At 40.4% G+C, this 241,860-nt stretch overlaps 3 protein-coding genes across 11 annotated transcripts; 1 reads left to right on the forward strand and 2 right to left on the reverse strand.

Annotated features, from left to right (window-relative positions):
• Positions 1 to 7,394: 7,394 nt before the first annotated feature.
• On the forward strand, positions 7,395 to 121,449 carry LOC133617246 (integrin alpha-L). Of its 3 annotated transcripts, XM_061977113.2 has the most exons (30): positions 7,395 to 7,463; positions 14,826 to 14,943; positions 15,082 to 15,176; positions 26,107 to 26,189; positions 26,279 to 26,393; positions 43,086 to 43,216; positions 43,291 to 43,433; positions 45,840 to 45,990; positions 46,060 to 46,272; positions 57,954 to 58,071; positions 58,186 to 58,328; positions 59,567 to 59,713; positions 59,790 to 59,990; positions 60,278 to 60,408; positions 63,352 to 63,509; positions 74,843 to 75,003; positions 89,456 to 89,572; positions 91,516 to 91,586; positions 91,658 to 91,805; positions 95,512 to 95,610; positions 98,047 to 98,126; positions 98,202 to 98,282; positions 104,327 to 104,402; positions 111,275 to 111,382; positions 111,455 to 111,496; positions 111,567 to 111,692; positions 111,758 to 111,871; positions 117,540 to 117,602; positions 117,680 to 117,790; positions 117,853 to 121,449. In XM_061977113.2, the coding sequence occupies exons 1-30, from the start codon at positions 7,421 to 7,423 to the stop codon at positions 118,045 to 118,047; spliced, it is 3,582 nt and encodes a 1,193-aa protein (XP_061833097.1). In that variant the 5' UTR covers positions 7,395 to 7,420; the 3' UTR covers positions 118,048 to 121,449. The 3 variants fall into 3 exon arrangements, with proteins under 3 accessions (XP_061833097.1, XP_061833098.1, XP_061833099.1); XM_061977114.2 differs by lacking the exons at positions 7,395 to 7,463; positions 14,826 to 14,943 and having other exon boundaries at positions 15,123 to 15,176; positions 43,093 to 43,216; XM_061977115.2 differs by lacking the exons at positions 7,395 to 7,463; positions 14,826 to 14,943; positions 43,086 to 43,216; positions 43,291 to 43,433 and having other exon boundaries at positions 15,123 to 15,176.
• LOC133617249 (sodium channel and clathrin linker 1-like) lies at positions 88,187 to 218,062 on the reverse strand. 7 transcript variants are annotated; one of them, XM_072914925.1, is made up of 18 exons: positions 218,040 to 218,062; positions 217,609 to 217,741; positions 207,967 to 208,088; positions 205,750 to 205,794; positions 202,449 to 202,497; positions 195,442 to 195,556; positions 194,000 to 194,122; positions 192,847 to 192,912; positions 173,623 to 173,705; positions 173,377 to 173,551; positions 173,190 to 173,282; positions 168,892 to 168,963; positions 168,685 to 168,759; positions 164,102 to 164,241; positions 155,446 to 155,638; positions 146,173 to 146,369; positions 144,025 to 144,172; positions 143,485 to 143,877 (listed from the first exon to the last, which is right to left on the reverse strand). In XM_072914925.1, the coding sequence occupies exons 5-18, from the start codon at positions 202,475 to 202,477 to the stop codon at positions 143,842 to 143,844; spliced, it is 1,545 nt and encodes a 514-aa protein (XP_072771026.1). In that variant the 5' UTR covers positions 202,478 to 202,497; positions 205,750 to 205,794; positions 207,967 to 208,088; positions 217,609 to 217,741; positions 218,040 to 218,062; the 3' UTR covers positions 143,485 to 143,841. The 7 variants fall into 7 exon arrangements, with proteins under 7 accessions (XP_061833108.2, XP_072771026.1, XP_072771028.1 ...); XM_072914927.1 differs by lacking the exon at positions 205,750 to 205,794 and having other exon boundaries at positions 155,446 to 155,635; XM_072914922.1 differs by lacking the exon at positions 205,750 to 205,794.
• Positions 217,815 to 234,115, reverse strand: LOC133617247 (uncharacterized). The gene is made up of 9 exons (XM_061977116.2): positions 233,720 to 234,115; positions 233,558 to 233,630; positions 227,422 to 227,709; positions 227,240 to 227,344; positions 227,056 to 227,171; positions 224,088 to 224,190; positions 223,813 to 223,997; positions 218,221 to 219,608; positions 217,815 to 218,150 (listed from the first exon to the last, which is right to left on the reverse strand). The coding sequence occupies exons 1-9, from the start codon at positions 233,794 to 233,796 to the stop codon at positions 218,068 to 218,070; spliced, it is 2,418 nt and encodes an 805-aa protein (XP_061833100.2). The 5' UTR covers positions 233,797 to 234,115; the 3' UTR covers positions 217,815 to 218,067.
• Between the last annotated feature and the right edge of the window lie 7,745 nt (positions 234,116 to 241,860).

The raw sequence follows: 241,860 nt of genomic DNA on the forward strand, positions 1-241,860 counted from the left end.
CTAAAGAGCAAAGAGCGAGTCAACCAGTGAAGATGTCGGTCGGAGTTGAGAACATGTTTTGAAGTAAAGATACGGCATGAAAACAGTTGGACTTTTACAGTGTTTTAAATATACAACAAAAGTTGGTCTCAAACACATGAGATTGTTTGTTGCGGCACTCCATTCCGAGGAGTGATAGCTGCGCAAACAGACCAGTTTGTGAGGCGCAATGCTTGACATACAAAAACCAGATCTAAACAAAAGTGGGCTGCACGAAAGCCGAGGCACAACTGTGTTATATATTTTCATAACAACACAACACAACAAAATACACGTAGAAATAGTATACTAATTTTAAATCCCATCCCCTTGCAACCTTGGTATCGATTTTAAGATCAAGGTTTTGAAAGGTGATAGGGTGGGGGAAGGAGAAAAAGAACAAATTGACTGAAGTGTGAGAAAGGTTACTGCTAAAGAGGAAGAGCATTTCACAAGCTGTCACTCTCCCACACAGAACTTAGACACGCCAAGTAAAGTGAAAGTTACACCCACTAACTGGAAATGTAGAATCATTAGGTTGATTTTAAGTTACATTTTTCTTGCTGTCCAGCATACTTTTTCTTTTTCTTTGCTTGAATGTTGTGCTTTTTGTAACAAAACATGGAATATAGTTTCAAATGTTGTTACAAACCTTTATAGTTCAAAAAGGACGTGAGATGTCATTCTCAGATAGACTGTAATGTCATCACATCCTGTTGATTTCATAAACTGGATGAATATCATTATTATATTTAAATAAAATAATTTTAATGACAAGATTTGAGTGTGAAATACAGATGCTTTGGGTCTAAAGCAGGGTTGCTCAAAGTTTGTTCTTTGTTCCGCTGGCCATTTTTGGCTTCTTGGCGTACAGTGTGACTAAAAATACAATTAATTAATTATTGATTAATATATTATTAGAAACGGATTTATAACAAATAACATGGAGAATGTCACACCACCAAAGGAATGGTGTTTTTTCTGTAATTGTAAATGTCACTTCTATTAGTTCTAATCAATTAAAACTAGAGCTGTCCGATAATATCGGACTGCCTATATTATCGGCCGATAAATGCTTTAAAATGTAATATCGGAAATTATCGGTATTGGTTTGAAAAAGTAAAATTTATGACTTTTTAAAGCGCCGCTGTACGGAGTGGGACACGGACGTAGGGAGAAGTACAGAGCAGTTGCGTCTCCCAGTCATACTTGGCAACCCTCCCGGTTTTCCCAGGAGACTCCCGAATTTCAGTGCCCCTCCCGAAAATCTCCCGGGGCAACCATTCTCCCGAATTTCTCCCGATTTCCACCCAGACAACAATATTGGGGGCGTGCCTTTAAGGCACTGCCTTTGCGTGCCGGCCCAATCACATAATATCTACGGCTTTTCACACACACAAGTGAATGCATGCATACTTGGTCAACAGCCATACCGGTCACACTGAGGGTGGCAGTATAAACAACTTTAACACTGTTACAAATATGCGCCACACTGTGAACCCACACCAAACAAGAATGACAAACATATTTCGGGAGAACATCCGCACCGTAAAACAACATAAACACAACAGAACAAATACCCAGAACCCCTTGCAGCACTAACTCTTCCAGGATGCTACAATATACACCCCCCCGCAGCCCCCCCACCTCAACCCCGCCCACCGCAACCTCCTCATGCTCTCTCACGGAGAGCAGGTCCCAAATTCCAAGTTGCTGTTTTGAGGCATTTAAAAAAAAAAGAAGCACTTTGTGACTTCAATAATAAATATGGCAGTGCCATGTTGGCATTTTGTTTCCATAACTTGAGTTGATTTATTTTGGAAAACCTTGTTACATTGTTTAATGCATCCAGCAGGGCATCACAACAAAATTAGGCATAATAATGTGTTAATTCCACGACTGTATATATTGGTATCGGTAATTAAGAGTTGGACAATATCGGAATATCGGATATCGGCAAAAAGCCATTATCGGACATCTCTAATTAAAACAGTACAGTAATTTGACAATGAGCTCTGAGTGTGCTTTTACTGTCATGTAGTGTAAGGAGTAAAACAATGCAGTTTTTTTTTCTATTTTTGTTGAAATTTTGTGTTTCTTTTAGGTTCAGGTTACAAGTAACACTTAAAAACATTGATAACAAATTCATTAAATCACAAGTGGATTCAATACTATTGGGGAAAATAAAAAGTTTCAAAACTTTGTGAAAAAGCTGCAGCAAATTCAGGAATTTTAACAATCACAAAAAAAACAAAAAACAAAACGCCTGCCAAACCCTGGAGGGACTGGCCAAGCAGGCCCATAATAAGCAGGCGAACATCATGAAATGCGCTTTTCAGGATTTTGTACAGATTGTCACACTCACTGCTTAAAGAAGCACACAGAAAAGACAGCCCCCAAAATTAGCTGCTCTGAACAGGGCTGTTTATGGATGTGTTCTCTAATTTTGGATGCTTGGGATTAGAGATGTCCGATAATATCGGCCTGTCGATATTATCGGCCGATAAATGCTTTAAAATGTAATATCGGAAATTATCGGTATCGGTTTTTTATTATCGGTATGTTTTTTTTTTGTGTTTTTTTTTTTAATTAAATCAACATAAAAAACACAAGATACACTTACAATTAGTGCACCAACCCAAAAAACCTCCCTCCCCCATTTACACTCATTCACACTTATTCACACAAAAGGGTTGTTTCTTTCTGTTATTAATATTCTGGTTCCTACATTATATATCAATATATATCAATACAGTCTGCAAGGGATACAGTCCGTAAGCACACATGATTGTGCGTGCTGCTGGTCCACTAATAGTACCGGTACTAACCTTTAATAGTTAATTTTACTAATTTTCATTAATTACTAGTTTCTATGTAACTGTTTTTATATTGTTTTATTTTATTTTGTATTCAAGAAAATGTTTTTAATTTATTTATCTTATTTTATCTTTTTTTTTTTTTTTAAAAAGGACCTTATCTTAACCATACCTGGTTGTCCAAATTAGGCATAATAATGTGTTAATTCCACGACTGTATATATTGGTATCGGTAATTAAAGAGTTGAACGATATCTGAATATCGGATATCGGCAAAAAGCCATTATCGGACATCCCTACTTGGGATATTTTGACATAGGCAGGACGCAGGTGGATACCACACCGAAGAACTGTTTTAGTCCGTGAAGAGACTAGTGACACCATAGTGATTTCTTTTATACTAAACCCCTTTTTTTTTAAATTGCACAATAGTTTACTTGGAAACAGTATGATCTTGTCACATTATATTTTCAGTTTCAGATTAGAATATTTACAACTTTATCGATCCCCAGGTCGTGTACCAATGTACAGTGGAGACTGCAAAGTATATAATATCATGATTTATTTTGTTTAACAATAAAAGTGGCCCTCAGAGGGCCCCCATAATTGCAAACAAGTTTGACGCTCCTGCCTCGAAGGGGCACAACACAGAATTTCAAGGGGAACTGCACATTTTTGGAGTGTTGTCTATCATTCACAATCCTTATGTAAGGCACACGTCTTTTTTTATTATAATGCATTCTAACTGGTAAATAAATGCGAGCAAAAGTCTGCTTAGAATGAAGCCTATGGGTGTTGCTCTATTCTGCCTATATGAACCACTTACAAAAACATCCAAACACCTCCATCAACGTGTTATATACACACTGTAAGTATATATGTATTGTACCGTATTTTCCGGGCACATCGGAAAGGCACACTGCCGATGAATGGCCTATTTTCGATCTTTTTTCGTATATAAGGCGATTATAGGGCGCATTAAAGGAGTCATATTATTATTATTTTTTCTAAATTGAAAACACTTTGTTGTGGTCTACATAACATGTAATGGTGGTTCTTTGGTCAAAATGTTGCAAAGATTATGTTTTACAGATCATCTCCAAGCTGCTTTCTGACAGTCGCTTCAGGATGCGCCATTTTGTGAGCGGTCTTATTTACGTGGCTCTCTTTCGGCAGCGTCTTCTCCACGTCATCTTTGTTGTAGCGGTGTAGCGTGCAAGGACGGGTGTGGAAGAAGTGTCAAAAGAAGGAGCTAACTGTTTTAATGACATTCAGACTTTGCTTAAATCAATAACCGAGAAGCATCTCCTCATCTGGAAACAACAACAACGCTGATGTGTCCCATGAAAAAACGTCCGACAGGAACTCTCCAATAACTAAAGTTCCTCGGGTGAATAATGTTAACTCACTACACCGGTATGTTTTAGCGCTTTCATGGCGAGTTTACTGACAGATATAAGTAAGAACTTTACACTACTTTATATTATAAATGACAACAGCGGAGGATGAATGTCCCATAACAAGAAGATAGAGAAAAAAAGAAGCTTATTGACTACGGTGTCGGCACGGACTACAAAGGCGAATGCGCGCAAATTTTCAGGACTTGTGCAGATCCTAAATACAGATCAGCAGGTACCAGAAGGTAAGAAAAGTTGCTTTTGCATAATATTACAAAACAAAACGCCAGATAATATGTCTTACTTAATTTAATACTCTCATGTTGAAGCACAGTACAATCCATCAAGTGGTGCGGCTTCATAGCTTACCAAAGTCGTACTAAAACATTTTGATAGATTTTTGAGCGCCGTGTGTAATGTTCTATATTTTCAATGGGACATACAGTATATAATGTTGGTGTTTATTTGAATCATATTGCCATCATATTGCCATCATATTGCACTATACACGTACCTCTTATGTTTGACTGCCATCTACTGGTCACACTTATCATTACACCATGGACCAAATAAAATTGCCTCAAGGTCGGAAAGCAAAACCAGAATTATTCCGTACCTTAGGCACACCAATTTATAAAGTGCACTGTCGAGTTTTGAGAAAAAAAATGATTTTAAGTGTGCCTTACAGTCCGGAAAATATGGTAGTAACACATTCATAATAACATGAAATATTTACCTATTTTGCTTATTTTAATTATAGGGCGGCGCATTAATTTCACAAATGTTGCTTTTTCCTTCGACAACATCACTACTCACTACCATGAGAGCCAACAAACATAAACAAACATCACTTACTGTACAATGTCTGCTCTGGGATGCCATGCTGACTGTTAGGATGTTGATATATTCCCATTTGGTTGAAGAATGACTGATAATCCTCGCCAAGAAAAAAGGGGAATGGAACGAAACATCTTTTCTGGTATATTTTTTTGTTGCTATTTCCGGGTCTAATTTTGGCTGTCATTGTGTACCAACTTCTCAGTTTGTGTCCACATCTAAGGCTGCCTTAATGCATGGGCTTACCTGGGCTGAAGCTCAGGAGACCCCGCTTTTGATGGCGTAATGCAATGATTGGTGTTCCTGGCTGTCAATTACAGACAGCTCTGCTTTGTGTTGCGAATGTGTACTCTCGCTCTCCGCTGCAATGGTTTTTCCTACTGCACAAACCCAGAGGCGAGTCTTTTGACGTCTGAACTCTCGCACAGACATACTACTCAGACAACCTACTCAGTGGCCTAGTGGTTAGAGTGTCTGCCCTGAGATTGGTAAATTGTGAGTTCAAACCCCGACCGAGTCATACCAAAGACTATAAAAATGGGACCCATTACCTCCCTGCTTGGCACTCAGCATTAAGGGTTGGAATTGGGGGTTAAATCACCAAAAATGAACAAGGCGATGGGTCAAATGCAGAGGGCAATTTTCACCACACCTAGTGTGTGTGTGACAATCATTGGTGCTTTAACTTAACTTAACTTGAACTTGAACTTTAACATTAACATGCATGTGCCCGTCTGAAAGAGATGTGTTTATGAACAAAGTTATTTTTAAAATGGATTATATTTTTGTGTTGTTGATGTTTTGTTGAGTAAAATCCTGTGTTTTTTTTTTTTTTTCAAACTATGCTTTTTTGGGGGGGGGGGCGGGACCCTAAAACCCCTTCAGGCCCGGATGAGGCCCCCCTTTAGGTTAAGGCGGCCCTGTCCACATCCTTTTACTATTCAGGTGGGAGACATGATTTATAATCTGGAATAAACTTTCAAGAGCCCCGTGGCAACAAAGCAACTCACCAGCTCATGATGCCAATACAGCAGCATAAGGAAATTACCTCTCGCTGATCAATGCGCCGTTAAATGTAGGTCTTTAACATTAGCGCTTATAAAAATAGTATTGCTAATACTTGTTGAATAGTCAGGTCACGAAATGGAGTCTTGTTGGAGCTTTTTGGATGGTAATTCATTGGGTTTTAATGGTCGAAATTAGAGATGTCCGATAATGGCTTTTTTGCAGCTATCCGATATTCCGATATTGTCCAACTCTTAATTACCGATTCCGATATCAACTGACACCGATATATACAGTCGTGGAATTAACACATTATTATGCCTAATTTTGTTGTGATGCCCCGCTGGATGCATTAAACAATGTAACAAGGTTTTCCAAAATAAATCAACTCAAGTTATGGAAAAAAATGCCAACATGGCACTGCCATATTTATTATTGAAGTCACAAAGTGTATTATTTTTTTTAACATGCCTCAAAACAGCAGCTTGGAATTTGGGAAATGCTCTCTCAGGAGGTTGAGGTGGGAGGGGGGGGGGGGGGTGTTGAGTTGCGGGGGGTGTATATTGTAGCGTCCCGGAAGAGTTAGTGCTGCAAGGGGTACTGGGTATTTGTTCTGTTGTGTTTATGTTGTGTTACGGTGCAGATGTTCTCCCGAAATGTGTTTGTCATTCTTGTTTGGTGTGGGTTCACAGTGTGGCGCATATTTGTAACAGTGTTAAAGTTGTTTATACGGCCACCCTCAGTGTGACCTGTATGGCTGTTGACCAAGTATGCATTCACTTGTGTGTGTGTGAAAAGCCGTAGATATTATGTGATTGGGCCGGCACGCAAAGGCAGTGCCTTTAAGGTTTATTGGCGCTCTGTACTTCTCCCTACGTCCGTGTAAACAGCGGCATTTTAAAAAGTCATACATTTTACTTTTTGAAACTGATACCGATAATTTCCGATATTACATTTTAGAGCATTTATCGGCCGATAATATAGAAATAGACTTCGTGCTCTCATTGGTGCTGTTGTAAGCAAAACTTTTATTTACATTTATTTACTAGTTACAATGCATTAAAAAAGTATGTGCTTGTCTCTCATAAGGATTGTAAATTATAGGCAAAATTCCCTCCAAAAAGTGTAGTTTCCCTTTAATTTTTTTCATGTAAATGCATGGCCTTTATATAGTAGCCACATCCTTAGGTTGAAGAGTTTAGGGTTAACAAAAAAAGGGAACAATCGTGCAAAGTGTCACAACCACCTGTTACAGAAACGCCCTATGGCCGGAAGCATTGCATAGACTCGTTCTTCAAGCAGCAACAGCATCACTCGCCTCTCCGCTTGTCAAGTGCCATGTGAAAAATGTGTGCTCAGCTTGCTCTCTTCCTGTTTATGCTGGCTTCTGGTAAGTTCCAAAACCTACTTTTTCCCCCCAACATTTTTCAAGATCAGCAAAAAAATCATGTCCTCATTGGAAAGAAACAACACAAACATTTTTATTGGTACTACAGATAATTTTGATTTCTAACAGTTTTTGAATGGATTTAATTGTGTACCAATTGTTAGGTTAGTTACTAAAAAAAAAACAATCAGAGACACCACGAGAAAACCATCCAGAATGCATTGGTGGCTAAGAATTGTAGAGACTAGAAGGATGTGGACATGTTTTTGTATTTGTTGTTGTTATTTGGTATCCAGCGGTCTTGTTGGAGGACAAAGACAGCCAATCAATGTTTCCATGCACTTTCTTTTTCAATAACATGACTCCTGTGTCTGAACATTTAACTGCTATTAATTAGTCGCAGATCAACATACTTATCTTATATTGATAGCAGTCAGTGAGCAGATGTTACGTGCATGTTGGTTACTTTATTAGGTGTATGTTTTGACTGTTAAACATTTGATTTTTTTTAACTAGATCAGGGGTCGGCAAGCTAAAATGTTGAAAGAGCCATATTGGACCAAAAATACAAAAACAAATCTGTCTGGAGCCGCAAAAAATTAAAAGCCATATTACATACAGATAGTGTGTCATGAGATATACATTGAATTAAGAGGACTTAAAGGAAACTAAATGACCTCAAATATACCTACAAATGAGGCATAATGATGCAATATGTACATATAGCTAGCCTAAATAGCATGTTAGCAACGATTAGCTTGCAGTGACCAAATATGTCTGATTAGCACTCCACACAAGTCAATAACATCAACAAAACTCACCTTTGTGCATTCATGCACAACGTTAAAAGTTTGGTGGACAAAATGAGACAGAAAAAGATTTGGCATAAAACACGCCCTAGAAAGTCGGATAAAGTTACACATGTAAACAAACTATGGTGAGTTCAAGGACCGCCAAAATTAGTAGGACAAAACGGCGCTCGCCAAATACTCGAATCAGCAGAGGTGTGGACTCGAGTCACATGACTTGGACTCGAGTCAGACTCGAGTCATGAATTTGATGACTTTAGACTCGACTTGACAAAATGTAAAAAGACTTGCAACTCGACTTAGACTTTAACATCAATGACTTGTGACTTCACTTGGACTTGAGCCTTTTGAATTGACATGACTTGACATGACTTGCTACTTTCCCCAAAACCCAAAGATGAAAAAGTTATTCGGGAGCGCTCCGTATTTTTCATTGTGTACTTGTCTATCAGCGTTGCATGTGTCAGCTGGTGTGGTCTCAGTACAACAGCCAATCAAATTAGATCTACTTTGTTTTCATCACACAGCATTCATCCAATCAAATTGCAGGACAATCAACGAAGAAGACATGTCCAAACCACACACCAGTGAACAAAAAATGATACCTAAAATAATTTTGTTTGGGTATAAAAATTACGAGGTGGTCAACACAAAACGGTTTGCAGTATGCAACACATGCGGTTCAAAAATTACTGATGGAGAGGCAACAACTTCCAACTTCGTCCGGCATTTGAAGTTGCACAAAGAACGGTAAGTTTTGAATGTAAGATAACGTTTATTGGCTAAGTAACGTGACTTTTATTTGCTGTGTAGTTAAATCAGTGAGGCTGTAAACTCACTGCTAACGTTATAACGTTATTGCAAACATGGGAATCTGTTGCAGTTCACTACCATATTCATACTTTTTGTTCAGTGATTTTTTTTAAGCAGGGTTACGTTAGTCAATATATCACACGTAACGTTAGACGGCGGTCAGCAGCACCGCGTATTTTAGCCACCTAAAAAAAGACAAAAATAGTAAAATAAAGGTCAGTTAAAATGTATACTATATTATGAATATGTGTACCGTTTTAGCTAACTTTCTGACATACTGTTGGTTGTTTACCTCAGTGGTCCCCAACCACCGGGCCGCGGCCCGGTACTGGTCCGTGGATCGATTGGTATCGGGCCGCACAAGAAATACATTTTTTTTTCTCTTTTTTTAATTAAATCAACATAAAAAACACAAGATACACTTACAAGTAGTGCACCAACCCAAAACAACTCTATCCCCCCTTTTGTTCTGGGCATTGAACATGAAGACTCTTCCTTCACTGTTCCGAGTGGCCATGAGAGTCTTGGCAGTGCCTGCCTCCAGTGCTCCAGTGGAGCGAGTTTTCAGCCATGGTGGCATCATACTACGCCCCCATCGTGCACAAATGACTGACAGACTCTTGGCTAATTTGGTCTTTTGCAAATGCAATGCAGCATAGGGCCCTGACATATAAAAAGTACAACTTTTTTGTTATGTTCACGTATATGTCATGTTTTTTCAATGTTAACACTTTTGTACAAATAAGTACATTTGCACTTTATTTTTCAATGTGTTTGTTCTGTAAAGGAATGAGTTAATGTTTAAAATGACTGGTTAATAGTGCTATTATAAAGTGCAATGTCAGCACAATTTTCTTTCCTGCAATTTAAAATGCACTTGTTTTAATAAATAAATACAGCGTTTGAAAAGCATACACAATCTGTGTTAATATATTAGTCTGTGGTTAAAAGGACTTGAAAGGACTCGAAACTCAAAATGCAGGACTTAGGACTTGACTTGAGACTTTCCAGTCTTGACTTTGGACTTGACTCGGGGCTTGCCTGTCTTGACTCGGGACTTGACTCGGACTTGAGGGCAAAGACTTGAGACTTACTTGTGACTTGCAAAACAATGACTTGGTCCCACCTCTGCGAATCAGTGAAGCATGTTTAATATAAACAGTGTGCTTTATAACAATTAGGGAGGTTTGTGTCATGTTTGTCCTCCTACAGAAACCATATTAAAACAAAAAATAATTTTTTTCCATTTTTCATACATTTTTTAAAAAGCTCCAGAGAGCCACTAGGGCGGCGCTAAAGAGCCGCATGCGGCTCTAGAGCCGCGGGTTGCCGACCCCTGAACTAGATCAATCACATTGTTGGTGTGGATTAATTTTTATTAATCATCATTTAGTGACATTCATTTTTAATAGTTTATTTGAACTGTCATGTTTCTTTTGTACTCAATTTTCCTATCAATAATCAAATCAAACTTTTATTTCTATAGCATTTGTCTTGCACAGGCAAGTGGCAAACACAAAGTGCTGTGCAAAACAAAACAAAAAAATAATAGAATAAGAGAAAAAAACGCTTTCACACACACACACACACACACACACACACACACACACACACACACACACACACACACACACACACACACACACACACACACACACACACACACACACACACACACACACACACACACACACAGCACTGTTGACAATAACGGAGCAAAAACAAAACATGTCATGGCACTGAGGATATGAGGTAAAACGCCACCTTTGAGGGTTCCCCACTCATGAAACACAAAAATGAATGCCATTTAAAAAATGATTAGCAATATAAAACATGATAAAATATATGTAAAAAGTAAAATAAATATTACATTGATAAGTTAATAAAAACATTGAGAGAATACTAGTAGAAATATAAATGATTAAGTAGTAATGGGGCGGTATAGCTCGGTTGGTAGGCTGTGTCAGCAACTTGAGGGTTCCAGGTTCGATCCCTGCTTCCGCCATCCTAGTCACTGCCGTTGTGTCCTTGGGCAATACACTTTACCCACCTGCTCCCAGTGCCACCCACACTGGTTTAAATGTAACTTAGATATTGGGTTTCACTATGTAAAAACGCTTTGAGTCACTAGAGAAAAGCGCTATATAAAAACACACTTTAATTGAACATTTTGGCAACGTATGCAAATTTGTCTCCAACGCCGCCGAGCTCATTTGGATAAACGACCAAGATAACTGAAACGTTAGGGAATGATCGTACACACACAGTTTAAGGTCAGCACATTTTCTTAAAATCTTTGTAAGGTTTAATAGAGATTTTTTGGGTTCTGTTTTTTTTTTTGGGTCATCTTGTACTTAAACTAGGACAATAACGTGCGCTGCAGAGTGCATGATAACTGTCAACATGAAAAGTGGGATGTTGTGAATTGGGCTCTTTACAATGGAAATGCAGTAGAGCGTAACCACCAGTGTTGGGTTAGTTACTGAAAACCAGTAACTAGTCACAGTTACTAGTTACTTTATTTCAAAAGTAATTTAGTTACTAACTCAGTTACTTACACCAAAAAGTAATGCGTTACTGTGAAAAGTAACTATTTAGTTATTTAAAAAAAAAAATGTTTTAAGGGCCCCTTTAATGCCCTTTTAGCCTTCATTTCAGTACTGTTATTGCACTGGAGAATAATACAATCTGTTGATCAACTTAACATGCATTTGCATCACTGAACTCTGCTAAGCAATGTGGTCTACATACAACACACAAAGACAAAGATATGTTTCAAAAGGCCAATTTATTTCAGGCCAGAACAAATTGACAAAACTATTTTTAATAGCTTTAACATAACATACATAAGCAGAGGTGTGGACTCGAGTCACATGACTTGGACTCGAGTCAGACTCGAGTCATGAATTTGATGACTTTAGACTCGACTTGACAAAATGTAAAAAGACTTGCAACTCGACTTAGACTTTAACATCAATGACTTGTGACTTCACTTGGACTTGAGCCTTTTGAATTGACATGACTTGACATGACTTGCTACTTTCCCCAAAACCCAAAGATGAAAAAGTTATTCGGGAGCGCTCCGTATTTTTCATTGTGTACTTGTCTATCAGCGTTGCGTGTGTCAGCTGGTGTACAACAGTACAACAGCCAATCAAATTAGATCTACTTTGTTTTCATCACACAGCATTCATCCAATCAAATTGCAGGACAAACAACGAAGAAGACATGTCCAAACCACACGCCAGTGAACAAAAAATGATACCTAAAATAATTTTGTTTGGGTATAAAAATTACGAGGTGGTCAACACAAAACGGTTTGCAGTATGCAACACATGCGGTTCGAAAATTACTGATGGAGAGGCAACAACTTCCAACTTCGTCCGGCATTTGAAGTTGCACAAAGAACGGTAAGTTTTGAATGTAAGATAACGTTTATTGGCTAAGTAACGTGACTTTTATTTGCTGTGTAGTTAAATCAGTGAGGCTGTAAACTCACTGCTAACGTTATAACGTTATTGCAAACACGGGAATCTGTTGCAGTTCACTACCTTATTCATACTTTTTGTTCAGTGATTTTTTTAAAGCAGGGTTACGTTAGTCAATATATCACACGTAACGTTAGACGGCGGTCAGCAGCACCGCGTATTTTAGCCACCTAAAAAAAGACAAAAATAGTAAAATAAAGGTCAGTTAAAATGTATACTATATTATGAATATGTGTACCGTTTTAGCTAGCTTTCTGACAGACTGTTGGTTGTTTACCTCAGTGGTCCCCAACCACCGTGGATCGATTGGTATCGGGCCGCACAATAAATAATTTTTTTCTTTTTTCTTTTTTTAATTAAATCAACATAAAAAACACAAGATACACTTACAAGTAGTGCACCAACCCAAAACAACTCTCTCCCCCCTTTTGTTCTGGGCATTGAACATGAAGACTCTTCCTTCACTGTTCCGAGTGGCCATGAGAGTCTTGGCAGTGCCTGCCTCCAGTGCTCCAGTGGAGCGAGTTTTCAGCCATGGTGGCATCATACTACGCCCCCATCGTGCACAAATGACTGACAGACTCTTGGCTAATTTGGTCTTTTGCAAATGCAATGCAGCATAGGGCCCTGACATATAAAAAGTACAACTTTTTTGTTATGTTCACGTATATGTCATGTTTTTTCAATGTTAACACTTTTGTACAAATAAGTACATTTGCACTTTATTTTTCAATGTGTTTGTTCTGTAAAGGAATGAGTTAATGTTTAAAATGACTGGTTAATAGTGCTATATAAAGTGCAATGTCAGCACAATTTTCTTTCCTGCAATTTAAAATACACTTGTTTTAATAAATAAATACAGCGTTTGAAAAGCATACACAATCTGTGTTAATATATTAGTCTGTGGTTAAAAGGACTTGAAAGGACTCGAAACTCAAAATGCAGGACTTAGGACTTGACTTGAGACTTTCCAGTCTTGACTTTGGACTTGACTCGGGGCTTGCCTGTCTTGACTCGGGACTTGACTCGGACTTGAGGGCAAAGACTTGAGACTTACTTGTGACTTGCAAAACAATGACTTGGTCCCACCTCTGTACATAAGTAACAAACAGCATAATAACAACATAGCTGTAAACCAAGGAAGGCACACACTACATACACAAAGCCTAACCAGGTGTTTTTTTCTCTCAAGGAATTCTGAAATAAAATCATGTCTGAAGCCCAGAACACTCTACACATTTTCCCAGTTTTAGTTTAGAGACAAGGAACGATTGGCCTGGCCCCCTGGGATGCCTCTTTATGTTTGTGAACATTTAGAGTGATGTGATAATCAAACACTCGAGAAGTCTAGAATGAAAGAGCAACAGTATATAAGAGAATTGACAGAGTGTGTGTACCTTCAGTGCTGAATGTAGAGCAGAGGCAGAGTTTGGAGTGTTTTCTTTAGCTCGCTTTCCATTTTTATGTACTCACTGTCCAGGTGCCATTTTACGCCCGGTATCATGTTAATTAGCTGCCTAAAAGCGGGTGACTCCACTGTAGAAATAGCCTGCATGTCTTCTAGCACACACGCTGCCCTGGCTCTATCAATGTTGTCCTGGCTCGCAGTGCCTCGTTAAAATCCAGCCGCTGTTGCTTAGGAGGTGAAGTGTGTCTCTTTTTACTAGCTTTGTCGAAGCATGTTGCTTTTGTAGCTGTTTCAGCAGATTTGAATTGCTAGGATAGGATCTTTGATCCAAGACACGACTTACATTTAACTAAAGTGTTATTTTCTTTGTGGTCGACAAAAGAAAAGCAGTGAGAATATCTCCATGTTAAGAAACTCGGCTTCGGCTTTGCCATGTCTTGTTAGTAAACACAAACCCCCCCCCCCCCCCCCCCCCACACACACACACAGAGCGCGCCTCTTCTTCATCGCCTGTTCTGCAGCGCTCCAATAAAACACACTCAGATCTTCTCAGTTTCTAGCCGATACTACATAAAAAATAACGTAAAAAAACGCAGTAACGCATCATGTAGTAACGGTAACTGAGTTACTGAATACAGAAAATAACGCGTTAGATTACTATTTACAGCCGAAAGTAACTTTGTAACGCTTTAGTCCCAACACTGGTAACCACACAGTCTGATGTCACAGTCTTTAAGTAACTGTTACAAAATGAATACTGTTCATTACAATATGTCCTGTTTATGTCGACCAACTTATCAATTTTTGTACCAGATGTTGATGATATTGTTTTTATCACAAATCGCAGTACTCCCTGCTTCTTTGGCATTCAACATTGACACCACGAATCCTGACGTCTACAATGGCGAGCAAAACGATTTCTTTGGATACAAAGTGCTTCAGTTTGTGTCTGGTTCCGAGAAGGGGTAGGCTCGGGTTTCTATTTACTTGAATGTTTATCTGTGGTTCATTTACCGGTATTTTGTGTTTGCAACTTTTATTATTAGCTTCACATAATTATGTTTCAGCTTTAACGCAAACTCTATGGTTGCTCTCATTCTCAGGATCCTTGTCACTGCACCGCTGCAGAATAACGGGTCAGGGGGAGTTTGCAAACCAGATCCCAGCAAGCAAATCACAAAGTGCTTCCACCCGAAAGGTATATTGATAGTAGTAATATGTAGCACCAAAAAAGGGGGTCAGCGGGGTATAATTGAATCATTACCAGGCAGTGGGGTTTATTAAGCCCCAGGAAGTGGCGTCACACGCATAGGGGTGGGGGCCTAAACCGGAAACAGGTATACGCCATTTTAATTTTGTAATTTTTACTAATAAACCCACCATCTTGGTTGTAGTCCATACTCATAATGATTTTATGATTCTTACAGGCAGAGAGGGGTATTACAACTTGTAGTTTTTTAAGCTGTCCGCCATTTTAGTTACAGTAGTTATACTGTGTTTAAGGCTTTAATCCACCCTATCAAATGTATTATTTCATTTGATTACAGTGATTTATCATTTTCAATTAACTTTATTAATTTTGTTTAAGGTAATTAGTGCATTTAAGTCACTATTTCACAGCATTTTAACCCAATTACAAAAGTTTATTTCTATGCCAAACTAAACCCATGTATCATTTTATGTTTGCTGTCTCCTACTACCAAGGCTGTTTTTGTAACGGATTTGAGTTATAACAGATATGTATAATTTAATAAAACTTTAATAAAACGTTTACTTATTATAATTTTTTATTTTAAAAGTACAATGTTGTATAATTTTGTCTTAAATAAAAGTGAACTGTTTTCCTCATATTAAAAGTATTATATTGTCTACTTTTTATCTTAAATAAGTTTATTTACTATGTGTGAAATAAAAGTTTCTAAACTTTTTTATTTCTTAAAAAGTATTATATTGTATAGAGGCTGTTTTGTCTTAAATGCAAGTTTATGAGCTATTTTTCTATTTTGAAATATTATTTCTGTTTACTCGTGTCTTAAATAAAAATTAATGAAACAATTGTTCTTATTTTAAATCTATAATTATGTATAGTTTTGTCATAAATAAAAGTGTCTAAACTGTAAACTGTAAACTGTAACAATGTAACACACACACACACACACACACCCTGTTTTTAAGTAATTTTTTTTTTTCTGTATTTTTATCAAGTCAGTCCCATTTTTTTTTATCCACGGTAGAGAAAGGTATTTTTTTAAAGCATTTTTTAAGTTAGCTTTAACCACTTCGTATTACCAAAAGTTGTTTTCTAACAGTTTCAGTAACATAGAATAAAAATACCCTATGTTAGGGTTTTAGGGCGTATTAACAAAAATATGTAAAATTAATGAGTGAGTTGGATTGTCCAGTATCAAAAGTAGCTTGAATATTCAAATCACTAATTTATGAATTAAGGAAGGGTTATGATTATGAACAAAGATTCACATTACTACTTTATGAAATAAAAATGAGTTAGGGTTAGCATTTAAGAATATGCATAAAGGGGAGTGACTAAGAAAAAGAGAGGTTAGCATTTCAGAATGTGCATAAAGATGAGCGATTAAGAAAAAAAGTTTGGGTTAAGTGTTAATGATTTTATTTGTTTTAGTACAAAAATAAATATTTTTTCCATGTTAAGTTAATGGAATTTGGAAAAAAGTTAGCGCTTTTAGAATTTTTTTTGGAAGTTTGGAAAAACAAAACATGCAAAGACTGAAAAATAATACAAAACAAAAAATGTTAGGTTTAAGAAAGTGTACAACGATGAGAAAATTGGAAACTAATACCGGTAGGTTAAAAAAATATTTCCAACCTATGAAGTAAAAATGTTAGCATTTAGGAAAAGGTATACAAAGACGGAGAAGTAAAAAAGAAGTTGGTTAGCAAAAATATTTACAACTTATGAAGGGGAAAAAAAATTATGGTTAGCATAACATTTTTTTTTACAATTTGTTAAGGTTAGCAGAATTTATTTAAACATTGTAATCTGATTAATTAAATAAATAGAATATTAAAACTATTAAAAACATATAATTAAAAAGGGTTGGGATTAATGGATGTATTTATTTGAGTACATCATAAAAAATATTTAAGGTTAGGGTTAGCATTTTAAATTTATTTCCAACATATTTGCCAAGTGAAAACAAAATGTTCAGACTTTCCATATAAAGTGAATGGATTTTAGACAAAAATGGCACTTTTGAGAAATTGTTGTATGTTTGGAAAATAAAAACGAAAAAAAAAAAACACAATGACTGGAAAAAAATACAAAACAAAATGGTTAGGTTGAAGAAAGTATACAACAATGAAAAATTCAAAACTAATAGGTAAGAAAAAATATTTCCAACTTATGGAGGACAAAATGTTAGCAATTAAGAAAGTTTACAGAGATGTCGTACTACAACAAATTGGTTAGAAAAAAATATTTACTACTTGTGAAAGGGGGAAAAAATATGGTTAGCATTTAGAAAAGGGTTGAGGTTAGCATATTTCAAACAATGATCTAATGAATGAAATAAATTAAATAATAAAGACTATAAAAATAATAAGTTCAGATTAGGAGCTGTATTTAGTACATCATAAAATGTATTTGACGTTAGCATACTTAAAAAATATTTCCAACTTATGAAGGACAACATGTTATGGCTAGCAATTAAAAACATTTTACAAAGGGTCAGAGTTAGGGTTATCATTTAATTTATTTAAACATAATGAAATAAATAAATAACAGTGTTTAAATGTAAAGAAAAGCTTATTTTTTGTTAATGACACATTTAAAAGGCAATTCTGATGCATTCAGGTAAGGGAGATACCGTAGATAGTTTGGAGCAGTTAAAAGAGGAACCTTTCCCATAACGAATAGTTGTACAATCGCCTTAAAATTATTAATTTATTCAATATGGAAAATGAGTATGACACTCAGCTCTTATGCATATAGCAGAATTCTACCAAAGAATAATACACATTTGATATTTTGCACAGAGTATTGCCTTCTAACTAGCAATGTTGACCTTTACACTGACCAATGGTTGGAACAAAGACATGTCACGGCATGAAATCAGAGACGTCATAACTACAAACCCCATTTCCGTATGAGTTGGGAAATTGTGTTAGATGTAAATATAAATAGAATACAATGATTTGCAAATAATTTTCAACCCGTATTCAATTGAATATGCTACAAAGACAACATATTTGATGTTCAAACTGATAAACATTTTTTTTTTTTTTTTACAAATAATCATTAACTTTAGAATTTGATGCCAACAACACGTGACAAAGAAGTTGGGAAAGGTGGCAATAAATATTGATAAAGTTGAGGAATACTCATAAAACACTTATTTGGAACATCCCACAGATGAACAGGCAAATTGGGAACAGGTGGGTGCCATGATTGGGTATAAAAGTAGATTCCATGAAATGCTCAGTCATTCACAAACAAGGATGGGGCGAGGGTCACCACTTTGTCAACAAATGCGTGAGCAAATTGTTGAACAGTTTAAGAAAAACCTTTCTCAACCAGCTATTGCAAGGAATTCAGGGATTTCACCATCTACGGCCCGTAATATCATCAAAAGGTTCAGAGAATCTGGAGAAATCACTGCACGTAAGCAGCAAAGCCCATGACTTTCGATCCCTCAGGCTGTACTGCATCAACAAGCGACATCAGTGTGTAAAGGATATCACCACATGGGCTCAGTAACACTTCAGAAACCCACTGTCAGTAATTACAGTTGGTTGCTACATCTGTAAGTGCAAGTTAAAACTCTCCTATGCAAGGCGAAAACTGTTTATCAACAACACCCAGAAACGCCGTAGGCTTCGCTGGGCCTGAGCTCATCTAATATGGACTGATACAAAGTGGAAAAGTGTTCTGTGGTCTGACGAGTCCACATTTCAAATTGTTTTTGGAAACTGTGGATGTTGTGTCCTCCGGACCAAAGAGGAAAAGAACCATCCGGATTGTTATAGGCGCAAAGTTGAAAAGCTAGCATCTGTGATTGTATGGGGGTGTATTAGTGCCCAAGACATGGGTAACTTACACATCTGTGAAGGCGCCATTAATACTGAAAGGTACATACAGGCTTTGGAGCAACATATGTTGCCATCCAAGCAACGTTACCATGGACGCCCCTGCTTATTTCAGCAAGACAATGCCAAGCCACGTGTTACATCAACGTGGCTTCATAGTAAAAGAGTGCGGGTACTAGACTGGCCTGCCTGTAGTCCAGACCTGTCTCCCATTGAAAATGTGTGGTGCATTATGACGCCTAAAATACCACAACGGAGACCTCCGGACTGTTGAACAATTTAAGCTGTACATCAAGCAAGAATGGGAAAGAATTCCACCTGAGAAGCTTAAAAAATGTGTCTCCTCAGTTCCCAAACGTTTACTGAGTGTTGTTAAAAGGAAAGGCCATGTAACACAGTGGTGAACATGCCCTTTACCAACTACTTTGGCACGTGTTGCAGCCATGAAATTCTAAGTTAATTATTATTTGCAAAAAAAAAGTAACATTTATGAGTTTGAACATCAAATATGTTGTCTTTGTAGTGCATTCAATTGAATATGGGTTGAAAAGGATTTGCAAATCATTGTATTCCGTTTATATTTACATCTAACACAATTTCCCAACTCATATGGAAACGGGGTTTGTAAAACAAAGGGTAATATCGCCATTTGGCCCTCGATTCCTTCTGGTGGCAACTCTCTTTGAAGCTGGGATAAGATACATGTGACAGTACCACTTGGATCGGAAACTGGACACTATTGTGTCAACTTGATTCAGTATGCGTGTGTGTGTGAATGTGTGTGTGTGTGTGTGTGTGTGTGTGTGTGTGTGTGAAGTTATGTGTATTTGCAGAAAGAGTTTATTTTTTTTTTGAGTAAAATAATGTTTATAAAATGAGAAGAGTGTGTAAACTCATTTTAAGTTAAAGCACATTAAATAATATTTCCTTAAACTATAGAGTATGTGTATTCTGATCTGTGTCAATGGGGAACAAGAAAACATGTAAAACAGCAATTAACCCAAATATGTACCGTGTGTTAATAAGCTTATAGCAAAATAATGTTTATAAATTAAGAAAAGTAGTATATAAACTATGATTTAAGTTAAAGCACATTAAATAATACACCCAAAAGCCCTAAAATAAGGGATTTTTATTCTCTGTTACTGAAACTGTTCCAAAACAATCTTTGGTAATACAAAGTGGTTAGCTACCTTGAGAAACGCTTAAAAATAATGCCTGTCTCTACCGTAGACTAACAAAATGGGACTGACTTGATAAAAATACAGAAAAAAAAAGAAAATGCCTTAAAAACAAGGTGTGTGTGTGTGTGTGTGTGTGTGTGTGTGTGTGTGTGTGTGTGTGTGTGTGTGTGTGTGTGTGTGTGTGTGTGTGTGTGTGTGTGTGTGTGTGTGTGCGCGTGTGTGTAGAGAAAGGAGTAGTGGGCTATTCTTGGTGAGGGTTGTGTGTGGGTTTTCCTGATGGGCCCGTTGAGGGGAAGCGAAGAGAGCTGACTCATAATTAAATTTTGAACAAAATACACCAACCAAATTTAAGTATGTATTTATATTTTTGCATGTTCTCTGACTGCATGTCATTAAAGTTAATGGCTAATAGTGGACAAATACAAATAGTCTTTAAAATGTTTCATTAGTCTTCCTTTTGTGCACCACCTGTACTGCAAACACCCGGTACACCCGCCAGTCACTCTTGGATATCGGTAACTCGCACCAGATATCTGTTTCGAGCGACTTTCACCACGAGCACAACATCCCAGATGACATAGCGAGAGCACAGGGCTCTCCGTGGTTTGTTGTCGGGTCTGGGAGACGGCGTAGACGGAGGAGGGAGAGGAAGCAGAAGCGTGGCCGCAGGTCCGGCGTCTTGCTCAGGCTTAGGAAACAACCCCACAAGCCACCTCTACCGAGCCTGTTCCTCTCTAATGCCAGATCCCTTGTACAGAAGATGGACGACCTGGAGTTACAACTTGCTGGAAACCGCTATGTTCGGGACTGTTGTGCTATGATTATCACCGAAACCTGGCTTCACCCGGAAATACCCGATGCTAGCATGCAGCTAGCCGGACGCACTCTGCTCCGCCGGGACAGAACTAAGGACTCCGGTAAGAGCAGAGGAGGGGGGCTCTGTATCTACGTGCATGAGAACTGGTGCAACAACGGGACAATCACTGAACAGCACTGTTGCCCGGACGTGGAGTACATGTCTGTTAGATGTCGGCCTTTTTTTCTCCCGAGAGAGCTGTCTGTTGTTATCATCACGGCTGTGTATATTCCACCGGACGCCAAAGTAAACACAGCGCTCTCTCTTCTGCTGAACACCGTCAACGAACAGCAGCGGGCCCACCCCGACGGTGTTCATATCATAGCAGGGGATTTTAATAAAGCCAATCTGAAGACTGTACTCTCTAAGTTCTACCAGCACGTGAAGTGTTCTACAAGGGGCAAGAAGACCCTGGACCACGTGTATACCAACATAAAGCACGCGTACAGAGCTACACCCCTCCCCCAGCTTGGACAGTCAGACCATCTTTCCCTCCTGCTCTCTCCTACCTACACCCCCATCAGACGCCAGGCCAGGCCTATCACAAAGACTGTTATGACCTGGCCTGACGATGCACTCCCCAAACTTCAGGACTGCTTCCAACACACAGACTGGGACCTCTTCCAACAACAGGAGCTGGAGACAGCCACAGGAACGGTGCTGGACTACATAAAGTTCTGCATCGGGAATGTGACTGTGGAAAAAAACATCCGGGTTTACCCCAACAAGAAACCCTGGATGACCAGCCAGGTCCGCACACTCCTCAGGGCCCGCGACGCAGCCTTCAGGTCAGGGGACAGGGCACTGTACAGTGTTGCTAGAGCCGACCTGAAGAGAGGGATTAAAAAAGCAAAGGCGGACCACAGGAGGTGCATAGAGTCCCATCTGTCCAGTAAAAACTCACGGGAGGTGTGGCGGGGCATTCATGACATCACGAACTTCAGAGGCTGCAATATGACAACTGCGGATCAGAGTGCGACACTGGCAGAGGAGCTTAACTGTTTCTTTGCCCGTTTCGAAACCCCCCAGCGACACTCATCTGCTCCAGCCCTGCCCCCGCCCCCACCGGGCTCCGGCGCCACTCCACTCACTGTACAGGAGCACAGTGTCAGACGAGTGCTCCTGGCTGTGAACCCCAGGAAGGCTACCGGACCAGACGGAGTACCTGGAAAGGTGCTCAGGACGTGCGCCCACCAGCTCGCTCCCCCCCTCACCAGGATCTTCAACCTCTCCCTGGCTCAGGCAGTCATCCCATCCTGCCTGAAGTCATCTACAATAATCCCGGTGCCGAAGAAGTCTCCCATCACCAGCCTGAATGATTACCGACCAGTGGCCCTCACTCCGGTAATCATGAAGTGCTTCGAGCGACTTGTTCTCCAGCACATCAAGGACCATATCCCTCCAGACTTTGACCCCCACCAGTTCGCATACCGGGCGAACAGGTCCACAGAGGACGCCATCGCTGTTGCTCTTCACTCTGCTCTGAACCACCTGGAGCAGCAGCAGAGCTACGTCCGGATGCTCTCTGTGGACTATAGCTCTGCCTTCAATACAATAATCCCGGACAGACTGTGCAATAAACTGGACACTCTTGGCCTCCCCCCTCTCACAAACGCCTGGATAAGGGACTTCCTAACGGACCGACCCCAGAATGTGAGACTTGGCCCGCACCTCTCATCCTCCCGCACGCTGAGCATCGGCTCCCCACAGGGCTGTGTGCTGAGCCCCCTCCTCTACTGCCTTTACACCCATGACTGCAGTCCGGCCCACAGTGACAACCTTACCGTCAAGTTCGCCGACGATACCACAGTGGTTGGGCTCATCTCCAGGGGTGACGAGGCTGCCTACAGAGAGGAGGTCCTGAAGCTGACGGCCTGGTCTTCGGAGAACAACCTCGCTCTCAACACCAGCAAGACCAGAGAGATCATCGTCGACTTCAGGAGGAGCAGCACCGACCCTGCCCCCCTCTACATCAACGGCGAGCGTGTAGAGAGGGTCCACACCTTCAGGTACCTTGGAGTCCACATCTCTAATGACTTCTCCTGGACAGTCAACACCACATCAATCATCAAGAAGGCTCAGCAGCGGCTACACTTCCTTAGAGTCCTCGGGAAGTACAACCTGAAGCCTGACCTGCTGCTGACCTTCTACCGCTCGTCCATCGAGAGCCTGCTGACCTACTGTATTACGGTATGGTACGGCAGCTGCACTGCAGCAGACAGGGAGAGGCTGCAAAGAGTGGTCAAGACGGCTCAGAAGATCATCGGCCGCCCTCTCCCCTCTCTGACGGACATCTACACCTCCCGCTGCCTCAACAGAGCCAGTGCCATCATCAAGGACAGCACCCACCCTGGCTCTGACCTGTTCCACCTGCTGCCCTCTGGGAAGCGCTACAGGTGCATTAAAACCAAAACAAACAGGCTAAAGAACAGCTTCTTCCCCAGGGCCATAACCATCCTGAACGGACTGCCCCATTGTCCCTCATAACTGCCTTCTCTTCGGTGCAATAACCCATTCCACCAACCACCCTGTTTTTGTTTTGTTTTTTCATGTATATATTCATTTCACACCATATTCATTGCAGTTCTACATTTTTTTATATTTCTATATATTTGCACATTGTTTTTCTAGCATGCACACATCGCACTGTATGGAATGGCCTCAATCTCGTTACCTTGCGTAATGACAATAAAGCTGATTCTGATTCTGATTCTGATTCTGACAACTAGTAACACACAGATACAGAATAGTGTGTTGATTGTTTCATTAGTCTTTTAGCTGATAGTGTACCTTGAAAATAGCGTGTCAACTTTTGAGTTAAATTAACTAAAAAATAGACATCATGTTGCATTAGTCTTACAGATAAAAGTTTAGAAAAGTTTATTTAAGACATGAGTAAACACAAATATTCTTTTAAAATTGAAAAATAGCTCATACACTTGTATTTAAGACAAAACAGCCTTTATACAATATAATATGTTAGCGCCATATACTCTTTCTGTCTGTCAAGTTCATGACGTCACTTAGGGGTCGGCTCAAGGCCAAGTGCAAGTCTACTTGCTCGGGTGTTGCTGACTGTGCTGAGCTATTATTTGTATGCTCCCGTTTTTTTTTTCTCAGTTTTATTACAAAGTGAGTTTTATTTACGTGACTGTATGATAATAAACATTTTTGTTAAACATGGACATAATTCTGGATTATTATTAGCTGGCTGCACACGTCGAAACGAGCTTCATTTATAATCGGCAACCAGTAGCAGTTAGAGTTCAGGACTTTACCGCTACATAATACTTTTTAAGAAAGAAAAAGTTTAGAAACTTTTATTTAAGACATTGTAAATACACTTTTATTTAAAATAAAAAGTAGACAATATAATACTTTTAATATGAGGAAAACAGTTCACTTTTATTTAAGATAAAAACAGCCTAGATACAAAGTTCAACTTTTAAAATAAGGGAAACAGTTCACTTTTATTTAAGACAAAACTATACAACATTGTACTTTTAGAATAAGAAATTACAATAAATAAACTTTTTATTAAAGTTATATTAAGTTATACATATCTATTATAACTCAAATCCGTTACAAAAACATCTAACATAAGATAATACATGGGTTTAGCTTGGCATAGAAATAAACTTTTGTAATTGGGTTAAAATGCTGTGAAATAGTGGCGTAAATGCACTAATTACCTTAAATAAAATTAATAAAGTGGCTGTCAGGCTTGTCACTGACAGTTTGTTTATGTTTTACTTTTCCCTCTGTTTGTGTGTTATTTCCTGTCAGCGCTCTTATTTTTGTTCAGTTTCCTGCTTGCCTCCCTAAGCGCTGTTTCCCCTCAGCTGCGGCTGATTGGCACCTGGCCACACCTGGTGTCAATCAGTCGGCTGCTATTTATACATGCCTTGCCCTCCAGTCAGTGCTGGAGTATTGTTTGCTGTATGCTGTGGACTGCTTGCTGTCTCCAGTTCTCCCTGTTTCTTGTATGCTGTGAGCTAGTCCCTGGTTCCTGATTCCTGTTCCTGTTCCTGTTTGCTGTTTCCTGCCTACTGGTTCGTGTTTTACCTGCTTTTTTTGGACATTAAAACCATGTTTTCCTGCACCAAGCCTGCCATCTCTGCATCTTGGGGTTTGTCACCACCACTTCCTGACAGTGGCGCAGTTGGCAGAGGGGCTGTGCCAGCAACCTGAGGGTTCCTGGTTCGAAACCCACCTTCTACCAACCTCGTCACATCCGTTGTGTCCTTGAGCAATTCACCCTTGCTCCTGATGGGTCGTGGTTAGGGCCTTGCATGGCAGCTACTGCCATCAGTGTGTGAATGTCGAAATAGTGTCAACGCGCTTTGAGTACCTTGAAGGTAGAAAAGCGCTATACAAGTATAACCCATTTACCATTTAAAAATGATAAATCACTGTAATCAAATTAAATAATACATTTGATAGGGTGGATTAAAGCCTTAAAAACAGTATAACTGCTGTAGATACTACAACTAAAATGGTGGACAGCCTTTAAAACTACAGGTTGTAAAACGCCTTTCCGCCTGTAGGAATCATAAACCATGACTATTGACTACAACCAAGATGGCGGGTTTATTAGTAAAAACTACAAAATTTAAATGGCGGACGGATATGATGTATACTTCCTGTTTCCAGTTTAGGACACCCCCCCCATGAGTGTGACGCCACTTCCTGGGGGGCTCATAAACCCGACCTCGCCCACTACCACAAATTATTTAGCCCCCGCTCTATGCCCACTTCTGTGGGGGATCATAACCACCTACTTCTGGGTCATAAGTCAATTAACCAAAGCCGACCCCCTTTCTTGGTGCGACATTCTACTACTATTGGTATAAACTTACAATATACAGAGTTATAAGCTCGGTTTTTCCACTGTCATTCTTATCTGTGTATGTCATTAATAATTAATGATTAGTCCTTATTGTACTGAGCTGCTTGACTCACGTCACAACAAATTCCAATTTGTTGCAAACCTTGGTAACTCTCGCCTTCACACTGTTGCACAGAACTGTCCCTCAAAGACCAAAGTGTACAAGTCAAGCACTTTGGCCTGTCCATTGCTGAAGACGCCACACAATCCCAATTCACCGTAAGCATACCCCCGCATAATTACTATATTGTTGTTTTTTTCCCCCTTTTCCCACTACTTACTTCCCTGTATTGCTTGTTTTCATTAAGGTTTGCAGCCCTTATATAGCTCATGAATGTTACGACAACTCCTACCTGAACGGTGTGTGCTACAAGGTGACACAGGATCTTCAGGAGGTCTCCTATATCAAACCGATTTTCCAAGGTAAAAGATGTTTTAAGTAATATTTTTAACTAGGGATGTCCGATATTGGCTTTTTGCCGATATCCGATATTCCGGTATTGTCCAACTCTTCACGGTGGCAGAGGGGTTAGTGCATCTGCCTCACAATACGAAGGTCCTGAGTAGTCTTGGTGTTCAATCCCGGGCTCGGGATCTTTCTGTGTGGAGTTTGCATGTTCTCCCCGTGACTGCGTGGGTTCCCTCCGGGTACTCCGGCTTCCTCCCACCTCCAAAGACATGCACCTGGGGATAAGTTGATTGGCAACACTAAATTGGCCCTAGTGTGTGGATGTGAGTGTGAATGTTGTCTGTCTATCTGTGTTGGCCCTGCGATGAGGTGGCGACTTGTCCAGGGTGTACCCCGCTTTCCGCCCGATTGTAGCTGAGATAGGCTCCAGCGCCCCCCGCGACCCCAAAAGGAATAAGCGGTAGAAAATGGATGGATGGATGGATGTCCAACTCTTTAATTACCGATATCAACCGATATATACAGTCGTGGAATTAACACATTATTATGCCTAATTTGGACAACCAGGTATGGTGAAGATAAGGTAGTTTAAAAAAAAAAATTGATAAAATAAAATAAGATAAACGAATTTAAAAACATTTTCTTGAATAAAAAAAGAAAGTAAAACAATATAAAAACAGTTACATTGAAACTAGTAATTAATGAAAATGAGTAAAATTAACTGTTAAAGGTTAGTACTATTAGTGGACCAGCAACACGCACAATCATGTGTGCTTACGGACTGTATCCCTTGCAGACTGTATTGATATATATTGTCATATAATGTAGGAACCAGAATATTAATAACAGAAAGAAACAACCCTTTTGTGTGAATGAGTGTAAATGGGGGAGGAAGGTTTTTTGGGTTGGTGCACTAATTGTAAGTGTATCTTGTGTTTTTTATGTTGATTTAATAAAATAAAAAATAAAAAAACAGATACCGATAATAATAAAAAATGATACCAATAATTTCCGATATTACATTTTAACGCATTTATCGGCCGATAATATCGGCAGGCCGATATTATCGGACATCTCTATTTTTAACTTAGATCATCTTGTCTAGGGAGTGGTCAGATCAGTTGAAGTATAATAGTTTCCAGAGCAGGCTTGTGCAAAATCACAAATTTGGAACTTCAATTCAATGCACTTGAAGAATTTGAATTGATTTGGCTCCACCCCACATGATTGTGTATTGGACTTACTGGAAGTACAATTAAATTAATTGCAAGTCAGACAAACCCCTTATGGCCAAGTAACATAAAAATGTTGTCAATCAATCAATCAAGGTTTATTTGTATAGCACCTTACAACATCACAATGGTGCACAAAGTGCTTTATAGGACAAATAAGTTAAAAGCTAGTAAAACATATTGAAACAGTTAAAAAACCTTCATATCTAAAAACACCTATGGCAATTATTAAAAAACAGTTTAACCAAGTATGTTTTAGTTGAGATTTACAAAACCCAAAACAAGGGAAGTTGGCACGTTGTGTAAGTCTTAAATAAAAACAGAATACAATGATTAGCAAAACCTTTTCAACCTATATTCAATTGAATGCACTGCAAAGACAAGATACTTAACGTTTGAACTAGGAAACGTTGTTATTGTTTGCAAATATTAGCTAATTTGGAATTTGATGCCTGCAACATGTTTCAAAAAAGCTGGCACGAGTGGCAAAAAAGACTGAATAAGAACAAATAAGAAGTTGAATAATGCTCATCAAACACTTATTTGGAACATCCCACAGCTGAACAGGCTAATTGGGAACAGGTGGGTGCCATGATTGGGTATAAAAGCCACTTCCATGAAATGCTCAGTCATTCACAAACAAGGATGGGGCGAGGGTCACCACTTTGTGAACAAATGCGTGAGCAAATTGTCCAACAGTTTAAGAACAACATTTCTCAACCAGCTATTGCAAGGAATTTAGGGATTTCACCATCTACGGTCCGTAATATCATCAAAAGGTTCAGAGAATCTGGAGAAAACACTGCACGTAACATGGAATGCCCATGATCTTCAATCCCTCAGGCGGTACTGCATCAAAAAGTGACATCAGTGTGTAAAGGATATCACCACATGGGCTCAGGAACACTTCAGAAACCCACTGTCAGTAACTACAGTTTGTCGCTACATCTGTAAGTGCAAGTTAAAACTCTACTATGCAAAGCGAAATCCATTTACATTTGTAAAAACAACACCAAGAAATGCAGCCGGCTTCGCTGAGCCCGAGCTAATCCAAGATGGACTGATGCAAAGTGGAAAAGTCCACGAGTCCATATTTCAAATAGTTTTTGGAAACTGTGGACGTCAAGTCCTACGGACCAAAGAGGAAAATAACCATCCGGACTGTTATAGGCGCAAAGTTCAAAAGCCAGCATCTGTGATGGTATAGGGGTATATTAGTGCCCAAGGCATGGGTAACTTACTTGTCTTTGCAGTGTATTCAATTGAATATAAGTTGAAAAGGATTTGCAAATCATTGTTTTTATTTATGATTTACACAAAGTGCCAACTTTACTGGTTTTGGGTTTTGTAAAATCTTTTATCGTCGCAATAGCTTGCAACTCATGAGGGAGTGAGTTCCATAACATCGGTGCGGATTCGGCAGAAGAACCATCACCCCATTTTTTAGTTCTAGTCCTTGGTACTTCCAAAGATGTGTGCAAAGATGAGCACATATTTCTGGGTGGGTGGTGAACAGTTAAAATTTCAGTCAAGTATGCTGGGGCTAGACCAGGGGTCGGCAACCCACGGCTCTAGAGCCGCATGCGGCGCTCTAGAGCCGCATGCGGCTCTTTAGCGCCGCCCTAGTGGCTCTCTGGAGCTTTTTCAAAAATGTATGAAAAATGGAAAAAGATGAGGGGAAAAATATATATTTTTTGTTTTAATATGGTTTCTGTAGGAGGACAAACATGACACAAACCTCCCTAATTGTTCTAAAGCACACTGTTTATATTAAACATGCTTCACTGAATCGAGTATTTGGCGAGCGCCGTTTTGTCCTATTGATTTTGGCGGTCCTTGAACTCACCGTAGTTTGTTTACATGTATAACCTTCTCCGACTTTCTAGGACATGTTTTATGCCACATCTTTTTCTGTCTCATTTTGTCCACCAAGCTTTTAACGTTGTGCATGAATCCACAAAGGTGAGTTTTGTTGATGTTATTGACTTGTGTGGAGTGCTAATCAGGCATATTTGGTCACTGCATGACTGCAAGCTAATCGATGCTAACATGCTATTTAGGCTAGCTATATGTACATATTGCATCATTATGCCTCATCTGTAGCTATATTTGAGCTCATTTAGTTTCCTTTAAGTCATCTCAATTCAATTTATATCTCATGACACACATCTGTATGTAATATGGCTTTTATTTTTTTGCGGCTCCAGACAGATGTGTTTTTGTATTTTTGGTCCAATATGGCTCTTTAAACATTTTGGGTTGCCGACCCCTGGGCTAGACCATTGCTGACCTTAAAAACAAAAAGAAGGATTTTAAAATGTATTCTAAAACATACAGGGAGCCAATGGAGGGCAAAGAGAACTGGGGTAACACCCAATACTGGTGGGCATGTTTTGGAGTATAAGTGAGGTGAGCAGCTGCATTTTGTACTAACTGGAGCTTGTGGGGCAGTGACTGATTTAGTCCATTATAAAGGGCATTACAGATGTCCAGTCTTGAGCTGATAAAAGCATGAATGGCGTTTTTAAGGTCTGCCCTGTGCAGAAAAGGCTTCACTTTTGTCAAAACCCTCAGCTGGAAAAACCTGCTCTAACCACAAAGTTTATTTGTTTGTCAAATTCAAGGTCGCTGTCAAATATCACACCCAGGTTCTTCACAGCAGGAGCGAGGGTGGGGGTGCTAAAACTGGGTGCACTATGACGTGCATCATGGCTAAAAACAACTTACTCTGTTTTGCTCTCATTTTAATGCAGAAAGTCCTGCGACAGCCATAGTTTAATGTCATTGAGACAGCTATGGAGGGATTCAAGTGCATTATTGTCACTTAGCATAACGGGCAAATAGAGCTGTACATCATCAGCATAAAAGTGGAAGTTAACATTGCATTTGGATTTGATTGAACCTAATGGGAGCATATAAAATGAAATTAGAATAGAACCCTGGGGTATGCCAGAAAAAAAGTGATGTATTTGTAGAGGAAATATCCTGAATCATTACTGAAAAGGACCTATTGATGAGATATGAGGAACACCATCTTAGCACAGATCCACACAGGCCAAAGCAGTATTCCCGGCGGGAGATAAGGTCTACATGGTTCACGGTGTCAAAAGCATCTGTGAGATCCAAAATAACAAGCACAACAGCGTTTTTTTGTGTCAAGGGCAGTGTTGGGACTAACGCGTTACAAAGTAACGCGTTACTGTAACGCCGTTACTATCGGCGGTAACTAGTAATCTAACGCGTTATTTTTTTATATTCAGTAACTCTGTTACCGTTACTACATGATGCGTTACTGCGTTATTTTGCGTTATTTTTTATGTACCGTATTTTCCGCACTATAAGGCGCACCTAAAAACCACAAATGTTCTCAAAAGCTGACAGTGCGCCTTATAACCCGGTGCGCTTTATATATGGATAAATATTAAGATTCATTTTCATAAAGTTTAGGTCTCGCAACTACGGTAAACAGCCGCCATCTTTTTTCCCCGTAGAAGAAGCGCGCGGTGCATGCTGGGATATGTGACGTTTCATTTCCATTTGTGTGTTTATGTAAAGACCCCAAAATGGCTCCTATTAAGTGTGTTGTCTGTCTAATTATAAATAATGCAGACGAGGCGTGTTAACTGAGTTCTCAACGTTTACTCACAGCGTGCTCATAACCACATTCTAACTCCCAGCATACAACAACGCTTCTCAGGGCTACCGCGCATGCTCGTAACTATCGTTGCATGCTGGGTAGTGTAGTTGTTATATTTGCTAGCTCATAACAGCACATTGAGAGACACGCTTACGCGCTTAATTCAATACTCGCCGTCATTCCGGGTGGATTGACAAAAGACCTCCAGCCGCTAGATATTGGTGTCAACAGGGCATTCGAAGCTAGACTGCTAACTGCGTGGGAACAGTGGAGGACGAAGAAGCGCGCGGTGCATGCTGGGATATGTGACGTTTCATTTCCATTTGTGTGTTTATGTAAAGACCCCAAAATGGCTCCTATTAAGTGTGTTGTCTGTCTAATTATAAATAATGCAGACGAGGCGTGTTAACTGAGTTCTTAACGTTTACTTACAGCGTGCTCATAACCACATTCTAACTCCCAGCATACAACAACGCTTCTCAGGGCTACCGCGCATGCTCGTAACTATCGTTGCATGCTGGGTAGTGTAGTTGTTATATTTGCTAGCTCATAACAGCACATTAAGAGACACGCTTACGCGCTTAATTCAATACTCGCCGTCATTCCGGGTGGATTGACAAAAGACCTCCAGCCGCTAGATATTGGTGTCAACAGGGCATTCGAAGCTAGACTGCTAACTGCGTGGGAACAGTGGAGGACGAAGAAGCGCGCGGTGCATGCTGGGATATGTGACGTTTCATTTCCATTTGTGTGTTTATGTAAAGACCCCAAAATGGCTCCTATTAAGTGTGTTGTCTGTCTAATTATAAATAATGCAGACGAGGCGTGTTAACTGAGTTCTCAACGTTTACTTACAGCGTGCTCATAACCACATTCTAACTCCCAGCATACAACAACGCTTCTCAGGGCTACCGCGCATGCTCGTAACTATCGTTGCATGCTGGGTAGTGTAGTTGTTATATTTGCTAGCTCATAACAGCACATTAAGAGACACGCTTACGCGCTTAATTCAATACTCGCCGTCATTCCGGGTGGATTGACAAAAGACCTCCAGCCGCTAGATATTGGTGTCAACAGGGCATTCGAAGCTAGACTGCTAACTGCGTGGGAACAGTGGAGGACGAAGAAGCGCGCGGTGCATGCTGGGATATGTGACGTTTCATTTCCATTTGTGTGTTTATGTAAAGACCCCAAAATGGCTCCTATTGAGTGTGTTGTCTGTCTAATTATAAATAATGCAGACGAGGCGTGTTAACTGAGTTCTCAACGTTTACTTACAGCGTGCTCATAACCACATTCTAACTCCCAGCATACAACGCTTCTCAGGGCTACTGCGCATGCTCGTAACTATCGTTGCATGCTGGGTAGTGTAGTTGTTATATTTGCTAGCTCATAACAGCACATTGAGAGACACGCTTACGCGCTTAATTCAATACTCGCCGTCATTCCGGGTGGATTGACAAAAGACCTCCAGCCGCTAGATATTGGTGTCAACAGGGCATTCGAAGCTAGACTGCTAACTGCGTGGGAACAATGGCTGACAGAAGGCGAACACACCTTCACTAAGACGAGGAGGCAGCGCCAGACGACGCCAACATCTGCCAGTGGATCGTAAATTTGCCCAACTTTTCACTTCGGACACCGAAGACGAAGGATTTACGAATGAAGAATAACTTCAGAAAGTGAGCGCTATGTTTATTTTGTGTGTTGTGACATTAACGTTCGAGCAACATTATGTTGCTATTGCTCTGCACTATTTTGAATTTTACTATGTTTGTGATTGCACATTTGCGTACATTTTGGGAGTGAACAGAGTTGTTAGAACGCTGGTTTTTAATATATTATTAAAGTTTGACTGACCTATCTGACTGTTTTTTTGACATTCCCTTTAGCGCAGCGTAGGCGCGGCTTATAGTCCGGGGCGGCTTATTGGTGGACAAAGTTATGAAATATGCCATTCATTGAAGGTGCGGCTAATAATCCGGTGCGCCTTATAGTGCGGAAAATACGGTAGTATCGGCTAGAAACTGAGAAGATCTGAGTGTTGCAGCGCTGCTGAAGAGGCGACAAAAAAGAGGCGCGCCGCGCGCTGTCTGTGTGTATGTGTGTGTGTGTGTGTGTGTGAGTGTGTGTGTGTGGGAGGGGGCGTGTCTGTGTCTACTATCAAGACGTCATGGCGAACCCCGAAGCCGAGTTTCTTAAAATGGAGATATTTTCAGTACGTTTCTTTTATCGACCACAAAGAAAAGAACATTTTAGTTGAATGTAAGTTTCAAATATGCTGAAACAGCGACAAAAACAACATGCTTCGACGAAGCTAGTAAAGAGACACACACTTCACCTCCACGTCCAACAGCGGCTGGATTTTAATGAGGCACTGCACACTGAAGGTACACACACTCTGTCAATTTTCTTATATAGTCTTTCATTTTAAACTTTTAGAGTGTTTGATTATCACATCACTCTAAATGTTTAGACTATAAAGTTCACAAACCCAAAGAGGGATACTAGTGGGCCAGGCTAATATTTCCTTTTCTCTAAACTAAGTGGGGAAATGTGTAGAGTGTTCTGGGCTTCAGACATGATTTTATTTCAGAATTCCTTGAGAAAACGCCTGGTTAGGCTTTATGTATGTAGTGTGTGCCTTTCTTGTTTTACAGCTATGTTGTTATTATGCTGTTTGTTACTTATGTATGTTAAGTTGCAGCTATTTAAAATAGTTTTGTCAATTTGTTCTGGTCTGAAACAAATTGGCCCTTTAAAACATATCTTTGTCTTTGTGTGTTGTATGTAGAGCACATTGCTTAGCAGAGTTCAGTGATGCAAATGTATGTCAACTTGATCAACAGATTGTATTATTCTCCAGTGCAATAACAGTACTAAAATGAAGGCTAAAAGGGCATTAAATGGGGCCTTAAAAAAATAAAAATAAAATATATAAGTAACTAAATAGTTACTTTTCACAGTAACGCATTACTTTTTGGTTTAAGTAACTGAGTTAGTAACTGAGTTACTTTTGAAATAAAGTAACTAGTAACTGTAACTAGTTACTGGTTTTCAGTAACTAACCCAACACTGGTCAAGGGCCGTTAGAATGTCTTTTTGAACTTTTAGTAATGCTGATTCTGTGCTGTGGAGAGTCCTAAGTCCTAATTGAAATGTGTCAGCAATATCATTGAGGGACAGAAATGGCAATTTATTCCATGATCTTGGACAGCAAAGGGACATATGATATTGGATGGAATATGGGCTGAATGGACGGGTCTGGGTTATGCTTTTTAAGGAGTGGTCTGACTACATTTCGCTTTAGGGCAGTGGGGACAATATAGTTTATAGTTTATTATGTTTCGGTCAATCGTCAACAAAATAAACAAACAGTTGTACATTCATAGATTGAAAATGAAAATGTTGCAGACCGAAAGGGTTGAAGTTGAACACTTATTGCGCCTAATCCTATTTATAGGGTTATTTATTATTATTATTATTTTTTATTATTATTATTATTTTTTTAATTATTAATATTATTTATTATTATTTATTATTATTTATTATTATTTATTATTATTTATTTATTTATAGGGTACTTGACATTGTTTACAATGTCAAGTACAAGATGAACTTCCGAAAATTATGAAATGTCTTTTGTACAACATATTATAAATACACATTATACACAACATAAACACAGTTCAATTATATACACAGTAAAGGCATGTGAAATATCCTTGTACACGTGTTAAACCTTTGTACCAATTTATATACTATATACAAACAATTATACTTCCATTATTATTTATATCCCACATTTAGTATTTTAATTAACATTGATCATAATATTAACTACTGTGTTGATTCAAGAGTGATATATTTTTTCAAGACATTGGTCTTAAAGTGTTTTTTAAATGTGTGAATGGAACTGGAACATTTTAAGGAATCATCGAAGCTGTTCCACAGTTGAACCCCCCTGACAGAAACACATCTACTTTTTAAGCTCGTTCTTATCTTAGCTTTCTGGAAGACAGCTCAACCTCTGAGGTCATAGGGATTCTCTCTGGGTTTAAACCTCTCCTGTAGACACCCAGGCAGCATGTGGTTATGAGCTTTGTACGTCACAATAGCAACTGTTAATAAGGAGAACACGGCTGGGACCAATGATGTCCTCCTTAGTTATTCTGCTGGCAGGTATAATGTCTAAAGGACGGCTGGAAGTGTTTAATTGCTGAGCTGATTTTTTTTCGAAGACCTCGATGAAGAACACAAACCAAGGACCCAGATTTCCCTCGCCCGGACGCGGGTCACCGGGGCCCCCCTCTGGAGCCAGGCCCGGAGGTGGGGCACGATGGCGAGCGCCTGTCCCCATGGGGCCCGGCCGGGCACAGCCCGAAGAGGCAACGTGGGTCCCCCCTCCAATGGGCTCACCACTCATAGCAGGGGCCATAGAGGTCGGGTGCAGTGTGAGCTGGGCGGCAGCCGAGGGCAGGGCACTTGGCGGTCCGATCCTCGGCTACATAAGCTGGCTCTTGGAACGTCACTTCGCTGGGGGTGAAGGAGCCTGAGCTAGTGCGTGAGGTGGAGAAGTTCCGGCTAGATATAGTCGGACTCACTTCGACGCACAGCAAGGGCTCTGGAACCACTTCTCTTGAGAGGGGATGGACTCTCTTCCACTCTGGCGTTGCCGGCAGTGAGAGGCGACGGGCTGGGGTGGCAATTCTTGTTGCCCCTCGGCTCAAAGCCTGCACGTTGGAGTTCAACCCGGTGGACGAGAGGGTAGCTTCCCTCCGCCTTCGGGTGGGGAGACGGGTCCTGACTGTTGTTTGCGTTTACGCGCCAAACGGCAGCTCAGAGTACCCACCCTTTTTGGATTCACTCGAGGGAGTACTGGAGAGTGCTCCCCCGGGTGATTCCCTCGTTCTACTGGGGGACTTCAATGCTCATGTTGGCAGCGACAGTGAAACCTGGAGAGGTGTGATTGGGAAGAATGGCCGCCCGGATCTGAACCCGAGTGGTGTTCTGTTATTGGACTTTTGTGCTCGTCACAGATTGTCGATAACAAACACCATGTTCAAACATAAGGGTGTCCATATGTGCACTTGGCACCAGGACACCCTAGGCCACAGTTCCATGATCGACTTTGTAGTTGTGTCATCGGATTTGCGGCCTCATGTTTTGGACACTCGGGTGAAGAGAGGGGCGGAGCTTTCTACCGATCACCACCTGGTGGTGAGTTGGCTGCGATGGTGGGGGAGGATGCCGGACAGACCTGGCAGGCCCAAACGCATTGTGAGGGTTTGCTGGGAACGCCTGGCAGAGTCTCCTGTCAGAGAGAGTTTCAATTCCCACCTCCGGAAGAACTTTGAACATGTCACGAGGGAGGTGCTGGACATTGAGTCCGAGTGGACAATGTTCCGTACCTCTATTGTCGAGGCGGCCGATTGGAGCTGTGGCCGCAAGGTGGTTGGTGCCTGTCGTGGCGGTAATCCTAGAACCCGTTGGTGGACGCCGGCGGTGAGAGATGCCGTCAGGCTGAAGAAGGAGTCCTATCGGGTTCTTTTGGCTCATGGGACTCCTGAGGCAGCAGACAGGTACCGACAGGCCAAGCGGTGTGCAGCTTCAGCGGTCGCGGAGGCAAAAACTCGGACATGGGAGGAGTTCGGGGAGGCCATGGAAAAAGACTTCCGGACGGCTTCGAAGCAATTCTGGACCACCATCCGCCGCCTCAGGAAGGGGAAGCAGTGCAGTGTCAACACCGTGTATGGTGGGGATGGTGCTCTGCTGACCTCGACTGCGGATGTTGTGGATCGGTGGAGGGAATACTTCGAAGACCTCCTCAATCCTACCAGCACGTCTTCCTATAAGGAAGCAGGGTCTGGGGAATCTGTGGTGGGCTCTCCTATTTCTGGGGCTGAGGTTGCCGAGGTAGTTAAAAAGCTCCTCGGTGGCAAGGCCCCGGGGGTGGATGAGATCCGCCCGGAGTTCCTTAAGGCTCTGGATGTTGTGGGGCTGTCTTGGTTGACAAGACTCTGCAACATCGCGTGGACATCGGGGGAGGTACCTCTGATTGGCAGACCGGGGTGGTGGTTCCTCTCTTTAAGAAGGGGAACCGGAGGGTGTGTTCCAACTATCGTGGGATCACACTCCTCAGCCTTTCCGGTAAGGTCTATTCGGGTGTACTGGAGAGGAGGCTACGCCGGATAGTCGAACCTCGGATTCAGGAGGAACAGTGTGGTTTTCGTCCTGGTCGTGGAACTGTGGACCAGCTCTATACTCTCGGCAGGGTCCTTGAGGGTGCATGGGAGTTTGCCCAACCAGTCTACATGTGCTTTGTGGACTTGGAGAAGGCATTCGACCGTGTACCCCGGGAAGTCCTGTGGGGAGTGCTCAGAGAGTATGGGGTAACGGACTGTCTTATTGTGGCAGTTCGCTCCCTGTATAATCAGTGTCAGAGCTTGGTCCGCATTGCCGGCAGTAAGTCGGACACGTTTCCAGTGAGGGTTGGACTCCGCCAAGGCTGCCCTTTGTCACCGATTCTGTTCATAACCTTTATGGACAGAATTTCTAGGCGCAGTCAGGGCGTTGAGGGGATCTGGTTTGGTGGCTGCAGGATTAGGTCACTGCTATTTGCAGATGATGTGGTCCTGATGGCTTCTTCCGGCCAAGATCTTCAGCTCTCACTGGATCGGTTCGCAGCCGAGTGTGAAGCGACTGGGATGGGAATCAGCACCTCCAAGTCCGAGTCCATGGTTCTCTCCCGGAAAAGGGTGGATGGAGTGCCATCTCCGGGTTGGGGAGGAGATCTTGCCCCAAGTGGAGGAGTTCAAGTACCTCGGAGTCTTGTTCACGAGTGGGGGAAGAGTGGATCGTGAGATCGACAGGCGGATCGGTGCGGCGTCTTCAGTAATGGGGACGCTGTATCGATCCGTTGTGGTGAAGAAGGAGCTGAGCCGGAAGGCAAAGCTCTCGATTTACCGGTCGATCTACGTTCCCATCCTCACCTATGGTCATGAGCTTTGGGTCATGACCGAAAGGACAAGATCACGGGTACAAGCGGCCGAAATGAGTTTCCTCCGCCGAGTGGCGGGACTCTCCCTTAGAGATAGGGTGAGAAGCTCTGTCATTCGGGGGGAGCTCAAAGTAAAGCCGCTGCTCCTCCACATCGAGAGGAGCCAAATGAGGTGGTTCGGGCATCTGGTCAGGATGCCACCCGAACGCCTCCCTAGGAAGGTGTTTCGGGCACGTCCGACCGGTAGGAGGCCACGGGGAAGACCCAGGACACGCTGGGAAGACTATCTCTCCCGGCTGGCCTGGGAACGCCTCGGGATCCCCCGGGAGGAACTGGACGAAGTGGCTGGGGAGAGGGAAGTCTGGGCTTCCCTGCTTAAGCTGCTGCCCCCGCGACCCGACCTCGGATAAGCGGAAGAAGATGGATGGATTTTTTTTAAGATGGGAAATGGAAATTGATTAAAAGTTCTAAAAAAATGTGCTGTACAGGATGACCACGCAGGGCAGTAATTGGAACCTTTGGGATGGATTGCCTGACAGACTGGACCTTGTTAATGAAGAACTGTTAAAATGCATCACATGTGTGCTCAGATGCATAATTAATACAGCAGTGGTAGGATCAATGACAGAGTTAATAGTGTTAAATAGAAGTCTGGGCGATGACTATTGCTGGTGAACATGTTAAATACATGTTTAGTTTTTTGCTTTGTTCAAAGTTTTGTGATAAGTGGCAAGACTGTCCCCTTATAGGCCTCAAATTTGAACTTTTCAAGGTCAAGGCAAGTCTTGCCTTAAAGGAGGGCTCATATTTTAGGGCACCAAGGCAAACATTATTTTCTTTCGAGGCAGGGGCTCCAAAGCATGCATGTAGGGTAAGATAAATGCGTTAAAATGTAATATCGCAAATGATCGGTATAGTTTTTTTAATTATCGGTATCGTTTTTTTTATCTTTTATTTTTTTATTAAATCAACATAAACACAATTAGTGCACCAACCCAAAAAAAATTCCCTCCCCCATTTACACTCATTCACATTCATTCACCCAAAAGGGTTGTTTCTTTCTGTTATTAATATTCTGGTTCCTACATCCATCCATCCATCCATCTTCTTCCGCTTATCCGAGGTCGGGTCGCGGGGGCAGCAGCCTAAGCAGGGAAGCCCAGACTTCCCTCTCCCCAGCCACTTCGTCCAGCTCTTCCTGTGGGACCCCGAGGCGTTCCCAGGCCAGCCGGGAGACATAGTCTTCCCAACGTGTCCTGGGTCTTCCCCGCGGCCTCCTACCGGTCGGACGTGCCCTAAACACCTCCCTAGGGAGGCGTTCGGGTGGCATCCTGACCAGATGCCCGAACCACCTCATCTGGCTCCTCTCGATGTGGAGGAGCAGCGGCTTTACTTTATATACAGGTATATATATATATTTATATATATATATATATATATATATTTACTATATATATCAATATATATCAATACAGTCTGCAAGGAATACAGTCTGTAAGCACACATGATTGTGCGTGCTGCTGGTCCACTAATAGTACTAACCTTTAACAGTTAATTTTACTCATTTTCATTAATTACTAGTTTCTATGTAACTGTTTTTATATTGTTTTACTTTCTTTTTTTATTCAAGAAAATGTTTTTAATTTATTTATCTTATTTTATTATTTAAAAAAAAAGTACCTTATCTTCACCATACCTGGTTGTCCAAATTAGGCATAATAATGTGTTAATTCCACAACTGTATATATCGGTTGATATCGGTATCGGTTGATATCGGTATCGGTAATTAAAGAGTTGGACAATATCGGAATATCGGATATCGGCAAAAAGCCATTATCGGACATCCCTACATGCATGCATACATATGATATATAAATATCTATCTATCTATCTATCTATAATGTACATTAACAAGTAAAAAGTCAAGGGCCGTCACGGCATGTTCTTGCCGCGGATGTTGGTAAATTTTTAGGGCATTACGGCAAATGACGAGGGCGGTCGTGGCTTTTGCCGCAGTTGCTGGGGTTAAATTTGAGCCCTGCCCTTAACATGCCCAATGACACATGAAGTCCATCTTTCTTCCATTTGCACTCAGCCTGCCTGCACTGATGTCTCAGGGCATGCGTGGATTCACTTAGTCACGGGTCAGGTTAAAATTTGGTGACTTTGTCCCTGAATGAGCAACATAGTCCGAGCATGTAGAGTGGAAGGAGGAGAGAGAGCTTACAGGGCATTTGGCAGATCTTGGGTCAGTTTCTCGGAAAGTACCAGTAATATCAGTGGCTGTAGAGGAGGTGATAATCCGGCGGCGGCAGAAGGCAACAGGCTTGGGTGGAGGTGGAGGTGCTAGAACCTCAAAGCAAATGAGTGCGTGATCAGAAATGGGACTATTACGAACATCAATAACAGGCATGATAAGATCAAGGGTGTGCCCAAGCATGATGGTCGGACAGGCTATGGACTGAGGGAAAACCATTAGTAGTTTAACATAACATATATATTGTTGAAATGTATATATTATATATATGTAAAGGACATTAAATGAACTCAAATATACATACAAACGAGGCATAATGATGCAATATGTACCTACAGCTAGCCTAAATAGCATATTAGCATCGATTAGCTTGCAGTCATGGATTCACCTAATATGCCTGGTAAGCACTCCAGAAAATTAATAAAATCAATCAAGCTCACCTTTGTGCATTCACACACAGCATAAAACGTTTGGTGGACAAAATGAGACAAAGGAGTGGCATAAAACACGTCTTTCTGCGGCGGCATCGGAGAAAGTTGTACATGTAAAACAATCTACGGTGAGTTCAAGGATCGCTGAAATTAGTAGGACAAAACGGCGCTTGCCAAATACTCTCATCAGTGAAGGATGTTTAATACAAACAGTGATATTTCTAACAATTAGGAAGGTTTGTGTCATGTTTTTTCTCCTGCAAAAAATACATTAAAACAAAATATATATTTTTCTTCTTCATCTTTTTCCATTTTCACACATCTCTGAAAGAGGTCCGGGGAGCCACTCGGTCTGCGCTAAAGAGCCGCGGGTTGTTGACTCCCGTATTATACCAAATAATACATTGCGGGAATTGGTTTGAATCCAGACTGGTGTTGAATTGAGAATTGATTTTGAATTGAATCGTCACCCCATCCATCCATCCATCCATCCATCTTCTTCCGCTTATCCGAGGTCGGGTCGCGGGGGCAGCAGCCTAAGCAGGGAAGCCCAGACTTCCCTCTCCCCAGCCACTTCGTCCAGCTTCTCCCGGGGGATCCTGAGGCATTCCCAGGCCAGCCGGGAGACATAGTCTTCCCAACGTGTCCTGGGTCTTCCCCGTGGCCTCCTAGCGGTCGGACGTGCCCTAAACACCTCCCTAGGGAGGCGCTCGGGTGGCATCCTGACCAGATGCCCGAACCACCTCATCTGGCTCCTCTCGATGTGGAGGAGCAGCGGCTTTACTTTGAGCTCCCCCCGGATGACAGAGCTTCTCACCCTATCTCTAAGGGAGAGCCCCGCTACCCGGCGGAGGAAACTCATTTTGGCCGCTTGTACCCGTGATCTTGTCCTTTCGGTCATAACCCAAAGCTCATGACCATAGGTGAGGATGGGAACGTAGATCGACCGGTAAATTGAGAGCTTTGCCTTTCGGCTCAGCTCCTTCTTCACCACAACGGATCGATACAGCGTCCGCATTACTGAAGACGCCGCACCGATCCGCCTGTCAATCTCACGATCCACTCTTCCCTCACTCGTGAACAAGACTCCGAGGTACTTGAACTCCTCCACTTGGGGCAAGATCTCCTCCCCAACCCGGAGATGGCACTCCACCCTTTTCCGGGCGAGAACCATGGACTCGGACTTGGAGGTGCTGATTCTCATCCCAGTCGCTTCACACTCGGCTGCGAACCGATCCAGTGAGAGCTGAAGATCCTGGCCAGATAAAGCCATCAGGACCACATCATCTGCAAAAAGTAGAGACCTAATCCTGCTGCCACCAAACCGGATCCCCTCAACGCCTTGACTGCGCCTAGAAATTCTGTCCATAAAAGTTATGAACAGAATCGGTGACATAGGGCAGCCTTGGCGGAGTCCAACCCTCACCGGAAACGTGTCCGACTTACTGCCGGCAATGCGAACCATGCTCTGACACTGATCATACAGGGAGCGGACCGCCACAATCAGACAGTCCGAAACCCCATACTCTCTGGGCACTCCCCACAGGACTTCCCGAGGGACACGGTCGAATGCCTTCTCCAAGTCCACAAAGCACATGTAGACTGGTTGGGCAAACTCCCATGCACCCTCAAGGACCCTGCCGAGAGTATAGAGCGGGTCCACAGTTCCACGACCAGGACGAAAACCACACTGTTCCTCCTGAATCCGAGGTTCGACTATCCGGCGTAGCCTTTTCTCCAGTACACCTGAATAGACCTTACCGGGGAGGCTGAGGAGTGTGATCCCACGATAGTTAGAACTGTTGAATCGTCAAAATTAGATCGAATCGTGAGGTGCCCAAAGATTCCCACCTCTACTGGGCAGTGTGGGTAAGCGCCAGTATCCAGACTGTAGAGGACGTCCAAGTGACACACAAATCCTTACATGATGAGCATGCAAATATTAATCTTTTTTTCCCCTACTGGAAGTTGTGGCCATAGCTCGAACCTTATCATGGGTGTCATTATTCGGTAAAGGCAATACTGGTCCTGTATTTACTTGGTTTCGTACAGTTTTCAGTATTAACCCAATCCTACCATGAAGTGCGTCTTATAAAAAATGTTGCATCTAATGTAATCATTTTCATCAATGAATACATTCTTGATTTAGAATGCAGGAAGAAGACGGTAGAACTGGTCTTTCTTTTTGATGGATCCTTGAGTATGACTGAGGATGAGTTTACAAAAAATAAAGATTTTATTATGGACATAATGGACAACCTCAAAAACACATCAATCAAGGTCAGTGCCCCATGGATGTGAGAGATTGACAGTGTTTATTTGACATGCACGTGTTCATGGTGTGTGTTTTTCAGTTTGCAGCCGTTCAGTTCGCCTCAGATTACAGGACCGTCTTTGATTTCATGGACTATTACAAAGGCAGCGCTAGGCAAAAACTTGCAGAGGAGCAGCACATGTATTCCCTTACCAATACCCACAAAGCCCTGGAATTTGTTTTGTAAGTTGTAACGACTACACTATTTCCCACAGCCCAACAATCTATTTGTAGTTTTGGTGGGGGCTCATTGTTGAATTTACATAATCAACTGCACCTGATGCTTGTTAAGAAGAGTGGCGAAAACAGTGCATGGCCTCTTTGCATGTTTGCGTGGACTCTGTTTGCGCACGCGTTTTGTTCCTCTGGCCCTTTATTCGCCCAGCGTTCTTTCTTTTTGGCAGTTTGGGGCCAGCATTGATTGGTCATTTTAAACGTTTACTGTCTCCTGGTCTGAGCCAATCCGAGGGAACCTGTTGTCTGTACATTTTTCGAATCGTAAGACAAAATAACCAAATATTAGTGTACTGTGTCATTTAAAGGGGATTTTAGCAACTTGCTCACAGTTACACTATTCAAACCAAAAAATTAAGGCTGTCAAAATTAAAGAGTAACTCATGTGATTAATCACAAAAAATATTGCATTAATCATGTACACCAGGGGTCCGGATCCGGCCCGCCAGCGTCCAAAATCCGGCTCGCGGGAAGTCCCAAGTTAAAAAAATAATATATATATATATATATATATATATATATATATATATATATATATATATATATATATATATATATATATATATATATATATATATATCTTTTAATTATTATTATTTTGAAATCTGTCCTTTCTAATCCATTTTCTACCACTTGTTACTCTCTGTGACATCACCGTGCTCTGAATATATATATATATATATATATATATATATATATATCTTTTAATTATTATTATTTTGAAATCTGTCCTTTCTAATCCATTTTCTACCACTTGTTACTCTCTGTGACATCACCGTGCTCTGAATACATATATATATATATATATATATATATATATATATATATATATATATATATATATATATATATATATATATATATATATACACATACAGGCCAAAAGTTTGGACACACGTTCTCATTCAATGCGTTTTCTTTATTTTCATGTCTATTTACATTGTAGATTGTCACTGAAGGCATCAAAACTATGAATAAACACATGTGGAGTTATGTACTTCACAAAAAAAGGTGAAATAACTGAAAACATCTTTTATATTCTAGTTTCTTCAAATAACCACCCTTTGCTCAGATTAGTACTTTGCACACTCTTGGCATTTTCTCGATGAGCTTCAAAAGGTAGTCACCTGAAATGGTTTTCACTTCACAGGTGTCATAGTTTTGATGCCTTCAGTGACAATCTACAATGTAAATAGTCATGAAAATAAAGAAAACGCATTGAAATGAGAAGGTGTGTCCAAACGTTTGGCCTGTACTCTATATACACACACATTATATATATATATATATATATATATATATATATATATATATATATATATATATATATATATATATATATATATACACAGGTCAAAAGTTTGGACACACCTTCTCATTTCAATGCGTTTTCTTTAAATAAAGTGAGATTTACAATATTAACTATGAACAATAAAACACTGAATATTAACAACATATGAACATTGCTCCTCTTTTACTTCTCAGACCAGCTCCTTGATAGACATCTTTTACAATCAAGAAAAAAACAACAAAAATTTAACAAACACCTACAATATGATATAATCACTTTTATGCCGAACTTTGTTGTAAAAATTTGTATCTGTTCCTGACACATGCATTTCGGGCTGGCTGCTCTGAAAACAAACCTTGTCCACTTTTCTTTGTTCCTCGTCTGAGCTGCTGTGACGTAGATTACCGTAATAACTCCTGTAACATTCTATAGTTCGAGACTGACTGTAATTTAAAAGCAGCACTGCACATCATAATGGCGGCTACAGTTTTGATTTTAAGGTCTCAAAGAATTATGTCGAACGTCCGGCGGGCCGGATTGAAAATCTTAATGTGGCCTGCGGGCCGTATTTTGCTGAGGTCTGACGTAATGGGTTATTTTGTAGAAAAACTAATCTCCTTTAAAAGGGACACAGTTTGACGACAACAGTTCTCTCAGATAGGCTCTGACCAGGAGACTGTATAGTGACCAATCAGAAAGGAGGGGTGTTGTCATGTCGTGTATTTAATGCCCGCCTTTAAGAGCCAAAATGGAAGACACGCGTAGAAAAACAGCGAAACACAGAATCCGAGCGAGCACAGACATAGTCCGTATGTGAGCAACCACAGTCTATGCTTGGAGAGAGTCGCTTTTATGGCCGCAGATTTTGGCACTGTTTTGACGCCATATGAAATAATCGTATTGTCACACCCTTAAGAACTGCAATTTGGCAAATAAAATTTGGGCTTAGATTTTAAAAAATCCTAGTGTTTTAAAATGTGTCTTGTATTTTTATTGTAATAATTACTATTTAATAATTACGAATTCTTAGCACAAATACTAATGTTTTACCTAAATTTCTCCAGGAAAAACCTCTTTGAGAACAAACATGCAGGCGCCTCTTCCGATGCCAGTAAAGTTCTGGTCCTGATCACAGACGGAAATCCCAGTGACAGTGATGATAAGAGGATTGTAAACACTTACAGTGAAGCAGGCATCATTCGGTTTGTCATTGGGGTAAGAGGTGATACACAAAGTGAAGAAACATCAGGTTTGCATCTCTTGAAAGAGTTGTTGTGGTTTCAGGTGAAAAATATTTCCCTGGATAAAATCAATATTATTGCCTCAGACCCCAAGGACAAATTCGCCTTTAAGATTGAGCAGTATGATGGACTCACAGGATTGCTGGAAAACTTTCAAAAACACATCTTCAGCATGGAAGGAGACACCAGAGTTGCTCGGGCAGAAGACATGACTGATGAGATGTCTCAGAGTGGATTTAGTGCTGCTTTCTACAAGGTAAGCAGCCTCTTTACGCTATTTTAGTGCACAGACCTTTACCAAAAATACTAATCCTACTGTCAAAAGCAGTGACGTGTGGTGAGGTTCATGGCTGGTGAGGCACCGACTTCATCATAGTCAGATTTACAAACATATGAACCCTAAAGAGTATCTTATTCACCAGCAGTTAACGGGTTATGTTTAAAAGCTCATACCAGCATTCTTCCCTGCTTGGCACTCAGCATCAAGGGTTGGAATTATTACAACCCTAACCCTCTAACCCTGGCCCTAACCCTAACCCTAAACAAAAAACTCTAAATTAAGTCTTTGTTACTTACAAACCCCGTTTCCATATGAGTTGGGAAATTGTGTTAGATGTAAATATAAACGGAATACAATGATTTGCAAATCATTTTCAACCCATATTCAGTTGAATATGCTACAAAGACAACATATTTGATGTTCAAACTGATAAACATTTTTTTTTGTGCAAATAATCATTAACTTTAGAATTTGATGCCAGCAACACGTGACAAAGAAGTTGGGAAAGGTGGCAATAAATTCTGATAAAGTTGAGGAATGCTCATCAAACACTTATTTGGAACATCCCACAGGCGAACAGGCAAATTGGGAACAGGTGGGTGCCATGATTGGGTATAAAAGTAGATTCCATGAAATGCTCAGTCATTCACAAACAAGGATGGGGCGAGGGTCACCACTTTGTCAACAAATGCGTGAGCAAATTGTTGAACAGTTTAAGAAAAACCTTTCGCAACCAGCTATTGCAAGGAATTTAGGGATTTCACCATCTACAGTCCGTAATATCATCAAAGGGTTCTGAGAATCTGGAGAAATCACTGCACGTAAGCAGCTAAGCCTGTGACCTTCGACATCAGTGTGGAAAGGATATCACCACCTGGGCTCAGGAACACTTCAGAATATTATATTATCATACATGTTTTGTTGAAATAAAAATAGATACTTAAATATCTGCTTGATTTATGATTGCCAAGCAAGTTATCCGTCAAATTGTACATCGTAAAAATAACAGTAGATATTATGATTAAAAAAAATTCTGGCAGCTCAGTCACCTATTTACATTTTTTTTTAAATGTTCTTTATTTTATTTAATCAGGGAACAAATCCCATGGAGATTAAAAACTTATTTTTCAAGAGAGTCCTGAAGAAGAGGCAGCAAAGTTACACATAAAATGACATTCACATTAAAATGACAGGATGGACATCAAGTAAAACAGTTGCAGATAACTGTGGTACTGTTTTTACATTTACAGTAATATGCTGTAAAAAATAATTAAATTGTACAATTAAATTCTGGTGACTGAGCTGCCTTTTTTTTTTTTACAGTAAAATCTAGATTTTTTTTTACAGGGTACGTAGAAAAAAAATATAATAATCAAATGCATACACAAATATGTAATATCATGAGGCGAACACTTATACATTGTTATTCATATATACCCACTGTTACAAGTGGCCCCCTGAGGGCAGCTATAACCGCAATGTGGCCCTCGATGAAAACAAGTTTGACACCCCTGCATTATTACATGCATTTTCATGAACAAAACAAAGTCAATAGTAAACAATAACTAATCATGTTTTTACTCTTAAGTCGTCTTGTGTCCATGGTTATTGCCCGAATTTGTAAACAATAACAAAAACGACAAAAAACTGATACTGTGAAAAAAAACCACACAATTTAATCACTCTAGTATCAATCATATATTGATACTACCCTTGGTATCAGCACTACTGCAATAGATCCATCTGTCCTCCCGCGACACTTCGACAGAGCACCATTATATTATTCTCTCTCTAACTCCTATTAATATAATTGTTAATTTCCTGTTATTAACTGCTTACTTTCTGCCGTATTTTTCGGAGTATAAGTCTCTCCGGAGTATAAGTCGCACCGGCCGAAAATGCATAATAAAAAAGGAAAAAAACATATATAAGTCGCAGTGGAGTATAAGTTGCATTTTTGGGGGAAATTTATTTGATAAAAGCCAACACCAAGACTAGACATTTGAAAGGCAATTTAAAATAAATAAAGAATAGTGAACAACAGGCTGAATAAGTGTACGTTATATGACGCATAAATAACCAACTGAGAACGTGCCTGGTATGTTAACGTAACCAGTGCCGGCCCAAGCCTCCATGGGGCCCTAAGCAAAATTAGATTTTGGGGCCCTCTATTTCTGCCAATAATATTGATTGATCATTCACACACCTACTATAAACTCATTGCGGCTCTGGCAGTGTTGTTTACATTATCCTATTGTCAGCCTGGCATGTCTTTACAAATGACATGTCATTTATAAAGATATGGGGGTGGCCCAGTTTATAACATAAATAATACCAATGAATGAACGAATGATGTCCAGAGTGCCACATATGGTTCCTAATCTTAAAATGTAGAAAACATTCAGCTACAAGAGTGGCCTGGGGTTGAACAGTCCAAGTGATAAAGCTTTGCATTTACGGTAAAAGTGTCATCTTGTCTCATCAGTCTTGTACATATTAGTCTTTAATTACTAGTTTATATTTTTAGTTAATTGTTCATATTTAATGTTTACTTTGTACAAAGAGAGCGCAGTCTACTGAAGTTAAATTCTCAATAGTTTTCCCCTTTGAAAGACGCAAGGGAAATTCCTTCCATTTCACCATGTTGCTACAATGATCTTCACTGTTTTCATGCTGTTTCAGCAGTGCACCTATGTTGACCCAATCCAGCTGTCCCTCGGCTGCCAGTTTTTAGGACTTTTTGGAAAATAATTTGCAGCAAAAGCAATAGACTGCATCTTTACTTCTTGCATAAGTCAGCCAGCTACGCTTGACTTTTTCTCCATTGACTAGCTGTCTGTAGGTATAATGATAATGAAAACTTCGGCCATCATGCCGTTTGGGGAATGAAAAGTTCTCCTTAATAGACAGTGGTCCTCTGATCACCTGCTCAGTCCTGTCTGAATCTGAGAGGAAAGAAGGCCACTCAGCTGGGTCAACTGGCGGAGCTGATGATGGTCCATGGTGTGAAGGGGACGTTGTGGTGGAAGTTGCTGAGGAAGTGACCAAAGAAAGACAATGACTAAAAAAGAAGGACCTATAAGGTCATTAAATTGCACTGTTGGACATAATTATTAATCTCAGAATGTTCTGCAGTACAATGAGCAATTACAAAGGGTGTTTTGCAGTTAACGTACTAGATAAATCAGCTGTGGTTTCAGACATGGAGGGGACAGTGGGCACAGAGGGTGGAGGTGTGTGAGAGAGGATGGAGATGGACCTAAGATGAAATACATACATACATACATATAGGCACACATATTAATGAGATACTTTGACTATATTAATTTCCCTTCAAGTGTAATGTTTATACTAAGAAATTAAATGTATACCGTGACAGTCTTTTCTTCACCTGATTCATCACTCACAGTTGAGCCTGAGGATGTGGACTGGCTCTGGGCTGATTCTGTGCCTCCAAAGTATTTTAACAATGCTCCTGGGGAAGTTTCACATAACTTATGAGTTGATGTAAAAAATAATGTTTATTTTACTCAAATAAATTACCGTGCTCTGCTGCAAACAATTTGTGCAAACAACATATCTCACTAGTAACCTGATGCTAAAAACATATTGCTAGCACCTGATGCTAAAAACATATTGCTAGCTAGCTAACGTCACCTAGCTAAAGCTAATTACAGCTACAAATCTCTTTGATAAACTTTTTATTACCAAGTCATGCAAACATACCTTTATCATGGCATTTTTTCTCCTCTTCCACTTTCTTCTTCTTCCTTTTTTCTGCACCTGAAGGATATGTCCTTTTTTGTGACATTGTTTTGCCTCTATCTGCGCTTTTGATGCCCAGTGCGCACTGGCATTGCACGGCGGGCGGCAAACGTCACAAGTGCAGCAGAGGCAGTTTTACATTTAAAGAGAGGCAGGAAGAATCACTAGGCCTAGATCAGCAGCAGCACTCTGTTGACCTAAAATTGTGTTTTTGTACAATAATATATCTTTGATCATTTAGAAATCATCAGTCAGACTCGTACATGCAAAAAATTAAAAATAAGAAATTTTTGTTAATTGCTTTTGGGGGCCCCCTGGTGGCCGCGGGGCCCTAAGCAAGCGCTTAGTACGCTTATGCCTTGGGCCGGCTCTGAACGTAACATATTATGGTAAGAGTTATTCAAATAACTATAACATATAGAACATGCTATACGTTTACCAAACAATCTGTCACTCCTAATCGCTAAATGCCATGAAATCTTATACGTCTAGTCTCTTACGTGAATGAGCTAAATAATATTATTTGATATTTTACGGTAATGTGTTAATAATTTCACACATAAGTCGCTCCTGAGTTTCAGTCGCATATTTATGAAAAAAAACTGCGATTTATAGTCCGAAAAATACGGTAATCAGGGAAAAAAATCCCATTGAGATTAAAAACCTCTTTTTCAAGGGAGTCCTGACCAAGAGGCAGCAAAGTTACACATAAAATGACATTCACATTACACATTACAATGACAGGATGGGAATTAAGTAAAACAGTTGCAGATAATTGTTGTACTGTTTTTACATTACTGTAAAAAAATATTAAATTGTACAATTAAATTCTGGTGACTGAGCTGCCATTTTTTTTTTTTACCGTAAAATTTAGATTCTTTTTACAGGGTACATAGGAAAAAAAGGAAAAAAAATCAAATGCATACACAAATATGTAATATCATGAGGCAAATCCTTATACATTGTTATTCATATATATATACCCACTGTTACAAGTGGCCCCCGTGAGGGCAGCTATAACCGCAATGTGGCCCTTGATGAAAACAAGTTTGACACCCCTGCATTATTACATGCATTTTCATGAACAAAACAAAGTCAATAGTAAAGAATAACTAAACATGTTTTTGCTCTTAAATCGTCTTGTGTAGTATCAATATTTCCCAAATTTGTAAACAATAACAAAAACAACAAAAAACTGATCTTGTGAGAAAAACCCCCACGATCTAATCACTCTAGTATCAAAAATATATTGATACTACCCCTGGTATCAGCACTACTGCAATGGATCCATCTGTCCTCCCTTTACGTTTACGCCTGTCCGCTACACAGCGACAGAGCACCATTATATTATTCTCTCTCTAACTCCTATTAATATAATTGTTAATTTCCTGTTATTAACTGCTTACTTTCTGCTGCAAGGCGCTTCCATCTACACCTCTTAAAGGGGAACATTATCACAATTTCAGAATTGTTAAAACCATTAAAAATCAGTTCCCAGTGGCTTATATTTTTCGAAGTTTTTTTCAAAATTTTACCCATCACGCAATATCCCTAAAAAAAAGCTTCAAAGTGCCTGATTTTAACCACCCGTCCATTTTCCTGTGACGTCACATAGTGAAGCAAACACAAACAAACATGGCGGAAAGAACAGCAAGCTATAGCAACATTAGCTCGGATTCAGACTCGGATTTCAGCGGCTTAAGCGATTCAACAGATTACGAATGTATTGAAACGGATGGTTGTAGTGTGGAGGCAGGTAGCGAAAACAAAATTGAAGAAGAAACTGAAGCTATTGAGCCATATCGGTTTGAACCGTACGCAAGCGAAAACGACACGACAGCCAGTGACACGGGAGAAAGCGAGGACGAATTCGGCGATCGCCTTCTAACCAACGATTGGTATGTGTTTGTTTGGCATTAAAGGAAAGTAACAACTATGAACTAGATTTACAGCATATGAAATACATTTGGCAACAACATGCACTTTGAGAGTGCAGACAGCCCAATTTTCATCAATTAATATATTCTGTAGACATACCCTCATGTCAGCAGGCCAGGGAAGCTAGGGTCGATATTCTTCTCTTGATCATCTTCGGGACGGTGTGAGCCAAGACATCCAGGGGGTTTAGCTCGCTCGTCTGCGGGAACAAACTGCCGCCATTGCTTGCCGTGCTAGCGAGGGCCTTTGTCCCTGAATTGCTCACACACTCCGGCAGATTCAATGGGGGTCTGGCGGCAGATTTCTTTGACTTTATCGTTGGAAATGCATCTGCTTTGAGTGTCGCAGGATATCCACACATTCTTGCCATCTCTGTCGTAGCATAGCTTTTGTCGGTAAAGTGTGCGGAACAAACGTCCAATTTCTTGCCACTTTCGCATCTTTGGGCCACTGGTGCAACTTGAATCCGTCCCTGTTCGTGTTGTTACACCCTCCGACAACACACCGACGAGGCATGATGTCTCCAAGGTACGGAAAACAGTCGAAAAAACGGAAAATAACAGAGCTGATTTGACTCGGTGTTTGAGAAAATGGCGGATTGCTTCCTAATGCGACGTCACATTGTGACGTCATCGCTCCGAGAGCCAATATTAGAAAGGCGTTTAATTCGCCAAAATTCACCCATTTAGAGTTCGGAAATCGGTTAAAAAAATATATGGTCTTTTTTCTGCAACATCAAGGTATATATTGACGCTTACATAGGTCTGGTGATAATGTTCCCCTTTAAACTTTACTATAAGCACTTACCGCTTGTGTTGTAGCGGCTAGTTTAGCGCTTAACATGCACTCTTGTCTGATTCTGCTTGCTCTAACTTGATGTGTAACATGTTTAGCTTTATCATCCAGTGAAAAATATACTAGTAAAAAATGCAATTTATTTGCCTCAACAGAAATTATTAACTTAGGGCACACTGGAACGTACCCATTTTGCTGCTGGCCGCCTTTGTCTGCCAGGGGAAAAAATAAATCAAGTGTTTCGTAATCCATTAAAAAATGTCTGAGGAAGATTGAATTGTACGAAAACCTAAGCAATTTTTCCTCAAAAGAAAAAATGTAAATCAAGATAATTTGTTTCAGAGACCCAAAATTATTATAACAAAACAAATTTTATCGGTATGTATTATACTTTTACATGCAGCAAACACTGTAAAATACATATAATTGATCAATGAAATGTATAAATTAATATTATATTGAAGAGGCTTGTTGGCGAAGATGGCCAGTAGCAGAGAGGAATGTGGTGAGGGGAGAGCCACGTGAACGCTTGGGGTGGGGGCGTGCTGCACATTTTGGTATCGGTCCGATACCAAGTAAACACAGGCTTAGTATCGCCAATACCAATACTTTTTCCTTGAACATTTTCAAGCTCACTCAAATTTAAGGCAAATAAATCGTTTTTTGGCCGCTCTGGAAACACTGTGGAAACGCTCCCCACCCACACTGCTTGGTGCCTGGTCTGAGCTGCTGTGACTTAGATTACCATTGTAACTAATTAGATTACCATATTAACTAGTATATCCTGCAAAAGCATAGATTCAACCATTGAAATACTTTGTATAGTTCAAGACTTGCGGTCATTTGAAAACATCACTGCACATCTTAATGGCAGCTACAGTTTCCATCTTAAAGATCTAAAACCATTTTTGGGGAAAAGTGTGTCAGACTCTCTGGGCTTCTGTCAGTACTACTACATTACTTGTCATATATTACTTTGACAATATCACTACTTCTACATTACTTACAATATTTTACTCATACAATGTCACTACTACTACATTAATTACAAGCTATTACTTTTACGATATCACTACTACTACATTACAATATGTCACTTGTACGATATCACTACTACTACTGGTACATTACTTACGATTGTATTATTTGCACAATAACCACTACTACTCAATTACTTACAATATATTAATTGTACGATATCACTACTACTACTGGTACATTACTTACTATTGTACTATTTGTACAATATCACTACGACTCAATTACTTACAATATATTACTTGTACAATATCACTACTACTACCGGTACATTACCGGTACTTACAATATACTATTTGTACAATTTCACTACTACTACATTAATTACAAGCTATTACTTTTACAATATCACTATTACTACATTACAATATATTACTTGTACAATATCACTACTACTACCACCGGTACTTTACTTACAATATACTATTTGTACAATATCACTACTACTCAATTATTTACAATATACTACTTATACAATATCACTACTACTACATTACTTACAATATACTACTTGTGCAATATCACTAATACTACATTACTTACAATATACTACTTGTACAATGTCACTACTACTAATACATTAATTACAAGCTATTACTTTTACAATATCACTACTACTACATTACAATATATTACTTGTACAAAATCACTACTACTACCACCGGTACATTACTTACAATATACTGTTTGTACAATATCACTACTACTCAATTACTTACAATATATTACTTGTACAATATCACTACTACTGCATTACTTACAATATACTATTTGTACAATATCACTAATACTACATTACTTACAATATAATAATTGTACAATATCACTACTACTCCATTAATTACAATATATTACTTGTACAATATCACTACTACATTACTTACATTATATTACCTCTACAATATCACGACTACGACTTCACTACTTACAATATATTACTTGTACAATATCATCAGTACTACTACTTCACTAATTACAATATATTACTTGTACAATATCATTACTACTTCACTACTTACAATATATTACTTGTACAAAATCACTACTACTACATTAGTTACATTACATTACTATTACAATATCACTACTACTACATTACTTACACTATATTACTTGTACAATATCACGACGGGGGGGGGGGTGGTATTATTTTTTTTTTTCATAAAAAAATACAATCATGTTTGCTTATGGACTGTATCCCTGCAGACTGTATTGATCTATATTGATATATAATGTGGGAACCAGAAATATTAATAACAGAAAGAAACAACCCTTTAGTGCGAATGAGTGTGAATGAAGGAGGGAGGTTTTTTTGGGTTGGTGCACTAATTGTAAGTGTATCTTGTGTTTTTTATGTTGATTTAATTAAAAAAAAAAAAAAAAAAAAAAATTAAATATTTTTTTATTTATTTCTTTCAATTGATCCACGGACCGGTGGTTGGGGACCACTGCTGTAAAGTAAATTATTGCACATTGTTCAAATGTGTGGCACCGAGCGACAATAATATGTGTACAGTTTAAAAGTATCAAGTCTCCTTTCACTCGATATTTTCGCAGTTTTATGCATCTTTATGTAAAGAATATGAAAATCGAATCGCAATTACAGAGGGAAATTCTCCTTTATTACATACAATTGTTTCAGCAAAAAAAAATCAATAATACACAATAACCCAAAAAATACTCTTATTCAAATCCTTTGGTTTTTGCCCTCAAAGCCCTCCTGAATTTTTTATCATTAACAAACAGTTATTTAGAAAATAAAAATATAAAATGTACTTGTATTGATTATTTACTGATTCTACGTCTGGTATCGATACCACCTACTCAGTGGCCTAGTGAGATCGGTAGGTTGTGAGTTCAAACCCCGGCCGAGTCATACCAAAGACTATACAAATGGGACCCATTACCTCCCTGCTTGGCACTCAGCATCAAGGGTTGGAATTGGGGGTTGAATCACTAAAAGTTATTCCCTGGCGCGGCCACCGCTGCTGCTCACTGCTCCCCTCACCTTCCAGGGGGTGATCAAGGGGGATGGGTCAAATGCAGAGAATAATTTCGCCACGTGTGTGTGTATGAAAATCATTGGTACTTTAACTTTAACCAATTTATGCATTGATCTGGTCTCCGCTTACATGTTGTGTACTGACTGTAACAATACTGACTTACTAACTAGTTATTTATATACAGTACTTGCTCATTACATGTCAACTTCTGTTTTTTGCTGTAACACACTTCGAGCTACCCTTTTTAAACTTTATCAAGCACTCGTTTATTTGTGTTGTTTCAATCTAGTTTAGCCTGCTCCTAGTTTGCTCTCGGTGTGTAACATTTATCACACATTTAGCCTCTTCCTCCGGTGATAATGAAACTTGTGAAAAATTTAAAAATGCAGTTTATTTGCCTGAATGGAGGTAATTATTATTAATTTAGGGGAGCGGCGCCACACAGTCAATGGAGACCCATAATTAGCTGCTGGCCACCTGTCAGCTGGGGCACCAAACGTAAATAGTGTCAATCAGATTGAATCAGTGTTTGTGATCGCCATTAACAGACATAAATCGGCAATGGACAATCACATACTTTTTTACGAAAATTGGCTGTTTCTGATCGGCGGCTGATCTATCGGCACATCGCCAATGTATACTACATCGGGATATGTACAAAACTAGTGAAGATGGCACGTTGTGTAAATCGTAAATTAAAACAGAATACAATGATTTGCAAATCCTTTTCAACCTATATTCTTTCGAATAGACTGCAAAGACAAGATACTACAAAACCAGTGAAGATGGCACGTTGTGTAAATTGTAAATTAAAACAGAATACAATGATTTGCAAATCCTTTTCAACCTATATTCAATTGAATAGACTGCAAAGACAAGATACTTAACATGCGAACTGGTAAACCTTGTTAATTTTTGCAAATATTAGCTCATTTCGAATTGGATGTTTGCAACATGTTTCACAAAAGCTGGCACAAGTGTCAAAAAAGACTGAGAATGTTTGAATGCTCATTAAACACTTATTTTGAACATCCCACAGGTGAACAGGCTAATTGGGAACAGGTGGGTGCCATGATTGGGTATAAAAGCAGCTTTATGAATCCTAAAATACCACAACGGAGACCCCGGACTGTTGAACAACTTAAGCTGTACATCAAGCAAGAATGGGAAAGAATTCCACCTGAAAAGCTTAAAAAATTGGTCTCCTCAGTTCCTAAACGTTTACTGAGTGTTGTTAAAAGGAAAGGCCATGTAACACAGTGGTAAAAATGTCCCTGTGACAACTTTTTTGCAATGCGTTGCTGCCATTAAATTCTAAGTTGATGATTAATTGCAAAAAAAAATGATGTTTCTCAGTTCGAACATTAAATATGTTCTCTTTGCAGTCTATTTGTCATGTCTGTTGATCATGTTTTTGTTTAGTTATGTTCTGCTTGGTTTTTGGACTCTTTTTAGTTCCTGCTTTTTCACTCCCTTGTCTTGTTTCCATGGTTACCCATTAGTTTCACCTGTTCCACATTTGGACTCATTGTGCACTCTTGTTTGTTTTGTCACCATAGCAACCCATTAGTTTTCACCTGTCCTCACGACTCACGCACCTGTCTTTAATCATGTCTTCACTATTTAAGCCCGTAGTTGCCAGGCAATCAGCCTGGCGACATCACACTCTCGATATACCCCTGACACTCTTGATACCATCGTTCATGCTGCTCTTTGCTTCCGCAAGTAAGTTGTGTTTATTTATGCCACAGTTAGTGTCTTTTGTTTTGCCATGTTCATAGTTATGCATAGTCCAAGTTTTTGTTCCCTGTGTTAAGTTTTATGCCTCCACTGTGAGCACCTTTTGTTTGTTCCTTTTTTGAGTGTTAAAATTAAATATGTATTTACTTTCACGCCATGTCCGGTCCAAATCCTTTGCATCATGGGAAAACAAACCACGCCAAAGTCCAAGTCCTGACACTATTCAATTGAATATTAGTTGAAAAGGATTTGCAAATCATTCTATTCTGTTTTTATTTACGAATTGTACAACGTGCCAACTTCACTGGTTTTGGGTTTTGTATTTTTGTCCATAGCACAAATTACTAGAGTACTGATTCTGATGCTTTTCAATGACAGGACACATTGATTCTCGGTTCCGTGGGATCAAACAGCTGGCGTGGTGCTTTATACGAGCGCCATGATCTAACAGAGACACGGATTACAGATTCACACATGCAGATGGACTCCTACATGGGTATTATTTTCAAATATTTACTACCATTGCCATTGCTATTTTTTTAACTCACTGAGACAACTGTCATTGGACCTTTTAATGTGTGGTACTTATGTGAATAATTTTCGGTTGCAGGATACTCTGTTTCTGTGGGCCAGATAAACAATGTTCCTCTATATTTCACTGGCGCTCCAAGGTTTCAGCACACAGGACAAGTACTACTCTTTAGACGCGACGGGAGCAGCTGGAATGCAAGCCAAAGAATAAATGGCGATCAGGTTGGAAAAGTGCATACTTTAGTTGTAACATGTGTTGATGAATCACAAATTGAATGTTTAGGTTTGATATAAAATTATTTTGACTAGTTTATTCATCTTGCTTTGATATTGGCTTAAAGTGGATCTTTTTCACACACAGTGGAACCCGACATAAACGGTTGTCAACATAACTGAAATCGAAACTAGCTGTTGCTTGCACATTAGTTGTTTATATTTACATAAAGAGAACTGGCGATGATAGAAGATTTTTGAAGCAATGACAGTTTATTGATAAGCAAGGTTATTACCCCCAAGCTTTTATTTTAAAGTGTTGTATATTTGTTGGTCGTGCGATGGGTGATGAGCCAAGAAGACGGCAATGAGGAATCGTCCAACAAATAGCTTTATTTGTTTCAGCGAGCCTCCGACTGAAGTTGCAGGTCCAGGAGAAAGAGTGGGCCGAATCTCTTCTGAGGTCCTCTCGGACCACAGTGACTAAATACCCCTTTCTGAAGACCCCAACTCTTTGTAACTCTAGCCTTGGAGCTGGTCAGTCCGGCCGGTCAATCTTTCCTTGACATTATTCCTCTGATCAGTTTGAGTCGGGTGACCTCTGACCCCTGTCCTCTACTCCTATCTGTGGGGGTTCCCTACCAGATGTTGCTAATGTTTTTATTATCTCTCCTAAAATCTGGGGGCCAGTGCCACCACTCTCTGACATGTGCACTTTTGACCTTAGTAGACTAATCCTCTGAAGGATTCTGTGACCAAATACAAACACAGGCTAGCTCACAATCATATAAATAAATGGTACATGGTATAATTCACCTCAAAAGCCTACTTTGTTTTTAACAGAAAGCGACCCTGTGCACGTTTTAATGCTGTGTTAATAGACAGTAGTTATGTTGTTGTTGCGGTTTCACGCTGCTTAGCGATAATGATGAAATTACGCACATGTTGACATAAACAGACCCCTTGACTCTTTTTGTCTTTTGGAACTTTAAAAAAATAAGAAGACGGTAGACAAGGACTTGATGAGTTGGTCGACGTAGACTGTTTGTCAATAAAAGCGAGTTATTTTCTACATGTTGTATTAAAAGTTGCAGTTTAAAGGTTATGATAATACAATATTTCATATTTAGTAACTACAGAGAGAAAAAAAAAAGTTAATTTCTTCCCTTTTGCACAAGCAGCTTTTATTGTCCAACGATGTGACAATATAAACAAAATAACTAAAAGTGTGTGTCCGGCCTGTTCAGATTGGTTCCTACTTTGGGGCTGAGCTGTGCACAATAGATGTGGACTCAGATGGTGACAGTGACTTCCTCCTGGTGGGAGCACCGTTGTTTTACCATCCTCAGGAAAGGTCAGAGGGACAGATCTACGTCTACACACTGACTGATGAGGTGGGCCGCTATTACCGCTTCTCTTACTTGGGATGGGAATGAATGATTTAACGCACGCAAGTGTCGATTCCTGCAGGTGCTGCTCAGAAGGGAGATGAATGTGACTGCAGCACCGTCCATGGGGAGGTTTGGCACCAGCATTGCGAGTCTTGCAGATCTCAACGGCGATGGACTCAGAGACGTTGCGGTCGGGGCCCCTCTAGAAGACGCTAACGCGGGGGCAGTGTACATCTTTCTTGGTGACAGACAAAGAGGGATACGCAGTGTTTTTAGTCAGGTGAGGTTTTCACAGTCATAGCCAAAATTCTGGAGTGTCTTCAAGTTTGTGCTTCAATAACAAGGTAGCGTCATTTTTGAGATCCTAACAACAATTGCTTGCTCATTCAGTATGTAACAGACATGTAAAATGTTTTTCTTGAAAAATACTGAGGCGGTAGATGTATTGAAGCGCCAAATCCAGGTCACTCCCAAAACGTTTGGCCATGACTATACTATTGGATCACATCAAATGTACCTAATGTTTTGGCCAGTCAGTGTAACGTAGTGATGTATTTGCTATTCCAGAGACTCAGGGGACAGAAAATAAAGCCTGGGATCAGATTCTTTGGACAGGCCATCAATGGGAACACTGACCTTGGAGAAGATGATCTCCCCGACCTCGTGATTGGATCGTACGGGGCCGCCATTGTGCTCAGGTACAAATACAGAACATGGAGTTCGGTAGTACTGAAAAATTCTGTCAGACTGTGGTTTCATGAAAAAAATCAAACGGTACCATATTTTGATTCCTTGGTTGCATGTGACGTAACTTCAGGCTGATGGCAAACAGTTGCATTCGTAGCAGACTGCCTCTAAGTAATGTTACAATTCCCCACGCCAACAAAGATAGATGGATAGATAGATAGATAGATAGATAGTACTTTATTGATTCCTTCAGAAGAGTTCCCTCAGGAAAATTTAAATCACTACTAAATCAAGCAAGCATGCCTGATAGAAAGCACTCAAAAGTAAGGCTCCACTTTTTAAACTTGCTCATGCTCATGCTTACATTGGATATTCGATGTGTATAGTATATGCTACCAATTAGCATAAGTGATTTTACATGGCGAGTTCAACACCTCCAAATTTGGTAATGCAAACTACAATTGAAATGAATGTTACTACTCAGTGGCCAGTGGTTAGAGTGTCCGCCCTGAGACTGGGAGGTTGTGAGTTCAAACCCTGGCTGAGTCATACCAAAGACTATAAAAACGGGACCCATTACCTCCCTGCTTGGCACTCAGCATCAAGGGTTGGAATTGGGGGTTAATTCACAAAAATGATTCCCGGGCGCGGCCACCGCTGTTGCCCACTGCTCCCCTCACCTCTCAGGGGGTGAACAAGGGGATGGGTCAAATGCAGAGGACAAATTTCACCACACCTAGGTGTGTGACAATCATTGGTACTTTAACTTTAACTTTAACTTAAACAGCTGGTGTGTTATAAGTACAATACTTAAAGTAAAAACACCTAGTAACAAAAGACAAGGCTGGACACATTAAATCTCCTGACTATGGCAACACACGTAGGACAAATGAATGCATACCGTATTTTTCGGACTATAAGGCGCACTTAAAATCCTTTCATTTTCTCAAAACTCGACAGTGCGCCTAATGTACGGAATCATTTTGGTTGTGCTTACTGACCTCTAAGCTATTTTATTTGGTACATGGTGATATGATAAGTGTGACCAGTGGATGGGAGTCACACATAAGAGATACGTGTGGACTGCAATATGACTCAAGTAAACAACACCAACATTTTATATGTTCCATTGAAAATATAGAACATTACACACGGCGCTCAAAAGTCTATCAAAATGTTTTGTTACGACTTTAGTAAGTTATGGAGCCGCACCGCTTGATGGATTGTGCTGTGCCTCAACATACAAGTATTATTATGGTGTGTGTATAAGGTAAGACATATTATCTGGCGTTTTGTTTCGCAATATTATGCAAAAGAACATTTTTTTACCTTCTGGTACCTGCTGATCTGTATTTGGGATCTGCATAAGTCCTGAAAATTTGCGCGTGTTTGCCTTTATAGTCTATGCCGACACCGTAGTTGATAAGCTTCTTCTTTTTCTCTATCTTCTTGTTATGGGACATTCATCCTCCACTGTTGCCATTTATAATATAAAGTAGTGTAAAGTTCTTACTTATATCTGTCAGTAAACTCGCCATGGAAGCACTAAAACGTACCGGTGTAGTGAGTTTACATTATTCGCCCAAGGAACTTTAGTTGTTAGAGATTTCCGGTCGGACGGTTTTTCATGGGACACATTTCCGGCGTTGTTGTCACACTAGTGAGCCACGGATGAGACACTTCTTCCACCCCCGTCCTTGCACACTACACCGCTACAACAAAGATAACGAAGAAAAGACGCTGTTGAATCTGAGCCACGTAAATAAGACCGCCTACAAAACGGCGCATCCTAAAGCGACTATCAGAAAGCGTCTTGAAGATGATCTGTAAAACATAATCTATGCAACATTTTGACCAAAGAACCACCATTACATGTTATGTAGACCACAAGGAATTATACTATGACCCCTTTAATGCGCCTTTTGTATGAAAATAGACGTGCCTAGACCCGGTGCGCCCTATGGTCCAATTGAGACTCAGAAATGTAAGAACATTAAATGTAACAAGTTTTTTGAGTCAGTTTGACATAAACCTCAATCCGTGTATGTTTAGCAATAACAAATAATTGAAGACATTCCACAAGCTGCAGAAAGTCATGGTGTATTATAAGTCTTTGTTTTTACTGTACATGGGCAACATGCAAACATTTTTTTACCAAGCATGTCCCCTTCGAACTAAGTTTGTGAGGGAATACATATTCAGAGTTGAAGCTTGGCTCATTGCTGCATCATCGTTGATTTCTGCCCTTAATTTAGTCGGGGGAAATGCGCAAATTTAGCAATTTTTACTTTAGAGGGGATTCAATTTCTATCACAGATCAGTGAACAAATATTTTGGTAGCATTATTCTCTTTTTTTTCTCTTCATAAGTTAAAGTTAAGTTGACACTTGATGCTGAGTGCCAAGCAGGGAGGCAATGGGTCCCATATTTATAGTCTTTGGTATGACTCTGTTTGAATTCGCGACCTTCCGGTCTCAGGGCGGAGACTCTAACCACAAGGCCACTAAGTGAGTGAGGCCCTGCCTGGCTAACCACACAGTCTAACAACTTCCTGTTTATTTACCAATAATACCTTTGCCCTGCATGTGACATCTACTCTAGGGAAGTAGTGGTATTTACGTATCATTGCATGTTCAATTCACTGCCACTCGTGTTTTATTTTATGAAATCTTAGACCAACAGTCACCATGAGTGGCAGGGATTTCAACTAGTTTATTAAATATGTACAAATTATTTTACTCTCTAACTAATATAATAATAATTCATTAATTGTAGAGGTACAAACAAAGGTTACTGTTATTTCCTACTGTGATGCAAGTTTCACATGTATTTTGCTAGAGCTTTTTCTTTTTTTAGTTAATGACTAATATAACAACTTAGTGCCGCAAATCTAAAAGCAACCAAAAGAGAACAGATCTTGTTTGTGTACTTCATAAATTATCATGATTTTGCAGGTCCAGGCCCGTAATGAACGTGAGAGCTCGTCTGTCCTTTCAACCTAAGGAGATCAGCGTTGACCACATCGACTGCTCTGTCAACACAGATGTTATTTTACCGATGGTTAGCTTAATTGTCTGCTTTGACATGGTGGAAACAACAAGAAGTAAAGCAGGTAGGTACAATTGCTGAACACAAAATAACCACATTTAAATAGGGGTGTCCCGATCTGATATTAATATTAGATTTTGGTCCAATATCAGCAAAAAAAAAAATTGGATTATATTGACTTACTATCAGGTTCAAACACTGATGACATCTATTAAACAAGACAAGAGGCAAAGAATCAAACAGACAGAATTCAATTTGGCTCAATTGAGGAGAAACGTGTCGACCTGTAACCTCTTACAGTGTCACCCACGCTCTGGCGAAAGATTGTATGCCTCCTTCCTTTATTTGGACTTTCTCTAACCACATGGCCATAGCTGTTTCTAAGGGACAAAAGTCGTAAACAGTTCACAGAAAAGGTCGTAAACAGTTCACAGAAAAGGTCGTAAACAGTTCACAGAAAAGGTCGTAAACGAGTTCAAAAAGAGGTTCGTAAAACAGTTGAAAAAGGAGGTTCAAAAAGACATACTTGCCAACCCTCCCGGATTTTCCGGGAGACTCCCGAAATTCAGCGCCTCTCCCGAAAACCTCCCGGGACAAATTTTCTCCCGAAATTCAGGCGGACTCAGGTCCTTGAGGACCTGAGTCCGCTAACCCACAATATAAACGGTGTGCCTACCCAATGACGTTATAACTGTAGAATGATGAAGGGCGAGTTCTTGGTTTGTTAGGCAGTTTCATTAACGTCCTCCCAGCGTGGTAACAACACACAACAACAGCAGTCACGTTTTTGTATACCGTAAAGCAGTTCGTCTGCAGTAAACAGCAATGTTGTGACACTCTTAAACAGGACAATACTGCCATCTAGTGCATTTGATGAAAGCACTTTTGTGCGTGTCACACAGCAATGCATCGTCAGAGAGGTGTTCAGCATGGTTCAAAAAATAGTGACAGAGAATAGAACAAGGATGGACAATTCAACCCTTAACTCAACAATGAGTAGATGAGTGTTATGTGTGTGTATATGTGTAAAAAAAAGAACACTGAAATTCAAGTATTTATTTTATTTATATATATATATATATATATATATATATATATATATATAGCTAGAATTCACTGAATGTCAAGTATTTCTTATATATATATATATATATATATGAAATACTCGACTTGGTGAATTCTTGCTGTAAATAAACCCCTCCCCTTTTAGCCACGCCCCCAACCACGCCCCTGTCCCACCCCGACCACACCCACCCCCTCCCCCCACCTCCCGAAATCGGAGGTCCCAAGGTTGGCAAGTATGCAAAAAGAGGTCGCCTGGCGGGGAGTCTGGTCCTGCTTCCTCTTTGCTTTTGTAGTACTTGGGTCAGACAATGTCTTTCTGTTTGATTACAATACATGAAAGAAAACAGAACACCTTCATCTTGCTTCCCCCCCACACAGTGGAGTTTTACTAGCCTTCTTCTTGGTAGGTTTCAAAGACAGCTTTTGCTTCTCACCGGGCACAAAGTTTTTGTGACAACTTAGAAACAATTATTCTAACACTTACATCTAAAATTTTCGATATAAGCGCTCCGATGCAAGCAGACCTGCAGCGTCCAATAAGCACACACGTTTGGTCTATTATTATTATTATTTTTTTTTTTTAAGTCAAGTCATATACAAAAGGTGAGTGGTGAGTTATACAGTAGACTACTAGGAGCTAGCAGCTATACAAAAGCTAAGCACACAAGCTAGTCATATGTATTAAGTTAATTAAATATTGCAGTCAAATATCAAATAATTATACTTGCAAATTAGTTACAGATACTGAATCTTGAAAGCAGAAGCGTATTAGAAAGTATGTAGTAACAGAGTTGTGTCATTAATTTAATTACATTAATTATTGTCCATTTGGTGCCACCAAAAATGACCACTCTACTTTAACAAACTACCAGTGCAATGGCAAAACAAGTTTACTTTTTATGCTGAATTGTGTTTCATTGTATCCATTAAACCATATGAATACAATGTATTTCCAATCCACAAAGTATGTAAAAAAACCCCTCTAAACATCACAAAATGCCACAATTTCAGACAACCATTTTGAATATTCCACTCCAAATGGCTCTGGCAATTTCCGTAGCTTCGGGCTGGGATGACGTCATGGTGGGAACCCTTCTGCACTCTGACCATATCATCAGAACAGTCATATTGGAAATATGCAAAAATTCAATCAATCAATCAAAGTTTATTGATATAGCCCTTAAACACAAGTATCTCAAAGGGCTGCACAAACCGCAACGATATCCTCGGCTCTGATCCCACATCAGGAAAAGAAAAAAACTCAACCCAATGGGAACAATGAGAAAACTTGGAATGGATCGCTGATGTGAGAAATACCCCTGCCTCCCAATGGATGCCGACTGAAAGTCCACTCCATAGGGAGGTCAGCAGGGGGATCCTCTTGTATGTAGACAAGGTCGGAGCACTGAGACGTCACCGACTGATGCACAGAGAAGTGGTCCACCCTGGGTACCGACTTGGACAAGCTGGCGGCTTCTCCGTGGAAACTGATCCGTGGCCACCCGATAACCTCTCCACGCAGGAGAGGATGGCAGAGCAGAAAAGAAAGACGGCAGATCAACTGGTCTAAAAAAGGGCCTATTTAAAGGCTAGAGTATATCAGTGAGTTTTAAGATGGGACTTAAATGCTGCTACTGAGGTAGCATCTCTAACTGTTACCGGTAGGGCATTCCAGAGTACTGGAGCCCGAATAGAAAACGCTCTCTTAGCCCGCAGACTTTTTTGGGGCTCTGGGAATTACTAATAAGCCGGAGTTCTTTGAACGCAGATTTCTGTCCGGGACATATGGTACAATACAATCAGCAAGCAGGATGGAGCTAGACCGTTTTAGTATTTTTTACGTAAGTAGTAAAACCTTAAAGTCGCATCCTAAGTGCGCAGGAAGTCAGTGCAGGTGAGCCAGTATAGGCGTAATATGATCAAATTTAGATCAACATTAGAAAGAGATGTGCTTTCTATCATTCACAATCTCTACGTAAGACATTAACACGTGTTTTTCTTTTTTTAATGCATTTTAAGTCATAAAAAACTAAATGTTTGCTAACAATTTAATCACTCTCAATTCTGCCCACAAAGCCCTCGAAATAACCATCCAAAACCCGGCAATACTCTATTTACATATCGTGACTTGAATATTAACCAAATATTAGCGATATTGTTATTATAAGCGCTAACGCAGACAAACTATTTTTTAACAGCACATTGATAACAGAGAGTTAACTAGCTTATGCTGCTATAATGTGAGCGGGCAGGTGTCCCGCTGCTGCTGCTGCTGCATCGCATCTCGGCTCGTCAAAGTTATTCTAAATTATAATAATCATGCCCCTCATCTGGATAATAGGAGGATTTAGCCATAAACCTAGAACTTGTTCATCTGTGACATATTATTCATACCTGGAGGTGGAGACAAAGACACGACAACCAAAGACGGTCTCTGCAAGCAGTAACTTTTCATTTTAAACCCTTGTGTGGATTATGAATAATTATTAATCTAAACAGGAAGATATGTACATCCTATCAGTCATCATCGCAGTGAGAGCAGACATTGAACAGTAAGCTTCACAAAAAAACAGGGTAACTGGAGAAGCAGGACATACAAGAGAATTTATGGTGTCAAACAACACTTTGCGATTTTTCTTATTCAATGTTACAAGTTGACAGATATAGTCAGATCTAGCATTTTCAACCATCACATTGTAGGAAAACACAAGATTCCTGAGATAGAGCCTGTGCACCTCAAGGTTAGAGGATTTCCACAGGCGTTCAGTCTTTCGACATAGTCTCTTAAGTCTAATAATATCTTCATTTGCCCGAGGGAACGCTTTTTTCTGTCAAGACAAGTTGGATTTAAAAGGAGCCATCCGATCCAAAACTGTCACACAGTCAGTACGTGTCCATGCACTAAATTAGTCCGATTTCTCAAATAGTATGTGAATTATTGTGAATTATATTTATATAGCGCTTTTCTCTAGTGACTCAAAGCGCTTTTACATAGTGAAACCCAATATCTAAGTTACATTTGAACCAGTGTGGGTGGCACTGGGAGCAGATGGGTAAAGTGCCTTGCCCAAGGACACTACGGCAGTGACTAGGATGGCGGAAGCGGGGATCGAACTTGGAACCCTCAAGTTGCTGGCACGGCCACTCTACCAACCGAGCTTTACCGCCCCATCAAGTTTGGCTCTAAATAAGCCTCCAACAGCCCATGGAAACACCTTAATCTGATCGTGTTTGGTTTTTGAAAAGTTGGACTAACACACCTGGATGATGCGATTGGAAACCAGATCTCTCCAGTGTCTGTGTGCGGCTGGAGAAGACCCTTCGTATTGCAGCATGCTCTAGTCTCAATGCGCGGGACACAACCCGGAGGCAGATACTATTAAAAAAACAAACGTAGCAACAATTGTCATGAAGAGGATACTTTTTATTTGCTTTACAAATTAACATTTTAAAGTGCATCGATGGCATAGAAAAGAAACTGAGATTTATTTAGGAATGCAGCTAAGGAAATGTAAAATTCGGATTTCTGAACGAAATACGAATACCGTATTTTCCGCACTATAAGGCGCACCGGATTATTAGCCGCACCTTCAATGAATGGCATATTTCATAACTTTGTCCACCAATAAGCCGCCCCGGACTATAAGCCGCGCCTACGCTGCGCTAAAGAGAATGTCAAAAAAACAGTCAGATAGGTCAGTCAAACTTTAATAATATATTAAAAACCAGCGTTCTAACAACTCTGTTCACTCCCAAAATGTACGCAAATGTGCAATCACAAACATAGTAAAATTCAAAATAGTGCAGAGCAATAGCAACATAATGTTGCTCGAACGTTAATGTCACAACACACAAAATAAACATAGCGCTCACTTTCTGAAGTTATTCTTCATTCGTAAATCCTTCGTCTTCGGTGTCCGAAGTGAAAAGTTGGGCAAATGTGAGATCCAAAATGGCCGGTTCCGTCTCGTCGAAGTAATCGGAGTCAGTGTCGCTGTTGTCCAGCAGTTCTGTGAATCCTGCCTTCCGGAAAGCTCGGACCACAGTTGTGACCGAAATATCTGCCCAGGCATTTACGATCCACTGGCAGATGTTGGCGTCGTCTGGCGCTGCCTCCCTGTCTTAGTGAAGGTGTGTTCGCCTTCTGTCATCCATTGTTCCCACGCAGTTAGCAGTCTAGCTTCGAATGCCCTGTTGACACCAATATCTAGCGGCTGGAGGTCTTTTGTCAATCCACCCGGAATGACGGCGAGTATTGAATTAAGCGCGTAAGCGTGTCTCTTAATGTGATGTTATGAGCTAGCAAATATAACAACTACACTACCCAGCATGCAACGATAGTTACGAGCATGCGCGGTAGCCCTGAGAAGCGTTGTATGCTGGCAGTTAGAATGTGGTTATGAGCACGCTGTGAGTAAACGTTGAGAACTCAGTTAACACGCCTCGTCTGCATTATTTATAATTAGACAGACAACACACTTAATAGGAGCCATTTTGGGGTCTTTACATAAACACACAAATGGAAATGAAACGTCACATATCCCAGCATGCACCGCGCGCTTCTTCTTCTTCCGGGGGCGGGTGGTTGCTTACAGTACAAGAAGAAGTGCTTCCTGTTCTATGGGGGCGGGTGCTTACCTTGGCGGTTGCTTGCGTAGAAGAAGAAGCGCTTCCTGCTCTACCGGGAAAAAAGATGGCGGCTGTTTACCGAAGTTGCGAGAACGAAACTTTATGAAAATGAATCTTAATATTTATTCATATATAAAGCGCACCGGGTTAAAAGCCGCACTGTCAGCTTTTGAGTAAATTTGTGGTTTTTAGGTGCGGCTAATGGTGCGGAAAATACGGAAGAGGAAAGATAATGAAACAGGTATATTAAAGGCGAATAACAAAGCGTACACAAACCTCTTCTAAACTTATTAGCATCCATCCATCTTCTTCCGCTTATCCGAGGTCGGGTCGCGGGGGCAGCAGCCTAAGCAGGGAAGCCCAGACTTCCTTCTCCCTAGCCACTTCGTCCAGCTCTTCCCGGGGGATACCGAGGCGTTCCCAGGCCAGCCGGGAGACATAGTCTTCCCAACGTGTCCTGGGTCTTCCCCGTGGCCTCCTACCGGTCGGACGTGCCCTAAACACCTCCCTCGGGAGGCGTTCAGGTGGCATCCTGACCAGATGCCCGAACCACCTCATCTGGCTCTTCTCGATGTGGCGGAGCAGTGGCTTTACTTTGAGCTCCCCCCGGATGACAGAGCTTCTCACCCTATCTCTAAGGGAGAGCCCCGCCACCCGGCGGAGGAAACTCATTTCGGCCGCTTGTACCCGTGATCTTGTCCTTTCGGTCATAACCCAAAGCTCATGACCATAGGTGAGGATGGGAACGTAGATCGACCGGTAAATTGAGAGCTTTGCCTTACGGCTCAGCTCCTTCTTCACCACAACGGATCGATACAGCGTCCGCATTACTGAAGACGCCGCACCGATCCGCCTGTGGATCTCACGATCCACTCTTCCCTCACTCGTGAACAACACTCCGAGGTACTTGAACTCCTCCACTTGGGGCAAGATCTCCTCCCCAACCCGGAGATGGCACTCCACCCTTTTCCGGGCGAGAACCATGGACTCGGACTTGGAGGTGCTGATTCTCATCACAGTCGCTTCACACTCAGCTGCGAACCGATCCAGTGAGAGCTGAAGATCCTGGCCAGATGAAGCCATCAGGACCACATCATCTGCATAAAGCAGAGACCTAATCCTGCAGCCACCAAACCGGATCCCCTCAACACCTTGACTGCGCCAAGAAATGCTGTCCATAAAAGTTATGAACAGAATCGGTGACAAACGGCAGCCTTGGCGGAGTCCAACCCTCACTGGAAACGGGTCCGACTTACTGCCGGAAATGCAGACCAAGCTCTGACACTGATCATACAGGGAGCGGACCGCCACAATCAGACAGTCCGTTACCCCATACTCTCTGAGCACTCCCCACAGGACTTCCCGAGGGACACGGTCGAATGCCTTCTCCAAGTCCACAAAGCACATGTAGACTGGTTGGGCAAACTCCCATGCACCCTCAAAGACCCTGCCGAGAGTATAGAGCTGGTCCACAGTTCCACGACCAGGACGAAAACCACACTGTTCCTCCTGAATCCGAGGTTCGACTATCCGGCGTAGCCTCCTCTCCAGTACACCTGAATAGACCTTACCGGGAAGGCTGAGGAGTGTGATCCCACAATAGTTAGAACACACCCTCCGGTTCCCCTTTTTAAAGAGAGGAACCACCATCCCGGTCTGCCAATCCAGAGGTACCGCCCCCGATGTCCACGCGATGCTGCAGAGTCTTGTCAACCAAGACAGCCCCACAGCATCCAGAGCCTTAAGGAACTCCGGGCGGATCTCATCTACCCCCAGGGCCTTGCCACCGAGGAGCTTTTTAACTACCTCAGCAACCTCAGCCCCAGAAATAGGAGAGCCCACCACAGATTCCCCAGGCACTGCTTCCTCATAGGAAGACGTGTTGGTGGGATTGAGGAGGTCTTCGACGTATTCCCTCCACCGATCCACAACTTCCGCAGTCGAGGTCAGCAGAACACCACCCTCACCATACACGGTGTTGATAGTGCACTGCTTCCCCTTCCTGAGGCGGCGGATGGTGGTCCAGAATCGCTTCGAAGCCGTCCGGAAGTCGTTTATTAGCAGTAATTCTGTATTCTACACAACTGGCAAGATAGTCCAGAACATTTCAAACTTAATGTGGAACAGTTTGGACCGTGGCATTAACAATCGACAGAACCTTATGAATTAACTCTGAGAAGTTGAAAAGTTTTGTTTCCATGATTCTTCATCAGAAAATGATTTCCGAAAAACTCTTTCGCTGGTCCGTCTTTGCTTCGGACCTGCATCCGCCCCGATACATTCTTGGTAGTGGCGTCATGTTCGTAGCGCAATGCAAAATAATTTATTGATGCTGTCTGACATTTAACATCAACATGGCCATTACAGATGTAATATTTGTCATCTGTGCCAATATTATAGCGGACATCACTTAAAACAAGTTGTAAGAATCCGCAGATGGATAGTGTGACATCATAGGTCAACTGGAAAAGGAATTAATTTAACCTTGCTAAAATGAAATAAGCGCCCCCTAGTGTATAGGAGGCACATGGGGTATGACCAATAGTCACATTAGAAAAAGCATGTGGACACTTGGACTTCACACATAGGTGTGAAAATACAAAAATAACAAACTATTTGAGAAATCAGATTAATTGATGCATGGGAAGGTAGTGAGAGATTGTTAAAACAGTCCACATCGAGGCTAAAAGAGGGTTAAACATCTATCTGCAGTTTTAGCAATAAAAACACGCCTCTGAGAGCAGACTCCTGAAGGCTTGGGCTCAAAATTAAAGTGTCACACAAAACAAGACTATGATCGCTCATGTGGACGTCATTTACAGAAACATTTAACATTTCTAAGCCAAGTGAAAAAACTAAATATGGCCTTTTGGTGGGGGTGACTAAGAAACATGCTGCTCAAAATCAAAAGCTTCAGTCAATGTTAGAAATTCCATTGTAGAGCAAGAAGAGCCGTCATCAACATGAAGGTTGAAATCCCCAATGATTAAAACAGGTTCCAACTTCAATATCGAGGACAAAAAGTCACTCAAATCTTTTAAAAAGACAGCAACGGGGCCAGGAGGGCGGTGAATTTATATGCAGTAGAAACATCTGCGATTCAAAAGAAAATAATTATTTGGACTAGATCACTTTGCATGTGTACTCATCCCTGTGCACAAAAGCCAGGCCACCACCACGGCGACAGGGGCGGGCATCCCCGACAGCAGAGCAGTCAGCTGTGCAGAGTTCAGTTTAATGAATAAACTCTTCCTCTTTCTGCCATGTCACCGAAAGACACATGTCCTTTTCTCATGAGAAAAAAATCGATCAATGATTTACAATTTCGTTTCCATATGAGTTGGGAAATTGTGTTAGATGTAAATATAAACGGAATACAATGATTTGCAAATCCTTTTCAACCCATATTCAATTGAATGCACTACAAAGACAAGATATTTGATGTTCAAACTCATAAACTTTATTTTTTTTTTGCAAATAATAATTAACTTAGAATTTCATGGCTGCAACACGTGCCAAAGTAGTTGGGAAAGGGCATGTTCACCACTGTGTTACATGGCCTTTCCTTTTAACAACACTCAGTAAACGTTTGGGAACTGAGGAGACACATTTTTTAAGCTTCTCAGGTGGAATTCTTTCCCATTCTTGCTTGATGTACAGCTTAAGTTGTTCAACAGTCCGGGGGTCTCCGTTGTGGTATTTTAGGCTTCATAATGCGCCACACACATTTTCAATGGGAGACAGGTCTGGACTACAGGCAGGCCAGTCTAGTACCCGCACTCTTTTACTATGGAGCCACGTTGATGTAACACGTGGCTTGGCATTGTCTTGCTGAAATAAGCAGGGGCGTCCATGGTAACGTTGCTTGGATGGCAACATATGTTGCTCCAAAACCTGTATGTACCTTTCAGCATTAATGGCGCCTTCACAGATTTGTAAGTTACCCATGTATTGGCACTAATACACCCCCATACCATCACAGATGCTGGCTTTTCAACTTTGCGCCTATAACAATCCGGATGGTTCTTTTCCTCTTTGGTCCGGAGGACACGACGTCCACAGTTTACAAAAACAATTTGAAATGTGGACTCGTCAGACCACAGAACACTTTTCCACTTTGTATCAGTCCATCTTAGATGAGCTCAAGCCGACGGCGTTTCTGGGTGTTGTTGATAAACGGTTTTCGGCTTGCATAGGAGAGTTTTAACTTGCACTTACAGATGTAGCGACCAACTGTAGTTACTGACAGTGAGTTTATGAAGTATTCCTGAGCCCATGTAGTGATATCCTTTACACACTGATGTCGCTTGTTGATGCAGTACAGCCTGAGGGATCGAAGGTCACGGGCTTCGCTGCTTACGTGCAGTTTTTTTCTCCAGATTCTCTGAACCCTTTGATGATATTACGGACCGTAGATGGTGAAATCCCTAAATTCCTTGCAATAGCTGGTTGAGAAAGGTTTTTCTTAAACTGTTCAACAATTTGCTCACGCATTTGTTGACAAAGTGGTGACCCTCGCCCCATCCTTGTTTGTGAAGGACTGAGCATTTCATGGAATCTACTTTTATACCCAATCATGGCACCCACCTGTTCCCAATTTGCCTGTTCGCCTGTGGGATGTTCCAAATAAGTGTTTGATGAGCATTCCTCAACTTTATCAGTATTTATTGCCACCTTTCCCAAATTCTTTGTCACGTGTTGCTGGCATCAAATTCTAAAGTTAATGATTATTTGCAAAAAAAAAAATGTTTATCAGTTTGAACATCAAATATGTTGTCTTTGTAGCATATTCAACTGAATATGGGTTGAAAATGATTTGCAAATCATTGTATTCCGTTTATATTTACATCTAACACAATTTCCCAACTCATGGAAACGGGGTTTGTATTTGCAATTGAACGAGCGTTCAACAGGCCAACATGAACTGTGCATGACGTCACACAGGTACGGTCCTTGTTGCGCAGTGGGATTGGTCGTAGGCACAACCAGCGGTCACTTGGACTCCAGCTGGTCCACGCAGGTAGAGCCGGTGCAACCACGAAAAATAGATGTTGGCGACAAAGAGCCCTGACCACAACTCCAGTGATGTGGAGGTTCAAGGACACGCGCAGTCCAAGCAGGCAACCTCTTTTCCTCAATCTCTTGCGAACTTTGCCCGGCGCTCGACATGGCAGCAAGTATTCAAGTAAGTCAGGATTGACTTTAAAAGGAGAAGGAAACGTTTGTTTATACCTGTCTTGTGTATCAAACACGCCTTCCATTGACTCTTTTATGCGAAACAAAGAGTCCGATCATAAGTCCGTAAAGCCAAGACACATCCATTTGTTATTCGGACTGCTATGATCGCATATGTTCAGAAAATTACCATAAATAATCTATACAGCTGGAGACGAGCCACAGGCGACATCTTGACTATCTCTTAAATGGTCAAGATGAATAAATAAGTCAATTACAGTTAAATAGTGTAGTGTTTTTAATACCTACCATTGTTCGCTGAGTAATTTCACTTGATCAAACCTTTTCTAACATTCCAAACTACAAAATAATAAAAGTATGTATGATTCTTGCTGATATTGTATCGGTTTAATATCGGTATCGGCCAGTTTTAAAGGGTCCGATATTGGTATTGAATCAAAAGTGAAAAAGTTGTACTGGGACACCCCTACTTTTAAGATTCTTAATTCCTTAGGTGTGTACTTGCAGAAGCAACGAAGTTTGGACTGAACATTTCATACACGCTAAATGTGGATCCAATGAGACAATCACATCGAGGTTTCTTCAGGGACAGAAAAACCCGAAGTCTTTCCTTCACATATGAACTGATAAATGAGGAGACGTGCTTCCACTACTTCATCAACATGACAGTATGAATTCCTACAAACACACACACACACATACAGTGCATCCGGAAAGTATTCACAGCGCTTCACTTTTTGTAACTTTTGTTAAAAAATAAGAACTAGGAAATCACATGTACATAAGTATTCACAGCCTTTGCTAAAAACTTTGTTGATGCACCAACTACAACCTCAAGTCTTTTTGAATACAATGCTACAAGCTTGGCATACCTATCTAGCAGGTATGCCAAGCTTGTTTCACCCATTCTTTTTTTCAGCACCTTTCAAGCTCCATTAGGTTGGAGGGAAAGTGTAGGTTCGCAGACATATTGGATTTTACCAGAGATCGGATTCAAGTCTGGGCTCTGGCTGGGCCACTCAAGGACTTTTACAGAGTTGCCCTGAAGCCCTTCCCTTCATATCATGGCTGTGTGCTTAGGGAAGTTGCTGAAAGATAAACCGTTGCTCCAGTCCGAGTTCAAGAGCGCTACAGAGCAGGTTTTCATCCAGGATGTCTTTGTACATTGCTGCATTTATCTTTCCCTCGTTCCTGACTAGTCTACCAGTTCCTGCCGCTGAAAAAAACATCCCCACAGCATGTTGCTGCCAGCACCATGCTAAACATGATGCCTGTCATTCATGGCAAAGAGTTCAATGTTTGTCTCATCAGACCAGAGAATTTTGTTTCGCGTGGTGTGAGAGTCTTTGCGGTGCATTTTGGTAAACTTTTACAAAGGAATGGCTTCTGCCTGGCCACTCTACCGTACAGGCGTGTATGGTGGATTGCTGCAGAGATGGTTGTTTTTCTGGGAGGTTCTCGTCCCTCCACAGATGAATGCTGTAGCTCTGACAGAGTGACCATGAGGTTTGTGGTCACCACACTGACTAGGGCCCTTCCCCCCCGGTCGCTCCGTTTAGACGGCCAGCTCTAGGAAGTGTCCTGGTGGTTCCAAACTTCTTCCATTTACGGATGACGGAGGCCACTGTGCTCATCTGGAACTTCAAGGCAGCATATATTGTTCTGTATCTTTCACCAGATTTGTGCCTCGAGACAATCCTGTCTAGGTCTACTGACAATTCCTTTGACTTCATTTTTGGTTTGTGCTCTACCATATCGTCAAGTGTGGGACCTTTATATATGCGTGCCTTTCCAAATCATGTCCAACCAACTGAATTTACCACAGGTAGACTCGAATTAAACTGGAGGAAGGTTTCAACATTTTGTTTATTTGTGAATCCAAGATGGCAGCTTGTGTGCGCCACTTGAGTGATGTCTGTGTTTGTCGTCACTAGCAGAGTTCAAGCTCACCGAGGCGTGTGGCTTCTGCTGCAGTCGGCGGCTGATAGGGCCTGTCCATCCACACATGAAGCCTATAGGCATGGCTCCGAGGCCCACTGTTGTTGCTGCACTCTGAGCCATGGTCTGTATAGCATTGTGGCCTACTGCTCCGACGAAATCTGCTTCTGGGTGTCGTTGGAGGCTTCCGCATCGATTCATCTGCTTGGACCGGGAAGCCTAAGGCCAACTGCTGGTGTAGCATTCAAGCATCCTGGATCCTAGTCTGTCTGGCGTTGTAGCTTGCTGATTTGCCCGTTTGCACACAAAGTTTCTTTTGGGAGCCACTGCGTCGATCCATCTCACTGAACCGGGAAGTCTGGGGCCGATGGCTGTTGTGGCATCCTGGGTCCTGGTCGGTCCGGCGTCGCCTGCTGTTACACGCGCCTGCTCACTTCTTGCCTTTTGGGGACTGCCGCGTCAATCCTTCTGCCTGGAGCGGAAAGTCAGGAAGGCGCTTCTTTCTTCTGGTACTGGGAATTGTTTTCCTGTTTCCTGGGACTGCGGCTGGTCCTGATTTTGGCGTGTTTTGTTCACTGTGCTGCTTTGTCCGGCTTTATATCCTCTTTACGTGCGACGTCACCCAAAGTCATCGTCTAATTCAGGAACGAATAAAAACTCAGATATTCCTGTTTTGTGCTACATGGGAATCGGCATTCTTCATTCAGCAACTAACCTCCTTTTTTGGCTTTGCTGCATCTGTTAAAGAGCTATGGACACTCTAATGACAATCACCTAAATGTGAAAAGTGTTGGCAGATGCCCAATAGCTTCTCTATATCAAGGGCAGTGGTTCTTAACCTTGTTGGAGGTACCGAACCCCACCAGTTTCATATGCGCATTCACCGAACCCTCCTTTTTTTTCAAATTCAAGACAAAGTTATATGTTTTTGGTAACACTTTAGTATGGGGAACATATTCTAAGTAACAAAGACTTAATTTAGAGTTTTTGGACACTAGGGGAACATATTCTAAGTAACAAATACTTAATTTAGAGTTATTTGGTTAAGGTTATGGTTCGGGTTAGGGTTAGGGTTAGAGGGTTAGGGCCAGGGTTAGAGGGTTAGGATTATAATAAGGCCATGCCGAATAAAGCATTAATAAGTACTTAATAATGACCAGTTAAGAGCCAACATGTTACTAATTTGCATGTTAATAAGCAACTAATTAATGGTGAATATGTTCCCCATACTAAAGTGTTACCATGTTTTTTTACTGGTGCACAAAAAGAACCGTGCATGAACATCACCTTGTTCAAAGAACAAAACCAACACAGTACATAAACTCATAACAAATTACACACCTGCAAATCAGTGTGACTTCTGCTGTTGCCGTATCCGTAATACGCCGATAGAGAAAAGTCTTTATTTACACGACGAGTCGGGTGTGTTTTGACCTCTGCCGAACCCTCGAGCCCAACTCACCGAACCCCTAGGGTTCGATCGAACCCAGGTTAAGAACCACTGATCTAGGGCAACCTACAGTACAATTGGAAAATGATATACATTTGTCTCTAGCTCTGCCCAGAGACCTACCTAAACTGAAATGTATATTTGCTTTACATGAGTATCTCACCAATCCTCTAGAAGGAGGGGCTTTAGCATGCCAAATAATTTAAAGTAAATCAATTGCTAAGCAGAGGCTGTTGATTGCTTTACTTCTACTTTTGTTCAGAAATTTGCAACCAAATCCTAAACCTGAGCATCAATGCTCCCAGACACCCTTTGATTTTAAATCAATGTCTTGTCTTAAATATGTTTATTTGAATGTACGGAGATTACTACCACAAATGGACATGGTCAGAATTTGGGTGAAATTAACAGGGGCACATGTTTTGATTTCAGAAACATGGCTTACTAAGTCTATTACAAATGAAGTTATTAACATTCATGGGTATAATGTTTACCGCAGCAATAGGCCAAAAAAAGGTGGGGGTGTATCTTTTTATGTTAAATCCAGATTTAATGGTTCAATTGTTATTTCCCAGTCAATCAGTAAACAAATATAATTTTTGTCTCTGGATGTAGAAATAGTTGTGTATGTTACTGTGGTTGGGTGTCACAGGCCCATCTGTTTCAAAGGAGGCACGAGAGTCATTAAAACAGCTTTTGAGTAAGTCAAATTACACTGAACTACTTATGTCAGGAGATTTTATCTGGGGCTGGTTAAATGCAACTTCTGATTAATTTAAACGGTTTTGTGAGTCTATTAATCTCCCCCAGTTGATCCTCTTTCCCACAAGGCCTAATCCAAAAAATTAAGATAAATCTACCTTGATTGATTGTATTTTAACTAATGTGCCTAGTAAGTTGTCTTTCTTGGGTGTCTTCTGTGATGATTTGAGTGATCATTGTGTTGTTTCTGCATGTGGAAATACTAGAATTCCGAAGTGCAAACCCAGGATTGTTTTTATAAGTAATCTTAAAAATGTTAATGAACAAGCCTTTCATCAAGATTTGTTTATGGTGAACTGGGAACATATAATAACATACAGAGGCATAAGCGTACTAAGCGCTTGCTTAGGGCCCCGCGGCCACCAGGGGGCCCCCAAAAGCAATTAACAAAAAATTCTTATTTTTTATTTTGTGCATGTACGAGTCTGACTGATGATTTCTAAATGATCAAAGATATATTATTGTACAAAAACACAATTTTAGGTCAACAGAGTGCTGCTGCTGATTTAGGCTTAGTGATTCTTCCTGCCTCTCTTTAAATGTAAAGCTACCTCTGCTGCACCTGTGACGTTTGCCGCCTGCTATGGCGTCACATTAGTGCCAAAAGTCCGAGCGCATAAAAACTGTTATCGCGCGCTGATTCTCCACTTCGTGCGCGCGCGCGACACCCTTTTGCGCGCGCGTGGTGCCTTTTTGCGCGCGTGCCGTCTCGGTCTGTGCGCTGGCATGTTTCGTTTTGGCACTTTGGGGGTGGGTATGCCCCTTCTTTCTGATTGGCCAGGCGAAAAATGCTCAGAGATAATCAGAAGTATAGCAGGGCGGGTCATCGTCAATATGTATCAAGATTGTTATAGGCGCAAAGTTTTCACTTCTTCTTGAACATTTGTTTTCTAATTTATGGAATTTCTTTTGATTCAGCCATAAAATTAATGAAATAATCTTTGAATTTTGTTTTTAAAATGTTAAAAATAGCCTTTTAATAATGTATTCTGAAACAGTTTAAAATAATCAGAGAACTGACTAACACTGACCCTACACAACTATGTTGCACAATTAAGTCATTTTTTTTATAGCGAAAGAGGTGATTTCAACAGGTGCAGCATCCTATGTCATATCTACATGTAATAAGATTTGTAACAAGGCAAACCGTTTGTAAATTGGTCGAAAATCGAGCAAGTTATGGTAATTTAATTGGTACATGTACTAATTAAATTACCATAACTTGCTTTGACATCAATGTAATGATTGAGGCTAGCTGTCCGAGGTAAGATGGCTACAACGTTGCTACGCTGGAGAATGATTGGTCTTATGAAAAATGCTAAGAGCCAATCAGAAAGGAGGGGCCGTCTAAGCATACCTGCCCCCAAAGTGCCAAAAAGAAACATGACAGCGCGAGGAGAGATGCCAGGAGTACACAGAGAGCGCACAGACCGAGACGGCGCGCGTGCAGAAAGGCGCCGCAGGCGCGCAAAAAGACACCACGGGCGCGCAAAAGGGTGTCGCGCGTGCACGAAGTGGAGAATCAGCGCGCGATAACAGTTTTTATGCGCTCGGATTTTTGGCACTAATGTGACGCCATATCTTTCCTCTCAGATTCAGACAGGACTGAGCAGGTGATCAGAGGACCACTGTCTATTAAGGAGAACTTTTCATTCCCCAAACGGCATGATGGCCGAAGTTTTCATTATCATTATACCTACAGACAGCTAGTCAATGGGGAAAAAGTCAAGCGTAGCTGGCTGACTTATTCAAGAAGTAAAGATGCAGTCTATTGCTTTTGCTGCAAATTATTTTCCAAAAAGTCCTTAAAACTGGCAGCCGAGGGACAGCGGGATTGGGTCAACATAGGTGCACTGCTGAAACAGCATTAAAACAGTGAAGATCATTGTAGCAACATGGTGAAATGGAAGGAATTTGCCTTGCGTCTTTCAAAGGGGAAAACTATTGATGAATTTAACTTCAGTAGACTGCGCTCTCTTTGTACAAAGTAAACATTAAATATGAACAATTAACTAAAAATGTAAACTAGTAATTAAAGACTAATAAGTACAAGACTGATGAGACAAGATGACACTTTTACTGTAAATACAAAGCTTTATCACTTGGACTGTTCAACCCCAGGCCACTTTTGTAGCTGAATGTTTTCTACATTTTAAGATTAGGAACCATATGTGGCACTCTGGACATCATTCGTTCATTCATTGGTATTATTTATGTTCTTAACTGGGCCACCCCCATATCTTTATAAATGACATGTCATTTGTAAAGACATGCCAGGCTGACAATAGGATAATGTAAACAACACTGCCAGAGCTGCAATGAGTTTATAGTAGGTGTGTGAATGATCAACAATCAATATTATTGGCAGAAATAGAGGGCCCCAAAATCAAATTTTGCTTAGGGCCCCATGGAGGATAACATATAATCTAATACAGGGTTGGGCAAACTTTTTGACGCAGGGGCCACATTGGCTTTTGAAATTTGACAGACGGGCAAGCACATTATGCATTTTATAGCATAACATATCTGTTGGAACTAAGAGTAGACTTCTCAAACATGAGCTATTTCATAATAAAACATATGTTTTCAACAATATCATATCAGAACATGAAAGAAACATAAACATGTTATTACAGGGTTAACACTTACATTCTCTTTTAGTGGTAGCAGTGTTGTTGCTAGGGGTGTGGGAAAAAATCGACTCAAATTCGAATCGCGATTCTCACGTTGTGCGATTCAGAATCATTTCTCATTTTTAAATTTATTTATTTTTCCATTTTTTAAATTTATTTAAAAATGTTTTTTTAATTAATCAATGCAACAAAACAATACACAGCAATACCATAACAATGCAATCCAATTCCAAAACCAAACCCGACCCAGCAACACTAAATAAACTAATAAACAGAGCAATTGAGAGGAAACACAAACACGACACAGAACAAACCAAAAGTAGTGAAACAAAAATTAATATTATCAACAACAGTATCAATACTAGTTACAATTTCAACATAGCAGTGATTAAAAATCCCTCATTGACATTATCATTAGACATTTATATATATATAAAAAAAGAATAGTGTCACAGTGGCTTACACTTGCATCGCATCTCATAAGCTTGACAACACACTGTGTCCAATATTTTCACAAAGATAAAATAAGTCATATTTTTGGTTCATTTAATAGTTAAAACAAATTTACATTATTGCAATCAGTTGATAAAACATTGTCCTTTACAATTGTAAAAGCTTTTTACAAAAATCTACTACTCTGCTTGCATGTCAGCAGACTGGGGTAGATCCTGCTGAAATCCTATGTATTGAATGAACAGAGAATCGTTTTGAATCGGAAAAATATCGTTTTTGAATCGAGAATCGCGTTGAATCGGAAAAAAAAATCGATTTTGAATCGAATCGTGACCCCAAGAATTGATATTGAATCGAATCGTGGGACACCCAAAGATTCGCAGTCCTAGCTGTTGCCCACCCTTTTTGCCAGTGAGTCAACGTCTTGTATCAGTTTTGTTGTGGCAATTCTCAAAACAGATCTTTGCTCAATTCTGTTCTAATATTTGACGAGTCGGATGTGGCCCGCAGGCCGTAGTTTGCCCATCCCTGATCTAATACCAGATGTAGAGCTATCTTGGACATTTTTCAAAATAATTTTCATGCAAATTATAAATAAACATGCACCTTTGAAGAAACACATGGTGAGGGGCGAGATAATCCCTGGTTTTGTCCAGAACTGGCAGACATAATTTGTGAGGCGTGGGATAAGGCAAGATAAGTAATTCTGCCACTGATTGGTCCTTTTTTAGACAGCTTCGAAATCAATGCACTTTGCTTATCAAAAAAGCCAAATCAGAATATATTTAAATTGTCCGTCACCACTGGAACCTCAACAATCCACAGAAATTTTGAAAAGTGATCAAGTCTCTGCTGTGATTAAAAACACAGAGACTCTTCCCATATTTGTACGTAAAAACTTAGTGCCAGTGTGTGATCAAACTGAAGCCTTGAATTGTTTTAACTAGCATTTTTTATCGTCTAGTTTTCTATTTGACTCAAAAGGGACAACTATATGAAATACTTGTACATAATCCCCCATTGTTTCTGCAGATACTTTTAATTTATCTTCTTTTACTGTCTAAAAAATTAGATCACAGAAAGCCCCCTGGACCTGATTTGGTTGAGCCTCATTTCTTAAAGCTGGCAGCTCATTTTATAGCAGAGCCACTTTCAATTATGTTCTATCTTTTAATTAAAAACAAATACATTCCATCAGCTTGGAAATCTGCTTTTGTCCTCCCTTTATTAAAAGCTGGTGATGCAGCAGTTCAAATGTATATCTCTTATCAAAAGTTCTGGAATCTCTGTGATTAGTTGAAAGGATCCCTCTATTCAAATAAAAGTATTTCTAAATATCATTAGGGTTCAGGAAAATGCACAGCACTATTACTGCTAAGATGAAATTGATAAATGACATCATTGTAGCGCTTGACAAAAAACAGTACTGTGCCTCACTTTTTTATTGATCTCTCCAAAGATTTGACACATAATATTTCAAAACGCAGGCAATTTCTCATTGGACTGTCAGAACATACAGTTGCTTGGTTTTCAAATTTAGAAAACAGGACCTGGTGTAATAAATATGTGGGCCTTTGTTTGGAATTTGTCACTGTTCATAAGGGGGTGCCACAGGGATCAGTTTTGGCACCCCTCTTATTTATCTTGTACATTGTTGATTTAGAACAACATTTCTCTCATGCTAATATGCATTTTTATGTTGTCGATACAATTATTTATTGCTTTGGATCATCTCTTAAACAGGCTGTTAATTCCCTGCAGAAAGCCTTTGTTGCTGTGCACTTATTTATCTAAAACTGGTTCTCAATGCATGTCCAGGGTGTACCCCCCGCCCCCTTTCGCCCGAATGCAGCTGAGATAGGCTCCAGCATTCCCCGCAACCCTGAAAAGGACAAGCGGTAGAAAATTGATGGATTGATGGATGATTGTCAATGCTGACAAGACAAAACTTGTTGTTTTCCAAACATAGGAAAGTTCCCCAAACTCCCCCAGTGGTGTCCACATTTGAAGGGAATATCATAGAAGTGGTGCATGAATATAAATACCTTGGTATTTTAATTGATGACTCTCTCACTTTTGAACCTTTTATTGATAATTTGGTGAAGAAATTAAAATTTTAATTTGATGTTTTCTTCCGTAATAAGGGATGTTTTTCTTTTGGTGTAAAAAAGGGCCTTGTCTCTGCCTTATTTGTATCTGTGTTAGATTATGGATACTTTTTTAATATGAATTCTACTCGTTCTTGCCTTCAGATGGTCGACTCTGTTTACCATGTTTTTTTGAGGCTTGTCACAAACTGTAGAGCCATGACATACCACTGTGACTTGTTCTCCCGGGTCGGATGGCCTTCTCCATCCATCCATCCATCTTCTTCCGCTTATCCGAGGTCGGGTCGCGGGGGCAGCAGCTTAAGCAGGGAAGCCCAGACTTCCCTCTCCCCAGCCACTTCGTCCAGCTCCTCCCGGGGGATCCCGAGGCGTTCCCAGGCCAGCCGGGAGAGATAGTCTTCCCAGCGTGTCCTGGGTCTTCCCCGTGGCCTCCTACCGGTCGGACGTGCCCGAAACACCTTCCTAGGGAGGCGTTCGGGTGGCATCCTGACCAGATGCCCGAACCACCTCATCTGGCTCCTCTCGATGTGGAGGAGCAGCGGCTTTACTTTGAGCTCCCCCCGAATGACAGAGCTTCTCACCCTATCTCTAAGGGAGAGCCCCGCCACTCGGCGGAGGAAACTCATTTCGGCCGCTTGTACCCGTGATCTTGTCCTTTCGGTCATGACCCAAAGCTCATGACCATAGGTGAGGATGGGAACGTAGATCGACCGGTAAATCGAGAGCTTTGCCTTCCGGCTCAGCTCCTTCTTCACCACAACGGATCGATACAGCGTCCGCATTACTGAAGATGCCGCACCGATCCGCCTGTCGATCTCACGATCCACTCTTCCCCCACTCGTGAACAAGACTCCGAGGTACTTGAACTCCTCCACTTGGGGCAAGATCTCCTCCCCAACCCGGAGATGGCACTCCACCTTTTTCCGGGAGAGAACCATGGACTCGGACTTGGAGGTGCTGATTCCCATCCCAGTCGCTTCACACTCGGCTGCGAACCTATCCAGCGAGAGCTGAAGATCTTGGCCAGAGGAAGCCATCAGGACCACATCATCTGCAAATAGCAGAGACCTAATCCTGCAGCCACCAAACCAGATCCCCTCAACGCCCTGACTGCGTCTAGAAATTCTGTCCATAAAGGTTATGAACAGAATCGGTGACAAAGGGCAGCCTTGGCGGAGTCCAACCCTCACTGGAAACGTGTCCGACTTACTGCCGGCAATGCGGACCAAGCTCTGGCACTGATTATACAGGGAGCGAACTGCCACAATAAGACAGTCCGTTACCCCATACTCTCTGAGCACTCCCCACAGGACTTCCCGGGGTACACGGTCGAATGCCTTCTCCAAGTCCACAAAGCACATGTAGACTGGTTGGGCAAACTCCCATGCACCCTCAAGGACCCTGCCGAGAGTATAGAGCTGGTCCACAGTTCCACGACCAGGACGAAAACCACACTGTTCCTCCTGAATCCGAGGTTCGACTATCCGGCGTAGCCTCCTCTCCAGTACACCTGAATAGACCTTACCGGGAAGGCTGAGGAGTGTGATCCCACGATAGTTGGAACACACCCTCTGGTTCCCCTTCTTAAAGAGAGGAACCACCACCCCGGTCTGCCAATCCAGAGGTACCGCCCCCGATGTCCACGCGATGTTGCAGAGTCTTGTCAACCAAGACAGCCCCACAACATCCAGAGCCTTAAGGAACTCCGGGCGGATCTCATCCACCCCCGGGGCCTTGCCACCGAGGAGCTTTTTAACAACCTCGGCAACCTCAGCCCCAGAAATAGGAGAGCCCACCACAGATTCCCCAGGCCCTGCTTCCTCATAGGAAGACGTGCTGGTAGGATTGAGGAGGTCTTCGAAGTATTCCCTCCACCGATCCACAACATCCGCAGTCGAGGTTAGCAGAACACCATCCCCACCATACACGGTGTTGACACTGCACTGCTTCCCCTTCCTGAGGCGGCGGATGGTGGTCCAGAATTGCTTCGAAGCCGTCCGGAAGTCTTTTTCCATGGCCTCCCCGAACTCCTCCCATGTCCGAGTTTTTGCCTCCGCGACCGCTGAAGCCGCACGCCGCTTGGCCTGTCGGTACCTCTCTGCTGCCTCAGGAGTCCCATGAGCCAAAAGAACCCGATAGGACTCCTTCTTCAGCCTGACGGCATCCCTCACCGCCGGCGTCCACCAACGGGTTCTAGGATTACCGCCACGACAGGCACCAACTACCTTGCGGCCACAGCTCCAATCGGCCGCCTCGACAACAGAGATGGCCTTCTCTGTCCACTAAAAGACAGTGTCATTGGTACACTTTTATTTACAAGGCTCTTTTGGGACTATTGCCCTCTTACATTTGTACATTGATTACACAGACTCTTATGCACTGAGATTCAACGATCAGCTATTGCTTTATGTCCATTTTGCTTGCACAGAGCTGGGGAAAAAAGTTTTTGTGTATGCAGCGCCTTGTGCTTGGAACATGCTACAAAGAGACTGGAAGCTGACTGAGTTTTTATCCTTGAATGCTTTTTAATCCAAACTGAGAGCATTGGAACCTGCCTCAGGTATTTGTAACTGTTTTACTTGATGTCCATCCTGTCATTTTAATATGTAATGTAATTGCAAATGTAATTTTATGAATAATGTTGCGGCCTTTTGGCCGGGACTCCCTTGAAAAAATAGTTTTTTAATCTCAAGGTTTTTTTTTTTTCTTGGTCAAATAGTTAAAACAGGATGCACTTTTGAGTTTCATGACAAAGGCTGGGAATACTTACAGTATGTGCATGTGATGTCTTAGTTTTTTATTTTTAATACACTACAAAAAAATTATAAAAAAATATTTTCCACTTTGTCATAATGGGGTATTGTGTGTGATTTTTTGGGGGGTAACAATGGACTTATTCCATTTTGGAAAAAGGCCGTAAATAACAAAATGTGGAAAAAGTGAAGCGCTGTGAATCATTTCCGTATGCACCGTACTTATTTGAATACAGTGGAACCTGCTTATGTCAACAACCTGTTAAGTCGACCAACTCATCAAGTCCTGGTGGACCGTGTTTTTCTTATTACTAAAAAGTGCAGGCTTAAGTCGAAATATCTTTGGGCCAATTTTTATTTTTTTGGTGGGGATCCCGTTAGCTGTGCTCTTCCTAGCATAGCATATCTATACAGTACAGGCCAAAAGTTTGGACACGCCTTCTCATTTCAATGCGTTTTCTTTATTTTCATGTCACTGAAGGCATCAAAACTATGACACCTGTGAAGTGAAAACCATTTCAGGTGACTACCTCTTGAAGCTAATCGAGAGAATGCCAAAAAATGTGCAAAGCAGTATTCAGAGCAAAGGTGGCTGTTTTGAAGAAACTAGAATATAAAACATGTTTTCAGTTATTTTAAGTACATAACTCCACATGTTCATAGTTTTAATGCATTCAGTGACAATCTATGATGTAAATAGTAATGGAAATAAAGAAAATGCATTGAAGGAGAAGGTGTGTCCAAACTTTTGGCCTGTACTGTATGTAACATACATGTAGCATACAAGGAAAACAAATCAGATTTGACTATGAAAATCCTTAGTTGAAGACAGCCCGAGGTTAAAGTAAAAAATATTATATGACAACAGTCTCCTGTTGTCATATAATATTTTGGAGTAAAACTATGTCAACAAACCAACACCCTTTATCACCCATTCTCCTTTTGTCTCTGGACAAAATAACAAGTAAATGTGCAAGAATTGGATATTTTCTATTTCATAAATCAATCCATTTTCTTCCGCTTATCCAAATCCGGGTTGTTAAAGTTAAAGTTAAAGTCCCAACGATTGTCACACACACACTAGGTGTGGTGAAATTTGTCCTCTGCATTTGACCCATCCCCATGTTCACCCCCTGGGAGGTGAGGGGAGCAGTGAGCAGCAGCGTGCACCGCGCTCGGGAATCATTTGGGGATTCAACCCCCAATTCCAACCCTTGATGCTGAGTGCCAAGCAGGGAGGCAATGGGTCCCATTTTCTGTAGTCTTTGTGTTAAGGTTTGCAGGGGAAGATGACGGCAACTGACACCAGGTAACAGTATGTACAATGATTTATTATATATATGTATATATATATATATATATATATGTATGTGTGGGAAAAAAAAATCACAAGACTATTTCATCTCTGAAGATGAAATAGATGAAATAGTCTTGTGATTTTTTTTTCCCACACATACATATATTGCGCTCTACTACGGTATCGAGCACTATTTTTTGGATAACCTTATTAAGACATATATATATATATATATATATATATATATATATATATATATATATATATATATATATATATATATATATAACAATCAAAGAATACAAATATAAACTAAGGAAATGGAGTGTAAACTAGATCCAAAAGTGTATGTGGTGTGTGGCTATGTGTGTGATTAGCTGTAGTGTGTGTTACCTAGTGTTGTGTTGGGAGAGGAGGAACAAGGCAGGGAGACAGTCCGTTGGGCAGGCAGATGATCCAGGACAGGAGAGAAGAGGCAAGATCCGTTTCCAAGCGGGAGGTCGAGAATCCAAAAGGGCAGTCCGGGAGGTAAGGGGAACAACAGGAGATCACGGAAGAACACAGGAAGCGCTGCGGGAAGACAACAGGAACATCAGACACAACGGAAACACGGAAGTCATAGGGGAGGAGCGAGTTCGCGGGATGGAAGCCAAACACGGGATGCTTACAAGGGTAAAGAAGACTATACTCCGGCGAGCGACGGCAGGTTGTCCAGGCTTAAGAAGACAGCTTGATCATCACCGGCATGTGTGCCGATTGCCGGTGAATGATTGCAGCTGGCGGCTTCTGCTGGGCGGAGACGCGCGGCGCGTCCCTGGCTGTGCGCGGCCGTGGGCGTGTCCCGAGGTGCACTCACTGGAGCGCACAGATGGATGAACGGCGTTGGCAGGAGACTGAGCCGTAACACTTTGGTTGACTCGGCCGAGGTTTGAACTCACGACCTCCAAGTCTCAGGGCGGACACTTTATCCACAAAGCCATGATCTGGGTTGTGGGGGGCAGCAGTCTCAGTAAGGAAGCCCAGACATCCCTCTGGCCAACTCTTCCAGTTCCACTGGAGGAATACTGAGGTGTTCTCAGACCAGCTGCGAGAAATAATCCCTCCATCATGTCCTGGGTCCACCCCTGGGCATGCCCGGAACACCTCACTAGGGAGGCACCCAGGAAGCACCTCAACTGGCTTCACTCGATGCGAAGGAGCAGCGGTTCTACCCTGAGTTCCTACCTAATGACAGAGCTCCTCACCCTGTCCTTCAGGTTGGGTCCAGCCATTCTGCAGAGGAAACCTTTTTTGCCTGCTTATACCCATGATCTTACTCTTTTGGTTACTACCCAAAACTTGTGACCATAGGTGAGGTTTGGACTGTAGATAAATCAGAAAATGCAGAACTTTGTCTTTCGGCTCAGCTCTCTCTTCACCAGGACAGTCCGGTACAGTGGCTGCTCACGCTCCCACCTTCCCTCACTTGTGAACAAGATCTTAAGACACTTGAACTCCTCCACCTATGCAGCCGTTGTGCAGGAACCTGGTTTGCATTGCCGGCAGTAAGTCAAGCTTGTTCACCGTAGTTTAATTTCCGATTTCGGTTAAGCCGATAACTGCTTGTGTCGACGTCAGTCAGCCATTACAAAGCGCGTCCACATAACCAGGTTCCACTGTATGTAATCATGCGAATGATGCATTAAAATAGATCTATGTTTTGATTCAGTTGTTTCTCCCCTTGTAGAAATGTGTGAAAGACACGCTGTCACCCATCAGCATCAAGTTAAACTTCTCCCAGGTGGACAGTCAGAGCACCGGCGCGGTCCTTAACGTCGATGGCAAAAAGCAAGCTGTTGTTGAGGTACTACTGTCTGTTCAGTTCAGTTCAATTCAGTTCAGTTTCAGTTTATTTAGAACATGCATACGATACAATGTAATGCATCACGTTTTTCCAGTTGTTTCATTCCAGCACGTCCGAAAAGGAGTAGGAAGAAGCTGAGTTTATTTAATTTTACCCCTTTTCATATCATCGCAATTTTATCCCATTTCCTTGTTCTCTGTAACAGAACAGTGAATAAATAAATATTATACCATAGTAAGTAAACAAATATTAAATACATAAATAATCTTTAAATTTAAAAAAAAAAGGGTTCAAGATGTTCATCATAATGATTGTTCTTTGTACTTTGTGAACACTTGCAGTCTCTTAAACTGGATCATATTGGTGCTTTGTTTAATTTCTTTGGTTAATGCATTCCATAATTTAATTCCGCATACGGATATGCCAAAGGTTTTAAGTGTTGTACGAGCATACAGATGTTTTAAATTAGATTTCCCTCAAAGTTCATATTTCTCTTTTGTTGAGAAGAATTGTTGTACATTCTTGGGTAGCAGGTTATAGTTTGCTTTGTACATAATTTTAGCTGTTTGCAAATGCACCATATCGTTGAATTTCAATATTTGTGATTCAATAAATAAAGGGTTTGTATGTTCTCTATATCCAATATTTTGTATTATTGGGGACCGCAATGTCCCTTTGGGACAGAGGACCCTATTGTATTTTGTGCGTTTTATTGTTATTATTATACCGCCGCCTCTTTGAGCTCTAATTTGACCCCCTTAACATGCTTCAAAACTCACCATATTTGACACACACATCAGGACTGGAAAAAATTGCCATCTAATAAAAATACCAAACCCCAAAACTCAAAATTGCGCTCTAGCGCTCCCTAGGAAAAAACACAGACAAAACTGCTTGTAACTTCCGGTAGGAATGTCGTAGAGTCATGAATCAAAAACCCCTATGTAGGTCTGACTTAGACCTAGATTTCATACATTAACATCTTTTAGCAAAAATCAACAGAAAGTTGGCAATTCCCCCTTCAAAACAAAATGTTAGTAAAAACAGTCACTTTTGCCTCTTTGACCTGTAATTTGACCCTTTTAACATGCTTCAAAACTCACCAAACTGGACACATACATCAGGACTGGCAAGAATTGCGATCTAATAAAAAAAACAAAAACTCAAAACTCAAAATTGCACTCTAGCGCCCCCTAGGAAGAAAACAGACAACTGCTCCTAGGAGGAAAACTGCCTGTAACTTCCAGTCTTAGAGACATGAAACAAAAACCTCTATGTAGGTCTCACTTAGACCTACATTTCATATATTGACAACCCCCAGCAAAAATCAACAAGAAGTTTGCAATTCCCCCTTCAAAACAAAAGTTTTGTAAAAACCGGTCACCTTTTTTCAAACATTATCTCCTCTGAGCGCGTTTGTCGTGTCGGCTTCAAACTAGCACAGGAGAGAGATTGAACCCTTCTGATTAAAAGTTGAACAAAGAGTTTTAATTACTGTTTCGGTTTGGATTTTATGTGCCGTCAAAGTCGGTCCCGTCCATCGCTGCTAGCAGCTTTAATTCTAACTGATCTTTTTTGTAACACTGTTAGTGAATGAAGCTCACATTTGTAGTTGTTTCCCCATATTTTTGCACAATAACTCATATATGGTAACACTAGCAAGCAGTAGAGAATATGAAGTGATTTTTGTTCTAGAACATGTTTTGCTTTATTCATTATTGACATGTTTTATGCTACTTTATGTTGTATATTTTTTACATGAGATTTCCAGTTCATTTTATCATCTATTATTACACCCAAAAATGTGTTTTCTTTTACCCTTTCTGTCTCAAGCAAGCAGGATTGTTTCAATAAAAATGTTTGTTGGCATTTTGCCATCCTCTCATGAACTGACCGTGCTGTTTCATTATGAAGCTGCATTATGAGTGCTCCTTCTGTTGTAGGTTCCGTTTGAAAAGCATTGTCGGAAAAACGACACTTGCGTTGCCGAAATTGAGGTGGATTTCAAACTATTGTAAGTATCTTTCAAACACACAGTGTTGAATACAAAAAAATATACTGTCATATATGCTGTTTGCGTTGTAGGACGCCAACTTTACTGGTTGCTGAAGAAAAGTACTTCAACATGTCCGTCACGATATCTAATCATGGCGACGACTCGTACAACACCAGCCTTACGTTCTATTATCCTCCAGGCCTCTCCTTCTCCAGGATGGTTTCGATTATTACAGAGGTAATTCCGAATATTGCTTGGGACTTTCTTTGTTTGCACACATGTACAGTACAGGCCAAAAGTTTGGACACACCTTTTCCTCATTCAATGCGTTTTCTTTATTTTCATGACTATTTACGTTGTAGATTGTCACTGAAGGCATCAAAACTATGAATGAACACATGTGGAGTTATGTACTTAACAAAAAAAAAAGGTGAAATACTGTAACTGAAAACATGTTTTGTATTCTAGTTTCTTCAAAATAGCCACCCTTTGCTCTGATTACTGCTTTTCACACTCATGGCATTCTTTTGATGAGCTTCAATCACACCTGTGAAGTGAAAACCATTTCAGCTGAAGCATGAAGCTCATCGAGAGAATGCCAAGCGTATGCAAAGCATTAATCAGAGCAAAGGGTGGCTATTTTGAAGAAACTAGAATATAACACGTTTTCAGTTATTTCATCTTTTTTTGTTAAGTACATAACTTCACATGTGTTCATTCATAGTTTTGATGCATTCGGTGACAATCCACAATAGTCATAAAAATAAAGAAAACGCATTGAATAAAAAGGTGTGTCCAAACTTTTGGCCTGTACTGTATTTACTGTAATTATGCAGATCTGACACTTTCAACTAATACAGTACAGCCCAGAGTTTGTTTTTGGTCTGTCTTTTGTCACAGTTACGCATTTTTGGGTGAAAAATTGGCCTGTTATGCAAAACACAAATGTCCAGTGCAGGCGACAAATGTTCTCAGGATGATGTATTCGCAGGGATGGCTCGATAACACTTCGCATGACCGATATTGATACTGCCATGTTACATATTTGCTGATACCATCGTTTCTGTTACATTTGGTCCTGCGATTGACCACAAAAGCAGAAAAGAAGCTGCGTTCTATAAGAAATTGATTTATTCCAATGGGTAAAAAGGAATAAACAGTAAACAATGGCTCTAGTAGAAATGCATGTACCACGAACAAAATAGAAAAAGATAAAGACAAAACCAGCCTTGGGAAAGCAGGAAGGCGCTGAGCACATGTGAAGTGTATTTCTGGTCTTGTCACTCCCTCCCGGGCAGAAGGGCAACGCGGCAGTGCGGCTGGATCAAAAGAGACGTCGGAGACGCTTTGCTGAACAAAAAGTTGCTTTATTACAAAGCAACTTAGTCATTATACAGGTCTGCAGTACCTGGAGGAGGTCAAGTTAAAAAAAAATAGGGCACTCTTAACTTGGAGGAGCCGAACTACAGTCTTATATTCCTTCTTTCTCTGTCTGGGTGTGTGTTAATTCAGGAGAGTACAACCTGACCATGTAAGGAGATGTTAATGTGTAAGTGACCGGAAAACAACCTCTATATGTTGTAACTTAAAAGTTGACATGAAGATAGACAGGGAGTCTCTCCTCCAGGATAGAGCTATCACTTTTGCGTTCCGAAGTCTGAGTGTATAGCCTCTTCTCGTGAGAGTTAACCCAGTCCACATGCGAATGTCCAACTAAGACTCCCTAATTTATTATGGGCTCAACCATGATTTACTTAAACCTGGCGGTTCGTTTTCTCCAAGTTGAATACAAACATTCACCATATGTAGAACATAATATGAGTTAATTAATTTACTTCACATATAAACAAAGTAGCAAAGAAACGCAGAATGACCAGGTAGCAAAAATCAGGCACGAGCACAGGAGCTGGTTGCTGTGGTCTGTGTGTAGCAGGAGACGCAAAGTAAAGAACCAGGAACTCGCAGGTGTGAGCAATCAGCTTAGGAAGCCAGAGTGTCAATGGCATCAGGTGTGCTTAGGACTCCTACCCTTCAAGTAGCGACATTGCAACTGTGGGGAGAGAGAGCCGGGCAAGAAAGTTTCTCCTTTCTTGGCATAGTACTAGATTCACATGCACGTACAGGAGGTATGTCAGAAAAGTACTAGGACCCTAACCTCCCTACTCAGTCCTCACCCGACCTGGCTCCATGCACTTGTTCCCTCTTTTCCAAGCTAACGGGGGTCCTTTTTTAAAAACACCTCTCTAATTAATTTGCAATGGAGATGTTCCTAAAACACAAATCAATGTTTCAGTCCTGAAACTTTTCTGCGATGCCTTGTGTATTTATACTTGCCAACCTTGAGACCTCCGAATTCGGGGGTTGAGGTGGGGGGGTTTGGGGGGGCGGGGTTTGGTGGTAGCGGGGGGTGTATATTGTAGCGTCCCGGAAGAGTTAGTGCTGCAAGGGATTCTGGGTATTTGTTCTGTTGTGTTTATGTTGTGTTACGGTGCGGATGTTCTCCCGAAATGTGTTTGTCATTCTTGTTTGGTGTGGGTTCACTGTGTGGCGCATATTTGTAACGGTGTTAAAGTTGTTTATACGGCCACCCTCAGTGTGACCTGTATGGCTGTTGATCAAGTATGCCTTGCAGTCACTCCTGTGTGTGTACAAACCGCATATACTATGTGACTGGGCTAGCACGCTTTTTGAATGGAGGAAAAGCGACCGTGACAACAGGTTGTAGAGCAGTGTTTTTCAACCTTTTTTGAGCCAAGGCACATTTTTTGCGTAGAAAAAATCCGGAGGCACGAACCTCAGTTGACTGTAAAAAGTCGTTGTCGCAATCGTTGGATATGATTTTAAACCATAACCAAGCATGCATCACTATAGCTCTTGTCTCAAAGTAGGTGTACTGTCATCACCTGTCACATCACGCTGTGACTTATTTGGAGTTTTTTTGCTGTTTTCCTGTGTGTAGTGTTTTAGTTCTTGTCTTGCGCTCCTGTTTTGGTGGCTTTTTCTCTTTTTTTGCTATTTTCCTGTAGCAGTTTCATGTCTTCCTTTGAGCAATATTTCCCGTATCTACTTTGTTTTAGCAATCAAGAATATTTCAGTTGTTTTTATCCTTCTTTGTGGGGACATTGTCGATTGTCATGTCATGTTCGGATGTACATTGTGGACGCCGTCTTTGCTCCACAGTAAGTCTTTGCTATTGTCCAGCATTCTGTTTTTGTTTACTTTGTAGCCAGTTCAGTTTTAGTTTCCTTCTGCATAGCCATCCCTAAGCTTCAATGCCTTTTCTTAGGGGCACTCCCCTTTTGTTTGTTTTTTTGGTTTAAGCATTAGATACCTTTTTACCGCCACACTGTCTGCCGCTGTTTATGACATCTACAACAGCTACTGGCTGCCACCTACTGAGTATTACACGGTTACTCTGCCGAGCTCTAGACAGCACCGACACTCAACAACAACACATCATTTGCAGACTATAAGTACTGGTTTGCAAAAAATATTTTTGAACCCAAATAGGTGAAATTAGATCATCTCCCACGGCACACCAGACTGTATCTCACGTGTGCCGCGGCACAGTGGTTGAAAAACTCTTTTGTAGAGGACGCTAAAGACAGTGTCTTTAAGGCACGCCCCCAATATTGTTGTCTGGGTGGAAATCGGGAGAAATTCTGGAGAATTGTTTCCTCGGGAGATTTTCGGCAGGGGCACTGAAATTCAGGAGTCTCCCGGGAAAATCGAGAGGGTTGGCAAGTATGTGTGTATGTAATACAAAAACAATGAAACATTAAGATGACAAATAAATATCTTAATCTAGTTGCTTTTTGTTGGTCTAACGACATGCTTGGTTTTGTTCAATTAAAGTAAGGTTCGGCAAGTAAAATCTCGTTCCTATTTTTCACACCGCTCACAAATGCTTGATTTTTGACACAAAGTGTTCTCCATGTTACAGACTACAAGACCGACGCGCCACAATTGTGATGATCTAGAAGGAGTAACTGACAAAACTATATGTGGTGTCAGCCTTCCTGTGTATCGCAGCAGATCAGCAGTGAGTCAAAGCGAAAGCACACTTGACTTGACACTGAACCACAAACTCACCCACCACTCGTCAGATACATTGTGTTATGCACTTTTCCCATCATGTATTTTAGTACAGGTTATATATAATAAAACCACATGTTTAATATATACATCTGGCCCGCCAAATCATTTTATCTGGCCTGCGAAAGTTTAGGAAATTATGAGACACCTCATATTTCTCTATTTTAATTTTGGCGTTAAAAAAATTACTGCACGCCGCTGCAGTTCTTCTCAATTGAAGTTGTTTAACTGTTTGATGCAACAAGCTGTTAATTATATTTTGGTCATTGTAGCCCTTCAATTTAGCTGAACTTTGGTAAATGCTTGTCACCTTGACTAGTGATGGCAAGCCAGTTTTCTTTCAGTTTGTTGGTAAACAATGATAATAATTAAATGAAGGAACATTTTTTAAATAAGAGGCCATTATAAAGTACAAAACCCCAAACCAGTGAAGTTGGCACGTTGTGTAATTTGTAAATAAAAACAGAATACAATGATTTGCAAATCCTTTTCAACTTATATTCAATTGAATAGACTGCAAAGACAAAATATTTAATGTTCGAACTGAGAAACTTAATCATTAATTTTGAATTTAATGGCAGCAACACATTGCAAAAAAGTTGGCATAGGGGCATTTTTACCACTGTGTAACATGGCCTTTCCTTTTAACAACACTCAGTAAACGTTCAGGAACTGAGGAGACCAATTATAGAAGCTTCTCAGGTGGAATTATTTCCCATTCTTGCTTGATGTACAGCTTAAGTTGTTCAACAGTCCGGGGGTCTCTGTTGTCGTATTTTTACGCTTCATAATGCGCCACACATTTTCAATGGGAGACAGGTCTGGACTACAGGCAGGCCAGTCTAGTACTCACACTCTTTTACTACGAAGCCACGTGCTGTTACATGTGGCTTGGCATTGTCTTGCTGAAATAAGCAGGGGCGTCCATGATAACGTTGCTTGGATGGCAACATATGTTGCTCCAAAACCTGTATGTCCCTTTCGGCATTAATGGTGCCTTCACAGATTTGTAAGTTACCCATGCCTTGGGCACTAATACACCCCTATACCATCACAGATGCTGGCTTTTGAACTTTACGCCTATAACAATCCGGATGGTTCTTTTCCTCTTTGTTCCGGAGGACACGATATCCACAGTTTCCAAAAACAATTTGGAATGTGGACCCGTCAGACCACAGAACCCTTTTCCACTTTGCATCAGTCCATCTGAGATGAGCTTGGGCCCAGCAAAGCCGGCGGCATTTCTGGGTGTTGTTGATAAATGGCTTACACTTTGCATAGTAGAGTTTTAACTTGCACTTACAGATGTAGCAACCAACTGTAGTTACTGGCAGTGGTTTTCTGAAGTGTTCCTGTGCCCATGTGGTGATTTCCTTTACACACTGATGTTGGTTTTTGATGCAGTACCGCCTGAGGGATCAAAGGTCACAGGCATTTAATGTTGGTTTTCGGCCTCGCTGTGATTCCTTCAGATTCTCTGAACCTTTTGATGATATTACGGACCCTATATGGTGAAATCCCTAAATTCCTTGCAATAGCTCTTTGAGAAATGTTGTTTCTTTGTAATAATCACGCACGGCGTGGCGCAGTGGAAGAGTGGCCGTGCGCGACCCGAGGGTCCCTGGTTCAATCCCCACCTAGTACCAACCTCGTCATGTCCGTTGTGTCCTGAGCAAGACACTTCACCCTTGCTCCTGATGGGTGCTGGTTAGCGCCTTGCATGGCAGCTCCCTCCATCAGTGTGTGAATGTGTGTGTGAATGGGTAAATGTGGAAGTAGTGTCAAAGCGCTTTGAGTACCTTGAAGGTAGAAAAGCGCTATACAAGTACAACCCATTTATCATTTGTTGACAAAGTGGTGACCCTCGCCCATCCTTGTTTGTGAATGACTGAGCATTTCATGGAAGCTGCTTTTATACCCAATCATGGCTTGACCTGTTCCCAATTAGCCTGTTCACCTGTGGGATGTTCCAAATATGTGTTTGATGAGCATTCCTCAACTTTCTCAGTCTTGTTTGCCACTTGTGCCAGCTTTTTTGAAACATGTTGCAGGCATCAAATTCCAAATGAGGACATATTTGCAAAAAATAACGTTTTCCAGTTGGAACGTTAAGTATCTTGTCTTTGCAGTGTATTCAATTGATTATAGGTTGAAAAGGATTTGCAATTCATTGTGTTGTTTTTATTTACGATTTCCACAACGTGCCAACTTCACTGGTTTTGGGTTTTGTACATTTATATGGTTATATTATAAATTTTTTCACAGTTACAAGTGGACTCATAACTGTGACATTGCCCATGGTGAAAATAAGGTTATTAAACAATAGTTGGACTATTCCAAATCAGAAGGCTTCTCTAACACAATTGTGTTTGTTCCTGTCAAGGCAACATTTCAAACTTCTTTCCACATAAGCACAGAGTATGCTTGGAATGAGACGATTGCGATTGGTGTCACCGGTAAAAGGTAAAGTAATCATTTGACTGTTTTACATTTTCATTTGTTTAAATATGATCCCATAATGCATGTTTGTATTTTTAGTGATAACAACAACAACAACACCGTGGCTGCGGTAACCAAACACCTCCCGGTACAATTTGAAATTAAAATGGCAATCACAGTGTAAGTACCGTTTTTCTTTTTCTTGTACTTTCCTGCTCATATAGTACATATTCCCTGTTGTTCTGTACAAAGACAAATACCGTATTTTTCGGACTATAAGGCACACTTAAAATCCTTTCATTTTCTCAAAAATCGACAGTACCCGGTGCGCCTAATGTACAGCATGATTCTGGTTGTGCTTACCGACCTCGAATGAATTTTATTTGGTACATGGTGTAATGATAATTGTGACCAGTAGATGGCAGTCATACACAAGAGATACGTGTAGACTGCAATATGATGGCAGTAAACAACACCAAAACTTTAAATCTTCCATTGAGAATATAGAACATTACACACGGCGCTCAAAAATATGTCAAAATGTTTTTAGTACGACTTCGGTAAGCTATGAAGCAGCACCGCTTGATGGATTGTCAGCGCATTAAACATACCAGTATTATTATGGGTGTGTATAAGGACTGCAAAATGGCACCTATTAGCAGACATATTTCCTCGCCTTTTGTTTCGCAATATTATGCAAAACCAACTTTTCTTACCTTTTGGTACCTGCTGATGTGTATTTGGGATCTGCATAAGTCCTGAAAATGTGCGCGCGTCCACCATTGTCATAACCGTAGTCATAAGCTTCTTCTTTTTCTCTACCTTCTTATGTGGCATTCATCTTCCACTGTTGCCATTTCTAATATAAAGTAGTGTTAATTCCTTACTTATGTCTGTCAGTAGACTAGCTATCAAAGTGCTAAAACTGTAGTGGGTTTACATCATTCACCCACGGAACTTTAGTTATCAGACGTTTTTCACGGGACACATTTCCGGCGTTGATGTTGCACTATTGAGCCACGGATGAGAAGATGCTGCTCCGTTATTGATTTACCGGTAACTCAAACAACAGGACATAAGACTAGATCTGACCAATCTAAGTCTATGAGCATGAACTGATGAAGCCTTCTTGGATGAATAGCGAACGTCTTATAGGACAAACCAAACAGTCCAGTTGCGATCGATTGAATGCCCTGAAAATACAATGACCTGGATGAATGAGAACATCCTTAGACAACAGGACATAAGCACTTCAGATTTCAGGTGCCCGCTTCTCTAATAGGCCTTTTTACGCAAAAAGTTCAGAAACTTTTTAGTTCATGGTGGAACTATTGGTTTCTGTAGAAGTGTGTGGTTTGTGTTTCCACCACAGTTCACAGTTCAGGATAGTTTATACAAATCAGGCTGACGACGTATGGATGAGTGGTACAGTATTATGTAAGTACACTGACAATATTAGGTCATATATACTTCACTAGAGTGCAAGTAAATACAATTCAAAACAAGGATGTAATATAAAAACAGAGTGTACCGGATTTTACTAAAAAATCAGCTCGGCTTTTGGACACAGTGTTTAAAAGGTTCATTATGTCTTCTTATTCATATTCTTTTCCAAATGTTCTTGTAATCAGACCATATTTTCGGTACATTAGATGGGATCTTCCTCCCACCTCCAAAAACATGCATCTGGGGATAGGTTGATTGGCAACGCTAAATTGGCCCTAGTGCAGTGGTTCTTAACCTTGTTGGAGGTACCGAACCCCAACAGTTCATGTGCGCATTCACCGAACCCTTCTTTTTTTTTTAAATTCAAGACAAAGTTATTATATATTTTTGGTAACACTTTAGTATGGGGAACATATTTTAAGTAACAAAGACTTAATTTAGAGTTTTTTGGACACTAGGGGAACATATTTTAAGTAACAAAGACTAAATTTGAGGCGGTATAGCTCGGTTGGTAGAGTGGCCGTGCCAGCAACTTGAGAGTTCCAGGTTCGATCCCCGCTTCCGCAAACCTAGTCACTGCCGTTGTGTCATTGGGCAACACACTTTACCCACCTGCTCCCAGTGCCACCCACACTGGTATACATGTAACTTAGATATTGGCTTTCACATTGTAAAGTGCTTTGAGTCACTAAAGAAAAGCGCTATATAAATATAATTCACTTCACTTTACTTCAAATTTAGAGTTATTTGGTTAGGGTTAGGGTTCGGGTAGGGTTATACTAAGGCCATGCCGAATAAGGCATTAATAAGTACTTAATAATGACTAGTTAAGAGCCAATATGTTACTAATTTGCATGTTAATAAGCAACTAATTAATGGTGAATATGTTCCCCATACTAAAGTGTTACCATGTTTTTTTACTGGTGCACAAAATGAACCGTGGATGAACATCACCTTGTTCAAACAACAAAACCAACACAGTGCATAAACTCACAACAAATTACACACCTGCAAATCAGTGTGACTACTGCTGTTGCCGTATCTGTAATACGCCAATAGGGAGAAGTTTTTATTTACACGATGAGTCGGGTATGTTTTGACCTCCGCCGAACCTCTGAGGCCGACTCACCGAACCCCTAGGGTTCGATCGAACCCAGGTTAAGAACCACTGCCCTAGTGTGTGAATGTGAGTGTGAATGTTGTCTGTCTATCTGTGTTGGCCCTGTGATGAGGTAGCGACTTGTCCAGGGTGTACCCCGCCTTCCGCCCGATTGCAGCTGGGATAGGCTCCAGAACCCCCCGCGACCCTGAACGGGACAAGCGGTAGAAAATGGATGGATGGATGGATAGATGGAATCTTTACCTGACATGTTTCGACTGTAATCTGTGCAAACACATCAAAAATGCAATCAAAAACTGCCAATATCCAACCCGGGCCCTCAAAAAAGGGGAACAACAAGTAAAAAAGCAAGGAAAAGAGAACAAAGGAAAAACCTGAAATAAAGAACAATGAGGTCATAACCTTACCATACATTAGGGCAGGGGTCGGCAACCCAAAACGTTGAAAGAGCCATATTAGACCAAAAATACAAAAAACATAAAAAAATTAAAAGCTGTATATAAGTGTTATAATGGAGGCAACACATGATGTAAGTGTGTATATTACCTATAATAGCATACTATCAAAATGACGAAGCAAATCTTCGTTGACAGAAATGTTGAAATTAAATTTTTATTCTACACATTTTTGCAACATTAGAAACCATTAGTAAATCAGAGGCTACTCAGAAGGTGAGAGAACTCCTGGAAATGACTGGCTTTTAATGGCCAAAGGTATAGATGTGTGTGTCCAAGTTAAAGGAAACGTCAGGCTGTCTTCTTTTAATAGATTTATTACAATCTTTGGCAAGCTAGGTAACGTTTGCTGTGGTCTGGAACAACATGGCACAGAAACAACTATCTGAAATGCAGCCAATATTACATACAGATAGTGTGTCATGAGACATGCAAAATAAATTATATACAAATAGGATAAAAGTAAAGGAAATTAAATTAGCTCAAATACACCCACAAATGAGGCATAATGATGCAATATATACATATGTGGAGGTTGCCCTCCAGGGGGTTCTTCGGACCACCAAGCACTGACATGACAGCCCGATTCAGGTTCACAATACGGTTTTATTTTTCAATAATCTCTCTCTTGCTTTCCAGCAATTGTTTTTGTCCATCTCAGGCTCGCTCTCGCTCTTACTCCAGCTCCCACGACTCTCTCCTGCCGGCTGCTGCCTTTTAACAGAGCGACAGGTGATTAGATAACCAGGCCCAGGTGGGCCATCTACGCACCTGTCGCTGATCTCGAAGCCGGTCCTGGCACACCCCGCTTCGCTGCAGGTCCGCAGGCCACACCCCCCTCCACAACATACAGCTAGTATATATTATTATATAGGGTGTACCCCGCCTTCCGCCCGATTGTAGCTGAAATAGGCTCCAGCACCCCCCGCGACCCCAAAGGGAATAAGCGGTAGAAAATGGATGGATGGAGTATATACAACCTGCTCAGTGGCCAAGTGGTTAGAGTGTCTGCCCTGAAATCGGTAGGTTGTGAGTTCAAACCCCGGCCGAGTCATACCAAAGACTATAAAAATGGGACTCATTATCTCCCTGCTTGACACTCAGCATCAAGGGTTGGAATTGGGGGTTAAATCACCAAAAATGATTCCCGGGCGTGGCCACCGCTGCTGCTCACTGCTCCCCTCACCTCCCAGGGGGTGATCAAGGGTGATGGGTCAAATGCAAAGAATAATTTCGCCACAATGTGACAATCATTGGTACTTTAACTTTAACTTTTAGCCTAAATAGCATGTTAGCTTGCAGTCATGCACTGACCAAATATGCCTGATTAGCACTCCAACAATCAATAACATCAACAAAGCGCACCTTTGTGCATTCACGCACAGCATAAAACGTTTGGTGGACAAAATGAGACAAAGAAGGAGTGGAAGATAACAACTGTTGCGTCACAGTTCACACTATGGTGAGTTCAAGAACCGCCGAAATTAGTAGGACAAAACGATTTTCACCAAATACTCTCATCAGTGAAGCATACACACAAACATATTAAACAGTGGGCTTTCTAACAATTGAGAAGGTTTGTGTCATGTTAGTCCTCAAACAAAAACCATACTAAAACAAAAAAATATATTTTTCCACTATCTTTTTCCATTTTTAATCCTTTTTAAAAAATGCTCCAGGGAGCCACTAGGGCGGCACTAAAGAGCTAAAGGGGCATTAGGGGAATAACTGAACTGAACTGAACCAATACAGCGGGTCATGAAAAAACACAAAATAAACCCAACAGTTAAATCTCACACAAAAACAAGACAGTTACTTGGGGCGGGGTAGACTTGACAGGTCCGCCTGGTTGGCCACGCCTATAAGAACAGCTGAAAGGCAACACGTAACAGTGGTCAGGTGAAGACTGCAGATGACAGGTAAAGATTCCATCTAATATACCGAATATATGGTCTGATGACAAGAAAATTTGGAAAAGTCAGAAAGTCGTCCCCTCACTAAATGATGAATTCATGAGGGTCAGAGGATTTCTTATGGTCCATTTCAGCTGTAAATAACAATTTATAAATAATACATCTCTGTTTTCTCACAGTGACAACATAAATGCATCAGATTTAGCGTTAGCTTGTTAGCATTAGCATTTGGTTGACTTAGGTTGAGGCTAATAACTACACAAATGGCATGTCACTACTTTTACAGCAAGTAGATAGTGAATGTTTGATGTGATTTATCTCGTTCCACTCGTCCTTCATTTCACATTTATTATCAATGGACAAAGTCGACGTCCCAGTGAGCAGCTTGCCTCGCCGCGTCGAAGTTTGACCTAACACTTTATATTCCTTTGTAAATACGTTTACAAGAGTCCATCGACTTCTCTATTTTTGTTGCATCGCGTATTGAAATTAAGTTTGTAAAAATCCATAAACAGCATGAACTGCATACTGTTTAAAGACTACTAAAAACACTGCAAGATAGTTCCACTAATCAGTGTTTTTTAGGTTTCCCTGCTAAACTCCCCTGAAGAGCAGGGAAACCTGCGAAACAGGCTTGTAGGGATGAAATAGCCTCCGTGTTTTTTCCTGACCTAACGTATATATATATATATATATATATATATATATATATATATATATATATATATATAAGGGTGTAACGGTACACAAAAATTTCGGTTCGGTACGTACCTAGGTTTAGAGGTCACGGTTTGGTTCATTTCCGGTAGAGTAAAAAAACAAAATATACATTTTTGGGTTATTTATTTACCAAATTTGTAAACAATGGCTTTATCCTTTTAACATTGCTTTAAAATAGCTCTGTGTGAGATGGATGTGAGCCACCACTAGGCTGATCAGTGCAACAGCAGGCAGTCGTGAATGCTAAGCATAACAATAACATACATATACACACAGGGTCCATTGCCAGGGTTAATGTGGTCAACATATATAAAATAAAAACTAAATAAGATAAGGCTCAGAATTGGTTTCTTAACAAAACCTTCCTACATATAAAGTGCAACATTAAACTGCCTCAAGTTGTTGCTCAAATTGAATAAAATGACAAAACTTTTCTTCTACATATAAAAAGTGCAACATTAAACAGTTTCACGTCAACTCAGACTCAGATTAACTTTGACTGGTAGTGTACATTTATAATATTTAAATAAATACATATATATTTATGTATATATATTTTTGTTTTTTCAGGAAAGAGGAGACCACCATGTATTTGAAATTTACAGAAGAGGACACAGCCCCTAAAAGAATGATTATTCAATATAAGGTACAGTCGATCATTAAAGGTACAATTGAACAGTATATGCAGTACATCAGACACCAGCTGGCTGTGGGGTAAATGTACAGGATCTGTTTTTCAAAATATACGTGGGTTCTTTGCAAAACCTCTGATTACTTCCGATGTGATACCGATATTGGAGCCTTGAGTAATTGCTAATACCGATAATGATCCAATATGATATCAGCAGGAATCATACTCACTTTTATTATTTTGTAGTGCAAAATGTTAGAAAAGGTTTTATCAAGTAAAGTTAATCAAACAGAGAACAATGATAGGCATGAAAAACACTAACCTTATTTACCACCTGGAATATACTTATGCTGTCTTAAAGGGGGCCTATAATTAATTTTGTCTTTTCTGACCTGAAAATGTTGTCCTGAACACAGTTTTGGAGGTTTCTGGTTGTTTTTTATAGTCTGGCTGACAATGCACCATGATATCACAGCGAGGTGGATGTTCTTAAGACATTAAGTAAAGCTCAGCCAGGCTATGAGGAAACACAATAAATGTAGAATAAGGTAGTATTTTCATCTAAACTTGGCATGCTCATAATAACACAGACGTGTGACATGCAGGACATACAGTCGTGGTCAAAAGTTTATATACACACGTAAAGAACATAATGTCATGGCTGTCTTGAGTTTCCTATAATTTCTACAACTCTTATTTTTTTTGTGATAGAGTGATTGGAGCACATACTTGTTAGTCAAAACATTTATTAAGTTTGTTTATTTTATGAATTTACTATGGGTCTACTGAAAATGTGACCAAATCTGCTGAGTTAAAAGTATACATACAGCAATGTTAAAGGCTTACTGAAATGCGATTTTCTTATTTAAACGGGCTAGCAGGTCCATTGTATGTGTCATACTTGATCATTTCGCGATATTGCCATATTTTTGCTGAAAGGATTTAGGAGAGAACATCGACGATAAAGTTCGCAACTTTTGGTCACTGATAAAAAAGCCTTGCCTGTACCGGAAGTAGCAGACGAGTAGCGTGACGTCACAGGTTGTGGAGCTCCTCACATCCGCACATTGTTTACAATCATAGCCACCAGCAGCGAGAGCGATTCGGACCGAGAAAGCGACGATTTCCCCATTAATTTGAGCGAGGATGAAAGATTCGTGGATGAGGAAAGTGAGAGTGAAGGACAGAGGGCAGTGGGAGCGATTCAGATAGGGAAGATGCTGTGAGAGGCGGGTGGGACCTGATATTCAGCTGGGAATGACTGAAACAGTAAATAAACACAAGACATATATATACTCTATTATCCACAACACAACCAGGCTTATATTTAATATGCCACAAATTAATCCCGCATAACAAACACCTCCCCCCTCCCGTCCATATAGCCCGCCAATACAACTCAAACACCTGCACAGCACACTCAATCCCACAGCCCAAAGTACCGTTCACCTCCCCAAAGTTCATACAGCACATATATTTCCCCAAAGTCCCCAAAGTTACGTACGTGACATGCACATAGCGGCACGCACGTACGGGCAAGCGATCAAATGTTTGGAAGCCACAGCTGCATGCGTGCTCACGGCACCATGTCTGCGTATCCAACTCAAAGTCCTCCCGGTAAGAGTCTCTGTTGTCCCAGTTCTCCACAGGCCAATGGTAAAGCTTGACTGTCATCTTTCGGGAATGTAAACAATGAAACACCGGCTGTGTTATCCGGCAAAACAGTCAGGGGGTGCATTCTACGGCGGGGGTGCGTTATCCAGCACAACACCTGCCGCAATACACCGCTTCCCACCTACAGCTTTCTTCTTTGCTGTCTCCATTGTTCATTGAACAAATTGCAAACGATTCACCAACACAGATGTCCAGAATACTGTGGAATTTTGCGATGAAAACAGACGACTTAATAGCTGGCCACCATGCTGTCCCAAAATGTTCGCTACAATCCGTGACGTCACGCGCTGACGTCATCATACCGAGACGTTTTCATCAGTATATTTCGCGCGAAATTTGAAATTGCACTTTAGTAAGCTAACCCGGCCGTATTGGCATGTGTTGCAATGTTAAGATGTCATCATTGATATATAAACTATCAGACTGCGTGGTCGGTAGTAGTGGGTTTCAGTAGGCCTTTAATATTTGGTTACATGTCCCTTGGCAAGTTTCACTGTAATAAGGCGCTTTTGGTAGCCATCCACAAGCTTCTGGCAAGCTTCTGGTTGAATTTTTGACCACTCCTCTTGACAAAATTGGTGCAGTTCAGCTAAATGTGTTGGTTTTCTGACATGACTTGTTTCTTCAGCATTGTCCATATGTTTAAGTCAGGACTTTGGAAAGGCCATTCTGAAACCTTAATTCTAGCTTGATTAAGCCATTCCTTTAACACATTTGACGTGTGTTTGGGGTCATTGTCCTGTTGGAACACCCAACTGCGCCCAAGACCCAACTTCCGGGTTGATGATTTTAGGTTGTCCTAAATAATTTGAAGGTAATCCTCTTTTTTTATTGTCCCATTTACTCTATGTAAAGCACCAGTTCAATTGGCAGCAAAACAGGCCCAGAGCATAATACTACCACCACCATGCTTGATGGTAGGTTTGGTGTTCCTGGGATTGAAGACCTCCTCCAAACATATTGCTGGGTATTGTGGCCAAACAGCTCAATTTTTGTTTCATCTGACATCACATGGACAAAGACTGTAAATGCTGATAAAAGCAGCTTTTTTTAATGCAGAGTCTGAATCGATCGACGATTGTGCTGGTGCACCAAATGTTTTGACTCAGTCAATCTATATGTTTATGAAGTTTATTTTCGACTGTGTCTGGGGAAAAAACTAGTGGTGATGACTTCGAGATATATATTAAAACAGTGTACATTTTCAAAAGATACATTATTATACTTTTGGAGAAGGTGGGGTGTGATTTTAATTGCAATCTAAGAATGACTCTAGAATTTAATAGCTTGCAGACAGACTGAAAAAACGGGTTATAAAAGTGACTGTGGAGCAAGATACACAAGATTTACACCAAAAGCATATCCAATACATATCATCTAGACCAGTGGTTCTCAACCTTTTTTCAGTGATGTACCCCCTGTGAACATTTTTTTAATTCAAGTACCCCCTAATCAAAGCAAAGCATTTTTGGTTGAAAAAAAGAGATAAAAAAAGTAAAATACAGCACTATGTCATCAGTTTCTGATTTATTAAATTGTATAACAGTGCAAAATATTGCTCATTTGTTGTGGTCTTTCTTGAACTGTTTGGAAATAAAGTTTTAAAAATAACTAAAAACTTGTTGAAAAATAAACAAGTGATTCCATTATAAATAAAGATTTCTACACATAGACGTAATCATCAACTTAAAGTGCCCTCTTTGGGTATTGTAATAGAGATCCATCTGGATTCATGAACTTAATTCTAAACATTTCTTCACAAAAAAATAAATCTTTAACCTCAATATTTATGGAACATGTCCACAACAAATCTAGCTGTCAACACTGAATATTGCATTGTTGCATTTCTTTTCACAGTTCTTTTTGACAGACATTTAAAAAAAAATCTCACATACCCCTTGGCATACCTTCAAGTACCCCCAGGGGTACACGCCCCCATTTGAGAACCACTGATCTAGACCACAAGGAAGTGTTTTAAAGGTAAATTAAAAATCATTATAGGTCCTCTTTAAGTTGATGTAAAATTCTAACCTAGTGCCCACAATAATTAGGTCAAGCTCATTCTCAGAATGTTAAATGATACGGTCATTTTTGCTAAGTATAAGTTGTTTGACAAATGTGTTGTTTTAGATCAGGGGTCCCCAAAATCCGGCCTGCAGGAAGATTAAAGAAGATATAATATATATATATATATATATATAATATATATATATATATATATATATATATATATATATATATATTTTTTTTTTACCGCTTGTTACTCTTGGTGTTTCCTAGCCGCTCAGGCAAAATATATTGTCTACACATCGCGCTCGGATATATATATATATATATATATATAATATGATATATATTTATATTATATATATATATATATATATATATATATATATATATATATATATATATACACAGCCCAGCCCCTGGTCAAAAAGTTTGGGGACCCCTGTTTTAGACTGTAATATTGTTCAATTAAGGACACTTATTACATGTTGTCTAGCTTGTGTGCTTAGCTGTTGTGTACCTGCTAGCTCTTAGTAGCCTATAGCCTACCATGTTTACCTTTTGGAAATGACTTGACTAAAATACAAGAAACGACCAACTGTGTGATTATTGGTGGACATTTAGAAGTTAACTGGCTGTCCAGGTTTGCACAAGAAAAAAAATGGAATGCTTGTATCGGACGTTTTAGATACAAGTGGATATATAATCTAATACTTGTTTTTTTTGCTGATATCAGACGGCTATTAATATCGGATCAGGACACACCTAACTAAAATTATTACAAAACCCAAAACCAGTGAAATTGGCACGTTGTGTAAATCGTAAATAAAAACAGAATACAATGATTTTCAATTTATATTCAATTGTATACACTGCAAAGACAAGATACTTAATGTTCGAACTGGTAAACTTTGTTTATGTTTTGCAAATATTAGCTCATTTGGAATTTAATGCCTGCGACATGTTTCAAAAAAGCTGCCACAAGTAGCAAAAAAGACTGAGAAAGTTGAGGAATGCTCATCAAACACTTATTTAGAAAATCCCATAGGTGAACAGGCTAATTGGGAACAGGTGGGTGCCATGATTGGGTATAAAAGCAGCTTCCATGGAATGTTCAGTCATTCACAAACAAGGATGGGGCGAGTGTCACCACTTTGTGAATAATTGTGTAAGCAAATTGTCCAACAGTTTAAGAACAAATTTTCTCAACGAGCTATTGCAAGGAATTTCAGGATTTCACCATCTAAGGTCTGTAATATCATCGAATGGTTCAGAGAATCTGGAGAAATCACTGCACGTAAGCAATGATATTACGGACCTTCGATCCCAGGCAGTACTGCATCAAAAAGCGACATCGGTGTGTAAAGGATATCACCACATGGGCTCAGGAACGCTTCAGAAAACCACTATCAGTAACTACAGTTTGTCACTACATCTGTAAGTGCAAGTTAAAACTCTACTTCGCTGGGCCTGAGCTCATCTAAGATGGACTGATGCAAAGTGGAAAAGTGTTCTGTGGTCTGACGAGTCCACATTTCAAATTGTTTTTGGAAACTGTGAACGTCGTGTCCTCCAGAATAAAGAGGAAAATAAGCATCCGGATTGTTATAGGGGCAAAGTTCCAAAGCCAGCATCTGTGATGGTATGGGGGTGTATTAGTGCCCAAGACATGGGTAACTTACAAATCTGTGATGGCATCATTAATGCTGAAAGGTACATACAGGTTTTGGAGCAACATATGTTGCCATCCAAGCAACGTTATCATGGACGCCCCTGCTTATTTCAGCAAGACAATGCCAAGCCACGTGTTACAACAGCGTGGCTTCATAGTAAAAGAGTGCGGGTACTAGACTGGCCTGCCTGTAGTCCAGACCTGTCTCCCATTGAACATGTGTGGTGTATTATAAAGCGTAAAATACGACAACGGAGACCCCCGGACTGTTGAACAACTTATGCTGTACATCAAGCAAGAATGGGAAAGAATTCCACATGAGAAGCTTCAAAAATTGGTCTCCTCAGTTCCCAAATGTTTACTTGTTAAAAGGAAAGGCCATGTAACACAGTGGTAAAAATGCCCCTGTGCCAACTTTTTTGCATTGTGTTGCTGCCATTAAATTCTAAGTTAATGATTGTTTGCAAAAAAAATTAAGTTTCTCAGTTCGAATATTAAATATCTTGTCTTTGCAGTCTATTCAATTGAATATAAGTTGAAAATGATTTGCAAATCATTGTATTCTGTTTTTTTTTTTTACCATTTACACAACGTGCCAACTTCACTCTGTTGCCATCCAAGCAACGTCTTTTTCATGGACGCCCCTGCTTATTTCAGCAAGACAATGCCAAGCCACATTCTGCATGTGTTACAACAGCATGGGTTCGTAGTAAAAGAGTGCGGGTACTAGACTGGCCTGCCTGTAGTCCAGACCTGTCTCCCATTGAAAATGTGTGGCGTCTTATAAAGCGTCAAATACCACAACAGAGACCCCGGACTGTTGAACAACTTAAGCTGTACTTCAAGCAAGAATGGGAAATAGTTCCACCTAAAAAGCTTCTAAAATTGATCTCCTAAATTATAAGTTAATGATTATTTGCAAAAAAAAATTAAGTTTCTCAGTTCCACCATTAAATATTTTAAGATTAAGATTAGTTTATTTCAAAGGGGACAATGGAATTTCATAAAACACATGGTTAAAAAAGCCAGAATTGTCCAGAAGGCTAGTTTTCATTTGTAGTCCCCCGGCCATGATGTACAAAAGGCAGTAAAATTACAATTTAAAAGAAAAAGAAAAGAAAGAGAGAAAAAAAAACGCACACAATACATATACGATATGATAAAAAATAAAATACAACATCACAACATAACATTTATCTTAGCATCAAAACAGGCTCATATTTTAGTGCTGGCATTGATAAGCCACATTTTCAATGTTGTCTTTGCAGTCTATTCAATTGAATATAAATTGAAAAGGATTTGCAAATCATTGTATTCTGTTTTTATTTACGAATTACACAACCTGCCAACTTCACTGGTTTTGGGTTTTGTACATTGTATTTCAGTAAAAGCTCTGTATTCAGCTCTGAACAAGCTTTGTACCCCTTATTTCAGGACTTTACTTCAAATATGCGTAAGGGTACAGACAGCCGAATATCAGCCTTTTTGACAAGAGTCCTTTAAAATGTTCAAATACATTCACCACACTTGGCAGGTGGATAATCCTGGCTGGAGGGCGTTTCCTGTCAATGTGACCCTGAGCTTTCCAACAAAACTCCAGTATGACTTTGAAATAGAGAATTATCAAGTGCTGGTACAACAGGTACAGTATTTCCATCTTGCTACTACTGCTGTCACACACGTATCTCTCAGACTTTCTCTTTTTTTTTTCAAGAACCAAACTCAATGCGAAAGCATTGCTGGACTGATTTCTGAAGTGAGTCAAGTAGAAGTGTTACAGTTGTATAATCCCATGTACTACAATTAACACACACTTGTCGTGGAAGTCTTGCTTACCAGAACAAGAGTGCAAGACCGTACAGTGTGACTCTTTCCTGCTGAACAAAGAATCTTCCACTGAGTTCATGTTGTCTGCGGACATTCGATTCAAGGACCTTCAACAGCGTGCCCAGGTAAGTACTAACATGTCCAACATGCCTGTACCCAAACCATGAACTGATGGACTCTCTCTTTGCAGAATAATGCTTTTCTGAAAAGATACACTGGAGAGAGTGCAGAGGTCAAGTTTAAGAGTGCGATAAATGTCGATTTCAACGAACAACGATACGTGTTGGATTCTCATAAACCACAGGTATGGCTACCTCAATCCCTGGCACTATGATACGGTGGAGCCCGTTAAAAGAGGACCTATTATGCAAAACCACCTTTTGTTACCTATTGGTAACTGTTTTGGATCTGTATAAGTCCCGAAAATATGAAATCAAACCATGGACGCATGGCGGAGATGTTTATAAAATAATCTCGCTTTCCTTCATACTTCCCCCAAACGAGCAATTTGGAATGTGCCCCACTTGTGACATTTTTCCAATTGGTGACGTCAGCGGATATCTCCATATATGGTAGCGGTTTAACCGAAGAGTTTTGCGCGAGTCCGCCATTGTAGTCAATTAATTCCTTCTTTTCCTCTATCGTCTTGTTGTGGGGCAGACTGACTCCTACATGCACATGCATCTTCTGCTGTTGCTATTTCTAATACACAGTAGCGTATAGTTCTAACTTATATAATTACAGTACAGGCCAAAACTTTGGACACACCTTCTCATGCAATGCCATACCTGCCAACTACTCCGGTTTTCCCGTAATTAGTACGGTTTTCATCAACCTATTCCGGGTTACGGTTGCAGTGATAAAAAATACGGTTTTTCATTCATTAAAAAATTTTTTTTTTTTTAAAGTTTTATTCACGAAATCGCGTAACAACAATGATAATCGACACTGCTTCCCGTAACTTCCTATCGAGACATTCCGAATGCCATGCGCGAGGCTATTTATAGCACCGCTGCCAAGCACGAGGCACTTGTTGCCATTGTTTCCAAACGAGCGAACGATCATGGAATCAGCCGGAGAAAAATCGCAAACGAGTCTTAAACCGAAAGGAAAACTGCAGTCATTCCGTGAAGAATATTCAAAAGCCTATCCGGGAATAATTATCCGTTCCAAAAAGGGTGAAAACTACGCGAATTGCACCTTGTGCAGACAAGATTTTTCGATCGGGCACGGAGGAATTAGCGATGTAAAAGACCACGTTGGGACAAAAAAACACAAGTCTAATGCAGTTGTTGTTCCGAAATCTGTTACCCATCGGAATTTGTAACTCCAGGGGGCGATGTTCCCATGATGTTTGTTTGATGGTTAAACGGCAAGCCCAAAGAGGAGGAGAAGAAGAACGCTTGCGTAAATGGCGTAAACTATCCTGCTGAAACGTCAGTTGTCAGAATTTCAGCATTAATAATAACAATGGACTCATACTATAATGAAAGTAAATCATTGATTTCCAGAATATGTGTAATTTATTAATGCTGAAATTCTGACAACTGACGTTTCATTCCATGATAGCTTTTAATCCGGAAAATGTATGTGTGTGAGAGAGAATCAACAGCTGATACAATGGACTCATACTATAATGAAAGTAAGTCATTGATTTCCAGAATATGTGTAATTTATTAATGCTGAAATTCTGACAACTGACGTTTCAGCATTAAGGATAGTTTACGCCATTTGCAAGCGTTCTTCTTCTCCTCCTCTTTGGGTTTGCCGTTTAACCATCAAACAAACGCCATGGGAACATCGCCCCCTGGAGTTACAAATTCCGATGGGTAACAGATTTCGGTACAACAGAAGAAATCTTGTTAAATGTTGACAGCATAACTACCAAAATACAGAAGTATGTCCTTAATATTTTTGCAGTGCTATTTCTGTTGAAAAGTTAAAATGATTACATTAGAGATGTGATGTGCCACTTTTCAAGTGTCTGATGGCTTAAATTAATTTTCATTAATTTTTCATATTTTGAATTCTTTTGAAAGGCTTACAAAAAAACTACATTTGAATTGTAATTCCATGCTATTGACAGGACTATTAATTTCAATGAAGTTAGCTTACCATGTTTACAGTATGATAATTGTGATAGAAATGTGAATTTTAGGCACAGAATATTTTTTACAATTGAACAAGGCAGTAGATTATACAAGCTTGAACAGAAAGTTAATAATGACACCAATTTTTTTTTAAATGGAATTGTTTAGTACTGTTTTACCATTTGTTTATTGTAAAAAGTGTTTATACTGTTTATACTTTCAATTAACAAATTGAAGTCTTGTGAAAGGTTGACAGGATAACTGGCATTAACTGTCAAAATAATTTCAAACTATTGAAGTTAGCTTACAGAATAAATATGTCAATCAACCCATATGATTTTTGCTGTAATATTTTTGTTTTGAAAAGTCACTGTGACTGATAAAAAAGTGATGGTTTTAGCAACATTTTAACCTGTCTGAATGCTAATAATCATTTTGCGTCGGGGAGCCTGAACCCCCCACCAGGACTTTGTCCTGGACCTACCGGGGCCTGCGGCCCCTGGACCCTGGCTACTAGGTTTTTCTGATTTCAAAAGTTGGCAGGTATGCAATGCGTTTTCTTTATTTTCATGACTATTTACTATGTAGATTGTCACTGAAGGCATCAAAACTATGAATGAACACATGTGGAGTTATGCACTTAACAAAAAAAGGCGAAATAACAGAAAACATGTTTTATATTATAGTTTCTTCAAAATAGCCACCCTTTGCTACGATTAAGGCTTTGCACACTCTTGGCATTCTCTCGATGAGCTTCAAGAGGTAGTCCCCTGACATGGTTTTCACTTCACAGGTGTGCTTAAAGCTTAGTAGTTAGTACCGTATATATATTTGTTTTATTTATTTATTTGACAGGGACAGTACAATTAAACATTGCTACCCATAGGTAACCGATGTCAAAGTGCATAAGACGTATAGCCACAGGCTAATTTGCAATCTTCGTCCCCGGTTAGGCTTTTAAAGAAAAGTTGAGAAAAGTGAAAAACACGTACAAAAGGATTAAAACGAGTACAAAATAAAAATACATTAAATGATAAATGGGTTGTACTTGTATAGCGCTTTTCTACCTTCAAGGTACTCAAAGCGCTTTGACACTACTTCCACATTTACCCATTCACACACACATTCACACACTGATGGAGGGAGCTGCCATGCAAGGCGCTAACCAGCACCCATCAGGAGCATTAAAAAAATAATTGGCCCCATTTGTCTATACTACACCCAGTTCTAGTGCTCACACTTCTGATTTTCCTTAAGCCACTTGTTCTGTTTTGCGGAGAAAAGTTCAATGTTCGACTGTGACTTTAACTCCAGTGGAAAAAGAGTTCCACAAATGTTAGGCCTTCACTGAGACCGCAGACTGACCCAGAGTTGTCCGGCACCTTTCCACCTTATCTGTCAGTAGCCTCGATATACTACAAGCGCTAAAAACTACAACATCACTGATGGGGGGGGGTCTTTTTCACCATTTCCTGATCTAAGTTGGCTGTCAAAATCAACATCCTTAATACTTGGTTAATATTCAGGTCACAAAATGTAAATGGGGTATTGTTGATGTTTTTTGGATGGTTCTTTATTGGGTTTTATGTTCGCAATAGATGCAATGACTTTTCATGGTTCCCATTGTAAGCGCAAACAAATATGTGTTCTTGTCCGTCATAAGGATAGTGAATTTTAGGTAAAATTCCAAATACGTGCCTTTCCCCTTTAAGAGCAGGCTTAAGACCCACTTTTTGGATTTGGCTTTTATTTAATATTTATTCTATTGGTGAAGTCATTTGTACTTAACTTTTTATTTTTATTATTTATGCTAGATTTTATTTAGTTCTATTTATTTAGTATATACAAACCCCGTTTCTATATGAGTTGGGAAATTGTGTTAGATGTAAATATAAACGGAATACAATGATTTGCAAATCATTTTCAACCCATATTCAGTTGAATATGCTACAAAGACAATATATTTGATGTTCAAACTGATAAAAAAAAATGTTTTTTGCAAATAATCATTGACTTTAGAATTTGATGCCAGCAACACGTAACAAACAAGTTGGGAAAGGTGGCAATAAATACTGATAAAGTTGAGGAATGCTCATCAAACACTTATTTGGAACATCCCACAGGTGAACAGGCACATTGGGAACAGGTGGGTGCCATGATTGGGTATAAAAGCAGATTCCATGAAATGCTCAGTCTTTCACAAACAAGGATGGGGCGAGGGTCACCACTTTGTCAACAAATGCGTGAGCAAATTGTTGAACAGTTTAAGAAAAACCTTTCTCAACCAGCTATTGCAAGGAATTTAGGGATTTCACCATCTACGGTCCGTAATTTCATCAAAGGGTTCAGAGAAATCACTGCACGTAAGCAGCTAATCCCCGTGACTTTCGATCCCTCAGGCTGTACTGCATTAACAGGCGACATCAGTGTGTAAAGGATATTACCACATGGGCTCAGGAACACTTCAGAAACCCACTGTCAGTAACTACAGTTGGTCGCTACATCTGTAAGTGCAAGTTAAAACTCTCCTATGCAAGGCGAAAACCGTTTATCAACAACACCCAGAAATGCAGTCGCCTTCGCTGGGCCTGAGCTCATCTAAGATGGACTGATACAAAGTGGAAAAGTGTTCTGTGGTCTGACGAGTCCATATTTCAAATTGTTTTTGGAAACTGTGGACGTTGTGTCCTCCGGACCAAAGAGGAAAAGAACCATCCGGATTTTTATAGGCGCAAAGTTGAAAAGCCAGCATCTGTGATGGTATGAGGGTGTATTAGTGCCCAAGACATGGGTAACTTACACTTCTGTGAAGGCGCCATTAATGCTGAAAGGTACATACAGGTTTTGGAGAAACATATGTTGCCATCCAAGCAACGTTACCATGGACGCCCCTGCTTATTTCAGCAAGACAATGCCAAGCCACGTGTTACATCAACGTGGCTTCATAGTAAAAGAGTGCGGGTACTAGACGGGCCTGCCTGTAGTCCAGACCTGTCTGTGTGGCACATATTGAAGCCTAAAATACCACAACGAAGACCCCCGGACTGTTGAACAACTTAAGCTGTACATCAAGCAAGAATGGGAAAGAATTCCACCTGAGAATGAGAAGCTTAAAAAATGTGTCTCCTCAGTTCCCAAAAGTTTAAAGTGTTGTTAAAAGAAAAGGTGATGTAATGTATATGTATCTCTTATGTTTGACTGCCATCTACTGGTCACACTTATCATTACACCATGTACCAAATAAAATAGCTTCGAGGTCGGTAAGCAAAACCAGAATTATTCCGTACAGTAGGCGCACCGGGTTATAAAGCGCACTGTCAAGTTTTAAGAAAAAAAAAACTATTTTAAGTGCGCCTTATAGTCCGGAAAATACGGTACATGCTTCTTTCACACTCTTTTCAAAGCAGCGGTCCTCCCGAGTCAGAATTTGGACATCGTCCTCAAAGGTGTGCCCCCTCTTTATGAACAGCAAATAAATTGCTAACTCCGTGGTTGAAGAAACTGCCCTCCTTTGTTGGGCCATGTGTTTGTACTAAGCTTGTTGTGTCTCCATCATAGACGTAAATGCGATCATAACTACACTGGACTGTGTTTGCTTTTCTGGATTGTGTCCTTAGGGTGCACCAATTTTTGCCTGAGGTTGTTAGTCGATGTGAAAAACACCGGTATGTTTGTGTTCGGGGAAATTATTATTTTTTTCCCGGAAAAACCTGCCACTTAATGAATCGCTACATCCAAACCCTGTGTCTATCATCTATCAGCCACTTTTTGGTAAGAAGAACACGGTGAACCGGAGCTGGATGAGTTGGTCCACATAAACGGGTTCCACTATGTAATACGTTCCACTATGCTGTTATTCTCATGTCTAACTATGACCCAAAGAATACAGGAATGGCAAAGGAGGAGACTCCCTTGTGGAAAGACAACAATCCTACAAATAAAGAGGTACATTAAACTTTACAAGTAAAATCTAGATTAGTTTTTAGGCAAGAGCCTAAAATATTTATTTTCTTTACCAACAGGTCGAAGTTCGAGTTGAGTTCATAATTTCTCCTGATCAATACCTGATCATTTTCACTGGAACTGGACTGGGACTTTTGGTCTTAATTATAGCAACCATCATCATGTATAAGGTGAGTCATGATCATTTATTCAATAAAAGTAAATATCTCTGATTGATGTTTTGTGTTTAAAGCTGGGCTGCTTCAAGAGGAAAACAGTGCAATATTACCAAGAGCAGGAAGAGGTAGCGGCTCTTCAACTGGAAGGAACCCCCTCGCAGAACAACGGCCTCGGCAGCCAGACTGAAGACGGCACCCCTGCTGAGATAAAAACTCTTCTGGATGGCGACCAGTCAGCTGACACACAAACAGAAGTAGATTCAATTTGACAATGACTGGACGACGGGACACGATTGTTATTGCAACAATCAGTTGTTGTCAGGCATTGGTGTGGATCTTTTGGTTCATGTTTTGGACAACTTTATCATTATGGCATATGATTTTTGGTTGGGGACCACTGTTCTAGCACATACGCTGCAATGGCTCTATAAATGTTGTCCTGGCTAGCAGTCCCTCCGTTAAAATCCAGCCGGTGTTGCGGCTGTTGCTCCACCACCACCACCACCACTTCAGGCGGTGGTGGAGGTGAAGTGGCATCGGAGTCTGTGTCTCTCTTTACTAGCTTCGTCGAAGCATGTTGCTTTTGTAGCTGTTTCAGCAGATTTGAATTGAGACACAACTTACATTTAACTAAAATGTTCTTTTCTTCGTGCTCGACAAAAGAAAAGTAGTGAGAATTTCTCCATGTTAAGAAACAACAGAGAACATTATTGTTCTTCTAGAATGGACAACATTTCCCAGACACTCCCGTTCTTAGAGAAAGATTTCTCAGCTGTTCAACGGCGATGCAAACACGCAAGTAGAGTAGATCCCTGCCTATTTGCTCTTTTTCTATTCTCTGTTTTTAATTGTAAATCATTCACAGATATTTTTTAGGGTTTTTTTGGCGCTTTTGTGTTATTTGCTGTTCTTTACCCATAGCGGAGATCTACTGTAACTCTAAACCAGACCTGGGCAAATTTAGGCCCGGGGGCTCGTTAAGCTTTTCAATCTGGCCCGCCGGACATTCCCCCCCAAATTTTTTTTAGATCTTTAAGATGGAAACTGTAGCTGCCCTTATGATGTTTTCAAATGACCGTTAGTCTTGAACTATACAAAGTATTTCAATGGTTGGAATCTGCGCTTTTGCATTTTATACAATTAGTAATTGTATAACATTAACTAATTACCATATTTTCCACACTATAAGCATACTTGCCAACCTTGAGACCTCCGATTTCGGGAGGTGGAGGGGGGGGCGTAGTCACAGTGTGTGTGTGTGTATATATATATATATATATATATATATATATATATATATATATATATATATATATATATATATATTTAGTATAGCAGTGGTGCACTGCACTCTCTAAAAGCCCTAGATGTTATTGTCACATATGCATGTACAGTAGATGGCAGTATTGTCCTGTTTAAGAGTGTCACAACATTGCTGTTTACGGCAGACGAACTGCTTTACGGTAGACGAAAACGTGACTGCTGTTGTTGTGTGTTGTTACCGCGCTGGGAGGACGTTAATGAAATTGCCTAACAATAAACCCACATAAGAAACCAAGAACTCGCCCTCGATCATTTTACAGTTATAACGTGATTGGGCAGGTACACTGTTTATATTGTGGTAAAGCGGACGTGAGAACAGGCTGGCCGCTGTCGACACGTCCCTCAGGTCCGCATGGAGCTGGGGGGGCGTGGCCTCCAGCTCCGCCTGAATTTCGGGAGAAAATTTGTCCCGGGAGGTTTTCGGGAGAGGCGCTGAATTTCGGGAGTCTCCCGGAAAATCCGGGAGGGTTGGCAAGTATGACTATAAGGCGCACCTAAAAACCTCCAATTTTCTCAAAAGCTGACTGCGCTTTATAATCCGGTGCACCTTATATATGGACCAATATTGAGCCACAGCAGGTCTCGCAACTACGGGATGCATAACGTAACCCCAGCCTTTACTATAGCTATTCTATGCGCCTTATAATGCGGTGCGCCTTATATATGAACAAAGCTTTAAAATAGGCCATTCATTGAAGGTGCGCCTTATAATCCGGTGCACCTTATAGTGCGAAAAATACAGTAGTTACTATGGTAAGCTAAGTCACAGCAGCTCAGACGAAGCACCAAGCAGTGTGGGTGGGGAGCATTTTCTCAGAGTGTTTCCAGAGCGAGCCTAAAAATGCAGGTGTCAGGGACAGACGCGGAAGGAGATTTTTACAACAAAGTTCTAAAGTTTAGTGATATATCACATAGATTGTAGGTGGGATTATTTTTTTACCCTTCGCGTTCATATTTCCCTGTGTTTGTTTGCATTTTTGTTGCGTTTCACTTGATTGTAAAATATGTCAATCGAGAGGGGGTGTGACGTTCATATGTTGTCAATATTCAGTGTTTTATCGTTCATAGTTAATATTGTAAATCCCACATTCTTTATTTTCATGTACATTCTGGGTGTCTCATTCAGTAAAAAAATGTAAAATTCCATTCTGTTTTTAAGGTCTGTCATAACGTTTTTAGCATTCAATCAGACATTATTGTGAGGTTTTGTATTAGTGTTCCTAAAAATAGATACACATTTTTTTCTCCAAATTTGGCCCAGAGTCAAAATAATTGCCCAGGCCTGCTCTAAATAGTTAAAATGTCAAATCGATTTTCTCGGATGAAACTAATTTTATTAACCTATTCTGACCTCTCCCAAAACAGTGATTTCTTTGTTACAAGTTTGTGACTAAGAAAAATGTACTTCTGCAGCAGCAAATCAGTACACAGTCGTCCCTCGCCACATCGCGCTTCAAATAATTACAGATTTTCTTTCAAACAATATTTTACATATTTTGGGCCTAAATGAAGACTTATTTATCTCCTATGAGTTTTTGTCGTATTTTATATTATGTTGTGGCGATGGATAAAAGATGGTCACCAAATGGAACTTCCGTTGCCGGGTTAAAGGGGAACATTATCACCAGACCTATGTAAGCGTCAATATATACCTTGATGTTGCAGAAAAGAGACCATATATTTTTTTTACCGATTTCCGAACTCTAAATGGGTGAATTTTGGCGAATTAAACGCCTTTCTATTATTCGCTCTCGAGCGATGACGTCACAACGTGACGTCACATCGGGAAGCAATCCGCCATTTTCTCAAACACATTACAAACACCGAGTCAAATCAGCTCTGTTATTTTCCGTTTTTTCGACTGTTTTCCGTACCTTGGAGACATCATGCCTCGTCGGTGGGTTGTCGGAGGGTGTAACAACACGAACAGGGACGGATTCAAGTTGCACCAGTGGCCCAAAGATGCGAAAGTGGCAAGAAATTGGACGTTTGTTCCGCACACTTTACCGACGAAAGCTATGCTACGACAGAGATGGCAAGAATGTGTGGATATCCTGTGACACTCAAAGCAGATGCATTTCCAACGATAAAGTCAAAGAAATCTGCCGCCAGACCCCCAGGAAAAGAGAGCAGATGAGGGTATGTCTACAGAATATATTAATTGATGAAAACTGGGCTGTCTGCACTCTCAAAGTGCACGTTGTTGCCAAATGTATTTCATATGCTGTAAACCTAGTTCATAGTTGTTAGTTTCCTTTAATGCCAAACAAACACATACCAATCGTTGGTTAGAAGGCGATCGCCGAATTCTTCCTCGCTTTCTCCCGTGTTGCTGGCTGTCATGTCGTTTTCGTCTGCATACGGTTCAAACCGATATGGCTCAATAGCTTCAGTTTCTTCTTCAATTTCGTTTTTGCTATCTGCCTCCACACTACAACCATCCGTTTCAATACATGCGTAATCTGTTGAATCGCTTAAGCCGCTGAAATGCGAGTCTGAATCCGAGCTAATGTCGCTATAAACTTGCTGTTCTATCCGCCATGTTTGTTTGTATTGGCATCACTGTGTGACGTCACAGGAAAATGGACGGGTGTATATAACGATGGTTAAAATCAGGCACTTTGAAGCTTTTTTTAGGGATATTGCGTGATGGGTAAAATTTTGAAAAAAAACTTCGAAAAATAAAATAAGCCACTGGGAACTGATTTTTAATGGTTTTTACCCTTCTGAAATTGTGATAATGTTCCCCTTTAACAGTAAGTTCTGGTGTCATGTTATCTTTCATGTTAAACTGTTTATGCACTTCATTTTGGACCATTGCCTCATCAATAACACATGCCCGCATTAGAGAGCGATGTGGAATAATGCGGGGGAAAAACGTGGCAGGACATGCAATTATGACGACACAGCTAATGTCCACACCCGTCTTAGCTGCCACCAAGTTTTTGCACAACAACACCTGTCTGTGGTTTTAACACATGGACGCCTAGTTCCAACTTCGAGAAATGGCTCACGATGTGATGAAGTATTTCCGCGTCGTGGTCGTGTTGTAGTTGCCATGATGAAAGCCTCGACGAAGGCCATAGCATTGACGCTTGAAGGATCCTCCGGCTTCCAGCGAGTAGAACACACTCAATATTGAGTGAAACAAGTGTAAATGTGACTATATGGGTGTTAGTTCATGTTTGGAAAAGTCTGTTTAAAAAAATATTTCTAGAAGTTTGTATACAGTTTTTTTAATGCTCTAACTATAAAAATGTTTGATTTATTATATTAATCCTATTTCATGAAATCTTTTTCACCACATTCTGACCTGATACTAATCAGTTGTGAATAACGAGCAACAACTGTGTGTGAATGTGTGCTCGTGTGTGTGTGTATTGTTATATATATATATATATATATATATATATATATATATATATATATATATATTGTATATGTCAGAGGTGGGACCAAGTCATTGTTTTGCAAGTCACAAGTAAGTCTCAAGTCTTTGCCCTCAAGTCTCGAGTCAAGTCCCGAGTCTAGTCCAAAGTCAAGACTGGAAAGTCTCAAGTCAAGTCCCAAGTCCTGCATTTTGAGTTTCAAGTCCTTTTAACCACAGACTAATATATTTACACAGATTGTGTATGCTTTTAAAACGCTGTATTTATTTATTAAAACAAGTGCATTTGAAATTGCAGGAAAAAAAATAGTGCTGACATTGCACTTCATAATGGCACTATTAACCAGTCATTTTAAACATTTAACTCATTCCTTTACAGAATAAACACATTTTAAAAAACAAGTGCAACTGTACTTATTTGCACAAAAGTGTTAACATTGTATTTCCATGGCATATTGCATTGTAACTAGTTCCACAGCAGTTTCTATCCTGTTCTTACCTTATCTCATTGATCTCATCTCATACTGTATGTGTGTTGATGTGTGCGTACACATGAAAAACATAACAAATACATGAACATAACAATGAACAGAGTTGTACTTTTTAGATGTCAGGGCCCTATGCAATATGTACACATATTCTTAATATAGTATACATTTTAACTGACCTTTATTTGACTATGTTTGTCTTTTTGTAGGTGGTTAAAATACGCGGTGCTGCTGACCGCCGTCTAACATTACGTTACTGTGTGTGATACATTGACTAACGTTACGTTACTGTGTGTGATACATGGACTAACGTAACGTTATGTGTAGGTACCTCATGCAACCCTGCTTAAAAAAATCACTTGACAAAAAGTATGAATAAGGTAGCGAACTGCAGTGGGCGAAACAGATTGGCGTGTTTGCAATGACGTTATAACCATAGACATCTTATAAGTAGACGCAGCATTGGTTGCTGTGACGTGAGCAATTTGGCCGCCATGTTGAAGTGGTGATGAGGAGACGGCGAGCAGCCTAAACTGACAGTTTACAGGTAGAAAACAAAGATGCCGGGCTGGTGTTCCATCTTTTCCTGCTCAATGACCGGACTGTTGAAAATAGGAATCGGGGGATTACTTTTCACAAGTAAGATTTAACATTAACGTACTGTTGGTTGTATTTTGTGAAAATAATATTACCACAGAGTTGAGAAGGAGCAAAGATCTTCAATATTTGTATGTGAAAATCACAAAGAAATCTGGGGGAGAATGACCCCCCTACAGGGGTTTGGTTTACAAACTTTCAGCCCCACCTAAAACAAAATTCACCAGCCGCCACTGATTATGTGTTCTCATTTTAGGCAAAATATAAGACAATACTTTCTTAACAGTATAATTGTAACCAGGAATAAGTCTTCAAGTAACAATATTCAAATACTAACATTGTTGGGTAAGACAGAATTTGGTTTTATTCTGAATCCAGTGAAACAGATTGGTGGTTTTAGCTGATATAAAGACTTTCAGGTGTTTATATATCTTTATGTTGAAGTATTTGGCAGACGCTTTTATCCAAAGCGACATACATAAAAAATACATATATAACAATCACTGTAAACATTATCATTTAAGGGAAGAATGTAATACAAAATATCAATACAAAGTGTCAAAACAGAATAAACTCTCTGCTGCTGCAGCAACAGAGGTACAGTCTAAGATATATAGATATCTAATGTATTCATACATTGTTTATGTAGGATATACGCATGTTTATATAACCTAATCATATTGTTTCTTGAATTTAAAAATAGCTGACCGTTTTTTTCCCCTTCTCTGGGATTATATTCCCAGTTTTGATCTCTGACGTCTGGTCACTTATAGCATATAAGAATATTATATTACTGTTAAGCAAACTATGAATAATAAAACATGCCAAAACGTGTCCTTTATCATAGCTACACGCATGACAAAAAGCGCATGAAAATCAGTGGTATTCAGTGAGGTAAGGTTAATTAAATGCACTGACAGTTCATTGCTCCTGCCAAATTAATTGCACTGAGTGGAGCGGATCACCACTCCAAGATGGCGGCCCTGCGTCTCGTCAGCGCCAGTAGGCAGTAGCGCTCGATGCTGCGTCTACTTATAAGATGTCTATGGTTATAACGTTAGCAGTGAGTTTACAGCCTCACTGATTTAACTACACAGCAAATAAAAGTCACGTTACTTAGCTAATAAACGTTAGCTTACATTCAAAACTTACCCTTCTTTGTGCAACTTCAAATGTCGAACGAAGTTGGAAGTTGTTGCAATTCGTTTTTTGTTGACCAAGTTGTGGTTTTAATACCCGAACGAAACTATCTTTGGCGTCATTTTTCCTCACTGGCGCGTTGTTTGAGAACTATTCTTCATTGGTTGTTCTGCAATTTGATTGGATGAATCATTGGCGTTGCTAGGCCTATTTTAGGGGGGCTCAAATAATGGTGTTAAATACAAATTTTTTTTTATTTTATTTTTTTTACAAATACATGCCGACATATTCATTATAAAGTGGCCCGAATATGAGTTTAAATAAATAATCATATAACCTGTCATTATTCACTCAGTTTCCCCTCACTTCATAGCGTAAGGTAGAGAGCCCCTTTAGTGCGTCAGTATCCAATCCATTCCACTTGTTCATATAGAAAATGCCGACATCACTCAAAATCCAGTTCGCATTTTCTCTGCGACCTTGCTTGCGGTATCTTGGGCTTGTTCATATAGAAAATGCCCACATCACTCAAAATCCAGTCCGCATTTTCTCTGCGACCTTGCTTGCGGTCCTGCAGGTGTACGAAGCACATTAGCACACAGCACTGCAGAACAAGAACGTGAACGGATGCAAAATGGACATAAGAAACTTTTTCAAGAAAGTAAGTATTCATCACTGCTTGTATTAAAATGTATTAGCTCCACTTTACACCAGGTCTGTGTTTGACAAAAAGTTTAATTCCCACTCTAAAGCAATGCTGCTACTTAGTTAGCTAGTTAGCCTGAAATGCATCATGAAGGTCCTGGTTATTTATAAAGTTAAATGTGCACTCTTTTTTACTATTTGCTATCTTTGGGGTTACTTCCTTCTGGAGCATCAGCTGTGTTTCTCACTTTACACATGGAGGAGAACAGGAGCTGAGCTCATTCACGTATGACTATCATCAGTAGATAATAATAATAATCACTCCACAACCCCTATTGACCTGTAGGAGTCAGGGCAGAGGAGCACAGAAAGTGAGAGGAGAGAGGCCTCTACTGGAAAGGTGAGTAGGAGAATAATGATACATATAAATAAATATTAAAAAATTTTTTTTTAAATGGCTTATTGATAAGCCATTTGTTTTATTTATTTCTGGGTGGATCATGTTGACTATTGGTCCTCCTAATTGTCAATCATTCTGGTGATGACACATACGGACATATATCTATATATATATATATATATATATATACAGTATATATATATATATATATATACATATGCAGGTAAAAGCCAGTAAATTAGAATATTTTGAAAAACTTGATTTATTTCAGTAATTGCATTCAAAAGGTGTAACTTGTACATTATATTTATTCATTGCACACAGACTGATGCATTCAAATGTTTATTTCATTTAATTTTGATGATTTGAAGTGGCAAATGAAAATCCAAAATTCCGTGTGTCACAAAATTAGAATATTACTTAAGGCTAATACAAAAAAGGGATTTTTAGAAATGTTGGCCAACTGAAAAGTATGAAAATGAAAAATATGAGCATGTACAATACTCAATACTTGGTTGGAGCTCCTTTTGCCTCAATTACTGCGTTAATGCGGCGTGGCATGGAGTCGATGAGTTTCTGGCACTGCTCAGGTGTTATGAGAGCCCAGGTTGCTCTGATAGTGGCCTTCAACTCTTCTGCGTTTTTGGGTCTGGCATTCTGCATCTTCCTTTTCACAATACCCCACAGATTTTCTATGGGGCTAAGGTCAGGGGAGTTGGCGGGCCAATTTAGAACAGAAATACCATGGTCCGTAAACCAGGCACGGGTAGATTTTGCGCTGTGTGCAGGCGCCAAGTCCTGTTGGAACTTGAAATCTCCATCTCCATAGAGCAGGTCAGCAGCAGGAAGCATGAAGTGCTCTAAAACTTGCTGGTAGACGGCTGCGTTGACCCTGGATCTCAGGAAACAGAGTGGACCGACACCAGCAGATGACATGGCACCACAAACCATCACCCAACCATGCAAATTTTGCATTTCCTTTGGAAATCGAGGTCCCAGAGTCTGGAGGAAGACAGGAGAGGCACAGGATCCACGTTGCCTGAAGTCTAGTGTAAAGTTTCCACCATCAGTGATGGTTTGGGGTGCCATGTCATCTGCTGGTGTCGGTCCACTCTGTTTCCTGAGATCCAGGGTCAACGCAGCCGTCTACCAGCAAGTTTTAGAGCACTTCATGCTTCCTGCTGCTGACCTGCTCTATGGAGATGGAGATTTCAAGTTCCAACAGGACTTGGCGCCTGCACACAGCGCAAAATCTACCCGTGCCTGGTTTACGGACCATGGTATTTCTGTTCTAAATTGGCCCGCCAACTCCCCTGACCTTAGCCCCATAGAAAATCTGTGGGGTATTGTGAAAAGGAAGATGCAGAATGCCAGACCCAAAAACGCAGAAGAGTTGAAGGCCACTATCAGAGCAACCTGGGCTCTCATAACACCTGAGCAGTGCCAGAAACTCATCGACTCCATGCCACGCCGCATTAACGCAGTAATTGAGGCAAAAGGAGCTCCAACCAAGTATTGAGTATTGTACATGCTCATATTTTTCATTTTCATACTTTTCAGTTGGCCAACATTTCTAAAAATCCCTTTTTTGTATTAGCCTTAAGTAATATTCTAATTTTGTGACACACGGAATTTTGGATTTTCATTTGTTGCCACTTCAAATCATCAAAATTAAATGAAATAAACATTTGAATGCATCAGTCTGTGTGCAATGAATACATATAATGTACAAGTTACACCTTTTGAATGCAATTACTGAAATAAATCAAGTTTTTCAAAATATTCTAATTTACTGGCTTTTACCTATATATATATATATATATATATATATATATATATATTATTTATTTATGTAATATATTGTATTTGTAATCTACTTTACATTTGATTCCAAATCTCGAAGTGCTACAGAATTACAACCATTGACGTTGTTAGGCCTATTTTGGCATTGCAATAAATAAATAAAATAAAAATGGCTTATGGATAAGCCATTTGTTTTATTTGATATATATATATACATATATATATATATATATATATATATATATATATATATATATATATATATATATATATATATATATATATATATATACATATATATATATATATATATATATATATATATATATATATATATATATATATATATACATATATATATATATATATATATATATATACATATATATATATATATATATACATATATATATATATATATATATATATATATATACATATACATATATAAGAAAAACCCAGACACCATCATTGTAGTCATTTTTCTCCTGCGTGGACTTCCGTCTTCCTTTACAATGAGTGAAGCTGTACGAAACCTTGTGTCTGCAATTGTAAATAATGTAGTTTTTAAGTTTTGTGTTTCTTGTAGAATCTATATAAAGTAATATACATTAGCCTATTGTTAAAATAATGAAAAAAACATCATTAAATATATTTGTTTTATTGTATTGTTACATTAATAGCTGTTGTATTATTATAGGATGGCTTGTTAAACATTTCATAGGATTTTCAGAGGGAGGAAAAACCAAGACATTTAATATAAAATGTAAAATGAATAAATACATAAAAAGAAAAAGGAAAAAAATGGTTAAAAGCCATCGCCCTGGGGAGCATTTATTTTCGTCCCGTGCATTTTTTTTACCGTCCGCGGGACGACGGGACTACGTTTATCTCAGGCCCTGGAAGTTACATTTAATTGTTTGCATTATTTGTTTCAGCATTGCACTTTGAAGATGGTCCCTCAGCTCTGTGACAGTTTTGGCTCTTTTTCAGATCAGCAGACGGACTCTAAGTCTTTCTTATTTACAGTATATATAAACGTTTCTCATTTCTATTCAAACTTCCATATATATTTAATTTCCTTAACGGCTTACCATAATATATATATATATATATATATATATATTATATATAAGCCAAATTATCCCGATCCAGATATTACTTTAATTCAAGTAATTAAGTAATATTTCAGGGCTTGAATTTACAACCAGTTTAGTCACATATGTGCCCAAAATGTAATCTGTGCAACTTCAAAATATTTTGGAACAAACAATTATTGTATTGTGAACGAAAGTCGTGGCATTAGCCTCTATGTTGTGAATGAATAACATAGAGGCTAATGCCATGACTTTCATTGTGTTTCAGTGTATCTTGAAGGATCATGCAAGTAATTGTTTCTTGTTGATGCTGTAAACAAAATGTCACTGTGCAAACCCATGTTTGTTGTTGTACTGAACACAGATTGAAAATAAACCCACTGAAATAATAATAATAACAATGAATAATTTCTAAGTCTTTGTTAGACGTTTGTGAAGTTTTGTGCTCGTGCGCTACGTTTGCTCGCATCCTGTGCATCTCCTGGGGGCTAAGCCCCCCCTGTCCTTAAAAGCTAGTGATGTCCCTGTATGTTGGTAGCATTTTGTTCCACCTTAAGTCTCCAATTAGCTTTTTATATGAGCCGGAAAGAATGATATACCAGTGCCAGGATGGCCCGGTGGTTAAGACTCTTGCTTAGGATTAAACAGTCCTGGGTTCAATACCAGACGGTTTGACAGTATTTTATTCCACTATTTTATAGTGTAGTTTACCCAGCAACAAGTCCCTGATTACCTTTCTATATGAGCCAGAAAAACATGTTCACAAGACCCAGGATGGCCCAGTGGTTAAGGTTCTTGACATGCAATAAACAGTCCTGAGTTCAATACCTGTCTGGTTGACAGTATTTTGGTCCACCTCTTGTGTATTTTACCCAGCAAAGAGTCCCTGTATAGAATTTCTATACAAGCCGGATACAGGATTTCAAAAGATCCAGGATAGCACAGTGGGTAAGACTGTTGAATTGGAATGAAGGGTGCTGGGTTCAATCCCAGGTAAGTTGCTAGTGTTTTGTTCCACCGTAAGTCTTTGATTAGCTTTTTATATGAGCCGGAAAAAGTAGCTTACCAGTGCCAGGATGGCCCAGTGTTTAAGACTCTTGATTAGGAATAAACAGTCCTGGGTTCATTATCAGTCGGGTTGACCGTATTTTATTCCACTGGTTTATAGTGTAGTTTACCCAGCAACGAGTCTCTGATTACCTTTCTTAATGAGCCAGAAAAACAGCCTCACAAGACCCAGGATGGCCCAGTGGTTAAGATTCTTGACATGCAATAAACAGTCCTGAGTTCAATACCTGTCTGGTTGACAGTATTTTGGTCCACCTCTTGTGTATTTTACCCAGCAAAGAGTCCCTGATTAGCTTTCTATACAAGCCATATAGAGTATTTTTACAAGGCCCAGAATAGAACAGTGGGTAAGACTGTTGACTTGGAATGAATGGTGCTGGGTTCAATCCCAGGTAAGTTGTTAGTATTTTGTTCCACCTTAGGTCTCTGATTAGCTTTTTATATGAGCCGGAAAGAATGGCTTACCAGTGCCAGGATGGCCCAGTGGTTAAGACTCTTGAATGGGATTAAACAGTCCTGGGTTCAATACCAGTCGGGTTGGCAGTATTTTATTCCACTGGTTTATAGTGAAGTTTACCCAGCAACAAGTCTCTGATTAGCATTCTATACAAGCCGGATACAAGAGTTCTCAAGACCCGGGATAGCACAGTGGGTAAGGCTGTTGACTTGGAATAAAGGGTGCTGGGTTCAAATCCAGTAAATTGACTTGTATCTTCTGAAGCTTTGATTGGAAGTGTTGGATGATATATTTCACCTCCATGTGTAATGAAAACATAATAATTAACTTATTTAATTATTTTTTTAACTGTTCCAATTAACTTTTTTTTTAATTGTACCCAGGAGAGTTCATTGGTCAACGCTCTCTATTATTAAGTTTTACTCCTATTCCCCCCCACCTCAGGAATTACACTCACACGCTCACTCGCACATACTCATACACACACACACTCTCTCTCTCACACACAGGTAACCCCTGAGGTGTATTCATTGACTATTTGACAATTATTATTATCTTTAGCATTGACTTCATTTTTTAACTTTATTTTATTCAAGCAACAAGCACATAACATTACTCAATTTATGTCGTTTTGACGACATTCAGCCAAATTAATGTTTACTTGTCTGGGGTTTGAACCAAGTACCCCTGTATTGGGAGCCCACAGTGTTGACCATTGAGCTATTCTGGGTCCCATCATAACCTGATTTTCACTCATATACAAATGCAATCAGTGGACTATGATAGAAATGAAACAAAAACATACATTTTCCTAGTCATGGATTTGAACCTCATACGACTGACTGAGAGGTAGCAGTCTTAGCCACCATGCTATGCAGGGTCTTGGTGTACCTTCATTTTTGTTCATATACAAATGCAATCAGTGAACTATTCTAGAGGTAAAACAAAACAACTAAACTTTCAAAGTAAGAGATTTGAACCCACCACTACTAACTGAGATGCAGCAGTCTTAACCAATATGCTATCATGGGTCTTGCTGAGTTGGGATTCTGGGGAGCCCACAGTGTTGACTATTAAACTATCCAGAATCTTGTTGATTCATGATTTTTGTTTATTTACAAATGCAATCAGTGATATATGATAGAGGTAAAACAAATTCCTCAACTTTAAAAGTCAAGGATTTGAACTCAGTACTACGGACTCAGAGGCTGCAGTCTTAACCACTGTTGTATCCTGGGTTTTCTTCGCTGATGTAATGGTGAACTAGTAAACTAGTAACCTACGATTGAGGTGATACAAAAACATAGAACCAGCTATTTTTCACCGTGAGAAGAGGTGACATCCCTGCAGCAAACATCTGCTGAGCGCGTCATTCTCGATGTAGGTGGTGCCAGGATGGCCCAGTGGTTAAGACTGTTGATTAGGATTAAACAGTCCTGGGTTCTATACCAGACGTTTTGACAGTATTTTATTCCACTATTTTATAGTGTAGTTTCCCCAGCAATAAGTCCCTGATTACCTTTCTATATGAGGCAGAAAAACATCTTCACAAGACCCAGGATGGCCCAGTGGTTAAGATTCTTGACATGCAATAAACAGTCGTGAGTTTGATACCTGTCTGGTTGACAGTATATTGGTCCACCTCTTGTGTATTTTACCCAGCAAAGAGTCCCTGATTAGATTTCTATACAAGCCGCATACAGTATTTCAAAAGATCCAGGATAGCACAGTGGGTAAGACTGTTGACTTGGCATGAAGGCTGCTGGGTTCAATCCCAGCTAAATTGGTAGTATTTTGTTCCACCTTAAGTCTCTGATTAGCTTTTTATATGAGCCGGAAAACATGGCTTAGCGGTGTCAGGATGGCCCAGTGGTTAAGACTCTTGATTATCATTAAACAGCCCAGGTTCAATACCAGTTAGGTTGACAGTATTTTATTCCACTGATTTATAGTGTAATTTACCCAGCAAAGAGTCCCTGATTAGCTTTCTATACAAGCCGGATAGAGGTTTTTACAAGTCCCAGAATAGCACAGTGGGTAAGACTGTTACCTTGGAATGAAAGGTGCTGGGTTCAATCCCAGGTAAATTGCTAGTATTTTGTTCCACCTTAGGTCTCTGATTAGCTTTTTAAATGAGCCTTAAAGAATTGCTTACCAGTGCCAGGATGGCCCAGTGGTTAAGACTCTTGATTAGGATTAAACAGTTCTGGGTTCAATACCAGACGGTATGACAGCAATTTATTCCACTATTTTATAGTGTAGTTTACCCAGCAACAAGTCCCTGATTACCTTTCTATATGAGCCAGAAAAACATCTTCGCAAGACCCAGGATGGCCCAGTGGTTAAGATTCTTGACATGCAATAAACAGTCCTGAGTTCGATACCTGTCTGGTTGACAGTGTTTTGGTCCACCTCTTGTGTATTTTACCCAGCAAAGAGTCCCTTATTAGATTTCTATACAAGCCGGATACAAGATTTCAAAAGATCCAGGATAGCACAGTGGGTAAGACTGTTGAATTGGAATGAAGGGTGCTGGGTTCAATCCCAGGTAAGTTGCTATTATTTTGTTCCACCTTAAGTCTTTGATTAGCTTTTTATATGAGCCGGAAAAAGTAGCTTACCAGTGCCAGGATGGCCCTGTGTTTAAGACTCTTGATTAGGATTAAACAGTCCTGGGTTCAATAACAGTCGGGTTGACAGTATTTTATTCCACTGGTTTATAGTATAGTTTACCCAGCAACGAGTCTCTGATTACCTTTCTTAATGAGCCAGAAAAACATCTTCACAAGACCCAGGATGGCCCAGTGGTTAAGATTCTTGACATGCAATAAACATTCCTGAGTTCAATACCTGTCTGGTCGACAGTATTTTGGTCCACCTCTTGTGTATTTTACCCAGCAAAGAGTCCCTGATTAGCTTTCTATACAAGCCGGATAGAGGTTTTTTTACAAGGCCCAGAATAGCACAGTGGGTAAGACTGTTAACTTGGAATGAATGGTGCTGGGTTCAATCCCAGGTTAGTTGCTAGTATTTTGTTCCACCTTAGGTCTCTGATTAGCTTTGTATATGAGCCGGAAAGAAAGGCTTACCAGTGCCAGGATGGCCCAGTGGTTAAGACTCTTGAATAGGATTAAACAGTCCTGGTTTCAATACCAGTCGGGTTGACAGTATTTTATTCCACTGGTTCATAGTGAAGTTTACCCAGCAAAAAGTCTCTGATAAGCTTTCTATACAAGCCGGATACAAGAGTTCTCAAGACCCGGGATAGCACAGTGGGTAAGGCTGTTGACTTGGAATAAAGGGTGCTGGGTTCAAATCCAGTAAATTGACTTGTATCTTCTGAAACTTTGATTGGAAGTGTTGGATAATATATTTCACCTCCATGTGTAATGAAAACATAATAATTAACTTTTTTTTTTTTTAAACTGTTCCAATTAACTTTTTTTTTAATCGTACCCAGGAGAGCTCATTGGTCAACGCTCTCTATTATTAAGTTTTACTCCTAGTCCCCCCCCACCTCAGGAATTACACTCACACCCTCACTCTCTCTCTCTCACACACAGGTAACCCCTGAGGTGTATTCATTAACTATTTGACAATTATTATTATCTTTAGCATTGACTTCATTTTTTTAACTTTATTTTATTCAAGCAACGAGCACATAACATTACTCAATTGATGTCATTTTGACGACATTCAGCCAAATTAATGATTACTTGTCTGGGGTTTGAACCAAGTACCCCTGTATTGGGAGCCCACAGTGTTGACCATTGAGCTATTCTGGGTCCCATCATGACCTGATTTTCGCTCATATACAAATGCAATCAGTGGACTATGATAGAAATGAAACAAAAACATACATTTTCCTAGTCATGGATTTGAACCTCATACGACTGACTGAGAAGTAGCAGTCTTAGCCACCATGCTATGCAGGGTTTTGGTGTAACTTCATTTTTGTTCATATACAAATGCAATCAGTGAACTATTCTAGAGGTAAAACAAAACAACTAAACTTTCAAAGTAAGAGATTTGAAGCCACCACTACTAACTGAGATGCAGCAGTCTTAACCAATATGCTATCATGGGTCTTGCTGAGTTGGGATTCTGGGGAGCCCACAGTGTTGACTATTAAACTATCCAGAATCTTGTTGATTCATGATTTGTGTTTATTTACAAATGCAATCAGTGATATATGATAGAGGTAAAACAAATTCCTCAACTTTAAAAGTCAAAGATTTGAACTCAGTACTACGGACTCAGAGGCAGCAGTCTTAACCACTGTTCTATCCTGGGTTTTCTTCACTGATGTAATGGTGAACTAGTAAACTAGTAACCTACGATTGAGGCGATACAAAAACATAGAACCAACTATTTTTTGCCGTGAGAAGAGGTGACATCCCTGCAGCAAACATCTGCTGAGTGCATCATTCTCGACATGGGTGGTGCTTCACTTCAGTGTTCAGGTTTGCAGTTAAGTTGTAGTGATAACATAACATTTATAGTAGATTGTTACTGTGACTGATTTAGTAAGTAAGATGACATAAATGTTCCCGCTCTAAATACACCATCATTGTAGTCATTTTTCTCCTGCGTGGACTTCTGTCTTCCTTTACAATGAGTGAAGCTGCACGAAACCTTGTGTCTGCAATTGTAAATAATGTAGTTTTTATTAAGTTTTGTGTTTCTTGTAGAATCTATATAAAGTAATATACATTAGCCTATTGTTAAAATAATGGAAAAAGCATCATTCAATATATTTGTTGTATTGTATTATTACATTAATAGCTGTTGTATTATTATAGGATGGCTTGTTAAACATCTCATAGGATTTTCAGAGGGAGGAAAAACCAAGGCATTTAATATAAAATGTAAAATGAATAAATACATAAAAAGAAAAATAATAAAAATGGTTAAAAGCCATCGTCCCGGGGAGCATTTCATTTCGTCCCGTGCATTTTTTTTTACCAACGACGGTACGACGGGACTACATTAATCTCAAGCCCTGGAAGTTACATTTTATTGTTTGCATTATTTGTTTCAGCATTGCACTTTGAAGATGGCCCCTCAGTTCTTTGACAGCTTTGGCTCTTTTTCAGATCAGCGGACGGACTCTAAGTCTTTCTTATTTACAGTATACAGTTAGGTCCATAAATATTTGGACATTGACACAATTTTCAGTATTCCAGCTCTGTACAACACCACAATGGATTTGAAATGAAACAATCAAGATGTGCTTTAAGTGCAGACTTTGAGCTTTAATTTGAGGGTATTTACATCCAAATCAGGTGAACGGTGTAGGAATTACAACACATTTTATATGTGCCTTCCACTTTTTAAGGGACCAAAAGTAATTGGACAATTGGCTACTCAGCTGTTCCATGGCCACGTTTGTGTTATTCCCTTGTTTTTTTTTCATTTATTTCATTTACAAAGAGCAGATAAAAGGCCTAGATGGCATTTCAAGTGTGGTATAGTCATTTGGAATCTGGGGAGGTCATCTCTTAATATGATGTCCAAAGAGCTGTCACTATCAGTGAAGCAAGCCATCATTAGGCTGAAAAATCAAAACAAAGCCATCAGATAGATAGCAAAAACATTAAGTGTGGCCAAATCAACTGTTTGGTACATTCTTAAAAAGAGAGAACACACTGGTGAGCTCAGCAACACCAAAAGACCTGGAAGACCACGGAAAACAAGTGTGGTGGATGACCGAAAAATCCTTTCCCTTGTCAAGAAAAAGCCCTTCACAACAGTTGGCCAGATGAACAAAAGTCTCCAGGAGGTAGGTGTATCTGTGTCCAAGTCAACAATTAAGAGAAGACTTCACCAGAGGAAATACAGAGGGTTCATCACAAGGTGTAAACCATCGGTGAGCCTCAAAAACAGGAAGGCCAGATTAGAGTTTGCCAAGAAACATCTAAAAGAGCCTGTGCAGTTCTGGAACAACATCTTATGGACAGATGAGACCAAGATCAACTTGTAGCAGAATGATGGAAAGAGAAGAGTATGGAGGAGGGAAGGAACTGCTCAAGATCCAAAGCATACCACCTCATCAGTGAAGCATGGTGGTGGTAGTGGCATGCATGGCTGCCAGTGGATCTTGATCTCTTATATTTATTGATGATGTGACAGCTGACAAAAGCAGCAGAATGAATTCTGAAGTGTTTGGGACAATATTATCTGCTCATATTCAGCCAAATGCTTCAAAAGTCATTGGACGGCGCTTCACAATGCAGATGGTCAATGACCCCAAGCATACTGCGAAAGCAACCAAATAGTTTTTTAAGGCAAAGAAGTGGAATGTCCTGCAATGGCCAAGTCAATCACCTGACCTGAATCCAATTGAGCATGAATTTCACTTGCTGAAGACAAAACTGAAGGGAAAATGCCCAAAGAACAAGCAGGAAGTGAAGACAGCTGCAGCAGAGGCCTGGCAAAGCATCACAAGGGACCAAACCCAGTGTCTGGTGATGTCTATGGGTTCCACACTTCAGGCTGTCATTGACTGCAAAGGATTTGCAACAAAGTATTAAAAAATGACAATTTTATTTATGATTATATTAGTTTGTCCAATTACTTTTGGTCCCTTAAAAAGTGGAAGGCACTTATAAAATGGGTTGTAATTCCTACACCGTTCACCTGATTTGGATGTAAATACCCTCAAATTAAAGCTCAAAGTCTGCACTTAAAGCAGATCTTGATTGTTTCATTTCAAATCCATTGTGGTGTTGTACAGTGCTGGAATACTGAAAATTGTGTCAATGTCCAAATATTTATGGACCTAACTGTATACAAACGTTTCTCATTTCTATTCAAACTTCCATATATATTTAATTTCCTTAACGGTTTACCATAATATATATATATATATATATATATATATATATATATATATATAGACATATATATGTATGTATATATATAAGCCAAATCATCCCGATCCAGATATTACTTTAATTCAAGTAATTAAGTAATATTTCAGGGCTTGAATTTACAACCAGTTTAGTCACATATGTGCCCAAAATGTAATCTGTGCAACTTCAAAATATTTGGGAACAAACAATTATTGTATTGTGAGCGAAAGTCGTGGCATTAGCCTCTATGTTGTGAATGAATAACATAGAGGCTAATGCCATGACTTTCATTGTGTTTCAGTGTATCTTGAAAGATCATGCAAGTAATTGTTTCTTGTTGATGCTGTAAACGAAATGTCACTGTGCAAACCCATGTTTGTTGTTGTACTGAACACAGATTGAAAATAAACCCACTGAAATAATAATAACAATGAATAATTTCTAAGTCTTTGTTAGCCGTTTGTGAAGTTTTTTGCTCGTGCGCTACGTTTGCTCGCATCCTGTGCATCTCCTGGGGGCTAAGCCCCCCCGTCCTTAAAAGCTAGTGACGCCCCTGGGATGAATGCTGTGGGACGAAAAAAACGTGGATCTAATTTGATTGAATGTTGTACTGAGAGCACATACGCATATACAATGGAAGATACGGAGCGCTTCTGAATAACTTTTTAATCGTTGGGTTTTGGGGAAAATAGCAAGTCATGTCAAGTCAATAGGCTCAAGTCCAAATGAAGTCACAAGTCATTGATGTTAAAGTCTAAGTCGAGTTGCAAGTCTCTTTATATTTTGTCAAGTCGAGTCTAAAGTCATCAAATTCATCACTCGAGTCTGACTCGAGTCCAAGTCATGTGACCCGAGTCCACACCTCTGGAATATGTACAAAACCCAAAACCATTGAAGTTGGCACGTTGTGTAGAAAATGGATGGATGGATGGACACTGCAAAGACAAGACACTTAACGTTCGAACTGGAAAATGTTATTTTTTGCAAATATTAGCTCATTTGGAATTTGATGCCTGCAACATGTTTCAAAAAAGCTGGCACAAGTGGCAAAAAAGACTGAGAAAGTTGAAAAATGCTCATAAAACACTTATTTGGAACATCCCACAGGTGAACAGGATAATTGGGAACAGGTGGGTGCCATGATTGGGTATAAAAGCAGCTTCCATGAAATGCTGAGTCATTCACAAACAAGGATGGGGCGAGGGTCAAACACAACTCAAACACCTGCACAACACACTCAATCCCACAGCCCAAAGTACCGTTCACCTCCCCAAAGTTCATACAGCACATATATTTCTCCAAAGTCCCCAAAGTTACGTACGTGACATGCACATAGCGGCACGCACGTACGGGCAAGCGATCAAATGTTTGGAAGCCGCAACTGCATGCGTACTCACGGTACCGCGTCTGCGCATCCAACTCAAAGTCCTCCTGGTAAGAGTCTCTGTTGTCCCAGTTCTCCACAGGCCAATGGTAAAGCTTGACTGTCATCTTTCGGGAATGTAAACAATGAAACACGGGCTGTGTTATCCGGCACAACACCTGCCGCAATACACCGCTTCCCACCTACAGCTTTCTTCTTTGCTGTCTCCATTGTTCATTGAACAAATTGCAAAAGATTCACCAACACAGATGTCCAGAATACTGTGGAATTTTGCGATGAAAACAGACGACTTAATAGCTGGCCACCATGCTGTCCCAAAATGTCCTCTACAATCTGTGACGTCACGTGCAGGCGTCATCATACCGAGACGTTTTCAGCAGGATATGTCGCACAAAATTTAAAATTGCACTTTAGTAAGCTAACCCGGCCGTATTGGCATGTGTTGCAATGTTAAGATTTCATCATTGATATATAAACTATCAGACTGCGTGGTCGGTAGTAGTGGGTTTCAGTAAGCCTTTAAAACTAACCATTTACAGATATACCTAACGATGTACTATAATAACTATATGGCTATTGTCACAAGGGTGGTCGCATTTTCAGTCGTGGATCGTTTTCCCAGGATGCCGACGGAAACTCCGGAGGCAAGGTGCGGGTAATACAGTGATTTATTGCCCACAAATCAGTCAGGGTACAAACAACAGCAAAAAACTTGCCGCTAGCACGGGAAGCAAAGCTAAAGAGCAAAAGATAAACAAGCATATGAACAAGAAGCAAGGTATACAAACGTAACTTGTTGCGTAGCGCAAACATGACAGCCAGACGAGTGTGGCGAAAAACGGGAAAAAGTAGCTCTCTGATTAGTGCCCGGCAGCAGGTGAGCGTCCCAACACTATTTAGAGGCAGGTGAAACTAATCTGCACCCATGGCAACTAAAACACAAACCCAGGGATGCTCAAAACAGAACTGAGGGAGTCAAACTACAATAACCCGTGGGCAACGGATCATGATAGCTATATGGTAGTGAGCATGCAGAAATATGACGGTAGAATCGATCCACTCATTTTATTAGGTGTATGTGTATGCTAGCAAAATATGTAGTTAGCATGAAAAATATTCAAATCCTTCAATGGTAAACAGTGTGAAGCGGCAGTGTTTATGGATCTAACAAACGTATTTGACACAATTAATCATAAACATTTTAATCAGGACTTGAAGTCAGTGTAATTGGCAGACTGCGTTTTGTTCCGAGTTGCATTGGCCCAGGGGTCGGCAACCCAAAATGTTGAAAGAGCCATACTGGACTAAAGAATACAAAAAAACAAATCTGTCTGGAACCGCAAAAATAAAAAGCCGTATCTAAGTCTTATAATGAAGGCAACACATGACGTAAGTGTCTATATTAGCTATAATAGCCTACTATCAAAATGACTATGTGTCACAGGCTGAAGAAATCATCGTTGACAGAAATGTTGAAATGTAATATTTATTCTACACATTTTTACAACATTAGAAACCATTAGTAAATCAGAGGCTACTCGAAGGGTGAGATAACTCCTGGAAATTACTGGCTTTGAATAGCCAAAGGTATAGATGTGTGTGTCCATGTTAAAGGACACGACAGGCTGTCTTCTTTCAGTAGATTTATTTAAATCTTTGGCAAGCTAGGTAATGTTTGCTGTGGTCTGGAACAACCTGGCACACAAACAACTATCTGAAAAGCAGCCAATATTACATACAGATAATGTGTCATGAGACATGCAAATACAAATTAAATACACAGAGGATACAAGTAAAGGAAATTAAATGAGTTCAAATATACCTACAAATGAGGCATACTGATGCAATATGTACATACAGCTAGCCTAAATAGCATGTTAGCATTGATTAGCTTGCAGTCATGCACTGACCAAATATACCTGATAAGCACTCCAGCAAGTCAATAACATCAACAATGTACACCTTTGTGCATTCACGCACAGCATGAAACTTTTGGTGGTCTGTCATCTTCCAGGAATGTAAACAATGAAACACCGGCTGTGTTTGTGTTGCTGCATGCCGGCCTCAATACACCGCTTCCCACCTACAGCTTTCTTTTTTGCTGTCTCCATTGTTCATTGAACAAATTGCAAAAGATTCACCAACACAGATGTCCAGAATACTGTGGAATTTTGCGATGAAAACAGACGACTTAATAGCTGGCCACCATGTTGTCCCAAAATGTCCTCTACAATCTGTGACGTCACGCGCAGGCGTCATCATACCGAGACGTTTTCAGCAGGATATTTCGCGCAAAATTTAAAATTGCACTTTAGTAAGCTAACCCGATTTCATCATTGATATATAAACTCTCAGACTGCGTGGTCGGTAGTAGTGGGTTTCAGTAGGCCTTTAACTTTTGCATTCCGATGCATGGTTTTATTGCTTTTTCGTGAGAGAGCTTATACCAGTCCACATGCGAATGTCCAACTAAGGCTCTTTCTCAACCATTATTTACTTAAACCTTGTGGTCTGCATTCTCCAAGTTGAATATAAACATTCACCATATGTAGAACATAATATGAGTTAATTAATTCACTTCACTATCATTACCTAACAATACACAAAGCTATTGCTATTGTTACGAACGAGGCATGCCCAGAAAGGTTGCAAACAGCCCCTCGGTTGGTAGAGTGGCCGTGCCAGCAACTTGAGGGTTCCAGGTTCGATTCCCGCTTCCGCCATCCTAGTCACTGCCGTTGTGTCCTTGGGCAAGACACTTTACCCACCTGCTCCCAGTGCCACCCACACTGGTTTAAATGTAACTTAGATATCGGGTTTCACTATGTAAAGCGCTTCGAGTAACGAGAGAAAAGTGCTATATAAATATAATTCACTTCACTTTGAGTGGGGACCCACTCAAATTGGAAAAACAAAACATTGAAAACCTATCAGCATTCAAATGTATTCTGGCGTGCTCCTAATTCGTTTAATTTAGGGTCACCTGTGCTTTAAATGAAAAAGCTAAATATACAGTCCTGGCCGGTCAAAGCTGTGTCAGTTTTAGAGATAACTTTGTGTGATCAGAAACGCTTAAAGTGTGTCCAAACTTTCAGTCTGATCTCTCTATAGCTTCGGGTTGCTAGGCAACCGCTTACAGCTAGTTAGAACGTGGGCTAGCGGCATTTTTACTTTGCCTATTTACAGCATAATTAGGGATGTCCGATAATGTTTTTTTGCCGATATCCGATATTCCGATATTGACCAAACCATTAATTACCGATACCAATATCAACCGATACCGATATCAACCGATACCAATATATACAGCTGTGGAATTAACACATTATTATGACTAATTTGGACAACCAGGTATGGTGAAGATAAGGTCCTTTAAAAAAAAAAAAAAAATAAATAAATAAGATAAATAAATTAAAAACATTTTCTTGAATAAAAAAGAAAGTAAAACAATATAAAAACAGTTACATAGAAACTAGTAATTAATGAAAATGAGTCAAATTAACTTTTAAAGGTTAGTACTATTAGTGGACCAGCAGCACGCACAATCATGTGTGCTTACGGACTGTATCCCTTGCAGACTGTATTGATCTATATTGATATATAATGTAGGAACCAGAATATTAATAACAGAAAGAAACAACCCTTTTGTGTGAATGAGTGTGAATGAGTGTAAATGGGGGAGGAAGGTTTTTGGGTTAGTGTACTAATTGTAAGTGTAGCTTGTGTTTTTTATGTTGATTTAAAAAAAAAAAAAAGGTTACTATAATAGAAAAACCGATACCGATAATTGCCGATATTACATTCTGTGAAGTGAAGTGAATTATATTTATATAGCGCTTTTTCTCTAGTGACTCAAAGCGCTTTACATAGTGAAACCCAATATCTAAGTGACATTTAAACCAGTGTGGGTGGCACTGGGAGCAGGTGGGTAAAGTGTCTTGCCCAAGGACACAACGGCAGTGACTAGGATGGCGGAAGCGGGTATCGAACCTGCAACCCTCAAGTAGCTGGCACGGCCACTCTACCAACCGAGCTATACCGCCCCCCACATTCTAATGCAGATGTCAGTAATCTGTCCTGTAGCTGTCACCATATTCAGTGGTCAGGAAAGCTCCAGCATTACTTAAAACTCCGGTAAGGAAAACTGAGCTTTTTTTCTTGCGTCCTCTCCTGGTATTCATTAGCACATGCCTAAAAATATCTCAAGCTGAATTTAAAAGCCGATGGCTAAATTAGAGCCAAATATGCTAGATATGTGTACCGTATTTTTCTTAAAATCCTTTCATTTTCTCAAAACTCGACTGTGCGACTTATAACCCGGTGCGCCCAATGTACGGAATAATTTGTTGTGCTTACCGACCTCGAAGCTATTTTATTTGGTACATGGTGTAATGATATGTGTGACCAGTAGATAGCAGTCACACATAAGAGATACGTGTACAATGCAATATGACTCAAGTAAACAACACCAACATTTTATATGTTCCATTGAAAATATAGAACATTAATACACACAGTGCTCAAAAATCTAAAGCTGCACCGCTTGATTGAATGTACTGCGACATATTATCTGGCGTTTTGTTTTGCAATATTATGCAAAAGCAACTTTTCTTACCTTCTGGTACCTGCTGATCTGTATTTGGGATCGGCATAAGTCCTAAAAATGTGTGCGCGTGCCGAACATCGTAGTCGATAAGCTTTTCCTTTTTCTCTATCTTCTTGTTATGGGACATTCATCCTCCGCTGTTGCCATTTCTAATATAAAGTAGTGTAAAGTTCTTACTTATATCTGTCAGTAAATTCGCCATGAAAGTGCTAAAACATACTGGTGTAGTGAGTTTACATTAATCACCCAAGGAACTTTAGTTATTACAGTTCCGGTTGGACGGTTTTTCACAATACGGTACTCTTCATAAATATATTTGTCAGTTAATCGTTAACTTTAGTCAATGATCTACATAGAAGTTATTTGCGGCCCCAATGAAGATGTTTCAACAAAGATAAAGAAGAATAAATTGACTTTATTAACATCAGTATGAAGACTGACCAGGAAGTCGTTACAATCCTGCAGCACTGACGACGTTGGATAGTAGAAGAGAAAAGTGGTCGCAGCTGATACGGAATCAAAAGCGCAAGATGTCCAAAAAGCAAAATAAATACAGGATGTAAACACCCTTCTCCCTTATGTCTCAGGCTAGCAACGGTTAGTTTCGTTTACGTCAACGTCAGTCAGCTACTTTGTTGCTTTGTATGAAAATGTGGGTTCACATCTTCAATTTGCAGTCCCAAAAATTGTTCGTTGGGATTTTGAAACAAAGCTGTGGGGGAAATGACCAACTATCAAAATGATATCGTATGCACAGTCACATAAGTCAGTTTTTTTTGTTAAGACTCACCAAATCTAAAAAAAACCAAACATTTATGGCTTTTCCAATAAAGCAGTCTCGTGAGAAACCTGTTTCGACAGAAAAATGAAATGAAAAAATGAAAAACATGACAAATATCACATTTGGGCCACGGATGATAAAAATAGACTAGAATGAGGGAATGATGATGTCACCCTGTAACTACAGGATTACACAGCAGTAATCGGTGGTCGTACCTCTTGTGTTGCAGTCGCTGCTCTTTGCTCAGCATGCGTCAAACGTCTCTGCAAGCTTACCGACTTCTCCTGATACTCTGCTAGCTGACTCTCATACTGCTGGAGCTCAAGCTCGTATAATCGCTGTTTGTGTTGTTGCGTCTCTGTCCTAAAATCATATTTAGACACAACATTCATCACTCATTTAAAGAGTTTGCTGTCACTAAGTACAAACCCCGTTTCCATATGAGTTGGGAAATTGTGTTAGATGTAAATATAAACGGAATACAATGATTTGCAAATCCTTTTCAACCCATATTCCGTTGAATATGCTACAAAGACAACATATTTGATTTTTTTTTTTTTTGCAAATAATCATTAACTTTAGAATTTGATGCCAGCAACACGTGACAAAGAAGTTGGGAAAGGTGGCAATAAATACTGATAAAGTTGAGGAATGCTCATCAAACACTTATTTGGAACATCCCACAGGTGAACAGGCAAATTGGAAACAGGTGGGTGCCATGATTAGGTATAAAAGTAGATTCCATGAAATGCTCAGTCATTCACAAACAAGGATGGGGGGAGGGTCACCACTTTGTCAACAAATGCGTGAGCAAATTGTTGAACAGTTTAAGAAAAACCTTTCTCAACCAGCTATTGCAAGGAATTTAGGGATTTCACCATCTACGGTCCGTAATATCATCAAAGGGTTCAGAGAATCTGGAGAAATCACTGCATGTAAGCAGCTAAGCCCGTGACCTTCGATCCCTCAGGCTGTACTGCATCAACAAGCGACATCAGTGTGTAAAGGATATCACCATATGGGCTCAGGAACACTTCAGAAACCCACTGTCAGTAACTACAGTTGGTCGCTACATCTGTAAGTGCAAGTTAAAACTCTCCTATGCAAGGTGAAAACCGTTTATCAACAACACCCAGAAACGCCGTCGGCTTCGCTGGGCCTGAGCTCATTTAAGATGGACTGATACAAAGTGGAAAAGTGTTCTGTGGTCTGACGAGTCCACATTTCAAATTGTTTTTGTAAACTGTGGACGTTGTGTCCTCCGGACCAAAGAGGAAAAGAACCATCCGGATTGTTATAGGCATGAAGTTGAAAAGCCAGCATCTGTGATGGTATGGGGGTGTATTAGTGCCCAAGACATGGGTAACTTACACATCTGTGAAGGCGCCATTAATGCTGAAAGGTACATACAGGTTTTGGAGCAACATATGTTGCCATCCAAGCAACGTTATCATGGACGCCCCTGCTTATTTCAGCAAGACAATGCTAAGCCACATGTTACACCAGCGTGGCTTCATAGTAAAAGAGTGCGGGTACTAGACTGGCCTGCCTGTAGTCCAGACTTGTCTCCCATTGAAAATGTGTGGCCCAATATGAAGCCTAAAATACCACAACGGAGACCCTCGGACTGTTGAACAACTTAAGCTGTACATCAAGCAAGAATGGGAAATAATTCCACCTGAAAAGCTTCAAAAACTGGTCTCCTCAGTTCCCAAACGTTTACTGAGTGTTGTTAAAAAGAAAGGCCATGTAACACAGTGGTAAAAGTGCCCGTGCCAACTCTTTTGCAATGTGTTGCTGCCATTAAATTCAAAGTTAATGATTATTTTCAAAAAAAAATTCAGTTTCTCAGTTCGAACATTAAATATCTTGTCTTTGCAGCCTATTCAATTGAATATAAGTTGAAAAGGATTTGCAAATCATTGTATTCTGTTTTTATTTACGAATTACACAACAAGCCAACTTCACTGGTTTTGGGTTTTGTACATTGGTTTTGGGTTTTGGGTTTTGGGTTCTGGGTTTTTGTACATTGGTTTTGGGTTTTGTACAAAGTCAAGTTTGATTGTCTTCTAGGCACTTTACTAAACCCAAGGCAGAGCCGATCCGAGGACCTCACTGAACTATCCAATTGCTGCCGTATGTTTATGTGTATAATTCATTTTGAGGTGGAAAAAGTTGCAAATGAGATCTGTTTATCTGTGGGGATTCGCATTTGCTGTGCTGTTGCCAGCACACGTACATATAGCATACATGCTGCTGGCAAACCAAACATTTTTTAGCTATGGGCAAAATTAAACAAATCAGACTCGACCATGAAAATCCTTGTTTGAAGACAGCCCTGTAGTACTAAAGCAGGTTCTTACGTGAGATGTTGAATCCTGGCTTCAAAAGCCTTTGCCATGTTCGTGACCTCATCCTTGGACTGCTTAAGACATTTCTGCTGCGCTGAGAGGAGGTGTCTGCGATCAGCATTCAAGCTACGGCTGCTCTCCTCCAGCATCATCATCTGGGCTTGGAAGGTCTGCTCCTTCAACTTGCAGTCTTGCTCCATCTGCAACATCTGTGGAAGTGGGGCGAGGTTGCTGACATCAGAACAGACGAGGTTTGTAGTAATACGCTTATTACAATCAAAATAATGTTCTATTTTATCTTTTTTTTTTATAAGATGTCGCCACTGTGGCGGCTGCTGGTCGCAGGAGCTCTGTGCTCTTGTGTATCTTCCTTTTGTGTTCTTGATGTTTCAATTTTGTTCTTTTGTGTTTTTTGCCTTTTGGTTCCCCCTTTCCGGAAAGTGCAACAGGGGGTGGCACTTTTGTGACTTCTGCAGTGCATTTTGATCTGCCCGAGGGAGCCTTTTGTCCATGGCTGTCTCCGCATGGAGAGACCGGATGAGATGCAAAGGAAGAGGATGGACGCGCTTTACAGAGCTGAAACAGCATGTATCGGACACTTTGGTCTCCCTAGACCAGTGGTTCTCAAACTGTTTTCACCAAGTACCATCTCAGAAAAAAAACTCTCTAAGTACCACCATATTGACCAACATTAAAATACAGTAGCACAGTAGGCCTAAGTATTAATTAAAAACAAGGCAGAGGTTTTATTTAACAAGTATATTCAATATTTTTGGCCACTGTAACATTACACACAGTTTGGACATACACTGGGTTTAAATATTAAATTATGTAATTATTTGATGGACCACTAGATGGAGCCTACGTACCACAGTTTAAGAATCACTGCCCTCGACGGATTATTGCTGATCCCCGTGGACCAAACCCTGGCCGGCGGCTAGTGGGCAGCCTAGGATGGAGTCGACTCTCTTGGTTGCTTTGTTGGGTCTCTTCCTGTCTCTGGCCGTGCTGCCCCCCACCCCAGCAGAAGATGACGTGGAGCACCGCAGAGGCCACTACTTCGAACTAAGAAACTACATTTTTTTGGGGGGGAGGTTCTTTTCCTCTTTGTTCCGGAGGACACGACGTTCACAGTTTCCAAAAACAATTTGAAATATGGACTCATCAGACCACAGAACACTTTTCTACTTTGCATCAGGCAGCAAAGCCGGCATAGTTTCTGGGTGGTGTTGATAAATGGCTTTCGCTTTGCATAGTAATAATAATAATAATAATTATGGATTAGATTTATATAGCGCTTTTCTAGACACTCAAAGCGCTTCACAGAGAAGTGGGAACCCATCATTCATTCACACCTGGTGGTGGTAAGCTACTTTCGTAGGCACAGCTGCCCTGGGGTAGACTGACGGAAGCGTGGCTGCCAGTTTGCGCCTACGGCCCCTCCGACCACCAACCATCATTCATCGTTCATTCACCAGTGTGAGCGGCACCGGGGGCAAGGGTGAAGTGTATTGCCCAAGGACACAACGGCAGCGATTTGGATGGTAAGAGGCGGGGAGCGAACCTGCAACCCTCAGGTTTCTGGCACGGCTGCTCTACCCACTACGCCAGGCCCTTGTAGAGTTTTAACTTGATGTAGCGACGAACTGTAGTTACTGACAGTGGTTTTCTGAAGTGTTCCTGAGCCCATGTGGTGATATCCTTTACACACTGATGTCCTTTTTTAATGCAGTACCGCCTGAGGGATCGAAGGTCCATAATATCATCGCTTACGTGCAGTGATTTCTCCAGATTCTCTGAACCTTTTGATGATATTACGGACCGTCCATCCATCTATCCATCTTCTTCCGCTTATCCGAGGTCGGGTCGCGGGGGCAGCAGCCTAAGCAGGGAAGCCCAGACTTCCCTCTCCCCAGCCACTTCGTCCAGCTCCTCCCGGGGGATCCCGAGGCGTTCCCAGGCCAGCCGGGAGACATAGTTTTCCCAACGTGTCCTGGGTCTTCCCCGTGGCCTCCTACCGGTCGGACGTGCCCTAAACACCTCCCGAGGGAGGCGATCGGGTGGCATCCTGACCAGATGCCCGAACCACCTCATCTGGCTCCTCTCGATGTGGAGGAGCAGCGGCTTTACTTTGAGCTCCCCCCGGATGACAGAGCTTCTCACCCTATCTCTAAGGGAGAGCCCTGCCACCCGGCGGAGGAAACTCATTTCGGCCGCTTGTACCCGTGATCTTGTCCTTTCGGTCATAACCCAAAGCTCATGACCATAGGTGAGGATGGGAACGTAGATCGACCGGTAAATTGAGAGCTTTGCCTTCCGGCTCAGCTCCTTCTTCGCCACCACGGATCGATACAGAGTCCGCATTACTGAAGACGCCGCACCGATCCGCCTGTCGATCTCACGATCCACTCTTCCCTCACTCGTGAACAAGACTCCGAGGTACTTGAACTCCTCCACTTGGGGCAGGGTCTCCTCCCCAACCCAAAGATGGCATTCCACCCTTTTCCGGGCGAGAACCATGGACTCGGACTTGGAGGTGCTGATTCTCATCCCAGTCGCTTCACACTCGGCTGCGAACCGATCCAGCGAGAGCTGAAGATCCTGGCCAGATGAAGCCATCAGGACCACATCATCTGCAAAAAGCAGAGACCTAATCCTGCAGCCACCAAACCAGATCCCCTCAACGCCTTGACTGCGCCTAGAAATTCTGTCCATAAAAGTTATGAACAGAATCGGTGACAAAGGGCAGCCTTGGCGGAGTCCAACCCTCACTGGAAACGTGTCCGACTTACTGCCGGCAATGCGGACCAAGCTCTGACACTGATCATACAGGGAGCGGACCGCCAAAATCAGACAGTCCGATACCCCATACTCTCTGAGCACTCCCCACAGGACTTCCCGAGGGACACGGTCGAATGCCTTCTCCAAGTCCACAAAACACATGTAGACTGGTTGGGCAAACTCCCATGCACCCTCAAGGACCCTGCCGAGAGTATAGAGCTGGTCCACAGTTCCACGACCAGGACGAAAACCACACTGTTCCTCCTGAATCCGAGGTTCGACTATCCGGCGTAGCCTCCTCTCCAGTACACCTGAATAGACCTTACCGGGAAGGCTGAGGAGTGTGATCCCACGATAGTTAGAACACACCCTCCGGTTCCCCTTCTTAAAGAGAGGAACCACCACCCCGGTCTGCCAATCCAGAGGTACCGCCCCCGATGTCCACGCGATGCTGCAGAGTCTTGTCAACCAAGACAGCCCCACAGCATCCAGAGCCTTAAGGAACTCCGGGCGGATCTCATCCAGGAGCTTTTTAACTACCTCAGCAACCTCAGCCCCAGAAATAGAAGAGCCCACCACAGATTCCCCAGGCACTGCTTCCTCATAGGAAGACGTGTTGGTGGGATTGAGGAGGTCTTCGAAGTATTCCCTCCACCGATCCACAACATCCGCAGTCGAGGTCAGCAGAACACCATCCTCACCATACACGGTGTTGATAGTGCACTGCTTCCCCTTCCTGAGGCGGCGGATGGTGGTCCAGAATCGCTTCGAAGCCGTCCGGAAGTCGTTTTCCATGGCTTCCCCGAACTCCTCCCATGTCCGAGTTTTTGCCTCCGCAACCGCTGTAGCCGCACACCGCTTGGCCTGTTGGTACCTGTCTGCTGCCTCAGGAGTCCTATGAGCCAAAAGAACCAGATAGGACTCCTTCTTCAGCTTGACGGCATCCCTCACCGCCGGTGTCCACCAACGGGTTCTAGGATTACCGCCACGACAGGCACCAACTACCTTGCGGCCACAGCTCCAATCAGCTGCCTCGACAATAGAGGCGCGGAACATGGTCCACTCGGACTCAATAACCCAGATTTCCCTCGCCCGGACGCGGGTCACCGGGGCCCCCCTCTGGAGCCAGGCCCGGAGGTGGGGCACGATGGCGAGCGCCTGGTGGCCGGGCCTGTCCCCATGGGGCCCGGCCGGGCACAGCCCGAAGAGGCAACGTGGGTCCCCCCTCCAATGGGCTCACCACCCATAGCAGGGGCCATAGAGGTCGGGTGCAGTGTGAGCTGGGCGGCAGCCGACGGCAGGGCACTTGGCGATCCGATCCTCGGCTACAGAAGCTAGCTCTTGGGACGTGGGACGTCACCTCGCTGGGGGGGAAGGAGCCTGAGCTAGTGCGCGAGGTTGAGAAGTTCCGGCTAGATATAGTCGGACTCACTTCGACGCACAGCAAGGGCTCTGGAACCAGTTCTCTCGAGAGGGGCTGGACTCTCTTCCACTCTGGCGTTGCCGGCAATGAGAGGCGACGGGCTGGGGTGGCAATTCTTGTTGCCCCCCGGCTCAGAGCCTGCACGTTGGAGTTCAACCCGGTGGACGAGAGGGTAGCTTCCCTCCGCCTTCGGTTTGCGTAAGCGCAAACCACAGCTCAAGAGTACCCAACCTTTTTGAATTCGCTCGAGGGAGTACTTGAGAGTGCTCCCCCGGGTGATTCCCTCGTTCTACTGGGGGACTTCAATGTTCATGTTGGCAGCGACAGTGAAACCTGGAGAGGCGTGATTGGGAAGAATGGCCGCCCGGATCTGAACCCGAGTGGTGTTTTGTTATTGGACTTTTGTGCCCGTCACAGATTGTCCATAATGAACACCATGTTCGAACATAAGGGTGTCCATATGTGCACTTGGCACCAGGACATCCTAGGCCGCAGTTCCATGATCGACTTTGTAGTTGTGTCATCGGATTTGCGGCCTCATGTTTTGGACACTCGGGTGAAGAGAGGGGCGGAGCTTTCAACCGATCACCACCTGGTGGTGAGTTGGCTGCGATGGTGGGGGAGGATGCCGGACAGACCTGGCAGGCCCAAACGCATTGTGAGGGTTTGCTGGGAACGTCTGGCAGAATCTCCTGTCAGAGAGAGTTTCAATTCCCACCTCCGGAAGAACTTTGAACATGTCACGAGGGAGATGCTGGGGTATTACGGACCGTAGATGGTGAAATCCCTAAATTCCTTGCAATAGCTCGTTGAGAAATGTTGTTCTTAAACTGTAGACAATTTGCTCACACATTTGTTGACAAAGTGGTGACTGTCACCCCATCCTTGTTTGGGAATGACTGAGTATTTCATGGAAGCTGCTTTTATACCCAATCATGGCACCCACCTGTTCCCAATTAGATTAGATTAGATTAGATTTAGATTTATTGGTCCCCGTTGGGGAAATTCATTTTCACTGCAGTACATTTAACAATAGACATTACACATCACGAACAAAAATAACAAAAAGACATCATACATGACCAACACATTTACAGGCTTGTCAGACAGGTCGGCCCGGCCTGCTGTTTAGGACGGCTATAGCTGCAGGGATAAGGCTTTTCCCGAGGCAGGCCCTCCGGAATTTGATAGTTCTGTACCTGCGCCCAATTAGCCTGTTCACCTGTGGGATGTTCCAAATAAGTGTTTGATGAGCGTTCTTCAACTTTCTCAGTCTTTTTTGCCACTTGTACCAGCTTTTTTGAATCATGTATTAAATTCATGCATGAAATTCCAAATGAGCTATTATTTGCAAAAAAATAACAAAGTTTTCAAGTTCGAACATTAAGTATCTTGTCTTTGCAGTTTATTCAATTGAATATAGGTTGAAAAGGATTTGCAAATCATTGTATTCTGTTTTTATTTACGATTTACACAATGTGCCAACTTCACTGGTTTTGGGTTTTGCATATTTATTGCTAATTTTTAGTTCTTTAGTTGCGTTTTACTTTTGTAGCTTTATGTAAAAATGGTGCCACTGAAGTGTCAGCTGGTTGCATCAGTTCTGTGGTCTTGTAGGCTACGCTCACACTGCGGGGTCGGATTTCCAATTGTGATTTTTTTGTCAAATATGATTTTTTTTTGTGCCCGTTCACATCACAAAACAAATTTAATTTCTAATGTGAATGCAATCTGACCCACATTGCGAACATGACGTCGCATGCAGTTACAGAAGTAAGCATGATTTAAACTCCAGTTGGTCTCAGTACTTGCGCATTTTTGGCAGTTTCAAGGATTTTGTGCAATTAAAGTCAACATTTTCTGAACCGACTTATTGTGCGTAGAAATTAAAAAGGAAGAGGACAAGTATTTTGGCTTTGGCAGTTTTACGAGATATTATGCTTCGATGTCTGCCCGCTACTCTGTGGGTCAGCAGTTGGAGACAGGAGTGGAACTTTGTTTGACGGGAGTTACTAAAACATATTTTCGCCTGTTTTCTGCTTCATTGTCAACTATCTATTTTGTAACTGTCTAGTATGGCGAATGATGATAACGTGTGGTGAATTATACCGTGTACCATTTTCTTATATGATTGTGAACTGGCATGTATTTGTATTTGGTCAGATAATCCTTAAGATGATTTTTCTACTAAGGAAATATGCCATTAGATAGCTTCAAATGTGCACATGTCCATCAAAAGCTCTCCAGAGAGTGGTGGCTCTTGCCCCCAGGAAATTGGAATCCTACAGGAATGCAGGGTTGGATTTTAGGAGGAAGTGTAAAGAGATTAGCAACATCTGGAAGGAAACCCTCACAAGTAGGAGTAGAGGATAGGGGTCGGAGGTCACCCGACTCAAACCGATCACAGGAATTAGGTTGACTGGCCAAGCAACAAACTGGGCTTTGTCTAGAATGACCAGCCCCAGGGCTAAAACAACAAAGAGTAACTGTCTTCGTGTAAAAGGTATTTAAGGACAGTGCTCTGTTAAAAAGCAGCAGCCGGAGAAGAGAGAGAGGTGGGAGAGCGAGCGAGAGCGAGACTGACTCAGAGACGATGGCTGAAAAGCACGAAAAGAGACGCATATTGCAAAATAAATCATTGTTCAGAACCATGAACGTAGATGTCATGTCAGTGATTGGTGTCCGAGGAGAGAGTCTTCCACAATTTGGCGCCCAACATGGCTGGACCACCGAAGGTGGGGGAGGACGACCCCCTGACGGCTCTCGCGGGCGTGCTCGCCGAGGTGGCAGCGAACAGCCACCAGCAGCTCGAGGCGGTTCACCAACAGATGGGCCAGCAGAGCCAGATCCTACAGGCGTTGGCGGACCGCATGGGGGAAAAATAGGACCCCCATGCCTTTATGGACATTTTTGCGGCCACGGCAAGAGCATGTGCGTGGCCGGAAGAAGAGTGGGGGGTGCGGCTTTTGCCACTCCTGACGGGGAGGCGCAGCGAGCGGCGCTCAGCCTGCTGGCGGCCTCCCGGGTGCACTTCCCGGACCTGAGGAGGGCGGTGCTGGACCAGACGGGAGGCACCGCCGAAGAGTACCGACGCCGGTTCCGGTCCATGCGTCTGGGGAAGGAGGACCGGCCATTCACATTTGGCCAGCGGCTTCAGGAGGCGGCAACGCGCTGGCTGCAGCCGGGAGAGGGAGACGGCCGACTCTTGGACCAGATCATCTGGAGACGATCCCGACGCGGACGGCCAACTGGATCCGGTACCACCGGCCCCGGGACCTCGCAGCAGCGGTGACCCTCGCCGAAAACCACCTGACCGTTCACCGCGAGGCGCAACCGGCACCCACAACGCGCGGACAAAGCGCGCAACAAAAGGAGGAGGGAGTATTGCAGATTCCCAAACATGACCCGTGTGACTCTCCCTCCGCTTTTTCTCCACAGGTCTCGGCTGCTGCCTTCAGAACATCTCCCGCGCAGACGGCCCCTCAAACGCTTGGGCAGGCGTGCTGGAGGCGTGGGCGGCCCGGTCACGCGCGTCAGGGACCTCTGCAGGTGGAGGTGGGGCGCGTGACCCGGGGGGCCGGCCCTTCAGTGCCCTTCAGTGCCCTCCCCCGGCCCGGGTGAGACGTACTGTATCACGGTAAGGTTACAAGGGAGTACATACCAGGCGATGGTGGATTCGGGCTGCGGGCAGACCGTGATCCACCAGAACCTGGTTCGACCCGGGGCTTTGAGGCAGGCAACACGGCTAAAAATTAGGTGTGTTCATGGGGATGGACACGAGTACCCTATGGTGCCAGTGGAAATTTGGTATGAGGGACAAAAGCATAGGGTCAAGGTAGCTGTAAGTACGCACCTTTCGCAGTCTACTGACACAATGCGTGGGGGTGCGCTCACAGACCGTTGGAAAGGGGAATATCCGCGCAGTTCTCAGAGGCGACGCGGGTCCATCCGACACTGCCAAGGGGTAACCGGCGGGGGCTTCGCAGGAAGCCCCCCCGTCCCCCACTGGCACCCTACGGAGGATTTTCCCCTTTGCGCGCGGCGTGGGACCAGGTGGCTTACATCGATGGTCAGCTGGTGCGCCCGGGAACAGCGCGGTCATGGTCCGATTCTATTGGCCGGTGGAGGTATGTGTGTGTGGAGGGGCGGGGGGGTGCCGTGCCAGGACCGGCTTCGAGATCAGCGACAGGTGCGTAGATGGCCCACATGGGCCTGATTATCTAATCACCTGTCGCTCTGTTAAAAGGCAGCAGCCGGAGAGGAGAGAGAGGTAGGAGAGCGAGCGAGAGCTGAAAAGCACGAAAAGAATAAGAAAATAAATCATTGTTCAGAACCATGAACGCAGCTGTCATGTCAGTGTTTGGTGGTCCGAGGAACCCGGAGGAGAGAGTCTTCCACAGACAGTTATCCGAGAAGACAGCAGAAGAGCAATCAGGCCCATACTCTTTCTCCTGGAAACTGCAGTTCCAGTCTGGGGCTCGCTGAAACAAATAAAGCTTTTTGTTCGACGATTCCCTGTTGGCGTCTTCTTAGCTCATCACCCATCACACAGTCACTCCGTCCTGGGAGAGTGGCACGACCATCAAATATACAACACATGCTTATCGTTTTTTAATGGCGTTTTGGTCGGATGAATGCGACCTGAGCGCGGGAGCATTCACATTGAGGCTGCATTGCGATATATCCCATTTGTTTCCACATACAAAAGAGGCCTGGGTTAGATTAGAAAAATTCACAATTGCACTGTTCACATTGACATGACAAAAAATCAGATATAAGTCGCATATAGAAGAAAAAAAATCAGAATTGATCTGCATTGTGAACAAGACCTTAATGTCTTTTAAGTCCTTTGTGTTCTTTAACGTTTCCTTCTTGATTTCATGTGTTTTTACCTTATTTTTTGTGAACTTTTTTTATCTGCACTGCAACCACATAACTTCTACTTTGTGGGATGAATAAAGTCTATCCTATCCTAAACATTGGAGATTGCTGCACTGTAAAATTAAATTGCACCACCTGTATCGAACAAATGTGGAGCTAATGACACAAGTTCTTGATTTTTCTGTAAGTCGCGACCTTACCTGATGTCTGGCCTTGTTTTGGACCATCAGGGTAGTTCTGTGCAGCTCATCCATCTCCCTGTGGAGCCGCAAGTTCTCCTGTTGCAACTGGAGTCGATCCTCACTGATACAGTCGCGATCCTTCCAGGCTGCTGCCAAACACCCCTGCAGACGCTGCACTTCCTCCTGGCTGCGATACAGCTCCTCACTGCTGCTGTTGATGGACACAAAGGAAGAACGCAACACGTTACTGCTGACTGTAGTATGTACCCTGTAAGGGTTGGCGGATCAATCCAGATAGCAACAGTATTAATACCAAGGGTAGTATCACTTTTGGGTCAATACTTGATTACCATTATGTTTTTCACTTGCTGTTGATCATCACCTGGGCAGCATTTAAGCCAGTCATATTTCTTTGTCTGGGTGAGATCATTGCAAATGTTTGCTGTCTTGTTTGTCGGAAGAACTTTCACGGTTAGGAGCATTTCTGACTTCTTGTTTTGCATTTTTTGTTTGCTATTTTTTCATGCACAGTTTCACTGTGCTTGTTTTGTGCATATCCCTGTTGCACTCTAACTTGGATTTTGGATTTGTGGACATTAAACACTCCTCAACCTGAAAGCTGCCTGCTGTCTTCTGGCTTTTGAGCTCACAACCTCCACTAAGAAGAGCATTCCTAACAACATTATTGATATTACTACTGTACCTCTTTTTTGTTATATTGTTTATAAATTTAAAAATAAGTTCTTGTAGACACAGCTAAAAGGCAAAATATTTTCATTACAGCCAATTATAATGTTTGCTTTTGTTTACTTATTTTGTAAGTAAACAAAAGGGAGTAATTGTATATTTTTGTTGATATTGTTACATTGTCTTATACCCGATAAAATGTTTTAACTTCCGATGCGATACTGAGTATTGGCCAATACGATCCGAAATTCTTATTGATCCAGCAGAAATCATACAAACCCTGTTTCCATATGAGTTGGGAAATTGTGTTAGATGTAGATATAAACGGAATACAATGATTTCACAAATCATTTTCAACCCATATTCAGTTGAATATGCTACAAGACAACATATTTGATGTTCAAACTGATAAACATTTTTTTTTTTTGCAAATAATCATTAACTTTAGAATTTGATGACAGCAACACGTGACAAAGAAGTTGGGAAAGGTGGCAATAAATACTAAAAAGTTGAGGAATGCTCATCAAACACTTATTTGGAACATCCCACAGGTGAACAGGCAAATTGGGAACAGGTGGGTGCCATGATTATATATAAAAACAGCTTCCCAAAAAATGCTCAGTCATTCACAAGAAAGGATGGGGCGAGGTACACCCCTTTGTCCACAACTGCGTGAGCAAATAGTCAAACAGTTTAAGAACAACGTTTCTCAAAGTGCAATTGCAAGAAATTTAGGGATTTCCACAACTACGGTCCATAATATCATCAAAAGGTTCAGAGAATCTGGAGAATTCACTCCACGTAAGCGGTATGGCTGGAAACCAACATTGAATGACCGTGACCTTCGATCCCTCAGACGGCACAAAAACCGACATCAATCTCTAAAGGATATCACCATATGGGCTCAGGAACACTTCAGAAAACCACTGTCACTAAATACAGTTTGTCGCTACATCTGAAAGTGCAAGTTAAAGCTCTACTATGCAAAGCAAAAGCCATTTATCAACAACATCCAGAAACGCCGCCGGCTTCTCTGGGCCCGAGATCATCTAAGATGGACTGATGCAAAGTGGAAAAGTGTTCTGTGGTCTGACGAGTCCACATTTCAAATTGTTTTTGGAAAAATTCGACATCGTATCATCCGGACCAAAGGGGAAGCGAACCATCCAGACTGTTATCGACGCAAAGTTCAAAAGCCAGCATCTGTGATGGTATGGGGGTGCATTAGTGCCCAAAGTATGGGTAACTTACACATCTGTGAAGGCACCATTAATGCTGAAAGGTACATACAGGTTTTGGAACAACATATGCTGCCATCTAAGCGCCGTCTTTTTCATGGACGCCCCTGCTTATTCCAGCAAGACAATGCCAAGCCACATTCAGCACGTGTTACAACAGCGTGGCTTCGTAAAAAAAAGAGTGCGGGTACTTTCCGCCTGCAGTCCAGACCTGTCTCCCATCGAAAATGTGTGGCGCATTATGAAGCGTAAAATACGACAGCGGAGACCCCGGACTGTTGAACGACTGAAGCTCTACATAAAACAAAAATGGGAAAGAACTCCACTTTCAAAGCTTCAACAATTAGTTTCCTCAGTTCCCAATCGCTTATTGAGTGTTGTTAAAAGAAAAGGTGATGTAACACAGTGGTGAACATGCCCTTTCCCAACTACTTTGGCACATGTTGCAGCCATGAAATTCTAAGTTAATTATTATTTGCAAAAAAAAAATAAAGTTTATGAGTTTGAACATCAACATCAAATATATTGTCTTTGTAGTGCATTCAATTGAATATGGGTTGAAAAGGATTTGCAAATCATTGTATTCCGTTTATATTTACATCTAACACAATTTCCCAACTCATATGGAAACGGGGTTTGTACATACTTTTATTATTCTGGTATGTGGAATGTTTTAAAAGGTTTAATCAAGTAAAATTAGACAAACAACAATTGTAGGCATGAAAAACACTAACCTATTTATTATTAACCAGAGGTGGGACCAAGTCATTGTTTTGCAAGTCACAAGTAAGTCTCAAGTCTTTGCCCTCAAGTCCGAGTCAAGTCCCGAGTCAAGACAGGCAAGCCCCGAGTCAAGTCCAAAGTCAAGACTGGAAAGTCTCAAGTCAAGTCCTAAGTCCTGCATTTTGAGTTTCGAGTCCTTTCAAGTCCTTTTAACCACAGACTAATATATTAACACAGATTGTGTATGCTTTTCAAACGCTGTATTTATTTATTAAAACAAGTGCATTTTAAATTGCAGGAAAGAAAATTGTGCTGACATTGCACTTTATAATAGTACATTTTAAACATTAACTCATTCCTTTACAGAACAAACACATTGAAAAATAAAGTGCAAATGTACTTATTTGTACAAAAGTGTTAACATTGAAAAAACATGACATATACGTGAACATAACAAAAAAGTTGTACTTTTTATATGTCAGGGCCCTATGCTGCATTGCATTTGCAAAAAACCAAATTAGCCAAGAGTCTGTCAGTCATTTGTGCACGATGGGGGCGTAGTATGATGCCACCATGGCTGAAAACTCGCTCCACTGGAGCACTGGAGGCAGGCACTGCCAAGACTCTCATGGCCACTCGGAACAGTGAAGGAAGAATCTTCATGTTCAATGCCCAGAACAAAAGGGGGGAGAGAGTTGTTTTGGGTTGGTGCACTACTTGTAAGTGTATTTTGTGTTTTTTATGTTGATTTAATTAAAAAAAGAAAGAAAAAAAAATTATTTCTTGTGCGGCCCGATACCAATCGATCCACGGACCAGTACCGGGCCGCGGCCCGGTGGTTGGGGACCACTGAGGTAAACAACCAACAGTATGTCAGAAAGCTAGCTAAAACGGTACACATATTCATAATATAGTATACATTTTAACTGACCTTTATTTGACTATTTTTGTCTTTTTTTAGGTGGCTAAAATACGCGGTGCTGCTGACCGCCGTCTAACGTTACGTGTGATATATTGACTAACGTAACCCTGCTTAAAAAAAATCACTGAACAAAAAGTATGAATAAGGTAGTGAACTGCAACAGATTCCCGTGTTTGCAATAACGTTATAACGTTAGCAGTGAGTTTACAGCCTCACTGATTTAACTACACAGCAAATAAAAGTCACGTTACTTAGCCAATAAACGTTATCTTACATTCAAAACTTACCGTTCTTTGTGCAACTTCTAATGCCGGACAAAGTTGGAAGTTGTTGCCTCTCCATCAGTAATTTTCGAACCGCATGTGTTGCATACTGCAAACCGTTTTGTGTTGACCACCTCGTAATTTTTATACCCAAACAAAATTATTTTAGGTATCATTTTTTGTTCACTGGCGTGTGGTTTGGACATGTCTTCTTCGTTGGTTGTCCTGCAATTTGATTGGATGAATGCTGTGTGATGAAAACAAAGTAGATCTAATTTGATTGGCTGTTGTACTGAGACCACACCAGCTGACACACGCAACGCTGATAGACAAGTACACGATGAAAAATACGGAGCGCTACCAAATAACTTTTTCATCTTTGGGTTTTGGGGAAAGTAGCAAGTCATGTCAAGTCATGTCAATTCAAAAGGCTCAAGTCCAAGTGAAGTCACAAGTCATTGATGTTAAAGTCGAAGTCGAGTTGCAAGTCTTTTTACATTTTGTCAAGTCGAGTCTAAAGTCATCAAATTCATGACTCGAGTCTGACTCGAGTCCAAGTCATGTGACTCGAGTCCACACCTCTGTTATTAACCGTCTGGAACGGCCTTATGATGTGTCTTCTAGTTGAAATGGAGTGTTATTGTTTTTTGACGACACCTAGTGGTCACAATAGTTCATTCAGTTAGGGATGTATATCTTTAAGATTTTATCGGTAACATTTCCTTATCGATACCGGTATTTATCGGTATGCTCATCGCTATTATATGTAATTTGTGGAAATAAAGATGTGTAAAAAATTTATTTTAATTAGCATTTATATTAGCACAAATTTAACCATAACCATAACACCTCCAACATGATGTTCTGTAACATGTCAGAGCAGGGAAGTCTTTTATCAAACCGTTTTTTTAAGTGTTAAAGAAGTGTGCAGTGTAAGGTGAAATGCAGTTATGTCAGAGCACCGATCCATCACTGTGTTTTTATTAATTACAATTACACTCAGCTGGAAATAACATTTGTATATGGCATGCATATGCAAAACACATACATTTTACAATTATGATATATCCTATCAAATACATCATATAAATCAATACAATCAATTAGCATGTTATATATGGAGTGATGTCGGCAACCAGAGATTTGTCAGTCACAGTGGGTGCTATTTGGCTTCAAAGCAACTTTATGGATTATATAACCTCAATGTTTCAATTTTTTGAGTGAATTGATATTGGCCTGTGGATTAATGGATCGTTAGGAGGACGGTGACGAGTTGTGAGTAAAGTGCATTCACTTTAAACTGACACAGCATGCTCACAACTTTGAGGACATTTTGAGGAGGAAATATTGTTGTGTTACAAGCTTTTGTGTGGTGTTGCTTCCTTATTTGTCATTATTCAAAGCTGATTTTAATGTGTAGCAATGGCAGCTGAACTGAATGTGACAGCGTATCATTGTTACGTTGGTCAGCTGGAACAAAAAATACTGTTAGCAGTATTGTGAGGCCAGAATCTTCACAGTCCTCATGGACCGACCTTTTTAGGAACCGGTACCAAAAAATAACAGTACACGATATACATCCCTATTCATGATGCAATTAATTGAATGATGCGGACACATTTCTTACTGAATACTTTCTAATATGCTTCTGCCTTGGAGACTTTGTACGTGTAAGTAATATGCAACTTAGAGATGCAATGATAAGCGTTCTGTGGTCAAATTCCCGACGGTTGTTATTACAGTTTTAAATTAATATTATTGAAAAATTATAACTGCACTCTGATAAACTAGCGCTAGTTGCTAACATGAATACAAGACACATTAACGTTTTTCCCCATTAAAAAACAACATACCGTATTTTTCGGACTATAAGTCGCAGTTTTTTTCATAGTCTCATACTCAGGAGCGACTTATGTGTGAAATTATTAACACATTACCGTAAAATATCAAATAATATTATTTAGCTCATTCACGTAAGAGACTAGACGTATAAGATTTCATCGGATTTAGCGATTAGAAGTGACAGATTGTTTGGTAAACGTATAGCATGTTCTATATGTTATAGTTATTTGAATGACTCTTACCATAATATGTTACGTTAACATAACAGGCACATTCTCAATTGGTTATTTATGCGTCATATAACAGCGTGTTGTTCACTATTCTTTATTTATTTTAAATTGCCTTTCAAATGTCTATTCTTGGTGTTGGGTTTTATCAAATATATTTCCCCAAAAAATGTGACTTATACTCCAGTGCGACTTATATATTTTTTCCCTTCTTTATTATGCCTTTTCGGCCGGTGCGACTTATACTCCGGAGCGACTTATACTCCGAAAAATACGGTACACCAATATAAACTTGTATAAACACATTGTTGTCTGAGCAACTAAAATATTCAATTGCGTACATTGAAACTACAGACTGTGCTGTCCTAGCAGAGAGTGATCGCACTTTACTCGGAGGAAGACGACACAGACGAAGGTGTTTTTTTTCCATCAACTTTATTAACACCGACGGATGGTGCCTACAACAGGAAGTGAACATATAAATCGGAAATGAAGCCAAGTGAACACGCACTTTGCCTTCATCAATAAAATTGTATGACTCATTAGCAATAAAACTTTTAAAAACAAATTTAAATGGAAAAAGATAAACATATTTAAACACTCCAATAAAAATGTTGCTCTCAAAAAGCCAGAATGATATTTAATGTTTCTTTAGCCAAGAAGGTATGTTGGGTGTCTGTTTTAGTTTTTTTTCTTAAATACAACATGATTAAAATATTTCAGTGTGTGCGCTTAAGTACTTTTTCAGCACAGTCAACAATACTTGTTGGTGACTACCATACTTGCCAACCTTGAGACCTCCGATTTCGGGAGGTGGGGGGTGGGGGGGGGGACGTGGTTGGAGGCGGGGGCGTGGTTGGGGGCGTGGTTAAGAGGGGAGGAGTATATTTACAGCTAGAATTCACCAAGTCAAGTATTTCATATATATATACAGTATATATATATATATATATATATATATATATATATATATAAGAAATACTCAAGTATTTCATATATATGTATGTGTATATATATATATATATATATATATGTATATATATATATATATATATATATATGAAATACTTGACTTGGTGAATTCTAGCTGTAAATATACTCCTCCCCTCTTAACCACGCCCACGCCCCAACCACGCCCCCCTCCCCCCACCTCCCGAAATTGGAGGTCTCAAGGTTGGCAAGTATGCTTATAGTGTGGAAAATACAGTAGTTAGTTAATGTTATACAATTACTAATTGTATAAAATGCAAAAGCGCGGATTCCAACCATTGAAATACTATATATATATATATAATACATAATATATATATATATATGAAATACTTGACTTTCAGTGAATTCTAGCTATATATATATATATATATATAGTATAGCAGTTGTGCACTGCACTCTCGAAAAGCCCTAGATGTTATTGTCACATATGCATGTACAGTAGATGGCAGTATTGTCCTGTTTAAGAGTGTCACAACATTGCTGTTTACGGCAGACGAACTGCTTTACGGTAGACGAAAACGTGACTGCTGTTGTTGTGTGTTGTTACCGCGCTGGGAGGACGTTAATGAAACTGCCTAAGAATAAACCAAGAACTCGCCCTCGATCATTCTACAGTTATAACATGATTGGGCAGTCACCCTGTTTATACTGTGGGAAAGCGGACGTGAGAACAGGCTGGCCGCTGTCTGTCAAAACGTCACTCAGGTCCGCATGGAGCTGGAGGAGGCGTGGCCTCCAGCTCCGCCTGAATTTCGGGAGATTTTCGGGACAAAATTTGTCCCGGGAGGTTTTCGGGAGAGGCGCTGAATTTCGGGAGTCTCCTGGAAAATCCGGGACGGTTGGCAAGTATGGTGACTACTGCTGACTACTTGTTTCCACTGAGCTCTTGCGTTCTTTTGTCCTCACAACTGTCTTCAATTCTTTGAGTGAGTGACCGGGGAAGTCAAGCCAAGTATTTGTTTTTGTACCAAATACTCGACCATCGAGTTTGTTGAGTTAAGACTAGACAGAACAAACTGAAAAACGACAAACACTCTACACTCTACATCTACCATCAAAAAACAAGCATCTAATTCCTCCAAGTTTAAGTTAAAAGTTAAAGTACTAATGATTGTCACACACACGAAGTGTGGTGAAATTAACCTTGGCATTTGACCCATCCCCTTGTTCACCCCCTGGGAGGTGAGGGGAGCAGTGAGCAGCAGCGGTGGAATCAGCCCAGGAATCATTTTGGTGATTTAAATCCCAATTCCAACCCTTGATGCTGTGTGCCAAGCAGGGAGGTAATGGGTCCCATTTTTATAGTCTTTGGTATGACTCAGGTTTGAACTCACGACCTACCGATCTCAGGGCGGACACTAACCACAAGGCCACTGAGCAGGTCACGCCCCAGGTACTAAAAAAAACAGCTGTGTCCCTCCCACATCAGAAATCAAAATTTTATCCCTGGGTATGTGTTCTGATCTACACTTAAATTCGACTTACATTACGTTGTTTGAACAAACCACCTGTAATTACTTGGTATCGGTTCAATACCAAAATGTGCTGTATCGCTCTATTGCTGTATAGTAGACCTATTAGACCATGTCCCAGAAGGTTGACTGGGAGGCAACTGGACTCTTTTTGTTTGCTGAAGACATTTCACTTGTCATCCTTCTTTAAGTTCTTAAATTCAGAAGTGTCCACTGTCTTCAACAAACAAGAGGCTGGTTGCCTCCATTTATGCCTTTGAGAATCTACACAGACATATGAAGCCAAGTATGAACTTTTTAAACTTACTCCATTTCAAACTTTTTTAGTTTACTTTGAATACTTTTCAGCGTGATGCTCATATCGTCCTTCATCCTCTCTGCATTTAGACACCTGTGGTGTAGAGCACTTGTCCTCTCAAGATCTTCATCAGCCCGGGATCTAGTCGCCTGAAAGAAACACAAAAACATTTTATAAAATTGAGCTGAGCTGGTGCAGAAAATCATAGAGTTTACCGTATTTTCCGAACTATAAGGCGCACTTAAAATAATGTTTTCCCCTAAAAACATGACAGTGTGCCTTATAACCCAGTGCGCCTAATGTATGGAATAATTCTGGTTTTGCTTACCGACATCGAAGCAATTTTATTTGGTACATGGTGTAATGATAAGTGTGACCAGTAGTAGTCAAACATAAGAGATACGTCTAAACCGCAATATGATGGCAATATGACTCAAGTAAACAACACCAACATTTTATATGTTCCATTGAAAATATAGAACAATACACAAGGCGCTCAAACATCTATCAAAATGTTTTAGTACGACTTTGGTAAGCTATGAAGCCACACCGTTTGATGGATTGTTGGCGCATTAAACATACAAGTACTATTATGGTGTATGTATAAGGTAAGACATATTTATGAGGGGCCGTTAGGGACATTATTCAGAATTACCTCTCACATAAACAACTGAAATCTTTTTCTTTTATACACACTACTGAAACACTCTTATAAACACTACTGAAATGCTCTTACATACACTACTGAAATGCTCTCACATAAACAACTGAAATGTTCTTTTATACACACTACTGAAACACTCTTATAAACACTACTGAAATGCTCTTACATACACTACTGAAATGCTCTTATAAATACTACTGAAACACTCTTATAAACACTACTGAAACACTCTGACATACACTACTGAAACACTCTTATGAACACTACTGAAATTCTCTTACATACACTACTGAAACACTCTTATAAACACTACTGAAATGCTCTTACATACACTACTGAAACACTTATAAACACTACTGAAATGCTCTTACATACACTACTGAAACACTCTTATAAACACTACTGAAATGCTCTTACATATACTACTGAAACACTCTTATAAACACTACTGAAACATTCTTACATACGCTACTGAAACACTCTTATAAACACTACTGAAACATTCTTACATACACTACTGAAACACTCTTATAAACACTACTGAAACATTCTTACATACACTACTGAAACACTCTTATAAACACTACTGAAACATTCTTACATACACTACTGAAACACTCTTATAAACACTACTGAAACATTCTTACATACACTACTGAAACACTTATAAACACTACTGAAATGTTTTTGTCTCACGCACACACACACACCTGGAATTATTTTTCACTAGTATGTATAAACGGATTTCACCTGTGTGTGTGTGTGCTTTTTACACGTCCGTGTGAGAGACAACAATTTCAGTAGTATGTGTGCAAAGATTTCAGTTATGTGTAAAAAAGGATATTTAATATGTTTATGTGAAATTGATTGAATATTCCAATTAATATATTTGTGTGCAGAGAAGTTCCATGAATCCAGAGGTTGTTTATTCTGTCCTTGTTGAAAAGGTCACGCAGCTGTGTGGTGACTCTGGAATAAGAATGTAACAATCAGATCACATGAAAACAGCCAAGACAATATAAGTCATACAGGGAAATGCATTTTTAGACAATATGATGTTAACTTGCAGAATACACTGCACAAGAGAAGAAAACATTTTAACAAACCTTATATATCACATGTTGTTCACTGAATAAAGTGCAGAATTGAAGTGAAAATGTCTATTCCATAGTTGCCATCATTTTCAAGTGGTTTCACTTGTTGAAAAAATGTTTACATCTATGTCTGGAATTACACACCGACAAGTATTGAAAGCCTATGAATAATAAGACATAAGGAACCTTTCTGAGCCAAAAAAGGTTGTTTTCAACACACTGTTGAAAATAATAATCACAATGTTCCTATGTGAAATTGATTGAATATTCCAATTCATATTTTTGTGTGCAGAGAAGTTCCATGAATCCAGAGGTTGTTTATTCTGTCCTTGTTGAAAAGGTCACGCAGCTGTGTGGTGACTCTGGAATAAGAATGTAACAATCAGATCACATGAAAACAGCCAAGACAATATAAGTCATACAGGGAAATGCATTTTTAGACAATATGATTTGCCTGAGCGGCTAGGGGACACCAAAAAATGGATTAGAAAAGACAGATTGAAAATAATAATACAACTTTTTTTTTCTTTTTTTTCAGCGGACCAGATGTTGGACTTTGGTGGACCGTAACCGGCCCGCGGGCCGTAGTTTGGGTACCCCTTATCAAGTCGATAGAAAAACGCTAAATAATTGTAATCCATTATCATTAGTATTTGATTAGCTACTGACGTACCACGACGTGACTCACATTTCGACATGTTAGCATTGTAGCGCACTACAATGCCATGTCGCCTTACATTTCGAGGGATTCAACAATCATTTAGAAATAAATAATGTCTAATTACCTTTTCCTCCTCTTGCTTCGATGTCCATGAACTGAAACGTTGCACTTGATGATGCTGCAGTGTAAACTCGCAAGGTAACATTTGCTCCAGGCTGCTTGGCTGTCGGGAGGAGAAAGGCACCTGTGTGGCCGCTCAGGTGCCGCGTCCTGCAGGGGCGACCCTTGTTGCATTGAAAGTGTTCTTATATTCTCCGCTGAAGCCCTCAAATTATGAAGTGGAGCTCCCGCCTCGGTTAAGCTACTTGTCGGCAGACATTTTGTCAACAACTTGGCTTTAAAAAAAACAAAAAACAAAAAAACGTCTGAAAAGGGGCGGGGATTATTGGTGACCGGAACCGGAATGCAACATCGCTCACACACACTACTAAGATGCTCTTACATACACTGGTGAAATGCTTGCATACACACTGGTAAGATGCGCTCATACACATAACTGAAATCTTTGCACACATACTACTGAAATTGTTGTCTCTCACACGGACGTGTAAAAAGCACACACACACACACAGGTGAAATCCGTTTATACATACTAGTGAAAAATAATTCCAGGTGTGTGTGTGTGCGTGAGACAAAAACATTTCAGTAGTGTTTATAAGAGTGTTTCAGTAGTGTATGTAAGAATGTTTCAGTAGTGTTTATAAGAGTGTTTCAGTAGTGTATGTAAGAATGTTTCAGTAGTGTTTATAAGAGTGTTTCAGTAGTGTATGTAAGAATGTTTCAGTAGTGTTTATAAGAGTGTTTCAGTAGTGTTTATAAGAGTGTTTCAGTAGTGTATGTAAGAGCATTTCAGTAGTGTTTACAAGAGTGTTTCAGTAGTGTATGTAAGAGCATTTCAGTAGTGTTTATAAGAGTGTTTCAGTAGTGTATGTAAGAGCATTTCAGTAGTGTTTATAAGAGTGTTTCAGTAGTGTATGTAAGAGCATTTCAGTAGTGTTCATAAGAGCATTTCAGTAGTGTATGTAAGAGCATTTCAGTAGTGTTTATAAGAGTGTTTCAGTAGTGTGTATAAAAGAACATTTCAGTTGTTTATGTGAGAGCATTTCAGTAGTGTATGTAAGAGCATTTCAGTAGTGTTTATAAGAGTGTTTCAGTAGTGTGTATAAAAGAAAAAGATTTCAGTTGTTTATGTGAGAGCATTTCAGTAGTGTATGTAAGAGGTAATTCTGAATAATGTCCCTAACGGCCCCTCATATATATTATCTGGCGTTTTGTTTCGCATTATGCAAAAGCAACTTTTCTTACCTTCTGGTACCTGCTGATCTGTATTTGGCATCTGCATAAATCCTGAAAAATTTTGCGCGTCCACCTTTGTAGTCCGTGCCTACACGTAGTCGATAAGCTTCTTCTATTCCTTTATCTTCTTGTTATGTGGAATTCATCCTCCGCTGTTGCCATTTGTAATATAAAGTAGTGTGAAGTTCTTACTTATATCTGTCAGTAAACTTGCCATGAAAGCGCTAAAACATACCGGTGTTGTGAGTTTACATAATACACCCAAGGAACTTTAGTTATTAGAGAGTTACGGTCGGACGTTTTTTTACGGTTTTTCCTTGTTGTTGTTTCCGAATGAGGAGAGGCTGCTCTGTTATTGATTTAAGTAAAGTCTGAAAGTCATTAAAACAGTTAGCTCCATCTTTTGACACTTCTTCCACTCCCGGCCTAGCACGCTACACTGGTACAAGAAAGATGACGGGGAGAAAACGCTGCCGAAGATGAGCCACGTAAATAGGACCGCCCACAAAACGGCGCATCCGGAAGCGACTGTCAGAAAGTGGCTTGAAGATGATCTGTAAAACATAATCTATGCAACATTTTTACCAAAGAACCACCATTACATGTAATGTAGACCACAATGAAGTGTTTTCAATTTATAAAAAAATAAAATAATATGACTCCTTTAATGCACCCTTTAATCCAGTGTGCCTTATATATGAAAAAAGATTGAAAATAGCCCATTCATCGGCAGTGCGCCTTATAATCCGGTGCGCCCTATGGTCCAGAAAATACGGTACATAAAAAAAATATACGTGGTCTTTCACGGCATCCTAACCTTGTCCAATTCTTTCTGTAGAGCTTTTCTCTCATGCTTCAACCTCTCAATGTGAGAGTCTTTGACTGCACACTTCTAGAGACAGATAGGGGGGAAATATAGAAAGAGTCAGACTGATCTACAGCTTATAGACAGACTGGGAAAAACCAGTAAAGAGGTGCACAACACAGTAAATGACTAAATGGGATCTGTAGGGTGGATTTGTACCATCTGCGAATGGGACAGCTCCTCTGCTATTCCATGGATTCCGATGTTGCACTGTTCACGAACGTTGTCTATCTGTTGAATACACAAGTTTGTTTATATACCACCAGTTTACATCAGAAAGTATCTTAATGCCCTTTACACATGGGACAGGTCTCAAACCACACTGTGTATCATTAAAGAGAAACTGAACCCCATATGTGCAAAAATTTGGCAATGGAAGGAAGGAAAAAACTTCCAACAAAACTGAGGATCTGTGGGGCGGCTATTTGTCTTGACTGGGTGTGTTGAGTTAGAGAAACAGAATAGAGGGACAGAGGGTATATAGAAAGAGTGAAAATAGAATGGAGGGGTTAAGCGACTAGAGAAAGGACAATGTACGGTAATTGAGGGCGGCAGTGGATCAGGAGTTAGCAGATTGTCCAGTAATCGGAGACTTCTAGGTTCAAATCCCGCTTTCTCTGCTCCAGTCACTACTATTGTGTCCTTGGACACTTGTACCTACCTTGCCGCGAGTGCACCTTACATGGTGCATAAAAATAAATCAGATTTTAGGTAGTGGTTGGCCGTTGGTGCTAATTGGCAAAACCATTTCTGTCAGTCTACCCCATGGCAGCTGTGGCTACAAATGTAGCATGACAGCTGTCAGGTTATAATTCATGTGGCCTAAAAGTCCTTTGCTGTGACCAGTCTCTTCTACTTCCACTATGTAGCTGGTTAACTGTGAAAGTAAAGGCCCAAAGGCCATAGATGGAGAGAGAGGCAAAAAATATTATATAGTATGCGCCACACTTACTGTTTGACTTATACCGAGAATTAAGTAAAACATGATTCAAGATTCAAGATTGTTTGTCATATGCACAGTTAAACAGACAGTTTGCCGTACAATGAAAATCTTACTTTGCTAGTCCACCCTTCAACAAGTCACACAGTACTTAGCTAAAAATAAAAAATAAAAATAAAAATGTATATACAAGGCACAGTAAGTAACATAACATTATTGCACATTCTGATTGACAGTCAACAGTATAAATATGGAGGTGACATTTGGTCACAGCAGCAGTTAAAGTGTCTTTAGTGATCAAAGGTGAAAAGTGTCTACAGTGATGGTTCACAGTTCGGGGGTGGTCATGGTAGCTGTCTTTTGTTCAAAAAGACAAAAGTAAAATGGACGGGAGGGGGGAGGGGAGCTAGCATTCACAAGTTAGCATTCACAAGCCTGATGGCCTGTGGGTAGAAACTGTTTGTCAGTCTCGTAGTCCTGGATTTCAGGCTCCTGTATCGTCTGCCTGATGGTAGGAGGCTGAAGAGACTGTGCTGGGGGTGTGTACTGTCCTTTATGATGTTGTGTGCTCTCCTGGTGGCCCTGGTAGAGTACATGTCCTGTAGTGAGGGGAAGGCTGCTCCTGATATGTACTGAGCAGTTTTAATCACTCGCTGGAGTGCCTTCCTGTCCTTAGCAGTGCAGTTTCCATACCAGACCATGATTGAGCTGGTAAGGACACTCTCAACCGTACTTCTATAGAAGTTGCTGAGAATTTTGGGTGGCATGCCACATTTTCTCAGCCTTCTTAGGAAGTACAGTCGCTGCTGGGCTTTCTTTATTGATTGTTGGGTGTTGTGATCCCAGGTGAGGTGCTAGCTGATGTGGGTCCCGAGGAATTTAAAGGTTTTCACCCTGTCCACCTTTGTCCCCCCTATGTACAGAGGTGTGTAGTGGGTACTCCTTCTCTGTGGGTCAATAATCATCTCCTTGGTCTTGTCTGTGTTCAAGGAGAGATTATTATCCTGACACCAGGCCACCAGTTCCGCTACCTCCCTTCTGTATGCTGCCTCAGCTCCCCCGGTGATCAGTCCGACGACCGTAGTATCATCTGCAAACTTGATGATACTGGTGTTGTTCTGGGAGGCCACACAGTCGTGTGTGAAGAGGGTGTACAATAGGGGGCTCAGCACGCAGCCTTGGGGGGTCCCTATGCTTAGAACCTTTGTGCCTGATGTCTGGTTGCCGATTCTGACTGACTGGGGCCGGTTTGTGAGAAAGTTCAGGACCCAGTCACAGAGAGCCGGTGTCAGACCAACAGTGAGGAGTTTAGCAGTGAGTTTTTGTGGGATGACTGTGTTAAAAGCAGAGCTGTAGTCGATGAATAATAGCCTGGCATAGGTGTCCTTGCCCTCTAAGTGGGTGAGGGTGGTGTGGATGACGGTGTTGACTTCATCCTCAGTGGACCGGTTCTGCCGGTAGGCAAACTGTAGAGGGTCCAGTCTGTCTGGGATGGTCTTCTTGATGTGTGACATGACTATCCTCTCGAAGCACTTCATCACTATTGGAGTGAGTGCAACAGGGCGATAGTCATTCAGACAAGTCACAGTGTTTTCCTTTGGCAGGGGCACGATGGTGGTGGTCTTGAAGCAGGTGGGCACAACAGCTTGTGCTAGTGACAAGTTGTATATGTCAGCCAGCTCTGATGAACACACCCTGAGGGCCTGGCCAGGGATGTTGTCTGGGCCGGCTGCCTTCCGTGGGTTTGTTCTCCTCAGAACTGTACGTACCTCTGCTGTTGTCACAGTGAGTGGTGGGTCCTGCGTGCGTTCCGTGGTCAGAACCCCTCTCTGTTGGTTGGTGTTGAGGACCTCGAAGCGGGCGTAGAACTCATTCAGCTCATCTGGCAGTGAGCGTTGGCTGTTTGTGACCCCCCTGCTCCCCTGCTTGTAGTCTGTGATGTTTTGCAGGCCTTGCCACATGCGCCGGGAATCTGCGGTGGAGTAGAATCCCTCCAGCTGTATTGTCCCTTGGCCTCGCTGATGGATTTACGCAGGTCATATCTGGCCATCTTGTAGTCCTCAGCGTTGCCTGAGACAAATGCAGTAGAGCGGGCATGTAGCTTGGACCGAACATCACAGTTAATCCAGGGTTTTTGGTTTGGGTATATTTTGTATTGTTTTGTGGGCACAATGTTTTCCACACATGTGCTGATATAGCCAGTTACACTAGAAGCATATTTCTCTATGTCCACAGTACCGTCATCCCTCTGAGCAGCAGTTTTGAACATGTCCCAGTTTGTACTCCCAAAGCAGTCCTGAAGCACTAGTTCAGTGTCTTCATTCCACACTTTAACAGTTTTTCTCACTGGGTGGGCTTGCTTGAGGCGCTGTCTGTACGCTGGATATAGAAAAGCTGAGATGTGATCAGATAGTCAAAAGTGTGGTCTGGGTACAGCCTTGTAGGCTCCCCTCACGTTGCAATATACTTGGTCCAAAATGTTTTTTTCCCTCGTAGGAAAGTTCACAAACTGATGGTATTTCGGGAGGACACTCTTTAGGTTGCGGTGGTTAAAATCCCCAGCGACCATGAACGCAGCATCGGGGTGTGCGGTCTCTTGTTTACTGATGACGTCATGCAGCAGCTTTAGCGCTGTAGTGGAGTCCGCCCGTGGAGGGATGTAAACAGACAGTATAAACACTGCACTAAACTCCCTTGGCAGATAAAAAGGTCTGCATTTCACCATCAAAAACTCAATGTTGTCCGAGCAGTGTCTTTCAACCACCTGTACGTCCGAGCACCAGCGGTTACTCACGTAAACACAGACGCCGCCGCCTCTCGCCTTTCTTGAGGCCTTTGTCCGGTCTCCACGGTAGACTGAGTGCGTTGCTAGCTGGATAGCAGAGTCTGGGATGTTGTCAGAAAGCCAGGTTTCCGTGAAAATAAGAGCACAGCATTCTCTCAGTTCACGCTGGGATGTAAGCCTGCTTCTCAGCTCATCCAGCTTGTTGTCGAGCGAGCGCACGTTAGCTAGCAGCAGGCTAGGTAGTGGTGGTCGTGTAGCTCTAGCCTTTAGCCTAGCATGTAGCCCCGCTCTCTTGCCCCGCCGCCTTGTTGTAGTTTTGTGATTAGCTGGCTCTCGTCGTAGCAGAGAGTTGAAGTCCGGCAGACTATAAGTGAGCTCATGGTGAGCTTTTCCAATGTCCAGAAGTGCATCTCTGTTATAACTCACTGTTGCGTGCAAAAACTTTGCATTTAGGATGCAAATTAGTACTATAATAAATAAAAAACGTAAATGTTGTCGGGAGGACGACGCAAAGACGCCATCTTGCACATGACCGTAAAAAGCAAGGTACCTACCAAACAGAGAGGATGGCGAAACATTGCACCCCTACGTTTGGACAAACAACCATTCACATTGTCACACCGCAAACGCCAGAGTAAAGCCAAGCAAGGACGAGGTACTCTTCACACAGTTAGAGCCGCATTTAAACCCAGAACCACACTGCCGCCAAGAAACACATAAGAAAGAAAATACCTCCAGCCTGGTGCGGATTGCAGCTTCCTGGATCAACTGCTGGATGGCCTTGTCTTTGTTTCCCAGACTTTCTGCCTTCTCCCCTACTACAGTCTAAAAGAGTCAATGCCAAGTGTAACAAAAAGAGGTGAAGACTCAGCACTGGTCATAAGGTTAGGATTCGAAGAGGAGAGTAACAAATACAGACCTTAGCCCCATCCTGCTTCTGCAGCAACAGCACTTCAGCCACTTGCATTCTCTCATGGACTTTATAAGCCTCATACTTTTCCTGCCCCAGTGCAGAACATTGGGCCTGGAGGGTTCCCCTCTGTATCTCCCACAGAGGTTGCTCTTCAGAAGCACTTATTGGCCAAGCTCTTGGTCTAAGCAGGTGAAAAAATCAAACTCTTACCTGGGATGAATTTATCTACTTCATTATCTACTTCATGCTCACTTTTCCTCTTGCTGGCTGAAGATCCACTGACGCTGTTGAAGTTCTTTCTCTTCACGGCGATGAGGCTCTGCTACATCTTCTTCCTAAAAACACACATTTTATTAAAGCCATCTTGCAATGAATGATTTGTGAATAAAAGGTTGTAAATTCATTTGTATTTAATTGAAGGAAATAAATATAAGCAGCAAGCGTTCTGACCCCCATAAACCCTAAGGGAATGACAACTTTCTTGGATGGTATTAGGATACGAAGGATTAGGGTAAAATTTCAGAGGTATTTATTTTTACCAGAACTAACGCCAAAGGGGTTAGGATCTAACTACTTGTATCCGAGAAAGTCCTAAATATCAGACTCACACAAAAAGGACTTAATCCCAGTAGGTCCCAGGGTTCCGCCAAAAGGGCCAGCTCACCCTTAAGGGTCTCAGGGCTACACCAACTCAAACCAAACCCTAATTGTCCCTGGGTTTCGCCAAAAAGAACTGAATCCTAAAGGTCCCGGTGGACTTAAAAAGTCGGGAACTTGCCCAAAGAGTATTGAGGGGCCAATTTTGGGTAGATTTCAGATTTTTTGTGACCCCTCTAAGTACAAATGGGAGCTACCTGGACCCCACCAGCATGCAATTTATGAAAAAATGACAGCACGTCTAAAGAAATGAATCGTGGTCCTTCAGAAAAGTACCTCCTGATCTTTTATGTGCATAAAAGACGCGTGACAAAATGATGACCAAATACCTCAGGATCAAGATTGTTGGCATGGAAGGCCATTAACAAGAAGCTTGGTGACAAATATACCACTGCTGATGCCGTACTTTGGAAGTGGCAGAAATACAAGATAACAGTCAATCGCCCTCACCGTGGAACTTCTTGCAAGATTTCATCTGGTGAGGTAAGGCTGATTGAGAGAAAGGTGAGGTACCCACCCAGAATTACAGGGAATAACTGGTTAATCTCAAGGAGGGGTGCCCCAAACACAAATGAGACCATTGGCCACTCACTTTGCAGTGTCTGAAAGGTCCCACTGCATAAGAAGACACATGTTCTGGCCCGTCTGAAGTTTGACACTCAATGTGAGACGTGAGACTGTAATGTGGTCAGATAAGACCAAAATACAGCTCTTTAGCATAACATTTTTTACTGAAAATATTATGCTTTAGGGCTGTTTTTCTGCGAAGTGCACAGGAAGACTTGGTCAAAAGGATGATGTACGAGGCCAATGTACTGTACAATCTTGGAAGACAACCTCCAGTACTCAGCCAGAACACCAACGATGAGTCATTGATTGGTGTTCCAAACAAAATAAATGGCCAAAGAAACAAAGAAGTGGCTGAAAGGAATCCTCAATCACCAATCGCCTAACCATTATGTAACCGAATTTATTAACAGAGCAGATTTAATTTTACAAACAGTATAATTTACTGTCTTTATTGACCTTTGTTTTTATCAGCTGCGCAACACTTTGTAGTTCTCTGGTCAGTTCCTCTGTTTTGGCTGTGGCAGTTATCAGATCATCTTTAGTTTTTCTGTGGCACACAGAGAACACAACATTAGCGTAGTTTCCTTTGAGTCCATACAAAGTCACTCTAAAGCCCCTGAACAGGAGGTCCTCGGTCTACGTATGAGTTCCAGTCCAAGGACGCCTATTTTTCTAGTGTAAGACAACTTAAATAATAGCTAAATTAACCCCTAAGTTAGTCACATTGTACTCGGAACATATTAAGTAATGTCCTGTGATATTTGAATGTTTTATTAAAGTTAAGTATAAAAAAATAGCTTACCTAGGAGTAATAAGGAACAAGTATGTAAAGTTAAAGTTACAAATTTCACCACACCTCGTGTGTGTGTGCCAATCATTGGTACTTGTACTTGTAGTATTGCGTTGAGTTTTTCTTGCCCTGATGTGGGATCTGGATGTCGTTGTGGCTTGTGCAGCCCTTTGAGACACTTGTGATTAAGGGCTATGTAAATAAACTTTGATTGAATAATTGATTGAATGTTTCTCTTCTTGTAGTTTCCGTCATAGATGATGAAAACTGGCAGATGATCACTGATGTTGGATATTACCAGACCACTCGTGGTATTGTCGTCAAAATCATGAGTAGAATTATTATCAATAAGTGAGGCGCTGTGCCCTGAGATTCTGCTTGGCCTTGTAATCTTGACATATAAACTCAAGCTATACATTGTGTCAATAAAGTAATCTATGGGCTTTTGTTTGTTAGGGTTCAAGAGATCAATGTTGAAGTCACCACATGAGAAAGTTTGTTTTTGACTGATTTCAGTAAATGTTGCCTTAATCCAGATCTCAAACATATATCAATGTTTGACTTTGTTGATCTATATATACAACGTTTGTGCTTTTTTCATGACATATTTAAATGTTTATACATTTTAAGAAATGATTAATAGCTATGCATATGTATGGATATGTGCATGTGTGTGGATATATACATATTGTGGAGCATCACAATACCTCCGAAACAGGTGAGACTAAGCAGAGGGCCAGCCATCACAATGAAAGCATGCACCAGGCGGTCAAACTACACCAACCTCTAGGTGTGGTCATTGAAGGCAAGTATATCCCTAATTTTATTCTCAATCAGGCTGATGTGTGGCCACCTGCCCCAAGGCAGTTGTGTCAGGTTGGCAATCACTGTGTTTGATTTAAATAGCACCTCAGTGTATGACTCATTGTGTGGCTGGCTCCCTGCTGGGAAAGGTCTGCTCCCATCGGGCGGTAAGTGTGTTGCTCCACTGAAATATAGTTTGTAAATTAGTCTGCTAAATGTGTAATATGTTGGATTCATTGATTGCTGTGATTTATTGAACTTTGCACTGATCAGAGATTTCTCTGCTCTATGCTGCAGGCAATTTAGGGGACCTGATCAAGGCATGAAAAATGCAATAATTTGTTTTGTTTCAATTGAAGCCCCAATCGGGAGAACTTTAATTTAACCTGCATTCAGAAAAGTGACTGAATAAACCAACGCTGCTGCGTTTGAACATTAACAGAACTTTCTCTGGGAGGTTGGTTTGGGAATGCACATCACAATATATATAGATACATATCTTCTTTTTTATATTTCTTTACTATTTATATTACTAAATTATTGTGTATGCACCTTAGGGGATCTGCTCCAATTTCGTTGTTCTTTAAACCTGTTCACTGTAATAATGACAATAAAACTCTACTCTAATGACATATTTTTTACCACTTTGTAGTTTAGGTTCTTCATCACCTACTCCTTCTCCGTTCTTGTTGGTTCTGTTGATATAATTTAGTTCATATCCTTCCAGGTCAAAATCCATTCCATGTTTCTGAGATAGCGATAACTTTGAAGGTTTTGTCGATTGTTCCATAAAATGCTTCAAGTTGTTGTAGTTTGCATGCAAACTTCTGCTGTTTAAGTGAATAATTTGTTGTCTATTTTAATGTTTCTGTTATATTGTTTATCTGTATAATAAAAACAATTATTCCTGTTGTGAATTTTCTTTTTTTTATCTGGATCTATGTCCTTATATAATTCCAGACTATTGTAATCTATGCTGCTAAAGCAGGGGTGTCAAACTCAAATACAGAGTGGGCCAAAATGTAAAACTGAACAAAGCCGCGGGCCAAGGTTGAACAAATTAACCTTTTAATAGGGACCCAAACAAGTTTTGCTTTGAATATTGAACAAGCAAGGCTTATATAACCTTATAGTGACATGCAAAATCCAGTTTCAAATAATAATAATTTTAAAAAAATATCAATGGCATATCAAATACAATTTAAATAAAAATTGAATGCCTCTTTTCTATTTACAGCCTCAACATTAACTTTTTCCACAGGCTAATACATTTTAAAATAAAATAACAATGAATAAACCAACCATTCAGGTTTGTTTATGATCCTTTAAACTGCTCAGTTTGCAACACACTGATCTAATCTGATGTGCCCAAGCCAGATACCTGGCATCTTTTCTTGAATGCTAGTTCATTAATGTCGGGGCTCAGGCTTTGAGCTGAGGCAACCTTCATTATCGAACAAAGGTGTTCATCAGTCATTATATCTTGTAGTTCACCCGTACCATTCTTGGGGGCGTGCCTTAAAGGCACTGCCTTTAACGTCCTCTACGAGCTGTCGTCACGTCCGCTTTTCATCCATTCTAACAACGTGCCAGCCCAGTCACAAGATATGAGCGGCTTCTGTACACACACACAGGTGAATGCAACAGCGATACAGGTTACACTGAGGGTGGCCGTATAAACAACTTTAACACTGTTAGAAATATACGCCACACTGTGAATCCACACCAAACAAGAATGATAAACACATTCCGGGAGAACATCCGCACCGTAACACAACATAAACACAACAGAACAAATACCCAGAACCCTCTGCAGCACTAACTCTTCCGGGACGCTACAAAATACACTCTAGTGTTAATTTGATATCGCCTCAAGGGCCAAGTGAAATTACACGGCGGGCCAATTTTGTGGGCTCTATTGATAACCTCACTAACAAATTTAACGACGCCCTGCGCGAAACCATTGATAGTATAGCAACGCTAAAGCTAAAAAGGGCCCCTAAAAGGTGTACCCCATGGTTTACAGAAGAAACTAGAGCTCTTAAATTATCATGTAGAAAGCTGGAATGCAAATGGCGCGCGACTAAACTTGGTTTTCCATCAAGCATGGAGTGATAGTTTAATAATTTATAAACGCATGCTTTAGCTAAAGCTAAATACTACTCAAATCTCATCCGCCTAAAAAAAACGATCCTAAATATTTGTTCAGTACAGTAGCATGGCTAACCCAACAAGGGACTCCTCCTAGTAGCTCCACCCACTCGGCAGATGACTTTATGAATTTCTTTAATAAGAAAATTGAACTATAAGGAAAGGAGATTAAAGACAACGCATCCCAGCTACAACTGGGTTCAATTAAGACAGATACGACTGTATATATACGATGGATATTGCCCTCCAAAATAGTCTCTCTTTTTGATGAAATAACATTAGAAGAATTGCTACGGTGTGTAAATGGGATAAAAAAAACATGTTTACTTGACCCTCTTCCTGTGAAACTTATCAAGGAGCTTTTTGTAATATTAGGTCCATCAGTGCTAAATATTATAAACTTATCACTTTCCTCTGACACTGTTCCCCTAGCATTCAAAAAAGCGGTTATTCATCCTCTGCTCAAAAGACCTAACCTCGATCCTGACCTCATGGTAAACTACCTTCCGTTTATTTCGAAAATCCTTGAAAAAATTGTTGCACAGCAACTAAATGAACACTTAGTGTCTAACAATCTCTGTGAACCTTTTCAATCCGGTTTCAGGGCAAATCACTCTACGGAGACAGCCCTCGCAAAAATGACTAATGATCTATTGCTAACGATGGATTCTGATGCGTCATCTATGTGGCTGCTTCTTGATCTTAGCGCTGCTTTCGATACCGTCGATCATAATATTTTATTAGAGTGTATCAAAATACGTATTGGTATGTCAGACTTAGCCTTGTCTTGGTTTAACTCTTATCTTACTGACAGGATGCAGTGCGTCTCCCATAACAATGTGACTTCGGACTATGTTAAGGTAACGTGCGGAGTTCCCCAGGGTTTGGTTTTTGGTCCTGCACTCTTCAGCATTAAATGCTGCCGCTAGGTGACATCATACGCAAATACGGTGTTAGCTTTCATTGTTATGCTGATGACACCCAACTCTACATGCCCCTAAAACTGACCAACACGCCGGATTGTAGTCAGCTGGAGGCGTGTCTTAATGAAATTAAACAATGGATGTCCGCTAACTTTTTGCAACTCAACGCTAAGAAAACGGAAATGCTGATTATCTAGACACCGACACCTATTTATTAATACCACCTTAAGATTTGACAACCAAACAATTACACAAAGCGACTCGGTAGAGAATCTGGGTAATATCTTCGACCCAACTCTCTCATTTGAGTCACACATTAAGAGTGTTACTAAAACGGCCTTCTTTCATCTCCGTAATATCGCTAAAATCCGTTCCATTTTGTCCACTAGCGACGCTGAGATCATTATTCATGCGTTCGTTACGTCTCGTCTCGATTACTGTAACGTATTATTTTCGGGTCTCCCTATGTCTAGCATTAAAAGATTACAGTTGGTACAAAATGCGGCTGCTAGACTTTTGACAACAAGAAAGTTTGATCATATTACGCCTATACTGGCTCACCTGTAGGAGAGTCCCTACATCTGCGGTCCTCTCCAAGGTTTCTCATTGTCCCATTTGGTTGAGTTTTTCCTTGCCCTGATGTGGGATCTGAACTGAGGATGTCGTTGTGGCTTGTGCAGCCCTTTGAGACACTCGTGATTTAGGGCTATATAAATAAACATTGATTGATTGATTGATTAAACAACAGAATAAGTGATTAATACATTTTAACAGAAGTGTAGATAGAACATGTTGAAAGAGAAAGTAAGCAGATATTAATAGTAAATTAACAAGTAGATTAATCATTCCTTTTCTACCACTTGTCCCTCATAATGTTGACAAAATAATAGAATGATAAATGACACAATGTTACTGCATGTCAGCAGACTAAATTAGGAGCCTTTGTTTGCTTACGAACTAATAAACGACAAGTTGTGTTGTATGTTCACTATTCTATTTAAGGACAAAACTGCAGTAAGAAACATATGCTTAATGTACCGTAAGATTTTTTGTTAAAATAAAGCCAATAATGCAATTTTTGTGGTCCCCTTTATTTAGAAAAGTATCGAAAAGTACCAAAAAGTATCGAAATAGTTTTGGTACCGGTACTAAAATATTAGTATTGGGACAACATTAGTCTAAATGTGTTTTTTTTATACTGTTATATACTTTGTACATTGCGAGCATTAGCGTCTGTCGTCTGTTTCCTCTTCATCCGCAGTGTTTGAAGGTTGCAGAAGGAGTGCTGAGTGCCAGATTAGCTTTGTAGATGTGGCCATGTTGATGGCTCATAACCATAATTGCCAACCCTCCCAATTTTCCCGGGAGACTCCCGAATTTCAGTGCCCCTCCCGAAAATCTCCCGAGGCAACCATTCTCCCGATTTCCAACCGGACAATAATATTGGGGGAGCGCCTTAAAGGCACTGCCTTTAGCGTCCTCTCTCACCTGAAACCTTCACCCCTTAACAGCCGCATGCTGTCCAGGCGTCCGCTTTTCCTCCATATTAACAGAGTACCGGCCCAGTCACACAATAATGTAGCGTTGGACGGGTTTAATAATGGTCTTTACTCGTAGATGTCAAAAAATGCTGACACGTCGTGTGATTCTCTAACTGGTTTAATAATAACGCATGGCATACTTGGTCAACAGCCATACAGGTCACACTGACGGTGGCCGTATAAACAACTTTAACACTGTTACAAATATGCGCCACACTGTGAACCCACACCAAACAAGAATGACAAACACATTTCGGGAGAACATCCGCACCGTAACACAACATAAACAGAACAGAACAAATACCCAGAATCCCTTGCAGCACTAACTCTTCCGGGACGCTACAATAGCATCTACGCCTTTTGGAGCTTAGTGCACAACTGCACACACAACAAAGAGACGAAGCAGAAGAACGAAGAAGCGACATGGCGACTACGAGTAAGAAGAAATATGCTTGCAAGTTCCAAAATGATTGGAAAAAATAATTTCATTTCATCCAGAAAAGCTCGAAGGGGAAGGGGTATGCTGCCTGCACCTCAACCCCGCCCCCCCCACCCCGCAAATTCGGAGGTCTCAAGGTTGGCAAGTATGCTCATAACTCCCCTGTGACTTAATTCCCAGCTCAGACTTCCAATTTATGAGGTTAGTGGAACGTGCCATAACTCTCCACAATAACATTGCTATTTCAATTACCCAATCACACACACGATAAAACACATGAAAGTGCACTTGCCAAAAAAACACGATGGCCGCATATTCAAAATGGCTGCCTACTACATGTAATGGTCACTTTTGCTGTTTCCATTGAGTGGTTGCTAGGCAGGTTTGACTGTATATTATATGTGGTGTATTTAATTACCTGAGCCGTCTGTGTAGCTCCTCTATGTTTTCATTCTGCTCTGGCACTGCCTTTAAAAGCTGCTCCTTATTCTATGTGTGACAATAAATACATGACTAGAACCATTGAAATCTAAAATGTCCTTTATGTCATATTTTTTTTAAAGTTGTGGATTTTGTAGGAATCACGTGGATCCATTGATTTCTCACTACCAAGCCAATGACGCACAAAACCTGACATTTGCGGTCACACGTTCATGTACACTTATCATGAACATGAATGTCATTCATTTTGGTTCTTAAATCATTGATTTCAGGGAGTTTTCAAAGTGTGTCTTGGGTCTCCACTAAATTTTGTACTTTTATAGACACCGATCGAATTCCATCGTTACTACCGGGTTACCGATTGCCATAAAATCAAATGGTACAATATTTTGATTCCTTTGTCGCACATGAAGTCAGATCCGGTTGCAGACTCAGCACTGACTCAAGCACTTGGCGAGGAAACAAGCACTCAGAGCGGACTATCTCTTGGTAATGTTGTCATTTTTTATGCCAAAAAAAGCAAGCATGCCTGATAGAAAGCGCTCAAAAGGAAAGCTCAACCTTTCAAAATGTGCTACTCCATGCTATGTAGGCGCGGCTGATTAGCATTGAAAAAATATATATTTTTATGACACCCAAATGGGGTAATGATAAAGACACAAGCACAATACTTACAGTATAAACACTAGATAGGACTCAACAAACCACAAGACTGGCACATTTAACTAAATAGCAAAGACTGCTTCCTAGCTAGGCACCATATTGTGGCCTATAGCCCATCTAAAGTCTTGGAATTGCAACTGCATGTAAACTCTATCATACAAGGGTGACACACAAAAAAGCGTTCATCACCTAAACTTGAATAACTTTTGAAATAATTATTTAATTATTTTTATTTTTCAGATTCACCAAGAAGAATTAATGTTCTAAAAGTTTAGAAAATTTCAACTTCGAGATGCCATGGACAACTACTGAACAAAAGGCATTTATAGTTGAGGCCTATTTTCGGCTGAATTCTATCCACGCAACTCAATTGTAATTCAAAGAACGATTTGGATGTCGTGAATTTCCTGCCCACACAATGATCTACAGATGGGTCAACAAGTTCCGAACCCATGGGACTGTTAATAACCTCAATCGTAAAGATACTAACAGACAATCACACTCTGGATGACCGAAACCATCAAGGACACCACAGAACGTTGATGCAGTCAGAGACTCTGTTGTTCGCAGCCCACGCAAGTCTGTGCGTCGACGAAGTCAGGAGCTTGGAATGAACCGGGAGTTTGTGCGGAGAATTTTGATCGCAGATCTCGACCTCTATCCTTACAGGATACAGATTAAACAAAAGCTTACACCTGCCGACATGAGGAAACGAGTGATCATGTGCCAGTGGTTTTGCGATAAGATTGACGCTGCGCCAGACTTCCTTGACAATGTCTGGTTTTCGGATGAGGCACATTTTCTGCTGTCAGGTCATGTGAACTCTAAGAACAACATCTTCTGGGGTAGCACACCCCCTGAGTACTGTCTGCAAAGGCCATTACACTCTGTCAAGTGCACTGCATGGGTCGCCATCTCCAAACATGGCATCATTGGACCATTCTGGTTCAAGGACGACAACCGGCGGTTTGTGACAATCAACACCGAGCGATATGTTCAGGTGCTTGGCAAATTCTGGACAGCACTTGGTCGACGAAGAGGGGTCGTCAGGGACCTCCAGTGGTTCCAGCAGGATGGTGCCACCGCCCACACCTCAAACGAATCATTGACATGGCTACAGCAGTTTCCCTGACGGACTGATCAGCCTCAGGTGTGCCGCATTCACCGGACTTGAACGCCCCAGGTTTTTATCTGTGGGGATACCTTAAGGACAGGGTGTATGGCAACAACCCCCAGACTATCTCTGATCTGAAAGCAGCAAACACAGCAGCAATAAGAGCGATCCCAAGGGAAGAATGTGGGAGGGTCATCGAGAACTTTGCCCGCCGGATCCAAATGTGCTTGCAGCAACAGGGAGCTCATTTAGAGCACATTTTTTGAGGGCCAGTTAAACAAAGAGTTTTTGTGGTACAGACTTGAAACTTTAGAGATGTCTGCTACATAGACTTAACCTAATGTCATACTTGCCAACCTTGAGACCTCCGATTTCGGGAGGTGGGGGGTTAAGAGGGGAGGAGTATATTTACAACTAGAATTCACCAACTCGAGTATTTCATATATATATATATATATATATATATATATATATATATATATATATATATATATATATATATGTATGAAATACTTGACTTTCAGTGAATTCTGGCTATATATATATATTTATTTATTTTATTATATATATAAATAAAAGAAATACTTGAATTTCAGTGTTCATTTATTTACACATATACACACACATAACCAGAGGTGGGTAGAGTAGCCAGAAATTGTACTCAAGTAAGAGTACTGTTACTTTAGAGATTTATTACTCAAGTAAAAGTAAGGAGTAGTCACCCAAATATTTACTTGAGTAAAAGTAAAAAGTATGTTGTAAAAAAACTACTCAAGTACTGAGTAACTGATGAGTAACATACACACACATATCATATATATATATATATATATATATATATATATATATATATATATATATATATATATATATATATATACACACACACACACACATATATACATATATATATATACACACACACACATATATATATATATATATATATATATATATATATATATATATATATATATATATATATATATATATATATATATATATATATACACATACATTGATATATACAGTATATAATTTATATATATTTTTTTTGCCGTTTTTGTTTACATGTTAATAGTGTTTTAATGAATATACATGCATGTTTAACACATATAGATTCCTTTCTTTCATGAAGACAAGAATATAAGTTGGTGTATTACCTGATTCTGATGACTTGCATTGATTGGAATCAGACAGTAGTGATGACAAACGTCCACATTTTCAAACGGAGGAGAAAAAAAGTTCCTCCTTTCTGTCTAATACCACATGAAAGTGGTTGGTTTTTGGCATCTTATATGTCCAGCTTCCATATTCGTTTTTATACACTTTACAAGAAATACATTGGCGGCAAACTCCGTAGCTTGCTAGCTTGTTTGCGCAGGCTTTCGGAGACTCTTATTTTGAAAGCGCAGGCGCGATGGAGCGGCACTTTTATTGTGAAGACAGGAACTGTGCAGTCAGTCTTTAGGCTTTTGAAATAAAAAATGGTCTTTTTTCCTTCACACTTTTGATTGATTGATTGGAACTTGTATTAGTAGATTGCACAGTACAGTACATATTCCGTACAATTGACCACTAAATGGTAACACCCCAATAAGTTTTTCAACTTGTTTAAGTCAGGTCATGTGACCCCTGGCTCTGTTTGATTGGTCCAACGTCACCAGTGACTGCATCTGATTGGTGGAACGGAGTGAACGTCACCAGTGACTGTATTTGTTGAAACGCAGGCACTATGAAGGTCTGTCTGACAGACCAAAACAAACAAAGCGTGCATTAACAGATCGATAAAAATTAGTAGCGAGTAGCGAGCTGAATGTAGATAAAAGTAGCGGAGTAAAAGTAGCGTTTCTTCTCTATAAATATACTGAAGTAAAAGTAAAAGTATGTTGCATTAAAACTACCGTACTCTTAGAAGTACAATTTATCCCAAAAGTTACTCAAGTAGATGTAACGGAGTAAATGTAGCGCGTTACTACCCACCTCTGCACATAACACTCATCTACTCATTGTTATATTTGAAAGTACAATGCAATACAATTCCGGGGCAATGGCACCTATCAAATACACAGTAATGAAAACACAGTTGTTCTACTAACTGTACTGTGTGTTAGAGAGTAGCGTATGTGTGTGTGTGGCCCTTTAATAGGTGACAGCATGTGAGGTGAGTGACGTCAGTGAGTGTGTGGGCGAGAGAAGAGAGGGAGCGGGGTAGTGTGAGTGCGGGGAGGGACTAGTTGGTTTTGTGTTGGATTGGCTGTGTAAGCAATCAATAAAGCAAGATTTGCAACTAATCGCTGGACTCATCATTCACCGTAAAGTCGTCCGCTGTGGAGACACACTGCCGGGTAAGGTGAAGGGTGTTGCCCCGAGCATACATCGGCCCTGGAGAAGTGTCTCCCCTGCGCTCTTCGACTACGGTCTCGTTCTTCTGCTTCGTCTCCTTGTGTGCGCACACTGGACTCAGGTCCGCATGGAGCTGGAGGGGGCGTGGCCTACAGCTCCGGCTGAATTCCGGGAGATTTTCGGGAGAAAATTTCTTCCGGGAGGTTTTCGGGAGAGGCGCTGAATTTCGGGAGTCTCCCGGAAAATCCGGGAGGGTTGGCAAGTATGCCTAATGTAGCTGAATTTTTGTGTTAATCTAAATAAAATTTTGGAAGTTATTCGATTTTTATTGATGAACGGTTTTTTTGTGTCACCCTAAATGAGACTCACAAGTGTGAGAAAACGCGATATAACAACTGGACAGCACAGCTATTATTATCAGTTCGCTTTTAAATGTAAAAAAAAAAGAGATTTTATTATTAAAACATTTAACATCAACATTTACACACGGACACACACTTTTAATTACCTAATTAGTTAGTTTGTTAGTAACATAGCTCAAAAAGTTATGGGTGGATTTTCATGAAACTCGCAGGAAATGCCAAAAATCATAAGAAACAAGTGATTCGGTTTTGGTGCTAGTCCGGACTGCTGTCTGGTTGCAGGACCTCTTTACTACTGGGAGGTGGGGCTTGGTGGAGGTATGGGCTCTCTGAGTGCTTTTCTATACACTAAACTACTGTGGTCATGTTCTGCTGTAGGAGATGGTGCTGAGCAACATCAAATTGGATATGTACAATAATTGTCTCTAAAGATAGGATCACTTCATGTTGTCATTTCCCATTTGGCAATGTCGCCCTATATTTGTTAAATTTCTAAACTTTTTGCAATGTCTAATTTCACTTTCACTTTCTTCTTCTGACAAAGTACAGTTTACATAAAATGCGTCTACATTTTCTTCCACTTAACGTAAATACAGTAGTACTGTTTTTGTAGAGTAATAAAAATTGACATTGGCATGTGTCGTTACCACAAAACGTTAAAAGAAACGTGGTAAAAGGAGGACTACTTGTACACAAGCTGGGAACGCCTGCATTTTTTAACATCAGTTCAAACAACTGTACTTAACAACTTGAGTGGGACATATTCCAGACCTTGTTCAAGCGCTGACACATAAATCACACATGACATTCATCCCCATGAATATGTGGCAAAAATATAACCCTTTATAGCAGATATCTCAGCAGGCAAAAAAAACGTTGAGAACTTGTTGAATTAAAAGTCCTGACGTTGAGCAACTCAAACATAACGCTAAGACAACATGCTTTTTGATGACGTTTAACTAACGTTGGGTTTTGACGTTGATTTCACCATTGAATTTTGGTCATTTCCCAACTAATATTCTACAACGCAAATACAACGTCGAGACATGCTTTTTGACGACGTTTAATCGAGGTTGGGTTCTGACATTGAGTTGTGACTAGGGATGTCCCGATCCGATATTTGGATCGGATCGGCCGCCGATATTTGCCAAAAAATGCGTATCGGCAAGGCATGGGAAAATGCCGATCCAAATCCAGTTTAAAAAAAACCTCCGGTCCGTGTTTTCCAACGCACCTATTTAAATAATACATTCCACTTTACTTTTCTGCTGTTCCCTAATTTCCGTTCCGCATTTTCCAGCACACCTTCAACACATCCACAGGTCTGTGGATTCTCACGCAGTTGCTTTTAGCTGCTGGGCCAGTGCTGGCATTACACGACAGGCTCTTCTCACTATTTTTTGTGTCTCCCTCTCACAGACAGCAAGCGCACCTTCTTACACACGTCACATACTGTCACGTCATACGTCACATACGTATACGTCCTCCCCAAGCAGAGAGGTAGCAGCATGGCTAACGTTAGCTGTGATGCTAGCGCAGCCGTGCGAGCAACGCTCCCTCTAAAGTGCGCGCCTGTGCAATTGCGCACGGCAAATCTATGCCACGCACAAAATCAAATAAAAAAATAAGCGCATAACAATTTTTGACACACGGACACGACAGAGAAAACAGTTTTCGTCATCATTGTTCAAATATTGTAACGTCTGTCGAGACGCTTATCTCCATTCGGTGCCACACGTCCACACCATCAAAATGCCGAGGCAAACATTTCCAGATCAACACCGTATGAAAAAATAGTGATTTTTTTAGTTGTGATTTCCTTCTCTTCATGAAAGTTTAAAAGTAGCATATATTAATGCAGTATGAAGAAAACTGTTTTAATGTAGACACATAGAATCATCATACTGCTGCGATTATATGCATCAAGTGTTCATTCAAGGCTAAGGCAAAATATCCACATATATATGGTGTATCGTGACATGGCCTTAAAATATCGCAATATTAAAAAAAGGCCATATCGCCCAGCCCTAGTTCAATGATGCCATTTCTGTTTGTCATGTATAATTTTGTCTATTTTGTGTTTATTCTTGAATAAACAGGTCAGTTTCTTGTTACCAACCATTGTGTATTATTCAAACTCCCCTAATTCAGCTGGCTAGTTGTTATCAAGAGTACTAAAACCCTTTTCAACATGATTCTGACAACTAAGTAGGCTAAATAACTTTAAACTTTAATATATGCTCGGATAGGCCAGTATCGGTCAGTATCGGTATCGGATCGGAAGTGCAAAAACAATATCGGTATCGGATCGGAAGTGCAAAAACGTGGATCGGGACATCCCTAGTTGTGACCATTCAATTTGGGTCATTTCCCAACCAACAACGTGGATCCAACGTTTAACATCAACGCTGTCTCAATTTACAAATACAACTATTTTGCAAAGTTGTTTCAAAGTCAGTTTTAAAGGACATATATGTATAATCAATGCTGTATCAGTGTCTTGTGCCTGCTGGGATATTTCTCACATTTAGCTCACTTCTCACATTTAACACATTTTTCTCACATTTAACACATTTTTCTCACATTTTGTTCATTCTCATCATTTAAGTTTAAATTAAATGTTGATTCTAAATGTTAAATGTAAATCTAAATGTTAACCGTGACTCTAAATCAAGGGTGCCCAAACTTTTTGACTCGGGGGCCGCATTGGGTTAAAACAATTTAGCCTGGGGCCGGGCTGTATATGTATATATATATATAAATAGTACAGGCCAAAAGTTTGGACACACCTTCTCATTCAATGTATTTTCTTTATTTTCATGACTATTTACATTGTAGATTGTCACTGAAGGCATCAAAACTATGAACTATGAAACATGTAGAGTTATGTACTTAACAAAAAAAGGTGAAATGACTGAAAACATGTTTTATATTCTAGTTTCTTCAAAATAGACACCCTTTGCACACTCTTGGCATTCTCTCGATGAGCTTCAACAGGTAGTCACTTGAAATAGTTTTCACTTCACAGGTGTGCCTTATCAGAGTTGAATTTCTTGCTTTATCAATGCGGTTGGGACCATAAGTTGTGTTGTAATGAGAAGGTGTGTCCAAATGTTTGGCCTGTACTGTATATATATCTGCCTTTTTTTTCTTTTCTTTTTTTTTTACTGTAGAAGGAAACATGATAGTTGATTATTTACAAATGAATGCCAATAAAGTTGCCTATTGTTAAAAATGTTAGCTCTAAACGTGTGAGCGTGTATGGTGTGTTGCTTAAAGACATTGTAGAAAACAAGACTATCACTATTGCTTTATTTCCGCGTTTGACAATGCTTTAGATCTGTTAAGAATATGTCCTAAGTGTGAGTTAAATAGCAAAAACGAGATCATTAGTGAGTCTGAATTAAAGTCCTCTTTCCTTCATCTTACTTCATTTTCCATCAAGCTTCTCATCGAGCCAAGACACGCCCACAACTTAAAACGGCGGTGCTGTGTCGTCCAACGAGGAGCAGGAACAAAGATGAAAAAGTAACATTTGTGCAGGATTCGAACCTCTGATCAAATGATCACTATAATTCACACTCACTTATGATCTTCGTTTTACCACTTAGCTCGCAACTAAGACATATTCTTAAGAACCGCTGTTAGTCATCTAATCTTGAAAAAGTAAATAATTAGTGACAAATTACTTCTACCAAAAACGAATTGAGTTAGTAACTCAGTTACCTCATTTTAGTTAGTTGTAGTTAGTTACTCAGCAAAGTCACTGTGATCTTATTTTTCATTTCGTTATTTTATACACTAGCATCTTTAACGTCAAATGTATTTATAATAACTGGTTGAAAAATAAGGACGTACGTAAATAAGTCCATAGTGGCAACAGGCATTCATGAGTTCAGCTTTTTTGTGAGTAACGTTAACGTTATGCCTTTCATGCAACGCGGGGCTGATAATGTGTCTCCGGAACAATTGACTCCGTTTTGAGAGAGAAAACGCACGGTTACCAATTTCGAAATAAACGTAACGGACAGAAATATCTCAGGTTGGTTTCATAATGGATCAATGTAGCCGGGCCCGATAAAGCTATATAAATCTATTTAGATTTGTGTGACGCTTTTGTATAACTAAACGTTATGAAGGTGCTGGAATATTTCATGCTATTATTCAGAGGCAGCCTAAAATGAATCCTTTATTATTCACAAGTTCATTCACATAGTCACATAGTCATTCACATCGACGTCCCACTGGGGTGAGTTTTTCCTTGCCCTTATGTGGGCTCTGTACCGAGGATGTCGTTGTGGCTTGTGCAGCCCTTTGAGACACTTGTGATTTAGGGCTATATAAATAAACATTGATTGATTGATTGATTGATTGATTGACAACAGAAACGTGTACAGTATCTGATTCAGTTCTGATCTGATGAGTTACATGTCTGTGTTATTATTGGTGTATGCTGCATCCCCAATGTCCAGAACATGGTTGCCAGTATGCTGGGTTTTTTCAATAAAATACTGGAAAGGATAGAAATGTAGTTTGCCTCTTTTATCCGATTATTAATCGATCAATCGAAGTAATAATCGACAGATTAATCGATTATCAAATTAATCGTTAGTTGCAGCTCTAATTTCAACGCTCACATTGGCAACGACAGTGAAACCTAGAGAGGCGTGATTGGGAGAAACGGCCGCCCAGATCTAAACTACAGTGGTGTTTTGTTATTGGATTTTTGTGCTCGTCACAGATTATCCACCATGTTCATGTCCATGTGCACTTGGCATCAGGACACCCGAGGCTGCAGTGGTTGTGTGATCAGATTTGCGGTCCCATGTTTTGGACACTTGAGTGAAGAGAGGAGCGGAATTTTCCATCGATCAGCACCTGGTGGTGAGTTGGCTCCGACGGTGGGGAGGATGCCGGTCAGCCCTGGCAGACTCAAATGCATTGTGAGGGTGTGCTGGGAACGTCTTGCAGTCTCTCCTGTCAGGAGTTTCAATTCCCACTTCCGGTAGATATTTGAACATGTAACGGGGGAGGCGCTGGACATTGAGTCAGAGTGTACCATGTTCTGTGCCTGTATTGTCGAGGCGGCCGATTGGAGCTGTGGCCGCAAATGGTTGGAGCCTGTTGTGGCGGTAATCTCATAACCCGATGAGGGATGCTGAAGAAGGAGTCCTTTTGGCTCGTGGGACTCCGGAGGCAGTGGACAGGTGCCGACAGGCCAAGCGGTGTGCGGCTTCAGCGGTCGCGGAGGAAAAACTCGGACATGGAAAACGACTTCCGGCTGGCTTCAAAGCAATTCTGGACCACCATTCATAGTGTTCCAACTATCATAGGATCACACTCAGCCTTCCCGGTGAGGTTTATTCAGGTGTACTGGGGAGGCGACTAGGTTTATTCAGGTGTACTGGAGAGGAGACTCCGCCAGATTGTCGAACCTCGGATCCAGGAGGAGCAGTGTGGTTTGGTCGTGGAACTGTGGATCAGCTCTATAGTCTTGGTACGATCCTCAAGGGTGCATGGTTTGCCCAACCAGTCTACATGTGTTTTGTGGACTTAGAGAAGACATTTGACCATGTCCCTCGGGAGGTCCTGTGGGGAGTGCTCTGTGAGTATGGGGTATCGGACTGCCTGATTGTGGCAGTCCATTCCCTGTATGATCAGTGTTAGAGCTTGGCATTGCCGGCATTAAGTCGGGTTGGACTTTACCAGGGCTGCCCTTTGTCATCGGTTCTGTTCATAACTTTTATGGACAGAATTTCTAGGCGCAGTCAGGGCATTGGGGTAATCTGGTTTGGTGGCTGCAGGATTAGGTATTTTCTTTATGCAGTTGACGTGGTCCTGCTGGCTTAATCTGGTTAGGATCTTCAGCTCTCACCGGATCGGTTCGCAGCCGAGTGTGAAGTGACTGGAATGAGAATCAGCACCTCCAAATCAGAGTCTATGGTACTTGCCCGGAAGAGGGTGGAATGCCATCTCCGGGTGAGGGAGGAGACCTTGCCCCAAGTTGAGGAGTTAAGTGCCTCGGACTATTGTTCATGAGTGAGGGAAGAGTGAATCATGAGATCGGTGCGGATGCGGACACTGTATCGATCCGTCGTGGTAAAGAAGAAGCAGAGCCCAGAAGGCAAAGCTCTCAATTTACCAGTCCATCTACGTTCTTATCCTCACCTATGGTCATGAGCTTTGGGTTATGACCAAAAGGACAGGACCACGGGTACAAGCGGCTGAAATAAGTTTCCTCCAGTGGGTGGCGGGGCTCTCCCTTAGAGTTAGGGTGAGAAGCTCTGTCATTCAGGAGGAACTTAGAGTAAAGCTACTCCTTCATTTAGATTTAGATTTACATTTAAGATTATGTTTTGGATTTAACATATATTTTAACATAATATAAATAACATATTTTTACCAATTATATATAGATTTAACATTTAGATTTAGATTTAACAGAAATATTTAGATTTAACATTTGGATACAACATTTCGAGTCAACATTTAATTTAAACTTAAATGTGAGGAAAATGAGCTAAACGTGAGAAAAGTGAGTTAAATATGAGAAAAACGAGCTAAATGTGAGAAACATATCTGTTAAAAAAGTGGGACTGAATTTTTACCTTCGGCATCCAATACAATAAAGATGTACAAAATATACACTTTTGATCTGTGTTACACATGTCTTACCCATTGCATTTCCTGATTGGTCACTCTGAGTTTACGTGTCTGCTGTATAAAATCAAGGAGCTGATTCTGCAAAGAAAGGGAAACATCTTAGATTTTTTTCCTGCGTATATACATGATTAGTACAATAATGTTTTGCGATTACCGTATGTTCCGGACTATAAAGCGCACTTAAAATCCTTTTTTTTTCCTCAAAACTCGACAGCGCGCCTTATAACCCGGTGCACCTAATGTAAGGAATAAGTTTGGTTGAGCTTACCCACCTCGAAGCAATTTTATTTGGTACATGTTGTAATGATAAGTGTGACCAGTAGATGGCAGTCAAACATAAAAGATAAGTGTAGGCTGCACCGTTTGATGTGCTTCAACATACGAGTATTATGGTGTGCAAATAAGGTAAGACATATTATCTGGCGTTTTGTTTCGCAATATTATGCAAAAGCAGCTTTTCTTACCTTTTATTACCTGCTGATTTGTATTTGGCATCGGCATAAGTGAAAAATTGCGCACGTCCGCCTTTGTAGTCTGTGGCAACACTGTAGTCGATAAGCTTCTTCTTTTTCTCTATCTTCTTGTTATGGGACATTCATCCTCCGCTGTTGCCTTTTATAATATAAAGTAAAGTTCTTACTTATATCTATCAGTAAACTCGCCATGAAAGTGCTAAAACATACCGGTGTAGTGAGTTTACATTATTAACCCAAGGAACTTTACTTATTAGAGTTCCATAGTTTTGGCCTTGATGTTGTTTCCGGATGAGGAGATGCTGCTTTGTTATTGATTTAAGTAAAGTCTGAATGTCATTAAAACAGTTAGCTCCATCTTCTGACACTTCTTCCACCCCCGTCCTTGCACGCTACACCGCTACAACAAAGATGACGGGGAGAAGACGCTGCCGAAGGTGAGCCACGTAAATAAAACTGAAGCGACTGTTAGAAAGCGGCTTGAAGATGATCTGTAATTTAAAAAAAAAAAATAATAATATGACTCCTTTAATGCGCCCTATATATATAGTGCTCCTTATATATATGAAAAAAGATCAAAAATAGACAATTCATCTGAAGTGCGTCTTATAATCCGGTGCGCCCTATGGTCCGGAAAATACAGTACTCGTATGTGTTAACCTTGACAGACCGTTACAGAGAGAACACTAAACCTTGAACTGCTGCATCATGGCGTCTGGGTGGTGTCCATCAGTGAAAACCTTGTGGTAGAGCTCCTGGAGTTGGTCCTCATCTTGTGGTGCTGTGGGCCACATCTCCATGGCCCGCAAGCGCTCCTGTTGAAGTAACAAGTACAGAGTTAACACTTAATGTACAGGCAAAGCTGACTATAACAACCACTCAAGGGAAGCAGCAGATGGGCAGCCATTAGGATTTTGCGGCCATCTTGATTCTTTGGCCAGTACATTTACATTTGGTCTATCTAGGGGTGCCCGAGCTTTTAGTTTCCAAGCAGGGCCACCTTAACCTGATAACAAATGTCTGACATTTTTTTGTAATGTCAGACACTTTTAATGTGATTAAAGCAACCTAATTAATGATATTTCAGAGCAGAATTTATTCTATAGTGATATTTAAGCTTGTCACTCATAACCCTGTCCGTTTAAATGAATTGAAATCTGTCATGATCTCACATGATGATAGTTAATAGTTTATTTTATTATTTCCTGTCCAGCGCTCTTATTTTTCATTCCACTTCCTGTTTGCCTCCCTTGCCCCGGTCTGAGCCTGTCACCTGTCCATGATTGTCAATCAGGATGCTTCGGATCATTTGCTTTACACTTCGATAGGATAGGATTTGTTTTTATAGTACATTGCTGTATATTGAAAAATGGTAATAAAGTGTTTTTTACTGAAAAAAAAAAATTGGCGTAAAGTCTATTATTATTTTCTGAGTGTATAATTTGATGGATAACCTGCTTGAAATCTTCAATCAAGCATATATTTAATTATTGTATTTTATTTTGACATAAAAATGTTTGGACTATATGATAAAATAATGTTTTGTTACATCACTAGAGTTAGCTACAGTAGGGAAGGGATTCATATTGACCCATTCCTGTGTGGATCTCGTGCGAGAGGAAGAGAGGGCGATATTCATTTTGCAATGCAGTCTGCAGAAAATGGTGGAAAGTGCCACACTACATATGAATAGCAAATGACAATGTGGTCAGAGTTGGAATAGCCACAAAACACGCTTCAGGATATTTAATATTCTACTAGTGTAATTTTGCCTCATCCTTCACTGTAAGCGTGAGTGAATAATGCGTGAAATGCACGCCCTGATAAGTACGAAAGAGAAAGAGATGGTACAGTATTATCCTCTCACCGATGCTATCCAGTGAGTCACACTCAAGATTCTCACATGAGGCCATTAGTTAAAAATATAGTGGTACCTCCCGTACCATTTGGTGGCTAAGTGGATTGTGTTCCCCTCAATTGGTCACGTTTCATGTGTCAGGTAAACCGCGATGAAGGGGGCCATCCCCTTCCTACTGTACTCTGAGATTTTCATTGTCGCTCACAGGTCGTTTTTTTTTTTTCCAAACGATGAGGTCACAAGCCGATATATTTCATGAAAAAAAATAGTACACACCTGTTTGAAGAGCTCCACTTGTGTTTCGTAGTTTTTAATGAGCGCCTCCTCAGCCGCTGACCCATGCTCCTCTTCTGACGTTTGGAGCTCATTCGGGCGCATCTCTGGATGTATACTGTTGTGTTGGATTGAGAACAAGCACAAGTGTTAGAAATGGCTATGAAACTAAAAGGGGTAGGATTAAACCAACCGCTGTCCATCCCTTCCGGGTGCCCGTCTTGGTTGGGGCCTGTTGGGCCTAGTCCCTGCGTCTATTGTGGTAGCTTGGTGCTGCAAGGTATTCCGAGGTGCTGCGAGTCGGCCAGTTGCTGGGGTAGTGACCTTGTTTGTCAGCATGTCTGTGATCTTCTTTTAATTCTTTTTTTTTTAAATTAATTAATTAATTAATTTATTTATTTATTTATTTTTTAATATATTTTATTAATATTATTTTTTTAATTTTCCCCTCCCTCAGGGGGGGGGCTCGGCGGGGCGGTTGCTGGTTGTTCCATCTCCATCGTTGGGGTCCCTGCGGGTGGGGTGGGTGGTTCCCGTGGCCCTGTGCCTGGGGGGTCCTGCGGCGGCCGGTTTGGGTGGGGTGGCCGGGGGCTGGCCTCGCCGCGCTCTCCGGGGGTGGGGGGTGGGCTCGTGGGGGCCCGGTTGCCGGTGGGGCGGGGGCGGTCTTCCCGTCCGGTTGCGGGGAGTCTCTGGGTCCCTCGGGCGGGGCGTCTCGCCTTTCTGCACGTGTGGGGTGTGGTCTCTCGCTGGCTTGGGGTCTGGCTGTCCCCTGCTTTTCTCGTGCCCTGTCCTCTGCCGGGTGCGTCTGTCTGCGGCCTGCTGCTGGCCCTTGTGGGCGGTACGGTGGGTCGGGCTCTGGGGTTCCTGTCGCTGGCCGGCTTGGCTGCGTGGGGGCGGTGGTCCCTGGTTCCCTGGGCACCACGCCTCCTGTTTGTGGGTTGGGCTCTCGGGGGTGATGGGGCCGTGCTCTGGCTCCCACGCACTCTGGGAGTCGAATGTATTGTACATGCAAATTCACATATGCTCACATACGTACATAGGTACCTACGCTCCCACATACATACACAAATACAGTACATATTTACCTACCTAATGTTCGTACATCCACACGCACATTCAATATACAAACATACATATACACATTCTGTACATATACATTCATTGTACAAACACATATACACATTCTGTACATATACAAGTACATATGCATACTTACACTCATGCACATAATCACGTTTCATCAAACATATATTAACGTTGTTGCCCTAGGGTAAACTGGGTGTAACACATGGCACACTGACAAAGCTTAACCTATTGTGACTATAACAATCTACAAGGTTAATGTAGGTTGCTTCTCTTTCTCCCCCTCCATTTTTCTGCATTCTTTCGTATCTCAAGTTATCATTACGTATATGTATTGTTGCATTTAAACAACTGTATTGTTGATAATAAAGGTAAATTATTGGTATTGTTCATTATCAATAGCGCTATTTCTATTGGTATTTGTATTGATCCATTTGTAGTGTAATAATGCTCATTGTTATTTCTGTATTATTTTTTATTTTTCGCTAACTGCTTATTTGCTGTTACTTTTACCATCATATTTGTACATGTCATATTTGCTGATGTTGCTCTATTGTTGTTGTTGTTGTTGTTGTTGTTTGCTGTTGTTGTTTTTGTCTCTCTGTCTAATCCCCCTCTTGTCCCCACAATTTCCCCCTCTGTCTTCTTTTTTTTTCTCTTTCTATCCCCTCCTGCTCCGGCCCGGCTGCACTAAATGATAATATAAATACATTTAATAAAGTCAAATACAAATAAGGCAACAAGAGAAGTATCCTACACTTCTCTTTTGTAAAGTAAATCTGAACAGCCGACATGGGCATCTACATCAACTATATGATTTGCCTGAGAAGCTGGACAGGACATAAAAAAAAATAAAAATAAAAATAAAATAAAAATAAAAAAAAAACCAATTCTGCTTCTTCCTACTTCTTTTCGGACATATTGTAATGAGAAACTGGAAATATGTGTGTACTAAATTGTAACTGAATGCATGTTTGGAATAAAGTAAGACTATAACAATCATGTAAAATTGCAGTAAATTACCTGCATACAATATTTAAATGTATGCATAAATTACATTTGACAAAAAAAAATTTTTTATTAGCAGAACATCATAGAGGAAAACATTTTTAAGTGTTTAAATTAAATGTATTTCTTTTTCATGTTACTTTATTTAACCAGATAAAAAAAACTCATTGATTTAAAATCTCTTTTTTAAGGGTATATAAGAGTATGTCATTTATTTGTTCAAAACTTGCCAACAGTTTTAGCGAAGGGTGCATTTTAAAGTGAAATTTACCACCAAATTTAACACTCATCACTGACTGTATAGCAACTAGGGCTGGGCGATATATCGATATACTCGATATATCACGGGTTTGTCCGTGCGATATAGAAAATTACTAAATCGTGATATTCGAGTATACGTTCTCACGCAGTTGCTTTTAGCTGCGGGCATTACACTACAGGCGTTTCTCACTCTTTCTTGTCTCTCCTTCTCACAGAGAGATAAAACAAGAGAAACCTTCTTACACACGTCACATACGTATACGCCCTCGCGGAGCAGAGAGGTAGCGGCATGGGTAACGTTAGCTTTGGTGCGAGTGGTAATACGAGAGAAAGAAGGTACAAATCTGGTAACAAATGAAGGAAGAGTTAATTCCCAAGAAAAAACAGCACGGGGTCCATCGTCTGGCGGTGGTTTGGCTTCAAGTGGGAATATGTCGAACAGACAACCATAATTTGTCAAGTGTGGGGCAAAGGCGTTGCTACAAAAAGTAGCATTACTGCTAATATGTAGCATTATTTGAAAAGTCACCCGCTAGAGAATGAAGAGTGTTTGAAACTCCGCATGTCAACATCTCTGTTCGGTGCCACACCAACAAAATGCCGAGGCAACCATTTCCACATCAACACCGTATGAAAAAAATAGCCAACAACAGAAGGAGATAATGTCCGACTCCGCAGGAACCTACCACATAGCGAAGGACATACACTATTTGATTTCGTATTATGCAGCTCATTTTTATTTGACTGTTATTGAAATATCTTGTGTGACATCCTGCACAAAAGTGCACTTTATTTGTTTTAAACTATTGTTGCGGTGTTCTGTACAAAAGGTGCACTTTAATTTAGTGTTGTTTTGATGTCATCTTAGTGACATCATGCACAAAAGTGCGCTAATAGCTTGTTTTAAAATGTCTCTGACAATCTTGCACTTTGTGTTTTGGAAATGACATGAATGTGTGTGCCACTGCTTAATAACTGTTTAATACAGTTTTGGTCAATTTACTTAGTTGTGATTTCCCTCTCTGCATGAAAGTTTAAAATGAGCATATATTAATGCAGTATGAAAGAATATTTTAATGTAGACACATAGAATCATCATGCTGGTGTGATTATATGCATCAAGTGTTCATTCAAGGCTAAGGCAAAATATTGAGATATATATCGTGTATCGTGACATGGCCTAAAAATATCGAGATATTAAAAAAAGGCCATATCGCCCAGCCCTAACAACAACACACATCTTTCAGATAACCATTGGCGGTTAAGGTGACGAAGCATGTACGGCCACACAAATTGTGTGATTAATCTGCCATTATATTTGATTAATGTGGTCGTTTTTTGTGATAAGTTGCATGTTTTATTAAACGTGTTAATCGACAGCCACACTTATTACAGAACAATGCTGCATCAATCAGTGTCATGGGACAATATACAATTAACTATGAGTAGATGGTCCATTTTCTTTTTCTTATATATATATATATATGGCAGATTTTAAAACAAACAAAAACGGATTGATTTTCATAAAAATATTGCCATAAAATTCGGGTTTTGTGCTGTTTTCCTTTTATGGATTTTATTTTTCCAGAAGAACACAAAAATCCAATTTATGTTCATCAAAAATGCGCGGTTATCTGTGTGATGGCAAATTGAACCGGAAGAGTATTTTAGCTTTTCCTTAACGTTTAGCATGTTGTTAGCATAACGGTAACATCTTTGTTCAGCAGGAGTCCTATTGTCGTTTTAAAAATGTGCCATTAAGCTGTCCAACTTTTTGTTTCAAAAATTAAAAAAGAAAAAACTGCCCGAAATTTGTTTTTTGATTTTCATTTAAGAATTCGAAATAGAATGAACGAAAGGTACACGGACTCTATTCAATGAGACTTTTTTTAAACGACAATAGGACTTCTGCTGAACAATAATGTTACGACAGAGGTGGGTAGAGTAGCCAGAAATTGTACTCAAGTAAGAGTACTGTTACTTTAGAGATTTATTACTCAAGTAAAAGTAAGAAGTAGTCACCCAAATATAGTCACCCAAGTATGTTGTGAAAAAACTACTCAAGTACAGAGTAACTGATGAGTCACCTGTTCGTTTAATCATGACGGCAACAAATAATGCAGAAAAACATAAATATAGCAATGAGCAAATTCAGAGCCAGGAATATCTCTTAAGCAACTAAAACAATAATATATATTAAATAACATACATTAACATAAAAAAATTAAGGCAAATTGAGCTACAATAACTTAACAGCACCATAGCCTCAGTAGGCAGAGATTACAAAGGAAAATAACAAGTTAGCCTTTACGCAAACCATAAACTGATAGGTGTGGGCTGCACCTGAGAACACACTGTGCACTTCTGATTGGTGTTTGTATGCATGCGTGAGTGTGTGCGTGTGTGTGTGTGTGTATCTTTGTCTGTCTATGAGGCTGCAGTGCGTTAATAAATGTCCCCACACGATGTACATTTGACAGTGATTCATCGCAAGGAAGCTAACATCAGCCTACGGTGACAGCCAAAATATCTACTAACGTTACTTACCGTACTTCCTCAAATTTGACGTTGAGTTCATGTAAGACAGGGGTGCCCACACTTTTTCAGCAGGCAAACTACTTTTTAAATGACCAAGTCGAGGGGATCTACCTCATATATACATATACATACACACACATATTATATATATATATATATATATATATATATATATATATATATATATATATATATATATATATATATATATATATAGAGATACAGTATATATATATATATATATATATACTGTATCTCTATATATATATATATATATATATATATATATATATACCTTTAACATGTGAACAAAAACGGCAAAATAAAGAAATATAAATTATATACTGTATATATAAATGTATGTATATATATATATGTATAAAATTACATATATATATATATGTATGTAGATATACATATATATACAGTATATAATTCATATTTCTTTATTTAATATAATTAAATAAATAATTAAATCATTTAATATAATTTATATTTCTTTATTTTGCCGTTTTTGTTCACATGTTAAAGGTATTTTAATGAATATACATGCATGTTTAACAAATAGATTCCTTTGTTTCAGGAAGACAAGAATATAAATTGGTGTATTACCAGATTCTGATGACTTGCATTGATTGGAATCAGACAGTGAAGTGAAGTGAAGTGAATTATATTTATATAGCGCTTTTCTCTGGTGACTCAAAGCGCTTTACATAGTGAAACCCAATATCTAAGTTACATTTAAACCAGTGTGGGTGGCACTGGGAGCAGGTGGGTAAAGTGTCTTGCCCAAGGACACAACGGCAGTGACTAGGATAGCGGAAGCGGGGATCGAACCTGGAACCCTCAAGTTGCTGGCACGGCCGCTCTACCAACCGAGCTATACCGCCCCAGTAGTGCTGATAACGTCCACGTTTTCAAATGGAGAAAAAAAGTTCCTCCTTTCTGTCTAATACCACATGAAAGTGGTTGGTTTTTGGCATCTTATTTGTCCAGCTTCCATATTCCTTTTTATACACTTTACAAGAAATACATTGGCGGCAAACTCCGTAGCTTGCTAGCTTGTTTGCGCTGGCTTTCGGAGAGTCTTATTTTGTTAGCGCAGGCGCGATGGAGCGGCACTTTTATTGTGAAGACAGGAACTGTGCGGTCAGTCTTTAGGCTTTTGACGTGAAGTACGGTTTGAAATAAAAAATATTATTTTTTCCTTCACATTTTTGATTGATTGATTGAAACTTTTATTAGTAGATTGCACAGTACAGTACATATTCTGTACAATTGACCACTAAATGGTAACACCCCAGTAAGTTTTTCAACTTGTTTAAGTATGACGTGTGACGGTCATGTGACCGCCTGGCTGTTTGATTGATGAAACGGAATCAAACGTCACCAGTGACTGCATCTGATTGAATGAAACGCAGACATACATAGATCCTATTTTGAAAGTCTGTCTGACAAACCAAAACAAACAAAGCGTGCATTAACAGATCGATAAAAATTAGTAGCCAGTAGAATGTAGATAAATGGAGTGGAGTAAAAGTAGCGTTCCTTCTCTATAAATATACTCAAGTAAAAGTATGTTGCATTAAAACTACTCTTAGAAGTACAATTTATCCCAAAAGTTACTCAAGTAGATGTAACGGAGTAAATGTCGCGCGTTACTACCCACCTCTGTGTTACAGTGATGCTAAAAACATGCTATACGCGAAGGAAAAGCTAAAATGGTTCAGTTTGTCATCACACGGCACCACCCGCGATCCCAAAAGGGACAAGCGGTAGAAAATGGATGGAAGAATGGACAGATAACCACGCATTGAACATAGATTAGATTTTTGTGTTTATCTAGAAAAATAAAAATCCATAAAAAGGAAAACAGCACAAAATCCAATTTTATGGCAATATTTTAATGAAAATCAACCCTTTTTTTTTCTCAAATCTGCCATATATAATAAAAATCAAAAAACAGCCCTAATTTAATTTTTCCATTTGCGTTTCAGAATTGGAACTAGAATGAACGGAAGGTACACGGACCATAGATAATTAAGATTTAAAAATATGTTTTATGAACATTTTTGGTCGTGTCAGCATCATTTAACACAAGTAGAGCTTGTGTACTTTACCTTTCATTTTCATCCAGATCAATTTCCATCTTGACTGTGACGCCTTTGGCTGGAAAAACAGATGCTAATTAAATGATGTACATTTCAAACACAGTACTCTCGTAAACAACTGTCTTTATTTTCATTTTTTTAAGCAGTCATATAAATACATGTATTGTTCATGTAGCTTTTGCTGGTTCCATTTTCACTTTTTGGACTGTGATATAAACGCCTGTGAACATAACGTAAGCGTAAAGAAACATTGCAGAAATTACTCTGATCTCCCATTGCAGACGTTTCCTAAAAGTTTCAAGAAAATCAATCCAAAACTTTTTGATTTGCGTTGCTAGATAGCTGACAAGCTGTTAACTGACAAACAGACATACCCTGTCTTACAACATGTCTTATATCAGGGAATCTCAAATTGTGGCACACCGAACACTAGTGGTACGCCAAAGAATCCCTTAATTAAATATTGTATGTGCAATTAATTTTATTTCATTTATTATTTAAGTAGTGTTTTGTTTTCCTACATCTAAACACAGTATTACTGTTCAAACTGTGTGTAATGTTAAACTGCCAAAAAAATATTGAGTATTCTTGCTAAACAAAACTTCAGCCTTGTTTTTAATTCACTTTAAATACTTAGGCCTACTACTAAGTATTACTGTATTTTAATGTTGGTCATTATGGTAGTACTTGGAGAGCCAAGACTATTCTAAGGTGGTACTTGATGAAAAAAGTTTGAGAACCAAAAACCAAAACCAAGAAACCAAAACCAATGAAGTTGGCACATTGTGTAAATCGTAAATACAAACAGCGAAACCGGTGGCGTTTCTGGGTGTTGTTGATAAATGACTTTCGCTTCGCATAGTAGAGTTTTAACTTGCACTTACAGATGTAGCGATGAACTGCAGCTACTGACAGTAGTTTTCTGAAGTGTTCCTGAGCCCATGTGGTGATATCCTTTACACACTGATGTCGCTTTTTGATGCAGTACTGCCTGACGGATCGAAGGTCACAGGCACTGCAGCTTACGTGCAGTGATTTCTCCAGATTATCTGAACCTTTTGATGATATTACGGATCGTAGATGGTGAAATCCCTAAATTCCTTGCAATAGCTCGTTGAGAAATCCATCCATCCATTTTCTACCGCTCGCCCCGTTCGGGGTCGCTGGAGCCTATCTCAGCTGCACAAGGGCGGAAGGCGGTGTACACCCTGGACAAGTCGCCACCTCATCGCAGGGCCAACACAGATAGACAGACAACATTCACACTCAAATTCACACACTAGGGCCAATTTAGTGTTGCCAATCAACCTATCCCCAGGTGCATGTCTTTGGAGGTGGGAGGAAGCCGGAGTACCCGGAGGGAACCCACGCAGTCACGGGGAGAACATGCAAACTCCACACAGAAAGATCCCGAGCCCAGGATTGAACCCAGGACCTTCACATTGTGAGGCACACGAAATGTTGTTTTTAAACTGTTGGCAAATTTGCTCACGCATCCTTGTTTGTGAATGACTGAGCATTTCATGGAAGATGCTTTTATACCCAATCATGGCACCCACCTGTTCCCAATTAGCCTGATCACCTGTGGGACTTTCCAAATAAGTGTATGATGAGCATTCCTTAGCTTTCTCAGTCTTTTTTGCCACTTGTGCCAGCTTTTTAGAAACATGTTGCAGGCATCAAATTCCAAATGAGCTAATATTTGCAAAAAATAACAAAGTTTTCCAGTTCGAACGTTAAATATCTTGTCTTTGCAGTCTATTCAATTGAATATAAGTTGAAAAGGATATGCAAATCATTGTATTCAGTTTTTATTTAGGATTTACACAACGTGCCAACTTCACTGGTTTTGGGTTTTGTATAAGCTGGTCAAAACAAGAAAATAATTTTTAACCCAACAGTTGGTTTATGAATCAACCAACATTGAGTTAGCATAACTCAACTTTTGGGTTAAATAATTCAACCCAATAGTTTGGTTGGGAATAACCCAACATTAAGTTATCATAACTCAACTTTTTGGTTAAATAATTCAACCCAATAGTTTGGCTGGGAATAACCCAACATTAAGTTATCATAACTCAACTTTTTGGTTGAATAATTCAACGCAAAAGTTGGGTTGAAAAAATGTGTGAGGATCAGATAAAAAGTGTCAATTTTGATTGGCTGTAAGTTTGCGTTGTTTTTTTCAACAAGGCAATAAGTTCCCAATAAATTGGATGTGGACATAAACTCCTCTAAGACCCTTGCTATCACATGCGGTGTTCCTCAAGGATATACTTTAGGCCCTGTTCATGTTTTTTCGCTACTTGCATGGAATGAACATTCACAGAACAGCCTCAAGTTTCCAATTGATACTCTTTTTTTAAATACATTTTAGATATTAATGAATGCACTTTTTTAGAGTATATTTTAATGGAGTAAAAATAATTTTGATCAGTAGTTGGGAAGGAGTAGGACAAACCAGCAGTAAAATTCCTAATTTTTAACCAGCTATTGGATCAAGGAGCGCTAAATTGCGCAACCCAATAGTTGGGTTGGGAATAGCCCAACATTGTAGTGAGCATAACTTAGCTTTTGTGTTAAATAAATTAAACCCAACAGTTGGTTTATGAATCAACCAACATTGGGTTAGCATAACTCAACTTTTGGGTTAAATAATTCAACCCAATAGTTTGGTTGAGAATAACCCAACATTAAGTTATCATAACTCAACTTTTTTGGTTGGTCTTTGATGAGTTTCAGGTAGTTTGTGAGGATCAGATATAAAGTGTCAATTTTGATTGGCTGTAAGTTTGCGTTGTTTTTTCAACAAGGCAATAAGTTCCCAATAAATTGGATGTGGACATAAACTCCTCTAAGACCCTTGCTATCACATGCGGTGTTCCTCAAAGATATACTTTAGGCCGCGTTCATTTTTTTTCGCTACTTGCATGCAATGAACATTCACAGAACAGCCTCGAGTTTCCTTTATTTTTAAATACATTTTAGATATTAAATGATTTAATGAATGCACTTTTTACAGTGTAGCGAGGACAAAAATATTTAAACTACAATCCTTGATTCCATTACCTTGGCATCATTTTCAACTCTGAGCTCAGTTTCATTCCACATGTTAAAAAGATAACAAAAATTAGTTTTGAGTTTGCTAGTATTTCATCCTGATGGAGACAAGAACAGCCCATAATAGAGCAGTTTGAAAATCAACGCATTGTGTGTTTCAGGATGGGTTTAAAGGTCGGTCTTACAGTTTGTAAATGTTTTAATGGTCCTGGGACTTCTTATTTTTCAGATTTGCTTTTACCCTACCTACCCTCACGGGCTCAGAAGTACTCCAGCACTCGTCTCCTTTTTATTCCTAAAGTCAAGACACAAAATAATGGGGTGTCATCTTTGCAGTATTATAGCCCCCGTCTATTTAAGAGCAGGCTTAAAACTAGGGGTGTCCCACTCCGATATTGATATCTGGCCGATATCAGCAAAAAAAAACAATTACCAGCTTGGATCTAAAATGTCCGATACAAGCAGTCCTGTAGTCGCTGGACAGCTAGTTAACATCTAAATGTCCTCCAAGCACACAAGGTTGCTCTTTTCTTGTACTTTAGTCAAGTCATTTACTGAAGGTAAACATGGTAGGCCATTGGCTACTAGGAGTTAGCAGCTACGCAACAGCTAAGCACACAATAGGCACATAAGCTGGACATGCGTAATAAGTGTCCTTAATTTAACAATATGTCAGTCTAAAACACATTTGTCAAAAAAAAAACAAGCATTAAACAAATATCGTTACATATAAGCACACATACAAAGTCTTCAAGACGGACGCACATTAGAAAGTATCCAGAACAAATATGTCTTAATCTTAACTTTATGAATTTCTGTGGCAACTAGGTGTCGCCAAAAAGCAATTATCGCTCCACTTCAACCTAAAGACAATATAGATCCATTCCAGACGGTTAATAATAAATAGGTTAGTGTTTTTCATAGCTACTATTGTTTTCTGACTAATTTTACTTGATGAAACCTTTTCTAACATTCTACACTACAAAATAATACAGTAATGTATGATTCATGCTGATATCATATTGAATCAATATCAGTACTGGCCAATACTCAATGCTCCAACATTGGTATTTGATCAAAAGTGAAAAAGTTGTATCAGGACACCCGTAATTAAAAATCAGCAACACACTAAAAATGCGGGGTTATTTTGATAACCTTATTTATGAGTTGCTAGTGTTGGGTTAACTTTTGGAGTTATTTGTATGACGAGCAACCCATTTTTTGGGTTATAAGGGTATTATTTTAACTCAATATCTGGGTTTTCAGAATGATTCACCATTTTTGGGGTGTTTTTCAATGAGCAACGTATTTTTGGGTTGAGGCTTTTTTTTTAAAATAAAAAATAACTTTTTCTTGAAGGGGATTTTATTATGGATTCATCTCATTAACATTATTTACAATCACACATCTTATATCCATGAAAATATTTGAGCATGCTGTATAGAACTACTATGACCATGTACGGCAATTCCTGTAAAAAAAAAAGTCACTCATATCTTGATTTTGAGTATATTTTAATGGAGTAAAAATCATTTTGATCAGTAGTTGGGAAGGAGGAGGACAAACCAGCAGTAAAATGGCTAATTTTTAACCAACTATTGGATCAAGGAGCGCTAAAATGCGCAACCCAATAGTTGGGTTGGGAATAACCCAACTTAGTAGTGAGCATAACTCAGCTTTTGTGTTAAATAAATTCAACCCAACAGTTGGGTTATGAATCAACCAACATTGAGTTAGCATAACTCACATTTTGGGTTAAATAATTCAACCCAATAGTTTGGTTGGGAATAATCCAACATTAAGTTATCATAACTCAACCTTTTGGTTGAATAATTAAACGCAAAAGTTGGGTTGAAAAAATTAACCCAAAATGTTGAGTTAAAATAACTCAAATAAAGGGTTCGTCCTTTTCTGAACCAGCAGTTGGGTTAAAATTGGGTTATTTTTTAACCCAGCATTTTTTTTGTGTGTATTTAATCTCTAGCTTTTATTTATTAATTCATTCTATTGGAGTTGTTTTGAACTGTATGCATTATAACTGGATGCTATTATTGTATTGTTATTGCTACACTGTCATTATTGATTTATGTATTGTTAAAATGTTCACATACAAGTTTTATTCTGATTAAAATCATGATTAAAAAATTAAAGGCCAAATGACAAAATCATTCAATGATCCTGACAATATCAGGCTCTCCAATTCGTTAGTATCGATTTGATATCCAAATTTGCGGCATCGCCCGCATACAGACATTTTAAATAATAAACATCAAATTAACAATTTAAATGTAATTGTACACATTACAAAAATATCAAATTAATTTGAGTAGATGGTAATTTTAATAGTCAATATTACTGCTAAACCTGAATGTGTCAGCCACATTTTGTGTTTGTCATAATTATGTGAAGTTATTTTACGAGTCATATGAATGAATGAAGGATGAATGAGTATTATTATCATGCACACCTTGTATCAGAGACACAGCAAGCAGCAAATGAAAGTTCTTCCTTTTCGACTTGATGCAAATGAAGTATTGGCATGCAAGTAACTTCTCTGCAACATACTTTCAAACTTCATGGTCACATTCTCTGCAAATAGAAAGCACAAAAACAAAAACTCATAAGCAACAAACAAAGTCCAGTAAGATTCAAAATCCCGCACATTAGAGCTACTTTTTTTTTTTATGTATACAATAATTACTACCTTTCCTGTCGCCGATTTCACGTCCACAACTACTTAAACCCATGCATGACAAACAAGTCTATAAATATTTTCCAACATAAGAATGAGTTTGAATGCATTAAACCTGCGTAATGACGTCACCACTCACAATTTATCATAGCCTTAATGACGTCAGGTTGTCTTATCGTTTAGAGCCAAGAACGTAAACATGAATGAACATGTCAATTCATGCCATCTCAGTGTGGGCGATGCAAATATCAATGTTTTTTTTATATAAGAAAACTTTTTTGTTTATAATCATGATCAACAAATAAATTATCGTGACGAGATTCAAGTTGATACGGTCAAGATTGTCCTCCCTGTACAGTATTTACTTGATATTGGATCGGTAGGTAAATGTGCCCAATTCGCTAATTTTGTCCACAAGATGACGCTGTTGACCAATTATAAGAGCAGGCGTTTGATTTGAATAAGCGGACAAAAAGTGTAGAGCAGAGGTTTGTTTGGGTGTAGTAGGTTATTATCACCACTGTATTGTTGAAAGTGCTCAAACAGTATTTTTTACAAACATTGAAGTGTTTCAACCAAACTTTTAAAAATGACATACAAAGCATAAAATAAAAAGACAATATACTGTAGCGGGGCACTATTTTTTCTCATCACCAGATTGGTGGATAGGTCGGATGTGACCAGTTATAGGGAACACACTTCCGGGAAAAGTTGTTGTTCTGGAAATAAGTCTTTATATTAAACTCACCAGCCCGCTGTTGTGGAAAAAAGTCTGATATTAAAACACCAGCCCGCTGTTGTTGAAAAAAATCTGATATAAAACTCACCCCCGCTGTTTCGGCCACACGCTCGCCGAAGTCGAGCGTGCAAGGGCAACATTGTCTGTACTCATGGATACTGTGCGGATTAGCCGCTATGGGCGTCCTATTAAGACGACCTAAAAACACCTTTCTGTGTTTTTTAGTTTGTTCTTCTCTCTTTGAAATGTGTTTTGTGTTAGTGCCAAATCTGGTTTAGTGGGGCACTAATTGTTCTCATCACCAGATTGGGTATTGGTGCATAGGTCGGATGTGACTAGTTATAGGGAACACACTTCCGGGAAAAGTTTTTTGATCTTTAATTTTTTTTGTATTTAAAAAAAAAAAATTATTGAACAACAAACATACATTTATAATGCACACAAAAGTCAAGGCACTTTCAACATCAGCGAAACATGTCAAAGAAAGAAAACAAGAGCAAATACGGATAGAGTATTAAATAATAATAAATAATACATTATTATTTATTATTATTTAATACTCTATCTGTATTTGCTTTTGTTTTTGGATGTCCGATAATGGCTTTTGCCCGATATCCAGAGGTGTGGACTCGAGTCACATGACTTGGACTCGAGTCAGACTCGAGTCATGAATTTGATGACTTTAGACTCGACTTGACAAAATGTAAAAAGACTTGCAACTCTACTTAGACTTTAACATCAATGACTTGTGACTTCACTTGGACTTGAGCCTTTTGAATTGACATGACTTGACATGACTTGCTACTTTCCCCAAAACCCAAAGATGAAAAAGTTATTCGGGAGCGCTCCGTATTTTTCATTGTGTACTTGTCTATCAGCGTTGCGTGTGTCAGCTGGTGTGGTCTCAGTACAACAGCCAATCAAATTAGATCTACTTTGTTTTCATCACACAGCATTCATCCAATCAAATTGCAGGACAACCAACGAAGAAGACATGTCCAAACCACACGCCAGTGAACAAAAAATGATACCTAAAATAATTTTGTTTGGGTATAAAAATTACGAGGTGGTCAACACAAAACGGTTTGCAGTATGCAACACATGCGGTTCGAAAATTACTGATGGAGAGGCAACAACTTCCAACTTCGTCCGGCATTTGAAGTTGCACAAAGAACGGTAAGTTTTGAATGTAAGATAACGTTTATTGGCTAAGTAACGTGACTTTTATTTGCTGTGTAGTTAAATCAGTGAGGCTGTAAACTCACTGCTAACGTTATAACGTTATTGCAAACACGGGAATCTGTTGCAGTTCACTACCTTATTCATACTTTTTGTTCAGTGATTTTTTTTAAGCAGCTGGGTTACGTTAGTCAATACATCACACGTAACGTTAGACGGCGGTCAGCAGCACCGCGTATTTTAGCCACCTAAAAAAAGACAAAAATAGTCAAATAAAGGTCAGTTAAAATGTATACTATATTATGAATATGTGTACCGTTGTAGCTAGCTTTCTGACATACTGTTGGTTGTTTACCTCAGTGGTCCCCAACCACCGGGCCACGGCCCGGTACTGGTCCGTGGATCGATTGGTATCGGGCCGCACAAGAAATAATTTTTTTCTTTTTTCTTTTTTTAATTAAATCAACATAAAAAAACACAAGATACACTCACAAGTAGTGCACCAACCCAAAACAACTCTCTCCCCCCTTTTGTTCTGGGCATTGAACATGAAGACTCTTCCTTCACTGTTCCGAGTGGCCATGAGAGTCTTGGCAGTGCCTGCCTCCAGTGCTCCAGTGGAGCGAGTTTTCAGCCATGGTGGCATCATACTACGCCCCCATCGTGCACAAATGACTGACAGACTCTTGGCTAATTTGGTCTTTTGCAAATGCAATGCAGCATAGGGCCCTGACATATAAAAAGTACAACTTTTTTGTTATGTTCACGTATATGTCATGTTTTTTCAATGTTAACACTTTTGTACAAATAAGTACATTTGCACTTTATTTTTCAATGTGTTTGTTCTGTAAAGGAATGAGTTAATGTTTAAAATGACTGGTTAATAGTGCTATTATAAAGTGCAATGTCAGCACAATTTTCTTTCCTGCAATTTAAAATGCACTTGTTTTAATAAATAAATACAGCGTTTGAAAAGCATACACAATCTGTGTTAATATATTAGTCTGTGGTTAAAAGGACTTGAAAGGACTCGAAACTCAAAATGCAGGACTTAGGACTTGACTTGAGACTTTCCAGTCTTGACTTTGGACTTGACTCGGGGCTTGCCTGTCTTGACTCGGGACTTGACTCGGACTTGAGGGCAAAGACTTGAGACTTACTTGTGACTTGCAAAACAATGACTTGGTCCCACCTCTGCCGATATCTGATATTCTGATATTGTCCAACTCTTTAATTACCGATACCGATATCAGCCGATATATACAGTCGTGGAATTAACACATTATTATGCCTAATTTGGACAACCAGGTATGGTGAAGATAAGGTACTTTAAAAAAATAATAATAATAATAAAATAAGATAAATAAATTGAAAACATTTTCTTGAATAAAAAAGAAAGTAAAACAATATAAAAACAGTTACATTGAAACTAGTAATGAATGAAAATTAGTCAAATTAACTGTTAAAGGTTAGTACTATTAGTGGACCAGCAGCACGCACAATCATGTGTGCTTACGGACTTTATCTCTTGCAGACTGTATTGATGTATATTGATAAATAATGTAGAAACCAGAATATTAATAACAGAAAGAAACACCCATTTTCTGTGAATGAGTGAATGAGTGTAAATGGGGGAGGAAGATTTTTTGGGTTGGTGCACAATTGTAAGTGTATCTTGTGTTTTTTATGTTGATCTAATAAAAAAATTAAAAAAATACCGATACCGATAATAAAAAACCGATACCGATCATTTCCGATATTACATTTTAACGCATTTATCGGACATCTCTAATAATAATCAAAAATATGAAAAAAATAAAAATAAAAAAGACGAAAAGGGCTATTTAAGTGACTTTACATGTGTTTTTAACAAAGATATCAACTTAAGGGCTTTTTTACTCGTATTCATCCTCCAAGATTTGATTGATAATTGCAAACCATTAAGCCAATTAGATCCGGTAAAAGTTATTGTTGTGGAAATAAGTAATAAATTATAATTTGTAAAACTGACACGTGGGTTCTTTTCCTGTTATATGTTGACACCAGTGACGTGCGGTCACTGGAGGCAGGTGAGGCAGGGCCTCACCTGCCATCATGGAAAGAAAAAAAATGTAAAAAGAAAAGAAGAAAAATTAAATTGTTATATGTATCCAGTGATTATACTATAAAGTTATTTTCCATTTAACTTCACCAGTTTTAGATTATTTTTATTCAAAATCACTGAATTTTCACATTTGCCGTTCAAATACTGAGAAGAGACGGTGCGGTGATCAGCAGCCAGTTGAGGCACGTCACTCAGTTGTGCCTCACCATGGATTGCGGACTCGGCTAACTGCTGGCCTGCTGTGCAGTGAGACCGTATTGCTATATGAATTATATTATACATTTCCATAGTTTAGTTAGGTGAGGTATATAATGTACAGTGTATTTTGTCAACAACTGTATGTGTGTAACGTATTTCTTGTGCTGAGCAATCATAAAACGGCTGCGAAGACGCACTGTGTGAGGCTCGCGTAATCCCGCCTCCTGGTGCCGGTTAATGCACCTCCGCCGCAGAGTGCACCCCCCGACGGGAGCGCCACACCAACCAAAGCCCACACCCAAACCCTCCACGTGCAAGACCGAATCCACCCAAAAAAAGTCACTTAACAAGAAGCCAAAAAGTGCAAAAACAACAATACTCGCGCCGGAGGAGCCGTGAATGACTGCAGGGACACAACATTAGGTACACCTGCAGACTGCAGCACGGATTTCATATTTCATTCATTCACAACTCCTCCAACACGAACACCACTGTTCCCGCACTTATAAGTAAAGGTAAGACCATAATAACGTTTTTTTTATTAAATGTGCTTTTTTGTGTGCTACAGTTTGTATGTGTAAAGTTAAAGTTAAGTTAAAGTACCAATGATTGTCACACACACACTAGGTGTGGTGAAATTTGTCCTCTGCATTTGACCCATCCCTTGGTCATCCCGTGGGAGGTGAGGGGAGCAGTGGGCAGCAGCGGCGCCGCGCCCGGGAATAATCTTTGGTGATTTAACCCCCAATTCCAACCCTTGATGCTGAGTGCCAAGCAGGGAAGAATGCTGGTATGAGCTTTTAAACATAACCCGTTAACTTCTGCCAATCAAATGGTGAATAAGATACTCTTTAGGGTTCATATGTTTGTAAATCTGACTGTGATGAAGTCAGTGCCTCACCAGCCATCAACCTCACCGCACGTCACTGGTTGACACGAACTTCATTTAGACTACGTACTAAAGTAGATAATCTGATATTTTTGTTATGGCCACATTTTGAAAGTTTATGGAAGATATTTTAACATTTTTATGATCAAATTGTTGCCGTTTTGAAAGATGGTGTTTATGTAAACTAGTGTTTGTTTTCTGTGTATTATGTTTTCTACCACCATGTTATTAAAATGTCTTTGTATTTACCACTTTGTCATAAAAGCACAAATCACATGTGCACAATGGAATATTTTAGTTGCTCAGACAGCAATGTGTTTAAACAAGTATAGTTATGGGTATGACATTTGGAATGGGGGAAGATGTTAATGTCACTATTCATGTAGCATTTAAGCTAGCTAGCGATTAGTGGTGCTACGGCGTTCGCTGCTCGCTAGCGATTATCAGCACTATGGTTGCAAGGTTGTGATGAGTGATTACTTAATTTGCTTCTCTTGGCAATGAGCAGTATCACCACTTTGTGAGTTTATCAGAGAGCGGCTATCAACCATGATACTTATCATTTGAAACCGTATTAATGTCGAGTTTTACCACAGGTTATTCTTATATCCCTATTTGGGCGATACTGAAAATTGTGATGTAGGGTCTAATTTGTCTAAAATACATTTTTAAAAATTCTTATGAACAGTAGTTCAAATGCACAATAACTATTTTGATGCAAGAATGTGACAATATTATATGAAAATTGATTGAGAAATGATAATATCTTTTCAATATGCAACACATTACATTGCTTTAAATGGGAAAGTGGCTCTAGTATTTTGTTGAGTCCTACAAAGCTATTTACTTATTACCATACTTGCCAACCTTGAGACCTCCGAATTCCGTTCATGAATGAGTATATCCTTTCGGCCACCGTGTTCAATGGAGAAATGTGCAGGCAGCATACCCCTTCCCCTTCGAGCTGTCCTGGATGAACTGAAATTATTTTTTCCAATCATTTTGGAACTTGCAAGCGTACTTCTTCTGACTCGTCGTCGCCACGTCTCTTCTTCGTTCTTCTGCTTCGTCTCTGTTATGTTTTTGGACATTGCTACTTGCCGTAGTTTTGAAGCAATGCATGATTGGAATCCGGATGTTGTGTGTCGGCGTATTAACGTGCCGGCTGGAATAAACACGCTGAGAAATAGCTCCGTGCCTGCCTACTTGATGAGTTATAGATAAACCTATGGATAACGGAGATATATATAATAGTCTCCTTTTTAGGTGAGAGAGGACGCTAAAGGCAGTGCCTTTAAGGCACGCCCCCAATATTGTTGTCCGGGTGGAAATCGGGAGAAATTCTGGAGGGGCACTGAAATTTGTGAGTCTCCCGGGAAAATCGGGAGGGTTGGCAAGTATGCTTATTACACACCAGCTGTTTGATTGTAACATGCATATTAGTTGCAGTTTTCATTAACAAATCGCTATTGCTAATCGGTAGCATGTACTGTATATGGCAGTTTTCATTAACAAATCGCTATTGCTAATCGGTAGCATATACTGTATATGGCACATCCAATGGAAGTTAGTACTGAGCGAGCACACTTCAAAAAGTGCAACTTTACTTTTGAGTATGGATGATGTTTCATAAGAAATTATCGAGTTCGAGCCCATTATCGAATCCTCTTATCGAACCGATTCCTTATCGATTCTCTTATCGATTCCAGATAGGTTGTTGTATATGGGGAAAAAAACTATTTGGTTTAACAAAAGCTCACTTTTATTTTATAAGAAAAAATTTAAATTAAATAAATAAATAAATATTGACTGTTACCCCCCTAAAAAAAAAAAAAAAATTTAAATTGACTGTTACCCAAAGTATATTAAGTGGGATTTTTCAGAAAAACAAATATATACAGTAACACAAAAACAACCTGTCTCTGTGATCACTATAGGTGTATAAATAATAATAGTGTTAAATAAAATCTGTCCCTTGGGCACAAAACTGAAAATAATACAGCTCTCCAAAAAGTGCACTTCTGCTGCTATTGGAACATACTAACTACACACTAGGGATGTCCCGATCCAGGTTTTTGCACTTCTGATCCGATACCGATATTGTTTTTGCACTTCCTATCCGATACCGATACTGACCGATACTGGCCTATCCGAGCATGTATTAAAGTTTAAAGTTATTTAGCCTACTTAGTTGTCAGATTCATGTTGAAAAGGGTTTTAGTACTCTTGATAACAACTAGCCAGCTGAATTAGGGGAGTTTGAATAATACACAATGGTTGGTAACAAGAAACTGACCTGTTTATTCAGAGATAAACACAAAATAGACAAAATTATACATGACAAACAGAAATGGCATCATTGAACTAGGGCTGGGTGATATGGCCTTTTTTTAATATTGCGATATTTTAAGGCCATATTGCGATACACGATATATATCTCGATATTTTGCCTTAGTCTTGAATGAACATTTGATGCATATAATCACAGCAGTATGATGATTCTATGGGTCTACATTAAAACATTCTTCTTCATACTGCATTAATATATGCTACTTTTAAGCTTTCATGCAGAGAAGGAAATCACAACTAAAAAAATCACTATTTTTTTCATACGGTGTTGATCTGGAAATGTTTGCCCCGGCATTTTGATGGTGTGGCACCGAATGGAGATAAGCGTCTCGACAGACGTTACAATATTTGAACAATGATGACGAAAACTGTTTTCTCTGTCGTGTCCGTGTGTCGAAAATTGTTATGCGCTTATTTTTTTATTTGATTTTGTGCGTGGCATAGATTTGCCGTGCGCAGAGTAGTGCGCAATTGCACAGGCGCGCACGGCTGCGCTAGCATCACAGCTAACGTTAGCCATGCTGCTACCTCTCTGCTGGGAGAGGACGTATACGTATGTGACATGTGACGTGACAGTATGTGACGTATGACGTGACAGTATGTGACGTGTGTAAGAAGGTGCGCTTGCTGTCTGTGAGAGGGAGACACCAGAAAGAGTGAGAAGAGCCTGTCGTGTAATGCCAGCAGCTAAAAGCAACTGCGTGAGAATCCACAGACCTGTGGATGTGTTGAAGGTGTGCTGGAAAATGCGGAACGGAAATTAGGGAGCAGCAGAAAAGTGGAATGTATTATTTAAATCGGTGCGTTGGAAAACACGGACCGGAGTTTTTTTTAAACTGGATCTGGATCGGCATTTTCCCATGCCTTGCCGATACGCATTTTTTTGCAAATATCGGCGGCCGATCCGATATTTCCCTACTACACACGCTATGACACTAAGAACACCACAGTCATCAATCAACAATTCTTCTTCCCTTACATGGGAGCGAAGCCTGGCAAAAATTGCATATTGCCTGTTCTGCCCTCACTATACGTGTTGAGGTTATACAGCTTGGCAGACAGCTAACAAACAATCCAAAACAGATTAATCCATTTCGGCTCTTTATTGTTATTGATCTTGCATTGTCTTTTCCTATCTTTACTTTTGTCTTGCACTGGACTGTTATTTTTTATTTTTTTAAACTGAAATACACACAATGACAAATGTATAAGCTATGTGATTCAATTAACATACTGAAATGTAATACACAAGATGTAAATATTAGCTTCAGACAAATATACAGTACTATCATCAAACAAATACTTCTGAGTGTTGAAACTATTTCGATGGTGGAAATACATGACTGGCAGCCATTTTAAGTCCTCAAAACATCCATTGAAACAGTGCACAAAAATCGTTTTTCAATATACATCTAACTATCAAATTGAAACACTTTCCACCTTAATATTGAGTTATATAAACAAGTTAAACAGTTTACTTACAGACTTATCTTTTCCAAGGCTTGTAGGAGCTAACACAAATTGTCTACTTCTCAATTGTCTCAACCCGGAAGTGCCCAAACTAATGACGTGTAGTATTTTCATATCGCCACAAGGTGTCCGTAAGAGTCTACAATCAAATGGGCATAACATTGCGTCCCACAGGGCAATTCCTGTGGGAAGGGATTCGTTCTCAGGGATTCGAATAAAGAACCAACTCTTTTTCTTTACTATAGTGGTCTCGATAACGGGTACCGGTTCTCAAAAAGGGATTCGAGTCCGAGGACTCGGTTCTTTTCTTATCGAACAACCGGGAAAACCGGTTTCGAGCATCATCCCTACTTTTGAGTGCTTTCTATCAGGCAAGCTTGCTTTGTTGCACAGAACATTATATTCTTTAGAGGCAGACCGCTACGACTACACAGGTTTGTAACAAAGTTTGTCACAACGTTATCAGAATATTGTACCGTTTGATTTTACCTGAATCAGTACGTGGGAGTACCGATGGATTTCGGTCAATAGTGAATTCAGTACCCATTCTAGGGCAGCCATCATGCAGCACCCGGCAACTGGCTCTGGGTGGTAGGTCAGCATCGTGGTCAGTGAGGCATCCCTGGTGGGAATGTGGGTAAAGGGGCAGAGCAGTGACTTGAGTTGCGGAAGCTGGATTCAAACCAAGAATCCTATTGTTACCCTGCTCTACCTCTGCCCAAAATATTTTCCATGTTTAATGTAAATAAATAATTTAAAAACAATCTGACACGCTTGTGCAAGAGCCCTTTCATGACCGGCAAAAATATTTATTTGATTCTAACTGACAAAAAAAAAATAATTAAATTAATTAAATGACCCACAACGAGGCACATTAGCAAAACTGAAATGAGGCACACCAACTTTTTCATATCCACTACCTGTCAGAAGTGGTTGAATTGTGTTGGGTTACTTTCCATCCTGCCTAAACGGGCTGAGAGACAGGAAGAGAGTTTTCAGGGCTGTCTTGGAGGCGGTTGCTGGGGCGGAATCTACGTCAAGAAAAAGATCAATCAGTTTCTCACACAAGTGTTGATGCAGAAGCAGAGTGTATGTTCTTACCAACATCGGCTGGCTTGATGACCAAACGCTGACGGGTTCCAGGGTAAGTTTTTTCTTTACTTTCGTGTTCAATGTGCGCTTCAATGACAACATCAACTAAGCGTTTGTCTTTGTTGGCAGTAGTGTTTTTTGGGGAGATTTCTGCTTGTGGGACACAACTTGAAACGCCGTCTGACAAATGAAGGGTGTTTTTAGCTGGCTGCCCTGACTCCAAGGTAGGACAGGATGTTACTGAACGATGAGGTTGACACGGCACACCTGGGAGTGGGGTCGCAAACAGGCTGCGCAGAAACCCGGCACGAGTTTGGCCTGGTCCAACTGTTCTTCTAACCAGAATATTTTGGCATTCCACTGCGCCGTTAGAGGGAATCAAGCCATGAGGGCTGGCGGGTGTTGAAGTGCCTGTGATGTTGCCGGCAAAAAGGCTTTTGAACGTCTTTTTCACGGGTTTAGGACATCCGGGTGCAGAGTCAAGAGGATCTGTGGGTCCAGCTGAACTATAACGTGGTAATGTCTCAGACTGGGTGTTTTTTAAAAGGCTGTTACATCTCACAGGATCAATGATTTCAGTGGAGGGGATGGATGGTTCAACAGCGGCAAAATCGTCTTTTAGCTGCTTTGATCGCTCACAAGGGTGACTAAAAGGATGGACTGTGGCTTGGGAATCACTTGTCTCATGTGATCGATGTGACGTGAAGACTGTAGAAGGTTTCGGTAATGACGCCACACTTGGGGCGCTTGAAAAAAGGCTATGAAAAGTACCCTTGCTGGGCTTGAGACCCTGACCGCAGCCCACAGAGGATGCCACATTTGCGGTCTCACGACATGCTGTCTTGTATTCTGCGCGAGAAGACACAGGTTCCTTACTGTCATGCCGAACCTCTTGGAGTGTCTTTTTGAAAGCTTTGTTTTTGGTAGATAGCACACCTGAGACCTCATCATTCTGGCTTGCTAAGCTCTGTTCAGGGAGCGCCGTTGGAGTGTAGAATACACTCTGTAGTGTGCGAGTAACTGTTGGAAGCGTGTGACGCAATGCAGCGTTACAGGATATTGGTGACTTGAGGACTGCATCCACAGAGATGGGAACTTTGCTAGGATTTCTCCAGCTGCTGCAATCAGAGGTAGTGGCGGGAACAGAAGGAGTAGAGTCATCTTGAGCTGTAGGCGTTTGGAAGGCACCAGACAAAGGACTGGACAACTGACGTCCAAGCAACGCTTCCACGGAATAGCAAACGGGGGCCGCAGGATGGAGGTGATTTGATGGAGCATTTGGAGACAGATCAGCTGGTCCCTCTGGCGGCGTGTCTTCCTCAACAACCAAAGCATCCTCAGTGGGAATCAACTTATTCTCAACAGCGTTTGATTCTGCACTGTTGTAGAAGTTGAATCTGTAGATTTAATCAGAGCAAGTCAGTCGGTTTCACCTGCACACATCTTTACCACAGACTGGCATATTTACAGTGTCAGATCCACGCATATTCAAATTTGTGACTGGGTTTGTTTTGAGGAAATTTGAACATAAAGTAAAGTGAAACGTTGATTTTCAAACTTAATTGGTTCTTGAACAGGATTTGTAAGTAGAAAAGTTTGTATATTTAAGCTAATATTTCCATAAGAAACAATGTAAACATCAGGAATGTGAGCACCCTTTAAGAAAAAAAGGAAAACTGACAAAAAATAACATTTCTATCAGCACAAAGTGCTGCCACGCAAGGCCTGAAATAAAATTTAGAAAATCAAGACAACATTTTATGCCTTTGGGTACATTTCTACACTGTATTTTACCTTTAGATGTATTCTCTTCCACCAACCTCTTTTAGCTGTCTGACAGTTACATGTCCCATATGTAATGTAAAATTCGATAACATTCATGCAAAAAACTCTGAAAACTTTTCCCATTCGGCAACTCTATCCTCCTGTAGCACGCCGCCTTGGGCAATATACCGTATTTTCCGGACCATAAGGCGCACTGCCGATGAATGGTCTATTTTTTATCTTTTTTCATATATAAGGAGTTCTGGATTATAGGGCGCATTAAAGGAGTCTTTTTTTTTTTCTAAATGTAAAACACTTCCTTTGGGTCTACATAACATGCGATGGTGGTTCTTTGGTCAAAATGTTGCATAGAATATGTTTTACAGATCATCTTCAAGCCGCTTTCTGAAAGTCTCTTCAGGATGTGCCGTTTTGTGGGCGATCTTATTTACGTGGCTCACCTTCGGCAGCGTCTTCTCCCAGTCATCTTTGTTGTAGCGGTGTAGCGTGCAAGGACGGAAGTGGAAGAAGTGTCAAAAGATGGATCTGACTGTTTTAATGACATTCAGACTTTACTTAAATCAATAACGGAGCAGCATGTCCTGATCCGCCAGAAATGTGTCCCGTGAAAAAACGTCCAACCGGAACTCTGTAACAACTAAAGTTCCTTGAGTGAATAATGTAAACTCACTACACTGGTAGGTTTTAACGCTTTCATGGCAGATAAGTAAACTTTACACTACTTTATACAAACCCCGTTTCCATATGAGTTGGGAAATTGTGTTAGATGTAAATATAAACGGAATACAATGATTTGCAAATCTTTTTCAACCCATATTCAATTGAATGCACTACAAAAACAAGATATTTGATGTTCAAACTCATAAACTTTATTTTTTTTTTGCAAATAATCATTAACTTAGAATTTCATGGCTGCAACACGTGCCAAAGTAGTTGGGAAAGGGCATGTTCACCACTGTATTACATGGCCTTTCCTTTTAACAACACTCAGTAAACGTTTGGGAACTGAGGAGACATTTTTTAAGCTTCTCAGGTGGAATTCTTTCCAATTCTTGATTGATGTACAGCTTAAGTTGTTCCACAGTCCTGGGATCTCCGTTGTGGTATTTTAGGCTTCAGAATGCGCCACACATTTTCAATGGGAGATAGGTCTGGACTACTACCTGCACTCTTTTACTATGAAGCCACGTTGATGTAACACGTAGCTTGGCATTGTCTTGCTGAAATAAGCAGGGGCGTCCATGGTAACGTTGCTTGGATGGCAACATATGTTGCTCCAAAACCTGTATGTACCTTTCAGAATTAATGGCGCCTTCACAGATGTGTAAGTTACCAATGTCTTGGGGCACTAATACACCCCTATACCATCACAGATGCTGGCTTTTCAACTTTGCGCCTATAACAATCCGGATGGTTCTTTTCCTCTTTGGTCCGGAGGACACGACGTCCACAGTTTCCAAAAACAATTTGAAATGTGGACTCGTCAGACCGCAGAACACTTTTCCACTTTGTATCAGTCCATCTTAGATGAGCTCAGGCCCAGCGAAGCCGACGGCGTTTCTGGGTGTTGTTGATAAACGGTTTTTGCATAGGAGAGATTTAACTTGCACATACAGATGTAGCGACCAACTGTAGTTACTGACAGTGGGTTTCTGAAGTGTTCCTGAGCCCATGTGGTGATATCCTTTACACACTGATGTCGCTTGTTGATGCAGTACAGCCTGAGGGATCGAAGGTCACAGGCTTAGCTGCTTACGTGCAGTGATTTCTCCAGATTCTGTGAACACCTTGATGATATTACGGACGATAGATGGTGAAATCCCTAAATTCCTTGCAATAGCTGGTTGAGAAAGGTTTTTCTTAAACTGTTCAACAATTTGCTCACGCATTTGTCGACAAAGTGGTGACCCTCGCCCCATCGTTGTTTGTGAATGACTGAGCATTTCATGGAATCTACTTTTATACCCAATCATGGCACCCACCTATTCCCAATTTGCCTGTTCACCTGTGGGATGTTCCAAATACCGGTAAGTATACCTACTCAGTGGCCTAGTGGTTAGAGTGTCCGTCCTGAGATCGGTAGGTTGGGAGTTCAAATCCCGGCCGAGTCATACCAAAGACTATAAAAATGGGACCCATTACCTCCCTGCTTGGCACTCAGCATCAAGGGTTGGAATTGGGGGTTAAATCACCAAAATGATTCCCGGGCGCAGCCACCGCTGCTGCCCACTGCTCCCCTCACCTCCCAGGGGGTGATCAAGGGTGATGGGTCAAATGCAGAGAATAATTTCGCCACACCTAGTGTGTGTGTGACAATCATTGGTACTTTAACTTTAACTTTAACTTTTTAACTTTTAAGTGTTTGATGAGCATTCCTCAACTTTATTAGTATTTATTGCCACCTTTCCCAACTTCTTTGTCACGTGTTGCTGGCATCAAATTCTAAAGTTAATGATTATTTGCAAAAAAAAAGATTTATCAGTTTGAACATCAAATATGTTGTCTTTGTAGCATATTCAACTGAATATGGGTTGAAAATGATTTGCAAATCATTGTACTCCGTTTATATTTACATCTAACACAATTTCCCAACTCCTATGGAAACGGAGCTTGTATTAGAAATGGCAATAGCGGAGGATGAATGTCCCATAACAAGAAGATAGAGAAAAAGAAAAAGCTTATCGACTACGGTGTCGACGGACTACAAAGGCGGAAGCACACATTTTTTCAGGATGTATGCGGATCCCAAATACAGATCAGCAGGTACCAGTAGGTAAGAAAAGTTGCTTTAGCATAATATTGCGAAACAAAACGCCAGATAATATGTCTTACCTTATACACACACCATAATAATACTAGTATGTTTAATGCACCGACAATCCATCAAGCTGTGCGGCTCCATAGCTTACTAAAGTCGTACTAGAACATTTTGATAGATTTTTGAGCGTCGTGTGTGATGTTCTATATTTTCAATGGAACATATGTTGGTGTTGTTTACTTGAGTTATATTGCAGTCTACACGTATCTCTGATGTGTGACTGCCATCTAATGGTCGCACTTATCATTTCACCATGTACCAAATGAAATAGCTTCGAGGTCGGTAAGCAAAAGCAGAAATATTCCGTACAGTATATTGAGAAAAAAAACAAGGATTTTAAGTGCGCCTTACAGTCCGGAAAATACGGTACATTTGTTATTTTTCTTCTCCGAGTCATCTTGCTCTTTGGGGACTGGCCCCACAATGTCCAAATAAGCATGTCCACCTCGCTGTGACGTCACAAAGAAGCCAGACTGTAAAACCCTCACAAACACAGGCATTGAAAACTGCGTGCAAGCTCATGCCAAAATGCACTGTGCACATGTGCAAAATGCGGCCACTGCAAAATATTCGCATTTTCATCCTTTGTACGAAATGCTTTTATCACTGAAACACCACTGCTGAAACGTATGTAGAAATGACGTAAGAAGGAAGCATGCCCTTGTATGGAGTGATGATAACATGTCAGCTGTGTGGACGTATTTTAATATATCCGAGAAAGACCCACAGACAGGGATCTGCAAAACGTGCAATGTGGTAATGTCAAGACGGGGACATTCTGCAAAGACATTCTTTCCAAACAAATTGATTAAGAATTGCAGCCCAAGATGGGTGTAGCCCATTGGTTGAGAGTAACAAAAAAAGGCATTTATAGAGCTTTTTATGGTGCTTCCAATTTTAGTGTTTTTCTTCCCGCCATTCACAGGGGGATCTTTGCACGTAACCTGAATAGTAGGGATCTAATGTACAGTATTTAAATTAGAATGTAAAACACGCACCTTAAAGGCTTTGCTAATGGATCGCAAGCCATATCTGCTTGTGTAGTCCTTTTATCAGGTGGATTGTTAACTGTTGTGATTTCCGGCTTGTCTGCAGTCACTTGCTGAACTGAAGACGTCTGCTCAGTTTCTTGTGCAAGCTCATTTTCCAATTTAATTGCAAACTCGATATCCTTTTTTATTACCTGCAGGAGGAAAGAAACGTCAATAATTTGGAGCAGCTTGTACTATACAGAGAAAACGTACACATATGTGAATAAGTAAACTGTACTCACCTCATCCAATAGTTTAGTGGTGACGTCATTAAGTGGCTCATGGGAAAACGCACAATTTTGTCTTCGACACCCTCCTTTATGATAGTATTTGCAGGGGAAGGATTGTGACAGCAATTCAGGAAACAACTGGAATGGAACTGCGCAGCTCTGTTCTAATGTGCAGAAACACTTAACAATAAAGAGTGGACACCGTTTTAGTCAAAGGCCCTCGTACTTCGCAACTCACATAAACAACGGTTGTCAATAGGGATGTCCCGACCAACCTTTTCGGCCTCCGATCCCGATTTCGAGTCCCAATCTGATATTTTGACATTAGATTAGAGAACTGAAAATGTTTCATAGCAAGTAACTAAAGTAAACGCAATAACTCATTTTTATAAAACGTATCTTGACACATTTAGAATCAATTGTGCGCCACCTCCTGGGATGGCTCCAGAGGGGTGACCCGGTGACCCGCATCCGGGTGAGGTAGATCTGAGTCCTTGTTTTTTCATTTCCAAAAAGGTCTTCGAGCTGCTCTTTGTCTGATCCCTCACCTAGGACCTGTTTGTCTTGGTCCATAACATATACTATATTGCCAAAAGTATTTGGCCACCCATCCAAATGATCAGAATCAGGTGTCCTAATCACTTGGCCCGGCCACAGGTGTATAAAATCAAGCAATGGAGACTGTGTCTACAAACATTTGTGAAAGAATGGGCCGCTCCCAGGAGCTCAGTGATTTCCAGCGTGGAACTGTCATAGGATGCCACCTGTGCAACAAATCTAGTCGAAAAAATGTCCTCGCTCCTAAATATTCCAAAGTCAACTGTCGGCTTTATTATAAGAAAATGGAAGAGTTTGGGAACAACAGCAACTCAGCCACAAAGCGGTAGGCCACGTAAACTGACAGAGAGGGGTCAGCGGATTCTGAAGCGCATAGTGCTTCAGAAGGTCGCCGACTTTCTGCGCAGTCAGTTGATACAGAGCTCCAAACTTCATTTGACCTTCCAATTAGCCCACGTACAGTACGCAGAGAGCTTCATGGAATGGGTTTCTATGGCCGAGCAGCTGCATCTAAGCCATACATCACCAAGTCCAATGCAAAGCGTTGGATGCAGTGGTGTAAAGCACGTCGCCACTGGACTCTAGAGCAGTGGAGACACGTTCTCTGGAGGGATGAATCACGCTTTTCCATCTAGCAATCTGATGGACGAGTCTGGTTTTGAAGGTTGCCAGGAGAACGGTACATTTTGGACTGCGTTGTGCGGAGTGTGAAATTTGGTGGAGGAAGAATTATGGTGTGGGGTTGTTTTTCAGGAGTTGGGCTTGGCCCCTTAGTTTCAGTGAAAGGAACTTTGAATGCTTCAGGATACCAAAACATTTTGGAAAATTCCATGCTCCCCATCTTGTGGGAACGGTTTGGAGGGGGCTCCTTCCTCTAACAACATGACTATGCACCACCAGTGCACAAAGCAAGGTCCATAAAGACATGGATGACAGAGTCTGGTGTGGATGAACTTGACTGGCCAGCACAGAGTCCTGACCTGAACCCGATAGAACACCTTTGGGATGAATTAGAACGGAGACTGAGAGCCAGGCCTTCTCGACCAACATCAGTGTGTGACCTCACCAATGCGCTTTTGGAAGAATGGTCGAAAATTCCTATAAACACACTCCGCAACCTTGTGGACAGCCTTCCCAGAAGAGTTGAATCTGTAATAGCTGCAAAAGGTAGACCCACCTATGGGTTAGGAATGGGATGGCACTTCAAGTTCATATGTGAGTCAAGGCAGGTGGCCAAATACTTTTGGCAATATAATGTATATTGCTTTATTCATTATTGACGTGTTTCCTGCTATTTTGCGTTGCATATTTTTTACATGAGGTTTCCAGTTCATTTTATCATCTATTATTACACCACTTTCAATGTCTACTCAATCCATTTGTATTTGTGTGTGACTTTCCCTTCTACTGTTACAGAACAGCATTATTTTAATTTTACTGAGATTCAAAGATAGTCTGTTTTTGTTCAAACCATCTTTTTAATTTGTTAATTTCTTCTGTTATTTGTATTAGCTTGTGTGGGTTCTCTCTGAACAAAATGCAGCTGTATCATCTGCAAATAATACTAACTTTAAGTCTTTTGTAACTTTACATATGTCATTTGTATAAAGATTGAACAATTTTGGTCCAAGTATTGATCCCTGAGGTACGCCACAAGATATTTTCAGCTCTGTCGATGTGCATGTATTGCTTCCTGTAGGTTAAGTAGCTTCTTACCCAGTTCAAGACCAACCCTCTGATTCCATACCTTTCTAATTGCAAGGACATTGAGCGACTGGCAGTCAGTGTTAGACCTTAATACATCCCCAGGAGTTTTCACATGTACTGTAATTGTGATGACTGTTTACATCTCTGCGTCGGCTGACACTGCTGGAGCGTGTGCAACTTTTGCTGGGCATCTGTGTGCTGACGAACGCTGATTAGTGGAACTATCTTGCAGTGTTTTTACTCAGCTGTAGTCTTTACACTAGTATGCCAATAATTTCTGTTTATTCATTATTACAAACTTAATTTCAATACGCAAAGCTACAAAAAGTTGACGGACACCTTTAAATGTATTTACAGAGGCGTATAAAGTATTCAGCTAGACTTCGAAGTGGCGAGGCGAGCTGCTCACTAAGACTCCGACTTCGTAGTTTGAAAATAAATGTGAAATAAAGGACGAGGGGAACGAACATCCAAATTTACGATTTACTTTGTTACATGCTGTAAAAGTAGTAGTGACACACCATTTGTGTAGTTATTCGCCCACCTTTTACAGGGCGCCGTGAGTGGCGACCCATCGCTATTCCTGTTCTGTCTGAATGTAGTGTTTGTTTGGCTAATATTGAACAGGTTTGTGGTGAGAATGAAATGTTGTTGTACTTGTGCAATGACAATAAAGAGCATACCATATTATACCATTTTGGTCAAATAAAGGATATTGTGCATATACGGACAGCTCTCCCCTTTACTGCAGAGTCCTTGTACGTAAAACTTGCAGCACTCTTTGAAAATATCGTTGAAAGATTCAATGTGCTCCAGTTGGCAGTTATCACTCTGGCAGAAGAAGGAAATCACACATTAGGTAGTCCTTAATTATAAAAAATATCTTAAATACAACCCACCATATTGCATTTTCCCAAAAGAAAAAATCGGCAAAGGTGGCGTCCATCGAAAAGCACAGCATGATGGTCCAGAAAATCCTGCGAAAATGTTTTAACTCTGGCAACCTATGAAGAGCAAGAGGAGCATCAGACCTTCCACAGTATAAATTGATAAAATAAAAATAAACCTTTTACAAGCTCACCTGCGTATTATTTCTGTTTTTACTACCTCCTTTATTCATCCTTAAGTTTACGTTCTGATAGCCATCTCCTCGTCGTGGAGGTCGCCATTGACGGTTGCGATGATGTTTTTGTTGTTTGTTCACATTCTGTCTGGTTTTAAAAAATTGGTCACCGTAACGGCCGTTGGCACGCTTGGACGCCATCCCCTTGGTGAAGTCACCACTTGCATGTTCATAGTCAGTGTGCGCTTGGTCTTTTACAGCCTTGGAATGACCAAAGTAAACACTGGTTGCCTGATGATACTGCCTCTGAAAGAAGCACATGAATCAGTTGCCGAAATCAAATAACTGTCGGTAAACAGTAGGGGTGTCCTGATACACAACTTTTTCACTTTTGATACAAAAGCATATTGGAGCCTGAGAATTAGCTGGTATCAATCTTGTTCTAATACGTTATCACCAGGAACTATACATACTTTTATTATTTTGTAACGTGGAATATAGGGTTGCATGATTTTTGATGTGTGAAACCTCCATTTCCAATTACGATTTCAGGTAAAAACTTCAAAAAAACACATAGGAGTGGGGTTGCTAATGTAATGTAACTTGGAATGTTAGAAAAGGTTTGATCAAGTGAAATTACTCCAAAAAAAAAGGTACGTATGAAAAACACCAAGCTCTTCATTATTAACCGTCTGTAACTGGCTTATACTGTCTTTAAGTTGAAGCGCAGTGGTAATATTTTTTTGTCGACAAATAGTGGCCACAATTATTCATGAAGTTAAAGGGGCTGTTTGCAACATCTACACAAGGGGCCGGGAGGGCGCTAACTTTCCAATGTATTTTAAACGTTTTTATCCTAAGAAAAGTGAAGAGTTCGGGAACAACAGCAAGCCACGAAGTGGTTGGCCACGTAAACTGACTTCAGCGGATGCTGAAGCGCATTGTACAGAAAGTCTTTGCACTGTCAGTTGCTACAGAGCTCCAGACTTCATGTGACCTTCCAATTAGCCCACGTACAGTACGCAGAGAGCTTCATGGAATGGGTTTCCATGGCCGATCAGCTGCATCTAAGCCATACATCACCAAGTACAATGCAAAGTGTGGGATGTAGTGGTGTAAAGCGCATCCCCACTGGACTCTAGAGCAGTGGAGACGCGTTCTCTGGACTGATGAGTCACGCTTTTCCATCTGGCAATCTGATGGACCAGTCTGGGTTTGGAGGTTGCCAGGAGAACGCTACATTTCGGACTGCATTGTGCCGAGTGTGAAATTTGGTGGAGAAGGAATTATGGTGTCGGGTTGTTTTTCAGGAGTTGGGCTTGGCCCCTTAGTTCCAGTGAAAGGAACTTTGAATAATCCAGGCTACCAAAACATTTTGGACAATTCCATGGGATGGTACTTCAAGTTCATATGTGGAGTAAAGGCAGGTGGCCAAATACTTTTGGCAAAATAGTGTAAGTATTCACAGCTTTTGCTCAATACTTTGTTGATGCACCTTTGGCATCAATTACAGCCTCAAGTCTTTTTGAATACTATGCTACAAGGTTGGCACACCTATCTTTGGGCAAATTTGCCCATTCCCGTTTGCCCATTTCTCTTAGCAGCACCTCTCAAGATCCTACAGGTTAGATGGAAAGCATTGATTTTCATCCAGAATTTCTCTGTACATTGCTGCATTCATCTTAATCTAGTCTAGTCAGGGAGGTGACCAAGAACCCAATAGTCACTCTGTCAGAGCTTCAGCATTCCTCTGTGGAGAGAGGAGAACCTTCCAGAAGGACAACCATCTCTGCAGCAATCCACCAATCAGTACCCGAATAATGTATTGTTGCCAAACAGAAGCCATTACTTAATAAAAGGTTTGCCAATATTCACTTGAAAAACAGAGAAACAAAATTTCTGGTCCTGTGAGACCAATATTTTACTCTTTGGCGTGAATAACAAGCATCACGTTTGGAGGAAACCAGGCACCGCTCATCACCAGGCCAATACCATCCCTACAGTGAAGCATGGTGATGGCAGCATCATGCTGTCAGGATGTTTTTCAGTGGCAGGATTTTTGAGATCAGGATAGAGGGAAAGATGAATGCAGCAATCTACAGAGACAACCTGGATAAAAACCAACGCTTCCCATCAAACCTAACGGTGCTTGAGAGGTGCAGCAAAGAAAAATGGGAGAAACTGCCCAAAAACAGGTGTGCCAAGCTTGTGGTCTTATATTCAAAAAGACTTGAGGCTGTGATTGCTGCCAAATGCGCATCAACAAAGTATTGAACAATAGCGGTTAATACTTATGTAGATATGTAATTTTTTTAGTTTATATTTCCAATACATTTGCAAATGTTCTGAAAAAAACTTTTCACGTTGTCATTATGTTGTATTGTCTACAGAATTTTGTGGATATAAATAATTTATTCCATTTTGGAATAAGGCTGTAACATAATAAAATGTGGGAAACGTGAAATGCCGTGAATACTTTCTGAATGCACTGTATGTCTAGCTTGTGTGCTGAGCTGTTGTTTAGCTTCTACATCTACATCCTAGTAGCATACCAGGTTTACGTTTTCTAAATAACTTGACTAAAATACAAGAAAAGACCAACTTTGTGTGCTTATTAGAGGACATTTAGACGTTAACTGGATGTCCAGCTTTGCACAAGTAAACGCACTGCAGGACTTATAGGAAATGATATCACATTTTAGATACAAGCAGATATTATCCATTAGATTGTTTTCTGATATTGGTTTGGGACACCACTAGTATTGAGTTTATCATAGTGTATTTGTGAAATACAGATTGAAGAACAATCAATATATGGGTTTAAAGGCCAATCCTTTGAATCAGTTCCATTTGAATACAGAATAAATAATTATAAAAGCCCGATAAAATTAACGGTAGAATAAATGTTTTACTAAGCAAAGTTTCATGCACGTTGATATGAAATTTAATTAATACAATTTAATTTTTAAATTTATTTTTAACTATCCTGAACACTGGAAAAATAGCCTTAATTGCTCATTACCTTTTCCTAAAATAATACCCAACCATGAACTAAAATGATTTCCAAATCCTCCAGAAATGTTTTTTGGGGGTTTTGAGGGACAAGCGGTAGAAAATGGATGGATGGATGTTTCTGTATATTCCATGATATTCCATCTATGACTAAATCAGCACAGTCCTGTTCCTAAAATATTTTATTTCTTATTTTTGTGAATCACTGAGATTTTCAGCATTAATGTTAAGTAGCGGGCGTCACGGTGGAAGAGGGGTTAGTGCATCTGCCTCACAATACGAAGGTCCTGAGTAGTCTTGGGTTCAATCCCGGGCTCGGGATCTTTCTGTGTGGAGTTTGCATGTTCTCCCCGTGACTGCGTGGGTTCCCTCCGGGTACTCCGGCTTCCTCCCACCTCCAAAGACATGCACCTGGGGATAGGTTGATTGGCAACACTAAATTGGCCCTAGTGTGTGAATGTGAGTGTGAATGTTGTCTGTCTATCTGTGTTGGCCCTGCGATGACGTGGCGACTTGTCCAGGGTGTACCCCGCCTTCCGCCCGATTGTAGCTGAGATAGGCTCCAGCGCCCCCCGCGGCCCCAAAAGGGAATAAGCGGTAGAAAATGGATGGATGGATGGATGTTAAGTAGCTATATTTCATGTTGGCTAAATAAACTGTTACTTGTGTTGGCGCTAGTATTCTTCAAAATGGGGTCCCAGGGACCCCATCAAGTCATAAGAATGGGGTCCCGCAGTAAATTTTTGGGGGCCCACTTTTCTGTAAGCGTTTTGAAAACAAATGATAAATGTATCCATTATCCTGTTGTATCTCACATTCTATATTGTGTTTTGGAAAAAGGTTGTCATAAACGTGAATAATGTAAACTCATTACACTGGTATGTTTTAGCGCTTTCATGGCGAGTTTATTGACAGATATAAGTAAGAACTTTACCCTACTTTATATTATAAATGGCACTAAAATATTTACTACTAAAACATTTTGATCGATTTTTGAGCACCGTATGTAATGTGCTATACATTCAATTGGGACATTTAAAGGCCTACTGAAATGCGATTTTCTTATTTAAACGGGGATAGCAGGTCCACATTCTATGTGTTATGGAAGATGCTGTGAGAGGCGGGTGGGACCTGATATTCAGCTGGGAATGACTAAAACAGTAAATAAACACAAGACATATATATACTCTATTAGCCACAACACAACCATATAACCCGCCAATACAACTCAAACACCTGCACAACACACTCAATCCCACAGCCCAAAGTACCGTTCACCTCCCCAAAGTTCATACAGCACATATATTTCCCCAAAGTCCCTAAAGTTACGTACGTGACATGCACATAGCGGCACGCACGTACGGGCTAGCGATCAAATGTTTGGAAGCCGCAGCTGCATGCGTAATCACGGTACCGTGTCTGCGCATCCAACTCAAAGTCCTCCTGGTAAGAGTCTCTGTTGTCCCAGTTCTCCACAGGCCAATGGTAAAGCTTGACTGGCATCTTTCGGGAATGTAAACAATGGCTGAGTTTGTGTTGCTGCAGCCACCGGCCGCAATACACCGCTTCCCACCTACAGCTTTCTTCTTTGCTGTCTCCATTGTTCATTGAACAAATTGCAAAAGATTCACCAACACAGATGTCCAGAATTCTGTGGAATTTTGCGATGAAAACTGACGACTTAATAGCTGGCCACCATGCTGTCCCAAAATATCCTCTACAATCCTTGACGTCACGCGCTGACGTCATCATACCGAGACGTTTTCAGCAGGATATTTTGCGCGAAATTTAAAATTGCACTTTAGTAAGCTAACCCGGCCGTATTGGCATGTGTTGCAATGTTAAGATTTCATCATTGATATATAAACTATCAGACTGCGTGGTCGGTAGTAGTGGGTTTCAGTAGGCCTTTAAAATATTGGTGTTGTTTACTTGAGACTTATCTCTTATGTTAGACTGCCATCTACTGGTCACACTTTTAATTACACCTTGTACCAAATAAAATAGTGTAGCGTCCCGGAAGAGTTGGTACTGCAGGGAATTCTGGGTATTTGTTCTGTTGTGTTGCGGTGCAAATATTCTCCCGAAATGTGTTTGTCATTGTTGTGTAGTATGGTTTTACAATATGGCACAGGTTTATGACAGTGTTGGCGTTGTTTATACAGCCACATGTATGGCTGTTGAGTAAGAATGCCCTTCACATATTTGAACATGGGACATCCTAAATCAAAATGTTCATTAAAATTGGCTATGAACATACAGAATGACAGCATTTCCTGTCACCTCCAATTTAAAGCCATGTTCACCCCTACAGCAAAGGTATTGAGGTGGGTTAGCTCAACTTTGGAAAACATGGTAAATAAGAGTGTGAATGTTGTCTGTCTATCTGTGTTGGCCCTGCGATGAAGTGGCGACTTGTCCAGGGTGTACCCCGCCTTCTGCCCGATTGTAGCTGAGATAGGCTCCAGTGCCCCCCGCGACCCCAAAAGGGAATAAGCGGTAGAAAATGGATGGATGGATGGGGTAAATAAAATGTCGGCGGAAAGCGATGATTGGTAAAAAATGTATAGATAAAAAAAATGTGCGTCCACGGGACGCGTGGACTGCAATAACGCCAACGCTGAGTCCTGTAACTTAAATTAGTCATATTTGCCAGAGGAACTTTGTACTAAAAAGTGTAGCCTGAGATGGGCCAAGTTCTATAAGTGTATGATCAGTTTCAGAATTTAAAAAGAAATAAACAAGTTTACTTATGAGAGTTTTAGCAAGCAAATGGCACCGATTTGGTAGAATGGCCTTCTGTGTCCAATTAGTCAAATAAGTAATTGTGCTTCCAAATGAAGTCAACATACAGAAAACACATTTTTAACAATTTTCCTCCCACTGCCAAAAACATGCACCTGGGGATAGATTGATTGACAATACTAAATTGGCCCTAGTATGTGAATGTGAATGTGAGTGTGAATGTTGTCTGTCTATCTGTGTTGGCCCTGCAATGAGGTGGCGGCTTGTCCAGGGTGTACCCCGGCTTCCGCCCGAATGCAGCTGAGATAGGCTCCAGCACCCCCCGCGACCCCAAAAGGGACAAGCGGTAGAAAATAGATGGATGGATGTATTGTAATAAACATTTGGTCATTCATACCTTCATATATGGACCATGTTGGTCGCTTTTCCTCTTCCTTCTCTCGCCGTTTTCAACATGGTCAGTGTCGTTCCTGAATGAGATTGGTCAAATGAACACGAGTGAGACTTGAATAAATGTCGTTGATAGTTACAAAATGTATCAAAGGTCAACGACAACTACCTGCAAGTAGACGCCGGTGAATCAGGACGCTTCACGTTAACGTCCGACAGCTTCGAAAAAAGATTGGTGAAAGCCATTATGATAATAAAAAACGTGTCAAACTTAGGGTGTGTTCGTCTCTGAGGACTGTAAAAAATGAGTGAAAATGTAATAAAAAGATTAACAAGTCTTCAAAATATATTAAGTTACGCGCACGTTCATCCTCAGCGTGTCGACTACATTTTACGTCATATAGATGCGTTCGCGGGACCTCGGAATCTTCTCTTGTCATTGTCAATACTTTCAAAGAGTCCCAGAAACACAGTCATTATATTTAATTATTTAAAATCTGCCAAGAGTTACGTAATGTATCCCATTCTCACGCCACACTTGACATTTGTCACACTATATTTAGCCATTCTCTATTTTTTTCATAATAATAACTTTTTTACTACTCGTGGCTTGCCGTAGTTTGAGCAACTGATTGGTTTACCAAAACAACCAATCACACACGAGTTAATGAATTATTGTGCCTAAATCTAGCCAACCACGGAAGGCAAAACGCAATGTAGTAGAAGTAGTTGGAGGCGGGTCTTGGCGTGTCTCCATTTATACGCACGTCAGCGCAGGGTTGTCCATCCATCCATCCATCCATCCATTTTTTCTACCGCTTATTCCCTTTGGGGTCGCGGGGGGGGGGCGCTGGAGCCTATCTCAGCTACAATCGGGCGGAAGGCGGGGTACACCCTGGACAAGTCGCCACCTCATCGCAGGGCCAACACAGATAGACAGACAGACAACATTCACACTCACATCCACACACTAGGGCCAATTTAGTGTTGCCAATCAACTTATCCCCAGGTGCATGTCTTTGGAAGTGGGAGGAAGCCGGTGACTGTTGTCAATTTAGTGACATGCAAATGTTGAATTTTATAAATAAAGGTTTATTTGAAAAAAAAAAAAAAAGATATATATATATATATATATATATATATATATATATATATATATATATATATATATATATATATATATATATATATATATATGTATAGTTATAACATTTAAAAATTAAATTAAATAAATAAACTTAGCGATTTGCATCCAGAGACTGTTTACCACCTGTTTTGGACTTGTTAAAGCACTCGATCACTATGGCAAGGCATCTGTCGTTTCATCTTGGACAATATTTATGACACATTTTTGTGTCGTAAATGTTTTTTTTTAATAATTTTTGTAAATGGCTGTGATGATAATGTAAATGAGGGATTTCTAATCACTGCTATGTTGGAATTCCTATTGATATTGATACTGTTGTTGATATTATTCATTTTTGTTTGACTACTTTTGGATTGTTTTGTGTCATGTTTGTGTGTCTTCTCAATTGCTCTGTTGATTGCTGAACGTTGCTAGGCTCGGGTTTGGTTTTGGAATTGTATTATTATGGTGTTATTGTGTATAATTTTGTTGGATTAATTAACAAAAATAAAAAAATAAAAAGCTTTGCTTTGTCTTAAAGATGTGCTATTTGGATATACACAGTATGAGAAAAAAATTGAAAAGGAACGTTACCTTTGCAACCTCATGATACTATTGGCTAAGTTTTATATTCATAAATGTAAGGTTCAAAATACCCAACCTGTTTTTTGTGCTTTAAAAAAAAAAAGAGTTAGAACTTTACTTTAAAACGCTATCTAGATAGATAGTACTTTATTGATTCCTTCAGGAGAGTTCCCTCAGGAAAATTAAAATTAAAATTCCAGCAGCAGCGTACAGAATTGAGATTGAATTTAAAAAGTCAAAAGTAAATAATGGGGGTATAAATGGAAATAAAATAGAACAAATATTACAATAAGAATACAAATAAAAAGCAACAATAATAATAAAACTATAATGGTAAAAAATTCTCACTTTTGAAATATTTCTGAGATGATAAAAACAGCCTTTCTTTAGCAACAAGGGTGACTGTGACACCCACGGTCTTCACCGTGGCCTCCGACCGTTCGGACGGTGCCCTGAACACTTCACCTCCCGTGGAAGGTGTCCGGGCGGATCCTGACCAGATGCCCGAACCACCTCATCTGACTCTTCTCAATGTGGAGGTGCAGCAGCTGTACTCTTAACTCCGTCCGGATGACAGCACACATCGCATAGTCACCCTATCCCAGGAGTCAGCAACCAAGGCTCTTTAGCACCACCCGAGTGGCTCCCAGGAGCTTTTTCAAAAATGTATTAAAATGGAAAAAGATGGGGCAAAATTGCAAAAACATATTTTTTGTTTTAATATGGTTTCTGTAGGAGGATACACATGACACAAACCTTCCTAATTGTTAGAAATCCAACTGCTTATATTAAACATGCTTCACTGATGAGAGTATTTGCCGAGGGCCGTTTTGTCTTACTAATTTTGGTGGACTTTGAACTCACCGTAGTTTATTTACAACTTTCTTCGACACTGCCACAGAAAGACATGTTTAATGCCACTCCTTTTTTGTCTTATTTTGTCCATCAAACCTTTTATGCTGTGCGTGAATGCACAAAGGTGAGCTTTGTTGATGTTATTGACCTGTTGGAGGGCTAATCAGGCATTTTTGGTCAGTGCACGACCGCAAGCTAATCGATGCTACCATGCTATTTAGGCTAGCTGTATGTACATATTGCATCATTATGCCTCGTTTGTAGGTATATTTGAGCCCATTAAATGTCCTTTACTTATGTCCTCTGTGTATTGAATGTAATTTTGCATGTCTCATGACATATTATCTGTATGTAATATTGGCTGCATTTCTGATAGTTGTTTGTGTGCCATGTTGTTCCAGACCACAGCAAACGTTACCCAGCTTGCAAAGATTGTGATGAATCATTTTGAAGAAGACAGCCTGACCTTTCATTTAACTTGGACACACACAACTATACCTTTGGCCATTCTGAGCCAGTCATTTCCAGGAGTTATCGTACCTTCTGAGAAGCCTACATTTTAGTAATGTTTTCCAATGTTGTATAAAATGTGTAGAATGAATACCGAAATGTCAACATTTTTTGATAGTAGGCTAACATAGCTAATATAGACACATTACATCATGTGTTGCCTTCATTATAACACTTATATTAGGCTTTTAATTTTTTACGTCTCCAGACGGATTTTTTTTTGTTGTATTTTTGGTCTACTATCATACTTGCCAACCCTCCCGAATTTTCCGGGAGACTCCCGAAATTCAGCACCTCTCCCGAAAACCTCCCGGGACAAATATTCTCCCGAAAATCTCCCGATTTTCAGCCGGAGCTGTAAGCCACGCCCCCTCCAGCTTCATGCAGACCTGAGTGAGGACAGCCTTTTTTCATGACGGGAGGACAACAGGGTGACAAGTACTAAATCATCCAGACTAGAGATAAAATGTATTATTATGTTTATTTTACCTAAAAATAAATATATTTATTAAAGAAAAAAAATAATAAATAAATACATTTTTACTATATTTTGCTAAAAACATCAAAATTAATTGTATTTTTATTTGTATTTTTTTGTGACTCCTTATTACATCCAGCCATAGAATTATACATTAAAATAAACATACTTGAAATAATTGATTTTAAATTATCATAATAATTCATTTAAAATGACCATATTTAATTATTAAAATAATTGCTTGTTTATCAACAACTTTAGCATTTTATTAATTACATTTTGAAACTCTCAGAAGCCAAGTTATGTTATATTCCTTAATATTTATTTATGCAAGTTTGAAGTATCAATTATCTAAACACAGTTTTGTTTGCATATTTTCAGGATGTGTATATATATATATATATATATATGTATGTATGAAATACTTGACTTGGTGAATTCTAGCTGTCAATATACTCCTCCCCTCTTAACCACGCCCGACCACGCCCCCACCCTCCACCTCCCGAAATCGGAGGTCTCAAGGTTGGCAAGTATGTCTACTATGGCTCTTTCAATATTTTGGGTTGCCGACCTCTGCCCTATCCCTATGGAAGCCCCGCTCCCCGGCGGAGGAAACGCGATGATTTTGGTCGCTATATGTCATAACATTACTTATTTGAGTACAACATACTTCTGACAACTACTGCTAAAACATGAACTTTGATTTATACAAATTGAGGGACAAGCGGTAGAAAATGAATGGATGGATCGATGGAAAGTCCATTACAATAATATCAACACTACCACGAGTGTGTGAGCAAGGCGCCGACAAGTGGCAAGTGTAAAGAAAGGGAAGGTGGCGTTACAAAGACAAGTCTTTTCACAACTTAGAATCGCTGCACGGACACAACTCACAGCAGGAGTGTCACAAAATTCATGTGTAAGAAGACGGCCAATCAGGGTTCCTGCTTCACATGAATCTGATTGCAGACACATTGTTTTACGCTCACACATATTGCTTTACATGGACACACCTATGATTACGGACACACGACTCTTTAAGTGCAGAAAGGTCGCCAAAAAGTCAGTGTAAAAAGACAGCCAATCAAGGAAATACTGTCGGACATATTTTTTTTCCCCACACACAAATCATAATACGGACAGACAACTTAAAACACGCATAAGGGAATCTGATTACACGCACACACGTTCTTGTATTTGTTACCGTCTTGAGACCTCCGAAAAATGCCTACATCTTGAGGACCACTAGATATATAAAGATTTGTATTTACAACATTAATAATACATACATACTATGCAAATATAAAAAAAGGTAAGCTGTTAGTTAATTTTTTTCTTTTTTAAATTTTTTGTTTGGTTTTTAACCTTCATTATTTACTTCAAGTTATTACAGTATGTCTCTGTATACATATTTATTTTAAATTATTTTTGTCCAAAGGGGCCGCATTTCAATTTCTTACACACACGTGTTATTACATATGTTGGCCAGAGGGGGAGCACCGACACAAAGTCAATTTGAAAAATCTCCTCCTTTTTGGGATCACCCTAATTTTGATGGATTTCACCACCAGGGGTGTAAATGAGACATTCTCTATTACAGTGTTTTTCAATCAATGTGCCGCGGCACACTAGTGTGCCGTGAGATACAGTCTGGTGTAGGGATGTCCCGATCCAGGTTTTTGCACTTCCGATCTGATACCGATGTTGTTTTTGCACTAACGATCCGTTACCGATACTGGCCGATACTGGCCTATCCGAGCATGTATTAAAGTTTAAAGTAATTTAGCCTACTTAGTTGTCAGATTCTTGTTGAAAAGGGTTTAAGTACTCTTGATAACAACTAGCCAGCTGAATTAGGGGAGTTTGAATAATACACAATGGTAGGTAACAAGAAACTGACCTGTTTATTCAAGGATAAACACAAAATAGACAAAATTATACATGACAAACAGAAATGGCATCATTGAACTAGGGCTGGGGCCTATTTAAATCGGTGCGTTGGAAAACACGGACCGGAATTTTTTTTAAAACTGGATCTGGATCGGCATTTCCCATGCCTTGCCGATACGCATTTTTTGGCTAATATCGGCGGCCGATCCGATCCAAATATCGGATCGGAACATCCCTAGTCTGGTGTGCCGTGGGAGATGATCTAATTTCACCTATTTGGGTTAAAGATATTGTTTGCAAACCAGTAATTATAGTCTGCAAATTATGTGTTGTTGTTGAGTGTCGGTGCTGTCTAGAGCTCGGCAGCGTAACCGTGTAATATTCTTCCATATCCGTAGGTGGCAGCAGGTAGCTAATTGCTTTGTAGATGTTAGGAACAGCGGGAGGCAGTGTGCAGGTAAAAAGATGTCTAATGCTTAAACTAAAAATAAACAAAAGGTGAGCGCCCCTAAGAAAAGGTATTGAAGCTTAGGGAAGGTATGCAGAACGAAACTAAAACTGAACTGGCTACAAAAGTAAACAAAAACAGAATGCTGGACGACAGCAAAGACTTACTGTGGAGCAAAGACAGCGTCCACAATGTACAACGGAACATGACATGACAATCAACAATGTCCCCACAAAGAAGGATAAAAACAACTGAAATATTCTTGATTGCTAAAACAAAGTAGATGCGGGAAATATTGCTCAAAGGAAGACATGAAAACTGCTACAGGAAAATACCAAAAAAAGAGAAAAAGCCACCAAAATAGGAGCGCAAGACAAGAACTATACACACAGGAAAACGGAGAAAAACTCATACGGCGTGACGTGACAGGTCATGACAGTACTTTGAGACAATAGCTGTTGTGATGCATGCTTGGTTATGCTTTAAAGTCATATCCAACAATTGCGACGATGACTTTTTACTGTCAACTGAGTTTCGTTTTTTAACGATTTCTGCTGGTGGTGTGCCTCTGCATTTTTTCAACGCAGAAAATGTGCCTTGGCTCAAAAAAGGTTGAAAAACACTACTCTATTAGATGCAATGGTTTTCCGTATTGGGACCATGATTTCGGTCCTAACTTGTTCACCGGTCCTCATATGGAAGGTACTTTTCCTTGTTGATGTCTCAAGAAGGGTAGAAATACAAGAACACACACACATACTGTACATTCTTGTATTTGTTACCTTCTTGAGACCTCCGAAAAATGCCTACCTCTTTAGGACCACCCTTTCTAGATATATAAAGATTTGTATTTACAACATTAATATTATATACATACTATGTAAATATAAAAAGGTAAGCTTTTAATACATATTTATTTATTTATTTTTTGTTTGTAATTGGTATTTAATCTTCATTATTTACTTCAAGTTATTACAGTATGTCTCTATATATATATTTATTTTAAATTATTTTTGGCCAAAGAGGGCGTATTTCAATTTCTTCCACACACTTTTTATTACATATGTTGACCAGAGGGGGAGCACTTCAAATTTTTTTACACACACTTGTTATTTCATATGTTGACCAGAGGGGGAGCACGTTTAAAATCGACACACAGTCAATTTGAAAAATCCCTCCTTTTTGGGACCACCCTAAATTTGATAGATTTCACCACCAGGGGTGCAAATGAGACCATGATTTCAGTCCTAACTTGTTCACCGGTCCTCATATGGAAGGTAATTTTCCTTGTCGATGTCTCAAGAAGCGTACAAATACAAGAGAACACACACACAAAAACACTTTGAGATACAGACACACACATTAGTTCACAGACACGTGAAATGGATTACAGACGCAAAGACTGAGACAAGCATTTGCAGATAGTTTTGCTACAATAATACTTGAATAGCTTTACACCTCTGGTACAATGAGTTGTCATTTCTGGCAATGCTGATCAACAGTGACATCTAGTGGCCAATATATTTATTGCGCCTGTTGGGTTTGATGACAAACTTCAAAATGAGCCAATACACTGTCCAGTTATTTGTAAATTGTGATTTCATATCAAGACCATTTAAAACTAGTTATAAGGTTGGAAATGTAGCTTTGAAATGAAATACAAATAAGAACATTTTATTCATGCTGTGTACTCATTGCTTAAAATTTCAAATGAGATAGCCGCCATTTTTTCTGGAAAGTCAGTAGTCACTAGGGCTGCAAATCTTTGGGTGTCCCACGATTCGATTCAATATTGATATACTTGAAAAATTGGATCAACTATGTCACGCCCCATAAACCTGACTTAAATTTTTCGAATTAGTGATTGTATTGCAAAGAAAGAAAGGGGGAAAAAAAGGGATTACTCCCTATATGTGTATATGTATGTATGTATATATATGTATGTATATATTTATATATATGTATGTGTGGGTATATATATGTATCTATTTATATTTTATTTTATTTCTGATTACTATTATTATTAATGTATTATTATTTCTTTTTTCTTCTTCTTCTTTTTCCTTTGTTCATTTAATTGATGTATTTGTAGATATTACTTTGGTTTTTTTTTGTTGTTTCTTTCTTTTTTTGGGGTGGGGTTTGGGTGGTATGGGTGGGATATAAACAAAAATATTTTGACATTTAGGGCAGACAATAGATATATGATTCATGTGAATATGATGTAATGGATAGGAATGTCTGATGCTGGATGTCAATTAAAAAAAAAAAAAAAATCAATATCGATTCTTGGGGTCACGATTCGATTCAAAATCGTTTTTTTTTCCTGATTCAAAACGATTCTCTATTCATTCAATGCATAGGATTTCAGCAGGATCTACCCCAGTCTGCTGACATGCAAGCAGAGTATTTTGTAAA

This window comes from Nerophis lumbriciformis, linkage group LG16, assembly GCF_033978685.3.
Source record: "Nerophis lumbriciformis linkage group LG16, RoL_Nlum_v2.1, whole genome shotgun sequence".
Classification (NCBI taxonomy): Eukaryota; Metazoa; Chordata; class Actinopteri; order Syngnathiformes; family Syngnathidae; genus Nerophis; species Nerophis lumbriciformis.

Excerpts from the sequence above, each read along its gene's own strand:
- LOC133617246 (XM_061977113.2), top strand. The coding sequence starts at position 7,421 with ATGTGTGCTCAGCTTGCTCTCTTCCTGTTTATGCTGGCTTCTG. Across the intron at positions 7,464-14,825 it reads CCTGTTTATGCTGGCTTCTG|TACTCCCTGCTTCTTTGGCA; the intron begins GTAAGTTCCAAA and ends CACAAATCGCAG. Across the intron at positions 43,217-43,290 it reads TCAAAAACACATCAATCAAG|TTTGCAGCCGTTCAGTTCGC; the intron begins GTCAGTGCCCCA and ends TGTGTTTTTCAG.
- LOC133617249 (XM_072914922.1), bottom strand. The coding sequence starts at position 202,477 with ATGGAAATTGATCTGGATGAAAATGAAAG. Across the intron at positions 155,639-164,101 it reads CTAAAAAAGTTTGAAATGGA|CAGCAGTGAGGAGCTGTATC; the intron begins GTAAGTTTAAAA and ends GTCCATCAACAG. Across the intron at positions 143,878-144,024 it reads CAGCGACTGCAACACAAGAG|GTTTCTCACGAGACTGCTTT; the intron begins GTACGACCACCG and ends CTGTCGAAACAG.
- LOC133617247 (XM_061977116.2), bottom strand. The coding sequence starts at position 233,796 with ATGGCTTTCACCAATCTTTTTTCGAAGCTGTCGGACGTTAACGTGAAG. Across the intron at positions 233,631-233,719 it reads TCACCGGCGTCTACTTGCAG|GAACGACACTGACCATGTTG; the intron begins GTAGTTGTCGTT and ends AATCTCATTCAG. Across the intron at positions 218,151-218,220 it reads CATCAAGCCAGCCGATGTTG|ATTCCGCCCCAGCAACCGCC; the intron begins GTAAGAACATAC and ends TTCTTGACGTAG.